We start from the raw sequence: 288,358 nt of genomic DNA on the forward strand, positions 1-288,358 counted from the left end.
GTGAAGTAAATAAATGTGGCAACTCTCAGAACCAAACTGAGATAACCGAGCTCTCAACCGCTCCCTTCCCTAACCCCCTATCCATGACACGATGTGAACTTTGGAGACAACTCCAGCCTATTTCTAATTTTTATAATCAAAATGACATAATTGAACCTTAAGCTGATCTAGATTAGGCCAATCTCCTCTCAAGGAAAGAGACTTCTGAACTATAGGCAAGGTCTGGCTGCCATGAACGCTCTATGTCCACCTGTGAGATGTACACTTGAAGACCTCTGTAGATCTTCCAGATCAGAGTTCTCAGTCCCCAGGGATTAAGTTAGGAGATGGTCATCACATGTATAATTTAAGGCATGGAGTTCTCCTGGGTTCACTCAGGGACACCCTTGGGAAAAAAAGAAATGGAGGAAGAAAATACTCTATAAGCCTACCCCTGCCTCCACACCCCCGCATCTGAGCCTGAGCTGCTGTGCTGCAGGCACATCTACTTAAGGGGTTTTGACATAAGTTTTCATTTGTGGGGAGTTTATATTGCTTTAAAAGAAAGAAAGAAAGAAAGAAAGAAAGAAAGAAAGAAAGAAGAAAGAAAGAAGAAATAAAGAAAGAAAGAAAGAAAGAAAAGAAAGAAAGAAGAAAGAAAGAAAGGAAGAAAGAAAGAAGAAAGAAAAAGAAAGAAAGAAAGAAGAAAGAAAGAAAGAAGAAAGAAGAAAGAAAGAAGAAAGAAAAAGAAAAGAAAGAAAGAAAGAAGAAAGAAAGAAAGAAAGAAGAAAGAAAGAAAAGAAAGAAAGAAGAAAGAAAGAAGGAAGAAAGAAAAAGAAAGAAAGAAAGAAGAAAGAAAAGAAAAGAAAGAAGAAAGGAAGAAAGAAAAAGGAAGAAAGAAAAAGAAAGAAAGAAAAGAAAGAAGAAAGAAAGAAAGAAACTTATAACTGCATTAAGGTACATCCTAGTGCCAGTTTTATTTATTTTTTATTTTTTTGAAAAAAGAGTTCATTTTTAAGTAATCTCTACACCCAACGTGGGGCTCAAACTTAAGACCCCAAGATCAAGAGTCGCATGCTCCAGGGGCGCCTTGGTGGCTCAGTGGGTTAAGCGTCCGACTTCACCTCGGGTCATGATCTCACGGTTCGTAAGTTCCAGCCCCGCGTTGGGCTCTGTGCTGACAGACAGCTCAGAGCCTGGAGCCTGCTTCAGATTCTGTGTCTCCCTCTTTCTCTGCCCCTGTCTCTTTCTCTCTCTCTCTCAAAAATAAATAAACATTAAAAAAATTAAAACAAACAAAAAGAGTCACATGCTTCACCTACTGAGCCAGCCAGGTGCCCCCATCCCAGTGGTAGTTTTAAATGTAAATACATTACTTGGGAGAGGTAACATTAATTCATCACCATTTCTACACACCTTAAAAACTAGCTAAGTTAGCAAATTAGTAAATTAGAGCATTGGAACAGTCTGGGACTATTCATTTGACTCTCAGATGGTTAATTCTTCACTTGTATTTAAATAAAAATTGGTGTAATCCATGACCTTACATTCACATCCAAACAAATGTTGAATAAGTCACTTAATAGTTTCATAAATGTGGGCAAGTTAACTTCTCTAGGCTGTTGTAACAGAGCCACCACCTCACCAGATATGTGTTCCCAAGAATGTGTATGAAGCACCTAGAAGCACAGAAGACCTCTGATTAACTGTCCTCGGCACTGAGTACTATCAGCTTACCCTGGAGCACAGGAACAACAGTCTGATATTTTTCCAAATTCTGCATTTAGCTCAGTTGAAGCCTTCTGGACTCACCTCAATTCTTACTGTTGCACTCAGAAAAATTATTTTAGCGACAATGTTTCTTATTTCCAAATCTGAGCCATCAGCCATTTTTTATTGCTATAGTGCCTCATCCTACCATAAGGGTCTCTAGAGAGATACGACGTGAGCTCTTTCAAGGGAAATGCGCCTTCGTGATTCCTATGACCAGAGTGTCTGCCTGATATTTATCTCTTACTCGGTGAGTTGAGCCAGGCAACATAGAAGCCACAAGTATGTCTCCCCCTTGGGCCCAGAGCAGAGCCAGCCTGGGTTTTCTCACAAGTGCAGGCTCTGAGAGTGAGACCATGGATGAAGAAGAAAACAAACTCTCCAAGTTCTGCAGGGGGAGAGGGAAAGCGACGAAGCATAAGAGAAAGAGTAAGTTGATGCCTTTGTTCCTCCAGAATGGCAGCCCCATTGTGCTGCTCATGTCTTTGATGTGTCCTTTAATGCTAGCCAGCGCATGATGTCAGACTGGGGGGGTGGTGGACCTGTGGTCACCTCATGCTTTCAAGGCTTGCTCTAGTCTCAGCTCCCTCAGAACCACAGAAGTTCATGTTCGCCCTTTCCTCGTATAAAGCCAGGTAGCCCTTACTACTCTTATCTGTAGCTCTCACTTGGAAGCTTTTGCTTTTTTGGATAGCTTTTAGGTAGATGATAAATTCTTTGAGAACAGGATGAACACATTAGAAACAGATTTAAAACACAACAAGCACTTGCTAAATGTTTATAACGGATAATCAAGAGGAGGACCCCCTTTTGATGAAAGAGAACTGCTTGGATTAGAAGGGATTTGGAAGTCTTCTTGTAAGTCAAGAAGTGTCAAAGAATGATATCTAGAGGATCCACCAGACTAGAAAATGGGTCTCCAAGCATGAGAAAAACAAGATACCACAAGAAGAGGAAGTGGATTTCGAGGCTAGGGGTAAGGTCAGTGCTTCAGGCACTGCAGGGACAACCACAAGGAGAAATTCTAGCCAGGAGAAGTCAACGTGTCAACTCAAGCCCAAGACCGGGTAGCATCTAGTGGGTAGATCCGCGTTTGAACCATTCCTCGGGGCCTCTTATGTGGCATTGGGGGAATACCCACTATAGGACTTTGGACCACTGTGATTTGTCTATTGCAAAACATATGTACATAGTTGTCATTTGTTTATCTTTAAATAAAACTTGGTTTTACTACACTATAATTATTGAACTTGCAAGTGGAGTTCATGCCAGTTTACTACACTATCAAATAGACTATTTTCTTGGGTTTTGGCTCATGCCAAAGAACGTGATTTTGGAGTCAAAATACTGTGTCACTTAAACTTTCAGAGCCCAGTTTCCTCTTTTCTGAAATGACAAAATTCCGCATCTTAACAAACCTTTGCTTCTAGTACCTTATCAAGCGTAGAGTAGACACTTCGTGAATATTAGTTTCCTTCCTTTCTTTATGCCATAAGTATATCTGGCAAGATGATTACAACTTGAGACATTAATGCATGTTTAAGCTATAATAAATGTTTCCTGTAAGAAAGTAAAGGAAATACCTTGAACTTTCAGAATCACTAAGGAAAGCCCAAGAAAGTATTTTGTTACTTTGGTCTTGCTCTTCCCCAAAGTAAATGACCTATTATGAAAAGCAAATCCGTCTTTCAATTAGGTTCTTTTTGTTTTAGGAAGTATTTTTCCTAAAATCAACTATAGGAATTAATTTACTTCCTTCAAAGAAGGAAATACTCTTTCAAGGAGCATGGATTCTTTTTACAACCTTTCTCATGCATGATGATCCTTTTATACCTGCATTACACATTTTAATTGTAAATGCTTTTGAAAAGTAATTTTAAATGGCATTTTCACTGTTTGATTTATAAACTTGAAAATTAGTAGATTTTGCCTATATTTCTTAACAATCTTTGAAAAAAAATTTTCTAATGTTTATTCATTTTTGAGAGACAGAGTGTGAGTGGGGAGGGACAGAGAGAAAGAGGGAGACACAGAATCCATAACAGGCTCTAGGCTCTAAGCTGTCAGCACAGAGCCCAAAGCAGGGCTCAAACTCACTGACAGTGAGATCATGAGCTGAGCCAAAGTTGGATGCTTAACTGACTGAGCCACCCAGGCGTCCTGGCCTATATTTCTAACTATCCATGTAGATATTCTTCTAAGGGCTCTTTGCACATCAAAAGGTTATGTAAATAGATACTTTTTTAAATAAACCTGAGAAAAACAGGAACCAATAATCTGTATTGGTCCGGAAAAGAGCAAACACAAACTTAACACTTTTCAATGCATCATGTTACAAATATCTTTTTGTTGTGGTTAACAGGCACTAATGAGGTTGGAGGATATTGATTACATATACATCATTGTATTAGAAAAGAAAATGTCTATTCAGATACAAGTTACTATCTGTTGATCAAGAGCAATCATTAATAAATAAGAAAACAATGCACTTCAATCAGCTAATATTTATTGAGCATATATTATATGCCCAGAATTATGCCAGGTTCTACAAATCTGGCTGTGAATGAGACCCCTTATCTCTTACTAGTTACATGGTACTTTCAAGGATACATCAAAATGACAGAATCACGTATGTTTTTATTTTTTATTGCACGAAAACACAAATTAAAGCTTAACATATTTAAAAATATTAATTTTATCATTAAATAAATCAACAAAGCCAGAAGGTAGAGCCAAAATGGAAACTTAGCTGTAACAGCTACCGGTTTTATGGCCACAAAGCTAATTGGAAACTATTCTCTTCCTTTACAATTCGAATTAGCTATAGAAAGCCCTTCCACTCCCATAGGGCATATGAGCAACAGAAATTGACAGAGGTTTGGAGGAACAGAGACAAAGTTCATACAAAGTAAAGCCATAGGTACCAGATTGGATTACTGCTCACAATTCTTCCCTCGGTCCCTCGGCCATGGAAACCTACAGCACACCAGAGTGGATGGGTGTTTCCCCCACTTTATTGATATCGTGTTATGTAACTTGCTCTGGTCCATGGCATGTCGGTAAACATGACACGAAGAAAAACTTAAATGTCCTCGCGTCCTTTGGCTCAGTGTCTCGCACTCCCGCGACTGCCATGAAGACAGCCGATGCCAGTTAACTGTTGTCTCTTCAGTCTGGGCCCCAAAGTGAGACAGACAGGCAGTGCTATCCTTGACCCAAAGCCAAGAGCCAAGCTGTCCTGCAGCAGCCTAATGCGGTGCAACCCTGCAGACTTACAGGCAAGACCAGAACTGCTTCCTGGTATGAGCCAGAGTGGTCTTGAGATCTTTGCTAGAGTTTTGGAGCAACAGGTGACTCACTCACCACTGCTAGTTAAAATAGGCAGCACATGGACAGATTCTAGTAATCCAACTGAAAACTAGTATGCGGACTTTATATGCAACTGGAGGCAGAGAGACTCTGTCAAACTGTACCATTAGTTTAAAAGCCCTAACAGAAGTAATAGACAACACTAGTGAATTATGGGACATAGGTGGGAGTCAGCAGAAGGTGCAGAAACTGGGCCAAAAATGAATGAAGCAGGTCTAGACATGGTAGGCTTGCCTAGCTGCTGAGAGTTGGCGTGTCCCAGTGACAAAATGACACAGTCACCACAGTTGAATTGGTCTCCTGTTGAAACACAAAGCCTCTCTTTTCAATGCGTAGTTGAAACGTATTTTCATAGATCAAACACATTTCATAGAGTAATTTCATAGAATGAGACTTTGATATCAATATATTTGAAAGGCAAGCACAATAACGTTCTTCATTTTAGCAATGAAGGAAAAGTACAGAAACGGACTTGCTATATAAATTCGACATTTGTACCAAGAGAAGGCTGAACGCTGTCACGGCAAACTCTGTGAATGAAGGTTTCACAATAGTTCAAAAAAAGAAAAGCAATGAAGAAATGATTCACTACATAGCACACGCCTCATGCGTAGGACACAAAGTTGTGCAGAACTCAAAACAACCCGCAAGGTATTCATCAAGGCCACGTTCTTTGGCATTTGGGGAGAAGAAATTTAGTTTCAGAAAACAAAAAAATAACATTGTTGATTTAAACTTTTCTGGTTTGGTGGTTATGTTGGTGCCTCATTTTTGTTTGTGTTTTACAGTTACAATAAATGTTAGAGGCAAGAGGTTTGCTTCAGTTTGTATGTCGTTGTGACAGAGAACCTAAACTCAAACTCGCTTAAATAGGAAAGAAGATTTATTTATTCACGTAGTGGAAAAGCCTTGGGGCTGTTTAGTGTCATGAGTGGCTTCATCCAGGAGCTCCAAAAATGTAATAAAAATTCAATTTCTCTTAGTTTCTTGGCTCAGCCTTCTGCTGTGTCAGCTTCATTCTTAAGATTCATGCGGCAGCCTCTGGCATCTCCAGGCTCGTGTCTTCCTTCTTGCTACGAGGTCCTGTGGGAAGAGACAAAGTAGGACCATACAACTGCAGTATTCACCTTGATGGAAGCAATCACTAGACTCAAGGCCACAGGCTCCTACGGCACAACCTAAAGCACACAGACAATTTTCAGTGGGAGGAGACGGTGGGGAAAGTTTTCCCAAAATGAGTCCTATTAAGAAAATGAGTGGTGGGGGCGCCTGGGTGGCTCAGTCGGTTAAGCGGCCGACTTCGGCTCAGGTCACGATCTCGCGGTCCGTGAGTTTGAGCCCCGCGTCAGGCTCTGTGCCGACGGCTCAGAGCCTGGAGCCTGTTTCAGATTCTGTGTCTCCCTCTCTCTCTGACCCTCCCCCGTTCATGCTCTGTCTCTCTCTGTCTCAAAAATAAATAAACGTTAAAACAAAAAATTAAAAAAAAAAAAAGAAAAGAAGTGGTTGGGGCACCTGGGTGGCTCAGTCGGTTAAGTGTCCGACTTCAGCTCAGGTCACAATCTCATGGTTCATGGGTTCAAGCCCCATGTCGGGCTCTATGCTGACAGCTCAGAGTCTGGAACCTGCTTCGGATTCTGTGTCTCCCTCTCTCTCTGCCCCTCCCCTGCTTAGGCTCTGTCTCTCTCTGTCTCTCAAAAATAAATATCAATAAACAAAATTTTTTAATTAAAAAAAGGGAAAAAAGACAATAAGTAGTGACTTTGGGTGGGAGGAAGATCAAGCATCTTCTATAACAGAAGTCAGCATACGTCCTACTGCTTATGTTTATACAGCCACTAGCAAAGAATGGTTTTCCCATTTTTAAATAGTTTGGGGGAGGAATTTTATTTTATTATTATTTTTTTAGTGTTTATTTAGTTTGAGAGAGAGAGTGTGTGTGTATGAGAGAAAGTCGGGGAGAGGCAGAGAGAGAGAGAGAATCCCAAGCAGGCTCTGTGCTGTCAGTCCAGAGCCTAATGCGGGGCTGGATCTCATGAAGTGTGAGATCATGACCTGAGCTGAAATCAAGAGTCAGACGCTCAACCAACCGAGCCACACAGGCACCCTGAGTGTGTGTGTGGGGGGGGTGGGGGGGGTGGGGGGGGTGGAGGGTTAAAAAAAATAATAGTTCATGACATGTGAAAATTATAGGAAATTCAAATTTCAGTGTTTCCCAAATAAAATTTTATTGGAACTCGGCCACACTCATTAAGTTATATAGTGTCCCTGACTGCTTTCATGCCATAATAGTCACAACAGAGATGATACAGCCCACAAAGTCTAAAAAATGTACTGTTTGATCCTTCAAGAAAAACTTTGCCAACCCCTGCTCTATAGGTTTATATCTATTGTTTTAACACATTAGAAGGTAGCATTACTGTTAAAATTATTTAGCTCAAGAATCATGGTCTTCAGCAGCGTATGTACTTTGAATGTAGATCACACATTCACATTCGAGAACTTCAGTTTCAGCTATAGGATACTAAATATCAAAGATGTAACACTAAGCAGGATTTCAGTTAAATAAAAGAGAAATGGACATTGCCCAGAAAATGAGGATTCTAATAATGACAAGGAAATTTTGAAATGCTCCTGTGACATCACCTCCAGATGTTCATCCCATCGGACACAGGCAGTGCTATGTGGGAGAGTTGGAGGACATGAGGTGAGACACTTCTGTCCATAAGGGGGGAGAGGACGGATGCTTGACAGCCAAGCATTCAATTGTTTAGGACACATCAGTTACATGTCTCCCAAGTCCAGTCTCTTCAAAGCAAACCACCCTGTCCACAGCCCTGCCCATGATCTGGCTCCAAGCACATCACCGTGGGGTGCCCAATCCATAGCTCAATCAACGGCTCATCAATAGTAAAAGCCCTTGGAAGGGGACACCTGGGTGGCTCAGGCAGTTAAGCGTCCCACTCTTGATTCCAGTTCAGGTCACGAGCTCATGGCTCTCGAGATCGAACCCCACACTGTCTGCAAGGAGCCTGCTCGGGATTCTCTCTCTTTCCCTCTCTTTGCCCCTCCCTGTGCTCTCTCTCTCTCTCTTTCTCTCTCAATATATATAAATCAACTTCAAAAAAATCTTAAAAAAATAAAAGCTCTCAGAAATGAACAGGAGTATTAGCTTCCAATAGTTTCCACAACAAATTGCTACCAACTGGATGACAAACTGGAGGCCCAACTGGAGGACAAATTTTTTTTTAAAAATTAAAAAAAAGAAAACTATAAATTAATATGTATTTTTAATCATGCATACATATTTTTACATATAAACTGCAATTATCATCATTATCTAGCATACAAGGAACCTGTGCTAGGCATTATAAAGATATTAATAGAGGGACACCTGGGTGGCTCAGTTGGTTAAGCATCCAACTTTGGATTCCCACTCACATCATAATCTCATGGTTTGTGGGTTTGAGCCTCACGGCAGGCTCTGCACTGTTAGCTCAGAGACTGCTTGAGACTCTCTCTCTCTCTCTCTCTCTCTGCTCCTCCCCTGCTCATGCTCACTCTCTCTCTCTTTCAAAATAAATAAATAAACTTAAAAAATATATAGATAGATTCAGTTGCTTTTCTAAAGGAACTTAAGACAAATGAGAGTACGTGTTTCATAGCATACATATTAGTTTTGAAGCATTCTATAATATGTTATATTATAAATATATACATAATATACATATACAAATATATACATATATACATATACATACATATATACATATACATAATATACATAGTATACAAAAATATACATATATACATACATATATATATGAAATAGCAATAAGCTAACCAATGGAAAACTCCAAAAACAGTACTACACCTATAGACACATGCACACATGTTGTGTACAGAATTTGGTATATGAAAAAAATGGTATTTTAAATCAGTGAGAAGAGGATAGATTACTGAATAATTGGTGATGAAATAACTAAGCATTTTTTAAAATTTCATTTATTTTACTGAATAATTGATGAAATAACTAAGCATTTTTAAAAATTTCATTTATTTTGAGAGAGAGAGAGATGGAGGGGGGTAGGGGCAGAGAGAGAGGGAGAGAGAGGATCCCAAGTAGGCTGTCAGTGCAGAGCCCAACGTGGGGATTGAACTCACAACTCATGAGATCTGACCTGAGCTGAAATCAAGAGTCAGGTGCTTAACTGACTGAGCCACCCAGGCCCCCCTAAATAACTAAGCATTTTTTTAAAGTTAGGTTCTTATCTCATAACTTGTACCTAAATAGGTTCCAGGTAGATGAAATATTTGACTAAAAAAAGAAATCATATAAATATAGGGGAAGAAAATATAAAATGATATATTTATATAATCATGAGGTGGAGAAAGACTTTCTCAGCATTACACCGAAGACAGCAATCACAAGATTTTGAGAGATTTGACTGCTATAGTGAACACCGCAGAAGGTGGTCCCTCCAGAACAGACTCCAAGTGTTGTCCGTAGGACAACAACCCTGCCCTATACCAAATCCACAGAGCTGCATTCTCGTTGTATCTACATCAGAACCACATGACCCGGCTCCACTGGCTCAAATGTATCACAGCAGCAGCAGATACCTGGCCCAAGTTGAACCAATAAAATGTACTTTCAAGGAATTTGGACTTGGGACAAAGAGCTTCTGGTTCAGTCTGATTGCTATATTGAATAGGGAACATGCAAACATAAAAGACACGGATGGTCATTTTCTACCCACCCTGAAGTTAAAAAAAAAAAAAAAAAAAAAAAAAAAGCTGTACCTTCAGGACCTGGAAATGAAGCAGAACACAGAGAAAAGCAGATATGGAGAGGGGATTTCTAACAGTGAGCTTCAGACACTTTCTGATACCTGGCTACATTGTTACCTTTGGGTCCGCTGAGCTATATCAACATATGCATTGGGTGGGAGGTACAAGCTTCCAGCTGAGGAATGAATCAGTCACAAGGATGAAAGGCTCAGCATAGGGGGGCACCTGGCTGACTCAGTTGTGGAGCATGTGACTTTTGATCTCGGGGTTGTGAGTTCAAGACCCCTGTTGGGTGTAGAGATTACTTAAAAACAAACAAAGAAACAAACAAACAAAAAAACCTGGGGTGCCTGGGTGGCTCAGTCGGTTAAGCATCTGGCTCTTGATTTGGGCTCAGGTCATGATCTTGCGGTTCGTGGGTTTGAGCCCCGCCTCGGGCTCCGTGCTGACAGCTCGGAGCCCGGAGCCTGCTTCGGATTCTGTGTCTCCCTCTCTCTCCACCCCTCCCCCATTTGCGCTCTGTCTCTCTGTCTCTCTCTCAAAGATAAATCAACATTAAAAATATTTTTTAATAAAAAATGTAAAAAAATTAAAGGCTTTTAAAAGTAAGGTACAGCCATTGTGCTGTATGGTGACAGAAGGTAGCTGCACTTGTGGTGGGCACCACACAACAGACAGACTTGTTGAATCACCATTGTGCACCTGAAATTAACAAGAGTGTGTGTCACCTATACTCCAGTTGAAAAAAAAAAAAAAAAAAACCCTAGCAGGAACCTTTTGTGTACCTCTCCCTTTCTTACATCTGAGTGGGACGCAAATGATTCCACATGAGCCTTGGTTCTTTTTCTCTCTCGGCACCTCACCTGAAGAGCGGGCCGCGCAGTCTTGCTCCCACCCGCGGCGTCTCTGGCGCGGTGGTGTAGGACCGTGGGAGCCCACGGCACCGACACACTGCACGCAGAGGTGCACACGCAGCAGTGGGGGAAGTGCTTCTCATCTGTTCCTTCCACACAGGTCTGCCGAAGGTCTCAGTAGGAATGAGCACTAATCTGTTTTTATTATTATTAAAAAAATTTTTTTTTAACATTTATTTATTTTTGAGAGACAGAACATGAGTGAAGGAGGGGCAGAGAGAGAGGGAGACACAGAATCCGAAGCAGGCTCCGGCCTCCGAGCTGTCAGCATGGAGCCCGACGCGGGGCTCGAACTCACAAACCATGGGATCATGACCTGAGCTGAAGTCAGATGCTTAACTGATGGAGCCACCCAGGTGGCCCAGAACTAATCTCTTAATGATGCAGTCTAGTGTTACATTTCCCTCCTTCCCTAGTTCACTTTCCTTGGTTTCTCATTTCTACTTCCTGGAATCACATCCCAAAGACGCTACCACCATGTAACCCGAGACCAGGTTCTGCTTTTGGGGAAACCCAGAATAAGCAAGTTGATATCAGAAGTGGCCACAGAAAGAAAACCCTCGGGACAGGATTCTAAACCTGGATCACCCACTGGTCATGCAGCAAAAAGAAACCCATTGTTGGTAGTGTGTAAGATGCCTATAATCTCTGATGACAATGGTTTCACGAATTGCAATCATCTATGTTGGATTGGACTATGATGAAAGTGGAAGGCAAAGCATGGGTTATGTGGTAATTTGGCAGTCGTGTAGACGGCAATGGTGATTATAAGAATTATAGAATGGTTTGGCATTTGTTCGCTGTTTTTCAAGTCTTGATAAAAGAAAACATACTCATGTCATCCAACTACCAACTCGAAGCCTACCATAAAAATACAAAGTCCTCCATGGCAGTGTCCTTTTGACAACTGGTACTGGATCCCCTGGATCTCTATATGGAAAAAGTGAACGTTGAGCTCTATTTCATACTATACCCTAAAATTAATTCTAGACAGGTATCATGGACTTAAATGTAAATAGTAAAATGATAAAGCTTCTAGGAAGACAACACAGGAGAGCATATTCATGACCTTAGGGTTAAACAGAACATAAAGAGCACTAACTATAAGAAAAGATTGATAAATGGACTGCATTAAAGTTAAGAAATTCTGTTCGCTGAAAGACACCATTAAGAGAGTTAGAAGGCAAGGTGTCTGGCTGGCTCAGTCAGAAGAAACATGCAACTTTTGATCTCAGGATCATGAGTTCAGGCCCCATATTGGGTGTAGAGATTTTTTTTTTTTTTTTTTAAAGAGGGTTAAAAGACAAACCAAGGACTTGGAGCATGTATTCAACAAAGTACTTAGATCCAAAATATATATTCTTACAAATCAATAAGAAGAAAAGTAGCTTATATGGCCAGATATTTTTTTTTATTTTTTTTAACATTTATTTATTTTTGAGACAGAGAGAGACAGAGCATGAACAGGGAAGGGTCAGAGAGAGGGAGACACAGAATCTGAAACAGGCTCCAGGCTCTGAGCTGTCAGCACAGAGCCCGACACGGGGCTCGAACTCACGGACCGCGAGATCATGACCTGAGCCAGACGCTTAACAGACTGGGCCACCTAGGTGCCCCATATGGTCAGATATTTAAAAACTGCCCCCAAAACTCACAAAGAGGATAAACAAATGGCAAAATGCATATGACAAGATGATTAATGTCATTGCTCATCAAGGAAAACACACATTATAACTTCAAGTTGATAGTACCACACTCCCACAAGAATGACTTAAATGAAAAGGACTGTTAATGAGAAGTGAGTAAGCGGTGAGGATATGGAGCCCCTGGAATCTTATACGTTGCTGGTAGGGGCATTTAAATCAGTACAACCACTTTGGAAAACTGATTGACAGTATTAGAGTTTTATGTACGTACGGCCAATAACTGGAAAAATTCTACTCCCAAAAGAAAGGAGGGTCTACATGCACCAAAAGTCATATATAAGAATGTGCATAGCAGTTTTACCGTGATAGCACAAACTGGAAGTCACCCAAATGTCCATCAGCAGGAGAGTGGATAAATGAATTGTGGTACACTGTGGAATGCTCAACAGCAATGAACATGAACTAATGCTTCATACAACACATGAGTGCATCTCACAGATGCAATGATGAGCAAAAGTACAAACCACAGATTCTTTCATGTGAAGTTAAAGTATAGGAAAAATGCATTTATGATAAATGAGGTCAAACATTGATATCTTTGAGGGGAAATTGTTGATTGGGAGAGGGTCATGAAGGAGCCTTCTGGAGTGCTGGAAATCTAGAGTATCTTGACTGGGTAATACTCGCAAGGGTATACATAAATGTAAACATACATCAAGCACTATGTTTAATATGAGTACAGTTTGCTGTATAAATTATAGCTTGATAAAAAGTAAATAAAAAGAAAAAAGGGTAAAAATGAAAATGAAAAATGAAATATCCCTCATTTCCCGTGTCTGTAGGGCAACATATGCCAAAAAAAAAAAAAATATATCAGACTCAAGATTTCATTGTAATGGTAGCAAAACCGCAAAGGAGAGTGAATGCATGGTCTCAAAAAGTCCTCTATGCCAAAGTCAAGGCTGTGGCAGGAAAAGTTGTATCCTGACATCTGAGACAGTGACATTTGGGTGGATAAGTTGAAATATCTTAAATCCCCAGATTCCCATCAATCTTTTGCCAGGAGAAGCAACCCCTTCCCCCTTGCTAGAGAGAAAAATTTCACAATGGCTGGAAGCTTTGCAAAAACCTTACCTGAGTCAGGCGTCTTGCAAGACAATGCCTTTTTTTTTTTTTTTTTCTTTTTTTTTTTTTCTGTGTAAGATCTGCCACCACATCCTTCATTGCCTCAGGAATAACAAGTGTCTACTGGGAAAATACATTTCCTACTCTAGGAGGAAATAGCTTATACAATCAAAACAATTACAGGACCAGAATAATAAGTACTGGCAAGAACTGGAAGAACATGTGTGGGAGTGTATTTTGAGAATGTTCAATCAGGGTGGTGGTAAGGGGAAAGAAAATAAATCTGCATAGTGGGGAACTTGTTGACATTAAAGCACTCTCCTGTGACGTGGGGTTATGCCTCCTGGAAAGGAAGTCTTAAGTCATCTTGAAATGCTGCTCAGATGGGCTCCTGAAGGTTGGCCATGCAGATTTCTTACTGTATAGGAGGTTGAGATGGCAGAATGGTAAGGAAGGGGTCTCAAGGCTCGGAGAGGTAAAAATGTTAAAATAGATTAATTACACTTACTACATTTGATCAGAGAACCCTCTGACTATATTCCCCAGAAAGCCCTAGAGAACACGGACTTCAATAAGGGAATAAGAAATGCACCAAGAAGTTTGCATTGGGTTATTTGAGAAACTCAATGACACATCTCCTCTATATGTTGAAGAGAAGTCTGCCTTGAAACCAGCCTTCAAAAGAGGTGATAGAATTCTAGAATGACAGAGTGACATTCTAGAATTCTAGAATGACAGAAAACAGAGCCAGTATGGACATAACTACCATAATAGTAGGCTGGAGTGACAATCAGAGTACCTCTACCCACAGAAATCCATGCAAATGGTTAATAGATTACGATGTTCCTAGAATCAAGACAGATATCCAGTCAAGGTATTACTTATTTGCCTTATAAAACAGCAACAACAAATACAACAACAACAACAACAACAACAACAACAACAACAAACAGCTGCTAAGATTGATGTCAGCTACAAAATGGAAAAATATTGTGGTCTCTCATTCAGTTTTAAACCAGCTCATAGACCAGAGCCTATGATTAAAGGGGAGTATGGGTCTCTTTGAGGAAGGAGTTTATAATACCTCCTCAAGTATGCATAATAAACATCCCCCAATCGTGTAGCCATTTACTATAGAAAATGAACACTAGAGAAAGGAATCTTCCCAGACTTTTTGAAAACTGTTACATAATAGGCTCTGAACTGTCACTGGAACAATCAAAGCCAAAATGCCATCATGGACCAGTGGGTAGAGTAAGGACTTATGGATGTCAAGTGATGAAGGCAGAAGTCCATGTTACTATGAGGCTAAAAATATCTTGAAGATATAAAATAACTTCCCTAATGTGAAATTTGAATGAACATACTTACCATTTGGTAGAATTTTCACACTCCCTGACCGACCATGTAAAAGTTATTGCAGGGTCGGTAGGGGGCAGGAGGGGCACCTGGGTGGCTCCGTTGGTTCAATGTCCAACTCTTGATTTTAGCTCAGGTCTTGATCTCAGGGTCATGAGTTCAAGGCTGGCATTGGGCCCCACATTAGGCATGAAGCCTACTTAAAAAAACGGGGGGGGGGGGGGCGGTATGAAGAAATCCTTGAAAATGACCCCCTCCATCCCTAATCAACATGCCAAGACAGTAAATCGAACATATCCCAAGAGAAACTTCAGGAATTCACACAACTTGCAAATATTTAAAGGAGGCTGAGGTGTTGGTTTCCATCATATTCCTGTTTTACTTGTATGACCTCTGCAAAAACCAGATGGATGATGTGGCTTAACGGTGGTGTATTAACCTTAACTGCTTGGTAGCTCCAACTGCAGCTGATGGGCCGGACATAACATCTTTAACACAAAAGACCAGTACAAGCTCTGGTATGTGGTATGCAAACAGCTCTGGATCTTAAAAACACGTTCTTTTCAATACCCAAGGGTAAAGAAGATGAAAAACAGTTTTACCTTGGACAGAAGTACATTTTATTGTGTTGACTCAGGTCTCTCTAAACTCTTCTGGCTTCTTCACAATATTGTCTGCAAAATTCCTGATCATCTTGACATTCTCCAGAAAAGCAAGCTGGTCCACGATGGCATTGTAAGTAGGCTTGGTGAACAGGAAGTGGCAAGTACTCTGGGTGGCCTAGTATGACCTCTGCGTGCCAGAGGGAGGGGGATAAACACTACACACGACTCACAGGCCTGCTACTTCAGTGAAACCTTTAGAGATCCAGCAGTGTGGGATGTCACAGGCCACCTAAGGAATAGGACAAACTTGTACCTTGCACCACGAGCGCTAGGAGGCACAGACAGGGCTTGGTGGGGCCTTCAGATTCTAAAGGCAGCATTTACTGAATTTGGGGCTATCGTGCCAACCTATTATTGAGCAGTTCAGAGGGCTGCTGGCTTCAAGTGGGGCCTCTAGGGAAGAGAAAATGTTTTAGCCGTTTTAGGTCACTAGGCTAACGGAGAATCAATTGTATTAGAAGTATCCTTGATGTGTAAGGATTTAAAGATACTAAGAATCACTGGTAAACCTCAATAGAAGAGTGGCAACCCAGACCCTAGGTTTATGGTGGAGAGTGATGCTTTGGTGGCAGAGAACTAGTTGCCGTTGGAAAAGTGGCTCCTCGTGTGCCAGGAGGCCTCAGTACAGACTGAGCTGCTGACGTGGGACGTCAAGTGACTATGTAACCAGCGCAAGCCATCATGAATTCGTGATGATAAGATCCATCAGACAGTTAAGTTCAGACTGGTGTAGCAGTAGCCTGTCATAAAAGGTAAATGGTACACACAGGATGGAGGTTCAGCATGTCCCCAGGGTTTGTGTAAGTTACATAAACAGGTGGCCCAAGCTCCCCTATCTCCTACTTCTATTGCACTGGTGCCTCATTCCGTACCTCTGACCAACTGATGGGGGAAGATAAAACTCAGGCCTGGTTGTCAGACAGGTTCACTCAATATGTTGAGGGAGAGCCACGAACGCACTGCTTGATACACACAACTCCATACAAAGACATACAGAGACAGACTTAGATGTGCCAATAAAGTCTAGCATTTTCTTTGATCATGGATGTGGACAGCAAACCACTGACGGACAATATCTGTGACACGGGGATAAATACAACTCATAAATATTTTCACGTTACATTATTATTTATGGCTATTACTACGTTGAAATTGGCAGTTATTAGTTATTACATATTTAATCAATAAAGAAACACAATTACTATATATTACTCTACGTAATTTCTTTCATAATCCCTTGTATTTTATCTTACGCATTTAAAAACACTATTTTGAGGAGTCCACTGGCTTCACCACGTGCTACAGAGGTTATAGCACAGAAATAACCGAGAATCAGGTCCAGAAGAAACTCATCTAGCAGTGACTATGGGCGTATGTAGGGATAATCATGCCAACATTGCCCATCACACAGGGGAGCTAGCTGTATGTCCGTTGTTAGAATGGATAAGTTAAATGCTGTAGCTTTATACTATAGATACATATACTAAAACATGAATTCATCTTAAAATCATAGCATTGAGTGAAGAATAGCAAAATCTATGTGGTCTAATTTAAAACAGTGGCACACATGAAACGATACTACATAAACTTCCATTTCTATGTATTTGAAGAACATATACATACTCAAGAACCTGTATTACAGACGTCACACTGTAGAGTAGGAGCCTAGGGCCAAGGGTAGGTATAGGACAAGAGGGCTGCAGAAGGAGGGTGGAAAATGGAAAAAATTAGCTACCGCATGAGAGGAGCCTTATGTGAAGCAGTAAGAAAGGCGAGTCATGAACCGAGAAGTATGCATAGTTCATCCTGCTGATTCAAGTTCAAACAAATAAACCAAAAGACCCACCATGGGGTAGGATTGGAGTGAGGATGAAAGGGGAGAAGAAAATGGGTGACGGTCATAATAGAGGAGGGCACTTGTTGGGATGAGCACTGGGTGTTGTAAGTGATGAATCAAGAGAATCTACTCCCAAAGCCAAGAGCACACTATATATTCTGTATGTTAGCTACCTTGACAATAAATTATATTAAAAAAAAAAAAAAAAAAAAGACCCACCATGAACAATATGTAAAGGCAAATGAAAGGCTAGGGAAAGTAATCACATAAAAAATAAGGCGAAGAGTTAATTTCTTTAATGCAGATGCTGTTATCAATCAAGGAAAATAAACAGATTCTTAAAATATGGACAAAAAAATTAAAGCAGACAATTCACAAAAGAGGACACACATATACAACAAGGAAATGTTTAAAGTCACAAATAATACAAGGTAAAATACCCAGTGTTGTCAAGGGAGGGGAAAATCTAACCCTCTCAAGCACTGCTAGACAGGAAGGGAAAAGTGGTACAGATGTTCTGGAGGGAAATCTGGCCTCTATTAAAATGCCATGAAAATCTGCTCTAAAAACCTGCAAATCCTTGGCACAACATTTTCACATGCAGAAATGTATCTTAAGGAAATAACCAAAGCCCATGAAACTTAGTTACAGAAACTTAGTTACAAAGTATTTACTGTAGCATTGTTTCTCACAACTGAAATGAGAATAAGGTGATTCGATCTTGGCAAAGTGAACTGTAATATATTCATATTATAGAATAAGATTATGTCACTGAAATAGTATCAATAAGATGGGAATGTGTTTAGGGACACCTGGGTGGCTCAGTCGGTTAAGCGTCCGACCTCGGCTCAGGTCATGATCTCACAGTTCGTGTGTTCGAGCCCCTCGTCAGGCTCTGTGCTGACAGCTCAGAGCCTGGAGCCTGCTTCGGATTCTGTGTCTCCCTCTCTCTCTGCCCCTCCCCTGCTCACGCTCTGTCTCTGTCTCAAAAATAAACATTAGGAAAAAAAATGTTTTTTTAAAGATGGGAATGTGTTTAAAATACAGTGAAGTGGAAAGACATACACTTTGTGTAATATGAATAAATTTGTGATTTAACATTTATACAGTATTTTGAATCATAAAAGATTCACATTCATTAAAAGGATTTGGAAAAGAAAGGTCAAGAAGACAGTCATAGAGGAGGGCACTTGTTGGGATGAGCACTGGGTGTTGTAAGTGATGAATCAAGAGAATCTACTCCCAAAGCCAAGAGCACACTATATACTCTGTATGTTAGCTACCTTGACAATAAATTATATGTCATAGAGGAGGGCACCCAAAGTTTCACCAAACAGATATATTCACTGTTTATACTTTAATGTATGTTATATGGATGATAATCTAATGTAAACAAATGGAATAAAAATATGTTCTTTGGGAACCCAATGTCAAATTTAATTTCTCATCCAAATGTTCACAAATGAGTAAATCCAGTATGTACTATTTACCTTTATGATGGATTACTGCTACATCCACCAGAACTTTGACAAAACTAGTAACACAGAAAAGCTGAGATGCAAATTAGGTAAAAATTTCCAAATACTGATTACAAAATAAATGATTGAAAAGAGTAGGAAAATTGAATGGAATAAGACCCATGTATAGTTAACATTTATTTATGTGTTTGCTTATATTTTTAAATGTTTATTTTTGAGAGAGAGGGAAAGGGAGGGGCAGTGAGAGAGGGGGTACAGACAGAGGATCCAAAGCAAGCCCCACGCTGCCAGCAGAGAGCCCAAGGCAGGGCTCGAACCCATGAACCATGAGATCATGACCTGAGCCACCAACTGAGCCCCCCAGGTGCCCCAACATTTCTTTTTATCTAACCATCTCAGACCGTCGAGTATGAAGAAATTCATGATAAACCACTAAGAGGACACAAGTTAACATTCAAAGCTTGGGTTCTGGAGACTGGATGCATAGGCTTGAATCACTGTTCCAGCACTTACAAGCTCTGGGTCATTGGGCAACCTAATGGCTCTGACCCTCGGTTTCCTCAGAATGGGGATGATAATAGGCCCTACTTTGGGGGCTGTAGGGTGAAACGAGATAATATATGTAAAGCATTTAGAACTGTTCCTGGTTCTTAAGGAGCACACTGTAAACGTTAACTACTGGCTTTGCAAACATCAGTCAACCAATGGAACCACGGTTTAAAATAGCTATCTGAAACCCTCTCCATCATGTGTATTGAAAATGTAATTCAGTATGAAGCTGCACACACATTACATTCCTTTCCTTCAAGTTAGCTCAGGAGAACTTTTTTTTTTTTTTTAAGTGGGGGGTTGAGAGAGAGAAAAAGAAAAAGAGAGAGAGAGAGAGAGACAGAATCTTAAGCAGCTTAAGCAGGCTCCAACCTCAATGCAGAGCCTGGAGCCTGACATGGGGCTCAATCCCACAACCCTGGGATTGTGACTTAAGCCGACATCAAGAGTCAACACTCAACTGACTGAGCCACCCAGGCGCCCCAGGAGAGCTTTTTAATACCAGTATAAATACTCACGGCCACCATCAGAACTGTTAAAGTGGAGAATGACCGCCCTGCTGGATAGAGGCTGTGTGTGTATATGACATCTCAAAGTCAGTATACAGTCTCTAGGTGGATTAACTCTCCCGGTCCTTTCCGGATTCTTAGAATTGGGATTATGACACTTTCTATGCCCAACATACATTTTGATGTTGGCCTACAAAGATATTTAAGGCTCGATACTCATCTTCTCAGAACTTAAATCACTTAAGAGGATGATGTCAAAATACTTAAAAAAAAAATAACTAAGCAGTCTTACTATCTTAATTTTCTATTATTGCTGTAACAAATTACCACAAATTTAGTGGCTTCCACAAATGTATTCTCTCACAGTTCGGGAGGTCAGAAATCTGAAATGAATCCCACGGGGCTAAAATCAAGGTGTCAGCAGTTCTGCGTTCATCCTGAAGGCTCTCATGGGAGTATTTGTATTCTTCCTTCCAGCTTCTAACGCCACCCACATGCCTCAGCTCATGACGCCCTTCAAAGCCATCAATGTCAGGCTGAGTCCTTTCCATGCTTCATCTTGTTGGTTCTCTTCTCTGCCTCCCTCTTCCAGGCTTAAGGACTCTTAAAATCACAGTGGGCACACCTGGACAATCTAGGATAATCTCCCTGCCTTAACATCAACTGATTAGCAGATTTAATTCTACCTGCAATCTTAACTCCTCTTTACCATATAACCTAACATATTCATAGGTTCCAAGGATTAGGATGTGGACATCTTTGGGGATTGGTGGGAAGATTACTCTGTATACTGCTCCTAGTAAATGATAATGACCTAATGAGGTAAAGAAATGGTACCTAACAGGAGTTTGGTGGAGTTTAATGTCACTGCAGCTGGGGATGGTCACGGAAAGCTTAAAGGAAAAGGTAGATTTCTTCTGGTCCTAAATGCACAGTTTTGAAAGTGGAGGGGTGGGGTTCCGGGTCAGAGAAGGAAGAAGAACAAGGTCTGGAAAATGTAAGAAGTGAAGTGGAACCAGGGGACAGGGTTGCTAGGCTAAAGCAAAGGTTCACAGAAGGGGAGAATGAATGGGAACCAGAAGGAGAAAGGCTGAGGAGTTTCAGAGTCATCTTTTCCCAAAAATAACTGACCCCAGAGTGCTTTTTATAATTATAATGTATTCATAGATGACCATCAAAAGTTAAAAGCTTTTTAATGTAACAACATCTTGATTAAACACCGTTAGAAAACAGTAGATACAGTGCCTGCCTGAACTAAAGTAGGCAGCCCAAACTGTCCCCTCAGATGAACGGCAAGAAATGATCAAATGTGGATATTCCTCATTTTTAAGACTCATCCATAAAAAAAATCAAAACCTTTTATGAAGAACAAATGATATCTACTATTAAATATCTCTCGGGGCGCCTGGGTGGCGCAGTCGGTTAAGCGTCCGACTTCAGCCAGGTCACGATCTCGCGGTCCGTGAGTTCGAGCCCCGCGTCGGGCTCTGGGCTGATGGCTCGGAGCCTGGAGCCTGCTTCCGATTCTGTGTCTCCCTCTCTCTCTGCCCCTCCCCCGTTCATGCTCTGTCTCTCTCTGTCCCAAAAATAAAAAAACGTTGAAAAAAAAATTTTAAATATCTCTCATATTTTTATTACACAAAATAACACGCACAAATACTAAATGGGAAAGGGTTTTTTTTTCCCCCGTAATGTGGCCACTCGATGTTGAGGGTCACGCTGAAGGTCAGGTCCTCGTATCAGTTGCGTTAAGTCTACTCCTTCAGGTTGTCCTCACAAAACAAAGCTGCATTTCATGAGGTGCATCAGAGAAAAGGGAATATTGCACATATTGTGATAACCAAGCACTTTTTAAAACAGCTGTAACAAAAATAACTGTATGTTTTCTTTTTTTTTTAATTTTTTTAATGTTTATTTTTGAGAGAGAGAGAGAGACAGAGTGTGAGCGAGCAAGGGGCAGAGAGAGGGAGACACAGAATCTGAAGCAGGCTCCAGGCTCTGTGCTAACAGCACAGAGCTGACAGCTCTGTGTCATCATGACCTGAGATCATGACCTGAGCTGTGAGATCATGACCCGAGCTGAAGCCAGATGCTTAACTGACTGAGCCACCCAGGCGCCCCTATAACTGTATGTTCTCAAAAGTTCACTTCTACACTGTTAATTTTAGTTTTTTTTATTTCTTAAAAATGTAGGGGTGCCTGGGTGGCTCAGTCCGTTGAGCGTCCGACTCCGGCTCAGGTCGTGATCTCACGGTTCATGAGTTCGAGCCCCGCATCGGGGTCTGTGCTGACAGCTCAGAGCCTGGAGCCCGCTTTAGATTCTGTGTCTCCCTCTCTCTCTGACCGCCTCCCGTTCTGTCTCTGTCTCAAAAAAATAAGTAAATGTTAAAAAAAAATTTTTAAAGATTTAAAAAATGTATTGTGTACACTGGTAAAAACCCAAGTCTCTAACTGTACAAAGGGTGGAGAGTGAAAAGCCAGTTCCCCCACCCTTGAGCCACAAAACCCAGTTCATCTCCCCAGAGACAACCACCTGTCGTTATCTCGTGTCCTTGTAGACAGTACCTTTACATCCAAATGGCAGCATGTTCCAGAAACACTGCTCTGGACCTTGTTTTTGTCATTCACTTCCCAGCTTTTTAAAAACTGCTGGTGCCACTGTTCAGCTTCACCTTGAAGTAGTCAGAGATTTGCTTTTGGATTCAGAAAGTGTGAGGGGCGCCTGGGTGGCTCAGTCGGTTAAGCGTCCGACTTCGGCTCAGGTCATGATCTCGCGGTCCGTGAGTTCAAGCCCCGCGTCGGGCTCTGTGCTGACAGCTCAGAGCCTGGAGCCTGTTTCAGATTCTGTGTCTCCCTCTCTCTGACCCTCCCCCGTTCATGCTCTGTCTCTCTCTGTCTCAAAAATAAATAAACGTTAAAAAAAAAAAAGAAAAAAGAAAGTGTGAAAAACCCAAGACGGCTTTTTTTTCTCTTTCCTAATTGGCCTCTTTCAGCCTCAGATTCATGGGGAATGAGTGTAGTCAGAAAAGTTTAATTTATAATGGAAATGGAATAACGTCATAAATCCATGTGGCAGATGAAAGAGGAAACCACCCTACTACCACTAACAAATCAGAAAGAAACTAGTGATCAGGAGGTAATGACATCTGAAGCTCTTGCCCAGATAATAAAGAGAATGGCGAAGATTCCACATCGAAGGAGGTGCCTGAAAGGAGTAGAGGAACCAGGTTAGAATGGGGATAAGTGAGAAGGGAAGACCTTCTTGTAAGGGCCTAAGACTGACTTTGCCTTCCTTTTCAGAATCAAGAGAAAGTCCAACCTGTGAAACTCTTCTGTGAAATTGCCCCAGCCCTTCCTCAGGAAGTTTCGTAGACCTGTACTGCCTGCTATGGTAGTCTTGGGGAGATGGAAAGGATTAGGAGACCAGGGAATAGAGGAGATGTCCTATCCCATCTCTTCCCAGATTCTGGAGGAGAGGGTACAAAAACTCTAGGTAATGACAGTGAACAAGGCCAGCAGGTGACCTGAGGCATAGCCAAAGATGGTGGGAAAGACACACGGCACTAGACAGAATAAAGGCAAGAGGCAGCCCACCCAGCGGCTGAGAGAGTCTGCTAGTTGGTTTGGGTTTGAGTAAGCACACCGTAATTTACTGATCCAAAATGAGTTATCCTCTTTATGACTCAGCTTCCTCATCTATGAAATGGGGCTAGATATCTGAAGACTTAAGGCAAGTGTGAGTGTTAAGTAACAAAATATGTGTAAAAAGCTTAGAATGGTGCCAGGCATATTGCAAGTGCTCAATAAATGTGTGCCCCAATGATGACAGCAGTGGGTTTCAAAGTGACTTCAGGCCTGCGTGGCTCCCGACACCGGCCACCTCCTCGCCCACTCCCATCCCCACCAATGCTGTTTCTCAAACTCACCAGGGTTCTTCTGGCATCGAGGGGTTCACATTAGTAGCCTCCTGTGCCTCCAACGCCCCTTCCCAGATGCCTGCATGGCTCACGCCCTCACCTCTCCAGGGCTTGCTCATATGGCACCTTCCTGGTCAGGGATCTTCCTGACTACCAACAACTCCCCCCGCTCTCCCTTCTCTGCTCTATTTTTCTCCATGACACATCTCACCATATCTTATCCATCATATTTTTCCTGTATCTCCTCCCCACCCTACATCCTCCCACTCACTAGATTGTAAGCTCTGTGAGAGCAGATGTTTTTGTTTTGTCTACTGATGTATCCCAGAGCAGTACTGGCATACCATAGGTGCTCAATAAATTCTCCTTGAATCAGTGAGTGAGTATTTCCTAGTATATCCATTCTCCAATTTAGGCACATTTATACACGTATATTACTTCCAATTCTTGTTAGTACAATACTGCAGTGAATATTGTATGTGAGTGTATCTAGAAGCAGAACTACTGGATCATGAGTTAAGAACGTTAATTTTCTAGATATATTTTCAATCAACTCTCCAAAGTGGTACTTATCATATTCCCATATGCACTGTGAGACTCCTGCTTCATATTTTTTTTTTTAATTTGAGAGAGAGAGAGTGAGAGGGCATGAACAGGGGAGAGGCCCGGGGGTGGGGATGGGGAGAGAGAGAGAGAGGGACAGAGAGAGAGAGAGAGAGAGAGAGAATATCTTAAGCAGGCTCCACACTTAGTGCAGAGCCCAAAGTGAGGCTCGATCCTATGACCCTGGGACCGTGACCTGAGCCAAAATCAAGAGTCAAAAGCTCAACCGACTGAGCCACCCAGATGCCCCAATCCTTTTTCACATTTTTGATGGCACTTGATATTGTCAGACTTTTTTAGTTTTTGCAAGTCTGAGTATTCAATGGTATCTTATTTTAATTTTCATTTTCTTTTTTTTTTTTTTAATGTTTATTTATTTTTGAGAGAGACAGAGACAGAATGTGAGTGGGTTAGGGGCAGAGAGAGAGGGAGACACAGAAGCAGAAGCAGGCTCCAGGCTCTGGGCTGTCAGCACAGAGCCCGACGCGGGGCTCGAACTCATGAGCTGTGAGATCATGACCTGAGCCGAAGTCGGACGCTCAACCGACTGAGCCACCCAGGCGCCCCTTAATTTTCATTTTCATTTACCTGATTATTGGCCAATTTGAACATCATGTATTTGTTGATCATTTTGATCTTCTCCTTTGTGAATTACCTGTTCATGTCTTTTGTCCACATTTTTTATATATTCTATATATATATATATTCTTTTTATATCTTTTCTCTCCCTCTCTCTCTCTCTCTCTCTCTCTATATATATATATATATATATATACACATAATACACCAATCTTTTGTCAATTATATGTGTAGCATGTACACAGTCTCTCGTTTTTTTAACTTTTTAAAAGTGATTTTTGATGCACAGAAGTTGGAACTCCATTGCTAAACAAAGACTGTCCCATGTTAATAATTTCTTAAAGGTGTTTAGAATTTTTCTTACATACATATAGATTTAAAAATACATTTTAGAACAAATCAGGAGACTATAGATGCTGGAGAGGATGTGGAGAAACGGGAACCCTCTTGCACTGTTGGTGGGAATGCAAATTGGTGCAGCCGCTCTGGAAAGCAGTGTGAAGGTTCCTCAGAAAATTAAAAATAGACTTACCCTACGACCCAGCAATAGCACTGCTAGGAATTTACCCAGGGATACAGGAGTACTGATGCATAGGGGCACTTGTACCCCAATGTTTATAGCAGCACTCTCAACAATAGCCAAATTATGGAAAGAGCCTAAATGTCCATCAACTGATGAATGGATAAAGAAATTGTGGTTTATATACACAATGGAGTACTACGTGGCAATGAGAAAGAACGAAATATGGCCCTTTGTAGCAACGTGGATGGAACTGGAGAGTGTGATGCTAAGTGAAATAAGCCATACAGAGAAAGACAGATACCATATGGTTTCACTCTTATGTGGATCCTGAGAAACTTAACAGAAACCCATGGGGGAGGGGAAGGAAAAAAAAAAAAAAGAGGTTAGAGTGGGAGAGAGCCAAAGCATAAGAGACTCTTAAAAACTGAGAACCAACTGAGGGTTGATGGGGGGTGAGAGGGAGGGGAGGGTGGGTGATGGGTATTGAGGAGGGCACCTTTTGGGATGAGCACTGGGTGTTGTATGGAAACCAATTTGACAATAAATTTCATATATTAAAAAAAATAATAAAAAAAATAAAAAATAAAATAAAAAATAAAAATACATTTTAGAAAAAAAATTTCCATAGGCATCCATTTTTTTGGTAAGATCTACTACCATCTTATAGAATACCAGTGTTCCATGGACAGATTTGGGGAATGCTTCTCTAAGAAATAGGGACAGCCAGGAGGCTTTTGAGCAAGGTAGCGATGTGATGGGAACAGAGTACAGGAACAGAGAACACTACTTACTATTTTCTTTTTGTTCTATGTGGGCAAGTTTGCCTCTGCCATCTTGACTTTACAGAGTTGTTCAAAAAATCTCAACTGATTTACACAATGGCTAAATTTATCATTCCACCTGAAGTTCTTGTTTTATCAAAACATTTGGCTAGGCTGACATCACCCTGCATGCCAAGGAGCTTAACAGGGTCTGGGTAACTTCTTTTCTAAAATACTTAATGGGAAATCTATATGCCTAACTTTGTATATGAAAGGTTTAATGTAGCTGTTAATATTCCGGCTATGCTGAAATTTTAATTATTTTTAAATATTTATTTATTATTGAGATACAGAGAGAGGCTGAGCATGAGCAGGGGAGGGCCAGAGAGAGAGGGAGACACAGAATCTGAAGCAGGTTCCAGGCTCTGAGCTGTCAGCATAGAGCTCCACATGGGGCTCGAACTCACAAACTGTGAGATCATGACGTGAGCCGAAGTCGGACGCTTAACCAACTGAGCCACCCAGGCACCCCAACTAAAATTTTTAACATTCTGGAATTGGGGTCATTTTAGTTAACCTAAATGCCTGATGATTATCAACTGATCATTAAATGCCTAAAGTCCAGTGTGACAGAGGAGACTTTGAGCCCAAATCTTCTTTCCTCAGATTGTCAAGGAAACATTCTAGAGTCCTTATCAACTTCTATCCTTTAAAGATAGAAATGGTATGAAGCTACTTCTTGTAACTCAATTCTCATCCCCTTCCTTCTCACTCAGTTACAGTCTCAGGTAAACAACATTGATAATTTAAATGATGTTTAGTTTCCTCATTGTGTCCCACCTTCTATTCTTTTGACTTCTATTCATCTTCATTCAATTCTAAATTCTAGATTAAAGGAGTTAAGAGTAAAGTTGTTTAGGCATTGTTAGTTGAATGATAAATATAATTCATTCAAAGCAACAAAAAATATACTATTAAAATATCAACCAATTTAACTTAGAGACTATTACCTTTTCAAATATCATAATTATTGATGTTTTAATGAGAAGAATTATTAAATAATTTCTAAGTCAGCCAAACAAGACAATAATATGACAATCCCTAAGGACAAGAGATAAAACTAAAGGCATATTTTTAAAGCAACCAACTTAAATGTTTATGGTCCCATGTGTATATAAGAGAAAAATAATTTGGGGCACCTGGGTGGCTCAGTTGGTTAAGCATCCGACTTTGGCTCAGGTCATGATCTCACGGTTTTGTGGGTTCGAGCCCTGCATCGGGCTTGGTGCTGACAGCTCCAAGCCTGGAGCCTGCTTCAGATTCTGTGTTTCCTTCTCTCTCTGTGCCTCCCCTGCTCACGCTCTGTCTCTCTCTGTCTCTCAAAAATAAATAATAAAAAAAAGTTAAAAGAAAATTAAAAAAAAAGAAAACGAATTTAATGATAAAGTAATGAACAGACAGGAGCAATGGTTAGGTTTGTTTCACTATAAAGTACTTGTTTTAAATATTTCGTCACCATCTTGTAAACCTCTCTCTTTTATGTGACAAAATAGCATCAATCAGGGGCACCTGGCTGACTCCGTTGGTAGAGCCTTCGACTCCTGATCTCAGGGTCATGGGTCTGAGCCTCACATTGGACATAGAGATTACTTTTAAAAACCAGCATCAATCATTTTTCTCTGCTGATAGATTTAACTACTAAGAGATTCTTCCAAAAAAATTTTTTTAATGTTTATTTTTGAGATAGAGAAAGAGAAAGAGTGCAAGTGGTAGGGGGTGGGAGGGGGGACAGAGAGAAAGGGAGACACAGAACCTGAAGCAGGCCTCGGGCTCTGAGCTGTCAGCACAGAGCCCAACACAGGGCTCGAACTCGTGAGCCGTGAGATCATGACCTGAGTTGAAGTCTGACGCTTAATCAACTGAGCCACCCAGGCACCCCAAGAGATTCTTTATATATCATAAAAAGATCCAAAGTGTAAAGTTAATTTTAATATTACAGCACGTCCTATTCCAGACACTTGTCTGGATCTTTGAATTTCTCTTCATCATGTCCTAATATATGATCTCTCTCTCTCTCTCTCTCTCTCTCTCTCACCCCATCTAACAATTTCGCCTCACTCTTTGTGAGCATAGATTGGAAGAATAGTAAGGGCGCTCCTACACCCCGGAGAGAGTTTAAGTGATAACTGGAAGGGATGGGGAAGTCTTTGTGAACAACATATGGAAGTTCTTAGATGTGGGGTATAGTCCAAATAGCATTGCCTTGAAAAAAATCTCCCACTGAAAATTGAAAAATTTAATAATCTTAAAAGTCTGCTGAGTTACAGACAGGGCTCAAAATCATTTCTCTTTCTTCAGACCATACTAAGTAGTGAGTCAACATTAAAAAGTAGGGGGGAAAAGCTAAAAATATTTAATATGAAAAAGCTACATTTTTTCTTTTTCTATAGTGTCCTCTTCCAGTGACAAACTGAAACAGTAACATTTATCAGTCTGGTTACAGAACACATTTGTAAGCGACACCAAGATTTGGGAAGAGCAAAGTATGGTCAAGGGGAGAAATTCAAGGTTTTACAAGAAAAGGTGTAACTAAAATATTAGAGAAGTGTACAGAAAAAAAAAGAATAATAAAATTTTTGGCAGTGATGACCGACACATGAGGTGACAAATATAAAGATGCTACTGACTAAAAGAAAAAGATCTGGGACTCGCAAATAGATTTCATTGTTTCAAAAAGCTGTGCTACATTAATGGCATTACAGCCTAAAAGACCTACCGGATGATCCTCTTTCTCAGAGTAGGTAAAATAAATCCCGAGCCATCATGCTTGTTATTTGAGGAAAACAACAAGATCCTGTTTACCTTCTTTCGGTCTAGTGTAGATTTCTCTCCTACCTGGTCTGAAGCTCACACGATTAGAACCACGCCTTTAGGTTACATAATGCATATAGGGCACTGGCCCAGAGGATACAATTGCACCCAGTGATGGTGAAAGGCTCTCCTTAGCATGGATTCTCTTGTCAGATCACGCGGTCATGGATGGATGGATTCCTGTCTGCCCTCCCTTCTGCTGAGTGCCTGTTTCTTTCAGGCAGTAACTTAGACTCTGGGTATTGGAAAAATGAGTGGGATACGGTCTTTTTCCTTTAGGACCTCCTTGTTTGACAGAAGACACTAATAGGAAGACAAATACGATGCAACATGATATATTTTTGACTACAATTGACAAAGGTTGAAAAGAGTAATATCCACCATTAGCTAGAACATAAGAAAACAGCACATAAACACCATTTCTAGAAGCTCAAATTGGTAACAGGTTTTCTGGAGGACACTGTGGCACTATGTACGAAAAACCTTAAACAGCAACAACAAGTCAATAGAGTTCACCTCAACAGATCCTCTGAGCTCAGGATTTATCCTAAGGAAGTCATCAGAAAAGTTTGCAAAGATGTTTGCACAAATATATATATTGAAACATTTATGAATAGTGAATATACTATAGTGTCCAATAACAGGTGATTGGTTAAATGAATTTTGCCACATCCATACAACAGCGTATTATCACCATTAAGAGAGCTACAGATTTATGCAGTGAGTAAGAGATATGCTTTTGATATATGTTTGAGTGAAGGGTAGATTACAAAGCATAATACAGATGTGATGAAAATGACACTTAACCCTGTGGTCTTCCTCTGCAAAATCTGTCACCGAGTCTAATCATGAGAAAAAAAATCATACAACGTCGAATAGTGAGTTATCTTATAGTATCTCTGACTAGTACTTCAGAACTGTCAAGGTCATCAGAGCAAAGAAGTCTGAGAAACTGTCAGAACCAAGAGGAGTCTAAGGTGACACAAAAGAAAAGTGTAATATGATATCCTGGATGGGATCCTGCAACAAAAAAGGACACTAGGTAAAAACTAAGGCTATCTGAAATCTGTGAACTTTAGTTAAAATAAATGTATCAATATCGGCTCAACAATTACAACAAATGTATCACATTAATGTAACATGTGAATAATGAGCAGTGATTTGAGAACTCTGTACTAGCTTTGCAATTCTTCTGTAAATCTAAAATGTTCTGACAGATTTTATTTTAATCAATAACAATCAGTTTTAAAGATATAGATTTACTATATATAAGAAAAAGTGGGGAAGGATATACTTCAAGGGGTTAATTTTTTTTCAGTTAGATTTATTGAGGTATAATTTATATACAGTAAAATGTACTTTTTTTTATTGTGCAGTTCTGTTAATTTTAATATACATAGTCCCGTAACTACCACCCTAATCAAGATACAGGACACTTCCATCAGCCCTAAGGCCCTTTGTAGCCCACTCTCTGGCAACCGCTGTTTTCTTTTCCTTTGCCTTTTCCAGAATCCATGTACACAGAATCAGACAGGATGTACTCTGTTGATTAAAATTGTTTTTTTCCTCAGAATGTGAGACTGTGGGTAGTAATTTCCTTATTCTTCTTACCTTGCTTATTTGCATTTTTAGCTTTTCTATAATAGACATAACTTTTGCTATTTAGAATAATAAAAGTGAAAAGTAATCATAATGGGCATTATATTATAAGTGAAGAGATAATGCTACTGGAGTACTTATGAGGACATTTTTGTTGAAGATATTCAAGCTGCAGGATTATTTTACTAAAGAGTTAAATTCTAAGTGGCAACAGCAGTTACGAGGTGGGTTCTAGGACCAGCTAGAGCTAGGTAAAAATCCCAGCTCCACTACTGACTAGTTGTGTGATCTTGGTAATCTATTTGGTATTTTTTACCCTTAGTATCCCCATTTTAAAAATAGGGTTAACACAGTACCTGTCTCATACAGTTGTTAAAAGAATTAAATGAGACTGCATGCAAATTTGTGCATCATAGACATTAGCTACTAAAATCATTTACATCGTTTATTCTCATTCTCGTGATGATGCTATCACTATGATTACTGAGCTGTTGAGAGGTGGAGGATACAGGGTCGTTCTCGGCCAAGGAAGCAGAACTCACGAGAGCAGAGTTATGGAAGTGCCTCCAAGGACACAGTGGCAAGTAAGGGGCCGAGGGAGAGGAGGCAGATGCCCAGAGCCAGGTTGTGAAGGGCATGCTCACCCAGGCCAAGGAATTTGTTCCTTACCCTTAGGCCCGAGGACAGAAACCATTTTGTTTGGTCATGTAAGTTGTACCTCTGGCTGTCTGTCTCACAGTAGCTTCATTTTTTATGCCAGCTCAGTCTCCCCTTTCCCCCTTCTACTCCCCAGGCTGCCAAAGCATTCTGTCCATTTCTCTGTCACCACATGTAAAATGGGGCACCGTAATCACCTGTTTACAAGCCCACATCTCCAGGTAGGATGAGTTCCTGTAGACTCTGTCCCCTACCCCACATTATATTCCAAAGAGGTAGAAAATCCCTACCAAATATTTAGTGAATGAACAGTTACATTTTCTCAGGACAAAAAGAAAACAAAAACCATGAGAGGTTACAATTCCTGGTAGATATGTTTCCATAAGGAGAAAAAGAAGAAATTCTAAGAACTGAATGATCAGAAGGAATAAACAGGATCAAAGGGGAGACAGACCAGAAGCTCTGCAGGAGGCTGGAAGGCCAGGGAGGTGGGGGCTGGGGGGGGAGGGGCCTCAAGGCATGTTACTTAACAGTTTTGACTAGAAAATTGGGCAGCTATCATCAATTAACTCTTGATATCCTACTATATTCAGAAAGTGGTAGTTCTGTATATGTCAATATGAAACAAAATGTAAGATACATTGTTAAGTGAACAATGTGCCTATGCTAAGGGTGTAGGGGAAACATGTCTGCATACACACATGTACACATATATCCATACACTTATACATGCATGAGATGAAACCAATAACACGGGTTGTCTCTGAAGAGGAGAGTTCTTCTCATTATAAAATTTTTACTACCTTTTACTTTAAGACCACTTACGTACGTTAATCTACTCAAAATTTGTTTTTAAAGAGATCCATAAAGTGGTATTTTAGAATACATTTCTAAAATTAACTATTAAAAAAGGAAGCCATTTACATACAAAGAAAAAAGGTCTGGAATGATATGTACCAAAATGTGAATGCTACACATTCTGTGGATATTTTTTCTTTTCTCCTTTGCTAGTCTTTCCTGTTTCCGTTTTCTAATTTTGCTGGTTCCTCCTTTTTCCCAGGGTTCAGTCCTTGGTAGTTTTCTCTGTCTGTGTTATTTTGGTGATCTCATGGAATCTCATGGTTTTAAATACCAATAATATGCTGGACAAATTTATATTTGCAGGCAAGATCTGGGCTCCAGGCTTAAATATATGGCTGTTTATTCAATGTCTTCAGTTGGACATCTAAACACCAGCAAGTCAAATATGACACAACCAAAAGCGAACTTCCTGCCCCCTCCCACACACTTCAACACATAAGTCTTCCCATCTTAGTCTATGGAAAATCTTTCTTGCAGTTGCTCTGGCCAAAAACTTGAGGGGCGCCTGGGTGGCTCAGTTAAGCATCCGACCTCGGCTCAGGTCATGATCTTCCAGTTCGTGAGTTTGGGCCCCGTGTCGGGCTCTGTGCTGACAGCTCAGAGCCTGGAGCCTGCTTCGGATTCTGTGTCTCCCTCTCTCTCTGTTTTCACACACCAGGCATGCTCCCATCTCACACAGTGGTGCTGGTCCTTCCTCTGCTCTGACCCCAGATAGTCTGAAGATTCAGTTCCTCCCTTCTTTCAAGTCTCTGCTCAAACCTCACCTGCCTTCCTAGAACGCTGTGTCTATAACCCACCCACAGCCCTTTCCCAGCTCAATCTTTTCCCCTAAGAGTCATCCCTTTCTATTCTATAACAATGATTTGGTTAATTCATGCATAATTGGCCATGCTCACATTTGAATACAAGCTCCATGAGAATAGGGATTTTTGTCTGTATTGTTCACTTAATCTAGGAAATACGTGGCATAGAGTAGATACTCAGTAAATGCATAGCGAATGAACAAGCTCGCATTACCTGTGATGTGAAGAACAATTTTTAGGGGCTTCTGGGTGGCTGCGTCGGTTAAGCGTCCGACTCTTAATTTGGCTTAGGTTATGATCTCACGATCTCATAGTCGTGAGGCTGAGCCCTGCACTGGCTCTGTGCTGAGCCAGGAGCCTGCCTGAGATTCTCTCTCTCCCTCTGTCCCTCCCCTGACTGTGCACGCTCTCTCTCTCTCTCTCTCTCAAAAAAAAAAAAAAAAAAAAAAAAATTTATTTTTAAAAAATGTTTAAAAATTTTTCTTTTATTAGGAAAATTTATTGTTTATTTTTAGGAGAGAGAGAGCAGGAGAGAGGCAGAGAGAGAGGGAGATGAAGCATTTGAGGCGGGCTCTGTGCTCACAGCAGAAAGCCCGATGCGGGACTCCAACTCACAAACCATGAGATCATGATGCTTAACTGACTGAGCCACCCAGGCACCGCCCCCCCCAAATAATAATTTTAAAATAAAACTCACTATAATGAATGAATGCTACGAGTGTATGCTTAATCATTTCAAAGCTTTTTTGAATGTATATAAATATATTTTCCTTTCAGAAACCTTTCCATTTTTGTTACCTTAGGAAAATATATTTCTAGGTTTTACTTATTTTTTTTCCTATTTATGAAGACTGAAGTAGCAAAATGCTTTTTAAAGTTTTCACTCTGGAAGAACACGGTAAACCATTTTATTTCAGTGATCTCCTTTTCTACCGCAGGCAGTGCAGCAGAGGCTGGGCTACACGACAGGGGTGCCCATCTCCACCACCGTGTTAGCCTCTCCGAGCCTCCTTCTCCACATCTGGAAAATGGGAAAGATCCCTCATACCGTCGTGAAGATTTAGCGGGACCAGAACAAGTATTTGCCAGGTGCCTTCATCGCCAAACGGGTGGTATCATCTCCGTTTTCACAGCTTAGGCAACAGGCGCCCAAGGTTGGGGAACTAGTTAGTAGGAGGGTCAGAAGCTTGTTCCCTACACAGGACATTCAGGGCTCTTGCCCTCTACCCTCACCGCCTCTACTCTCTTTGAAGGAGGGTAAAGGGTAGGCAAAGCATCTAACGGCGGCCAGTTGGGAACTGAAGTCTGTGCCTTCAGCCCGTGAGAGGTCACAGCCCCGAGCAGGGGCCTCCGATGAGTCCACCACTGCCACAACTGGGGCACAAGACCCCCCTCAGGCAATCATAGCTCTAAGCGAGTGAGAGAGAATTAACAGGGACACAGGGCACTATCCCTCCTACTTCTCCTTTCCTATTCATGGAAATAATCACACAAAGTTAAATCCCCCGCCTTTTTATTCTTCTTTCCGGGTCTCAGCTCAATAACTGATGTCCACCCCAGAAACCTCTTTCTCACGCTGTACAAACAGGGCACACTGTCCTCTTTCATCCACTTCCACCTCTCGTGAACTCTTAGCCAGGTACCTCAGGTAAATCCTTCTCCCTTTCTGACATCCTTCGGTCCATCTGCAAACTCCAAAATAACACCATTGTGGTTGGTAGGCACCAAAGTGGCATTCATGCTACACCGAAATTGAGCAAAAAACCAGTCATTCACTTTGAACTGTTCTAGGCTCAATGAATTATACGGTGCACTATCCCAGACAGTGATCAGATAGAGGTCACCTTCAAAATCTTCTCAGACAAGTCCCTTACCCGTTTCTTTCTTTCTTTTTTTTCTGAAAGAGAGAGAGACAGAGAGACAGAGAGAGCAAGTGCACCAGGGAGGGACAGAGGGAGAGGGAGGGAGGGAACCCTAAGCAGGCTCCACGCTATACGTGGAGCCCAACGCAGGGCTCGATCCCACCGTGAGAACGTGACCTGAGCCAAAATCAAGAGTCGGGTGCTTAACCAACTGAACCATCTAGGTGTCCCCCTTACGTCTTTATTTTAAATTAATGTAACTATGGTGAACAGTGCTTAAGGAAGCCATAGGCCAGCTCAGATCCCAGTTCTACTATTTAGTAGCTGTGTGGCTTTGAGCAGCTATTTATCCTTTGCCCCAGGTTCCTCATCTGTGAAGTGGGATCATAATGGAATCTGTGTCCTAGAGTTATTAGCAGGATTAAATGAGTTAATTCATCTAAAGCCCTTAGAATGGCTTCTGGCCCAGAGTCAGAGAAAAATAAACATAGGTCATTGAATTTCATCAAATATGAATATTTAATATTTGAAAAACGTTTCTATTTCTTGATCTTTTTTCTATGTTTTTATTTTACTTTTGAGAGACAGACAGGGTGTGAGCTGGGGAGGGGCAGAGAGAGAGGGAGAGACACAGAATCCAAAGCCGGCTCCAGGCTACAAGCTGTCAGCAAGAGCCTGATGCAGGGCTAGAACTCACAGAGCGTGAGACCATGACCTGAAACGAAGTCAGTTGCCTAACTGACTGAGAGTCATCCAGGTGCCCCTCTATTTCTTGATCTTTAAATTTTTTTAATGTTTTATTTATTTTTGAGACAGAGAGAGACAGAGCATGAGCAGGGGAGGGGCAGAGAGAGAGGGAGACACAGAATCCGAAGCAGGCTCCAGGCTCTGAGCTGTCAGCACAGAGCCCGGCGCGGGACTCAAACCCACAAACTGTGAAATCATGACCTGAGCCGAAGTCAGACGCTTAACCCACTGAGCCACCCAGGTGCCCCATATTTCTTGATCTTGAAAATACTTTTATTACAGGAGCACCTAGGTGGCTCAGTCAATTGAGCGTCTGACTCCTGATTTCAGCTCAGGTCATGACTCTGGGGTTGTGGGATCAAGCCCAAGTTGGGCTCCACGATGAGCAGGCAGCCTTCTTAACATTCTCTCTCTCTCTCCCCCTGCCTTTCCCCCACTTTCACGTGCACGTGTACTCTCTGTCTCTAAAATAAAAAGAAAAAGAAAACTTTTATTACTTTAAACTTGAAAGAAAACTTAACTACAAATGGTGTTTCAGTCATATAATCGATTAAATATACTCTTATTAGGTAATCTGAAGATCTTATATTCACAATAATGTTCCTGTGGAAAGCTTATTTTGAATTCAGAAATATTGGCAAATGAAATTTTGAAGTGCATTTTATCTAGAAGATAGGGAATGGTTACGTTAAAAATGCAAATGTACATGAAACTATGACATAGGATTTAATTTATCAGAAAATTCTTTACTTTTTTGAAATAGGATTTATTTCATAAACAATCCTTCTATTTCTATTGCCATAGCTGGTATACCTCAGGCACCTGTGAAAAGTGTAAGTCAGGGGCGCCTGGGTGGCTCAGTCGGTTAAGCGTCTGACTTCAGCTCAGGTCACGATCTCACCATCCGTGAGTTCGAGCCCCGCGTCGGGCTCTGGGCTGATGGCTCGGAGCCTGGAGCCTGCTTCCGATTCTGTGTCTCCCTCTCTCTCTGCCCCTCCCCCGTTCATGCTCTGTCTCTCTCTGTCTCAAAAATAAATAAAATGTTAAAAAAAAAAAAAAAAAGAAAAAAGAAAAGTGTAAGTCAGAGGTGAAGGGATCCAGGATCTCCTTGCTTATTCACAGTGCTTGGCTTTTACAACCAGGCTCGTGAATGCTAGAAAACACTGTGTTTGTATAAAATAACCTCTTTAGACTATACCATCTGCACTTGCCTGAGGGGTCCGTTTCCTGAAAATAATTTACTCAGCTATAGAACTCTGATCTGTACCGGTAACTACAATGAGCAGAAGGTTGCACTTGCAGTGAGGAAGCTGATCCTACGAGCTACTTCCTTTCCATCTCTCCAAATAAGGCAACACCACTGCGTCTGCAGACCTGGTGAAGTTCTGCTTCTTTTGGAATTAACAGCAACAGAATACGTGTTGGTAAAACCGCCAGATTTAGCAAAGGAAAACTCGATGACCAGCTGAAGGTGATTTTCAGATACATGAGGAGTATTTTTTTAGTATAAATGTGTCCCAAATATTGCATGGGACTTATACAAATAAAGCATTCTTTGTGTTTCTGAAATTCACATTCATCCAACCATCCTGCATTTAATCTGGTCATGCTATTCGTTGGGAGATTATTTATTTCTAGACATTACTGCTCACTCACTTTCTCTCTCCCTCTCCCTCCCCCCCACACATGCACCATGCACGCATGCAACTTCATAATTTGAAGGAATGCATGTGTTTTGTAAACAACTACCCTAATTTGTATTTATTATCAAGGTTTTGGAAACTGCTTTCGTTTGTGTTGAAATTAGAGGAAAAATCCATAATCTCACGTAATTATATTTTATTACTTCTTTGGATCTGTACAATTACAGAAATAAACTAAGAATTCAGTTTTTATTCTAACTCATTTATGTTCTCAAAGTTAAATGGAATCTGGTCTCAGAACAATTTAATATGAGATAATACTGCCACCTGGAGACCAGAGGCAGGTATGACTAAGAATCAATCTAAATTCTAATTCTTGAATAAGTAATCTGAGTTATGGTGACACTTGATTTAATAATGCCATCTGCCACTTGCCATCATATGGGTCTAATTTTTTCCTCATTTATTCATTAATTGAATGTAAATTTTCTAATTTTCTATTGTATGCCAGACACTACGCTAAACTTTGGGGATATAAAGATGTATAAAACCTAGATCCTTTCATGAGTAGCTAACAGACTGGTAGGAGAGACCAGCATGTTACCAGCTGTCATCCCATGTACCCCTACCCTTTAAGAGTGATGCAAAATGGAATATAATACTTGTCTTCATGTAGTGGGAAACTCCTCTCTTTCCAAGATTACAGCATAGACTGTGGTTTACAATTTTCCATTCACCTTGGACTCTAAGCTCCTCCTTCACCTGACACAGTGCTGTTTATACATCACGTTACTGTTACACACACGTTGCTCTTATTCTCCATAAATCTCCCAAAGATGCAGAACACAATGCTTTTCCTTGATTTTCATAATGTTCATACAAAGCTTTGATCCTGTAGAGAATTTATCTTGAAGTTTGGAAGCATGGAAGACGTGTGTGTGTGTGTGTGTGTGTGTGTGTGTGTGTGTACTTAGAACACTACCATTTACAAAGTGAACAACAGACCTCATTGATCTTTTTAAAGTCTTCTCCCTCCCACCCCTTTGACTCTCCTTTCTCACTCTGCTCCCTTCTTTGCTGTCCTTTTCTTCCAACATTTCCCAACCCCTACCTTCTACTACAGTGAGCAATTCTTCCCAGATTATTATATAGAACAATTCAACTTTCTCAATTTCATATCCCCAAACTCAGCCTCCTGCCCACCCGTGCATATCCAACACTCCTTGCTCCATTATGACACACAATGGGCCATCTTCTTAGAGTATCATCTCCCCTTTTCTCCCTATACAAGATTTATTTCCCCTTGACAGCTCTTAAAAAGCAGAGTGGTAGCAGTTTAGGTTTTAAATAACATCTTAAAATTTCCTTGTTGGTTATTATGTGTTATGAGGGCCTCTTCTACTCTTCCTTTCCTCCCTGCCTTGCTGCCCCCCTCCCTCCCTTCTACTCTCTCTGCTATACTGTAAGCTATCCCTACAAGTATTTACTAGTCTTGTGGTACTCTTTGGTGATACTGCTCAAATTAAATTAAAATTCAACAAAGGAGAGAAAACTGATGGAAGGGTTGTTACACAGTATTGCTAATTTTCTGATCAATGGTATACTTTGCTTTCTGGTTAAGCCTATAACACAAGCCTTCTTCTAAAGCTGGAGTGTTCCTACAACAAGAACTTGGAGAAAAGATATTGGAAAGATGAATTGTCCTCTTGCTGATATCTCGCTGACGACCGGGATATCTTGCTGATATCTTGCTGACAACCGACTGAGTGGCTCAGTTGGTTAAGCGTCCGACTTCGGCTGGGGTCATGATCTCACGGTTTGTGAGTTTGAGCCCCGTGTAGGGCTCTGTGTTGACAGCTCAGAGCCTGGAGCCTGCTTTGGATTCTGTGCCTCCCTGCCTGTCTGCCCTTCCCCTGCTCATACTCTGTCTCTCAAAAATGAATAAACGTTTAAAAAAGTTTTCCGATTTCTTAAAAATGGAGGGCGTGATGGCGGAAGGGCATCCCAAATTAGAATACGTGGGTTCTACTTTGTTCTGCCTCTCTAGCATTGATGTATTTATATCAATCTCTAGATACGGCTTCCTCATTAACAAATTCAGGAGAAATATGTGGTACTATCCATTGCCTCTTCAATCTAAAGATCTACAAACCTAAAACCTCCCTACACGGGAAAGGACATCCAGACGAGGGAATGAAACCTGGATCTCGCCCCTCATTTAGGATAGTTCTGTCCCTCACAATACACAATTCCTTCTCCAGAAGAAATATATATAGTGATAGAACTGTTTTGGTGACGAGAAACGTGCATTTATTAGCTTTTTTGAGTGTCAAAGTCCTCACATCTAAAAAGAGGGCACCACCTACCTCATGGAATTGTAGTGAGGATGGGACATAACGCCTGTACAGGGTCTGAACAGAGTAGTTATTAACAGAAATAGAATCTCATTTAGGGGCTTGGCATGGTGTCATTAAACAGAATCACGGTTTTTCATGGCGCCTTCCAAACTTTACCTTGAGAAGTCTCCGCGAGGTAGTTGATTCAGTTGCTATGACGACACTCCGGTTCCGCCTCCGCTCTTCCTCGAATGGCATGCTGGGAATTGTAGTGCGTGGGAGCCGACGTTGAGCCAGGGGGCGGGACAGCTTCCGCGAAGCGCACTGCGTCTCCCGTGCCTGCTTCCACTGCCAAGCCTATTCCTCAGTGCTTGTGGGCCACAGAACCCAAAATAAAAGTCCAACTATGGGTCTTTGTTTCCACGTCCGCCTAAAATACAGCTGAGAGCAGGACAGTAGAAGCAATGCGGTGCCAAAGGCGGAGACGGGAGCCGTACTGGAGTGGCAGGAAGAGGCGAGGCTCCCGCCGGGATGGGGGTGGGGGGGGCGGGAAAGGGCGGGCACGGAGGCTCCGCCTCCTTGCGTCACTTCCGTAAACAAAGGGAACTGTGGTGGCGCTGGGTCCGGGATGTGACTCCGGCTCTAGCTGCAGCAGTAGCGTCGGAGGCTGCAGCTGCGGCGGTGGCTTCGGAGACTCCGGAGTCTTTGCAGGTTGAGGAAGAGGATTCCGATCCTCTCCTTCCTCAGGTATGAAGTGGAACCAAAGGCGCTTCCGCATTGTCCCCTTTAGGCCCCTTCCACCACCCACTCTATCCACCGCTCAATTCTGGGAGGTGAAGGGTCACCGTGTTGGCTGATTGGGGAAGGAGAATAAGGTGAAGTCAAGAGGGACTCCTAGTCCTTCTTGAAGGCTGTGGGTTCCTGGCACTCAGTGAGTGAGTAACTGCGAAGGCCCTCTTCTCTAAATGGTTCCTTGCTGCTTGTTGTACCGGCGGCTTGCCTTCCAAAAGCGGATACATTTCCAGTCCTGGCCCCTCAGAATATCATAGTTTAGACCACTGTTGATTTATTTGAATTGCTTTACTACCTTTTCTTTTTCCTGTATCACCAAATGGTCTATTAGCATCATTAAATTAGAAGGTTCATGTGTTTATGTGTATCACACGTTTAAACAGATGCTTGTCTCTTTGGAGAACTGATGCCCCATTGTCTCTCTTCAGCTGTTTATTAAAATTCCATTTAATTTGTGTTCATGTCGAAACAACCCAAAGTGTCTGTTGTGTTACTGAAAATTCTTCTTAAAGGAAAAATTGTTAGCCAAGATTTGAATGGATTTACACTTGGTATCTGGGATTAGAGACTGATCATTAGAACCTTTCCTTTAAAACTTTTGCTTCTTTGGAGGTATTATATATAAATCCAGTTGTGATTGTCTAGGGTCAGCCTGAGCCAACTGAGCTGAAATGGTTTAAATTCCAGTGCTGGTGGTACTGAGTTTAGACAATGGCAAAAAAAATCTGTTTTAGTTAAAATTTTTAAGTAATTATTTTAAGAGTGACATCAGTGGATTTGAATCTTTGTGAGTGGCCGTAGCATGATTACATTCAACACCATGTACACAAAAAGCTTAATAGTGCTAAAGCACTTTGCAATCTGATGAGGTAAATAGCCATGTAAATTTCTCATCTCATGATATAGGAAGCAATATATTTAAGAACAATTTAATAGTATGCATAAGTAAAAATGTAGAAGGATATTTTTCGATGGATGGCTGTAAGGAAGATAAAGGTAGTTAATACATGAAATAAGGGGAAATTATTGGATAAACAGAAGACCTTACACATACTCTGTATGGAAGGGCCAGCTAGAACTTCATAGTGTAACTTTTCTGATACTAGCAAAACTAAACAAACATATACAGTTTCATGTATCATTGGAAATAGGTAAAGAAAGTATATTCAGAATAGTCATGGAACGAGTTTAATTTTATAGAACTTCACTCAATCGAAGAACCAGAATCAGTATTATCCCTAGGCAGACACTGAGTTTGTGCTTGGTAGTTGCTATAAGGTTTCTAGTTATTAGTGAAAATGCAAATACCCCCTGTCAATTATACGTCTGTTATTCTTCGAAGAATAAATTTTAGCAGGGAGATCTAAAGACCACCTAGAGCTTGAGTCAGGCTGGGAATATCTATCACATGGCTATTTTGTTTCTTTTTTGATGCATTCTTTCCCTTCTATCATGTAGGCTCTTTGAGAACAGGGACTTTGTCTTGTTCACTATCATCTTCCCAATATCCAGAATAGTGCCTGGCAAGTGGAAAAGAGTAAATATTTGTGGATGTGTGAATACAGAAAATGATGGAAAACATTTTTGTCTACCAGTCCATTTTGCTTAGAGCTTCTGTGTACATAGCACCGTAGGTTAAACTTAAGGGATCCTTATTTTAACTTTATCTAATGAGCTCTGAAATTCTCAATCCTCTTTAAGCCTATGAAGTGGGTCTTTAAAACCCTTTCACTTTCACATATTCTAGCATATGTGTATAATTTTGCTCTATTTCCTTAGGTCATAAGAAGCTGGCCGTGGTGCAATAAGGAACTTAAAACAATGGAGGAGCGGAAACTGAAGAGGCGGAGTCCTAAGTCTTTTAGTGCCCACTCTACTCAGGCTGTTAATGCCAAAAAAAATGCCATTCCAGTTAGTAAAAGCACAGGGTTTTCAAATCCTGCATCACAGTCAACTTCCCAGCGACCAAAGTTAAAAAGGTGAATTCATTTCTTTCAGATTATCACAGCAAAACGCTGCCAACGTAAATACTAAATCTAGTAATTCTTATAACACTTGTTTTTCTCTTGGCTTAACTTTTAAAACAGTGGCAGCATCTATTATATGTGATTTAGAAAAAATTTGTGAAGGGTATAGTGTGTAGGGTATTAGCACATGCAAAATGAATGACTGGTTTGAAGACCCTTACTTTGTCTCATATTAAACAGGACAGAGTGTGAAAAGTCATAGACAAAGTTGATGCACTAGCCAGAAGAGGGAAAAAAATACGTTTTGTTTTTTTTTTAAATTAAGCTGAGTGTGTTTTCATAGTTTTCATATATATATATATATATGAAATATATATATATATATGAAATATATATATATATGAAATATATATATATATGTATGAAATATATATATATATATATTTTTTTTAAGTTTATTTGAGAGAGAGCGAGATGGCAAGCAGGGGAGGGGCAGAGAGAGAGGGAGGGAAAGAGTATCCCAAGCAGGCTCCACACCATCAGTGCAGAGCCCGATGTGGGGCTTGAACCTATGAACTGTGAGATCATGACTTGAGCCAAAACCAAGAGTCGGACACTTAACGAGCTGAGCCACCCAGGTGCCCCATGGTAGGTTTTATCTTTTTTAAAAGGGTGGTTTTATTATTGTCATAGAAATGATTTGTATTTATTGTAAAAATTCAAACACAGGAAAAGTTCAAAGAAGAAATTTAAAACACTAAAATCCCGGGGCGCCTGGGTGGCTCAGTCAGTTAAGCATCCGACTTCGGCTCAGGTCATGATCTTGTGGTTTGCAAGTTTGAACCCCACATCGGGCTCTCTGCTGTCAGCGCAGAGCCCACTTCGGATCCTCTGTCCCCCTCTCTCTGCCCCTCACCAGCTTGTGCTCTCTTTCTCTCTCTCAAAAATAAACATTTACAAAAACATTATAAAAAAATAATAAAGGTAACTATATGCAATTAATGTTTTCATTGTGCTATCTGCAGAGTGATGAAAGAAAAGACCAGACCTCAGGGAGGAGAAGGAAAAGGCACACAGCCGGCTCCCATTCAGCACTCCTTCCTCACCGATGTCTCAGACGTTCAGGAGATGGAGAGGGGGCTTCTCAGCCTTTTGAATGATTTCCACTCCGGAAAACTTCAAGCATTTGGCAAGCCATAGATATTTCTCTGTTTTTCTTTTCCAGATGCTCGCTTCCTATTTTCTGCATTTATTTTGTCATTCCTTTATTTTTTTTTTATTTTTTCATATTTATTTAATTTGAGAGAGAGAGAGCACACATGTGCAGGGGAGGGGCAGAGAGAAAGAGAGAGAGAGAGAGAAAGAATCCTAAGCAGGCTGCTGATGGTGCAGAGCTCAATGCAGGGCTTGATCCCATAAACCGTGAGATCATGACCTGAGTTGAAATCAAGAGTCAGATGCTCAATTGAGTGAACCACCCAGGTGCTCCTATTTTGCCATTTCTTTCAAAAATATCATTTTCTTTTATTAAAAAAAAAAAAAGAATCTATCGGCATAAAATGCAATCATCTAGATTTCGTTTGTCATCTAAAATTTCATGAAAAAGTTTTTGTAAGAAAGGAGGGTTAGTAAAAATGTTGAAGTAGGATTGCTATTATGCAATAACTATCCTGAAAGTAACAAATAAAAGGAACATTCTTCATCAGTTAAATATTTTAGACTTAGTATTTCAGTTTGGGAAAGCCTCAAGGTCATTTTTCTTTACCCTTTTAAGCCTAAACTTATTTCTTGCCTACCATCCCTGATTTTAAATTTAAAAGAATCTGGTGTTTTTGTTCAATCATGAAGCTATAAGAACAGTTAACTGATTGTTCCATTAGAAACTCCAGGTAGGTGGGGTGCCTGGGTGGCTCAGTCAGTTGAGCATCCGACTCTGGCTTAGGTCATGATCTTGCGATTTCATGGGTTCGAGCCCTGTGTCGGGCTCTGTGCTGACAGCTCAGGGCCTGGAGCCTGCTTCGGATTCTCTGTCCCCCTCTCTCTCTGCCCTTTCTCATGCTCTGTCTCTCTCTCTGTCTCTCTCAAAAACAAACATTAAAAAAACAAAACAATCTCTGAGTAGGTTTTTTTGTATATGAGTTCACAAAGTATATGGTCAAAGTTTTTATGTTCAGCTTGCAACTTACCTTATAACCCTTCTCTGATAAAATTATATCCCTGTATTTTTTAAAGCAATTTGAAAATTATTGAATGCACACGTACAGAATTTCACATGAATGCATAAATGTCATCTACATACTGGTTTTTTGAAGTGCTATCCTTTCCTCCCGTACCTCTTTATTCCTTGGTTTATTTTTTTTCTTTCTTTTTTAATTAATTTAAATTCTAGTTAACATATAGTGTAGTACTGGTTTCAGGAATAGAATTTAGTGATTCATCCCTTACATATAATGCCCAGTGCTCATCCCAATAAGTGCCCTCTTTAATGCCCGTCACTCATTTAGCCCACCACCCCCAACACCCCTCCAGCAACCTTCAGTTTATTCTCTGTATTTAAGAGTCTCTTATGGTTTGCCTCCCCCTGTTTTTATTTTTCCTCTATGTTCATCTGCTTTGTTTCTTAAATTCCACATGAGTCAATCATATATTTGTCTTTCTCTGACTGACTTATTTCACTTAGCATAATACACTCTAGTTCCATGCACATTGTTGCAGATGGCAAGATTTCATTCTTTTTGAGCACAGAGTAATATTCCATTGTGTATATATACCACATCTTTTTTATCCATTCATCGGTCAATGGACATTTGGGCTCTTTCCATAATTTGGCTGTTGTTGATAGTGCCGCTACAAACATCTGGGTGCATGTACCCCTTCGAATCAGCATCTTTGTCCTTTGGATAAATACCTAGTAGTGTAATTGCTGGGTCGTAGGGTAGTTCTATTTTTAATTTTTTGAGGAACCTTCATACTGTTTTCCAGAGTGTCTGCACCAGTTTGCATTCCCACCAGCGGTGCAAAAGTGTCCCTTTCTCTGCATCCTTGGCAACATCTGTTGCTTCCTGAGTTGTCAAGTTTAGCTGTTCTGACAGGTGTGAGGTGGTATCTCGTCGTGGAGTTCCTTGGCTTCTTATCCCCTCCCTGACCACACCCTCTCTTGGCTCCACCTCCCCCCACTCCACTAGATAACCACGTTAAGAACCAGGTGTATATCTTTTCATATTTTTCTCTAGGTTATGGCACAAATATATATATAAACATACACAAAGATTTTAGTTTTCATTGTTTTATACAAACTGTATCTTATATGTACTTGTCCCCCTCTTGCTTTCCTCACTAAAGAATATCTAATGAAAATCCCTCCTGGTCACCTGGTATAGCTCTAATTTATTCTTTTTTTAACTTTTCTTTTCTTTTTTTTTTTTTAATTAAGTAGGCTCCGTGCCCAGTGTGGAGCCCAGCGTAGGGCCTGAACTCACAACCTGAGCTGAGATTAATCAAGACCTGAGCTGAGATTGAGAGTTGGACGCTTAACCAACTAAATCACCCAGGCACCCCTAATTCATTCTTTTTTTCCAATGACTACATAATATTCCAAGTTGTGAATATACTGCAGTTTATTCAACCATTTCTCTGTTGAAGGGCATTTACTTTGTTTCCATTTTTGAGCCCCTAAACATAACGGTGTAGTGAACATCTCTTTACATACATATGTATGTCAGTGCTTTTATTTCTTTGGGATGGATTACCATGAGTGGGATTAGTGGGTCCAAGCAGTAATTCTGATTTTAGTACAGGTATCCAGATTGCCTTCCAAAAAAGCTATTGCCCTTCTAGTTTTCATTCACAGTTTATGAAAGAACTCTTTTCTCTGAATCCAACCAGAAATAGGTATTACTAGCCTTTTAATTTTGCCAGACTGTTGGTATGAGGTGATATTTCTTTTATTACTGTTGAGTTTGTACATGTTAAGAAGTCGAATTGCTCTTTTCAGGACCTTTACCCAGTTTTCTGTTTGGTTATTTATCCTTTTGTTGGTGGTGGTGTTGCCAATTGCTAAGAGCCCTTTGTATATCTTGGATACTAACCACTCCAACTGCTGTATTTTGGCTTTTTTGTTTTTGTTTTTTTTTTAACCAAATTTAGTATGTTTGTGGACTTTATGGTATATTTAACCTTGTAAAAGTTTTGAATACTGAAATATGTTTTATCTTTTCTTATAGTTTCTGGGTTTCCAGTCTTGGTTAGACTATTAATTTGAAAAGAAGACATGAAAAACATTTATTTCACAGAGATATTTTATTATATCTCTACCTCCTTGCTTTACCTTGACCCAGTTTAGATGGTATCTTTAGAACACTTTCACTTTCCCTTCTCTCTTCTCTCCCATACCTGAGATTTAATCTTTGAATCACTTCTTTGCTTTCTTGCCAACACCCTTTCTGCCCCCCCCTTTTTAAAATTTTTTTTTTAATGTTTATTTATTTTTGAAAGACAGAAACAGAGCATGAGTGGGGGAGGGGCAGAGAGAGAGGGAGACACAGAATCTGAAGCAGGCTCCAGGCTCCGAGCTGTCAGCACAGAGTCTGACATGGGGCTCGAACTCACGAACCGTGAGATCATGACCTGAGCCAAAGTTGGATGCTTAACCAACTGAGCCACCCAGGCGACCCTCTGCCCCTACTCTTATGTAGCTTGTTTTCTTGGATTGAAGTCACTCTCTGTTATTTGTCAGTTTGCTATCTAGAAGTATTGTAGATACAAGGTGGATTGCCCGTTGAATTCTTTCTTAATAGGTAATTTTTTTCTGTCTCGATGTTTGAAAGTTTTTTTTTTCCTTATGTTTTTTCATCAATTTTGCCTGAGAATCAGTGAGCCCTTCATATCTGCCAACTCATTTTCATCTGAAGGAACATTATTTCTGTTGTTAATTTATTTTTCCATCTGTTCCTTTTTATCCTTTTGGAGCTTCTATTGTTCTCATGTTAGATCACCTGGATTCCTTGTGATTTCTACTTTATAGATTTATATTGTCCTCCTCCCTACTTTTCTCACTCTCTTTTTCTATATATATGTTATATATTGATACATTTATATGTATGCCAGTATACACACACACACACACACACACACACACACAAACACACACGCCTTTCTCTCTTGAGGTATTTCTCCCACTCGATCTTCCAGGTTACTAATTGTTAGAAAACATCATTAAAATAGAGGAAATATGAGATATTTTCTATAAAGAAAGGATGATTTTTAAAGAGCTGTAACTAGCTTCAAAATTATTAGTCAACATAATTTAATGTTGTCAATCTATGAAGATGATACAAATCTAGCCTGGGGAAATTATAATATAATTTACATAAATTCATACTGATTCAAGATATATACTTCAGCTTTAGCTGAACTACAATATACTTTTGAGAAAACCAAGGTGTTTTGGAAAAAATTTTTAGTATCAAGAGGTTGTAGAGGCTATACTTAAACTATATGAAAATATGTAATATTACTGTATATATTTTAGTTGCCCTGAGCAGGTAATGCCACCCCAGAGAACTCTACTCAGTAAGTAACGTAAGACCTGTCCTTTAGCAATTAAGTTGTCTTGCACTTACATTAGAGCATACGACTGAAAATACTACATTCTGTTTCTCATGCTTCATAACATTCTTCATGTTTCATAAATATTTTCATCTATATTTCTTTTTTCAAAGTTTATTTATTTTTGATGGGGGGAGGGAGGGACACAGAGAGAAGGGGAGAGAGAGAATCCCAAGCAGGCTCTGCACTGTCAGAGTGGAACCCGACGCACAGCTTGAACTCACCAACTGTGAGATCATGACCTGAGCCAAAATCAAGGGTCAGATGCTTAACCGACTGAGCCACCCAGGTGTTCCTCATTTATATTTATTAAAGGAATAATTGGTGGCAAAATGATTCATGGTTGAAGTTCTTACAGGACGTTCAAGTTCACTCATTATAATAGGACGTTGGGTCAGATTGAACATGATTAGATGATGCTATTGCTTCTAGAAATGATGTTACTATTGAAAAAAGAATTTTCTTTACCTAAGGGATGATTTGGGTTTTGGGGTTTTTGTTTTGCTTTGTTGTTTTAAATTTTTAAAAGATTTTATTTTCAAGCAATCTCCACACCCACTGTGGGGCTCATACTCACAACCTCAAGACCAAGAGTCGCAGGCTCCACAGACCAGACGCCCTGATGATTTTGTTTTTTTAAAGAAAATCTTTCCAATCCGATTTTCTCAGTACCCACAGTCATTTCTTAGATTATTGCTTTCCTGGTCAGAAATTCGATTTGTGTATTATACACAGAAAATAGGCAGTCATTAACACTGTAATTTACAACAGAACGAAAACTAAGTTCTTGTGAGTACCTTGAATTTACAAGTTTTTCCTCAAGGCAGTTAGTTTGAACTGTCCTAATCTTTATTAATGTTCTGGGATGTTCCCCCAGGAAATGAATGTTCCATTGAACAGATGGAACATGTTCGGGGAATGCAGGAGAAATTAGCTCGTTTGAATTTGGACCTCTATGGGGAGTTAGAGGAACTTCCTGAGGATAAGAGAAAAACAGCCAGTGACTCCAATCTGGACAGGCTTCTGTCTGATGTGAGTATAATTCTTTTATATACTATAATTCTTTTATATAAACTTATAAAAGGATTTGTATATATTTCTTCATTCTTTCTTTAATCAAAAATTTTTATTGAAAGAAAGTTCATTGTTTTAGTCGTGTTGAAGTATACCGTTTAGTGGTTTTCAGTGTGTTCACAGTGTTTTGCAGACATGCCCACTGTTTAATTCCAGAACATTTTTATCACCCCAAAAAAGAAACCCTGTACCTCTCAATTCTCCCTCCTCTTCATCCCTTAGTGGCCTCTAATCTCCTCTCTGTCTGTACAGATTTGCCTATTCTGGATATTTCATATAAAGAGAATCACACAATATGTGGCTTTTTATGTCTGGGTTCTTTCACTTAGTGTAGTATTTTCAAATTTCATACATGTCGTGTCCTACTCTTTTTTAGGGAAACATATTTCAAAGAAATTGTCACATTTATATCTAAGCATACATTTTGAGAATGCTGGGAAATCTAGAAGTGAAAGATTCACTTCTGTACATATATGATATGATCTTAATGTATAAGGTGGTCCTGACATGATTAAATATGTTTTGTGTTATTTACTCAGGTAGGTGGTGGTTACTTATGTTATATACAGAACTATGTGTATGTTTCAGATCCTTTAGTGCATTGCTCTGTGTATTAGCTTGCTAAAGCTGCCATAACAGAGTGCCTTAGACTGGGTACACCTGGAATTTATTTCTCACAGCTCTGGAGGCCCAGAGTTAGTGAGCAAGGTGTTGGCAGGGTCGGTTTCTTCTGAGGCCCCTCTCCTTGGCTTGTAGATGACTGCCTTCATCTTTCCATGGCATTTTCCTTTTATGAGTGGGTGCCTATGTCCAAATTTCCCCTTCTTTTAAAGACACTAGTCCTTATTGACCTCATCTTAACTTCCTACCTCTTTGTAAGACCCTGTCTCCAAATACACTCACATTCTGAGGTATTGGGGGTTAGAACTAAAATGTATGTCTTTTGGGAGGACGTAATTCTGTGTGTAACTATTATGATTCTTACACTGAGAGGTATTAATTAAATTGGCTTCTTTAAACCTTTTTTGGAGTAAAAATAAAGAAAAATTGAATTCAGTGTTCTTCAGTTTTGGAATAGTTTACATATTTACTAATGACAAAAAAGGATTAATTCTGTTGCTTTTCTTTATCCTTTGAGTAAGTAAATGTGAGAGAAATTGTATGCCTATACTTTTTTTCAGCTTTTTTTTTTTTTTTTTTTTTTTTTTTTTTAAATTTATTTTTGGGACAGAGAGAGACAGAGCATGAACGGGGGAGGGGCAGAGAGAGAGGGAGACACACAATCGGAAACAGGCTCCAGGCTCCGAGCCATCAGCCCAGAGCCTGACGCGGGGCTCGAACTCACGGACCGCGAGATCGTGACCTGGCTGAAGTCGGACGCTTAACCGACTGCGCCACCCAGGCGCCCCGTATGCCTATACTTTTAAAGTTTCAAGCCTGTGTGTTTTATTTCACACCGACTATGTTTAGCCTCGCAAGTATTTCCTTTTACCGGGTCCTCTTAAGAAATAGAAGCTTAATTTGCATTACATTTAGGAAAGTGACTGTGGAGTAGTGAGAAGACCAAATTTGAAACCAGAAAGCCTTTGTTTAGTCTGGGGTTTGCATTTCAGTTATATCTGTGTAACTTTGTCAATGTAGTTAACATTTCTGTAACTTTGATTTTTCCCTCTGTAAAACAGGTGTGATTAATTCTACCACATACTGAAAACTGAATGATATGTGAAGTCTTTTCGTAATCCACAAAGATTTTTAAGATTTTGATCATGAAAATGGCAACTTTTTAAAAAAACTATTAGAGATGATTATAATTGTTCATGGTTTTAAGAATCCTTATAGAACTCTAGTTTTCCTTATCTGGTTTAATTCTCTTCTCATATTTGTGTTTAATAAATGCTAAAGCTACTTTATAATTATTTTGCATAAGTGAATTTCCCAAGCTGGAAATTTTTGGGAAGTTTTTTTCAATATTTTATTTTTTCGTTTAGAGAAAGCTTAAATGAAAACCAGCTTACTTTAAAATGTGTAAACAATTATCTACTTAAGATATTTTTCCCATAAAAATTGAAATTAAATTTGTTTCTTTGTGTTACAGTTAGAAGAATTGAATTCTTCCATGTATCCTTTTGCCTAATATCAACAGTGAAAAGTTTACAAATTATAACTTCTGGTGAATACCTCAATCAATGAACAAAGACACCCATGATGATTTACTGGGGCCATTTCTCTTCTCCTTGGGTTTCCAAATGGAATTTTTAGTTGTTTTGTATGCTACAATTTTGTTTGTTTCTCATTTGTTCTGCTTTGCTTTGTACTGTTTTTGGATTTTTAAAACAAATTTTTAAAAATCAACCAAGGGAATTGAGGATTGGGTTAGTTGCCGTAGAAATTATCTCGAATCTTAGATTCTTAAGTTAAATAGCAGTTGGATATGCAGACATAATATGCCATGCTTAGTTTCCTGTCATTACATAGAATACTTCAGATGCATATACAAGGTGTATTATAGGAGGAGCTTAAAAGAAATCACCAAGGCGTGTGTAAAATATTCAGGTTTTGACATTACAATTTGGAGCAATTATTTCAGGAACTTTTCAAAACGTATTTTTGGACATAGTCCTAGGCACAACATGAGATAAAGAACAATGAGAAATGATCCTGCCTATAAAATAATTTGAGAGGTACGACATCCTTCTGAACTAAATAATGAGATACCAAAAAGGATACTGGTTGTAGGGTCAAGACATTTGATTTTTGAAATTTGGTTTTGATAATTTTGCTAATTAACCTTGGGTAAATTGTTTAACATCTCAGAGTGTCCTCTGTAATATGGGATAATTGCTGCATATAATGATGGAGCAATTATCTAGTTTTTCTAAACTAATATATATATATATATATATATATATATATATATATATATATTACTATTATTGTTGTAACAGGTACTGTTACTACTTGCTAAACTATACAGTAACAATGAAGAAATAAGTATATGCAGATCCAGTGATAACGATTAATAGTTAATCTTAATTGAGTACTTACTAATTGCCAAGTATTTTATGAAGGGCCTTACCTGCATTTTCTCATTTGGTCCTACCCTTATAAGCAGGTGGTGTTATACTTCCCATTTTACGGATGGGTTTTTGAGAAGGTTTTTGAGAAGCCACATAAACTGTGGGGAAACATTAATGTAACATATCCTTGCCAAGAAAGACTTGAACATGGGGATAAGATATGAGTTAATTAGGGGGCTTCTCTTAGTAGTAGTGCCTGGTGCTTTTTTCTTTTCTTTATACTCATTTTGAGCTTCATATTCTATGCTTTGTACTCTTTCTATGCTTGTGACGTGTCAGTATCTCCTATCCTCTTATCTGAGTTTTTGTTAAACATTTAGACTCATTTATCTCACCACTTTGCCTGATTCAACCACCACAGTTAAACGAGGCAACATGACGGAACACAAGAGCATGGGCTCTAGGTTGTTTGGTTTCAGATCTTGGGAAGCAAGTGTGTAGCTTTGAGGCAAATGTAGTTTCCTCATTTGCAATAAATGTTCTCTCTATATTCATACTTTCCTCCTAATTTCCTTCTCTGTCATCAGTAGCCTCTGTTATTTTCAGTCTCCAAAGATTATTTAAATCCCTTCTATGGTTAGACCAGACATTGCTACTCGGTCGTGGCACTATCTGCCATTGAGCCGGGACATGGACATGAAATGATTTGCCACTTCTTGATTACATTTAGTTGTCAGGCATCATCAGTTCTGCCTTTTATTTCTCCTTCATCCCCTACCCTCATCCCTTTACTCCATAACCTTTCAAATTTCTGTTCCAGCTCTGGAGATGCACTGTCCAATATGGCAGCCACTAGCCACATAGCTACTGAGCACACAAAACGTGGCTAATATGGATTGAAATGTGCTAAAAGTATAATTTTTACACCTGATTTCAAAGATTTAGTATGAAAAAAAATAATGTAAAATGTCTCAATATTTTTTATGATTGCATGCTGAAATGATAGCTTTTTTATATATTGGTGTGAATAAAATATATTTTAAAAATTATACCTGTGGCTTGCATTATATTTCTTTTGGACAGTGCTGCTGTAAACTTTAGAGAATGACACTAAATAAATTAGTCTTCTTAAAAACATCACTGTCTTCTTGCCATTCCTATTTCAGACCAAGTTTTTTACCATGTTAGACTTTTTAACAGCTCTCAACAATATAATCACAGCCTACGTATCCTGTTATATTTTTCATTCCCACTAAGCTGGTTCTCTGGCGTCTAAGAACACATCATTTTCATGCTCACCGTAATGCCTTTGTTCAGGTTGTGCTTTCTACCTAGCGCTGCTCTGGCCTCCCCCCTTTCCCCTATCGAGTAACACCGAAGCTGACCACTCTCATAAAGCATTTTATTTATACCTCCAACTAGCATTCTGCCTTATTTCACTATCTGTTGATTTTTATATGTGTTAAATTTCAGCCCTCCAACTGGATGGCAATGGCTCTGATGACAGCACTCATGTCTGTATATTTTTGCAACCTCTGCCATACGCGTATTGCTAGCATTTAGTTGTTCTCAGCGTATTCACAGCATTGTTGCAATTGGGTCTTGAAGAGATAGGTAGCAGGTGGATCCTATGGATGGATGAAAGAACAAGATGAAAGCCAATGATGATAAGAAGGGAGGGGGGTAACCTCTGCAAGAATTCCATCCTAATTCTAATCTTGAAGAATAATTCAGGATTATAGGGAAAGTTTTAGAGCTATGATGATTTGATTTTTGACTTTTACAAAGAAATTGTTTTCCCAAGGATGATAAAGTGGTGTTGTTCTCTCCGATGATTTTTGTTTAATCCAGTAAGTTTTCATATTTGCCTCTCATCGGTTCCTTACCATGAAAATAATTCTTGCCGCGTGAAAATAATCCTGTGCTGTATTAGAATCTGAAACATAGTCTTGATTTAGTGCCTTTTTTTTAAGTCTTCAAATTCTGGATATAGTATAATTACTTCACTACGTTTAAAAATTGTCTTACACATCCAGGTTTCTCACAGTGACATAGACACTTCCCTTTAAACATATTTCCTTTATTTCAATACCTCTCTCCCTTAGCTCTTGAGTGTAATTCCCCGAAATTTATTTTTTTTAATTCCCCGAAGTTTAAAAGAAGTACTCATTATAAAATGAAAATCTTAACTGATGAATTCAGACAAAAACTACATCTGGCGGACGCACAAGACGTCCCGAATACGTCCACCAGCTAAAAGGACATGCAGTTGCTTTCTTGCGGTTTGAAGAAAAACAGCATTCTTTAATTTTGCAGCTGAATCCAGTAGCAGAATCATCTTCCACAACAAGGAATAAAGTAATCAAAGTACCAGTGCAATGATTGTTCTCACTGCTGCTTTTAGTAAAGTTGCCTTGCTGTCGTTCGCCATAACTGGAGCCTAGGCCTGGTTGAAGGCTTAATCAGGAACTGTGATGCAGAGGCTGTGCTGCTATGCTTTCTGTTGTTGCCTTATGGGGGTTATACTTGAAACGCTTTGTGCAAAATGTTATTAATAGGGCTGAAGGTTCATCCTTTCTGAGCTCACCAGACTTACTCATTCCCCTGTTGATTCCAAGTTGATGATGCACAGGCTTTTGGGGGCAGCCCCGCTTCAGTTTACGTTAGACAATCAGTACACACACGGGTTTGTTTTCCAGGGGCCAGTGCCAACAAAATGTTAAATGAGTACTTGTGAAATTTGCTATTTTTAATAAAGTGATTGTTTAAATTAGTCGTTATTGCCTTATTTTGAAGGAACAAGAGTTCAATCCTCAAAAGTAAACTGCGTTTATAAAATTCGAGGTGCCTGGGTGGCTCAGTCGGTTAAGCATCCGACTTCGGCTCAGGTCACCATCTCACAGTTCCTGTGTTCGAGCCCTGTGTCGGGCTCGGTGCCGACAGCTCAGAGCCTGGAGCCTGCTTCGGATTCTGTGTCTCCCTCTCTCTCTGCCCCTCCCCTGCTCGTGCTCTGATTCTGTCTCTTAGAAATAAACATTACAATTTTTTTAAAAAATAATAAATAACTTCAAGGTTATGTAATTCTCTTCCAGATTTTGCACCTTGTGCACATTTCAGTATTGGTGTCAGTCATGAAAAGAGCACAGGCTTTAAAGTTAGACCTTGGTAGGGGCGCCTGGGTGGCTCAGTCGGTTGAGCGGCCGACTTCGGCTCAGGTCATGATCTCGCGTTCCGTGAGTTCGAGCCCCGCGTCGGGCTCTGTGCTGACAGCTCAGAGCCTGGAGCCTGTTTTGGATTCTGTGTCTCCCTCTCTCTGACCCTCCCCTGTTCATGCTCTGTCTCTCTCTGTCCCAAAAATAAATAAACGTTAAAAAAAAATTTTTTTTTTGGGGGGCGCCTGGGTGGCGCAGTCGGTTAAGCGTCCGACTTCAGCCAGGTCACGATCTCGCGGTCCGTGAGTTCGAGCCCCGCGTCAGGCTCTGGGCTGATGGCTCGGAGCCTGGAGCCTGTTTCCGATTCTGTGTCTCCCTCTCTCTCTGTCCCTCCCCCGTTCATGCTCTGTCTCTCTCTGTCCCAAAAAATAAAATAAACGTTGAAAAAAAAAAAAAATTTTTTTTTAAAGTTAGACCTTGGGCTGAATACCCATTCTTCCCCTTAGCTTTGTATTCACGTACATTTACTTTGTAAATGTAGTTTAGACTACAAATGTAGTTTGTACGTGTAGTTTCTTTGGGTTTAACTTTTGTTTTTAACCTGGAAAATGAGATTACTAACCAACTCATAGGGGTCATGAGGAGAAAGTGAAAAAGTGTGTGTAGGATGCTTATCACAGCTGCTGACACCCAATAATGTAGAGCAAACATTCAGTTTACTGCTCATTTTACACAGCTTTATTGATAGAACTCCTACATAAAACTGACCCTTGTCAAGTGTACAACCCAGTGGTTTTTAGCGGGGGTCACGGTTGTGCACCTGTCAGCACACTCTAATTGTAGAGCATTTTCATTTCCAGAGAAACCCCTTGGCAGCTCACTTCCCATTTCCCAACCCCCCTGCCACTGGCAACCACTAATCTACTTCCTACGAACTTGCCTACTCTGAACATCTTGTATAAATGGAATCCTACATGGTCTTTCATGACTGGCTTCTCTTAGCATAATATTTTCTAGGTTTTAGGCTTCATCCATGTTATGACTGGCTTCTCTTAGCATAATATTTTCTAGGTTTTAGGGTTCATCCATGTTGTGGCATGGATCACTAGTACGTTCATTTTCATGACCAGATCACATTCCGTTGTGCGGATAGCCACATTTTGTTTATTCAATCGTAGCTCAGTCGCCTTCACATTTTAAAAGACGCCCCTGCTTCTTCCTCGTTTCCAGGACAGAGAAACAAGCACCTAATTGGGGATGCGTGAGTGAAACCCACTGAATGATACAAACAAATCTCAATCTTAGTAATTTTTGCCATTCTGAGCTCAAAGATTTTTGATCAACTTATCTGATTGCTTTTTGATACTCATTTTAAAAATGAGGAAATGAGCAGAATATGAAATACAGTCTTCCAAACTTTTCAGTTGGGTTGAGAGACTAGGGATTCCAGGGTGGGGAAATAGCGTTTTAGGGTCTGACAAAGCAAAAAGGAAATTTTGCCGCGTGACATGTTTTTCTTGGATGGGTCCTGAGATAGAGTGAAGCACAAGCTGTTTCCTGTGGGGTCACTGACAGAGCATCAGATTGATCTTGTTTATTCATTTGGTTCATTTGTCCTTTGTGTCAAGGGACCCCATGTGGGTCTCAGGTAATAAAATTTTAGCTTCTCTAATTGGTACACACAATTTAAACATATGTTAAAGGCAACAGGAAAAAGCTGAGATGCCTGGATTAGAATAAAACTATGTAAGAATCAAATTTACTATATGCTGTATATTCCTTGTAGACAAATTTTAATTACCGATGGTAAAACAAAACAAAACAAAACACCAGAGCAAACCATTTATATTTAGTGTTACTTCCAGATCCCTTAAACGTGTTTGCTTTGGTTTTGGTACCTCCTGTATAACGCTAAACTTGACAAGAAGTATTAAAATATTCCGAGGATTTGCTGAAGATAAACCCCACCTTTCCCATCACACGGCCTTAAAATTGCTGGCTTTCTTTGCGACCAAGCTAACGCTGGCTTCAGTGTCCCATCTCCTCCTGGTTGGGGTCCCGCAGCCTGGCGTCTGCCCCTCCGCTCTAAGCCTTCGGGGGTCCCACCTCAGGCCCCCCCGGGGGACGGCGGAGGAGCCGGGGCCCCAGAGTGGCCGGAATCCCGCAGCGGCCGTGGACAGGCCTCGGTGGCCCACGCGGGGCCAGCACCCCCCGCCCCGCAGACACCTGCGGGCTGCGGCCAGGCGCGCGGGGCGGGGACTCCGAGGAGCGGGGTTGGGGGTGGGGGGGTGCTGCCCGTCCCCATGGAGACCGCGCGCCACCCGTCCTCGCCGCGCTCCGGGGCGGCCGCTGGCTGCAGCCCCCGCTTGTCACTCGGCGGTCCAAAGAGGAGGCGCTCCGGCCCGGGTCCCGCGCCCACCTCCGGGAGGTAAAGCCCTTGGCCTCCGGGCCGCGCAACTTTTGCTTGAGACCCTTCGGGCCCAGCACCGGGGAGGTTTAGCTTCCCTGCGCGACCTCCGGAAGACCCGAAGCGGCGCTGAGGCGGGCACCGCCCCTCCCCCACCCGTGACCTTGAGAGCCGCAGCAGCCCCACGATTATCCGAAAAAGCTGCAGTGGCTCCGGGGAGAAACAAAAGCAATCTTTCCGTGGGTTTGACTTGGGCGGTGCCAAGGAAACTCTTAACCTCTTCCAGAGCTTTCATCTGGGGTAGAAATGAAGTCAAGTTATTGAGCACTTTGGAAAACAGTGATTTTCATCCGACCCCAGACTGGTTCACACCAACGCCTCTCCTCCTCCTTCCAGTTTTCAGCCTCTTCCCTACGGTAGAGTCACGGGAGCGTGGGGAGTGGAGCTGGGGGCAGTGACGGGGAAATACACCCTGTTGAGAATACAGTTCCTGGTTCGAATTGTGTCGCTCTAGCAGTTAATATGCTAAGTTTTGATGAACAGGACAAACAACTAAAGACATGATACTTCCTTTTTTTTTCTTCTTTTTAAAAGTACAAAGTGATGCGCTTTTTAATAACTTTCGCCATAGTATCAGAACAGAATATCCCGACATCATCTGTATCGAAGTTCAGCAAAACCCAGGCAATTTGTTTTCGGGCCCTTCTTGACATTTGCGCACCTTGGGAGTCCTCAAAACTCATGCTCTAAAACTTATTTCAGTAGGAGAAAGTAGGGATTAGGAACTTGAAAGTTTACAACAGCCATGGCTGGTTGGTTATTCCTCCCGAATGAGTTTAAACAGTGCAATTGCTTCTTGTTACAACTTTAATCTTGGAGTTTTAAACTTACTTATCGGGGAGCCAATCCAACATTTATGTGCATTTGGGCTCACAAGTACGGCATTTCCTATCACCTCCTGTGCCATCATAGTGCAGATTTCCTCAAAACATGCTGTTACCTTCATTATCCATTACTTTTTTGTGCATTTAATAAAAATAATATACCACTTTATGTTCAAAATAAGTCATGTTTTTATATGCCCTGAAAAGCAGGCATTTAACTGGAATAATCTTTCATTTCTGTTTTCATAATCACACACATTGTCCTTGTACTCTGGCTTTTTCACAGTCTTTAAAACCAGATAACTCTTCAGAGGCATATTTAAGGGATTAAATTGGGATTTCTTCCCTACGCCTAGTACTTGATTCTTTTTTCATGTTGCAAGAAGACTTTCTATAGATTTTTGTTTTCCATGCATAGAATCTAAAAGTTTCTTGAGGAAGTAATGCCAGGTACTTATGTTAAAAGTTTAGGTGACTTTGCAATAGCCTCTGAAATGTTGAAAATGTAGATCATGCTTAAGGGATTAAATTTCAGATAATAAATGAGGCGTTGTGCAACTTGCAGGTGTGAATCATAAAAGGACTCAAATGTAGGTACCTCTGTGGCAGAGAACAATGTTTGTTTCTAACTGGCACTTCAAGTCATTTTGTCTACTGCAGTGGGGCAGGACCAGGCGAACGTACATTTCTCCAACCGGGTAAGGCTGTGGAAACATCGTTAATGACAACATGGTTCTGTGCTATCCTGGTGATAATTTAACGCTGTATAGACTGGCAACTGGCCAGCCATTTCAACCCTTAATCTGGCTTTGGTTGTCACATAACAGGCTCCTCCCCACCTCACCCATCACCCCACCTTTTTTTTTTTTTTTTTTTTTTTTTTTTTTTTTTTTTTTTTTTTTTTTTTGCTAGGCATAGAGGTAGTAGTAGGTCAGTTGCTGAGTTCCTCATCAATATGCCAGTTGTAAAGGATAGTCGGCCATGAAAGAGAAATCGTATTTCCGGATTAATCCACAGCAGCCATAGATCCAATTTATTACACTCACTCTTTAGGAAAAATCCAGTATAATTTTTAAATTCAATAACCCACTATTCCCTGTATGACCTTGGATGGTTTTCTTTACCCTGTTTTTCTCCTCTGTAATCTAACTCCCAGGGTGAATGTGAGAAGGAGCTAGTGTGTGGGAAAAAGATTTACTAGCACAGTGCCAGTTAGAAGAGCCACTCAAACAAAAATTAAGAGAAGTTTACCATTTGTTACCTGGCTCCCTCCCCACTTTGATTTTGTAACAATCTGTATGTTGGATCTAGTTATAAATGAGAAGAGCCACAGAATTGGGGTCTCCTATTTCATTACCTTCTGAGAACACACTTCAGAAACATTTAGAGCCCTTGTTTTGCAAGATAATGTAAGACAGAGCTACCCAGTTGGTGTCATCCACACTGGGGCCTCAATTCAGTGGAAAACTGGGATATGAGCAAGGCAGTGAGTGGCTGGACCTTTACTTTCCCAGGAGTGACACGCTACTTTGTGTGCAAATAAGAGATATCCTAAATGATCAAGGAAAAACTGCATGGGACAGTACTTTGGCTCTTGGAGAAAGGACACAGAGCAAAGATGAAAAATGGATGAGAATTTGGTTTTGTATACCTTGGTTTTGAGTCTCTCATGGTATTAGAAATAGTGGTGACTGCCATATTGTAAACATAATTCACAAGGAGTATTCTTGCCCCAGAATTCTCATTCCAAACGACTACCCTAAAATACTTCCCTTCCTTCCAATTTGCTGATGTTGTGAAAGAATGATCTGTCAGATGTACATATTAATTCGATTCTAAGCCTATTTTACCATCTAACTCACTTAATATAATGATGGGAATTACTAATAATATCCACATAAGTTGATAGATTGTCACAGCTGTGACATAGGTGTCAAATCCTAATAATCAGTGAAGGAATTTGGCTTTTTCTGAGCTAGTGACTTGCTTTTCAGCCCTTGAATGTGGAAAATTAGTAGATGCGAACAATTATTCCTTTACTCATTCAGCAAGTACTTGCCAAGTGCCTGTTTGGTGCAAGTGCTAAGTGGCTAAATTGGCTCCCAACGACCCCAGCTTCCTGAGAGCGATGCCCTTAGTGAATCCTCTCCCCTCGAATGTGGGCTAGATTTGTTTCCAATGCAGGGGTTGCCAAATGTTTTATGTGAAGGGCCAGGTAGTAAATGTTTTTGGCTTTGTGGGCTATATGGTCTCTCTCTTTCTCTTTCTCAATTACTCAATTCTTCCTGTTACAGTATAAAAGCAACCATGGACAATATGTAAATAAATGTGATTAGCTGTATTCCAATAAAACTATTTGCAAAAGTGGTTGGCAGGCTGAATATGGGCTGCTGACCACATTTGCTGACCTCTGTTCTGACTAATCAAAAAGTGATGCTGTGTTGCTTCTGGGATTCTGTTACACAAAGATGCCAATTTCCATCTTGCCTGCCGTCTTGCCCTTTAGCTTGTTCAGTGGGTGGAAACCAGCTGTCATTTTGTAAGCTAACAAGTTAGGAAGCTCACATGGGAGGGAAGCCTCCAGCCAAGAGCCTGCAAGGAACTGAGTCCCTGTTCCTGTGGTCTGTGGGAACTGAATCTTGCCAACAAACCACTTACATGAGCCTAGAAGTGGATCCTTCCCCAGTTGAGCTTTTGGATGACCACAACCCCAACTGAAACATGGTTGTGAGAGACCCTGAGTCAAAGGACCCAGTTAAACCATGCCTTGACTCCTGACACAGAAACTGTGAGATAATAAATATTTGTTGTTTTAAGCCACTAGGTTTTGGGACTCTTTGTTATGCAGCATTAGATAACCACCACGATAACCACATCACATAACCAATATGCACTATGACAGGTTCCTATAACAATGAACAAGGGAAATGCTGCATATTATTTCCCCCTCTCGGAGATTCACAGTGAGCATCATCATAGTTAAGTTTCTATAACATCTTACAAAAAAGAAACTTATTTCATTGTGCTTAATCATTTCCTAAGCATATTTAACCATGGATCCTGCTTTTCTGGGAAATGATTATTAATATCATATGGAGCTACTATTTGGAAAAATATAAAATGCTGGAATATGAAAAGAAATCATTCAATTTAAAGAATTAGTGATCGCCAGCATGCCATTTGTCCTTGGGTTGAATAATCAGCAAAAATGACATCTTAAAAGAATGTAAATAATCCCATGGAAATTTCTATCTCTATCTCTAACTCTCTATTGGCAATTTTATCTCTATATATGATATACTGTACTCATATATTTAAGTCCACCAGCAGAGATAGTGACTGTTCTTTCTGCAATGTTCTGCTTATTATATAACTCAGTAATCCCTTAACACAGAGGATAACAACGATTTTAAGAACTTGCTAAATAAAAACTCCTTATGTTGGCTCTTGGAGGGATTTCACATAACAACAGCTGGGCGTCTTAGGAAACTAAGGATTTGTTTTGATTTAATGTTGATTCAGAAGGAGGTATTTAATTTCCCACATTGCCATGAGGTTTTTATCTGAACAACACATTATTATACTGTAGTCTGCCAAGCACAGCATTGCTTTGCTTTACACATGAGGAAACTGAGGCTCAGAGACTAAATTACTTGTAAAGCTTTACTTGGGGGAAAGGAGGTCAGAGCAGGGATCCAAATTCAGTGTTGTCATGCTACCCTCTGTAATATTTCTAAAATTGTTCCTAATCTGGTACATGCCTTTCCAATATATTCATTTTTAAAACATGCTTCCATTTCTCAAATGTGGTAAGAAGAGCCTGCAAATGTTTGTCTTATTCTCAAAATCTCCTGGTTCTCCCATAAAGTTTCTTCGGCTACGCCAGGACCCATTGTTCTCTCTCTTCTTGGGATTTATAGCAACAGAGGGTTGCTTAGAAACTGAGACATTTTCTGATGCTGGAATCCCAGCTAGAATTTCACTGCCAAGTGGTCATCCAATTTTTTTTTTTTTTAATATCTCCAGTAATGGACTTAACCTCCTGAGACAGCTAAAGCCGCTGAAGTGGTTGTTTTCCCACTTAGATTGATCCAAAATCTGTCTCTCTGACATCACACATTGTTCTTAATTTTGTCTTCTGGGGGATCACAAACCATGTGTAATTGATTTTACATATAAAAAGCCTTCAGATAGTTGATGTGCATGTGTGTATGTGTATAGTGTGGGAAAGGGGTCCAATTTCTTCTCTCTTTTTTTAAAACAGATACTCTGGTTTCTATAAATGGAAAAATCCATCTTTTCTTTGATTTATCATCTAACAAGTACCCATGTATACTGGAGTCTATTTTGGACTTTGTCTCCTGTTCCCCTGGCTTAGATATTTGTCTCCATACTAATGCCATGTGACATTATTACTACAGCTTTACAGTGAGTCTTTCTAGAAACATGTCTCTCTCCCTTGTTCTTCCAGACTGACTTGACTATTTGGGGCCCTTTAAACCTCCATAAATATCTTAAAATCAGCTTTCCAAGTTCCACACACATACCACCATATCTCTTAGGATTTTTTTAATTGAGATTGCGTTGAATTGGTGGATCCATTTGAGAAAACTAATGTCTTCATTCTTCCGAATTCTCTAATTCATGAATAAAACATATCACTCCATTTATTTCGGTTCTTTAAAAATGTTCTTCAAAAAAATTTTATCATTTTCTTCACAAAGTTTGTACTTTTATTTTTTTCTCGATACTTAAGAGTGTTTGTTTTTTTATAAGTGATATCTTTTTAAAACTTCTTGATAAAAATAGAAGATGTAGGGACATCTGGGTGGTCCAGTTCGTTAAGCGTCTGACTCTTGATTTTGGCTCAGGTCATGATCTCACAGTCCGTGAGTTCAAGCCCCACATGGGGCTCTGTGCTGACAGCACAGAGTCTACTTGGGATTCTCTCTCTGTCGCTCTCTTTCTCTGCCCCTCCTCTGCTCTCTCATGCACTCTATTTCTCTCAAAATAAATAAATAAACTTAAAAAAAAAAAAGAAATAGAAGATGTAGAAAAATATGCGAATCGTATGTATGGAACTCAGTGAATTGTAAAGTGAACCCCACTGGGTCCCCATAGATCAGGGAGCAGCACCCCAGAGTCACCTCTTATGTTCCTCCCAGTCATACCCTCTCTGTCCTACCCAAAGGTAACTGCCATCTTAACTTCTAACACTGTAGCATAGAACCGTGTATAAATTAAACCACACAAAATGTGGCATGCTGTTTCCAGCTTCTTTTGTTTAATGTCTTATGTGTATGATTCACACACATTGTGTGTAGCAGCAGATTGTTCATTGATATATAGCATTCTCGCCCAGGGATACATGACAATATATTTATCCACTTGACTGCTGGGGAATGATTGTACCCTTTCCAGTTTGGAGCTATCTGATGTAGCTGTGAATGTGCTTGTGGATATGTTCGGTCCACATGTTCGTGTTTTTCTGTTGAGTCCATTGGAGGCACATGTTCAACTTTAGGAAATAATGCCAAACCGTTTTTGCAAAGCACTTATACCAGTTTGCACGTTCACCAGCTGTATGTGACTGTTCTGGATGCTCACCAGCATATGCCTCTGTCAGTCTGTGCTAGATAACAAACGGTCTCAGACCGAGGTAGCTTGAAACAGAAGTCATTACTTTTCACGATTCTCTGGGTTTGCTGGCCTCGCCTGGCCAGTTCTTCTGCCTGTTATAGTTCGGGGGTCCTTCATATGGTTGCGTTCACTTGGGAGCTCAGTTGGATAATACCCGAGATGGCTTCATTCACACATCTGGTGCTTTGACGAGGGGGGCTGAAACAGCTTTGCCCTGGCTCAACCTCTGTCTCTCCAGATGGTCTCTCATCATTCTGTAATGTAGCTTGAGCTTATTTACACGGCAGCTAGATCCAAAGCGTACCGAACGAAAAACTGCAAATCTTCTTAAGGCCTAGGCCCAGAAGCCACACATCTTCACTTTATCAACATCCATCAACATCCTCTGCCTCTTGATGGAAGAACTGATACGCATACACAAGGATGGGAGCAATTTTTCCTGGCCATATGTGCAGACGATATACCCCGTTGTGTTCTCTGGTCACAACAATTCACATGCCTTTTGCATGCAGAATACGTTTACTCCATCCCAAGACACCTAAAGTCTCATCCAATTATGGTACGAGGCTTGAAGTCTAATCTCTTGTGAGCTGCATTAGGGCCAATTGCAAATGAGGCTCCTCGTCTGTGGCTTTTCTTGATCTGGAGACCTGTGAACCTGGCTGTCTCCCAGACACCCGCCTTATGCTGGTGACACACTAGAAGGGTAGTATTTCCTGTTCATAAAGACAGGAAACACAAGGCACATGGCAGTTGCTGACATAGCAACTCTGAAATTTAGCCAGGCCAGTTGCCCTGATTATTCCTCGACTACATACAGTCCAGGTCTCCTCCTTGGGTGTGGCCTCCTATTCCATTGTCCTCAGCTCCTCTTAGTCCTGCACTACTGACTCTTGGCTTCACCTTCTGAATCATCCATCCTTTCCAACAAGAAATGATTTGTGGTTGGGGCGCCCGGGTGGCTCAGTCGGTTAAGCCTCCAACTTCAGCTCAGGTCATGATCTCACGGTTCGTGGCTCTGAGCCCCGCGTCGGGCTCTGTGCTGACAGCTCAGAGCCTGGAGCCTGCTTCAGATTCTGTGTCTCCCTCTCTCTCTGCCCCTCCCGTGCTCACGCTCTGTCTCTTTCTGTCTCTCAAAAATAAATAAATGTAAAAAAAAAAAAAAAAGAAAGAAAGAAAGAAAGAAAGAAAGAAAGAAATGATTTGTGGTTGTAATTGCCTAGCTTTCTCAGCCTGCTTTCTGCCTACAGAAAGTTGGTGTGTCAGAGACCATTGCAAAGTTTCTTGGTCCCTTTTCTTTCTAGCTGGTCATGCTTTCACCAGAACAGTCTTCTTTCTATGCACCTAATTATAATCTATTTTTTTTATTTATTTTTTTTTAATTTTTTTTTTTTAACGTTTATTCATTTTTGAAACAGAGAGAGACAGAGCATGAACGGGGGAGGGTCGAGAGAGGGAGACACAGAATCTGAAACAGGCTCCAGGCTCTGAGCTGTCAGCACAGAGCCTGACACGGGGCTCGAACTCATGGACCACGAGATCATGACCTGAGCTGAAGTCGGCCGCTTAACCGACTGAGCCACCCAGGCGCCCCAATTATAATCTATTTTAATACAAGACCTCCTTCCACCAACCTCTTTAAGATAGACTCCTCTCTGCCTTGTGCTGTGATTCAAGGTGCTGTGGGGCAGTCTTTAAGATTCTTAGAAACTCATTTGTTTTCTTTGTATAACTTTTAAAAATTTTATTTATTTATTTTGAGAGAGAGAGAGAAAGGGGCAGAGGGAGAGAGAGAATCCCAAGCAGGCTCTGTGCTGACAGCAGGGTTCAAACTCATGATGAACCACAAGATCATGACCTGACCTGAAATCAAGAGTCGGACACTTAACCAACTGAACCACCTGGGGGCCCCAAAACTCTTTTATTTTCTAAATGACAGGGTCAGTACCATTGCAAACCTTTTAAAGACCTTATAAAGGAAGGCTTTGAAATGAGACCTTTATTATTTTGAGACTTTTTTCTAGCCGAAGATACTGTATTAGATGTTCTTTATTTCCACTAAATTCTACCCCCAAACAAAACTGATCTTTCAGATCATTTCGTGTCTCCCTGACTGCATGATCTGCAGCTAAAAAAATCGATTAGGCTTTTCTACATCCTGCTTAGAATCTCTTTAGTCGGGTCTAAGTATTCCTTGGTACGTTTTCTATTGTCCGTACTAACGCAGACACCAGTGTCACTAAACGTTTCACTGCCACATAACACAGTCACCATTTGCCTGGCCTTTCGTAGCAGCTCCACTGCTCTTCTGCCTCTGCTAACGGTCTGCTGACCACCCATCCACTTTCCACACACTGCCTGTTCCTAAAGTCAATGCCCTATGCCCTCGGTTATGTTATGGCCACACTGTACTTCCGGGTCCCAAGTTTTGTATCAGTTGTTAATGCTGAATAACAAACCAACTTCAAACGTAGGGCCTTAGCCCAATAACCATTGATTATTTCTCATGATTCTGGGGTCAGTGGGGCCCAACTGGATAGCTGTTTTGCTCCACGTGTTGCTCACTAGAATGTTCCTTTCTCCACCGCTCTGCATGCCACCTCTCTCACACGTCAGGTGACCATATATACATGAGTCTGTTTCTATTGGTTTGTCTATTCTTCTGCCAATATCTCATGCTGTTCTTTAGGGTAGCTTTATCATGAGTAAGTCCTAACATCATAGAGTAAGTCTTACCACTTTGCTCTTTTTTTTTTTTTCAATTTCTCTCTTTTTTTTTTTTTTTTTAGAGAGAGAGGGCATGTGAGCAGGGAAGGGGATGGGGAGTAGGGGGAGAGAGAGACAGAGAGAGAGAGAGGAGAATCTTAAGCAGAGGCCATGCTCAGTACAGAGCTCAAAGTGGGGCTTGATCCCCTGACCCTGGGATCATGACCTGGGCTGAAATCAAGAGTCAAACGCTCAACTGACTGAGCCACCCAGTCACCCCTTCTTTGTTCTTTTTGAAGTTGTCTTTGCTATTCTTGATACGTTGCATTTCCATACACATTTCATAATGAGTTTGTCGAACACACACACACACACACACACACACACACACTAGCTTCTGGTTTTGACTGAGATCATATAAATTAATAGGTTAATTTTGTAGAACCAACACCTGTACATATGTATGCTCTTATTTAGATCTTGAGAATTTTCTCTTGATAGGATGTTTAGTATTCTATGTGGAATATTTGTCCCTCACTGAACTTAAATTGGATTTTTAAAAATTATTACAAATGATATACTGTTATTTATAAGGGTTTGTTGTTAGTATACAGAAATACAGATTTAAAAATTTTTTTTAACATTTATTAATTTTTTGATAGAGAGAGACAGAGAGTGAGTGGGGGAGGGGCAGAGAGAGAGGGAGACACAGAATCCGAAGCAAGCTCCAGGCTCTGAACTGTCAGTACAGAGCCCAATGTGGGGCTCGAACTCACAGACCTTGAGATCATGACCTGAGCTGAAGTCGGACGCTTAACCGACTGAGCCACCCAGGTGCCCCCAGAAATGCAGATTTTTAAATGTTGCTCTTATGCACAGCAACTTTGCTAAGCTTATGCATTAAATTTGATAATTTATCTGTAGATTCTTTGATATTTTTTTACATATAGTTATGCCATTAATAAGTAATGACAACTTTTACTTTTCTTTTTAAATTAGTATACATTTTATTTTCTTGTTTTATTATATTGGAGAGAACCTCCAGGATAATGCTGAATAAAGGTAGTAGTAGCAATCAGAAGGAAAGTTTCAACATTTCACTCTTAAGTTTAAGTTTGCTGTGTTTCTTATATAATACATCCTTATTTGGATTACTAAATTACCTTCAAGTTCTAGTTTGCTAACATTTTGTTGTTATTGTTAGGAATGGATGCTGAATGCACTTTGCATACCTACTGAGATCATTATATAATTTTTCTCCTTTGTTTTATGAATGATGAGAAGTACATTGATTTTGTAATACCAAACCAAATTTACATTCCAAGAATAAATCCAACTTGGTGGTGATATGTTATCTTTTTATATATTGCTGGGTTTGGTTTTCTAAGATTTTGGTTAGGATTTTTGCATCTATGTTTATGATAGTAAACTTATAATATTTCTCTTTCAAGGTCCTTATTGGGTTTTGTTATCAAGGTTATGCTGACGTCATAAAAGGACTTGGAAATAATTCCCACTTTTTTCATTCTCTGGAAGATTTTGTGTAAGTTTACTGTTATTTCTTTCTTAAATCTTTGGTAGATACAAATATTGGTTCCAGGAGCAAGATGCTGCCATAGCAACAGCAACACATTCCAAATTACGGGGTGTTAACATCCAGTCTGGCAGCATGAAACTGTTATCGGACACTTGGAACGATGTCAATCCATGTTATAACAGCGCAAAAAACACTTGCAAAACTATAGTTTTGAATAGAGTAAATGGCTTGTACTTTATGCAGAGAGGTAGAAAATGAATGTTCTTAGAATGAATTTGTTACTCCTGGCTGCATTTGCTGAGGTACCTACCAGAAATAGAGGCAGCTCCGAAAACAGTTGGCTAGTTTGCAAGCAGGAACGTAAAGGAATTCAGAGACGGCCAAAAACTCAGGTACTTGCTAGGTTAGAAGATGGAACCGATTCACATCTTCAACTAGTAAAGAAACCATTGAGAAGGCCTGTCAGCAACAGATGCTGCTTAAACCCTGCTTAGTGGAAGGACCAAGCAAGAGGATGGGGTTAGGATCTCTGAGTGGAACAAGGTGATAACCCGCAAGTACTTCCAGTTGGAAAAAGATCTCAGGGAAGAAAGACTTAGGGTTGGGCTCTTCCCAAAGAAGCCTGATAGGCTCAAAATCCTTGCAGTTAAATTCAGAGAGAGAGGGGGAGAGAGAGAAATGCCTCTAAACAATGGTAGAATATAAGAATAGAACACTGCCTGGAATCAAAGCATAACTTAAAGTAGATTTTGAGAAAGTTGTACCGTCAAAGAAATCACTGACATGGCCTGAAAGGGAATGCGATTGTTTGAGACTAAAAATGATAACTGGGCCCCAGCCTCGCACAGCAGGATTTCGGACTTGCTGTGGATCAACTATTTTATATGTCATTCTTCTCCTTTCCAAATGGGAATGTTTATTGTGGTTATCCTTTCCCTGCTCTACCATTGTATGTATAGGAGCCAGGGCCAACCTATCTTTAGAGATTGCTAGAGCATGAGGAGCTATATCTGGATCTGTAGAGACTGTTGTGAATCATCCACATCTTCTGGGATCTGAGCTAAAAATACTGATGAGGTGGCACTTCTGGGTTGTGTCCGTTAAGAAGTGGGCGACCATGTTCTACATGTGGATAAAGAAGAGAACTGACCCAAAGGGTGAACTGAGATAGATTGTATGATGGCTCATGCTGTTGTATGATCCCCCCTGCTGGAGAGTAGGCTGGACCGAGTGACCTGTCCTGACTAACAGCAAAAGTGATGGTATATCACTTCTGAGATTGGGTTACCAAGAAGCTGGCTTCTCTCTTGCGTGCCCTCTCTTGCTTTCTTATTTGCTCTGATGGAAGCCAGCTACCATATGAACTTCCCTGCGGAGAGGCCCATGTGGCAACTAAGACAAGAGAGGCCTTCAGTCCAACAGTCCATGAGCAACTGAATCCTGCAAACAACCACATGAAAGAGCTTCACATCCTTCAAATGAGCCTGGAGTCCTAGCCAATCCCTTGACTGCAGCTTTATGAGAAACCCTAAAGCAGAAGTACCTTTTATGGCCTTAACTGTGTCCCCCCAAATTTCATGTGGGAGCCCTAACCTCCAATGTAACTATATTTGGAAACAGAGCCTATAAAGAGGTAATGAAAATTAAATGAGGTTATAAGGTGGGACCTTAATCCAGCAGGACTGATATTTTTAGGAGGACAGGAAGAGACACCAAAGATCTCTCTCTCTCTCTCTCTCTCTCTCTCTCCCTCTCTCTCTCTGTTGCCTACCCATTGTACTCGTTATGTAAGCAGAAGAAAGGCCCTGTACGAACACAGAGAGGAGGTGGCTGTGTCCAAGCCAAGCACGCAAGTGTCACTAGAAACCAGCTCTGACAGCACCTTGATCGTGGACTTCTAGCTTCCAGAATTGTGAGAAAATAAACTTTTGTTGTTCTTCAAGACACTCACTTTGTGATATTTTGCTATGACAGCCCCAGCAGACTGATTAGGTACTCCGCTATGCTGTGCCTCGATGCCTGACCCACAGTTGTTTTGAGCTGTTAAATTTTGGGATGCGATGAATCCACTGCGATGGATGCCTGATACATTACGCTAGGTTTATTCTCTATGTCCTCATTGTGTCCTCAAAAGATAGGCAGGTAGAATGCCCTCTTTAAGCCCTTCAGATTACTGCTTTCCAGGGAAAGAAAAAGCAGTATTCCTGGTTGGTAGAGCATCATCCCAATTTCTGAGTCATTTTCCCAGAAAAGTGAAAAACAACTCTGATTTAGATTCACATTTGGGTACAAACAGATGAGGACAGAATAAACTGCAATGCCTTGGAGTTCATGAACTCCCCGTGCATATTTGTATGGATTATCTTCCACAGGGATGTATATATACACGTGTATATATATGTATATATACACACATAATTTGCTGTAATTTTATCTAAATAAATATATAGATGTATGGGGCGCCTGGGTGGCTCAGTCAGTTAAGCGTCCGACTTCAGCTCAGGTCAAGATCTCACGGTCTGTGAGTTGAGCCCCACATCAGGCTCTGTGCTGACAGCTCAGAGCCTGGAGCCTGCTTCAGATTCTGTGTCTCCCTCTCTTTCTGCCCCTCCCCCAGTTGTGCTATTTCTCTCTCTCTCTCTCAAAAATGAATAAATGTTTAAAAAATTTAAATAAATATATAGATGTCAATGAATGGCAGAAATTATTAAAATTCCCATGATGACAACATTAATATATTGGATGTTTCTAGGTGATCTTAATTAAGCCTCTATTGAAACGAATGTATATATCTTAGGGCTGGAAGAAAATAATTTGCTGAGATGTCAGCTCAGGATTCTTCTAGAAAAACTCTGGAAATGGAGTGCTTTCACACAAGATTCAGTGCCTGGACACCTTTCAGCAACAAGTCATTAAATAGAGAGGTAAGTTAGATATTCTGGAATAAAAGAAGTTTAATTTGTAGGGCTGATTTTACTGTGACATTCGGAGTCTCATGTCACCATATTTAAAAAAAAAACAAACAAAACTCTGAAGAATTTAGTCTTGGAGTCACTTCAAACAAAAACAAACTTCTATTTGTCGGCCCCAAGACAGTCTCTTCTCACTCCAGTCTCCAACTCCTACTTTATGAGGAGCCCCAAGGTCTGCCTCCCCTTTTCCCTGTACCTCCAGGGACAAAAGAGAAGCCTCCAGAAAACACTGTGTGCTGGGGGGAAGAAAAGAGGAGGTGCTTTGGTGGTGTTCGATATGGAGAGTATTCATGTACAGTTAATTCTCTGTGTATTTCTTTAATCCTCTCTTCTCAGTTCAGTTCAATGGCCGGGGGATGCCCCTCCTTTGAAAGGTGGTGCAGGAAGTAGTTACTGACTGGCTTAGGCAGCTCTGTCAATCATTAACGGCTGATAGCTCATGCGTGGTTCAGGCCTGTTCCAAGGGAAGGAGACTAGCCGGGCTAAGGCCAAAGCCTGACCCAGTAATAAAGCCAGTGAGTTTGTATATATCATCTGAGCAAAGCTGGAGCGACACCCAGGTTTGGGGGGGTCCTTGGCGTATGTCTTCCTTGGAGACACGGCTAACAATGGCTACTTAGCAATATTTATTCACTCTTGTTTTGGTGAGGGTTATAAAGATGTAGGACTGTGGGTTAGTAAAATCATACCTACTTAAAATGGCCCTGTTGTTTTCACTATTTAAGTGTAGCCTGTAGGTGTTTTCAAGATGAAATGTTTGGCATCTGTTTCCCCAGGCCACATTCGTTTAGGTAGAAACAAGAGCCAGGATTCATTACCTCTTTGTTCTCCAGAGAGGCCCTCCTCGGGCCCCACTGTAATTATATCTTCTGGCCAGCCTTTCCCACCAGCCCACCCAACAAGCCTGGGCTTGTCTCTCTATCCCCAGATAAAAGCAGTTGAAGCGGAAGGGATAGACCTCTGCTACACAGTGAAAGTGCTTCACGAACTGTAACGTGCTATGCAAATATTAGCCATGAGGTTGGTAGACTGTCTAAGGATTGCTTAGCAACTTAGATTGAACTATACAGGAAAATGACATTTTCTCTCCCTTATAGCTCTTTCAGGAAAGAGTTGCTCTTATAAGTCATTGGTTTGACCTCTGGACTAACAAGCAACGTCAAGAATTCTTATTCACGATTTTTTTACGATGCACTAAATCACAGTTAAGGTAAATGTAGCCCAAGGATGTAATTATCATTGGGTCTTAAAGGAAGATAAAATATAGTAAAATGTTTATATAACCTTTAAGGGTTTCTTTTTTTTTTCTTTCCCTTAGAAAGAACAAACAAAGCGACTGGTATTTTAAGGTTTATAAACAGAATCTTCTAGTGCTGCTTTCTCCTTGAGGATAAAATGGAGCCTTGGAGGGCTAGAACACCTCCACACCACAGTGAGATGTTTAGTTTCTGCAAACATCAGAGACTTCAGCCAGTGAATTTTTAACATTCTCTTAGTGTATTAAATTCTCCTTAGAATGGAAGGATAATATATGTCAAGTAGATATCTGGTACACAGGCGGTCCATAAATAATTGTTACCTGAACAACGGATCTGAAATGAACGGATCTGAAACATATCCGAGGAGTGACCAGGGAAGTAACATTTAGGAATACGGGCAAGAATGGTTAACGACAGTCGCCACCGATTGCCAATGGCTTCTTGTTCTTTTCTTGCCCTTGCCTCCTATGTCTGTTATTTGCTTTGAAATACTCCAGCAGAGATGGTGTGATATTTGAATGCACTGGTTGAAATTACATACAGGAACAGTGAGTGTTTTGATCAGGATTTAATGCTCTAAGCGTGATTAGCTAGCACTGTTACTGGAAAGGTCACAATGTCTCAGTTATTACAAGATACTTTGCTAGTTAGCATAGCAAATATCAGACATGAGTTATTATCAGAGCAACCAGTGGCTTGTTCATTTGTCAGATGAACGGTAGAAATGGATTCTTTGGAAAAATTGAAGGTATTTAGATGTGGGACTGAAAATATTCTAGAGAGCCCTCCGACACGCCTGTTCCTGGCTGAAGAATCCAGCCAGCCCAGTAGCAGGTGCTTGTAAGACTTTATCCCCAGATCAATGGCCTTGCCAGTCTGGGGGTTTCTGGTAGCCTGAGGCTAGCAATGAGGGTAATAGTAGAATCTCGCTTCTGGAACATTGCACTTCCTCAACTGAGCAAACCTTTCACCCAAAGGACAGAGAGCTGGGACTCCTTCAAGCCCATAGAGGAGACTGTATGAAGTGCTTGGGGGTTGTTTACTAGGTTTGTTTAGGGAAACTGTAGGTATAGCAACGTTTGGTGTTAGTTGTTTTCACTACAGCCTGGTGGTGAGGTTGCTGGGAGAGGCGAATCTCTGAACTGCTGAGGTAGCTACCAAAAAGCGCCAGAGTTGTGCAAAACCAGATTGGCCTATTTTACTTTGTAATACCTGCCTTCCACCCTTTCTTACACTCCCTCCTGCCTGTCTCTTTTCAGTCAGCCATTTCTTCTCTCCTACCTGCTTGCTCACCTGCTCTCCCGCGTACCCTCGCCTGCATCCGCGGGTGCACAGTGGTTTGTCCGCAGACGGCCCCCGATGGAGTCACCAAGTCACCGGAGGGAGGCAAGCACCTTCCTGGCTGTGTTGAAAAAGGCTGCAAAAACAGGCCACAGAAAAATAAGCTCTTTAGTCAATGCTTAAAAATCAGGGAAGGGAACTTTTTATGGGAGTCATTGGCTGGGTTTCCTTTTAGTCCAACTTTACAGCTTTCAAGATAAAATAATAGACCAAACCCCAAATCCAAAATTGCTTGTGGTACATCATGTTCTCTTCTCATGTATCATAAACCACGCAATTTTAGCTGTAACCACTGGAGGTCAATAGAGATCTTGTGGTATATTTTGAGGCTCATTAACATTAGGCCTGACATTTTGTCACTGGAAGTCATAGCCTTTGTCTGGTACCTGAGTTTCTACTATGACATAAGGATATGGGACTAATCTGCTCAGTGGAATTGCTTTGCTTTGTTTCATAGTAGCTGCATTTCTGCAGAGAGCTGTGTAGGTTTCATAGTTTCATATGAAGCTATTATTACATATTCTGGGCTGCTGCTTTTTTTTTTTTTTTTAAAGAATTTATTTTTTTTTTAACGTTTATTTATTTTTGAGACAGAGAGAGACAGAGCATGAATGGGGGAGGGGCAGAGAGAGAGGGAGACACAGAATCTGAAACAGGCTCCAGGCTCTGAGCGGTCAGCACAGAGCCCAATGCGGGGCTCGAACCCACAGACCGCGAGATCATGACCTGAGATGAAGTCGGCCGCTTAACCGACTGAGCCACCCAGGCGCCCCTGGGCTGCTGCTTTTAAGGGGAAGTTGTATGTCAACTTCTGGTCTCTAGATTTGGCATCCTGAACCCATCTTTAATTTGTAGTGGTGGTTTTGTTGCTGAACATCAATTAGTTTATTCCCCAAAATTTAGATTTTTTTTTTTTAATTTATTTCAGTGAGAGAGTGTGAGCAAGCAGGGGAGAGGGGCAGAAGGAAGGAGAGAGAGAGAGAGAGAGAGAGAGAGAGAGAGAGAGAGAGAATCAACGCAAAACTCAAACCCACGTGACCCTGTGATCACGATCTGAGGTGAAATCAAGAGTCAGGTGCTCAACCAAATGAGCCACCCAGGTGCCCCTGGATTAAGTCTTTCTTCCTCTCTCTTTGGGTCAGCCATGTCTCCTCTCCTGCTAACATCTACAGAAACTATTTGCTCATAGTCTAATCCAATTCGAGTTATGCTTGATTTTAATCAAATGTAAAAGCCCAATTCATTTTAGTTTTTCAAGTCAGTGCAATCAACTTTCTTTTAGACATCTTTATTGATATAGAATTCACATGCAATAAAAGTCATCATTCAAAAGGTACAAGTCAGTGGTTTTAGTATATTCACAGAGTTGTGTAAACACTACCACAATCTAAGTTTAGGGCATTTTCAACACCCCCGAAAGAAACTTCCTACCCATTAGCAGTAACTTTCCATCTCCACCCCCAGCACTGGGCAACCGTGAAATCTACTTTCTGTTTCTATAAATTGCCTTTTCTGTACTTTTCATATGAATACAGTCTTACAACACGTGGTCTTCTGTGACTGGCTCTGTTCATGTATTGTTGTTAAATAACAAAATGCAACCAAGTAAATGGGCGGGACCCACTTAGCAAGTGGAGCTGGACTCTAAGAGGAGTTGTACAAAATAAAATGGAAGGAAAGCTTTTATGGTTGGAGGGTGGGGGTAAGAAAGCTATTAGCAAAAGAAAAGGATTGTTCCAAACAAGGCTGTTTGCTAGGGGAAAGAAAAAGCAACAGGTCTTATCACGTAGATTGCCTCATCTTTCTTCGGGGGATAGAGACTGTGTACCAGACTTGTTGGTGCAGATGGGAAGAAAAATTTTCCTGACTGACCGGTTAAAGCCCCATTTCTGGGGGAGGCTGAAACTGCAATTATTGGGTATCAAGCCGCGGTTCGGCAACTCGGTCTAAGTGACACCATTTGGGGCCCGTGATTTTCTTTGCTCAGCCAATGTTCCCAAGGGTCATCCATTTTGTAGCAAATATCAATACTTCTTTCCGTTTTGTCGTTAAATAATATTCCATGGATGGATAGTCCATATTTTATTTACCCATTCCTAAGTTGATGGACATTTGTGTTGTTTCCACATTTTGGCGATTGTGAATAATGCTAAGAACATCTGTGTGCAGGCTTTTCTAGATGGATGTCTTTATTTCTTTTAGGGCTCTACCTAGAAATGGAACTGCTGGGTCAAATAGTGACAGTGCAATCAACTTTTGATTGTTAAACATTTCTTTTGAACCCTATTTATTCTTATAGTCCCTATTCCCCCACCACTGAATAAGCTTATGGATGCATGAGAGAATTTAGCATTGCTTGAATGTCTGAAGTATTTATATGTAAACCGGGCTGTATTGGTACAAACCCCGTTTTCAAGGCAGAGGAGCCATTGTTTAGATGTTTTGTTTTATAATTTCTGGATAATTTTGTCTTACTGGAAGCAGTCACAGTTATAAAGGTATTAAATAGGATATTGTGGTATAGGGTAGAACTATGTTGTCACAATTTTCTTTGAAAGTTTTTTCTTAATCTCAGTGAGGTAAGATTTTTCTTTTCTGTGCTAAAATATATTCCACATTGTTCAGATTTAAGAAGATTTCTTTTAATGTTTTTATTTATATTTGAGAGAGAGCAAGACAGAGTGCGAGCAGGGGAGGGACAGAGAGAGAGGAGAACACAGAATCCGAAGCAGGATCCAGGCTCTGGGCTGTCAGCACAAAGCCTGACGCGGGGCTTGGACCCACAAACCGTGAGATCATGACCTGAGCCGAAGCCAGATGAAGCTTGACTGACTGACCCACCCAGGCGCCCCTTAAGAAGATTTCTTAAATGGAGTTTCATGATATTTAAGACATTTTTCAAAGGTTCAGCTTCTTAAACCATCACTCTGGCAAGTTCTTCCTCACCTCAACTCTAGTGGCCCCTCTCCTGGGACCTTTCCTGGACATCTTCCACCCCCAGCAATGTTTACAAACCTCTATCATGGCATTTCCCCCAGTATATCATGCTTATATGACCACGTGTCTAAAAGCTTCCGTTAATGTCATCCCCCTGCCACTCGATTCGGCTGCCTTTTCCTCTGACTCCCAAAAGGACACTGGGCTGTTTGCGTCTGTCCCTCAAAGAATCCCATGAGAAGTTTGCCTCTGGTCTCCTAGCCACACTGGTGGGACCGGTTTCTAATTGCCCCGACTCAGCAGCAGGCAACGCCCCACACAAAGGCCTTTCATTCCAGGGCTGGAGCTGTTCAAACCTGTAGCTTTCCCCGGTGGGTCGTCGGGGCGACATTCATGCAAGTGCAATCCCAAGACACAGATGGACTGTCTTCTTCTGTGTGTGTGCATGTGTGTGTCGGTGGAGAGGGAGGACATGAACAGCGAAGGATTCACTCTCATCATTTGTGTCCATCACAGCCGACCAGAAATGGGGTGGTCCAGAAAAATGTACAGTGAAGAGAGAATACCCCCCACACTCACCTCCCTGCACCCACCCCCTCTTTCCAAGCGGCCCGTGGGAGGGCTCAGGCCAGGATGTCTATCCCATCTGTGAACTGTGAGGAAATCTGGTGTGTGCATTTCCCAGAGACGATGCATCTAGGTTAAATTTGAATTCAGAACAGCCCCATCACTCTGAGTTCCTGAGCACCCATTTGAAAGGAGACTGTTTCTGTGTGGAGGTAGCAGAGAGCATATTCAAAGGCCCACTGGGTTTCTAAATATCCAAGGTGAGTCTGGAAATCTGGTTCCTCCTGAGTCTTCTCTCTCCTCAGCCCCAGGTTTTGGACATGCTCCCGTCCTTTCACATAGATCCCATGGTCATGGATAACCATCATTTGTCACTGGGGCAGTTTTTAGAAGTGGATGAAGCTAAGAAGGAAAACCCTTGAGTTTTATTGGGTGGGGATGGGCACAGAGGGAGAGTGGATGGTGGGAAGGTCATTGGCTTACGCTAGGCAAAGCCTGTGCGCTTGAAATTCTCACTTCCCATTTTGTAAGTGGTACCACTCTTCTATGGTGGTGCCACACTTTAAAAGGTCTAACTTGGGGCGCCTGGGTGGCTCAGTCGGTTAAGCGGCCGACTTCGGCTCAGGTCATGATCTCGCGGTCCGTGAGTTCGAGCCCCGCGTCGGGCTCTGTGCTGACAGCTCAGAGCCTGGAGCCTGTTTCGGATTCTGTGTCTCCCTCTGTCTCTGCCCCTCCCCCACTCATGCTCTGTCTCTCTCTGTCTCAAAAATAAACGTTAAAAAAAAATTTTTTTTTAATTAAAAAAAAAATTAAAGGGTTTAACTTGTCTTTACAGCACTTAGCACCACCTGACATTATGTTATATACAGTACTTGTTTACTTACCGTGTGTCTCCTCCACTAGACTGTAGCTCTGTGAGGGCAAGAACTTTTTCTGGTGACTCTCTGTGTCCCTAACATTGAGAACAATACTAGGTACACAGCAGCCACTGGGTAAATGCTTGCTGAATGAAGAGATCCTAAACACTCCTAATTCCAAGAATAGCCAAAAAATGATCAGAACAACTTTTTCATTTGCTAGCTCCCTGGGAGGAAGGAACTTTTCAAGATATTCCAAGTTCTCAAGTATGGGCGATTACGAATACTTTGCTTCGCTCAAGACTTTTCACTATTTAATTAACTCAAGACTCCTATAAAACAATTCCAGAAGGAATTATGCACAGTAATAATACCCAAGGGTGGCATGTCACACAACTCCGGGGGTGCTGTTTCACACTGTCATCTGTGTTAATGGCACCTCCTGAAGTTGTTCATTGCACAATTTCCCAAATGCCGCAGCCCTGATAATTAACGCTACCAGCCATTTATAAGGCACAGGATATTAGCTTCCACAGCTACCAAGAATCCTATTACTTCTGTGTAGGGGGAGTGAAATTCCCAGATAAATCGTAGGAAAATGGAGAAAGGTTTTAAGAGAACATCTGTCTCTGTTCTGTATTGAAGAATCTGTTTAGGAAATGTCCAGGAGGGTTACGGCAGAGTAAGCATAGAGGTGGCTGCAGACGAGCCCTAAGTAGGCTAGCAGGTCTTAGGAACAGAAGAAGAAAACCCCAAGTGCACAGGAAGCATTCAGTGGATGTTTGTCATCTTTCCTCCTGTTCTCCCGCTGTATTCTTTTGATGTCATGGTTAGAATGCTTTCAGGTGCAAATAACAGAAATGGAATTCAAACCAGCTTCAGAAGAAACGGGAACGCATTGACTTAAGATTGGTCTAGCTTCAGGCCGGGAGAGATCCTTGGATTCAAACAATGTCACCCAGGCCGTGGGGCCTGCCTGCCTGCCCCCCTACTCCCCCCACCCTCACTGCCTTCTCTTAGCTCTGCTTCCCTTTGTCTGTTGCATAGAACTGAAACAGTAAGTGCAAGACCCTTGTGCAGGAAATTATAAACTTGTGTTAAAGGACAGTTAAAAACAAAAACTGAAAAGAAGATGTGCCATGTTTAAAGATGCCCATTGTCTTGAAATTAGTCTTAAAGTTCAGGTCAGTCTTAGTGCAAATTCCCAAATAGGATATTCTTATGGACCTCGAGAAACTGATTCTAAAGCGAATCCAGACAATAAAATGGATAGCGACAGGGGCGCCTGGGTGGCTCAGTCAGTTAAGTGTCTGACTGTTGATTTCAGCTCAGGTCACGATGTCAGGGTTCATGGGACTGAGCCCCGTGTCAGGCTCTGCAGAGACAGTGGGGAACCTGCTTGAGATTTCCTGTCTCTCTCTCTCTCTCTCTCTACTCCTCCCCAGCTCACATGCGCATGCTCTCTCTCAAAATAAAGAAATAAAACTTAAAGAAAATGGATACCAACAGTTAAGAAAAGTATAAATATAAAGGAAAAAAGGAGTAAGAGTTATATTACCAGATATTAAAACCACATTTGCCCCTTTAAGAAATACCTGTAGTCAGATCTCAAGTATAGAGGGGAGCAAGGACAGAGACAAGTAAGAACTCTGAACTAAAGGGGCAACCCGTAAAGGTTGGGTGGATCAGACGCCTGGGCAGCTACATAGATGTTTTCTTTCTTTGGTGCCTGTTTAGCGGGCCAGACACTGTTGATTACCATTGCCTGTTTCTTCTCCATATTCCTGACAGAGGCCCTTCTCCCCAGGCATTATGTGCTTCAGAGGCGGCTTGTCACCCTGCCCCGCCAAGGGTGAGTCAGGCTTGGACAGGTTCACGATGATTCCACCCCCTTGGTGGCGTCTGGATTATGAAAGGGCATGTAGACACTAATTCTGCCTGAGGACACATGGCGAGTGGCTGCTAGAGAGCTTCTGGGAGAGTTTTCTTAGCTCTCAAAGGGACTTAAATAGGGGCTTGAGGAAGGGACCTGCCCTTTCCATCTGTGGTTCCTGTTGTGTGAGGATAATCGCTCACTTTGTTAGTCATTTGGAAATCACCTCAGGGAATGAGCCTAAGGACCAAAGCAAACTACTGAGGAGGCAAAGTGAAAATATGGAAGATTCTGGCCTTTGATGACCTCATTGAGTCCTTGAATTCACTAACCCTGGAGCTGCCCTGATTTTCCTTATTGCTTAAGTGAAAGGAAGATAAATAGGTTTAATATGGCCCATAATGATCCACTTACCCAGTCGTCCCTTCTCTGGTCATATCAACCCTCCGGAATTTAGCTGTGAACCAGCTACCTTTAGAAAAATAAAATGCATCGAAAGCTCAACTGACGCTCTTTACACATGGGAGAGAGACAATTAGATTCCCATGCAGGTCTCAGAACTTCATGAGCTCAGGGCCTCCAAAAGGAGTTCCACCTCCTCCTAAGACCGCCCTACACACACCCAGTGCTTTGTACTCGGCTTGACATGAGCCCCGGGATCTGCTGCTACTGGGAAGTCAAATTCCCGGATGCTGAGAAGGGCTGGGCCCATAGGATCACTTGAGTTTGTAAAAACAGACTCTGAATCCCATCCGTGGAGATTTTGGCTCAACACGCGGGGATGGGGCCGAGGAAGCAGTATTGACTCCATTCCCAGAGTGCTGTGGCGCACAGCCAAGGGTGACCTGATGGCCCCAAGAGTCCACTCTTCCTCAGAGGCAGGAACGCAGGATGCACGAGTACCCCGTTCCTTCTATTCCCAACAAAACAGAATGATCTGTTCGGGTTCTCTAGATGCCTTTTTCATCTTTCCCTGGCACTGCTGCTTCGTGGGTTTCGAATGTTTCGTTGTGAGTAACCCCCAAACTTGACACGAGTAATAAAGGAAATATTTCCCTCTCCTATAATTGAAAAAATCGGAGTAGGTTTGGCTGCAGTTGAAGCTCAATTCAGAGGTTCAGTAATAAAACCAGTGACTTGATTCTTTCTGCTCTTCAGCTCTGCCTTTGGCAGTCCTGGCTTCATTATGAGGTTTCCTCCGTTGTGAATGGAAATAAAAAATAATTTCTTTGTTTGAGCTTCACTCTGCTTGGACTAGCATAGGTCCGTGCCTACTTTTGCCAGTTGCTGTGGCCAGGAGATTGACCCAAATAAATGGAATTAGCCCTTATTCATATGCATTTTGGAGCCAGGGATAGAATCGGCTTCTACAGAACCACATGGATCACCCTATAGAAACTGAAGTTATTTTGGAAGAAGGGGAAGTAAATGATGGGTGTCGGAAGAATGCTGTCTCTTCATCCAGCATTCAACAAATATTTACTGAATGCCTACCATGTGCCAAACACAACTCTGGGTGCCCGGGATTCAACACTAAACAGAGTGTAAAACGTTCCTGCCCTCTGAAGTTCATATTTTAGTAGAATAAAATATGTCCTATTTCAGGACAAGGGGATGTCCCTGCCTCTCACCGGATATCTGAGAGCACAATGTAGCACCGGCACAAATATTTTGGAGTGTTTTCCGTGTGTCAGAAGTTAGAGCAATGTGGCAGACTGAATAGTGGCCTCCAAGTATGTCCATACCCTCACCCTGGAACTCGTGGATGTTACGTGATGGGGCAAAGGCAGTTTGCAGATGTGATGAAGGATGTTGAGATGGGGAGGTTGTCTTGCGTGATCAGGGCTCAACGTAATCACAATCGTCCTTAAAAGGGAGGCAAGAGGCCCGACAGACAATGTCATGCCAGAAGCAGTGGGAGAGATGGAGACGTGTGACAACGCCGTGCTTCGAGAAGCGGCCACGAGCCAAGGAAGGCCGGCCGCTTCTAGAACGCGAAAGGGACAAGGGGACAGATTCTCCTCTCCGAGCCTCCAGAGGGGGTCAGCCCTGGCAGCACCTTGACTGGAGCCCAGTGAAACTGATTTCAGACTTCTGACCTCCGGAACTCTGAGAACATACATTTGCACCGCTCTAGGCCAGTTAAGTCAGCAGTAATTGTTACAATGAACAGGAAGTTAATACAAGCAGTGATTTTCTATTTTTATTATTTTTTTCATTCCTTATTCTAACTTACACATGTTTTCTCAGCCCCTGCCAAGTCAGAAGCACCGTACCAAGTGCTGGGGGCATAGTAGCAAACAACACAAACACCATGCCTTCTTCCTTGCGGCTTGAGGTGCAGTGGAAGAGAAAGACTTTAAATAGTGAATGAGCCCCAAAATGGATGGAGTTTGAGGGTCAGCAGGAACGGAAACACAAAAACCATGCTTAGATTACATTATAGTGCACATCAAGTGTAAAGGATACAGGTTTCAGCAGAGGACAGGAGATGACATTGAGGGGGGAGTGCTCTGTGAGCGGCAGGAGCCTCCTCCGACAGGCAAGGATGTGGGCAGCAGGAATGGTCAGCCTGTTGGGGACGTGGGGGGATTCTGTCAGCACCCCAGAAATATCACCCTAAAATTTCACTGCCATTACCTTCCATGGTCACCAATATTGTTGCAAAAAATGGCTTCCCACCAGCCACATAACTTAGACCTGCCATGCTGGTTCCAGGTACACTTTCTTGCTCCTTCCCCAGCACCATATTGCTTCACTGGCCACAAGTTATACCGTATGTATCATACATGGAAGGTCGTACTGCACTTTGATAACAATGAGAAGTCTGTGTACATGCATTCTCATTTCCCAAGCAGGCTTGACCAGCCCCCCCGCATATCAGATAAATAGCTCCGACCGTGCTCAGTAGCAAAGGAAACGTAAGGAGACCTCAGCGGGTCCAGGGGATCAGGAAAGCCTTCCCCTGAGGATCTGACATTTAGGCTGGAGTCTGAAGGATACGTAGGAGGCTAGACAAGCAAAGACTAGGAGAATGAGTGCTCCACTTGGTAGGGACCACCTGGAAGCCTGGGGCCTTCTTTATCTCTTCAGTAGTAATTCCAGGCTTTTGTAGAAGCACTGGAAAATGTGAGTAGGCAAAAAGAGGAAAATCACCCAGAATCCCCCCACCCAGAGATAACCTAATTTTTTATGCTTATGTGCCTCCATGTAGCTATGAATCAGCATAGACAAACTATTTTAAAATCTTTAAAAAAATTTTTTTAAGTTTATTTCTGAGAGACAGAGCGAGCGGGGGAGGGGCAGAGCCACAGGGAGAAAGAGAGAATCCCAACCCGTACCGACAGTACAGAGCCCAATGTGGGGCTCGAACTCACAAACTGCGAGACAGGACCTGAGCCAAAATCAAGAGTCAGACACTTAACCGACTGAGCCACCCAGGCGCCCCAATTTTAAAATCTAAAAAGATTTTAAACTCTTCAGTCACCCTTCCTCATCGCTTTCCCCACACCCAGCTTTGTTCTCTCGTTCACCGAAGACTTCGGCATACGTTCTCCACTCCCTTTATTCCCCAAACCTAATCCTTATTCTGTGTGACCCTGGCATCTGTTGTGGAAGCCCACCTAACCCAGACCCTGGCCGTGCCATAAAGTGGTGGTAAAGCCACCAGTCGAGACTCCAGGGTACTGCCCGGGGAGCAAGAAAGCAGGGACCTCTGCCAACGTGACTTCCCCTCTCCAGGCCACCGCTGCAAGCTGTCCTCTCAGTGGTTTTCATCGCAGTTTGGGCAGCTTCTTTCTCCTTCTTATCAGAAATTTAAGAGCTGAGAATTAGATTCAAGTTCCGTATTACTAAGCCTTGTTATTTTTGCAAAGTACGCATTGTACATTCAGTAGCACACGGCAAAGTAGTGTCATGAGTTATTTAAATGAAGATATCCTTGTCACAATAAAGGAGCAAAGCACATTTTGTTCATTGTCTCTTTACATGTTGTTATTTCTCTTCACGGATTTCTTACTTTGCAACATTAACTAAAATGCAATGAGCCACGATGTCATTACCACAAACTACCCTAGTTCTGCTGCTTGGGTACTGATTTTTTTTTTCTTCTTTTTATGTGGCTGAAGCATTTTCCTTTTTTCTTGCTTAAGATTCATTATACTTGAATGTGTCCTTGTAGCAGTGTTTGCTAAGAACAAATGTAAAACATGTATAAGTGAGGTCCACTTTAAAAAGTAACTCAGATTGTTGGGGTGCCTTGCTGGCTCAGTCAGTGAAGTATATGACTCTTGATGTCGGGGTTGTGAGTTCGGGCCCTGTGTTGGTTATAGAGATTGCTTAAAAATAAAATCTTTTGGGGGCACCTGGGTGGCTCAGGTTATGACCTCAAGTTTCATGAGTTTGATTTGAGCAACGCATCAGGCTCTCTGCTGTTAGCATGAAGCCTGCTTCAGATCCTCTGTTCCCATTCTCCTGCCCACCCCCCCTCCCCCGCTCTCTCTCACTCAAAAATAAAATAAAACATTAAAAAAAAAGAAGAAAAAAGAAAGAAAATATTTTGGGATACCTGGATGGCTCAGCTGGTTAAGCATCTGACTCTTGATTTTGGCCCAGGTCATGATCTCATAGTTCATGAGATCAAGCCTCATGTCAGGCTCTGCGTGATCAGCTTGAGATTCTCTCTCACGCCTCCGCTCTCTGTGCCCCTCCCACTTGCTCTCTCAAAAATAAATAAACTTAAAAAAATAAAATGATAAATAAATAAACAGTAACTCAGATTCAGTTCTTCCCCTTTGCTTGGCTGGGATGGAACAGTAGATGGTGTGCGGTGGGAAGGGGGTGGGAACAAAAACTCAAGATACTGAGGCCCGTCTTTGAAAAGGAGGCTGAAAACATTTCTGTTTTGCACCTTATTTTATTGATCTGCTTTATAATTCTAAGTGAGAGCATACTGTCCTCCGAGAACCAGTGAAAGGATTGTGAAGCCTGTCTGGGACAGTGAGGACTCAGATCGGCGATCCCCGGGGATTAGCTGTTCCCGATGTCCTCACTGCCTCATTGGGCTTGAATGTTAATCTCTCAACAATGAGAGGAGCCCTCATGACACTTTTGTCTGTGGATACGATATGCTGCCAGTACATGCACAATTCCATCCTTTGCTCTCCCGCTTACACACACACACACACACACACACACACACACACACACACGTGCGCGTGCACGCACGCACACACTCCCCAGAGTGGCATGCCAATAGGTTCATTTTATCCATCTCTCTATCCCTCTATTTACTTCTTTATTTTTAATTATTATTTTAAAGTTTATTTATCCATTTAGAGAGAGAAAGAGCACAAGCAGGTGAAAGGCAGACAGAAAGGAAGGGAGAGAAAATCCCAAGCAGTCTCCACACTATTAGCGTGGAGCTGATGTGGGGCTTGAACTCATGAGCCGTAAGATCATGACCTGAGCCGAAACCAAGAGTCGGACACTTAGCCGACTGACCCATCCAGGCGCCCCACCATTAGGTTCATTTTGAACCACTGTTTTGTCTTAGGTTGTGACAAAGCTGCATGGACAAGGATCGAGAATGAGCACTGGCCTCAGATAAAGCCAGAGGAGTAGAAACACACAACATAATAGGCAATCATTAAACCTTGCAAATGATGTAGGCAGCCTCTTCTTTAAAAACAGAAATCAAAAAACCTTTTTATTTTGCAATAATTTTTAACTTACAGAAAAATTGCAAAAACTTGTGCAAATAATTCCTATATACTTTTCACCTGGATTCCTCAATAGTTAACATTTTACCATTTCACCTTATTATGCTGAATCATTTGAGAATATGTTGCAAACATGATGCCCCACTAAAGCTAAGCATCTCAGTATGTGTTTTCAAAACAAACAAACAAACAAACAAACAGGACATTCTGCCGAAAAATCAAAGTACATCCTCCAATATCAAGAAATCAGCACTGATACAGTACTATGGTCTAATCTACAGATTCCATTTGAATACTCATGATTGTTCCAACAATGTCCCTTCCTTCTCAGTCCAGAATCCAATCCAGGGTCCTGTTGTATTTGGTTTTCACGTCTCTATATCCACCTTTGATGGGGAGCAGTTCCTCTGTTCTTTCTTGTCTTTTATTACTTAACACTTTCAAGAGTACAGACCTACTTGGGCACCTGGGTGACTCAGTTGGTTAAGCATCCAACTTCGGCTGAGGTCGTGATCTCATGGTTCGTTGGTTTGAGCCCCACATGGGGCTCTGTGCTGACAGCTCAGAGCCTGGAGCCTGCTTCAGATTCAGTGTCTCCCTCTCTCTCTGCCCCTTCCCTGCTCGCACTCTGTCTCTCTCTCCTTCAAAAATAAAATAAAACATAAAAAAAAAAAGTACAGACCTACTTTGTTGAATGACCTTCAATCTGTGATTGGCTGATACTTTTTTTTTTTTAATTTTTTTTTTTAACGTTTATTTATTAATTTTTTTTGGAGACAGAGAGAGACACAGCATGAACGGGGGAGGGGCAGAGAGAGAGGGAGACACAGAATCGGAAGCAAGCTCCAGGCTCTGAGCTGTCAGCCCAGAGCCCGATGCGGGGCTCGAACTCGCAGACCGCGAGATCGTGACCTGAGCCGAAGTCAGACGCTTACCCGACTGAGCCACCCAGGCACCCCTGGCTGAAACTTCTTTAAGATCACATTCAGGTTATGTGTTCTTGGCAGGAATAACACAGAAGTGACGCTGTGTTCTCAGCGGATCACATGGGGCATACTATGTCGATTTGCCCCATTGCTCATGCTGTTGACTTATCATCACTTGGTTAAGATGATTAATTATTAGGTCTTTGGTACTTATTAATTAATAAGTAACTAAAAAGACTTTGAGTGATTAATTTTAAATTAACTTAAAAGTATTTGAATCTATGCAAGTACCCTGTTCCTCACCATACTTTCACCGACTGGTTTTAGAATCCATTGATGATTCTTATCTGATGTAATTATTACTGTGATAGCTGCCAAGTGCTCATTTTCTAACTTCTTAATTCCTTCTACATGTATTATTTATTGGTGTTCAGTTGCAAGATACAAGTTTCCCTTCTCCCAAGATTATAGATGAGGCTCCAGTTAGGCAAGCAGTTTGGGTAAATTAGTGATAAAGACAGTCTCTGGGTCTCATGGGTCTTCAGCAACTTGTTTATGAAGATAACTAAGTTCTTTTTTCGTCCCTAATTGGAGATAGTGTTTTCATTTCACATTGGAACTTTCTGGGGCTTGACCCACCCTGTGGGAATTTAGCCTATGCATTCAGAGAAGGTCATAGAAAGTCAGAGAAGACACATTACAGAATGAGATCCGTTCAGAGACAGGATTTGTCTTCCAGTGAGTTAATCTGTGTCCAATAGGACCTGGTAACAGGGTAGCAGTAGCCACTTAGCAGTGAAAAATAGTTCCATGGTCCCAATGGCTTGAGATAAGAGAGTTCTGGTGAGTTCTATTGCCAAATTTTCCAATCAGCTATGAGATTGGTCACAAACATCTGTAATTTCACTGAGATTGGAGGAGATTAGGGGTTCCAGGGAAGACTTTCATTTGCTAATCCTTGGATTGCTTCCAAACTTTCTTGTTCTAGTGATTCTTATTCACATATGATGACCTATTTGGTGGCTTGGGATTATAACAGATGTTTATGGCCAATATCCAGAGAGGGCAATTAGGAATTAAGTATCTCTTTTTTTTATAATTGGTGGCTACAGGGCCAGCAATGCATCTTTCATGAACCATAAAACATCTCTTTGGTCTAAGGCCTACATAGCCCCCAGATTGTTTATTCATTCAAGATCCATTTGTGCTTAGGTGGCACACAGAATAATGTAAGAAGTGTTCTTGATGTATGCTGTATTTTTATAAACTTTTTAAAAATAGATATCACATTAAGAAATTATTGTTGAGGGGCACCTAGGTGACTCAGTGAGTTAAGCATCCAACCTCGGCTCAGGTCACGATCTCGTGTTTCATGGGTTCGAGCCCCGCATTGGGTTCTGTGCTGACAGCTCAGAGCCTGGAGCCTGCTTTGGATTCTATGTCTCACTCCTTCTCTGCTCCTCTCTTGCTTGTGGTCTGTATCTCTCTCTCTCTAAAATAAATGTTAAAAAAAAAAAAAAAGAAATTCTTATTGAATTTGTTTAGGCATGACGATGGTATTATAGTATGTTTTTTAAAAATGCTCCTATTGTTTAGTAAGGCACACAGAAATATCAAAGAAGAAATCACAAGAGAAATGAGAATATTTCAAATGGAATGATGGTGACAATATAACACATCTATGTGGGTGAGATGAGTGCAGTGACCCGATGTTTTAGGCTGGCTTTAAAATAAAATGGGAGTGAGGAGGAAGAAACAGGAGGAGGAGGGAGAGAGGAGGAGGAGGAGGAAGGAAAGATGATGATATAGCAGAAACCAGACTGGCTACAAGATGATAATTATTAAAACTGATTAATGCAGATCATAATAGTACTAGAGACATTAGGATGAAATAAGATATTTTCATATAAAAAGAGAGTGATAAAATTTGTTGTCAGAAGACCTCCAGTGAAGAAAGGCTGAAACAAATTCTTCAGGCTAAGGAAATTGATAACAGATGGAAACTTGGATTTACAAGCAGGAAATGGTAATGTGTGGGAAAATGTAAAATTTTAAAGTTATTTTACAGACATATGACTGTTTAAAGCAAAACCAATGTATTATGGGGCTTATAACATAAGTAGATATGGTATCATGACCAAAGCTTAAGGATGTCAAGAACTATACCATTGCACTGTTCTTTAATTTTATGAGTATTCACTCTAAATAGACTATGAAATGTCAACGATGCGTACTGTACTTGCTAACAACAACTCAATTGCATAATGCAAGAGATATCCTAAAAAGCCAATAAAGGAATTGAAATGGAATACAAAAAATTTTATTATCTCAAAACAAGACAGGAGAGGAGGAATAAATTTTCATAAAACAAATGGGAAAATCAAAAAACAAATAAAATTAAGACCTGGATTCAACCATATCAATAATTATATTAAATATAAGCAGACTAAACCTTCAAATAAAAGGCAGTGGTAGTTAAATGAGCTTTAAAAAGAAAAAAACAAAACAAGATCTAACTGTATACTGACCACGAAGGATACACTGAAAATATAAAGATTCTGACTGGTTAAAGTAAAAGGATAGGATACAAATACTAAGCATATAAAAGTAGGATGGCAATATTAATATCAGACAAAATGGACTTCAAGATGAGGAATGTTACTAGAAAGACAGAGAGGGACATTATATAAGGAGAAAAGGATCCCTTCATCATGAAGTCATAAAATTATAAATATGTATGTACCAAATAATAGAGTTTTAAATTACATAAAACAAAACTGAGTGAATTATAATAGAACAACTAAACAAAAAAATCAGTGAGAATATAGAACTGAGCAATCTTCTAAACCAACTTGACCTAATATTTATAGGAAATTAAAGCCAACAACTTCCCAATAGATGCGTTTTTTTATGAACAAAATAGCTTTCACCAAGATACATAATTTCCTGGTCCAAAAAATAAGATGCAATACATTTCAGAATTGTTAAAATCTAATTAGGTATAAGTTTTAACAACAATGCAATAAAATTTGAGATTAAAAAATATAAAATATCTAGAAAACCCAAAAATATTTATCTAGAAAATCCAAAAATATTTGGAAGTTAACTCACTTATAAAAAACATGTGGTCAAAAAAGAAAACACAAGGGAAATTAGAATATTTCAAATTGAGTGACAATGAAAATACAACACATCTAAATGGCTGGGATGCAGATGAAGTACAGCTTAGAGGAAAATATATCATTTAAATTCTTACCTCAGAAAAGAAAAAAAAGGATTCAAATTAACTATCTAAATTTCCACCTTAAGAAACTAGAAACAAACTCAAATTACACCCAAAGTAAGTAGAAGTAAAGAAATGATGAAGAGCTGACATCAATAAAATAGAAAATGAAGAGAGAAAATTTATGAAAACAAAAGGTGTTTAAAAAAAAAAAAAAGTAATTGAATTGATAAACTCCTGGCAAGAATAACCAAGAAAAAAGAAGAGAAAATTGCCAATATCAGGAATAAAAAAGGGAATGTTGCTATAGATCCTATAAACATTAAAAAGATAAAAGAGAATCAGAGGCTCCCGGGTGGCTCAGTTAAGCATCTGACTCCTGGTTTTGGCTTGGGTCACGATCTCACAATTTCCTTCACTGACTGCGCAGAGCCTGCTTGGGATTCTCTGTCTCCCTCTCTCTGCCCCTCCCCCACTTGTGGTGTCTCTGTCCCTCTCAAAACAATGAAATTGACTTAAAAAAAAAGATAAAAGAAAATCATCAACCACTTTATACTAATTAGTTCAACAATTTAAATGGTTGTTTTGCAGATTCCTTGTTTTTAAAAGTGGTTTTGTAGATTCCACATACATGAATTGAGACAGTTTTACTGCTTCCTTTCCAATATGTATACTAGTTACTTTTTTTCCTGCCTTGTTGAAATGGCTAGGATCTCCGGCGCCTGTTAAATTGAAGGAATGAGAGTGAACATTCTTGGTTTGTTCTTATGTTAGGGGGAAGGCATTAATATTTCACCACTAAGTGTGATGTAACTACAGGGTTTTATTCTAATAACACCGGGAAGTCATTGTAGGGTTTTACTTGCATGAGTGGCATTATCTAATTTACATTAAAAAAAACCAAAAACACTTGAGGGGGCGCCTGGCTGGCTCAGTCTCTGGAACATGTGACTCTTGATCTTAGGTTTGTGAGTTTGAGCCCCACGTTGGGCATAGAGGTTACTTAATGAAAAAAAAAATTAGAAAAAAAAAAAAAAAAAACCTCCACTGCCATGTAGAGAATGGGCTCTCGGAAGAGGAGTGGAATGGGGGAGACTATCAGAAGGGGTTATTGTGGTTGTGCCGGAGGGAAAAGGAGGAGCTTTGCAGTGGTGATAGTAGTCGAGGTGGAGAGAAAGTGGTTGGATATGAGGGTACATATTTGTAGAGCTGACAAGACTTGCTGATTTATTGAATCTGGAGTAAAGGAAAAGGCAGAAAATCCAGATTTATAACTTAAATAACCATGTTTATTTCAGACCTTTTTCCTGTAGATTTTAGATATTTTCATTATTCACCTTTAGAATGGATCAGTGAAAGTAGATACAGTATTTTTAAAAATCTAGCTGTGTGTTACCTAGGATTCAAGTTTTGTTTTGTTTTTTTATAGTTAGAACATTATAGAAAGAACAATGACCAATATGTGTCCTAGATTTTTGGTCGGTTTTAGATACTAGCGTCCTGAACTAAATTTCTGTGTCTTTCTTTGTAGGATTGTCCAAGAGTGGTTTTCAGAAAGGATGCAAATGGCCAAAGTGGATTTCTCTACGGTGTTACCGCGCTTCATTTCTCTATATATCTTTTCCTTTCTGAATCCAAAAGATTTGTGTGCAGCCGCACAAGTCAGCTGGGCCTGGAAGTTTTTAACTGAACAGGTTGACTGTTTGTCACTTCCTACCGATAGGGCACAAATAACAGCTGTGTTCTGTAAGGAGACAACTGGGGTAGCTTCCTTCCCTGAAGACAGTAATGGAGAGTATTTGAACCATAATTAACTTACCCTTCAGAGCAAACATGGGGAGAAGTTAAATATGATAATTTATTTTGGAAGTGAGCGGATATACACTATTCTAATAATTCGTGTAATTTTAAGAATCTTCAAATGCTCAATTTAATTATTTAGAAAACATTTTATCGTGGCTAAAGAAGTCCACTTCTTTCCTGAGAAATTATACTTAAGCTTTGGTTATTATATGGTATGATTTTATCCATCATCATTCACCTTGAAAATTGCTGTACAACCACAGCCTCATCTGATCCCTCTTTGGCTCACATCTGTTAAAGAATGTAAATCTGCATTTCCAACATCCTCTGCCATTAATTCTGCCTCTGGCTTATTTGTCTCATTTTCTTCTTAAAGATTTAATGAAATGTAATGGCAGACATACTTGAATGCAAGTCAATAACTTACTTCTTTAACGTGTACAAACTTCCCAGAGTGGGCTAGTGTTGAGCTTCTGATCTCAGAAAATACCTAGCTTTCCATGGAGAGGCCACATGCAAAACCAACTGTGAGTCCTGGGTTTACAGCATTTAAGAACCCAGGCGAGGTGTTGGCATATGTATTGTTTTCTGACTTTTTACTTTTCTATGTCCTTGTATTTAAGGAATATGTCTCGGAAACAGAATGTGGTTGTGGGGAGTTGTTTTTTAACATTTGACAGTCCCTGGCTTTTAGCTGGGGTCATTCTTCTGTTTACATTTGTGTACATACTGATATATGTAAGCTTAAGTCCACCGTTTCACTATTTACTTTTTGTTTGTTCCTTGTGTTTTATATCTTGTTTCTCTTTTTTCTTTTGGAGTACTTCCATATTTTTTAGACTGTTAATTTTAAATTCTTTAGCTGTTTTCTCCTGGCTGTATTAGAGATTACAGCACTCGTTCTAGGGTGGGTTTTTTTGTTTTTATTATTTTTTTTTTTTTACCACTTCTGAGATAAAGCCAGAAGCTTCGGACCCTGCATCTGTTCCCCTCCTCCCAGTTTCTATGTCACTGTCAAATATTTTAATTTTCTACACACATACGCACACACATTTTTTTTGGAAGAAGCAGGAAGTTTTATTGTTGCTCCCTTATTGTTGCTCCTTATTTCCTTAGCTGCTTTTAGGATTTTTTCCTCTATCTTGTCTTCTGTCTTATGCAATTTTTTTAGGATGTACCCAGAAATGTGCGTGTGTATGTGTGTTTCTCCTATTTTGTGATTTACAGTGATTTTTTTTTTTTTTTTTTTTTTTTTTTTGCATCTGAGATTTAGTGTCTTTTCTCAGTTTCGAAAAGCTGTCGGAGACTATCCCTTCATATTCTGCCCCATTTTCTCTCCTTTTCCTCTGCGGTTCCAGTACTTATGTGTTAGACTGACTCACCCGCCCTGCAAGCTTCATGTTCTCTATATAGAGTGTCTTTTCCACCTTTTTTGGCTTTCAGTGTTTCAGCCTGCATCTTTCTTCTGGCTTTTTAGTTTACTAATTCTCTCTTTTGCTGGATTCGAATTTGCTTTTAAACTGGTCCATTGAGTTTTAAATTTCTGCTATTATGTTTTTCAGTTCTAGAAGGCTGATTTGATTATTTTACCAAAATTTCTCACCTAGCTATTTAATTTCCCAGACATATTAATTATAGGGTTGTTTATTTTTTAAGTTCGTGCCTAACAATTACAACGCATGGCTCTCCTGAGGGTCTTACTCTACTTAATAACAGATCATGAAAGACAAAAGGAGAAACAAACAATTCTTGTCCTTTGGTGTGCCTGGTATTTTTGATGGAGTATCAGATATTGGTTATAAGATATTTTTGCAGTCAATAATTTGAGTCTCTGGATGAGGTTATCTTCTTCCAGAGAGAATTTGCTTTTGTTTCTGTCATTTGGTTAGGCTAGGAATAGATGACTTAAATCCAGTCAGAGAAAGAGATTTTTCAAAGCTGGCTTCAGTCTTTGTGATAGTTGTCTAATTCCTTATCCTTGCTGATAAGGATCTCAGCTGAAAGCCTGGCGTGATCACCAAGGCTCTTGCCCTTAGTGAGCCCTGGATTTAACTTTGTTTCCTCTCCTCCTCGTGAGAATACCTAAAATTCTTTTCAGCTTCCCTGTCGTTCAGCCATAACTTTCTGCTTTGCTTCTCAGCCTGAGCTTTCCTTTGGAACTGCCAGATGCCTTGAAATGAAAAGTAATGCCAAATGTTGGGGTCACCTCTCTGGGTTTCCCTTCTCTCTGGGGTCATGGTTACATGAGACGTTGCATTCGTAGCTCTATACGCCTTCAAAGAATTGTTTTATAATATTCTGTCTAGATACTTGGCTCAATTAGATCACGTGAAATTTGCTGTTCCCATATATCAAAGCTGGTTGCATACTGGCAACATCATGTGGTTCAACCAAAGGTGTTCCCAGTGGAAGGTTTGGTCTGAAACAAACTAATACACTATTGCTCAAAATCCTCAGAATCAAATCAATGCTATGGGAGCAAGTGTACAAAGATGACTAATACATATATTCATATGTAACGTATATTGTCATCAAAGACTACTTTTCTATGGAGTCAGGGATGGTTCTTGTTTGTTAGAGTCAAATTCAGATGACAAGTCAGCGGCACCAGAAATCTCAAGGTAAAGAAGTTATCTGTGTAGCTGAAACATTATTACTAGGAAACTGTCCTTAAAAATTTCTAGCAAACTCTCTTTCTCATTTCTTTTTCTGTAGGACTGCTTATGGATGCCCAAATGCATTAGGTTTGGGTGGTTTCTGCCCTATACTCCAACAGATAATGAGTACGGTGCTTGGAAGCATCATTACATTGCTTGTGTGTCCAACTTAGATTGGCCAATCCCTAGGGAAGCTACTGCTATGTATGGGACCTTGAATGAACCCAAAAGAGAAGATGAGGAGCTACAGGAGAGACAAAGAGAAAAGTGCCTACGAAAAATAATTTGGGAGAAAATTGCGCTACGTAAAAGTGAGCAGCATTTGAAAACTCTATCTTATCCAACTATTGTAGAAACGAATGGATTTACACACAAATTCCCACAGAGGAGGATAGTTAGGTCTTTCTGGAATAGCATGTGGGTGGCATTCTCTAAAGTATGTTCAGGACAAGTTCTTCCCCCCCCCCCCCCCCCCCCGTATATTTCAAGTTCATGAATAAGAAAAAAAAGATTTCAGATGAAATACAGAAAGTCAAATATCAGTGCCTCCATTATTATTCTGGTTACTCTCGGGTTTAGGAGTTTAGGAGACCAAAAACAGGGAGAGAGAAGAATAACGCAGGCAGAAGCAAGTAAATAGGCTCAGGACAGAAGAATTGGGACTGGTGACAGAGAGGGAGGAATGAAAATAGGCACGGAAGCAGGAAGAATGGCATTAAAAAAAGCAAAGTGGAAAGGGAGGAGGGATAAGACCCACTCTCAGCTAAGCCTTCTGATTTACACAGTGCACAATAGTCATCGACAAAAGTGATTTGAGTTCTGCCATCTTTTTTTTTTTTTTCACTGACTCACACCCGGTGAGATCCTAACAAATGGGAAGTTACTTGAAGCCAAGAAGAAGTGCAGAAATGGACGTGATGCCTATACATTGATTAACTGGTTTTCACAAGAAAAGGGGTGCGGTTCTCTGAGCTTTGTCTCTTGACCTGACATGACTGGTAACTCGCAGCCACAGTGCTGAGACAATAAGAAATCCAAGCAGAGTCTGTAGAAAGGGCTACAATTATTGCCACTTGGAGCAGTGCCCTGGTACGGCTTGATTTTTGATGCCTTTATCTAGGTAGACTTGGCTGAGAGAAGCAAGTAAGAACTGAAGTAAACAACTGAGCCGGTGCTATTTGTTTTTCAGAGGAGTTATTTAAAGTTCGACCCCCTTGGGCGAGCGGAACGTGCTGCTCTAGATTGTTAAAATCCAAATGCCAGCCACGTCTGTCCCAGACTGTGAGGGATCGAGTGGGATTACATGAAGCTTTGGAGAAACAGCTTGTTTTGGCATCCTTAGAAGCTTTGCCCAAGCGGTAAGCAAACCTCCATCTCCTGAAAGCTCAAGACCATCCCATGATACCAAGAATTCATTCTAGAATAATTTAGCTAACACGCAGGGAGCTTGTATAATTATCTGGCTCCTATCCTATGAAACAGCAACAGAAATAACTCTTTAGTCCTCAAGACCAGTGGTCTTTAACATGTTCTCTGAAGAGGGAAATCTGTAACTTTCAAAATAAATTTTATATTTCAAATATTCTTGACCCTACAAAGAGGCTGGACTGTAGGACATTTTCTGTGCAAAGCTATTGAGCAAAAGTAACATTTTTTTTCAGAAATGTTTTTTTATGGAATAAGCATATCCAAATGGGACTGTGGGGGTAAGGGTAAGAGAATAGAGTCATTACTCAGAAAGCTGTGGGGACCAGATGATTTAGGAGATTTTAAATTTCTCAGCTGTTCCTCTTTAAAACGTCATTTTGAACCCCTAAGTATGTCACTATATTCACTCTGAGTGCCCGATAAACGCTAAATAAGTTCCAGAAGACCTTTCCAGTGTCCTTCAAATGCAGGAGGAGAGGCCCAAAGGCCAGCTCCAGTCCCTCCCCACTCAAGAACCCCATGTGCTGCTGTCCCCAAAAACCACAGGGAGAGACTGAGGTTCTACGGCCACATACCTTGTTCAGTATGAGTAATGCCCAGACAACATGTCGGTGCTCCAGCATCAAAATCAAATGAATAGAAAATTAAAATTTCACTTCTTCCCCTCTTTTCCCTGTAGAAGCAATGTTTCTGGAAGCCATTCCTATCCTTTGTTATCAAAGAAAACTTGGCATGGTGTTCATAAAAATGATGACAGCCCTTCATATGCTTCCCAGCTCCACATCATATTAATATCATCTCGGATTCCTGCATATGAGGTACAGAGTGTGTTAGGAGGCCTGCCCTTTTTTGAATTGGGTTGTTGTTTTTTTTTCCTTTTTCATCCCCACTAGAGGACGTATGGCAATCTTTTGGCCCCCATGTGTATGAAAAGGATTCATCTTCTGAAAGCAAAACGGTGTAAGTGGAAATTTACAGACCCAAAACACTTTTAAAAATCAGAAGTGATAAAGATACCCATAAATCAAAATTACTTTTAAGAAAGCATGAAAGGCCAAACCACCTTGCAAGTAGTTAAGTGTCCAGTGAATTCTTACTGAATTGAATCTGTTGCACTGAGTCCAAAAAAGAGCAAGGTGATTAAGGATTATTTTAAAACCTCTTTGGAATGCCCAAGGAATTAAATACTATCATGTCACCACCATTTCTCAAAAGAAGAATGTCAGGAATCCTAGTTTGTGACCTATTTAATGAGGTGCCATTAAATTAAAATATGTTCTTTCTCTGGGACACGTGGGGGGCTCAGTCGGTTGAGCGTCCTACTTCAACTCAGGTCATGATCTCACGGTTCGTGAGTTCAAGCCCAAAATCAGCCTCGCTGCTGTCAGCGCAGCGCCTGCTTCGAATCCTCTGTTCCCCCCTCTGCCCCTCCCCCACTTTCTCGGTCTCTCTCTCTCTCTCTCTCTCTCTCTCAAAAATAGACATAAAAAATGTCCTTTCTATAATGAAGTTATATATTTTAATTTTAATATGAGTAATAAGAACAATAAAGGAAGCACAAAGAAGACATAGGAAGCACATATTTTTAGAGATATATGAGTGTGTGTATTTGTATATATGTGTACATATGTATGCATTGATACACAGGGACATATTGAAGGGATGACACGGGGCAGGTTATATTCATTGGCCTACTTAAAAAGTGTTTTCAAAAAATTGTATTTGTAACAAAATGGTTGCTTTCAAGATACTAAGTCAGTATTCTTTCTGGGCACCTAGAAATTGACTCTGATCATTCACAACCAGCCGACTTAGTGGATACACATGAAAGCAAGATCAGAGCTTTGATCTCCAGGTGGGCCCCAGATAGTTTCCCTGATGTTTAATAAGGGGCATCAAGCTGGGCACAAAGGATAACTGGTGATAGAATCTGGGTAAAACAAACAAACGAACAACAAAAACCGGTTAAAAGTGGGTGGTGGGTGGGCTAGATGGGTGATGGGTATTAAGCAGAGCACCTGTGAGGAGCACAGTGTGTCATGTGTAAGTGATCAATCCCAGAAATCTACTCCTGAAACCAATATTGTGCTGCATGGTAACTAAAATGTAAAAAATAAAGTAGGTCTATCCTCCTATTTGTCTTCTTTACATAAATCTACGCCATAATTACTTATTTTATTATACATGTGATGGGTGTTTAAGCAAAAAGTAGGTCGTGACCGTGTGGTAGTTCTTTGTTGAGTGGAACTGTGTGACCTTCAGAAAGTGGCATGAGGTTTGCGGGCAAAAAAAAAAATCGTGGACTTTAATGACTTTCCAACATGTCTGCTGCTAATGAATTAACTTTATCACAATGAAAACTTTATTTGGTTGTTGAATTCAAAGCACAGTGGTTTTAATATTTATTTAAATGGGATATATTCAATCAATCACTATCGATAATTCAAAACTTCATAATTAAGAGGAAAACTTTAAATCTATTTTAAAAGTCCATTGCAAAATCACATGATCTGAATTTTATTATGTTTAAAAGTTGCACATGTCTTTGCACGGGTATGTACAAAAATAAAAAGACTGGAAGAAAGTAATCTAACTTGTTAATAGTATTTACCCCTGAGGGATGGAATTGTAGGTATACTTAATTTTCTCCTCTTATAATTAGAAAAGAAATGAAATTATTTAAAAAGAAACCAACAAAAGAGAAAGCTTATCTTCCTCCTTCCACAGTTTCTGACAAAAAGTCTTTAAAAATCAGAGCGTATTACATACCCATTGTCTTTATTAATAAATATGCTAAAATAATGGGCTCTGTTTTCATTTTCTAGATAGTAGTGGACAGCATTAAGGCAGGTATCATTTCTCTGGTGTATGAACACTGTGGCTTAACCTTGGAGAGCCTGCTTTATCTCATAGAAAAAGCTCTGGATGGACGGAAGGCACAGAGTATGGGGATATTTAGTGAAGGAGACAGCAGAGAAATCAATTTACTCCAAGGTAAGCTGGGAGATTCGAGACAACAACCAACTTTGCAGCAATGCCTACCACATGTATGACCTCCAGAATACTATTTTTCAATTTGCTAACAGAATTGATATCCTAGCTCAAAGGAGTCATAGAGGAGGAGTCCCTCTTATTCAAGGAAGGGTCAGCCTTTTTGTTCTATTCAGGCCTTCAACTGATTGGATGAGGCCCACCCACACTGGGGACAGCTATCTGCTTTACTCAGTCGGCTTATTCAAATGTTAATCTTATTCCCAAACACTCTCACAGACATACCCAAAATTATATTTGACTAAATATCTGGGCACCGGTGGCCCAGTCAAGTTGATACGTAAAATTCATCATCATACCATTAAACAAAAACTTCCCTTGTCCCCCTTATTCCAGCCTCTAGGAACTACCATTATGCTTTCTGTTCCTATGAATTTGACTACTTTATGTAGCTCATCTTAAGTGAAATCATACAGTATTTAACTTTGTGACTGGCTTATTTCACTTAACAATGTCATCAAGTTTCATTCATGTTGTAGCTTATGAAAGGATTTCCTCTACTTTTTAAGGCTGAATAATATTCCATTGTATATGTGGATCACATTTGGTTTATCCTTTCATTTGTTGATGGACATTTAGTTTGCTTCCACTGCTTTGTTTTTGTGAATAGTCCTGTAGTGAACATGAGTATGCAGATATCTCTTTGAGATTCTACTTTAAATTCCTTTGGATATTTATCCACATATGGGAATGCAGAACCATATGATAGTTTTATTTTTAATCTTTTGAGGAAACGCCATACTATTTCCCACCATTTTATGCTCCCTTGTGCACTGTTGCAGACAGAAAGTGTTCCATTTTCTTCACATCCTTGCCAACACTCGTTGTTTTCTGTGTTTTTGTTTGTTTTTAGTTGATAGTTAACTATCTTAATGGGTTTAAGGTGATAGTCATTATGGCTTTGATTTGCATTTGTCTAATGAATCGTGATGTTGAACATTTTTTCATATGGTTATTGGCTATTTGTATATCTTTAGGGAAGTATCTATTGAAGTCCTTTGCCCATTTTCTAATGGGTTTATTTGATATTTTTTATGGAGGTGTAGATACCCTTTATTAGTCTAGATATTGATCTCTTGTCAGATATATGACTTGCAAATATTTTCTCCCATTCTGTATGCTGCCTTGTACTCTGTTTATTATGTTCTTTCATGCACAGAAGTTTTTAAGTTTGATGAAAGTGTAGTAATTATAATAGCAGCAAATATCACTAATAGAATGCATTGTACTTCCAAGTGGTTTATACCACAAAGGAAAGGATTGGCTGGTATCATTAATTTGTTATGGGTCATCTTTTAAAAATGTTAATGGTGGGGCACCTGCATGGCTCAACTGGTTAAGCCCTGGACTCTTAATTTCAACTCACATCATGATTTCCTGGTTTGTGAGTTCAAGCCCCAAGTCAGGCTCTGCACTGACCATATGGAGCCCTTGGGGTTCTCTCTCTCTCTCTTCCCTGCTCATGCTCTTTCTCTTTCTCTCTCAAACTAAATACATACATACATACATACATAAACATTTTTTAAAAATGATGATCGTTATCCTTTCCAGGGGGAAGAAGATGATGAGTGTTTTAGAACTAAAGTTTCAGTTTCTAGTCCTCCTTCTACTATAACTTACATTCTTTCCTTGTTATACCTAAGATAGAACTGTTTTAGCATGAAATCTTCCACCTTTGGGAGATGAGGGAAGAAAGGGAATAAGATGGTCAAGGATCTGGCTGGCAGGGAACTCACAACATGGCCAAGCAAATACCTGAATCACCCAGAAAACTGCCATCTCTGTGGCTATGTCGCCCAATGATCTATCCCAGCTGCTAACTCAGGAACGGAGCAGGAAAGCTCCGGCGGGCTGCCGGGGCCCACTGATCCATCTGGGGGAATCCCAGGAGGGCTGCACAAACCGAGAGCATAGCTCCTGGCTGGGTTTGACAACACTGTTGCTGAACAAATGCAGATAAACTCATGGCAAGAGAAGCCAATCACTCAAGAGACAAGGGTTTGGAAGAAAGAAAGGGAGACATTTATTTTGAGTGCCAGTAGCCAAGGAGAGTTGCAGGCTTGAGCCTAAACAACCGACCTCTCCACCTGCAAGATGGATACTAGAGTTTTACAGAGATGGGCTCAGTGAGGTACGTGCACGAGAGCAGGCAGGGGGCACGTGATCATGAGCTGGGGGTTGGTATGTGCTCAGCTCACCATCACGGGCAGAGAAGGGGACACGTTGGGTGTGGTCTTTGAGGCATTCCATTGCTATCAGGGCTTTTCTGGTCCAACTGGAAGAGTCCAGTCATCGCATAACGTCTTGGGAATGCCTCAAGAAAGTGCAGTAAGAAATAGGCATAATGGGTTTTCTTTGGAGCATGAGTTAAGCAATCTTGTCTATTTCTGGATTTAACTGTTGGGGTCTTTGGTTGAGCAAGAGGGCTTGCTGACAGCTAGAACTCAGCATGCTTGGGATAGGTTTAGTGAATTTTATTATTAACAAAAATAAGCTGCTTTTGGTTTATCTTTACTTTATTTTTGTCTTTTTTGTTCAGGTTAGCTGTGCCTGGGGCAAGTTGCGTTCCACACCTGATTTTATATGCCGCACCCCCCCCCCCCAAAGTAAAGCATGGCTACTAGTCAGGGTTTAAATTTACGATTAATTACATGGCAGCTTTCCTCTAAATGATGGAGAGGTATCAATTGCAAATTTATGCCGTGGCATAGTAGGTTCACCTCTTACAGAGTAGAAGAGCCTGTTAGGGTTTTCTAACATCTCAGACTTTTTGTTCTCCAGATGAGACAGGTTTCTAAACTCTGCCTTTTTCTTGTTTTCTTTCTTTAAAAATAAAAAAATAAAAATAAATATATATGTACATATATATTTAATGTTTATTTATTTACTTTGAAGAGAGAGAGAGTGTGTGTGAGAGGGAGAGGAAACACAATGGGGGGAGGGGCAGGGACAGGGAAGAAAGAGCCACTCTGTCAGAGCAGAGCCCCACTTGGAGTTCGATTCCACAAACCGTGAGCTGATGACCAGAGCCAAAGTCAAGAATCAGCTACTTAACCGACTGAGCCACCAAGGTGCTCCCTTTGTTTTCTTTATTAAATGTCATAGTAACATAACAAAATACCTGAAAATGGAAGTTTTTCCCTCCATATAATTGTGGTGTTTCTGCAAGAGCTTTTGCCTTGAAACCAACAACAAAATGAAATCTCTTACTCCAGTGATCTCAACACGCCCTTCCGTTCTGTAACTAGACTTCTCGGTGGAAAGAAGTGAAATGTTGGGATTCTTGCCTGGCTTTGTTTTCAACTGCCTTCCTGGGACTTAAGAATTCAGAGTCTCCAGGAGTCCCTTAGAAATGGGTCCAAACACATTCTCATTAGTTGAATCATCATATAGAATTCCCAGGAAGTGAGCGTTTCCAGGATGTTTACCATCTCTGGGAGCCTTCTGTTCTGACTTCTTTTCTGATTGACAACTGTGAGAAACATTTTAACTTTGGAACTTGGTTGCAAAAATCTCAGGGCTTGACTGACCGTCTACCTTGGAACCCTGCTGTGAGCCTGGTAACACACTGCCGCTTTTGGGATGTATATACTTTACTTTTGGGGTATATATACATTGGAGGCAGAGAGACGGTGTCCTAAATCAGAGCGCACAGCGTCCAATAAATTCAGAATGTGAAGGAGACTGTGGCCCTGTTGGGGTCCTTTTGTGGCCCCAGTGTGGTGCAGTGCTAAAGGAGAGGAACCCTCCAGACTGGAGTCTTAGGAGCAGATACTGGCTTTTTGAGTTGTGGTTGCTTTTTCACAAACCGCTAAGGGTTTCTGTTCCTGATAATGTTACAGACTAAGAGGACATTTTGATTTCTTTTCCTCAGGTTATAAAATTGGTATTAAAAATTTATTGAGGCCTGAAGTGAGAGACTTCTGGGAGAAACTAGGAAGCTACGTGGCTCCTGAACAAGAAGGGGGTCACGTGGACCTCTTTGTACCACTCGGAGCATCCGGTCAGTTTTGAAAGGCGGTGGTCGTGCCTACTTTATAGTGATATTTTGTGGATTTTTGAAATGCCTTCGGTTCGTATGAGTCAGTCCCATGTTCCTCTTTATTTCTTTTTTTCTCTTATACCTCACGTACTCAGGTATTTAGGGGGAAAAGAGTTGCGGTTAGTTGTCAAAGTAACGAGGGGCAAGAACAGAAATAAAGTCACCAGTGGCAAGAGCCAGCCAAGAACATTATTTGTATTTCTTCTGGAAAACATGGTAAAATCAGCCTCCACTATACAGGAGAAAGTGCCTGACCAGCACAGAAACCATAATCTATCAACCTGGGAAAAGCCTCCCCGCTGTGTTCTGAACCTGGAAGGAATGAGCATGAACTTGGTGACCAAAGACCTTGAACTTGAATCCTAGGCATACCACTTTAGCTGTATGGCCTTAGGCAAGTTTGTGGACCTCTGTTTCCTCATACGAAAGTTAGGAGAATAGTATCTGACCTTACAGGACTTGTGAATATCAAAATAATGTAAATACTTAAAAATAAATAATACAAATACTTAAATAATATTGGAAAATTAGAAACAGGTGAAGTGCTTGGTAAAAATGAGACTGGTTGCTGATCACTGAGGTTGCTGATAATGTTCAGCGCCCCTCGGTCCACTATCAGTCACTATAATTCAAAGTTGATTTCAGTACTTGAAGAGAAACTTTAGAAACAATAAGACAGATTCACTTTCTAGACATCTATTAAATAAAAGCTCTGCCATCATGGGCTTATTTTTTTTTTTAATTTTATATATTATTTAATGCCAAGCAGAGCAAAGCAGAGGGAGTATAAGATTAAATTTTCTCGAACAGTTTCTTATTACCCATTCCTTAGGGAACTATGAGTCTTAAAGCTCTGTCTAATCCTCAGATTTCACTGAACTATTCATACATGCAAAGCATGCCCCTGCCACAGTTCAACCAGGGAAAAGGGAAAAACAAAAGAATGGGAAGAGGGTTAGAGAAAAACGAATTACAAAATATTATAATTTTTTTTCTTATACAGTTATTATAATTATGTAATCTTAACTATAGAAAATAGGTATAAAAAAATCTAGGAGGAAATACAACAAAATATTAACAGCACCTATCTCTAGATGAGTTTTTCAGATTTTCTACATTTGAAATCAAATATGGGTGGTGTGGGATTCCTCGGTTTAAAATCTGTGTGGGGCAGGTGGGAGTGGCAGTGGGGTGTGTATAGAAAAGGGTTTGGAAGGATGTCAAGGTGTTAATAATAGATAAGTGATTTCTCTTTTTTTCTTTTTCTTTGATCTCTTATTTTTCCCGATTTTCTATAACGAACTAGTATTACTTTTATAATGAGAGCAAAGCAAAAATTTTAACTGAAGTAGAACAAAAAGAAAGGATTTGGGAAAGTAAAGCTTTGAATGGCTTGAAAATAAGGGCAAAAGGGGAAAAGAACAATAGATTTGGTGATATAAGAATTGTCTCAGGGCGCCTGGGTGGCTCAGGTGGTTGAGTGTCCAACATCGGCTCTGGTCATGATTTCCTGGTCTGTGAGTTCAAACCCCATGTTGGGCTCTGTGCTGACAGCTCACAGCCTGGAGCCTGCTTCGGATTCTGTGTCTCCCTCTCTCTCTGCCCCTCCCCTACTTGATCTCAATCTCTCTCTCAAAAATAAATAAACATTAAAAAAAATTTAAAGAATTGTCTCCAGTGAAACGTAATGGCGCTCAGACTTCTCACCACTATTTTGGCCCCCAAACCATCTCTAAAGTTCTTGTCAAAGGTCATTTCCACCTGGATGAGCCATCAAGACCCTGATTCAGTCAAAAGATCCCAGGTTCTCAGTCCAAAAATCTCTTTTCTGCCACCTCGGTCATCACTCTTGAGCTTGTCATCCCCGGGAGCTCTATTACCTCTGAAGGCTTGATCTCCAGCATTTTTCTCCCTGAGTACCACTTCCAAATCATGTGCCAAATATTCCAACAACCATGTTCCAAATATTCCTACTCTAATAGTTTTTTGCCTGAAGATCTCCAATGCACACACTCTCACTTTTACACTATCAACCTTGCCTTCATCCTTGGTTCCTTCTTTGTTAAACCTGCGTTTCATGGTTCATCATTATCATTAGTTTCTTGCAAAGAATCTGAACTTCTTTGGCTCTCTTTCTCAGGCTCAATTACAATGTTCCTTAAACACCATCATCTACCTAACCTCCGCCTGCCTGCACTAAAGCAGCTGAAGCCTGCCAAAAAAGTAATATGACTTTTAATCTGACTTGACTTTGACGGCATAAATGCCGAATAAGATTGCAACACTGATGAGCACCTGGTAAATTCCTTTGGTAAATTCCTTTCCCACTCTTGGAGAGGACTATACCGTCCCTGCTCCTCCTCTGTCAATACTTCAATAACCTCTTTCAGCTGTTGACCTTGCCTTTTTCTTCCCTGAGAAAACTCCCGAATTCCCCTCCCACCACCAAATCCACCGCCTCCCCCCGCTTCTTACCTTCGCTCTCTGTCTTCCCTTCTGTTACAATGGAAGAAACACCTCTGCCCAAATCAGAGATCCGGCATCCGCTAGGACTCTGTATCTCACCACCTTTCACCTCCTCACGGCCGCATTCCTACACTCAGTTCTCTCCGACAGCCTCTACCCTCTTTTATTGGGTCATTCCTATCAAATCAGGATCACCTGTAGCAGCAGCTCCTGTCCTAAAGAGTGAGAGAGAGAGACCATAAACTTTCCCTCGCCTATGTACCCTCACCTATATACGGATTATCTCGGTGGTTCTCAAATGTTCATGTGTATTTGAGTCACCTAGAGGTCTTGTGGTTTAAGCATGGGACTCCTGATTTCGGCTCAGGTCATAATCTTACAGTTCATGGGGTCGAGTCCCGTGTGGGGCTCGGCGCTGCCCCTGCAGGGCCTGCTTGGGATTCTCTCTCCCCCACCTCTCTCTATCCCTTCCCCACTCTCACTCTCAAAATAAATACATAAGACTTTTTTTTTTTTTTTTTTTAAAGTACGCATTGCTAGACCTTGTCCTAGCATTTCTTACTCAGTACGTCTGGCGGGGGGCCGGGGGCGGGAGGTGCTGGGAATTTTCATTTCTAACAAGTTCCCAGGTGCTGCCGCTCCCGGGGCACGCTGGGAGAAGCACTGGTCTATGCCGACTACTTTCCTCACCCGTCCTTCGCTTCTCATTTCACGCACACGGACACTCCTCCTGGAAACTCTCCTCCTTCCCTCCGTTGCCGGAACACCACCCTCTCCCTGCGCTGCCTCTTCCGTCAGCGGGCCCTTCCCGCGGTCCTTTGCCGGCTCCCCGCCCTCTGCGAGCTGCCCGGCCTTTCCCACCACCGCACTCTTTCCCTGGACAACCTCATCCGCTCCCGACTCTAAATCCGATCCGTGTGCTCGGGACTCCCAAATTTGTGCTTCCGGCTCTGCGATCTCCCAGCTGCACACCCGCAGCTAGCTTGACGTCCTCATACGAATGTTTAGTTTGGGCATCTAGGAGGCATCTCAGAGTTAACATACCTAAAAGGCCGGGTTGCCCCCTCAGCGCCAAACCCCCCCACCTGGCCCGGGATTCCTCGGTTAGGATATCGTCATTCGCTCAGTTGCTTCATAAGCCCAACACCTAGAATTTATCTGTTTTGGACATTATTTAAACATTTTCAAGCAACTTTACGAAGGTATAAGTGACACCTAATAAACCGTACTATTTAAAGGGTGCAATTGGCTAAATTTTGACATATGGATACGTGAAACCATAAAACATCGAGGTAACGAACCTAGTCACCACCCCCCCAAAAATTTTCTTCATGCCACTCTGTAATTTTTCTCTCCTACTTCTCCCCACCCCCAGCCATGAATCAACTGTCCTACTTTCTTTCACAATATATTCGCTTGTATTTTACAGAATTTTCTATAAATGGAACCATACATACATCGTGCACTCTTCTTTGTCAGGCTTCTTTCACTCAGAAGAATCATTGTAGATCCATCCATTTGATGCTTGTATCAATGGTCCACTGTTTTTTTATTGCTGGGAATTATTGCATCGTACACATATACCACAGTTTGTTCAGTCACTTGTTGATAGATATTTGAGTTCTTTCCAGTTCCTGGGTCTTACATATAAAGCTGGTATGAGCCTATGTGTGAACATATGCTTTTATTTCTCTGGATAAATACCTAGCAGAATAGCTGGGTCATATGATCAGTGTTAACTTTTTATATTATTTATTTTGTTAATATTTACTTATTTTTCACACACACACACAAACACACACACACGCACACACGCACACACGCGGAGTGGGGGAGGGGCAGAGAAAGAGGGAGACAGAATCCGAAGCAGGCTCCAGGCTCTGGGCTGTCAGCACAGAGCCAGACGCGGGGCTCGAACCCACAAGCTGTGAGATCATGACCTGAGCCGAGGTCGGATGCTCAACCGACTGAGCCACCCAGGCGCCCCTGGTGTTAACTTTTTAAACAGCGGCTAAGCTGTTTTCCAAAGTGGTTGTAGAATTTTTCATTTCCACTGGCAGTGTATGAGAACTTGAGTTGTGTAGCACCCCCACACTGGGTACGTAGTCTCCTTAAATTTAGCCATTTGTGTGGGTGTGCAGTAGTATTTCATTGTGGTTTTAGTTTGTATTTTCCTAATGACCGATAATACTGAACATATTGTCATGTGCTTATTTGCCATTCATTTGTCTTCCTTGCTGCAGTGTCTGTTCAAATCGTTTGCTCATTTTTCAAATTAGGTTGTTTGTTGTCTTACTGAGAACTCTGTATGTAGTCTAGAAAACTGATTTGCAAATATTTCCTCCCACCCTGGGACTTATCTTTTCCTTCTCTGAACAATCCCTTTTGAAGAGATGAAGTTCTTAATTTTTGTGAAGTCAAATTTGTTTTTTTTTCTTTTATACAGTATGCTTTCAGTGTCATATCTGAAAACTCTTTACCCAACTCAAGTTCACAAGACTTTCTCCTATGCTTTCTTCTAAATTATTTATTGTTTTGACTTTTAGGTTTCTGATTCATTGATTTGTTTATTTTACATAGTGTTAAAGGTACAGGTTGAAGTTTTGTGGGTTTTTTTCCTTAACATATGGATATCTCATTTTTCCACCGCCATTTCTTGTAAAGACCGTCCTTTTCTCCGTGCCTTCCTTTTGCATCTTTGTTGAAATCAGTTGAGCACATATATGTAGGTATACCTATGGACTCTATTGATTTCGCTGGACCATGTGTCAGTTAAAAGATTAGACCCCAGTAGGGCTTCCTGGGTGGCTCAGTTAGCTAAGCACCCAACTCTAGATTTTGGCTCAGGTCATGATCTCGCGGTTTGTGAGACTGAGCCCCACATCAGGCTCTGTGCTATCAACACGAAGCCTGCTTGGGATTCTCTCTTTTCTTCTGTCTCTCTGCCCCTCACCCTCTCCCCCTCTCTCTCAAAAGCGAATATATAAACTTAAAAAACAAAGACTAGACCCCAGTAAACAAAAGACATCCCAACCTTTCAGCCACTGCCATCTTTTTCCAAACAATTGAAACAGTTTGGAGTAATTTGTTTACTCTTAGACCACAAAGAGTTAAAATATATAGCCCAATATATTAGTTTCATTCAAAGTAACTCACTCTATGTGCTGAATTTAATAATTCCATCTTTATGCTGTGTCACTGAAGAAGGGGTGAAATTAATGCCATACTTAATTTTGACCGCTGTTTTTAAGTTTCAACAGTTTTAAGTCTGTATTCTTACAATGAGACTTCTCCTTTGAGTCAAACTATTTTCGAAAATGTATGTAGACTTTTCTCTGCCTTTGGCCTGAGTATTCTGAATTTGAAAATAAGCACCAGGTCAAACCCCATGCCATCTGTCTCCACCCTGTTGTGTAGTCCCCATAGATTAAGTGTTTGGACCTCGGCACTTAGGGGTGAGCTGTGAAGCGTTTGTGGACTGTTCCATGAGAGATTTGGATCGAAGACGAGAAGTCCTCGCGGCCTTTCTTGGCCAGCTTAGTGCTCCTAAGTAATACTTAAGTGTTCCAAGGCAAAACCTGTGAGTAAACTAATGACAGTATTTTTGACTGCGCAGAGGCAGGAATAGAAGTTCTTTCTCAGCTGTCTCAGCTAACTGGCACGTTCTTTACTGCCCCCACTGGGATTGCAACTGGCTCTTACCAACACAGTAAGTACACGGGGGCTGACCACAGTGCCCGGTAACATCCACCAACTCCAGGGTCACCAAAAGACACAGCACAGCTAATAATACCGGTTCTGACTCATGTCAATTACTGTCTTCCATTCCTTCTCTGAAGGAATGCTGTCGCAATTCAAACTATGTTATTGCCTGGCGCTCAGTCATTTGCTGAGAAAGGGGTTATTTATTGCAGATATTCGCTTCAAACCATCATGTGGACAAACTCTATTGAAAACATCATGTTTTTAAATATATAATTTATTGTCGAGTTAGCTAACATACAGCGTATACGGTGTGCTCTTGGCTTCGGGAGTAGGTTCCCGTGATTCATCACTTACATACAACACCCAGTGCTCATCCCAACAAGTGCCCTCCTCAATGCCCATCACCGATTTTCCCGCCCCCCCTGCTCTCCCACTCCCTTCCACTCTCAGTTTGTTCTCTGCATTTAAATGTCTCTTATGGTTTGTCTCCCTCTCTGTTTGTGACTATATATATATTTTTTTCATTCCTTTCCCCCATGGCCTTCTGTTAAGTTTTTCAACTTCCACATGTGAGTGAAAACATGATTGTCTGTCTTTCTCTGGCTGACTTATTTCACTCAGCATAATACCCTCCAGTTCCATCCACGCTGTTGCAAATGGCAGGATTTCATTCTTTTTCATTGCTGAGTGAGTATTCCAGTGTATATATAAACCACATCTTCTTGATCTATTCATCGGTTGATGCACATTTGGGAAAACGTCACTTTTAACAGTTAAACGTGTATAGTTGCTGATCTAGAGAAATAATAAAGAATAATTCTTCTTAGTGAGATATAATCAATATAGTGTCATTGGGAAATAAGAATTCAGCTATAAAGTGATGGTGAAGGGGCTTGCTCAGGTTCCAATTCAACTGCATTACCTGAGAGGAAAAACAAAGAGAAAATACATCTGCGAGCAAAATTTGATTTAGATACTAAAAGTTGCAAATATTGAATCTAAATGTGACATTGGCTGACCAGCAAGAGGACCACATTGCTCTGCTACAGTAATGGTAATATAATCATTTCCCCCTTTAAAACTCCCTGGCCTCCTATTACCTGGGGTTTGGGGCCACGTAGAAACCATGTAAAGCATGACTTCTCTAATGCCAGATGCCAAAAGACTTTCGAGCCTGGGAAAAACTGGCATGATTGGAACTTGTAAGGGACAAGTTTCCACATATCTACAGAAAGCACATTGGCCTGATAGATTTTTGTAGCAGAACTCACTCGTTCACTTTAGTTTGTATCACTGCATTGCCATGTGAAAGCATATGGGGCCTTATGGAGAGGGGACATCAGCCTGCACACGCTGTTCTTTCTGGGGAAGCTTTTCTTCTTTTTCTCCTCCTCTGTCTCCTCTGCCTTCTGTTCGTCCTCCTTTTCCCTCTCTTCTTCTTAGTTTTCTTCTAGGAAAACATCTTATACAGAGTTGTACATGTCTATCAATAAAAATGAGGGACAGGAATCAAATAAGGCTACCTATCCATTCGGGACAGAAAATCAGATTTAACATGCCACAGTATCATTCAGTAATTGATTTTCGAGGAGAGAACTCTCTGAAGCACCCATTGCGGTTTTATAGAGAGATTTATAGAGAGAGAGCAACTCGACATGATGTAAGAAAGCTAGAGGGTTGGCGAGCCCAAGATGACTCTGGATGGCATGATGGGGAAGCCAGGCCGAGTGGGATTTTCTTGTATGTTCATTTTTAGGATGTAAAGCAAAGTCAGTATATTCTTACCCAGATGGCCACTCTGCTTCCTGATCTACAAATCCAGCAGCTACTTAATTTTGTTTTCAAATATAACATGTCAGCCTTATCTATCAAAGAATAGATAGGTATTTGAAATTATTCATTGTGTGCTTCTTGAGTTTGTAATTTTACCTTTGAAAGGAGACCATGGGTATTTATCTTAGTCTTCTAAGGAGAAAGATATTAAGCCTGCAATAATAAAAGGAGAAAATACTGTCAGTTCTCAGTGATTGGCTGGGACGACCGTGGGAAAGGGATCCCTTTGGCATCTACTTCAGTGAGTCAAAGCTGCAGATGTGGTCCAGCCTCGCGGACTTTCTGGAAGACACCTTGAAATCAGTAAGGAAACAGTTAAGTCCTCTCTTCAAGGAGTTGCGAAAGAACATCAGTGCCAAGATAATAGGTAAGAACTCTTGCTACTTTTGTTGCAGGTGAGTTATGAGGCTCGTTCTGCTTCCGGAGCAAATACAAGTTTAGGAATGGCTCAAGCAAAAGTTGACCTTTGCACCTGTTCAGTAAAACTTGATTCCCTTTGTCCTTCATATCTCCTTTCGAATGTAAGGAATAGCCAATGAGAGCAAATATGTTCATCTTCAAAATGCTGAAGCTAGTTCATTTTAAATGAAACCATCTTACTAATCCTGTGCCAGGCGGTTGTCGACCTACACAAAACTCACTAAATGTTTGCTAGGCCTGAGGGCTCTGCCCTTTTCCCCACCACAATCTGCTCTAAAAGGTAAGCTCCTCTTAGACACAGCACCCGTTACTTAAATTGTTCTGGGGTGGTGTTCTATTTATTTTCTATATAAAATACTCAATTTGGTGATGGGCTCCATGGTCCTCCGCTGAGCCTACTGGCATCACTGAATTTATTTTCCCATTCACACTCCTTACTCATGACTGATTTATCACAATAGAGTCTTGGAAACAGTTTTCTGTATTGGACCTTCCCCTAAGTCAATCCCTCCTTTAAAATGAGGGGTTTTTTGGGGTTTGTTTTGTTTATCATCTGGGTAAATGACCACCCTCCCATCTTTAACTACCTATTCAATTTATCCCTAACTGTTCCCATCTACCTTAAACACCCCTGAAATCAAGCCAGTAGTTAGTTGTGTCTTACTTCTTCCTTCCCTTCCCTGCCCTGTTTCTTATTGATGTCTTTTGCCACAAAAACTGTCTGTACAAGAGCCATAAAACACAGCTATACATGTAGATATTTTATGTCAATATATGTTCTGCATCTCTTTACATCAATGCCTCCAAAACAGGGCAAAACTGGGAGTGCTATTCTTGGTTTCATGTACTATCCACTTGACCACATTTAGTGGATGTTCAGCCAATACTGAAAAATGGTTATGAGGCTATAAATAGGGAGAAATTATTTCTCCTGGTTTTTTCATAGGTATTAAGGACCAAAAAGAAAAGTGAGAAAGTTAGCTTTTTCAAGATAGAAGAATTTTTTTTAATGTTTACTTATTTATTTATTTATTTTGAGAGAGAGAGAGAGAGAGAGAGAGAGAAAGCACACGCAGCAGAGAGGCAGAAAGAGAGGGAGGGAGGATCCCAAGCAGGCTCCATGCTGTCAGCACAGAACTTGATGTGGGGCTTGATCCCACGAACTGTGAGATCATGACCTGAGCCAAGATCAAGAGTTGGACACTTAATCGACCGAGCCACCCAGGTGTACCAAGAGAGAAGAATTTTTAAATAATATTTGTAAGCAAGAAGAAGTTAAATGGAATAAAATCATTTTCACATAAATGTATGTTGTTCAAAACACTAAAAAACATAAAAGATGTCTGTGTAACTATGTTTGTATGTCATTTCCTGTAGACTTAAAGTATCTATGTACTTGAGCACATAGATAAAGGGGAGTGAGGAGACATTTTGGGTGGGATTGAGAATCTAAAATTTAAACTTACAAGATTTATTTTCACATGTTCCCTCCTTATTGCCCAATTTATATATTCTATTTAATATCAGCCTTACCAGGATGGGTACTTTTTCATATGCTGCACATTTGGTTACTCTTGGTCAATTTATATAAGATGATGTCCATGGGGGGTAGATAGCCCCCATGGCATAGTGGAATTTTACTTTTTATTCTTCACATTGTTATCCACTAAAAAGCAATGGTGAGGATTGAATTGTTTTCTGCTTGATCACATCTCTTACGTAAATTAATTACAAGGCAGATGGCCTTATATATTCGCAGGGCAATTCATGTTTGACCACATGAGTGTGGCTAACATTCTGAATAACCAAGAAATTGCACAAGCTCTGGCAGATGGACTGATGGAACTTTCAAAAGATAATTCTGTAAGTGTTTCTTCAAAGAAAGCCAACCTTTTTCTTTTTTTTTTTTTCGAAGAAAGCCAACTTTAAAAATCCAATACTAAAATACATTTTTAGTTTGCATTGATTTTTTTTTAACCATATTATCCCTTTGTATGAACAGTTCCTCTGAGAGATTATATCGGGTTGTAAAACACAGCCCCTGAGAGATCCTGGACAATAAGAGAACCAAAATTAACTACAAAGTACCATTTACGGATTCTAGTTGAATAATACTTACTTTGTTTCCTAGACTTAAATTAATTGGGTAGAAAGAAGACAACGCTGCTCTTTTCTGCTGCACTTTGATCGACCTGTATTTCAGATGAATGTTTTAATTGGAATTTCTTTCTTTTTTTCTTCTGGTGGGGGGTTGATTTTTTTAGGACAAACCTCTGGAATTTTTGTCAAATTTTCTGCTGAAGAAAAGTAGTAAAGAAAGCAAGGATTTCGGAGAAGACGTTATTCTGACAAAATGTGACCCAAAAGCAACATTCGATTTATTCATGAAGGTAAGGTTATTGCTGTGCTGTTAGACACATGTGGTTAAGAAATTCATACACAGTAATGATAATTCTACTTGGAAAGCTTTCAACTTGTCATTTTTCCTACGAATTTCCTTTTCATGGATTATTATTAAAAAAAGGGTGTTTTGTAGTTTCCTAATGAGAGTGAAGCCACTTAATACGGGAAGCTGCACTCCTTGACTAGAGAGACACGGTCTGGGCCCCGGGAACAGAGTCCATCATTTGCATTAAGCAGCTCGCTCAGTGGAGTCCTGAGATTGATTCGAGAGAAAACTTAAGAAAAAATTTTTTTCAACGTTTATTCATTTTTGAGAGACAGAGCAAGAGCAGGACTGGGCAGAGAGAGAGGGAGACACAGAATCCGAAGCAGGCTCCGGGCTCTGAGCTGTCCGCACAGAGCTCGACGCGGGGCTCGAACTCACAGACTGCGAGATCATGACCTGAGCTGAAGTCGGACGCTTAATAACCACTCGCTGGGTGGGCCACCCAGACGCCCCAAGAAAATGGTTTCATTTGCAGTCCAGGATACTTTTTTTTTTTTTAAATAAAAGTAGGATGTGTTCTTTTCTTAGTTGAAATTCAGATTCATAAAAGGAAAAAAAGGTGGGTTTGAAGCCAGTTCTTCAAGCAAACAAGAATAATTTTGCCAGCACTATGTTCAGAATCCACCCATTCTTGGTTCAGTGAAATAATACGGATTCGGGAAATACGGAAAACTGCATTGTCATTCAGAGAGCTGGTTTCTAAGAAAATATCACTTCAGATGATGTCCATAGAATGTCACGTGATGCCCATAGAAAAATCACCTCTTGCTTCAAGGCTGGGGACACCACCCCAAACACAAACTCACCATGGAGACTGTTAGTGAGAATAGACCTATGAGTTCTATCAAGCAGGCAAATAACAGGCTATTAACCTGCTATTCTGGAAGCCTCTCTTCACACTTCTTTGTGGACAGCACAGTGGAGGAGAGGCAACCACGGAGGACCTTCTGGCAGCAGCGTCCCCTCTGCCAAGTCCCCAGATTGCTCAGCAAAATGAAAGCCATGCAGTTATGCACACGCACCCCTTGGTTGTTACCAGAGCAGGACCCTTGGTTTAACCTGCCCCCCCACCCCCACGAAGTGACTTATTCTTCTCAAGCACAAGCTTCCTTTCGAAGAAGAGTCTTAACACATTTTCAGGGACATCTAAGCCTTTTATAGGTCAGAGCCCTGCTTCCCTCATGCCCCATCTCTGAATCTGTCTTTTCAAAAGACTCTTGCAGACCACGCATTAGTCAGGTTCTCCAGAGAACCAGAAGTAATAGGAGATATATATACATACATACGTATATATGTATTGTGTATACATGTATATATATATGTGTATATATATGTATATATGTGTATATATATATATACATATATAATATTTAATTTAATTTTAATATATATTATGTCTAATATATTTAATATGTATATTTATCCGCACTGTCAGCACAGAGCCCAGTGTGGGGCTTGAACCCACAAATTGTGAGATTGTGACCTGAATGGAAATCAATAGTTGGACGCTTCACTGACTGAGCCACCCAGGCGCCCCTAAACATCTAATCACTTTAATAAAATAACACAGAATGTTTGGACTTCAAGTTGCCTCATTGCTGGAAAGCAGGCCTGCTAATGTCACATCACCTGCCAGTAATAGAAGTACAGAATCGGAAGACTCAATGCCTAGAAATTTCCTTGATTTAAAACAAAAATCAAATTAGGAAAAATATATGCTACATTCTTATTTGGTTTTCTGTTGTTTACTACTTAAGAGTTTGTGCACAAACTCCACGAAACAAAGTTGGGGACTTCCAGGAAGAAAAACCACGGCTTAAACATAGGTGTGGAATTAGGATACAATAGAGAAATCGAGTTTCTCCACACATCGGAGTTTATTTTTTAAACTGTAGATATTGGGGTGTCTGGGTAGCTCAGCGTCTGATTTTTTCTCTCCGTTCAGGTCCTGAGCTCGGGCTCCTGAGTTCAAGCCTTGCATTGGACTCCGTGCTGGGCATGGAGCCTACTTAAAAATCGGCAAATACATAAATAATAAAGAAACTGTAGATATTTGTCCTGAAGAACAAACTTAACAGCCATAGGAATGGAAAATAACGGTTTCTGCTGAGATAATTGTTTTAGACCATTCCATAGGGGATTCTGTAAGAGGACTTGCCTGCCAAATCCAGGAGCAGACACACACACACACACACACACACACACACACAGAGCCGTGCCTGAAGGTATGACCGGGCAGGGCCTACCCTCCATCCAGATGGCCAAGACTCTGCCCATATATGTATATACAGATAGAGGTATATGCACATGTCTGTCTGTCTGTCTACTACCATCTGTCCAATCAGATCCTATCTGTCTCACTGGGCAGTACTGACTCACTGTAGTGTTTACACTGATACTGTACAACCATGGCAACAGGTTACAAGCAGACCCATGGTTGTTCCTGAGTTCTACCTGTCAGTTTCACAGCTATTTCTGCCCCTAATTCAGGCACTGAGTGTCTTGTGGGAGAAGCATCGGCAATAATCTGGAAAAGGCAAACAAGGCAGGAAAGTTCCTACCATGTCATCAGTGGCCTCCCTTATATGTCATGGAGGGCGCCAAGGCACAGGCCCAGCAACCCCAAACAGTAGTTTCCTTATAAATGTGCCAAGTTTGTTGCCCCTGTCACTTCCTCTGAGTTCATCCCTAAAAAGAAAATAAGGGATGATGTCTTAAATTTAAAAATCGTCTCTAAAACGTAACGAAATTATACGTATCGTATACAGTGAGAAAACTTGTTATTTTTAGATTCAAACAAAATTCACACGCCAAAGCAACTTGCTATCCACAAAGAAAAATTGATGCTTAATAAAAGTGGCTGCTGCTGAGCCAGAGGCGAAGCAAAGCCCCAGTGTGAGTGAACAGGTTCTCTATAACCAGAGTGGTCCGGGGGGCCTTGCAGAAGCACTCGTGCGAGCTTGCGCAACGCGGGATGATGTCCCGGGTGAGGCGGTCTCCCTCATATGTGAGATCCACAGACGATTGTGTCCTGTTTCGATTCTCTTAACCTTGGGCCAGTTTGAGTGTCGTTCTCATTGCATGTCTGCAGCCACATCTATCTTTACAACTATTGGTGTCATTGTCACCACTGACGGCTTGAAGTCATCATGTCTCTATTAAATCACCATCACTGCTGTTTATGCTGAAAGAAGAGAGTGTGTTCCATTCATAGAAACTTTGATTTTGCCAAGATTCAAACTAGATTCCTGCCCCCCACCCCACCCCCAGCAGAAGTATAAATACATGGCAGGCTAACAGGGGACATCCACAAATGGGGGAAGCAAAAGAAATGGTGGAAAGACCCTGGGGCGGCTGCGAAGTGCGCAGGCTCAGGTGGGACCTCTGCAAACCGGGGAGAAGCCAGCTGACTGCGGCTGGGGGACCAGGGCTCTTACTTCGGGTAGCCATAAAGAACGGCTGCAGTTACAAAACAAAAATTCCTTTTGACTGAGTAGAATAAGGCAAAAACCAAAAAAAAAAAAAAAAAAAAAAAACAACAAAAAAAACCCAACCAAACCAAAAACAAAGTCTTGGTTATACATTGATTTTTTTCTTTTTCCCACTCTCGCCATAGAACTCAAGGGGTTACCATGAGTAGTTTTATCTTTGACTAGGAAAGGCAGCAGTGATGAGCAGGAATCATCCTTACCTCTCACCACAAACCCGGGACCATTGTTCCCTTGCTAGGGAGGACCCTGAGGGCAGCAGGTGGGACTTTTTTTTGTTTTTCGATGTGCTACTTTATATGAAAGCCACAAGGGAACATGAAGAAAGAATAAGCTATATTTAAATGTGGAAACAGGTTCTAGAGAGAGCATGTGGATTGTTTCTGACACGTTTTTCATTAGAGTAAAAAAAGGGTGGATTTTACAAAGTGCTGTGCCCTTTTTCTTCTGGCCACTTTATTATTTTTTTCTAATGTTTACTGATTTATTTTTGAGAGAGAAGGGAGAGAGTGAGAGCAGGGGAGGGGCAGAGAGAGAATCCCAAGCAGGGTCCCCGCTGTCAGCGCAGGGCCCATCGCAGGCTGGATCCCATGACCCCGGGATCAGGGCCTGAGCCAAAATCAAGAGTCAGACACTTGACCAACTGAGCCACCCAGATGTCCCTTCTGGTAACTTTTAAGATAAGCCATTTGTCCTCAACTGACAAATGACAGCAGAATTGAAGCAGAGGCCTGGAATGTGTGGGATTCCTCGTGCCTCAGTGAGCAGATAAGCCCCCCCCAACCCCCCACTCGCCCCCCCCCACCCCGCCTCAAGGAGCAGGGTCTCTCTCCTGCCTCCCAGGGAGAAGGGGGGCTGCACTGAATTCAGTTTCTCAAGTATAATGTAGTTCCTAGGAAGCTAAAGTTTACTTTTTTTAACATCAGATTTAATTTAAGAGAGTCATCAACTGTGTCAAGTGCTTAGTTCATTGTGCCTGGGGAGCACCGTGGTTGGGGCTGAAGGCAGACAGCTACTGAAAGCCTCCCGTAGGCACAGCACCCACTGGGCATTCAGACATCCCAAGGCCTGCCTCCAAATAATCAAGTCTGCATTTAATCCTCAGGAAAGAAATGTTAGACCAGACAACCCTCAGGATGCAGAATCAAGTCGCAGCAAAAACGATCTAAATTTTGAGACGCTGGTTAAGCTGGTAAGCCAATGATTATATAGTAAGAATTCTCCATTGTTTTGCTCCTGACCCCCCCTCCCCCCCAAAAAAGGCGTCAGCCTTTATTCTGGTTCTTTTTTCTTGACAGTTTCCCTTAGGGGGGAAAAAACTTAAATATAAGTGAGGGAATCCAACAGGTAGATTTTTCTTTTGAATATGTCCTGGTCTGAAAAGAAATTAACCAAGAAATTAACCAATTAACATCTTGGGAGCAAGAGCCATCTCTGTGCTACTCTGATTTTTTTTTTCTTTCCTTTTCCTTAAAAAAAAATTTTTTTTTTTAAAAATTAGAGAGAGAGAGAGGGAGACACAGAATCCGAAGCAGGCTCCAGGCTCTGAGCTGTCAGCACAGAGCCCAACCCAGGGCTCTGGGCTAGAGCCCATGAACAATGAGATCATGACCTGAGCCCAAGTCCAACATTTAATGACTGAGCCACCCAGACAACCTACTCTGATTTTCTAATATGACAGGAGGACAGCATTTAGAGAAATGGCACACGGACATAAAGCTTCACAGTTTCTAAATGACCCACCAACTCGTAGTCTGACTTCGAAGGCTGACTATAACATTCAGGGCCCTGTCTTTCTGTTTCCAAAGGGGAGGACGTGGAGGAGGTCAAGGTTGGTCCCATCCTGCCCTAACACACAGCACACACAAGCCGCTTTGCCTTTCTTCATCCCACGTTCGCAAATTCATCCTGTTTTCCTTTTCACAATCCCTTAAGGTAGATGTGAGCGACCACATTTTGTAGATGAGGAACTACGGTTAGAACACTTAAATGACTTCCCTAAAGTCACACTGCCTGCCGAGAAAGAAACTTGAATCCCACAGCCCTGAGCTCAACCGTGGAGTTCCTTTCCAAGCCTGGCCATGCTCTGGGGAATCCACCTGCCACAGTGTTGCCCGTGTGGACCTCATGGCGTGGGTGCTCGCTCACCCTCGGGTACACCCCCCTGGAATCACCAGGGAGAAGGGGGTTCACATAGCGCCATGAATATGAGAGTATCTCATCTCACTGTTGGTCACAACACCTGACAATGGTTTTAAGACAATAGGTTTGACAACTGAAACCTTAATTTAAAATGATTAATATACACAATGGAATACTACGTGGCAATGAGAAAGAATGAAATATGGCCTTTTGTAGCAACGTGGATGGAACTGGAGAGTGTGATGCTAAGTGAAATAAGCCATACAGAGAAAGACAGATACCATATGGTTTCACTCTTATGTGGATCCTGAGAAACTTAACAGAAACCCATGGGGGAGGGGAAGGAAAAAAAAAAAAAAAGAGGTTAGAGTGGAAGAGAGCCAAAGCATAAGAGACTCTTAAAAACTGAGAACAAACTGAGGGTTGATGGGGGGTGGGAGGGAGGGGAGGGTGGGTGATGGGTATTGAGGAGGACACCTTTTGGGATGAGCACTGGGTGTTGTATGGAAACCAATTTGACAATAAATTTCATATATTGAAAAAAAAATAAAAATAAATAAATAAATAAATAAAAAATCAAATGATTAAAAATATTGGAGAACTCCAATATTTTAAAAACATTTGTACACATAAAAGTATAATACGGGCTCCAAGCCAGCTGCCAGGTGGGGCTATAAATGTATTTTTTTTTTTAACTCATTAGGAATGTCTAAATGGGTATGATATAGATAGATAGATAGATCCTGTGTTTGAAAGATAAAACTTTACCAAAACAGTGTGTTTATAGTATTTCATAGAGTGAGTTTTCTGGTTTTTCTCTTACATTTACTTTATATTTGAATTCTGGTTCATGAAGTTATGGTTGATTTGTTTTGGGCAAAGATCACATGGCATTACACTTCGTATTGTTATATTTCATTTGGGGCGGTGTGGGGCATCCGAGGGCTAAAGGGAGAAGGAGAAATTGCGTTCTAAGAGTATTAATAGTTCTAGGCTCAAACACAAGGCCATTGCATTTTTAAAAATTAAATATTTTCATTGTTTTCTATTGTAAGGATACTCATTTTTCAACTTTTGAAAAGTACGGATAGAAGAGAAAGAATTAGTCCCAGCACTGAAAATTAATTTGGAAGCAGATTAATTGATAGGAGGGTTAGCTCATTTCAGTTCTTCTGTCTGCAGTGTTGTCAATAAAACACTATAAATCAGTCAGTAAACACTGGGGAAAAGGCACAGGAGAGCAATCAAGAGTGGGCAACCCAAAGGCTTCCTCACTGGACTATCACCATCATGAAGGCGAGGCTCTGTGCCCTCCCATCGTTGTGTAGTGACCACCTAGCACGTGTCACTGAATACGTATTCAAGTAGACCGGATGGATAGACATCGAGCCTCAGTCTGGCCCCCTCGGGATCCAAGACTGGCCCGATGGGAGGGGCTAGTTGGTGATACCGGATCAAGCCGTGGTCAGCAGGGTCCACCACAGTCCCCTATCAGGGTCCCCTTCAACCTTGTATGCTGTAAACCCCAAAGGGGGAATCTCAGAATGACCGCCCGACTGTTCGTCGGTCATTTCTCTGCCTCCTTCAGCTTTCAGGCTCTTGGAGGCTGTAAACACGGAAAGAGTCATTCTGCTTTCCCTGTGAGTCCTTAATGCCTTTCTACAGGAGAGAAAGCTCCAGATGGACTCGGCTGGAAAGCGAACGGGGGTTGTCAGGGAACTCTTACGGAGTGAGAGAAAATATGTACAGATGCTGGAAACGGTGAAAGAGGTCTACGCAGCACCACTGCAAGCAGCCCTGTCATCAAATAGAGCGATTCTGAGTGCTGCAAATATCCGGATCATTTTCTCCGACGTTTTGCGGATTCTAGGTCTCAACAGGTAAACTCTGTGTAGGCATTTCTTCAAATATTCACTCATCATGCCTTGGGAGGAGCCCACCCTTAATTATTTCAAAAGCTGTACAGAGGCTCTTCTCCGCCCTGCTCAGAGCCCCTGATCATCTCACGAGAGAGGACTCTTGCTGCTGGGCTGCGACCAAGAGTGAGAACTCCTGGGGGCTTATCCCTGCCTCAGTTCGATGCTGTGGTTCAAGGAGTGGAGCTGAGTGCCTGGGGATTTTGTATTCACTATATTGTTCACGCAGAAGGTGATGGGAAGAACCGTCTGTTTGTTTTGTTTTTGAGATGGGGGGGGGTGAGGGTAGGGACAGAGAGAGAGAGAGGGAGAGAGAGAGAGAGAGAGAGAGAGAGAGAGAGGGAATCCCAAGCAGGCTCCACACTCAGGGCAGAGCCAGTTGTGGGGCTTGATCTCATGACTATGGGATCATGACTTGAAGCCAAAATCCAGAGTTGCACGCTTAAGCAGCTAAGCCACCCAGGTGCCCCTTTTATTGATTTTATTTTGATTTTTTGAGAGAGAGTGCCTGTCACTGTTCTTAATCAGCAGTGCCCAGGTGAGCAAAGGGAACGAAAACAAAGGATTTCATGGAGTCAGGTCACTAGGATACTGTACTTCGAGAACCCAAGGCTGGGGGGTCAGCTCAATGACAGCAGGTTGTTCCATGTATGCCCCAGTTGACAAAGAAACGTGACCACGTGCACCAGCGGTAAAGACAGACTGAGCTGGTGCCTCTCTGCCAGAGGCAGAGTCACCTCTCTGGGTGATTCAGAAGTGCCTTGCACTCCGTGGCCACCCCCCATTCCTGCAAAAGGAACAGGTTGAACAAGCCTCTCCCTGGTTTCAAGTCCCATCAAGGGTGGAATGAAGGACAACCTTAGGGCCTCAGGGAAACGGGCCAGGTGGGGGGGGGGGGGGTGGCATTTGAAGCGAGTCAGTCACTCTCCTCTGAGGACTTTAAGAAACTGTGCCGCCCTCCTGGCTGGCCATGTGGGAGGGGTGCTGTCCGGGGCAGGCCTCCGGAGGCCGGCCGGGGCTTCTGGCTCAAGGAAATGAGAAGGAGAGATGAGGCTTCTCCAGAGGCAACCTATGTCCTCACACCCCAGTTTCTCCCCCTTTCCTGGCAGACCTGCCCTGCTCTGTGTCAAGGCAAAACGACTGGACCAAAGCCCTGCCAGCCTGCGCTGATGACAACTAACCTGGTTTTTAAGTTTCCAGGTTATCCCTGGCCACTCTTTCACGGGCATGCTTCTCTCCTATGGCAGGCAGTTTCTAGACCACCTGAGAGACAGACTGCAGGAATGGGGCCCGGCCCACGGCGTGGGGGAAATATTCCTAAAGTTTGGAAGCCAGTTGAACACATATACCAATTTCTTCAACAATTACCCGGTTGTTCTGAAAACTATGGAGAAGGTAATGATTGAGTTACCACCCAGGCACGTAGGAGACCTTCTGAGCTCGAGAGGAAGTTTTGTGTGCGATCCAAAGGACTAGGATTAATAGGGAAGACTTCCTCCCTACTCTTAGCTTCCAGTTTGCTGTGAACTCTTTGGGGATGGCGACTCTGACTTATTTAATTTCGTATCACTAGGGACTAGCATGGTGCTTGATACAGCAGGCTCCAGGAACTGATTGTTGGGCTGAACTAATCATACACATTTCCAAGCTTTCATCTGTCCCAGATACCCTGTGGTTCGCTTACAGAAAACCGTCGAACAATTAGGTAGAAACAAAACTGAGAGCCCTGATTCTACTCTGCCAACACGTGTGGTCCTGCGTGGCCTTGACAAGCTCAACTCTCTTACGGAGAAAAGGAATTGATAACCCATGTTGCTTGGAATAGGGACACTCAATTTGAAAAATCTCATTGTGAAATAAGGAATTTCTTTGCCTTCCATCCCTTGGAGAGTTCATTATACACAATTCTTCCCACTGTGACCGACGCCATATGTAGTCTGGGCAGGAACATTCAGCTCCTTCTGTGTCACTCGCTGCTCTTGTTGGGGTCTCTTCTGACGGCCGTGAGATCTTTCTTTCTGCCCTCTTCAATTTGTGTGAAAAGCGCAGCAGAAGACGACACCTTGACTTCTGCCAGTGTCGGCTGCATCCACTCCGGCTGGGTCCGCCCATCTGCACTGAGGCCGAGGGGAAGGCTTGGGGGCTGGGAGGCCTCTGGACGATCCCTGACCTCAGACGTCTCCCTTTGTAGCATTCTTCTTGCCCCACTTAGGGAGTTCAAACACTGCTAGACAAGTGAATGATGGGAAAGTTGCGTGAATAAGGCGATTTCATAGGACCAACCATAGGACGGAAATGGGAGCAGAGTGTCACATATTGTCACTAGCACGGGGTGTGCATATAAGCAAGTACTCAGTGAACGTTAGCTGTTAACATTACAACAGTGAATATTTGCCTTCTGGAAATTAGCATTACTGGTGTCTTTTAGGCACGTGTGTGCTGAGAAAAATGAAGTAACTTCCGGAGGGCTCTACTAAGATGAATGAATGCATTTTAAAACATATTTGGCACAGTGGAGCCTCTTTCTAATGCTCCTGTGGAAAACATAGTCAACAGCAGTATTATAGGTGAATAGTTTCTTACTGTGGGGATAACACTTACTGCCTGACAAGCACTTTATGGAGAGGATTCTTCCTCTCCTCACCACGAGAGTTAGGTACAGTATCCACGGGAAAACGGAGGCTCAGAGAAGTGAAATAACTTGACAGGGTCACATAGAATTAGGTAGAAGTAAATTAAATCTTTAATTTTAATCCAGGCCTACCTGGTTGCAAAGCCATTTTGTCTATACTGACTCAGTTCACTGAATACCTTTAGTGCAGAGAAACGATACCAGCATTCCGAGCTTTCCTGAAGAGGCATGATAAGACCGTTGCTACCAAAATGCTGAGGTGAGTTCTGAGGGAAAGCACGGTGGGGGTGTCCTAAGCACAGGGCACACTTTGACCTTCCAAAAGTGACCAGCGTTCCATTTTCTATGCCTCCTACAGCCTCCCGGAGCTGCTCTTATACCCATCCAGAAGATTTGAAGAATATATTAATCTTCTGCACGCTCTGAGGCTTCATACTCCTGCAGAACATGTTGACCGTGGGGACTTGACCGCTGCGATTGACCAAGTCAAAAACTATAAACGTTATATAGATCAGGTTGGTTGCTGGTAAGAGTTGGTGTCCTTGAAAAATGTTACAATGCTTTGCGGTACTGACTCAAAGATCCTGAAATAGCTTATCCTGTCGTGGTGTTCTTTACTTCAAAGTCTTTTATCCCTTTCATGTGAAATCATTGGGTTCAGGGATTTGGAGCACTAAGGGCATCTATTCTAAGCCAAGCAACATGAGACACAATGTTTTCAGACATCTGCGTGAGCGCAATAGAACTTTTATTAATATGAAAGTTTGAAGACTCGGATATTTAGATTGATTTTTCTAGATAACTAAGAGGAAAAAAAAAGCAAAATTCTTTGTTTCTGAAGGTACTTCTTACCGTGTTAATTAAATTTTCTGACTCAGTAAGTATCGCAATCATAATCATTCTCGGGGGTGCCCGGGTGGCTCTGTTGGTTAAGCGTCTGACTTCGGCTCAGGTCGTGATCTCACAGTTCGTGAGTTCAAGTCCCACTTCGGGCTCTGGGCGGCATAAAAAAATTTTAATCATAAAAATTTTTAATCATAAAAAATTTTTATGATTAAATCATAATCATTCTCTGAAAGAATTTGGCATCATGGAAGACAGTTCTATCGTTCTGAAAATACTGTTGTGATGGGCGTACTGCATGGGCAGCCAGGCTGAATGTAACCTGATAACATATTATGCCCTGAAGATACTTTCTGAATACAGTGCTGTCACTTGTGTCTTTGTTTTAAAACACTGGGGATAAGGGGTGCCTGGGTGGCTCAGTCGGTTAAGCGTCCGACTTCGGCTCAGGTCATGATCTTGCGGTCTGTGAGTTCTAGCCCCGCGTCGGGCTCTGTGCTGACAGCTCAGAGCCTGGAGCCTGCTTCCGATTCTGTGTCTCCCTCTCTCTGACCCTCCCCTGTTCATGCTCTGTCTCTCCCTGTCTCAAAAATAAATAAACGTTAAAAAAAATTAAAAAAAATAAAAATAAAAAAATAAAACACTGGGTTTACGATGGGGCGCCTGGCTGACTCAGTCAGTTGAGTAGCCCACTGTTGATTTCAGCTCAGGTCACGATCCCAGGGTCACGGGATTGAGCCCCATGTCAGGCGCCGCGCTGAGCGTGGAGCCTGCTTAAGGTCCTCTTTCTGTCTCCCTTTGCCCCTCTACCCTGCTTGCATTCTCTCTCTCTCTCTCTCTCTCTCTCTCAAATAAAAATAAAAATAAATAAATAATTGGGGACACGAAACTGAGATTCTTATTAAGGGTTATGAACATACGGAGCCCTCTATCAAGTGACATAAAATATTTTAAATCTAGTTTTTCTGTATAGAACTTTCATAATTTTAGCTGGCCTAAAATCACTTTGTTTACTAGATGAAGCAAAACATCGGTATGAGAGATCAGCTGTCAGACATACAGAGAATCGTCAGGGGATGCCCGGTACGTATTCGGATGTGCTCACTACATCTCATGCTCGGGAGTGTAACCTCCGGTCATCGGCAAAGGAGACCTGCATTTTTCCATTCAGCTAACGTCTGTTGAGGGCCTGCTGTGTGCCATGTGCTGGCGAGCGCTCACATTTCACTTCCTTGCCAGCTGTAAGGGTGCATATGAGAAGAGGCACGAGTGAACTTGACCCCATCCCATAGTTTGTCTTCAGTCTTAGCTCTCTGATTGGTACTTCTGTAACATGACCTCCTTTGGGGAAAGGGGCCATGTCTTTTCTGATGTCATATCTCCCTGCACATAGAGCCTGGTGCAGGATTCTGCGCACTGAGGATATCTAAAAAAATCTCAGGAGTCATCTGTTAGCTGCTGCCTATAGAGAATATCATCTGGTCCCACTCCACCTTCTCTCTTACTGCCTTGCCTACCACTTTATGATCAAAGAAATCTACTCATAGTTCTTCAATAATGTTAATCTTTCCTCACACATTTGTGCTTTGCTCATGCTTTGCCTTCTCTGAAATTGCCTTCCTTTCCCACTCCACTGGATAAACTCTTTATCCTTTAAAAGTCCAGTTCAGGGGCGCCTGGGTGACTCAGTCGGTAAGTGTCCGACTTCCGCTCAGGTCGTGATCTCGCGGTTTGTGAGTTCAAGCCCCGCGTCGGGCTATGCTAACAGCTCAGAGCCTGAAGCCTGCTTCGGATTCTGTGTCTCCCTGTCTCTCTGCTCCTCCCCCACTCACACTCTGTCTCTCTCTCAAAAATAAATAAACGTTAAAAAAAAAAAAATCCGGTTCAGGGGCACCTGGGTGGCTCAGTCAGTTAATCATCAGACTCTTGGTTTTGGCTCAGGTCACGATCTTGTGGTTTGTGAGTTCAAGCCCCTCATCGGGCTCCGTGCTGACAGTGCAGAGCCTGCTTGGGATTCTCTCTCTCCTCTCTTTGCTCCTCCCCCGCTCGCTCTGTCTGTCTCTCAAAAATAAACTTAAAAAAAAATCAAGTTCAATCATCATCTTCCTTGTGAAGTTTCCCCAACATCTCCAGCTGTGAGTTCCCCATTCCTGGGTTTTCCGCAGCACCTTGAACATCTCTCTCACACTTTTTTGTAACCCTTAATTCATAAGACTGGGAGCTCCATCAGGTATGAGCTATGATTTACTTGTCTTCTAGTAGGAGTTCACCATATGAATTATGTTGAACTAAAGTATCAATTGATTGGAAATGTTATTTATTTATTTATTTACTTAGGCCAAAGTAGGGAAACAAGATGGAGCTGTTTTGTTAGAATTTAGATCTGGACATTTTGCTAGGGAGAGTGAAGTTGACTGGATTACAAAAAGTCCCAAATCTTGGCACTCACAGAGTCTGAACTTTATCTCTGGATCGCTGTGCATAACAAGTGATCATCTCCAGGGCTAGATCAGTACAGTGGCCTAATTTCTTAATTTGTAACAATCCATTCATTACCCTTTCTTGATAGATCCCTTCTTTCCTGCTTCCAACCCTCCTCTTCCTCCTCCTTCTTCTTTTAATACTAGGAAAGCATTTAAAGAATTTATAAATAAAACAGTAATTTCAGTAGCTTTAAAAATTAGACAACAGGGGCACCTGGGTGGCTCAGTCCGAAGAACACACGACTCTTGATCTTGGGGGCGTGAGTTCAAGCCCCATGTTGGGTGCAGAGATTACTTAAGACTTGAAAAAACAAATGAATTAAAAAAATTAAAAATTGAAAATTAGATAACACCCTCAAAATATAGTTTTCATGGTCAATTCTGTGGTCTTTCTAACGAAAGCCTGTTTTGTTAATAGTAAAAACACTCACTTCTTCATAATTAAACTGAGTTCTACTCAACAGTGTGCAGGATATCAAATGGTTCTGCAGTAGTGGGACTTCTATTTTCTACAAATTTATGAACGTGTCTAATTTTGGTTTTTATTTCACAGACTCTATCAGAGGAAAACAGATATCTGATTAGGGTCCAAGATGTAGCCCAGCTTCACTGCTGTGATGAGGCAGTAAGTTTCCCTTTAAGGTAAGCATTGAACTATCCTACGGTTGTGACTGTGACTTGCTCATCTTGTATCTGGGATTGAGTACGATGTCTGACATAAGTTTACGGCAAACCTTTGTGCTGTACTGAAAACTTACACACACATTCCTCCGAGATGAGGTAAGGTGCTTTACTCACGTTCCAGGCAGCTACTGGATAGAATGGGAGAAAATACATGGTCTCTGCCAGAACCACAAACTGCATAGAAGCAGGAATTCTGAAGGTGGGTCACTTCCCCGCTGAAAGGAGATCCAAGTGGTGGGTATCACACCAGTGATTTGCTCAACTATAAGAAAGAGAAGGCCAGTTAATTATCCTCAGATAGTTATTGAGGTTAGTATTAAAAAGGTCTCACCAAGGAACCACCATTGTATTGAGGGCCCACTGTATCTGTTCTGCACCTCACAGTAGTGTAAGAACAGAAGATGGGAGGGTGCTAATTTCCATAAGCTAGCACCCCCTTTCCTCCTTTAGAACAAGGATGGGGGGGCCTCTGGGTGGCTCAGTCCGTGAAGCTCCCGACTCTTGATTTCGGCTCAGGTCACGATCTCGCGGTTCATGGGTTTGAGTCCTGCAGTGGGTTCCAGGCTAGCAGTGCAGAGCCTGCTTGGGCTTCTCTTTCTCTTCCTCTCTCTCTGCCCCTCCCCCCCACTCTCCCTCTTTCTCTCAAAATAAATAAATAAAGACTTGAGGAAAAAAAAGAACAAGGATGGGGAAACTTTTTCAGTAAAGGTCAGATAGTAAATATCCCGTGGCAACTACTAACTTCACCATTGCAGCACAGAAGCAGCAACATAATGATCCAATACATAAATCGTACAGTCTTCACAGACAATACAGCACATAAATGAACCAGTGTGGCTGTGTGACAATAAAACTTTATTTATAAAACAAGTGGGGTCATAATTTACTGATCCCTGCTTTGGAAAATTATTTGCACAACTATGTTCTTAGTATTAATGGCAAAGATGAGAAATCAACAGACAGCAACCAAACTGGAGAGACATCAACTCCCTTAATTTGTCCGATTTCAACAAAAGAAGGAAAAATGGATTTGCCTGTCATTTCAATGAATATTTCAGTGAATGTTTCCCAAAGGCATAGGTCAGTGTGTGTGGGGGGTGGGGAGGTGGTGGTTGGAAGAAACCCAATCCTCTCGCCTCTATTCCTACCTGGAATGATTCTAAATGAAAATCAAATTACACAATTGTGTCACTTTTGTCATGGTCACAGTGTTTTTATTTCGTTTTGTTGATTTTGTTTGGTAACGTTAGAAGTGAGCTGCAGTGATGGAAGGAAACTAGCTAGCAAACCAGCAATTTTGAACATATTGGTGTAGTGGGAGACATGCTCGGGATTATTCCAGTTTTTTATTATTAGAATTTATTTTACCTTCATGTACTCATGAAGGTAACACTCTCTCTTTATGTAAGTCTGAGTTTCTGACCTACGTAATTTACCTTTTCTCTAAAGACCTTCTTTTAACGTTTCTTGCTAGGAAGGTCTACTGGAAATAAATTTCCTCAATTTTTGTTTGTCTGGTAAACTTTCACTTTTGAAGGATAATTTCGCTGGCTACAGAATTCTGGGTTGCTGGGTTTTTTTTTTTTTTTTTTCTTTTTTTTTTCTTTAAATGCTTATTCCACTGTACTCTCTTCTTGCTTGCATGGTTTCTGAAGGGACATCCAATGTCATTGTTGTTCCTCTTTGGTAAGGTGGTTTTTTTGTTTTGTTTTTGTTCTCTGGGTTCTTTCAAGATTTTCTCCTTGTCTTTGATTTTCTGGAGTTTGAATGTAATATGCCTGTGTAGATTTTTTTGGTATTTACCCTGCGTGGTATTCTATAAGCTTCCTGGATCTGTGGCTTGGTGTCTGTCAATAATTTTGTAAAATTCACAGCCATCATCACTTCACATACTTCTTCTGTTCCTTTCTCTTTATTCTCCATCGTCTTTTCCCATTAGATATATGTACATCTTTTGTAATTGTCCCACATTTCTTGGAGAGTCTATTCCTTTTTCAGTCTTTTTTCTCTTTGCTTCTAAGTTTGGTAAGTTTCTATTGATGTACCTTCAGGCTCATTGATTCTTTCCTCAGCTATGTCCCATCTGCTAATGAGCCCATCAAAGGCATTATTCATTTCCATTTCAGTGTTTTCAATTTCTGCAATTTTATTTTGGGGGGTTTCCATTTTTTTGTTCATATTACTCATCTGTTCTTTTGTTGCATGTTGTCCATTTTTTTTCATTAGAGTTCTTACTTTATCATAAATATTTAAAATTTCTGTCTAATAATTCCAACATCATCCCTGCCATGTGAGTCTGGTTCTAAAACTTGCTTTATCAAACTATTTTCTCTCCTCTTAGCAAGATTTGTAATTTTTTGTTGAAAGCTAGATATATTGGGTGAAAGGAAATGAGGTAAATAGGTCTTTGGTGTGAGGTGTTATGTTTATCTGGCTAGAGGTTAGCCTGTGCTTACTGTTTGTTGTAGCTGTGGTGTCAGAAGCTACAGTTAATTCTGGTGTTCTTGTTTTTGTCTCCCCTTTTGTCACTGAGTTTCCCTAGAGATCTCTTAAATAAGGTCTGAAACTTCTAGTTCTTTTTAGCTATAATCCCTGTCGTTATGAGTCCTATGGATGTGGTAGTCAAATGGAAGGAAGGGGAGGAGAGGGGAGCGGAGGGGAGGGGAGGGGAGGGGAGGGGAGGGGAGGGGAAGAGTTCTATAGTCTTCTGATGAGGTCTTCGTTTTTTTAGTGAGCCGTGCCCCTAGGCTAGGACCTTCAGAAGTGCTTCCCAGTCTTGTTTTCTGTTTTGTTTTGTTTTGGTGCCCCTCTACTGACACAGGAAACTGAGAAGGAGCTGGAGGTACAAGTTTCCCTCCCCCATGTTGGTTCGATTCTGATAAAAATAGTTTCCCTTGAAGGCAGTCCTTTGTTAAGGAGAAGAGAACTCTTTGGGCATGTTTCAAAAAAGTTACTTTTCCCTTCCCCATCTGGAAGAATGAAAAGATTTTTCTCCCGATTTTACAGTGAGAACCTGGTGGGGCTCCTGGAAGTACAATTCCTGCAACTTTCAAATTCATGCAAGTGGGGACAGAATGTTCCCCTAAGGCTAGGCTTCCAGGAGTTCCTAATCTCTTAAGCTAGTTCACACTGTCTCTAGCAGTTAGTCAATTATCTTTTAAATATTCTTTCCTGATGCTGCTCCCTCAGGGAGTTTCTGTTTCCAGTAAGCGGTGATTCCCTTATCAGTGTCTCCCCAGCTTTTGGGTGGCTGGTTTACCTTATGGCCTCAATTCTTTGATGGATCTAAGAAGAGTTGCTGATTCTGAGGTTTTTAGCTTCTTTTTTGTTGTGAGGGTGAAGTTAGGACTTCCAAGCTTTTTGACATGTCCAACCAGAAACCAGATGTCTCAATGTTTAGAATTTAGGCTTGTCTTCAGTATTTGGACAACAGAGAGTACATTTTGAGGATAATGAGAGGATACCAAATTATTTTATACTCTAATTATGAGGTACATGTATATTTAAATAGGCACTATCTCAGTGATTTGCCAAGCAACAAATGTACATGTAATTTTACATCAACAGCTGAAATTAAATACAAGATAGTTTCATATTCCAGAAGATATTACAGAATATTTAGCCTGAAACTTTACTATCATTCTGGAAAGTCACATGAAACCCAAGAAATCCCATTCCTATGACTTTCATCAGGGATTTCTAATCAGAGGAAACTGCTAATATTTATACTGACTCACATGAGTATAAGCTTTTATAATGTACTATATTTTATTAATGCTATCTATCTACCTATCTATCTATCATCTATCCACCATCAATCTATCTCTACACTCAACACAGGGCTTGAACTAATGACCCCAAGATCAAGAGTCGCACACTCCTCTGACTGAGCCAGGCAGGCACCCCTATAATTTATCATATACTTTAAATTTTCTCATTTGATATACTCATTACAATCACTTGGTGAAGCAAGTAGGACTGGAACCATGTTATGGGTGGGAATCTGGATTTAACTTGTTTGAGGCTGCAGAATAAGTGCTGGTCTGAAACTCAAAACCAGGTCTCAGTGCTCCTACTGGTTAGACCAGCAGGTGGAAAGATGAATTAACCTTCCTCATAATAAACTCACCATCTGAGCAGCAGGTATGAAACAACGAATAAACAAGAGATGCGACACAGAAAAAATAAGTAAATATTTGCACCGTAAGTGAAAAAATTTCCTCAGGGGGTAGAGATGAAATCATAGAGTCATTTTCGAGTTAGGAAATTTGGGGTTATTATTTGTACCTCTGTGGCTATCGCCCACAGAGTTTTGGGATATGTTAAGCTTTTATAATACATTATGGAATTTGGAACTTTTATAATATAGTTCTTTCCAGAAACGCCAATTTTCATTTATGTGACTTTAAGCCTGCTGGTTTTTAAATAGACTTTTTTTTTTTTTCTTTCCTTCCCTCTTTCCTACCTTGATGCAAAGGTGCCCAAAGGTGGAGCCTTCTAGGACTGGTGAATAGTGGCATGGCCTTGAATCACTAAATGGAGCCATCCACTTCTCAGACCAAGTCCTCTTGGGACTTGGAAAAACCCTATTACACTGCCAATATAGATTGTAAACTTTCCTTTTAGTCTTACCCCAAAAGGCCTATAGTCATTTACCAGAGCCACTGTGTTTTGGGGACTTCCCAGGGATACGGGACTCTGAACTGATTCTTATTCTGGAAACTCAAAAAGCCACACAACCCTCAAGTCAGAGTGTGGATGTATGGGAGGGACAGTTTTGGCTCAGGTCAGCTCACAGAACCGATGGCTCAGTTGTCTGTTCGTGCCCGAGGTTGTATTCTGAAAATTCCTTTGAAGGTTTTATGTATTTATAGTAGTTGGGTAGTTGGTAGTTTTGGCCGTCTAATACAATAAACAACAAAACACTTCTAGGATGATGTTAGGAATTTAAACTAGAACAGAGCTGTTACATTTTTGCTGAGTCATTTGACCTACTTCTGAGTAAGAAAAGAAATTCTATCCAAGTTTAGAGGAAAAACCCTACCCCTTAGTGTTGTTTCTTTTCAGTATGAGCAGAAGTGGCTTTCTGAAACCCTACTGGGATCCATAGTTTCCACTTTAGCCGCTATTATGTCAATATGAAAGATGAAATTACTTTTATATATGTAGAGGAATTGTTACGTTTAAAAAAAAAAGTTCTGGTGTTTCTTGTCTGTGGATGAAAACTGTTGATCTTGAGGGGCTTAATTTAGTAAATGGCTTTGAAAACCTTCTTTCTAGATAGAACTCAGGTATATAGAGAGAGTAAAGTTTGGTTTGCGAGTATAATTCATTCCAGAAACATGCTTGTAATCCAAAGCACTTATATCAAAGCGAATTTCAAGAACCCTGGGCTCAGTTGTGATTGTGTGACATTCGGCGTCACGTAGACATTATTTACCAAGTTAAAACTTATTAGAAATGTTTGCTCGTCTTGTGGAACACTCGCAGAACGTCACTCACAATCCAAGGTTTTACTGTATTTTAAACAGCATTCTCATAAATCAGATTGAAATAACAGAAGCCTCTTTGTGCGTTTTCAAGCCTGTTTCCCTGTTCATGTCCTCTGATTACAAGTGGCCTCAACTACGAGTTAATGTGCCCGCTCCTTCCCTTCCCTGCCAAGTGGGTCACAAAACTGGAATTCTTTCATTTACCTCCACTTTCAATATTACCCCTTCCAAAGGTAAAAAGTGATCATTTACCAAAGCAGACACTCCTTTCAAAGCCACTTCTTTAAATCAAACTTGTATGCACGTTCTCTGATAATTGAGATAAAACAGAAAAATTTTATTATAGCTTTGAACATTTTTCTAAACTGGTTACGATAGGAAAAATAATTATCAGTAATATGGTAAAATGAATGCCAAAAAAGGGCAAGAATATGGGTGTTCTTTACCTATTTAAAGTGGTCATTCACCACACGTAGACCATTACATACAGACTTTATCTGTATAAATGTTATCTCCTGCCTTTCCTGCTTCCTCTCTCCCTCACCCCTATTGTCAGAATACCCTATCAACTTGACCTAGAATATTGTTTCTTGCAAGCACCCCAACTCCTTCCAGCCTAAGTCATAATCACATAGAAATGGGAAGGGAATGTGTGAAAAAGAAAAAGCTGGCTTACAGTTGGGTGACCACAGCTCTTCTATTTATCCGCACATCTAACACAACCTGTATTTCCTAATACTCTCCAAAAAACTGAATCTGAAGCATAGTACTCCTTAAAAAATGTCTAACTCCCGGAACCAGTCCTTTGCCTAGCTTGACGTGGTTGTAACCAATAAATCATTTAAATGCTTCACTGTTCAAAATGTGGTCTGCACATCAGCATCATCTATTAGATGAGCTGAAAACCTATTAGATTTTAGAAATGTAGAAATTCGCAGGCTACTGTAGCTCTACGGCACTAAAATTTGCATTTTAACAAAATTCTCCAGGTAATTTCGATGGACATTAAAATTTGTACCACGAGGTGTGCCTGGGTGGCTCAGTTAGTTGAACGTCCAACTTCGGCTCAAGTCGTATCTCACGGTTCACGGGTTTGAGCTCCGTATGGAGCTTGCTGCTGTCAGCGCAGAGTCTGCTTTGGATCCTCTGTCCCCCACCCCCCCATCTGCCCCTCCCCCACCCTCTCTCAAAAATAAATAAAAATGTTAAAAAAAGTTTGTACTATGTACAAGCCAGAACCATTGTATAAAATGGATTCTAAATGGTAATTATAGCAGCTTTTAGGGACAGCAATCTGGAAGTTTTCGATAAAAATACATAAACCCTGTGACCAATCAATCCAACCCCCTAAAATGTATCTGATAGAAATAACAGCATGTAAGGGATTTGTCTACATGTAAAGATCAGTTTATTAGAACATTGCTGACAGTGACAACAAAGAACTAGTGAAAGGAAGGAGAGAGAAAGGGAAGGGAGGAAAAAGACCCAGGCCGGTAAACAAAACCAATGTGCATCAAAAGGGCTACCCACACCATAAAGTATTAGTTGGCCATTAAAAAGGATAAATTAGGGGCGCCTGGGTGGCGCAGTCGGTTAAGCGTCCGACTTCAGCCAGGTCACGATCTCGCGGTCCGTGAGTTTGAGCCCCGCGTCAGGCTCTGGGCTGATGGCTCAGAGCCTGGAGCCTGTTTCTGATTCTGTGTCTCCCTCTCTCTCTGACCCTCCCCCGTTCATGCTCTGTCTCTCTCTGTCCCAAAAATAAATAAAAAACGTTGAAAAAAAAAAAAAAAAAAAAAAAGGATAAATTAAAGCCATACCAGTTAACTTGAAGTGATTTCCATTGTGGACAAAAGCAGGAAAAAAGTGTGACTAATATTTCCATTTTTGTAACATAATGGCAACCTATCTATAAATAGATGTGTATATTCGTGCATATGCGTGTGATTACCTGAGCGGGGAAGAAAATGAAGAAAGCCAGGTACTAGCTTGGTAACTTGGATGAATTGAATGTAGGGAGGAGGGAGCCAAGCAAGAAGAAAAAGTGACCAAAAAAGTACACTTAAAAAAACCAAGGGTATGGAGTGATGTCGCCTTAGCATTTATGTAAAACTTGATGTGGATGTTCATAGACAATTTAAAAATTAAACAAAGATGGTTGAGATAAAAAACGAAGAGACTTCCTGTGAACATCAAGCCTGTAAAGTGACTCCCTTTCTTGGAGTAACTGAGGATTGCTTGATGGTTCTGAGAGAAGAAAGGTTTTTGATTATCCTTCCGTAAAACCCTGAGCCAGCTTCACTTAGCCACTCCTGGTGTGTGGGGAGGGGGACGCCGGGGACACTGTGTTTGGGGGGAGGCGCGGCTCCCCTGGCTCTTCCCCAACCCGTTGCTTGATTCTCTGCTGAGAAGTCCTACTAGAGCACACTGGCACCTACCAGACACAGAGACCCGGCTCCAGCAACACAACAGCAAAGGGGGTCAGAGACGGGGGTGGACGTCACGTATTGCCTGTTGATAAACCATCGCAGCAATCTCAGTGAAAATGAAGAGCTGCTTAACCTTTCATACCGATGAAGTGTAGCATCTATTGATTTCCCTCCAATCAAAATTAGAGAAATTCGAATTTCCTACCTAGGAGTTAAATGCATTTGTCCCTGCTTTGTGCTTAAGACACCTTGTGCCAGACTGGTTCTTGTGTTTTTCTCTACCCCAAACTGTTGTTACCCTTAAAGATGAAACCAAACAAAAACTTACTTTCCCGATTACCCAAATACTTCAAACATTAAAATACCAAACTTGACCGAAGTTTGAAAACACAGCTTTCACACGATTCATGTCATAAAGGAGGAAAAGTTCAACGTCCATTTGCCCCACACTGATTGACCACTTGGCCAATGAGTAAGTTCAGACCATTCCATCAAGGCACCTTGAGGCCCACCCACAGCCCTGGTCTGAGAGACAGGAGGGACTATTCACATCTGAGAAACAGAAGGGACTACACAGAACTTCAACCAGCCATTCCAAAGGTCTGCAGTGGGCCAAAGCCTTGACAACTGGCTTATCAATGCAAAGATGATGAATTGTGTAACAAAGCATGTATGTATGTGTACGTAACCCTCCTTCACTTTTAACACAGGACCTATGAACACACCCGTGATCTCAGTCTTTTTCTCTTCAATGATGCACTACTCGTTTCGAGTCGGGGCACATCTCATACTCCGTTTGAAAGGACTTCAAAATCAACCTACCAGTTCATTGCGTCGGTGGCTCTTCATAGGTTACTTGTAGAGGATATCCCAGATTCCAAATGTATGTATTCTTTTTCTTCCAAGAGTTAAATACCTTCAGAAAACTGTATTATATAATGCTCATTAACTATGAAAATATAAAAGTGGGAAAAGGACTGGGATTTTAATTTGCAAGTTTGCTAATAATTATCCAAATGTTTTTTAGGTTTCATTAATGTAAACTTTCATCTATTAGAAATAGCAAAAGAAAGGAATGCTTGCATTTTCAGATGTGCACCCTACATATTAGGAAAACAATTTCAAAAATCACAAAGGGAGGCATGAACGAACATCATCTTGAGTTCTTTGAAGCAATTGACAGGAGAGCTGGAGCCCTTATAACCACTACTCGCTACTTCTTGTAAATGCTACAATTTTAGATTATTATCCATCACTTTTCCATTTTACTAGGACTCTACACTGCCTATACTTGCTACCATTTTAGATTTCTATCTACATTCCCATTCCACTAGGACTAAGTGATTATTACAGATCTGTGCACCTTTTATTCCCTAAATTCATATTCAAGTTGAAAGTTCTTCTGTAATTAACAGATTTGCAAAGGATGTTTAGTAACAAACATGTCATTCATTAATAACCTCAATAGAACTATCGTCTGTTACAAAAAGAAATCCTACTTAAAAACACTACTGTGCCTATTTTTAGTTATTATCCTGCACTCGACTTCCCAAGCTTAAAAGGATCTTTCTCTTTCCTCAATTTCTATTAGGCCAGACAAGCTGGCCAATATTTTTCACTGCATGTCAAGGCAGGACGTAAGGATAAAGCTGGAACCAAGATCTTAGAGAAGGAACTCAATTAAAAGGGATGCTTCCCATTAGTGTTAGCCCCATTTTAAATCTGAGCCTGAAAAAAGATGAACACCAAAGGTGAAAATAAATATTTCCACCTAGAAGACAAACTCAGATAACCTGAGTTAAGCTGTCTATAATCACCAGGAATGGTTAAGGAGGGTAGGATGTCTGCTTTCACCTCCCCTTAGTAAGCTCTTCCCTGTGTCAAGACATCATTCTATAACCTGCTAGGCGGTTGGCACTCAAGCTACATAACTGGCTTAATTCTGACACTGGCCTTCATACCAGCGTGGTGCAGGCCTAGGTCTCACATCTCTACCTGCACCAGCTCTTAGTGCAGACCCTACTGATTCCAGTTCTTCTGGAGTGGCCGAGACAAACAATTAAGGAACATTGTATCATCGATCATTTAGTCTTTAAAACTAACTGCTAATTACAATTAAACAATTACAAAGACAAAAGTTATCTTAGATATCTAAATTATTCAGCATTTTTAGGAACTTATATTCTAAACTGGATTTGTATTTGTTGGAATCCCTTTTTAGTTTTCAAAAAATTCTCAAAGATGACTTGGTCAATTCTTGAATTTTAAAACATTTTCTTTTGATTGTGACCTGCCAACATTAATTAGTATACCTCAAATATTTTTACAGATATCAGGAATGCATTTATTGTTCAAGGTCCAAAACGTGAATGGATTTGTGCTACAGAGGCTGGGGATGACAAATTCCTATGGTTGTCAGCACTCCAACGTGCCATCAAAAGCAGTCTGGACAAGTGAGAAAACATTCTGGGTGCTAATTCTCCCTGGCAAACACAATGTATTTTCTATTCCAGAAGATCCAGCAGGAAGCAGAATGACGATTTGTCACGGATGATAGGAGAACGAACTAGGATGATCCATAAAGTCCCTCCTAACTTTTAAGCTTTATCATCCATGTTCAACTATATGAAATGTACAGTAACAATTTGAGTCCAAAATTTTGAAACACTTCTTTTGGTAGTTATTTTCATAGACAATATTATTTTGATTAACTTGAAAGTTTTATTTTGTGATCTAATGAAAAACAAAATTGGAATAAAAAGCGTTTTTTAGATGATCAGTTTAGAGAAATATTTTGTTGGTGACTTATCAATCATATCTTTATAAATTTTCATGATATAATTGATTTAGAAATGTGTATAATATAAATAACTTAAAAACTTGTCGTCTATATCCTTAATATGAATGTAGTCCTCCAGAGAGCATTAAAAACAAATCACTACAGGGGCGCCTGGGTGGCTCGGTCGGTTGAGCGTCCGACTTCGGCTCGGGTCATGATCTCACAATTTGTGAGTTTGAGCCCCGCATTGGGCTCTGAGCTGTCAGCACAGCTGTGCTGACAACTCAGAGCCTGGAGCCTGTTTCCGATTCTGTGTCTCCCTCTCTCTCTGACCCTCCCCCGTTCATGCTCTGTCTCTCTCCAAAATAAATAAACTTAAAAAAAAAAAAAAAAAAAAAAAAAAAACCACTACAAAGCACTAAAAAGTTTTGTGTGACTCTTAAGTGTTTTTTGGTTGCAAACTTCAAAATTTTCTTTCTTTCTTTCTTTATTTGGCTTCAAAATTAAAATTTTAGACCTACCAAGTAAGTTTTAAAAAGTTAAATTAGACATTGTTAAATTAGAAGGCTGGTGGGGGAAAAAAAAAATTTAAGAAACAAAAATAAAGGAAGACAATTCTGTTTTAAGAGAAACAGCAAAATAGGTGTTGAGTAGTTTTCTGTGTCTTTAAAAGGCCTTCATTCAATTATTTAACAAACTGAAGCCATAACCTGTTAGCTACCTGGAAACTTTTGCTGATGTATGCAGTAATAATATTTTTCACTTAAAGTAGATATTAATATTGGAAGCTTTCAGTTGTCACCTTCCTGTTTCATATTCTCCTTTAAGATAATAATAAAATCTACTAGCACAGTCTAGGATTGTGAACTGGGCTATATTAAACATCTTTAATAAACACACAGATTCCTTCTAATTCTTGAAAACTTAAATTCTTGTTAAAAAATATACAGAAGTTAAATATTGTGCTGTTTTATTAGTGTAAAATCACACTTTGATTCTGTCATGATATATCCATGCAGCTTAACATCTTGATCCGACAGACAGAATAAACCATTAAAGGGAACATCTGTTGTTGGTCAGCAGTGAATGCAAATTTACAAATGTGATCAAAATGTATTTATCATATAATGTAAAACACATTCTAAGACAGTATATCACTCTTAATAGGGCACACCTCAGAAGCTCCGTTAATAGGAAAAAACCTGTCTCTATGGCGAAAGAATGAAGGACAGGATAGCTGAAGGTAAAACTGGAAATCTCAAGAAATTTCCATTTATTCTGTGATAATTAATGCCCTCAGAAGTTTTAAAACATTATTACCTGAAAATAATCCCTGTAGTGACTGATAAGCATAAGCTTCTAACTGAGAGTCAAGTGCATAAATCATGCAAAAAATGGTGATGTTTGCAAGTGGACGGTACTTATGTTGTTGGTTTCAACGCTTTCCCTTCCCTTCTAGGAGACAAATAAGAAAGGCCTGGCTTCGTAGCTATCTTGTAAGTTTACATGACTGCTGAGTCAAAACCTCACACACGAAAATTTTCAGTTACTCGTGAAATGGCTCAAATTTTCACAAGGAAAATGATAAATTCTGACCCCCAAGTGGACATGGAAGAACCTGAAAGTGCCACGTGACTCCTGAAGACTGCCGATTAGGGTTAAAGAGTGCCTCATGCAATATAGTTCTTTCAAATAAAAAAATTCAGTAGGAAACTCACTTTAAAGATTTTTACAAAAAAGCCCATAGGTGCTTTATGTAAACCTAAAAGACAACTTGACAATTCATTTAATTTTGTCTCCCCTTTTGCAAATATTTCAGTCTGTGCTTGAGATATAAACGGGAAGGCCGTTCTGTAAATCAAATCAGTGTGAGGTTCTGGCCACGTAAGTGCACTGGACCAATGTTCCGAGTTCCTGATGCTATGGAGTAAAGAAGAGTGGGCTGTGCCAACAAAAACAATATAACCTCCGGAAAAAGTCATCCTGACCCTTTTATTGTTGAAATTAAAAAATAAAAGATACTTAAATACAGGTGAACATATAGGGCAAAACAGAATCATAAAATTCAATGTTGAATTAAGCAGTGAGCTGACTGTCTGGGTCTCCAAATTGGCTTGGACCCAGAACTGCTTAAAAATGGGTATGTTCACAGTTAACGGCAATTGGCTTATAGGTGAGAGAACGGTCGAAGTTGTTCCAGTTGAACTTCCAGAGAAATTCTCTCCTCAAGAACATCCTGAGAAAAGATGCAAAGCTAAGTTATATTTCAAAGTACACAAAAATGAAGGCACATATACAACAACTAAGCATCAAGAAAACAATTTAAACTTGTGATGAAGGGATGGTCATTCATATTTTAAAAGGATACCTCACTTGAGAAAAGTAGTTTCTTTAAATGTACACAAAATTAAGATACGATCTTAACTGAAATCTTTTTCTTACAAAATAAATCAGGGTAATAAAATGTTTTTTAATTATTAGAAAAGCCAAAATTTGCAAATGATGGCTATTCGTGCATGCATTTTGCATAAAACCTACCCCCTGCAGTAACAGCTGATGAATCAATTAAACAGATTCTTTCTCCTGGTGATATCTGGTCATAAAAACTCCTGAACCTCATCTGAGTTTCAGTTTCACAAAGAATAAATCTATTTTCCAATCAGAATTTCTAATCACTGTTGATTCTCAGCTGTCTTTTCAGACAGCCAGGAAATTCTAACTCACCTGCTTTGTTTTTTTCTTTTTCTCGATCACCTTGATAGTATCGTGTTTTAACCAGAGCTACCTCTTCCTATTTCATATCATACTTCCTTTTTCTGTTCTCAGATATAGTGAGAAAAGTGATTTTTAACATAGCTTCTATATAGAGGTTTCTTTTTTTTTTTTTTTTTTTTAACGTTTTATTTATTTTTGAGACACAGAGAGACAGAGCATGAACAGGGGAGAGTAAGAGAGAGGGAGACACAGAATCGGAAGCAGGCTCCAGGCTCCGAGCTGTCAGCACAGAGCCCGACGCGGGGCTCGAACTCACGGACCGTGAGATCGTGACCTGAGCCGAAGTCGGCCGCTTAACCGACTGAGCCACCCAGGTGCCCCTATATAGATGTTTCTATAGGCTTCCTTAGTCCTTCAGAAAAACATGTGCTGATGAGATTTCCATTGTCAAGGTATGGTAAGCAAGCTTGTTCTCAGTTTTACATTCTTCCTTTACAACAGACCAAATTCATAACCATAGACTACAAATCTCTTCTTTGATCAAAGAGTTGTACAAAAATACCATTCATTCACAGGTATTTATCAAATGCCTAACATGCGCTACATTTTGGGGATGGAGACAATACGGTTGTGAGTTTATCTAGGGGAGCCCCTGTTTATTTCTGATGTCCTGGCCTACACATTAACACATCCCTCTCTCTTTTCTCTGAAAAGTATTTTGATTTGGACAATGTATTACGGTCGCCCTGAACAGAAAATATGCTTTACTCTCAGTGAGTTCATTTTAGTAGGCCAGAGAGACAAATGTGCCATAGACAGTAATTCCAGATAGTGTGATAAATGCTAGATGAGGGATATAAACAGAATGTTTTGGGAACGAACTAACTCTGCATTTATTTTACAAATTTCATAATTCAATTTATACTTCCACAGACTCTTTTCTCATCTTTGTGGTTTACAACCTTGCTACTCGAACTGAGAGCAACAGTCATCATCTGGAAGCTTATGAGAAATGCAGAATTCTCAAGGCCCATGCCATACCTAATATGAACCAGAATTTGCATTTTAACATGACCCCTGATTAACTATGTACATGTTAAGATTTGAGAGCCACTGGTTTACAAGACATGAATATGTAATAATGTTGGTAAACCATAAATGATTCTGGCTAATTTTTATCTGGAGGGATTCAAAGAAATCACAGTAGTAAGAAAAGCAAACCCATTCCTCTCAAGTACAGATGACAGGAGTACACGCTGGCCATAAGCAGCATTTCTACTGAAGGCTAGTCTTTTCTCTTCCACATGTGACATGATCTAAATTGTCCGCATCCTCCTTCTTCTTTAGACCTGTTTGAGTCCCTTTAATAGATTCTGAGTTGTCTTTGATAAAAGGATAAACTAACAATACTCAAATCATCTTAGAATTCAGTAAGAGCATAGAGAACCATGTCTATGATCTTGGAGGTACCGGAGGTCACGATATTTCCTCTCTTGGGTTTCATTATGAAAGTTCAGGAATATTACAGAAACAGTGATGCCATATATATGTAGGGTATGGCAATCAGACCAGAATTGAATATGCAAAATTCCTTCTAATATGAAAAGGTTCAAAGGCGTAAAGAACATTTTCGATAACTCGTTTGTTTCTCTCGCTACCTGGGAAGTTCCATATAGCCTATGAATTGCTGGATCACTTCTAAGTTCCTGTTAACTCTAAGATGTTTTGAGTCCATGGAAGTTCCCCAGTAGAGATTCAGAATACCTTTAATTGTTGCTGCAATTCACTGTTCAATCTGGCCAAAACTGTGTTGGTTTCCTTATTGCGTCTAATTGATGCCTGAATTGCTTTCTTATCTTTCCCAACAGACCTGAGAAGATAAAGAGGGCAAGAAAACATGACTTTCATTTCTTATCTTTAAATTCTCTCATTCTTCCTTGACCTATCACTAAATCCAGAAAGTAGAAGAAAGTAGTTGCCTTAATGGCATAGCTCAACCTCACTTGCTTGGTTTCAGTGGTCAGCCAAAAGTATCAAAGCTTAATTATTAGTTATTGTTTTAATTGTTCTTCTTCTGTAGAACTCATCAGCAACCCTCTTCTGTAAACAACCACACAGTAAATATTTTAAATTTGTGGGTCATATGGTTTCTGCAGCATATTCGTGTTTTGTTTTGTTTTGTTTTCCTTTCTCTTGGCTCTTCTCTTTTTTACACAAATGTGAAAGCCTTAGTTCTGGGACTTACAAAAACAGGCCATGGGATGAATTTGGCCCACAAGCCCCTGAGTCAGCTGATTCTCGATCTAAGACAACCGTAGTTAAAACGTTAGTGTTATTCTACACTATCAATTTTTTAAAAATCTGCTCAAGGGTTTGCGTTTGGGTTTTAAAATGGAATTGAACTTAATAACAGAAAGAGGAAAAGCGGAAAGCATATTACACCTGCTCATAAAAGAGAAAATGCTTAAAGAGGAGAAGCTGAGAGCCACTGCTCAACTAAAGAGCTAGTCTGATAATTTAATTGCTGGGCTTTTTGTTACTAGTAATTACATTTGTTTCAGAACTACTCTGATTACCTAGGAATAGAAGGCTGTGATGCAAGAACAGCAGCTAAGACACCGGTCTTTTGTGTATGTTCATCAACTTCTGGCCTTAATTCATCTTCTGATTTTAATCTTCTGCGAACAGGTTTAGGTGGTGGCGCAAGGGGTGTTGTGCCTTTGCTCTGGAAGAGAAGAATTCTGTTAACAAGGAGCATGTCCTGAAGACATTCACGGTTAATTAGCACTTCACCAACATCATTTGCTTTCTTTAAACTGCTTATTCTCCACAAATTAAAAGTCATCTGTCCCACTTTAAAACAATTTATACAGTAACCACAGCTAAGTTACATTTCAATAGGAGAGGCTGTTGACATCACAATTGTGAATGTACCTAACAAGATACTCTTTTAAAAAGGGCAACAGGAGTTCCTTGAGTCCCAAATCTGACTCAAAACTATAATATTCACAGTTTAAATGTTAACAAGAAACATGCTCAATATATATACCTGTTTAATAAGTATAAAAGGGAATCTCCAGAAATATGTATCCATTATCCTAGGATTTCCTACTCAAAAATACTAAAATATATCAATAATAAAGCAATTTATAAAGAAGTAGAAAGCTAGGCAATACTTTAAAACTCATAACTAAAATGCACAATAATTGTAACTTTTTAAATGTTTATTTTGGGGGGGGAGAGAGAGAGAGAATGCGCACATGCGTGTGACAGCATGAGCGGGGAGGGCAGAGAGAGAGGGAGACACAGAATCTGAGGCAGGATCCAGGCTCCAAACTGTCAGCACAGAGCCCGCTGTGGGGCTCGAACCCACAAACCGTGAGATCATGACCTGCCCCGAAGTCGGACGCTTAACCGACTGAGCCACGCAGGAGCCCCAGTAATTTGTAACTCTTGAATACGAGTGGACATTTTGTTGGAAACTGAGATTCAAATATGGTATTTTGGCATTTACCATAACCTGATTTGATCTGTTCATAGATAAAAATGAGAATCAACTGCCATATCTTTGGTTCAGTGCTATGTGTTGCCGTGAGCTGACAAAAACACACTATTAAAAAACATCACAGAAATACAGTACAAACTAAGGTGTCCAGAAAGCACAATTTAAGCACTTTCAGAGGCATGTGCTGTAATAACTACTGGGAATATCTGGATGAGAACAGAAAAAAAAAATTACCAAGACTTTTCTCTGAACAGAAAAGCATGCCAGTATCTGTAATTTACTTTGAAATGCAAAAAACAGATACGAAAAACTGATGTAGATAAAGGACAGAGAGATACATGACAATGCAAGTACAGGAAACTGTACAGTCAAGTGTGGGTTTTTTGATGTATATAACGTAAAATTCTCTCAACTTTACCGTGTGTGTCAAAATTTTCATGAAATGTGCTCGGGAAAAAATAATCCCCAAAACAGTCAAGAAGAAGAGCCCAGAGCATAACATTCTTCAAGGGTTGACCATTTTCCCCTATGACACTTAAGACTGCAATAAAACAAACTGAATGTGACCAATAAGGAAGCTCTATTTTATGCATGTGAAGAATGTGGTAACATGAGGTCTGAGAACCTATGGTCTATACTGGATGACAGACTATTATCTCCTAGAATTTTTAAACGGGCAGACCTTGTTCTGAGACCGACTCAGTATATTATAGTTCTGGCAGTGGGTGGGTTAGGTTGCTCTACAGTTAACTTTATTTCTAAGATTTCTGTCAGTTTTAAAATCTTACAAAGTAAAAATGACGTCATATAACATTTTATATGTACAAAATAACCAATATTATACAAGACTTGTCGCCTACCACATTGGCAGGAGCGCTAGCAGCTGTCTTCTCTTCAATTTTACTATCTGTTTTGGCAACTCGAAGAGAACTTGCAGGATCAGAAGCTTTTTCAACCTAGAGATGAATATATTATCATTCCTAACTATATGTAATCAGTATAAAATTATGCATAAATACATATGTTAACAAATCAGAGAGTAAAATATTAAGAAAATGTTCAGTCTGATAATAAGGAATTTGAGAAAACCCCGTACAATGACTATTCTGTGCTACAGAAAGGCAGGGAGCAGGGAAGGTGACAGGTCTCTGAGGGAGAAGGGGAGGGCTGAGAATGCAGCCCGGCACAGTCTGGAAAATTCTTGCGGTTGGGGGAGGGGATGCCTCCACCCCAGAGAGCCGAGTACGCAATGCCCTGGGCACACCTGGACTTCCCCTCAGGCTCGCCCTGCCTTCCTGGAGGCACAGCCCACACACCTAGAGGCCCCAGGGCTAGGCAGAAAGTTACAGGCTTGAAGAAGCAGCTAGTAGAAAATTTCCCATGGACCGGATCTGTAAGAAGCTTTAATAAGTCTCTCCAACGTCACATTTATGTTTGGTGAGGTCGGGAATCCCTAGAGAAGTTCTTGCCACTAGAACTAAACAGAATCTCCTGGAACGCTGCTGTCTAACTGAAGTGACTTACTGTCACACAAATGGAGTGTAGCTATGGTAACCACAGCCACTTATTACACGGAAATCTTCACCAAATCACACATCAGACGCTCAGCATTAAGAAGCAAGCCCCTGAGCAGTGTTTCAGCCATGACCAGATGGTTGTGTTTGTATCTTTTCACACAACAACTAACTTCCACGCAGATTCTCATTCTTATTAAGCATTATATTGCAACCAGCAGGTGTCTAAGACCAATTAAAAAAATTAAGAAGCACAGACCTAGGGAACAGAAATCCTCTAGAGCAGCAGCAGAAGATATTTTATTCACTCATGTCCATTCTAGTATCTACTTTTTAGAGGTTCCTCTGTTTACAGACCTACTTGTGAATATAATGTGGGACGCGTTTCCCAGCAGAAAATCAGCTAAGCCCTTGAAAACTCACCGGTAAGACCTCTGCATGTTTCTCAGCTTCATCCTCTTGTTCTTCATTTACGTTTGATGCAGCAAATACTTCAAACTGGCTGAAATCTGCAAAATTTGGTTGTTCTGGTATCTGCTGAGGTGAGGTACTAGTGTGAGTTATTAGGCCATCGGCATCCACTGGGCGATGCACAACGGGACCAGGAGCCTGCACGATGGTTTAGGAGGAACACACATTAGTGTATCACTGGCAGCAACCTTCTTTGAAAATACATTGTACAAATAACCTTGTTACCTGTAAATTCAGGGAGGTGAGCTACAGTAGCATCTAGCCTCTAAAAAACTGTAAGTGACATGCTGAGACACTCAAAAGGTTAAGATGACAAACTTTCAATAAAAAAAGATACTTTTAGGGGCAGCTGGGTGGCTCAGGTGGTTAAGCGTCCGACTCATGAGATCAAACCCGGCTGGGCTCTGCGTTCACAGCACGGAGCCTGCTTGGGATTCTCTCCCCGCACCCCCCTCCCCGCCCCCCGGCCCCTGCTTGCGCTCGCTCTCAAAATAAATAAGTTTTTAAAGGAGATTCAAAAAAAAGATACTTTTACAAAATTCTTATTACAAAGAAAGTACATCCGAGGACAGGGAGGGTCTGGCCCTACTCCCAGATTCTCCACTTGTGCCTTTTTTTTTTTTTTTTTTTTTTTAATCGGGCCACTGCACAACAGTTTGTGCTTTAAAAAAGTTACTTTTATTAAAAAAATGTTCCATCATATTTCTAAAAAGGTTACGTTAAAGTGTGAAAACCACCGCTCTAACTATTCTCCCAATACTTTGGCGTTACTTCCCTTCAATTTTCTTCCACTCCCCTGCCAGAGCAATCCTCTAAAATCTTCAACCCAAAAATACATTTATTGAGGATCTAACTTTTGGCCAAGCACTATGGAAATAACAGCAAACAAAAAAATAAGGCCCATGACCTAATGAAGCAGATAGTCTAGTGCAGGATAAGAGCAAGAAAACAAGGAATTAAAATACAGTGTGAGCAGTTTTATTGTGATGGAAGTACAGGACAACACAGGAATAAATCTGCAGTCTCTTCCCTGCTTATCCGTTAAAAATTCTCCATCTCCTGTAAGAAAAACTCTTGATCTGGAGATGCTCTGCCCCTTCCCCGTGTCCACAGTTTCATTCCCTGTCACTCTGGTTGCACAGAACTAACTCATCTTCCCTTGATTATGCCAGGCAATGTCATTCCTTCTGATTGGAGGGCCCTTTCCCCAAGAAACACTACTTCATCTCTCAAGTCTTTGCTTAAAGCCTTACTTCCTTCGTTTTACTTACACCTTTTCAACGTGACCCTTGACTTCACTAGCTAGTAAAGCTGTGGCGAAGCATTTTACAAATACGCCTGGAGCAGCACTTGTCCTGTAATTGTTGTTTATAGGTCTGTCTTCCCCGCTGGACTGGTTCTTGAATCAAGTGACCAACTCCCTGGGTTTCCGGTTTAACCCAATATATATTTTCGCTAGTACTTGAGGTAAAATACGTACTAAAATCTTCAAATTTCTGTATCTTACTCGTAAAGACTAAGAAACCATCTTTTTAACTTCAAAGAACCAACTTCATTATAAGGATCTAACCCAGAAAAATCAACCGAATTCATTCATGTAAAAGGTAGTCAGCCAGCCAGTCTCATAAAACTAACAGCTATAACCGAGAATCTTAGAACAGATTAGACGGAAACAATTTCTGCCTGGCAGGGATACAGAGGTCATCTGACACTTCCTCTACTGCTGGAATAACATCGCCAGAGAGATGCAGTGAGGGCACTGAGGTGCTGCTGGATCCAGGACATAAACGGACATCTCCTGTCGCCCAACCTGTTGTTCTTTCCACTAAACCTTCCTTTATCAAGACATTATCATTTGGTCCACTTTTAAGCTTCTTTCAAAAAATAACTCCAATCATTATTCTTGACTTCCAAACAAGACTTAGCTTCTCTGAATGAAATGTTCATTAAGAATGACAATTAGAGGAGCGCCTGGGTAGCTCAGTCAGTTGAGCGTCTGACTCTGGCTCAGGTCATGATCTTGCGGTCTGTGGGTCCGAGCCCCGTGTGGGGCTCTGTGCTGACAGCTCGGAGCCCGGAGGCTGCTTCGGATTCTGTGTCTCCCTCTCTCTCTGCCCCTCCCTTGCTCACACTCTGTATGTCTCTCTCTCTCTCAAAAATAAACATTAAAAAAAAAAAAAGAATGACAATTAGGTAATTCCTGATCTTCAAAGTAATTCTAGAGTAGCAGTGAACACCTAACAGATAAGACCACCCAGTAATGGAAGCACTGAGGATTACCTGTGAGGGCTGTGGCCTTGGAGGCACTGCAGGAGGGTGGGCAACAACCCCAGCCTGTTGTTGTCCTGAGTAAACACACAAGTTGTCTTTTTAGTAAATACACACTTTGCTAGTACAACAAACAGGTGGAGTGAATGTGATCAAATGATGAAGATTTGTAAGAATGTTTGATAAGTACTAGAAGGCATTTACTATCCTGTAAAACTATCTACATAGGACTTAATAACCAAGCCTCATGGCCCTTTCTCAGACCTCGTTTCTCTTGTTCTCTGCACGAGACAGTCGTGACATGCTTGTTTCCATAATACTATACCATCTCGGCTTTCTTCTCCTATTTCTGAATGCTCTTCAGCTATAAAATACGCAGACGTCCAAATTTTCTTTTTTCATTCACTCTATCGTTTCTATGTAAATGATTCCCAAATAATACAACCTTTCTTAACCCACAAGTCCAATAGCCTGTTGTTATGTCTCCTTTTCCTCATCACTCCTAACTCATAACGCCCAAAACAGAACATCTTCATCGCCTGGTCCTAACTTTTCTATTTTGATCAACATAATAACAATACAACCAGTTATATAGACATTAAAACCTTGGAGTAAGTTATGTGTCTTCTCCCTCCTCTGTCAGCTTTCCCTCCTTAATCTCTCTCCACATGGTTGTCTTAAACTCTCTGGTGGCGTCTCTCAGGTCCCCATCTTTTGTCATTTTAACTCAATCACGTGAAGAAAAAAAAATTCCTCTCACTTGACACCTTTTAAATTCAAAATTCTTCTTCAGATAAAAAAATGAGACATATTAAGAGAAAAGAAAATAAAACGTTGTGCTCTTTAATGAACTTTAGAATCAAACGATTTTATGGTCTTCTGACCCACCTGTGGTGACTGCAAAGGTCCGATTCATATCTAAAGATGATGATCTAGAATGAGAAGGCTGAGGCCTTGGAGGGGGAGGTGGTGGTGCAGTGTTATCAGGCGACGTTCCAGAATGAGACCTACAAAATCCACCCATTATACTTCGTGATGCTACTGGTATTAGAGCTTTCTTCTTTTTAAGCATTCAACTTGGCTAAGCAGCAAAGGATCTCAGTGGTGTGACATTTTCTCAAGTAGGTATGACAAGTATACCAATGAATAAAGAGAAGACTTTCTGATATACGTTAAACAAAAAATTATTTAATGGGGCAAATACCCTTTTATTAAAAGGATAATTATACATTTAAAACATCTGAAAAGAAAGTTATTAACATGAATTCAAGGTAGACTGCAAACTAGTCATGGTTTTCCCATTCCATTAAAGGTAATTATTAGTTTGAAAAATCATTTTCAAGAAAGAGAGACTTCACTTTCAGATATGGTTAGCTTTCAACTTATTTAAAGTTTGAAGTTTGGGAAAGTGAAGCAGAATCTTGCTCAACTATCTGAGGTGACCATTCCTGTGTCTCCACAGGCCATCTCATCGTATAGGGGACTGTCCTCATTTTCGAACCCCCCTAGAGATTCACTTTTTTGCCACCGAAGTCTTTTGTATTCTGAAAAAGAGTCTCACGGACTCTGACAATCTGCTCCTCACTTACAGGGATAAAAAGGAGAGTAAAACTCAAGATGACTGAGAACTCTAAGATATACAAAAAGAATTATATGAAGAAGCAGGCTTTGACTCAAGAAGCTCTTCTGAGATTCTGTGTTACTTGTCTCTCTATACATCCTCCAGGCACGTGGCCAAAGGATACTGAGCATGTATAACAGGAGAGAGGAAAAAGATGCTCCTGTCCTGTCCACAGTCCTGTCCATTAGTGGATGGTTAAGTTAAGCCCTTGCAGACAAATCCCTGGCCACCTTCACCCTATCCCACACCTTTTCTATTTGTGTCTGAAAAGTTCTATGTCACGCAGATCTTCAGGGAGGGTCGGTAGCCCAACATGAGGGTGTGCCATCTAGAAAGATGGCATCTCAAAACAGAACTGCTGATACTTGCCACCAAGGCTTTGAAAGAAAATCTGTACCTCTAGTACTTATTCAGACTCTCAGCTGTTTACCTTCACAAAGGACTACCTTAAACTGCTAATGCTACTACAGCACTTCCTGAACCTTCCAGAGACTACCGTGGGGTAAGATAAGGGCTCCTTTTGTTTTCCTATTAGAGTTGGAAAGAATCGAAATCATTTCCCTTCTACATAAACCAGGAGGCAACCTAACAGCGTTCAGAGAACTGAAGAATAGAGGAAAATAATTTATACTTGGTTCTAAAATAATTCTCAATATTACAATGTGACAACATATTTCATGCGTTTTTTTATTGACAGAAATACTGACCTTTGATGAGTTACATTGTTTCCAAGCTGTTCTGGGTCCGAAGTAAAAGAGTCTGAACTACTGTACCCATCTGCTGATAAATGGAATATACCCTATTTAATAATTTTTTATTCACTTTTTACTCTAGATACTCTAAACAAGTACAATAATTATTACTTCAAATCAGAGACATTTACAGACTGGCTAATAGCTTAAGAGTTCATCCTAGTGTCGTTAAATGTTAACAGTTAAACATAAATCAAATAAATCGTGGCATATTTACACAACAAAGTACTATGCACACGGAACAAGTTATAATCTAGAGAAGTTAATGTAAATAGGAATAAAAAATATGCATAGACGACAATAAAACTTATGAAATTAGCCAGAGGTTCACCATTTTTTGCGTCAGAAAGTATCACTGCCAATTCCTCAAACTCTTATGAGGAGCAGAGAACTCCAGAGGCAGCCTAATGGTTGTGATACAGTAACAGATTTTAAAACAGAAACTGTTTTCTGTTTCCATCTGAAGGAACACTAATACTACTCCACACTTTCAAGGATTATAAATTAAAGGGACTGGTTATTTGGTTTAGTTTCACTTCAAAATGTACCCCGTTCCTTTTTCTCATCAAATAACTGAATTGTTTAATTCTACAGGAATGATATTAAAACTACCCGATTTCCACTTGGATGTTCTAACAGGCACCTCAAACCGGAGATGTCCAAAAGTCAACTTCCAATCTTCCCCAAAAAACCTACTCTTATCACAGCCTTCCTCAGTTCCTAGTGTATCAGGCCAAAATTCCCTGAATCGCCCTTGACCTCTCACCCCCATCCTCGATCACACAGGTAAGCAAGTCCCACGTACTTTCCCCACCAAATAGAGTCAGCATCTGACCATTTCTCAGCACTCCCACTGCTACCACTCCGGGCCAGCCTGTCATCTTCTCTCGCCTGTATTATTCTAATATAGTCTAAATATTATTCTATTATTTCCCTGTTTTGACTCTTGCTTTCTTCAGGCCTGTTACCAATACAGCAGCCAGAGTGATCCTGTTAAAAAATAAAGGCCAACCACATCCTTCTTCGTTCAAAACCTCTTTTCATCTCATTCAGTAAGAGCCATTCTTACACTGTTCCCTGATGACTACTCTAAACCAGGGCTTCACATGGGCCCTTTCCTGTGCCTTAAACGTCCTTCCTTCAGATATTCAAAGCTGAATCCCTCATCTCCTTCAAATTTTAACCCAAATGTCATCTTTTGGTAAGGTCTGCTTTGACTACCTTATTTAAAATGCCACTTCCTCTTCCCTTTCCCAGCTTTATCCTTATCCACTGTGTTAATTATCTCCTAAGATACGAGCTCCTTTTTTTTTTAAAGTAAGTTTTTCTTTTACACCCCCTACCGAATGTAAGCTCCACTAGGGCAAAGATTTTTTTTTTTCTGTTTTAACTGCTGGATCTCCAGTATCTAGAACAGAGCCTGGCACACAGTATTCCATTGACACAGGCTGCATAAATGAACGTATACACAATTTACTGAGAGAGAGAGAAAGGAGCTGGTGGGAGGAGTCATGGACTCAACGTGGCAACCGAGAGGGATGGCAAACAGAAAGCCTGCCTGGAAGCAGGTGCAGGAGGCAATGAGCAACCATTTACCCACATAGAGGGTAGGAGGTGTCAGAGGGTTGACTAATCTCCACTTTACTCAGTAAAGGTAATATGAAATAGCTACACATTTGAATTATTCAGACTCTAAATTGAGGCTCAATCAACTTCAAATGGAAGCTGTAATGCTATTTTTCACTTACCTACAGTATTTCCAGAAGCAAATTTCACCGATGAATTGATCTTACTTTCCTCTGACAGGTCAGACGTTTTCACAAGTAATGGGCTAGTGGGATTAGTGTGATCTAGTAGAGAATTAATAGGTGAAAGTACAAGACCTGAATTAATACATTCATAAACCTCAGAGTTCAAGACTTCATTTAGGTATTTCAAAGAAGTAGCAGGTATGCCATGAGATATAAGACAAAATAGTATTTTTAATAAAATATAAGCTTGTTTACATAGAATTTAGTTTCCTTCCATAACAGAAGATACTTTATAACAGAAGAGTGAAGTTGTATGTGCATACTTCATTAATTTTATCCCCTTCAGGGTAATTAAACAAAGCACCCCACATATGGTTGTAAAGTAAGTAGTTTATGGGGTGACTGGGTGGCGGCTCAGTCATTTAAGCGTCTGATTCTTTTTTTTTTTTTTTTTTTTTTTAATTTTTTTTTTTTTCAACGTTTTTTATTTATTTTTGGGACAGAGAGAGACAGAGCATGAACGGGGGAGGGGCAGAGAGAGAGGGAGACACAGAATCGGAAACAGGTTCCAGGCTCCGAGCCATCAGCCCAGAGCCTGATGCGGGGCTCGAACTCACGGACCACGAGATCATGACCTGGCTGAAGTCGGACGCTTAACCGACTGGGCCACCCAGGTGCCCCTAAGCATCCGATTCTTGATTTTTAGCTCAGGTCACGATCCCAGGGTGGTGGGATCGAGCCCTGTGTCATCCTCCTTGCTAAGCATGGAACTTGCTTACGATTTTCTCTCTCTCTCTCTCTCCCTCTCTCCCTCTCTCTCTCTCCCCCTGCCCCTCCCATGTACACAATCTTTCTCTCTTAAAAAAAAAAAAAAAAAAAAGGTAATTTATAATGCTGATTTATATACAAAATAAATATACCTCTGAGAAGCCCTAACTAAAACATTTAATCTAAAGTAAGGAGGGGGCGCCTGGGTAGCTCAGTCGGTTGAGTGTCCGACTTCGGCTCAGGTCATGATCTCGCAGTTCGTGAGTTTGAGCCCCACATCGGGCTCTGTGCTGACAGCTCGGAGCCTGGAGCCTGCTTCGGGATTCTGTGTCTCCCTGTCTCCCTGCCCCTCCCACGCTCATGCTCTGTCTCTGTCTCTCAAAAATGAATAAACGTTAAAAACAAAAAATTTAAAGTAAGGAGAAACTTCAAGAGTTCAAGCAAAACATACAATTTTAAAGCTAAAATTTATTTTAACTGTAAACCTCTTTGGTTAAAATCCCAACACACTTAAAATGTGAATTCACACCAGTTATCATAAAAACCCACGGGTGTTGGAACGCCACATTTGCCAAGAGTCCTTCCTTTAAGACTTTGTAATATAAACTCAACTGACACAAGATGAAAAGCACACACACGCCCGCACGTATATGCATGCTTGCAGAAAGGACTATGTTAAAAAACAGACAATGATGAACTAGACGTGAACCCCCGAAGAGGAACTGTGCGTTTAGTTGCCGCTAACCGCCAACCGGAGCCCGGCCCGGCAGCAGGCAGCAGCCCTCTCACCGCTGCCGGTTCTTTTCAGCTCCATCTCCTGCATGTGGATCTTGCTCGGAGTCATGCGGATGGGAACCGGATGCACGATAGCGGTGTCCTGCAGGCACACGGGAAACACAGACTTTACATCACAAGTGCCACGCCGACACCACGAAACGGTAAAAATTGACGACACTTTAAAAACTGGTGGACAGACTTTCTCATTCATGCGAAGGCAAGCGCGAAAATTAATTTCTTAATGGAACGTTTCAGAATTCTAGCGAAAAAGTCCAGTTCACTCTGCGTGCCTAACATTCTGGTTTCTTTGACAAAAAATACACTTTAGCTTGAGTGGTTAAGGTTTGAGTGAAAAGAAGATCCATGAAACTACCACTGAAGACAATAATCGAAGGCAGAGTGTGAGACGATCTCATGAAATTATACGAATTTGAACCTTTGAGGTTAAAGTGAACAACTATTTCGTGAGAACCCAAACACTTAACAGATTGAACTCTTCCACTAAACTGCTGAAAAAAAATGGACACTTACTTCTTCCTATACAAAACAAAGGTAATAATCCTTGCTATATTTTAACAGTAGGCACGACATGTACTTTCTACAGATTAGTTCTACAGAACTGTTTAAAAAACTTCCACAGGGGCGCCTGGGTGGCGCAGTCGGTTAAGCGTCCGACTTCAGCCAGGTCACGATCTCGCGGTCCGTGAGTTTGAGCCCCGCGTCAGGCTCTGGGCTGATGGCTCGGAGCCTGGAGCCTGTTTCCGATTCTGTGTCTCCCTCTCTCTCTGCCCCTCCCCCGTTCATGCTCTGTCTCTCTCTGTCCCAAAAATAAAAATAAAAAACGTTGAAAAAAAAAATTTAAAAAAAAAAAAAAAAAAAAAAAAAACTTCCACAAAGGCATGCGTTTTTTAAGAGGAATAAGACTCCTACTCTCAACATTTTCACATTTTTCTTAAACCTCTTCATGACTGTAATACATCTGAAATCCCTTCGTGAGTGGCAAGTGTAGTTAAAGGAGTAAGGAAACTGGCCAAACAGACTTCAGAAAAGAACGAAAAGAGCAAAGTAAGAAGAGAGGATGGAGACAAGCCTCTTAAAGAGAAGAGAAGGAGAAAGGTGCACCTGGGTATGAGGTAGACCTGGCCCTGGCAGCTGAGACCCACAGGGGAGGGACCAGAATGGGATCAAGCATTTGGCTGAATAGCAACTGACCACTACTGCTAGGGGGCTCAGTTCCTTCTATGAAGAGTCAGTTCCTATTTTGTGTGTGCTCCTACTAAAGACTAAACTTGAGATCCTGAAATTTCAGACATCTAGTTATGAGTTATGTTTATGATTCAGTGTGAAGGATCAGGACTTTTCGGTTTAAGTCAGACACCATTTTTGGTTGAGAGTAGCAGGCGACACGAAGTCTCTGCTAGACAAAGTTCAGTTCCATGACACTGTCTCTTGTTTGACAGGTCTCCCTGGCTTACTCTCGCAATCTCTACATCCAACCAAATTATGACAAATGAATTTTTTGTTGCAATTGTACTGACACACCCATTCGTAGCAATTTTCTGCCCCCATACCACCAAGGCTCTGGACAAAGTTCGAACATTTCCTCTACAACTCTAAAATCACAGTTATAAATATGAATACATATGTGGATACAAGTTTAGACTTCTCATATAATAAAGAGTCATTCTCAGGGAAATATGTTAACAATACACATAAGATGTTCTTTGTTGTATTTACGGTTATAAAAAACACGGCTTTAGGGGATAAATACTACTTTCTTAACTCACAATGTTCGTGGCAGAAATAAATGCCATGAGAATCAGAATTTAACCCCGTAAGGCAAGGTCAAAGGAGAAAAAAATGATAGTTCGTGAGATAAGTTCTTAACTCCAAACCCCAAACTAGGAAAAAACAAGCAAAAAAACCTTCTTAGATGTTTTAACTCATAATATTCATCTAATATATATTCTGCGTGTGTATAAAATCAGATACATAGAACTTGTAACAGTTGGAACGATTAAGTAGTCTTTTTATATACTTCCAGTATACTCCATGGAAGTCGCGATAATGATCCCAAGAAAAGAAAATCATGAATGTTCTATTCATCCTCCAAATAATTTCTGTTAAGTTTCTGTGCCAGCAAATCAATTCTGGGTCACATACTTCAGTCATGCAACCACCGGTTGCTGGGAGCCCGCAACGGCTGTACCCGCTGCAGGACAAGGCGGCTCCTCGCAGGGCTTTACACAGATGACAGGCCTAACCTCCAACTGCCGTATGTGTCAGAAGCTTCGCTTGTGATTGAGACTTGCAGCAGGACAGAGAGCTTTGCCTCTGAGCATTTCCACATCCAAATCAAGAACCATGAACGCCTACAGGCTTCTGAGTCCTGAGCCACAAGATGCCAAAGTAACACCTTCTCTGCTCCAAATTAGCATCCCCAAATTTACAGAGAAAAAAGTAGGAAGACTGACTAGCAGGCTCTGCCCAGTTTCTTCCACCTACTCAAATCACCTCATCACCTCTAGGAAACTCATTCCTAATCACTTATGGCACATTTGTGTCATATATTTGGACATCTGATTTCATGTACACATTTTAAATATATTATGCTCATTTATCTGTAGTTTCCACTTGCCTTAAATCCCATTATCCTGTCTGAAGCCAGTCTGCCTACTTTCCACTTCTGTGTCACTTACCAGCTTGCTCTCTCTTGTTCCCATTGATCCTTCACATTGTTTCCTGCCTGAGTGATCTTCCCTAACTGCCTTTCTCACCTCATCTTGTCACGGCACTCCCGGCTGGCTCCTCGTGTCTAGGAGATTAAGTTCAGATCCCTGGTCTAGCACACAAAGTTCTTCCCAGTCTGGTTTCAACCCTTAGCCCCATCATTCGAATCGCCAACCACACGTCTACCCTATACTCTTGCCACTTACCAGATCTGCTTGTGATATTCTCTCTGCTTGGGATGCCCTTGTCCACTCCTGCCAATTCAGAGTTTCACTCAAACCTCAGCATACAAACATAACCTCTTTTGTGAAAACTTGCCCAAATACACTGGGTTGAGTGAGCTCACAGTATTCTGCCCACAATCCTGCTCACGACTATATATGATAATTATCACAATCAGCTGTATTATAACCATCCACTTATAATGATTAAGCTGTGGTCTACTTAAGACTGGAATTTGTGTTTGTGTGTGTGTGACATTTTACATCCCTAGGGAGCATCAGAGGCACTTAGAAGGGGGCCCCACCAAACCAGGTGAGTTGGCTGGGCATAATCTGTAAGCAAACTACACTTCCTTTTTATACCCTGAATTACTCAGAAGTTCGGCGGCACTCGAGATCGGGCATACATCATGGCAAAGACTAGAGCATTACACTTCTCATCAGTCTAGAATTTAGTAGCAGAAGCAGATTCTACCAGAGGCTATTAATGATAAAGTAGTTCAACAAAAGCAATCAAGTTTCTGGAAATGAGCTATCAGAAACTCAATTTCATCACAATTCTGGGAGCCTAAAAATTACCCATCTCGGTGTGCATGTGGGGTCACTGTACTGGGTGATATAGATGTCTCTACGTGCTACAGAGAAGTGTGGGGCTTTTCACAGACTTTCACCTTGTTGAGCAAATGGCTAATTATAATTTTTAGCTTTTAAAAACCATTCCATTAAATGTTTCCAACACTGTAAGGTATGTAAATGCATATTAGAACTGCAGTGGTATTTTTCTCTTAGGCGACTCTCTTCTAATCCGTGTGGACCTTATTTACACATTTGTAATTATTTATTGAAGCCTTGCAAAGGATCATTTGGGATTGTGGGTATAGGCTGTGTTCTGTAGAAGACAGTACGCCAGATAAGCATTGAGCGAAGGGTAAGAACTTATTAGATCCTCGATGGGAGCAGGGCATTTTCCTAATGCCAGGTTTAAAGTGAGATTACTAGTTGGGGAACAAAGTTTAGATTTAAGTTTAGCACCGTAACAGAGAAAAGATATTTCTAGGTACCAGATTATAAACAGTTAAGACTGCCAACTTTATCAAGTTTACAGATCTAAATTCAAGTTAAAAATAGCAATTAACAATATCCTAGAACCTCCTGCCACACTGAAGATAAAAAAAATAAAGTGTGGAGCCATATCATTTTCAACACTAGAGCCAGAATTCATAAATTTGGGTATTTTTTTCCAAAAGGTTACAAGAACATCAATATTATGAAATCAAATATTTCCTGGCATTTCCTGCCAGTCATGACTCAATTTATTTTGCCTCTGAGTTTTATATTTTTATACATAATGTTCTTTCCTGGCCTGACAAGAAATCGTCATACCATGATTATTTTCACCTCTCTTAAGGGTTAGAGAATAAAACAGAGCATTTCTTTATTGCTACATCAAACTTGCCTTCTCAAAAAAGGACTTCCATTAAGTATTTTAAATAAAAATAACTTGACTAAGTAGGAGACAAGAATAATATGGAGAAATAAATCTTAGAGTGAAGGTAAACTGTCTTTCAGCTCATAGCACCTGTCACTTCCCAAAAGACCTTAATTACGGCCCTAATAAGCAGCAGAAATTATATTTTGTTTTTTTATTCCTCCTTAATTTTCAGATCAAAACTGAAGACTAATGCCCTCAAAACAGCAGTAAGAGAAGCAAAAGGCAGATGATCTACATAGTTAATGAACTATGAAACAGACACTTAAAACACTTCCATAAGTTATCTGTTTTCAATATAACAGCATCCTCACTATTTCACAGATACAAATTTTTTAAAATTATGAAGCACACGAAAGATCCATTCATTTAAACTACTAAGATGTACTACTATCTTTAAATGCCATTTCTTCTAGATCCACATTAAATAAGGCTATTTCTATATTTAATTAAAAACTAATGGCTGTCTTTGATCAGAAACATCTAAAAAGAATGCCTTGTCACTTTTTCGGTATCTTTTCACTCAACTCATTTAAAAAAAAAAATCCTACCTTTACTCTCTTCTTCCCTTCCTTCCTACTTACTTCCTCTTTTCTTTTTGAAAGGTGCTTATTAGCATGTCCTTCTCTTTAAGAGAAAAAATAAAAGGAAAAGGAGGAGTGAACAGTGAGAAGAATGGTTAATAGCTATGGTTTTGAAGTTTTCAAATAATTTGAGGGACAAGTTGGGCATATATGAAATTAATTCTATGGGGATAGAATTTATTTTTTAAATCTGAGATGTGAACTTTGTAGCATTTTCAAAGCAACACAGTGAGCCACAGGAAGACAAGACGGAGGCTCTCTTGCACAATGGGAATCTGTGACCAACAACTCTGTATTCTTTTGCTGAGCTTGATTCTGTATAACAGAACTCAACATACTAATTAAGTCAAAGCCATATCATCTGGACTATTAAAATAAAAGAGGACACTGCATATTTACATACATAGTACATATTACATGATGTGTAAGCATACAAATAAAACAGTATTACTAAGTGTCACTCACTGAGATACACAGTATATGTTTACTAGAACATACACTTAATTAGCAAATGAAAACAAGGTCAGCTAAACCAATTTTCACAAAATACTTCCTTAGACACATATACCAGATTGTAAAAACGTACAGTTTTCTGTCATCAAAATAACTAGAAAATACAGAGAATGATAAAAAAAAAAAAATGTTCTTTCCACCATTAAGCACACAAAAATTGAAAAGCCTGCCACCATTTCCCTCTAAGCACTCCACTCAATCATGCATATCAGCTAAAAACCATAATGAATGGAAATTTGGGTTAATAAAATTAATTTCAAACAAGCAAGCTAAGTGATTGACTTACAGGATCAGCTGGTGCAATGTTAGAATCAAATTGGGTCAGAGTTTGTGAGCTTGAAGAGCGTTCACTAAATGTCTCCCACTGCTGAACAGACAGAGGAGAGACAAGTCAGCATGATGAGAAAGATGGAGTCAAAGATCACTGGAGAAGATTTAGCAAAGTAATTCAGAGGTTGCACTGCAAGTTGTGTTTCAAAGGCCTGACAAAATTCCGTAATTGCTGTGTTTCCATAAACATTTTATACTTCTCTATGCTGGGTCATCTTAAAATGTTAAGGCGGGCAGCTTCACATTCCAACGTAGAATAACAATTTATTGCAATCTCAACGGGAGAGATTCAAAGTGTCACAGAATTAAAACTCAAAACACCCTGTAGGAAGAGAATCTAAGTGATATAAATGACAACAAAGTTAAAATGTGAAGGGGTTGGTCTTGACTAGAGCAAGTATTACTTCAAATCCTTCTTTCAAAATTCTAACGTTAATGTATTGATTTGGTGATGCTAAATGAATCCTGTGTACCAAAGTTTTGGTCAAAACAAAGCAAGTCACTGTGACTTGCCAGTGCGACCCCTGAAAGATGATTCTATTATGTACGTGCACATATTTTATCCGTATGCAGAGATATTTAATAAAATATAATTGAGGTAAAATGAAAAGATTTCTGGAATTAATATATGTTTGAGCTTATGTCAATCTGTAGCAAGTCAACCCCTGCCATCAGCACTACGAACAGGGCCATGCCAGACCACAAGACAGAACTGCCCATCAGGCACCGCCCCCCACCCCATGCTAGAAAAATCAGAATGCGGCCACAATGAGAGCAAATCAAGCATCTGAGTTTGTGTTATGTATAGAAGACATATTTTGATATGAAATACTACTCTCTAAAAGAGGTACACAAATATCATACCTCTTAAAACAGGTGGAGTGATCATACGTTAATTTTAGTAAATTCCATTTGTTTGGGAGATCTTAGTAATAAAATAGCTAAGAATTTTATATCAAAATTGCATTAAAATTGGATTCAGAATTATCGGTTATTCTCTGAAGAAGGAAAAACATCTACACATGTACAATATATACACACAAATGTTTACACACAGACACACCCTACTCTATTAGCCAAAATCCTTTCTATAATTCAGTGTGGAAAAGTATACATTTTTATGCTTCAAAGTTCGACTTACTATTTAAAATAGTGATATTCAATTTGAGAAGACATGTAGAAATTAAAGATTAGCAAATACGCTGATGAAAATTATCTACAAAAATAGATAATATAAACCATTCAACAACTCTCCCTCTAGATAAGTTTTTTCATAAAAATTAAGATAGAAATACTAATGCATTCAAAATGATTCTTGAATAAAGAAAACCCACAACAATTCACTTTTGTCATGGACATCACTTCAGTGATGTCAATATAATCAGTTTCTTCAATAATTATTGTTGCAGGGGTAGAGAAGAAATTTTTAAAATCCTAATTATCTAATTATGGAGAAAAGTTTAGATGCAGAAGACTTTTGCCAAAAAAAAAAAAAAAAAAAAAAAAGGCATTACCTATCTTATCTGGTGGCATGAAGTTTTACTTGGGTTTTTTAAGGTTATATGTAAGCTACCTGGAGAGCAGAGAAACACCCAGATCTTTACGTTAGTATAATGGCTAAAAGCATGCTCTGGAACCAGACTGCTGGAATCCTAGTTGATTCCTAGTCATCCTGTATGACCTTAGGCGAGTTATTGAACCTCTCTGTGCTTCAGTTTCACCATCTGTAACATGAGGCTAATAATACCTGTATCACAAGGTTGTGACGAAGCTGTCAGGAGTTAACACATGTGAGAGCTTTTTGGACAGAGCTGGCACAGCAAAATTGATGCTCGACAAATGTGAGGTGCCATTATTAGTGTTAATCAGTGCCCCGTCCGTGTTTGCAGGTGCTGAGTATTTGCTGAAAGAGTGTTAGTGCTTTGTGGTAGAAAATTAAAATATAATTTAAATTCCATATCCTAAGTATATATCCTTTTTATAAATACTATTAAAATGTCTCAAAATCAATGTTAGTTTTAGTAACATTCTGATTTTTCACATGTAGTTAAAAAAAATTGTGACACTCATGAACATGGTAGCAAATACTACAAAATGAAACTTGTTAGGAATATTGAAGGGAAAATGCAACTACTGAAATCAGAATTTGGAAGGGACTCCATTCCTCGTCTTTAATGATCACATGCAATTTTACTGAGAACGAAGATGGGCTTTAGAACTGAGTTGATTTAGAATGAGCTGCTTTTATTTATGAACTGATATCAATGGAATATAAATATTCCTTTAATCTGATAGTGCTTTTAAAAATGACAAATGAATAAATGTAGCAAAAATTAGTGATTTCAAGAAAACTGACCATACTTTCTATAAAGCCTACTAGTAAATTTTTTTTCCTACCAGTAAATTCTTTTAAGCCTTACTTCCTCCCTCTAACAAGGACTTAGATGGTTATTTTATGATAAATGTATGTTACAAGGTCTCAGACACATATCTGTGATTATGTCATAAAGCAGCTGCAAGTACTTAAAACTTGCCAGTTCCTTCTCTGCTTTCCAACTATGTAAAATTAACTAGTGTCCCTTCCATCTAGTGTTTTTCAGCCTTTAAAATACATGGAAAACATAGAAAGCTTAGAATTTTTCCTGAAACAACAAGCTTCTAGGTTTGTAGCACTATAAAAGTGATATTAAAAACCAGAAGAAAAAAAGTACTTGTTCACAAAGAAAGCTGCTCTCACAGACTGCGCCAGTGGTTTCCTAGGAGTTTCATGCAGCATTAAGGTTTAGCAGAGTGGGGGGACCTCGGGCCTTCTCTTTTTCTAATCGGAGTGGCCCTATGGGAGGGCCTCTGGGCTTTTTTTTTTTCTAATCAGAGTGGCCCTATTTCTATTGTTTTCTATAGAGGAGCTCAAGTAATGGGGGGAGGCAGTGTATTTGGTCTCAAATTCTGTTTTGCATGCTGTGCTTGGTCTGGCACGATTTATCTTTTAGCCACTGTATTTAGTAGTTAAATCGTTCCATTTTGTATAGCATAGAACTAAATTATTATAAATAGCTTGGGTTGTAGAAAATGCTTTCTTCATGTGGAAAGCTGGAGAGTGACTTCTCACACTCGCTTCCAATGCTGAGATACGGAATATATTATCACATACCTTGCTTACAGGAAATGAGAAGACAGTGTGATACGGTGGGCACAGCTGACTGAAGGTCAAGGATCTGTGTTTAAATCTTAGCTCCAGACCCTCTCTGGCTATGAGATACGTGGGCCAAGATATCCACCCCTTTGTTAACTTCATGTGTCTGCCCCATCTAACTCACAAGGCTTTAGCAGGAATAAGTGCTGGGAACCAAACGATAGTATTTATTATGAAAAATACTTGGAAAAGCTCAGTCACGTCATTATAAACCTTTATCACAGTCATATTGGGTATGTTCTCTCATGCATGCATACTGACAGAGCTATCTGCTGAAATTACTCTGTCTGGAACTTCTTACCTTAAAATAGTTAATGTTAGTAAAAGAAAAGGGAAGATCTGCTAACCTCACTGCTCTGATTCAACTCAGGCCAAGTCTGGTTTAGTGACGGCATTGACGGCGACTTGCTTGGAGGTGCTTCTGCAGGAGAGCCTGAATAACCTACCTCACCTGGCTGATCCCCAACGTCTGCAATTGAAAAACAGAGAAATTCTCTATAAACAATACATTTTAGTTTAGGAATATTTACTTATAAAAGAAAATCGAACAGAAGATTTTCAAAAGCAGTAATTTATAAACTGAATTTCCTTTCCTTATGCTCCCCCCAAAAAACACTTTAAAAATCAAATAATCAGGCAATACTTATTAATGCTATGTATTGTCTACTCGGAACCATAGCTTTCCATGAAAATAAAATCGAGTCAGGCACAAATAGAAAAAAAGAGTGTTACACATAACAACAAATGCAATAGGCACATGCTCTGAATAATTTATTTTATTTTATTTTATTTTAATTTTATTTTATTTATCTTACTTGACTAGATGTCTTTTTTTATTTAAATCCAAGTTGGTTAACATATGGTGTAATAATGATTTCAGGAATAGAATTTAGTGATTCATCACTTACTTATAACACCCAGTGCTCATCTCAACCAGAGCCCCCCTTAATGCCTATCACCCATTTAGCCCACCCCCCACCAATACCCCTTGAGCAACTCTCAGTTTGTTCTCTATTTCAGAGTCTCTTATGGTTTATTTTGAATCATTTTCTAATAATCTCACACCAGTTCCCAGAGTATATTTCATGGAAGACTAATCATTAAGGTGCTTTAAAAAATTAGGCTTCCTGTTCAAATAAATGTGGTGATACTATAACTCCCTGTTGAACATCCCCATGCACTCCTGTGTATCAAAGACTTGTAATGTCCTTGAACAAATAAACTTTATTTAACCAGTTTTTCCCAAACACAAACCATTTTTATCAAACAAAATCCTTCCAAATTCCCTTGGAATATAATTTGGAAACTGCTGATTTGGAACTCATTCACTCACATTTTCTCTGCAAACCTCCCCGTTACCAAAAAGCAGCATATATTGGCAAGGCAGACAGCAAAAGGAAAGGAAAGGCCCCAGGCTTGGGCAAAAAGCAAGGTCAATAAGCCAACTTTTATCATTACAATGTATAATTACATTACAATGTAATTACATTCCAATGTAAAAACAGAAGGAATTTCAACGGCAACTAAACTCTGAATCCAATTTTCCCAAATTTTACATGGTTTTGAATATAATCCCAGCCTGAAAATCAGATTCATTGCCAAGTTAATGGGACTACTTAATCTATTGAGAACCTATAACAAAAATATGATTCTAAAATCTGTCACCATCTCACTGTTTGACCATGGGCAAGTTGAATAAAACAGCACCTGAGTTTCTCCATCAGAAAGACATCCGCCATTAACTTAGCACTGTACTTCAAATTCCTAATAGATGGCCATATAACTTAGCAATATAAAGGTTTTTACCTTTCAACCTATTCATAAGCAAATCCTTTATATTTTAGGGCCTAACAGAGGACCTAATACATAGCAGGCACTCAAATATTTTTTGAGTTACTTTCAGGTTCTCCATTTAAATTCATTCTTCTTTACTGTTACTTTCCTAAAACAAAAATTACCTGTTGACATTTTGAAAAAGTTCTCAGAATTTCTCTTTGCCCCATTTCTGTTCCATGGCTATCTCAAATTTGCCATTCGCGTACCCTGACATAACTTCTTTAAGTCCTAATTTGCAGTCCAGCATGATATTTTGATAAACTTTTGTTTTCTAAGATCAAGAATAGTTGCTACTTTTTTCTTAATCTCGTCCCTTTGTCAATAAACGTGTCCGAGTGGCGTAGAACCAATGCCTCCTATAATATTCTATGAAGGCTCAAAGCTCTCAGAGAACGACTAATGAAAACATTATTTATAATAAATCCATTGTAGTTCTCAGTGTGAACGAAAATTATGGACTTTTCCCCCTATGATTACCAAGGGAAAGGAAGTTAAGGAAAGGAAGATAATGGCTATAAATTTGACTGTTCGCTCTAAGTGAAATGAGGATGGTGAATGAAGCAACGTCAGAGATACCCCAAAGCAGGTATTCATATGGAGAAAAGCAGAATTAGAATAGTCTTAACTACAGAATGATTAATTTTCAAAAGAACCTATCTATCTAAAGTCAGACTGTATCAGTGAGGTTTGAAATGTCATCTCAGGGCAAACTGGGGCTCTGGTTTAGCTTTCCAGACTTCTGTTCTCCTGTCTCAGTCTTCTACTTATAAATTTAGGATCAGACTGCACCCTACCCCCACTTCAGGGCAGTTACAATTTAGGGTAGATTCTGGGAACCTCTTTGGTTCACTGGTACAAAACTGCCTTGGGTCCAGCCTCTTGAGGCCGAGAAGTGAAATGTTAGCCACCCAAATAATTGTACTTCATAATTATTCTAATAGTTATTTTCCTCGAGTACCAATTCTCAAACTGTGGTCCATGGACCCCTGGGGATCCCCGGGACTTTTTACGGGCTCTGAAAAGTCAAAATGGTTTTTGTAATGATAATAATGCTTTTTCCTGTGATGGCACCTACAACAATGAAGCAAAAGCAATGGTGGGTAGAACTGCTGGCTTATCAATAAGCAAAAATCGAGGCAGTGGCACCAAAATATATTAGTCATTATATCCTTCACCCCACACATTCCAGTTAAAATAAACAAGCATGACAACTTCACTGAAGAACACTCACAATTATCACACTAAAAATTATTTTTATGAAACCTCAACCCTGAAAACACGTCTCAATACTCTGCATGGCAAAAAAAAAAAAAAAAAAAAAAAGGGAAACGTATACAAAGCACTCTACTTCATATCCAGGATTGCAGTGGTGTCAAGGAAAAGTACTTGTATGACTCAGTTGTCAGCTGAACAGGCCACTTTTGTCATGGAACACCATTTTCCTTGAAAGAATAGCTGATAAACTATAATTATTCAGACTTGGATATGGGGCAGGCATTTTCTCAAAAATGAATTAAGTGAGCCTGCCACTTCCAGGAAAACCAACTGTCTTCAGTATTTGTTACAAATGACAAAGTTTGAGCTTTCAAGCAAAAAATAAGAATTTTGGAAAATGTGTATCCATGCCCAGACTCTCAAGAACTTCACAATGCTTCTTTGATAAGATAGGTTATGTTAACATATACGCTTTTTGAACATTTTATAATAAAATGTCCCAATGTTTGAAAGGTCTGTATAACTCAGTAAACTGATGTTTTACAAGTAATCAATGCGCTAAGTTACAAAATCACGCGTGGGGTAAAAGATTCGCTCAAAGTGTATTCAAAGTGCAAGGCAAACCTATGGATTTTGATGTAACAGTACAAACAATTCATCTATATGGTTTCGGCTCTCAATTAACCTTTAAGAAATTACCATCTGTTGAGTTTTGGAGTAGTACCAAAGAACATCTGTAATTATCTGAAAATAGTCCTCCCTTTTACTACTGAGGCCACGTTTTCTTCATGTATTAGAGACTGGCAACCTTTTTCTACAAAGGCCAGACAGTATATATTTTAGGCTTTGCAGACGGCCTATATGGTCTCTGCTGCAAACATGCAACTATTGCAGTGCAAAAGCAGCCAGAAATAATGTGTGAAGGAATGAGGTTGGTTTGTAGTCCAATAAAATTTCATTTGCGGAAGTAAAATTTTAATTTCATATAAATTTCATGTATCATGAAATACTGCCCCCCCCCCCCCCCCCCCGCACCTCGATTAAAAAAACCACCACCACCCCATTGTGCTTGTGGACTACACAGAGACAGCAGACTGTTTGGTCCTCAGCCTTTAGTTTGCCAATTCCTGACACATTTCCAACAACGTAACATATCCAACAGACTGAATGCAAAAGCAAATATGAGAATCTAGCTGTCTTCTATTAAACCAGATATTAAAGAGGTTTGCAAAGATGTAAAACAATGCCATCCTTTTTATAATTTTTTTTATTTTGGAGAATACGATTATTTTCCTTAAAATATCTGTTAATACGTAAAAGGTGTTCTATTGTTATTTTAAAATAAAGCATAAAATCTATCAGTTTTAATTTCTAAAAGGGTAACTATTTTGTTGAATAGGTAATTACCGATAGATCTCGTCCGCATAAACTCTTTTGTGGTCCACAATAATTTTTAAGAATGTAAAGGGGTCCTAAGACTAAAAAGTGTGAAAACTCACTGTCCTAGAAATCCAAAATTTATTTCTAGAATAAATTAGCAAAATCACACATCGCCTCTTACATAGAACAACAAATGGTAGTAGAAAAAGAACAAATTACCTATGTTCTAGAAACTAACAGTCATGAGACTGAGAAGCACTAGGTCTGTAAGTGAACCGCACCTCCTTCCACCTGGCTCCCTATAAATGCCAACCAAGAGCTTCACGCCCACCCACAGAAGTTAGTCTTTAAGACTGTATCTTGCGGAGGCAGGGGCGTAGTTTTACGCTTACCTGATGCAGTGTTCCAACCTAGCCTCCCGCTGGAACACTGTGTCAACCCTGCCTCCCTCCTGAGGGTTCTGCTCTGCCCCTGACATCATCAGAGCATCAGGGCTGAAAAAGAAGAGCATGAGCCTAAATTATTGGTTAAAGTAAACCCCAAAAGGGCTGTTATGCAAAAAGTATTTCCATGTATAAAAGTGGATCTGGAAGACACAACCCAGTGTGATCACACTGACATTCTGTCAATCTACATTTAAAGTTAGAAATGATTATATTAGATGAGTGCAAACTGTATTTTTAGGATCACACCAGAAAATAAAAACCCTGTCAGTAGTTTCCATCCTTCTAGCCTCCAAAGATTCTGAAAAGTTCCCAGATTCGGGTCAGTACAGTGTGCCTGCTGAACACTGGTCTTTCTCAAAGACCTTTGGTTTTATTCTAGGTTTATCTTTCCATTGTTACACTAACATGCTAACACTGCTTCAAAAATGACTGCCGGTGGTTATTAATCTGATAGAAATATATATGCTCCCTAGAGTCTTAGGGTTTAAAACTTATTTTGCTTTCAAGTAGCAAAATAAAGGTAGGAAGAATCCTTCAATCATGAAACCTCAGTCAAAGCTGCAATCTCATTTAATAGCTTTGTTAAAGCATAAGCAGCTACATGTCTTATTTGAAATGTGAATATTATTCTTATAAAAAAGTACTTAAAACAAAAAATAAACTGGTTTGGATAAACGTTAAGTCTTCAAGTAAAACTACTAATGGTACATTTTTCATGCATACTTAAAAGACAGGGGCAAACAATGGATATGCAAAAAGAAATTAAAGAATTTAAGGTATACTATGCTTTGTTTTGATATTATACCCATTAAAAAACTACATTCTATTTGAAAAATTAATTTTACTCTTCTTCAACACTCCACAAAATGCAAACTTATTCAGTAAGCAGACCTTTATACAGTCTACATAGTTCACCAGTTTTAAATTAAAACCAAGGATTTTTTAAGTACAAAAACGTGTACAATGTTTGAAAAGAAACATTCACTCCAAATCCTAATTAAATTGTAAACTGTTGACTTTTTTTTTTTTTTGCAGTACTGATCTTTTATAGGAACTATTATCTGACTCAGCTACTATACTTCAAAGAATATAATCTACAGATACATAGAAGGTTCCCATCATCCAAGAACAGCTAAAAATGGAAGAAGTACATCTATGTGAATCCAGTTAAAATAACTAAAATTTCATGAAGAAAAAATAATTTATGTAGGGCTTTGTTTTCAAAACTTAACACAGAAAATTGTGAAAATGAGTATCAAGACCAAAGAATAAAAGATGTTATAATTCTGGGGTGCAATTTGGTGGCAAAATTAATAAAAGTAAGAATTCAATCAGTGAACATTTACTGAGGGCCTATACTTAAACACAGTAAATAAAGACAAAATATTGAGCAAGATGACAATGCTTTCATTTATTTCCAGGGACTTCTCTTTCCTTTTTTACGTACAAAAAAATTTTTTTAACATTTATTTATTTCTAAGAGACAGACAGCATGAGCATGAGCAGGGTTGGGGCAGAGAGAGAGGGAGACACAGAAACGGAAGCGGACTCCAGGCTCTGAGCTGTCAGCACAGAGCCTGACACGGGGCTTGAACTCATGAACCGTGAGATCATGACCTGAGCTGAAGTCAGACGCTTAACCGACTGAGCCACCAAGGGGCCCCTCCATGGAGTTCTCTTTCCTACAGAGGAAGATAGAGGTCTTTTGTTTCACTTTTGAGCTTCATATCACAATTGTAAAGAAAAAGTACAAAATTTGTCCTTTATACAAAAAATAATTTAAAGTATCATAATTATTCACAAGGACTATTACTAAAGCTCTGATATTTAAACCATAATCCTCTACTTATTCTTTTTTTTTAATCTTATTTATTTTGAGAGAGAGCACGAGCAGGGAAGGGGCAGAGAGAGAGGAAGAGAGAATCCCAAGCAGGATCCACACTGTCAGCACAGAGCCTGACACAGGGCTCAAACTCATGAACCACGAGATCATGACCTGAGCCGAAATCAGGAGTTGAATGTTTAACCATCCAGCCATCCAGGCGCTCCTAAACCATAATCTTTCAAAGCCCCTACCACGTCATCCTTGTAGAGATTTTCTCCTTTAAGTATGATCTAATCTTGTTGTCAGTGTCTTTGCCAGGAATTTATGGAGTTCTAATCATTTTGACCAATTTCATTAAACGGTGCATTTTTGCCAATATTTGGAATTGTACTGATTTGTCACATACAACAACCAACTATCTGGAAAAAAAGGACACTAATGTTAAGAATGTATATATGTGTGTATGGGGGGGAGGGGAAGGCTTGAGAAGTAATTCCTTAGGTGTAAAGGTAACGATGAATATTAGTGTTTACTTTATTTTTTCCTCTGCAACTGAAGTCATTTGGGAGAGTGAATTTTCAAAAATAAAGATTGAGGGAAACCTGGGTGGCTCAGTTGGTTGAACCACTGACTCTTAGTTTTGGCTCAGGTCATGATCTCACAGTTCATGAGTCTAAGCCCCTGACAGTGTGGAGCCTGCTTGGGATTCTCTCTCCCCCTCTCTCAAAATAAGTAAAAATAAAAAAAAAGCTTTTTTTTAATAAATAAAGATTTAGGATTCTTTGTAGAAAATAAAGATATATGTATCTTTTTTGCAGCACTGTTTTAAAGGTAAAGTCAAGAAACTATCCAAAAATCCGTTAGTAAGACATTGGTTAAATTAAGCCACATCTATATTATGGAATACACTGTATGATAAAGAATATGACAGCCCTATATGCGACAAAGTGCAAAGATGTTCAACACTATAAAAAAAATCAAGGATATATAGTGTGTACTTGTGTGAAAACAGGTATCTGCATGTGTTCCTGTGTTGGCCTTTTCTATGTTAAAAGTTTCTGGATAAACAGAAAAGTCAACAATGATTGGCATCAAGCTAGTCTCAAGTATGGATTTTTGGTAAACTATCCATAAAAAGTTTGTGGCTTTAAAAAATATTCATGTTGGGGTGCCTGGGTGGCTCAGTCGGTTAGGCAGCCGACTTCGGCTCAGGTCATGATCTCACGGTCCGTGGGTTCGAGCCCCGTGTCGGGCTCTGTGCTGACAGCTCAGAGCCTGGAGCCTGCTTCCGATTCTGTGTCTCCCTCTCTCTGACCCTCCCCTGTTCATGCTCTGTCTCTCTCTGTCTCAAAAATAAATAAATGTTAAAAAAAAAAAAAAAAATTCATGTTTAGGGACATCTGGGTGGCTCAGTCAGTTAAGTGTCTGACTTGGGCTCAGATCACGATCTCACGGTTTGTGAGTTCGAACCCCACATGGGGCTCTCTGCAATCAGCATAGGGCCTGCTTTGGATCCTCTGTTCCCCCTCCCTGTCCCTCCCCAGCTTGTGCTCCCTCATGCTCTCTCTCAAAAATAAGTAAACATTAAAAACTGTCTATTCATATTAGAAGTACTGCAAGGAGATTGGGGATCTGTGCTACTACGTATCATCTCAGCAACAATGAAAGACGCTCAATTTACTATGAAGCAGTGATGATGGAGGAGGAGACAACAGGGAATAACTTCACCCAGTCTCTGAGCGTCCCAAACAGATACTACTACTCATGCGAGCAGGGTGGTATGAAGACAGAAAACAGTTTTAAAAACAAGTGGTTCAGCCACTTAGTCATTTCAAAAAACGTGAACGCCTACTTACATACTCAGTTTGCACCCTGCCAGGTGCTGAGACACAATGAACAAGAACGATCCAGTTACTACCCGCCTAGGATCTTCCAGGCTAGTTTAAGAGGGAGATATTACCAAATAATCACAAAAAATATATGTCAAATTGAAACTGTGCTCTAAAGAAGATTCTCTGTGGATTGAGCTGAAGGTGCACAGTATCCCAACATGTTTGGTTTTGTCCTTGAAGACTTCACAAAGGTGTTTCCATAGATGAATTTTTGTATGCTTCTTTTTTCTTTTGGTAAGACAATAAAAACCAAGTTTCCTTGTTTATTTACCCCAGCTGCCCGATTCAGTGCTGATGTCAAATATTAAGTATTTTAATTCAGGCCCACATAAGCACTCCACTTACAGATCATTAGTTATTCTGTTTTACCTGACATTTAATCCTAAAAACCTCATCAAATAATTTTGGAAAAATTACATATGTCCCCAACCCAACCCATGTTTGCATGCATATAGAAAGCCTAACTTGTTACCCCAAGTGGCTGTAACTTAAGTCACCAGTATTCATCATTTATTTTTTAAGTTACTTAAATTGCCAACACAGAATACCTGCAGAGCTAATAATTTAGTATGCCCCAACATCACAAATTTATGGTAACAAACAGCCATGTTTCAAAGAAACGTGTTAAGAAAAATATCCTACTTTAAAAGTGGCACACATTTACCATTAATTCACTCAATAATTATTTGCTGAACAACTTATTAGTACCTGCCTGGCCAAGTGCTAGGTCCTTAGGATACTATAATGAACACGATACATTTCTTGTTTTTTTGTTTGTTTGTTTGTTTTTAAAGAGCTCAAAGAGGTAGTAGAAAGAGGAAACCAAAACAAAACAAAACAAAACAAAACAGGATTCGGTGTAATGTGTGTGCCATAACAAGCAGCATGTAGGCAATATTATGAGAGATCAGAGGAACAGGAACTACTTTTGCCTGTGAGTCAGAAAGGCTCCAAAGAGAATCCCAAAGCAACCTCCGCCAAAGGAAACTCTTTGGGTATTTGCCTTTTAACTTTTAAAACTTCTAAAGTGAACTTCTAAAAACACAGCTATTTTAAATTATTTTTGTGGATATTGAGTGACCTACAGTGTCACACAATTTCTATATACAAAGGACTTTGTGTACTATGAATCTCAGGCTTATTTTATTTTATTTTATTTATTTAACATTTTTATTCATTTTTGAGAGACAGAGTGTGAGTGGAGGAGGGGCAGAGAGAGAGGGAGACAGAGAATCTGAAGCAGGCTCCAGGCTCTTCCAGGCTCATATTTTTTTAAATATCAATCTCAGGCTTAGGATAGGTAGGTGGAAAAATATTAAACAGTGTCTCCAACCCCCAAATTAACAGAATTCCAAATTTATCATTTATAAGTAGGCAAAGCAGATTTGAGTTTAATATTGTGTAGCCAAATGTTTAGAATAAAGGTGATCAGAAAACCGTATAATATTATGTTGGAATGGGACAAAATTATCTGTTTCTTTGACACCTTTAAAATTATAGTTAAAGCAATAGTAAACAGATATATGTAGGCAAAAAGCAGAGTGTCTACAGGAGCCTGGGTGGCTCACACTCTCTCTATCTCTCAAAAGTAAATAAACATTAAAAAAAAAAAATTAAAACCAAACCAGAGTATCTCTTAGCTAAACAGATTTAACAGGGATAAAAAGACAAATGCCCGAAAAAGAAGTTCTTGACTCATCAACCTTAAAATTCTGGCAGTAAGTCGAGTTTATAAAGAACCAGAATTTATTTAAATTAAAAATAAAAAAAGCCTCCACTGACTACATGCTATAGCCAAATTCACCAATGTGAATGCAACAGATAACAGGTTCAGACAAGTCTCTAGAAAATAACATAACAGAATAAACTTGACTTATTTCCTTGTATTAGTATCCTACCAGTTTTCAAAGAAAGTCACAGAAAAATTCTAGATACAGGGCCCAAGTTTCAAAATGATACACCACGTTTGTAGCTACCAAGATTTCTTCCCCTTCTGGCTACTATCAAATAAGCTAAATAGAGTTTTCATTTATTTCTTAATTAGGGAAATCAAAGTACTTTGAAGCAAAATTGTCAACAAAAATACTTAGCTTTCTGCTCAAGTTAGAGGTTGCCTAATAGCTACCTGAAATGATCAGAAAAATCCTAGGATTCTCATAGGACAGTGTTTCTAAAAAACATAAAAATCAATGCTCAATTTTTAAATCAACTTCCTCGCTGCCAAAAGGTCAGTGTATAATTCAGAAACATGAATGGCATCAAATCCACATTTCAGGTGGAGAAACAGAAGGCAAAAAATAAATGGTCAGAACTTGCCCGAGGTCACAGGAATAATTAGCAAAACCAGAAGCAGACTCAGATTCTTAACACCAAGGAGAATGTTCTCTTCGTGACATTAATAACATGCATATGATTCCTTCTGTATAATTTAGACAATAAGGTCAGATCATGTGCATTTCTGAATTAAACAGACACTGCCTAATAGATAAATGCCCTTTGCAGAGCCAAATTATGCTTCAGCTTTTCTTTTAAAAGTATAAAATTCTTTCCATCACAATATCGAAAAGATAATTTAGATAGGAAAACAGAAAACAGTAATTTAATTAGTCTCATTAAAAATTTAACATTAGATTTCCTTTTATTCATTCTGAATTTTAAAACAACAGGCTCACTTTTTTACCCCTTATATTCTTGTTTCCTTTTAAAGAAATGCCCAATAAATATGGGCATTTACAAAAGTATTCTTGTAAACACGGTAACAAAAGTGCGATATTTACAATGAAACGCAAAATTTCCAGATTTCTTTAGAGTCTGAAGAAAAGAGTTGGGCTTTTGAAAGGAAAATGCTTGCAGACTGAGCTGGTCTAATAATAAACCAGGCACCGTCCTTCAACAAATTAAGATGCATTAAATGGAAAAATATTGATAACACAGGCTACCTTTCCCACCTCAGACAATATATAATGCAACTAAAGTGTTTGCCTTGTGGCAAAATACCAAGATAGTGTGAAATGTTCTTAAAATCTCAGGAAGTCAAAAGTGTAAAGTAAAATAGTAGCGCATATAATTATTTATCTTTTTAAAGCTAAGACAAACCATTAATCCAAGTTCAGCCTGTATATTACATTCTGATGTTAAATCTACATGCTCTTGAGGTTGTTAAGCTAAGTTTTAACATCTATCTTAATTTTGCCTTACAAATCAAGTATGATGTTTATCAAGGCCTGTAACCAGGTCCCTTAGGCTCCCGAACTTACCTGCTGAGTCTTCCAAATCAATCAGTTTGGGCATTAAGCTTTCAGGGAGTTTTTCTGGTAAGTCATAGCCATTCTTCCGAGCAACTACCAGATGAAAAGCAGCACAAAACTCATCCAGTGTCAATGCTCCATCTTTATCAAAGTCTGAAAGTTCCCTGGAACACAAACTTGCCATAAATATAATCATTTGCTCTGGATCCCTTTATGTCTCAAAAAGAAGAAAAAGAAATCTTTTTCCAGAAAAAGTACAATCCATAACTTAAAAAAATCCCATAGATGGAAAAAGTATAATAGAGCAAATATAGCAAACTGTTTAACTGTGGAACCCAGGCAGTGGGCATATGAGTGTTCAAGGCACAGTTCTTTAACCTTTTCTGAATACTTGAAATTCTTATAATAAAATGCTGAAAAGCACCCTCAATACATAAGGTCACCAAAAAAAAGGACCTTTAATTCATATACATTTTTAGTAACAGGATAAAGTCAGGCCCATTTAATACATCACTGAGATTTTTAAAAACTTTGTTTTTATTGTTATCAAAGTTCTACAAAGTCCTACTGTACTTGGGGTGCATGAGCCATGGAGTCAGACAGTCCTCAGGAAGGAGGATGAGAAGTCTAAATGTTGGGATTGTGTTTGTCTCACAATCACCACAAAATAAAAGTGTAGAAAATAAAAAAAAAATAGCATTCAACAGACTACAAGGCTTGATATTAAAAAGCAGCAGAACCCCCCTTCCCCTCAACTATCGTCCCACTTTCTAGATGCAGAGGCAACCATTTTGTAGTTAATGCCTGATACCATAAACAGCAAGTGTATATTGCCAGTTCTTGATTTTTCAGTTTTAGGCATTATCTTTCTTCTGCTACAGCACTCAAAGCTACTAAAAACCCTACTAACAAAATAATTTAAAATATAAAGAAATAGATTGATATCGAGTAGAAATACCATTTATGCTTATATGATCATTGTTTTTAAAAAGTAACTTGTGGTTATAATTTGCTTTAAATAACTAATTCCAACTACATCACGGCTCTCGTGAGCCTTAGTATGGATTTAAATGGGAGCTAAGCAATGTTCTTAAGCACATGGCTTAGTATAGGTATAGGTAATACATAACAGGTATAGGCTTATTAAAAACCAAATGGGATAAAGATAACCATGTATGAAGCAACTAGCTTTTCTTCCATGCATTATGCTAAGCAAGAAGAAACAGCTAATATGGTTTAAACAGCTAATACGGCTTAACGAATTTTAGCACTTTAAAAAGAACTACTGTACTGGCATCATTTCTTTCTTTTCCAGAGAGTGAGATAGAAACTGACTACTATTGGAAGGCAATACTGAGTTATTTGGGAACATTCTTGAAAAGATTACTCTAATAGTTTATTTTTTAAGGTTCAAAAACCGACCTGCTGGAAACTCCTTTGAAACAACCCACATTACCTGATTGATGTGAAGTACCACACTTACCAAATGTGAGAAAGTTCAAGAATAGGAAGTTTTGATTTTGTAAAAAACTCTTTAGCTGCAGATCCTGAAATGTTAAAACAGTGTTGTTTAATGTTATTCTGAACGTAGAGATCCAAGAATAAAATGAGGGTAAGAGTCTTAAGGCTTTTTTCACTGGGAAAAGGTACCCTTAACACGTGTGCACGTCATGTTTTTGTCTCCAGTGATTATCAGCTTTTTAGACACACAACTTGAGAACTGATTTTCTTTATAATCTCTGACCAATAAAAACCATGCCTTTGAGATTATGAAACCGAGACTTTGTCCTGTCCCATCTACAAGAATTTCTGTTTTTAACAACTCACCTGGAATAAATCCGTTTAGATCAGGCTGAATGGTTTTAAATTGATTTACATAATACTGTCTTTGTTCATCTGTTATTTTCCAAGGATCATCATAACTACTGGATTGCCTACGAATTTCATTGGCAGTTGTAGCTGATGCTACAGTTCGTACTGTTGTCTGGTCCTGTAATGAAACATTTTTTTCCTCAGTACATTTTCTATCTGTAATGATTATATGGGCCAAGATTGCTAGGTTACTCATCTTTGAAAATAAAACTTACTTTCTGTGGATGTTTAAAATACAAGAAGTCTTCACAAACTCATCAGCAAACCACATATTTGTTATAATCAAGTTACTGAGTGTTTCTGCACGATGATTATATAAGTGCGTAGAATGATAGCAATATGTAAGCAACAGAAAGTTATGAAAAATGTGCTAAGAAAGCCAAGCAAATAGGAGATATTCTTAGGGGCAGACAACTTTCAAAATTTCACTGAATAATTAGAAAGAAAATCAGCCCAAACTTTTAGTGAAACATTCCAATGAGAATAGACTTTAAGAAAAGGCACAGAGCAGAGTTCTGTGTTCTGTAAGAGGAGTGAACTAACTTGCATTTATCAAGTGTGCCACAGCAAAATATGAAAACAATGACCGCAGCAATACTCTGAATGAAGCAAATAAAAATGCAATACCAATAAAATGTCACACCTGGACAGAAGCAGGATGCATGGTTAAAAGAGTACTGGTTGGTGGAGTATCTGCAAAACTGACCCAGTTTTCTTGTGGTGGAGGTGGAGAGTGCCCTGACCACACTGCGTCACCCGCAGAAGAACCTAGGGGGAGAATGGTACACATGCCGACTCACTTTTGAAGAAAAGCCAACCGTTTTTAACCAGAGGTTTTTAATTGTAACTCACCACATACATATTATAGAAGTGTTCTTTCCAACTCTAACTCTGAAGAAATGTTAACAATTTCCAAACTGAATCTCTTCTGTCAGTTTAAAATTGTATCTCAGGATATCTAGGTGGCTCAGTCAATTAAGTGTCCGACTCTTGATTTCAGCTCAGGTCATGATCTCATGGCTTGCGAGATCGAGGCCAGTGGGGCTCCGTGCTGATAGCACAGAGCCTGCTTGGGATTCTCTCTCACTCTTTGTCCCTATTCCCCCACCCCCCTCTCCATGCACACACATGCGCGCTCTCTCTCTCAAATAAAATAAAACAAAAAAAGAGCTTTAATAAAAAAATTGAAAATGAATAAAATTATACCTCATTGAAATTTTTTAAATTGTTATTGTGTGCTTTCCTTGTCAATACTGGAGCTAATGTAATATATACCTAATATTCTGGGAAGTAATTATTTACCCATTTCACCTTCAGAGCATCTGATATTTATCAACTTTGTCTAAGAATTATATGTATTAGGTAAACGCAATTACCATTGTTTAAACTGATGTATCTGCCTACAAATTTTCATGGTTGGCTTTTGCTTCTAATTAAGGCACTTAATTTATAATTAAAATTATCTTGGAGGAAACTCTGGAAGGAACATCATCAAGCTTCCTTTAATTTACAACCCTTAATAAATAACTGTCTTCTAAAGAATTGTAAAATACCTGATTGAGCTTCACCAAAGGGAGACCAAAATGGCCCAGGTCCTGTAAGTGGCCTCTCGCTATTTCCCCCACTGGGGTGACGGTTGTGCTTCCTCCATGTGTGTGGAGAAGTTGGTGGGGACTGTTGTGGTGAAACGACTGGGGATGCAGGTTCCTAGAAAGAATATTATTATTATTCTAAGACTTAAATTTTAATCAACAAGGCACTCAATAAGTTTTAATGTGAACATCTATACAGCACATCAACCGATAACGTTTATGTGCACATGATTACCTGCTGATCTGCAGACGTACGCGGCTGGACAGGGTCATGGCTTACAGATCCCTTTTTCACTTGCCCCCTGCCAGGTGGTGGGGGAATTACACCAGAATAAGACCCTTGATTTTCAGAATCTGAAGAATATGAGGCTGCATGACGAGATTCCTGTTCATTCTTTGAAGCAACAAATCTCGGCAGAGGAAGGTCCTTCACTGTTAACCGCAAAAATAATTATTACTTTAAAAGAAAAAGGGGCACACGTTAAAACTGAAATACGAATTAGATATTAAAAAGAATCTTTGTAAAAACTGATACAGAAACCACAGACACATGTTTATCACTACATTTAGACCACCTCCCTTACACTGTTTAGGGAGACTCTAACCTAGAAAGTAGTAGCAACACTAAACTGACCTTCTTAAACTGTAATAACTGTCCTGTCTGGCTCTATGCTTGCAACTGAGGCTACCAGATGCCAAGGTCACTGATAGTAACTGACAGTTAGGATCTGAACCTAGGTCAGTCTGACCGGGAAGGCTAGGCTGTTTCTACTCATACTGATTCTCTTAAGTAAGATGCTAGAGCTGTAAGTAAAACATAGAAAATGTCACTAGATTGAGACTAGATTAATCTAGACATTTTCATGGCACAAGTTCCTGAAAATATTTTACTGTTCACCTGCCAACGACACAGCACAAGGCATCATATCTATCCGTTTTAGTCTGGCTTATGACACTTCTACAGCAAATATCCTACATTCAATTTTAAACAGAGAAGAAAGAAGACAGAACTTCTTTGCAGGTCAATCATAGCTCATACTTTTAGACTAGAACAAAACAGTAGCAGACTTTTTAACACAAAGTACACTTCCCTCCACTATGATTATCTGCATTTGCCTTGAAACTCCACACTTAAACCAAGCTTATTCAGGATGTAAGTAAAAGAATTCAAAATTACCTGAAAAGAACATACACTCTCAGTTCTAGAAGAATGATGTGTGGCAAACCAGAAGTCCACAATGAAAAGCTCACACTGACTAATAAACTGAGCCGGTGCTTAAAACTATTTATAAAAATTCTAACATTACAGAAAACCTCAAGTGTTCTCTTTCCTCTTTTTTCTATGACAACCAAAGAACTGTCTGCATTTAAGTGCCTACCTTTACAGAATTTCCACTGACTTAGGCATCAATAAGCCTCCAAAGCATAAAAAAACAAATTATCCTAGGTGATACTTATAAGGCAGCCAGATGTCTGTAACCAGGTTTTAGTCTGCCAATATTTTAATATTGTCTCTATCAGAAAGTTTTGGTTAATAGTTTCTAGTTTCAAGTGTGTATAGCTTTCCCACACAAAACCCCACAAGTATAATGCTATTTTATACTCAGCAGAAAAGAAGAATATAAGGAAGGCATATAAGAAAATGCTCACTACAATTCATCATTTACTTTGATAAAATTATTCACCTAACCTCTTTCTAAGCAATTTTTAGTGAATTAGTTCTGAAAAATCATCACTTTTAACAATTTTTATATTATCATCAAATATGTATTAAGTACATACATGCCATAACAGATTTAGGAAAGAGATACTTTTCTAATATTCGCAAATGAAAAAAGCATGGTAGTGAGATTAAAGCCGTGACACTTAGGGTCACAAATGCCACTAAAATATCAAGAAGACTCAGCAATTCTACGGACTTTATTTCATTTCAGCTACTAATGTACTCCATATTTACCTGTATTTATACTTTCCACTCTTAAAGGGAAACCAGACTGGGCAACAGCTACAAGTTTCAAAGCAATGTAGAACTGACTTCTTCCAAAATAACCAAGCCTCGTTGCACCACAAAGCTCCATAATCTGTAAGAGAACAGTGTTAAATATTAATGACAATAATCCTCCAAATAAACAGGTATCTAACATCTGTTTGCAACTTCTCCAAAATACACAGCTGACACATAGCATATTACACTTACTGACAACCAGCTTCCTCGGGTTTCAGGCTTAGAAGTCTGAAAATAAAGCACTGACCTTACGATATGAGGGTTATATAGTTCCCCTATTTATGTATTTATTTTTAATGTTTTTGAATGTTTATTTTTTGGGGGGGGGGAGGGGCAGAGAGAGGGAGACACAGAAACTGAAGCAGGAGCCAGGCTCTGAGCTGTCAGCACAGAGTCCGACACGGGGCTCGAACTCACAAACTGCGAGATCATGACCTGAGCCGAAGTTGGTAGCTTAACTGACTGAGCCACCCAGGTGCCCCTATAGTTCTCCTATTTAGAAAAATCTATGTGATACACAATTTTATTTTATTAGAATTACTGTGTTTGCTCAAGAGTCGTATTTTTCAGAAACCAGGCACCATCCACTCTTCATACACACTGTACATGCAACAGGGCCAAAAGTCCCTGCAACTAAAAGATTACTATGCAGCCAGTTAAAGTAACAGTCATAAAATGACACAGTAAGTGGAAAAAAAAGCAGGATATGTAATTTTAACCACATAAACACAAATCTGAAAAGAACCAGATATACAAAAACTCTATCGGCAGTTTTGTCAGGGGAGATCAAGAGTAGGGTTTTTTTCTCTAATTTCCCAGATTGTATTTAATTGTGGTTATATTACTTTTCTTTAAAAAAATTTTTGTTTGCTTTGTTTTTTTTTTAAAGCATGAAGGTCTTCAAGGATCGCCACTGACCATTAGGTCATTCAACAAGTATTCCTAGACTAGCTACAAGTTAAGTATCCGACTAGAAAGAGAATTTTAGGTTATGAGATTTAATTACAACTCCAAAAGCTGGAGTAATGTCTACTGTACAGACATTATACTCTTAAAATAAAATAAGCATTAAGTATCCTTGTCTCACCTTCTCAAAAGATACACATTCCACACTCCTGTGGAGCGTATTTGGTCTATTTTTTTTCCTGAAACACTCAAAGACCAAGGTACCTAGTCGTTACGGGTGAAGTCGGAAGTATTTATTAGAATTGCAAAACAAGCACCTACAACAGTTCAGCAATGTGTCAAATCACAATAACAATTTGTTTAAGCACACAAGAAGACATTTTTCGTGTGATTGATCGGCAAATGGAGGAAGTTCCTGATTCTGCCACTAAGGGGCATCACTTCTGTATAAATTTAAAAGGGCAAGGAGGATAAGGAGGCAGATTCATATCAGCCGACTATGAGGAAAAGAAAGAGTTGAGAAGGCCACACAAGCCTTGAAAGGTACGCAGGCATTTTGTTAGGATCACCACCCCTATCCACTATCCTTTTCTGCCCACGCGCCATCCTGTAAGGGATCATTACATATCTTAGCTACTTTTGCTTATAAAACAAACGTAAAACATCTAGAATACGTCCTTGTACGTATGCTAGGTAAAGGGACGACCTAAAGGGAAATTGCATGTAGTTGGTTTGTTTATCCCTGTTATGTGCGTTTCAGGTGCCCATGGGACAGTCAGGAGGAGATGCCCAGGGAACAGTAAGAAATGCAGAGAGGGTGTTCAGAAGAGAGCACTCTGCCGAGATGTGCTTCACACCTGGGAACCAGACAACAGGCGATGACTGAAGCTGAGGGAGTAAATGAATGAGAATGTAAGTGGAAAGACAAGTACAAAAAACAGGTTAGGATGCTTGACTCTCAAAGAAAGTAAGTTTAGAAGGGTAATCTTGTTTCTCCTAAGTCTCGGGGCTAGTCAGTGGAAGAACTGGCTCTAGAAGCCAGGTCCTTGGATTCCAAACCCAAAGCTCTTTCCAAGGGACTAGAGGGTAGTGGGGGGAGGGGGGAGGGGCTGGAGGGTAGGAGAGCAAGGAAGGATTCTACCTTTCTACTATATCAGGCATAACAAAATTTTAAGAGTTGATATATATCAAACTGTCCCATCAGGTCACAGGACGGAGGTTTTAAAAGGGGAGATAAAAGAGCTCAAAGGCAAAATATGTGCAGTCACTTCCCTATGATTGATCCTGGCCACGACACCTAAAACAAACTCACTTTGTAGCCCAAGTCAGGCATATGTGTCACTGAGGACTATGTTTCCAAGCTACCCCAATTGGAGAGACCACAAATCCTTGAAAGCAGCAGAGGAGGAAAGAAGCTGTGAATACAAATTTGTTAACAATCTCTGATGAAACAGTATCAGGTCTGGTTTCTCATCACCATCTTGTGAATGCAACAAAATTTGTCTCTAAGGAAATTTTTAGAATAATTCCTAGAAGCAGAATGCTGGACCAAAATAGAAGTACACTTAAAAATGCATTTGTGGGGTGCCTGGGTGGCTCAGTCGGTTGGTTTTGGCTCAGGTCATGATCCCAGGGTCGTGGAATCGAGACCCATGTCTGGCTCTGCGCTGAGTGTGGAGCCTGCTTAAGATTCTCTCTGTCTCTCTCTGTCTCTGTCTCTCTCTGTGCCCGTCTCCCCACCTGTGCTCTTTCCCTCTCTCCCTCTTAAAAAGATAAAAAAATGTATTTGCTATCACCAAGTGCCTTTCAAAAAGGTTATTCAAATTTATTCTCCCACTATCAAAATGAGTGTTTCCTTATCTTCTTTTCTCCAGTAACCTGAAAAGGCCACTCACACTTACATGAATTTTTCTCTGACTGCTTTCCTTGCTTTAGATTTATAATATTTAAGTACCTGATAGAGTTATTAGCCCAGTCCTCAATTTTTTTTTTCTTGTTTAGAATTTCCTGGACTATTCTCATATTATTTATTCCCCCAAGTAATCTCTAGAATCATTTATCAAAATAAATTGTGACTTTAATTGGAATGGTATTTTATTCATCATTTTTTTCCTAACTTTAACGAGACCACTTCTAGTATTTTGTCATTAAGCATGGTACTTGGTAACATTCTGGAACACCTTTGTTATGTGAAACTATTCAGCTAGTTCCACTCATCTAAGAGTTTTGTTTCGGGTTTTGTGTTTTCAAAGTCCACAAACAGAAGTTAATATTATTGTGTGCACTTTGGGGCAGAAAAGTAAAATATCATACTTTTTCTCTTTGGTCCATTAATGCTAATAATTAATAGAGTTCCTAACATCAAACCATCCTTTGATCCCTAAAAGGAATTCCATTTAGTCATGGTATATATTATTTTTTCAAATTATATTTATAAAATTTTAACCACAATCTTAAAATGATTTGGCCAAAAAATAACACTCCTGTATCTGAAAGGTTTGGAAGTGGTGCTATGTTGGCTTTGTAAACACGACTAACAAGCTTTACTTTTTTTTCTCTCTGCTCTGAAATACTGTAAATAGATTTGGAATGACATGTTCTGTAAAGATTTGGAAGAATTCACCTGTGACACACCTGAGCAGGATCCCTGATGGGTGTCTATTTCTTCCATGTCAGGTGGTACAAGTTAGGTTGTCTACCTCTAAAATATTTGGTAATTGGGGCATCTGGGTGGCTCAGTCGGTTGAATGTCTGACTCTTTGATTTTGGCTCAGGTCATGATCTCACAGGGTTGTGAGATCGAGCCCTAAATCGGGCTCCATGCTAATAGTGCAAAGCCAGCTTAGGATTCTCTCTCCCTTTCTCTCTTCCTGCCCCTCTCTGGCTGGCTCTCACTCTCTCTTCTCTCTCTCTCTTTCTAAATAAACAAACATTTTTAAAAGGTAAAACATTTGATAATTTCTGGGAACATCATTTATCGCCTCCAAATTTTGAAATTTATTAGTTTGGCATTACTCAAAGTAGTCTCATTCTTTTAATTGCCTCTCCGTGGTAACTTCGCCTTAGTCTAAATTATGCATATTTGTGAGCATGACTGCACAGCTGCCTAATATTGAAAACCACTTAAAAGTCCTTGATAGGGTACAGATCCCCAGATCTCTTCCATTAGATTCTAACTCACCTAGGAAACCCAGGGCCAGTTAGTGGTTGCTGGTATACTACTGATAGCTACTGAAAACCATTAAGCTTTATTTTTATAACATTGTAAAATTTACATGCTCACAGTAAAATAAATAAAATGGTACTTAAGGATATGGAATTGAAGTCCCTACAATCCCCATCAGAAGTAACAATTCTTTTCATATGTTCTTCCCATTTTTCCCACATGTATACAAACACATGAGCACGCATACTTAACGAACACTTTTTACACATATAGTCACGCTATATATGACTTTTCACACAGTATTACTTGAAGATCTTTTTATATCAGCATACATAGATCTCTTTCATTTTTTTTTTTTTTTTTTTTACATAGCATCATGTGCATGTACCTATTACAAATTAACCAATCCCCTACTGATGGACGCTTAGGTTCTTTTAGCTTTCTATTATATAAATAATGCTGTAAACATTCCTGTGCATGAAACTTTGTGCACTTGTAGAACTGTAGGACAAATTTCTAGAAATGGAATACACTTAAAAAAATCTGTTTTTTTTTTTTTTTTTTACATTTATTTATTTTTGAGAAACAGAGTGAGACAAAGCATGAGCGGGGGAGAGGCAGAGAGAGAAGGAGACACAGAATCTGAAGCAGGCTCCAGGCTCCGAGCAAGCGGTCAGCACAGAGTCTGATGCGGGGCTCGAACCCACAAACTGTGAGATCATGACCTGAGCCGAAGTCGGACATTCATCTGACTGAGCCACCCAGGCGCCCCACAGAAATGGAATACACTTTAAAATGTAGCATAATGGAAACTAATTTGACAATAAATTTCATATAATTAAAAAAAAAAACATCTTTTGGGATGAGCACTGGGTGTTGTATGGAAACTAATTTGGCAATAAATTTCATATAATTAAAAAAATAAAAAATAAAAAAAAAATAAAATGTAGCATAGCCAAGTACTACAAACTCTGAGTGACTGTAGCATCTTACTAACCAGCACAGAATCCTGGCTGCTAGTATGAGACAGGAGAGAGGCTAAAGTTTTCATTAATTGTATTAGCTTCACAAGAATATCAATCCTAAATAGGCAGTATTGACTTCTTGTCTGAACACTCTGTTCCGTAATACTTAAAAGCCACCAACTTCCAGGAAGAAAAGATAAACTAGACTGTAGTTCATTTTAATACTTACAGAGATCAATGTGGTTAGGGAATCATTCTGTATCATTTATACAGTACTTGAGCAAGTTATATTACTTTACTGTGTCTGTTTCCTCTTAGGTAAACTGGGGAAAATAATATACTACCTCTTAGGATTGCTGTGAGGATTCAATGAAACCATATTTAATAAAACACAAAAGTGTCTGATCCACAAATAATAATTATTTTTTATTCACTACCCTGATCATAATGTACTTTATTCAGTCAAGGACTTCAAAGACTAAGTCATTCTTGAAAACCACATTCTCTTGAGAGCCAAGAACTAATGCCTTTAAGCACCAAAGTGGGTTTTATTATAGTTTTTCATGAAAATTCTTCTAAAATATAAGATGCTTTCAAGCCTTCATAAGTATTTTGAAGTTCTGGTTTAAGACAATATACTGAGCACAGGAAATTACCTCTTCTCCCTTCAAAAATCTTCTTAAAATGATACTAAGGGAATAAATCCACAAAAATAAATAAAAGAGAAGGGGCAACAATGAGCAGACAGGAAATCTCAACAAATTTTAGCAATCAGAAAGGACATGGGAGTCATGCCTAAAACAGTAGGTGGAAGAAATTAGTGCCAGGAGTACCTAGGGAGACAATTTGTCCTGCAAAATCCAGGGACTCACCCAGAAATGCCAGGTATGACTAAGGGGGAGATTGGGACAGAGATTAAGATCCCTATCTCTACAGCTGCTCACAGAATATTAGCAACCAGACTTTACCCTCCAAATATAAACAAACAAAAAACTGGAAGTTTTCTCTCTAAAGAATGAAATGTAGGGAAGTACTAGGTCAGCTGATATGGATAGGGGTTGTTGCCCCAGAGAAAGGTTTCTGTTTCTAGCATTTAGCAATCCAGTAAAAGTCAGCATCTGACCCACTCCTCCCAAAGTAAGGCAGCCTTTTAAGGAGCTAAACCCAAGTACACAGAGCTCAGTTATTCTACTGCTGCATTAAATGTAAATAGATTACCAAAGATCAACAGGCAACTATGGAAAACCTACATAATGGAAGAAAACTGTCAAATTTAAAAACAAATTTAAAAACAGGGGAAAAAAAAAACTCTAAGGGAAAGATATAATTCAAGAAAGAAAGAACACTTAAAGATACTCTATTCAGTATCCTCTGCCAGATTTCAGACAATTAATGCATCCATAAAACAGGAACAGGATACTATGAAAAAGGAACAAAGAACAAGATGTCAGGAAATATACAAAGTTCAGCAGAAATACTAGAAGATAAAGAAAATTTCTCCAGAAGTAGGAAGGGGAAAGGTGAATTAGAAAATATGGGAGAAAAAAAGAGAATTAATTTGAAAGGACAAAATTTATTTAAATGAGGTCTACAAAAAATGTAGAGAAAACAGAAGAGTAATAATTAAAGAACAAGAGATTTTCCCCAAATCCAAGGACAACAAGCTTTCAGACAGAGTCTAGTGAGTGCTCCACACAACAGGTGAAAGAATTCCTCAACACATTACTGTGGAGCTTCATAACAGCAAGGATAAAACAAAGATCCTAAGAGCATCCAGAATCTGCATAAGGGAAGCGAGTAAGGGGGAGAGGTACTGATCACTAAGAAGATATATTAACTGACCTGGATTCAGACTTCTCATCAGTAACACTGAATATTAGAAAATAATAAAGCAACACCCTCAAGGTTCTAATAAAAAATTATTTTCAACCTAGAATTCTGTATCCAAACTAGCATCAAGATGATGGAAAGAACTGACAATTTTGTAGATGCAGAAATAAACAAAGTTTATCTCCTATGAACTCTTTCTTGAGAAAATATCTGAGGATGTTATTCAGCAAAACTTAGAGGCAGAGCATCCAGGAAAAAAACAGATACACAGCAAGAAAGCAGGGAAATAAAGCTGCAGGATGACAGCTATGCAATTGACCTGGAAAGCAACCAGTCCAGATTAAAATGACAGAAAGCTCCAGAAAGATTTCAGAAAAAATAAAGGGATAGAAACAGAGATGAAGGCAAACAGTAAAAAAAAAAAAAAAAAAAAAGGCAATCAAGAAAGTTTAGAGGGGGAAAGCTGTAGAAGAATGTAATCACGGGGCACCTGGGTGGCTCAGTAGATTAAAGGTCTGACTTCAGCTCTGGTCATGATCTTGCAGTTCATCAGCTCGAGGCATGCCTTAGGCTCTGTGCTGACAGCTCAGAGCCTGAAGCCTGCTTCTGATTCTGTGTCTCCCTCTCTCTGCCCCTCTCCTGCTTGTGCTCTTTCTCTCCCTCTCTCAAAAATAAAAACATTAAAAAAATAATAACAACAACAAAAAGAAGAATGTAATCATAGTACTATATTATACTAATGGATCTGCAGTAAAAATATTTATATCTTCATAATGTAAATATATTTTTATTTTTAAAAAAATATCAGAATATATTAAACAATTAAGAATTATGATTTTAGGCGCACCTAGGTGACTCAGTAGCTTTAGGGTCTATTGATTTGGGCTCAGTCTTGATCTCTCAGTTAGAGAGAGGTCTCTCCCTGGTAAGCTCGGAGCCTGCTTAAGATTCTCTCTCCCTCTCCCTTTGCCCCCGCTCCTCCCCCACGTGTGTATGCGTGCCTTCTCTCTCTCTCAAAAAAAAAAAAAAAGAATTATGGTTTTAGAACAATGTGCAAATGTTCTCAATATTAAATATGTAAAAGTATAGCTAACAAGTTTAAAGAGAGAAGGATAAGGAAGGTGAAGGATAAGGAAAAATGCGTGGGCTTCTGGCTTTTGGTTTAGTATGTAAGCAGCTTAGAAACCAAAAAACTCCATTGTAACAAGCAAAATGTTCAACAAACTGAAAAAGCAAGAACTCTCCTTAGATCTGTAAAAGTCAGGTCACAGAGCAAACTGCTGTCCCCCTAACTGAAGGCTAACAGAAGGTAAATACAAAGAATCCTAACTTACTAGAGGTGAAACCCATCAGCATTAACCTCCTTGAAACTAGCGTCAGGGAAGGAAAGACTGAACTGTAACTGATGAATTGCTATAGGCTCACTGAATACAAATCTGAGATAAAAACTTCAGGGGGACCTAGTTATAGGGAGACCTTCGTCATACTGTGAGTTTTACCTCCCGGAGCTCTACCGAGCTCTCACAGTGCGTAGGAGAGAAAAGTCCCTCCCTGTGTGCTTCTGGCAGAGGAAAGGAAAAAGGAACCATTCTGAAGTCCACCAGAAATCCACTTGTTCTTCTCAACAAGGCTTATCCTCAAGAGAACCTACTTAACCAGAGCCTAACCCGCCAGGTTTACTGGACGAAGGGAAATACCCACCAGCTCTAGCCTATTCTATCCATCCTTTCCCACCTAAATGGGGGAGAGTAGAGGCAGGTAGGACTGAGAAGCAATTGCAAAATTCACAGGTATACTAAAAGACCTGAGGCATAATCTTAAGACTATAGAATGCTAGCGCCCCCCCCCCCCAACACCTTACCACAACATTACCAAAGATGTATTTATAGTAGTTCATTAACCCAGTATATCATGTCTTGGCTATCAAGAAAAAAAAAAATCACAAGACATACTGAAAGGCAAAACGAATAAACAAAGAAAACCCCCCAAAACCACAATCTGAAGACAGAGCAAGCGTCAGAACCAGTCTCAGATATGGTAGACATGCTGGAACTATCAGACCAGGAATTTAAAGCAACTATGATGAATATGTGAAGGACTCTAACGGATAAAGAAGACAGCATGCAAGAACAGATAGGCAACGCAAGTAAAGAGACCGAAATTCTATGAAGAACAAAAAACAAAAAAATGGGTATATGTAAAGAAATGAAGAATGAGTCTTTGATGGGCTTTATTACTAGACTGGACATGGCTGAGGAAAGAATCCTCAAAGCTTGAGGATATTTCAATAGAAACTTCCAAAACTGAAATGCAACCAGGAAAAGAAAACTGAAACCAACGAAATCTTCAAGAACTGTGGGACAACTAAAAAAAAAAGGTCAAACAAATGTGTAATGAGAAGACAAGAAAGAATGAACAGAAGTAATATCTGAAAAATAATGAGTGAGAATTTCCCTAAATTAATGCTAGACACTAAACCACAGATTCGGGAAGCTAAGAGAATACCAAGCAGGGTTAAGTGCCAAAAAAAAGTAGACCTAACACCTTTAAAAAAAATTAACTCCAGAGGCACCTGGGTGGCTCAGTCAGTTAAGTGTCCGACTCTTGATTTGGGCTCAGGTCATGATCTCACAGAGAGTTCGAGCCCTGCGTTGGGCTCTGCACAGCAGAGCCTACTTGGGATTCTTTCTCTCTGCCCCTCCCCTACTCTCTCTCTCAAATAAATAAAAATAAACTTAAAATTAATTAATTAATTAACTCTAAACGGATTACAGACCTAAATGTAAAACATGAAACTATGAAACTTCTAGAAGAGAACACAAGAGGAAAACCTGATGGCCTGGTATGGTGATGACTTTTTATATACAACACCAAAATCATGATCCATGAAAGAAATAATTGATAAGCTGGGGCGCCTGGGTGGCTCAGTTGGTTAAGCGACCGACTTCAGCTCAGGTCATGATCTCACAGTCCGTGAGTTCGAGCCCCGCGTCGGGCTCTGTGCTGATAGCTCAGAGCCTGGAGCCTGCTTCAGATTCTGTGTCTCCCTCTCTCTCTGACCCTCCCTCGTTCATGCTCTGTCTCTCTCTGTCTCAAAAATAAATAAACATTAAAAAAAAATTTAAAAAAAAAAGAAATAATTGATAAGCTGGACATCTGGTCTTCAAAAGATAAGGTCAAGAGAGCAAGATAAGCCACAGACCAGGAAAAAATATTTGCAAAAGACTTATCTAATAAAGGACAGTTATCCAAAATATACAAAGAACCCTTAAAACTCAACAATTAGAAAACTAAAAACCTGATTAAAAAATGGACCAAATACCTTAAGAGACACCTCACCAAAGAAGATACACAGATGGAAAATAAGCATATGGAAAGATGCTCCACATCATACGTCATCAAAGAAATACAAATTAAACAATGAGATACCACTACAAATCTATTAAACTGGCCCAAATCTGGAACGCTGACAATACCAAATGCTGGCGAGTCTAGGGAGCAACAGGAAGTGTCATTCTGGTGGGAATGTGACAGTTTGGCAATTTCTTATAAAACTAAATGTACCCATACCATACAGCAATCACTCTCCTAAAGGAGTTGAAAACTTATGTGCACACAAAAACCTGCACACAGATATTTATAGCAGCTTTATTCATAATTACCCAAACTTGGAAGTAACCAAAATATCCTGCAGTGATTGAATGGATAAACAAACTGTGGCACATCCACATAATGGAATGTTATGAAATGAACTATGAAGCGTGAAAAGATATGGAGGAATCTCAAACACATAACATTAAGTGAAAGAATATGAAAAGACTACACATTGTATGATTCAGCTAAATGGCATTCTAGAAAAGGCAAAACTATGGAGACAATAAAAAGATCAGTAGTTGCCAGGGGTTGGTGTGTGGGGGTTTAAAAACTGAAACATTTAGGATTCTGACAGCAATGAAAATAGTCTGTATGCTACCATAATGAGAGATACATGTCATTCATTATACATTTGTCCAAGACCACAGAACGTACAACACCAAGAGTGAATTCTAATGTAAGCTATGACCTTTGGTTGATTACAATATACGTCAATGAAGGATCATCAGTTGTCACAACTTTACCTCAGATGGGGGATAGTGATAATGGTGGAGGCCATGCATGGGTGGGAACAGAGGGTATATGGAAAATATACCTTCAGCTCAATTTTGCTATGAATGTTAAATTGCTCTATAAAATAAAGTCTGTTTTTGTTTTTTAAAAAAGGCATGGACTCATTCTCAACTGAAACAAGAATTAATAGGACAAGAAATAAGCAAAGTTTGAAGCTAAATATAACAAAATTTTGGCAAAGAACAGAAATAAATGAAACCCTTACTTTATAGCAAGATAATGTCTAAAACTGATAAACCAAAGTAAAGTGGGAATTTGTAAAAAGAGTATGGAAGTAATCATCAAATAGTTTAATAAGTTCAAAGTGGTTTTTATAGGAAACAATATGAAGTACAGGGAAGGAGAAGAAATTGTTGCTCTTATAAAGCCCTTACAATCCTTGATTTTTTAATCACATGCAGATTATTATTTTGATGAAAACCGAAAGCATACAGTCTGTAAAGATCTAGTAAACAGACTCATATTTTTGACAGTATAGATTTTATAAACAGATTAGTATACTATACTGTACTGCAGTTATATATTTAAAGCTAAGAAAAAGTGGAATGTTTTATTCACCTAATGGACTAACACTATCACAGAGTTTTTGTTTTATTCTGTTCTTGGTAATGATTTGTGACTTTCTCCTTGTTGCCAAGCTCTTACTTTGGCTCTGTCAGCGGTCTTTCCAGTTGTTGGACTTCTGCCTTGCATGCCATGGCTTAGAAATAGAACCAAGTTTTTAAAACCGTATAAAACAAGAATAAATAGTTCTTTAACAGTTATAACTAGAAGAGCTCACCAAAGAGCAAAGTACCCAAGTATTATATTTTACTTCTGGATATACAAATATAGTGGTGGTGGTAACCAGGTGTGTTGGCTGGGGAGGGAGGCTAACGTTTATTGAGCACACATAATGCTAAGCACAAACCCAATTACTCAAAGTATTCCCATTTAATCCTAAAAATAATGGGGCAGAATTAGTATCATTATCATTTTACAGAGGAAGAAAGAGAATCAGACTGGCCAAGTAACTAAGGCTAGAGGACCCGAAGGGCAGAGGTATAATTCAAAGTTATGCCTATAATAATCTTCTACCAAGACATGCTGTACGTTGTCCTTTTCCCAAGATATGTCGGCTTCCTCAGGGCAAGTACCCTCACTAACTCCTAAAGCATGTCTTATAGTCCAGACTGCCCAGTACACAGTGACAATGAAAGAGTACTTTACATGTGTAAGAAGGGCTCTTTAATCCTGGGCTCAGAACATGAGGTACAGGAATGCTAACAACAATAAAGGTGTAGAGAAGTTCTTTCTTTTTTTTTAATTTTTTTTTTTTTTTTTAACGTTTATTCATCTTTGAGAGACAGAGAAAGACAGAGCATGAGCGGGGAAGAGGCAGAGAGAGGGAGACACAGAATCCGAAGCAGGCTCCAGGCTCTGAGCTGTCAGCAAAGAGCTCGACGTGGGGCTGGAACTCAAGAACCGCGAGATCATGACCTGAGCCGAAGTCGGACGCTCAACGGACTGAGCCACCCAGGCACCCCGAGAAGTTATTTCTTATTTGAAATATGAAAGATCAAAGTAGATGCCAAATTACATAGATAAACCTGAATCCATGAGAGGAATTTCAAAATATAAGAATACAGAAAAAGAAAATGAGGAATATATTGAAACTACACAAAATATGGAGAAGCATCGGCCTATATTCTCTCCAAGATGAAATTTTATGAGTGTTTAATACAGTTGACTCTTAAACAACACAGGAATTAGGGGAGCCAAACCCCCATGCAATCAAAAATACACTTATAACTTTTGACTTCCTAAAAACTTAACTAAAAATCTACTATTGACCGGAAGCCTTACCAATAACAACATCAATTAATACATATTTTGTATGTTATATGTATTATACTCTGCATTTTTACAATAAATAAGCTAGAGAAAGGAAAATGTTATTAAGAAAATCATAAGGAAAATTAGAATACATTGACAGTACTGTACCCATCTTTATAAAAAAACAAAAATCTGTAAGTGAACCCACCCTATTCAAACCCATATTGTTCAAGGGCCAACTGTATAATAAAAACTAAAATCCTCCCTTTCTAGTTATTATCAGGTTAAAAATAAGGTGACCTCATTGTTCTCATTTTTAAAATAAAAGTTTAAGTGGGACTGAATCGGTGGCAAAGCAGACTATATGTTTGCTGGCTTAAAAGCTCAGGCAGCTTGGGCTGCATATGTGCACCACTTATATCTGGCTGCCCAAATCAGTGTAACTTTTACTGTTCCATTCACTTGTTAGACTAGTTTCTACACCATTCTGACTCATTAGCCTTACTAACATGGGAATATCTGTAATGAAGATTCACATTTACTAGAAAATTAGAAGGTAGGGAACAGGAAGATCATGGAATAGGAAGGCTATTTACTTGTTATCATACTTAATGATCAGAAGAATCCTCTAATGTTGGCTACCATTATCTCCAGTTAATAGGAAAGGAAGATGAGGCTAATAAGGGGCAAGGCCAGGATTCAAAGCCTTATTTTTCAGAACTTTTTAATTTTTTATTAAAAATTTTTTTTAATGTTAATTTTATTTTTTTTTTAATTTTTTTTTTTTTTAACGTTTATTTTTCAGACAGAGAGAGACACAGCATGAACAGGGGAGGGGCAGAGAGAGAGGGAAACACAGAATCTGAAGCAGGCTTCAGGCTCCAAGCCATCAGCCCAGAGCCCAACGCGGGGCCCGAACCTGCGGACCGCGAGATCGTGACCTGAGCCGAAGTCGGACGCTCAACTGACTGAGCCACCCAGGCGCCCCAATGTTAATTTTATTTTTGAGAGACAGAGCATGAGCAGGAGAAGGGGGGGGAGAGGGGGGAGGGAGGGGGAGAGAGAGAGAGAGAGAGAGAGAGAGAGACAGACAGACAGACACTGAATCTGAAGCAGGCTCCAGGCTCTGAGCTGTCATCACAGAGCCTAATGTGGGGGGCTCGAACTCACCAACTGCAAGATCATGACCTGAGCTGAAGCTGGATGCTTAGCTGACTGAGTCACCCAGGGGCCCCCTTTTTTAATAATTTTTTTAAAAGTTTATTTATTTTGAGAGAGAGAAAGAGAGAGAGATAGCACGTACAAAAGCAAGCAGGAGAAGGAAGGGGCAGAGAGAGAATCCCAAGCAGGTTCTGCACTGCCCACAGAGCCAGACGTAGTGCTCAATCTCAAGAACCGTAAGATCGTGACCTGAGCTGAAATCAAGAGTTGGACACATAACCGACTGAGCCACCCAGGCACCCCAGGATTCAAAGACTTATTAGTCTTAAGTCCAAAGCTCTCCATTCCCAGCTGTCTCGAAAGCATAGCTAAGCAGAACTCTTAATATTGGCATGCTTATGGAACAGTACAGTAGTTCCAAAATGTATTCTAAAGAACATCAGTTAAGCTAAAGACTCTGTAGTTGAAGAAGTTGAGATATATTACAGCCCCCTTGGAAACCGCACAAAGCATTTTTAAGCCATAAGAGACACTAAAAAAAATCCTATAGTCTAGAAATAACCCCCCTTTCAGTTTAGATTCAATTAAAATGCTTCAGAGCTAGTGGTCCATCAATCAGATGCTTGGTATAAAACACTTTGAGAACTAATGTTGTAGATCCTAGAGCATTTATGTTCACAATTTTTGGTCTTGAAATCCCTTATACATGCTTTAAAAAATTACTGAGAAACAAAAATGTTTTAATAAAAAGTTATCGAGAACTCCCCCAAAGCTTTTGTGGATTATATTATTGATATTTACCATATTAGAATTTAAACTGTGAAATTTAACACTATGTATCTATAAATTCATGTAGAAATAAGAATAATCCCATTACAGGTAACATAAAATTTTATGAAAATAACTACTTCCCAAAATTAAAACAAAAACAAAAACTGAGTGTGGGGGCACCTGGCTGGCTCAGTCAATAAGACTATGTGACTCATGATCCTGGGGTCACAAGTTCAAGCCCTATGGTGGGCACGGAGTTTACATTAAAAAACAAACAAACAAACAAACAAAAAACCTGAGTGAAAAGAGTACATTGTTTTTTATATAAGCAAATTTTCCTTAATGTCCAGCTTGAGAAGACTCTCATATCTGCTTCATATTTGATTCACTGAAATATGATGCTTTATTTCAAGCATAAGAGAACAGTCACTTCACGAGGATTTGTACTGGAAAACAGAGGACGATTTATATAGTCTTTTCAGATAATTCTGACTTGATGTTTTGATACGACACCAAAACTCAACAAATGGTAACCGCTATATGGAATCCAAAGCCTTATCAATAAACCTTTTTGCATATCTTACATTAAAATGCATTGGAGTCCCTATCAAAATACCAGCAGCCTTTTTCACAGAGCTAGAACAATCAATCCTAAAATGTGTATGGAACCACAAAAAACCCTGAATAGCCAAAGCAACCCTGAAAAAGAAGCGCAAACCTGGAAGCATCAAGATCCCAGACTTTAAGCTGTATTACAAAGCTGTAAAACTGTAATCATCAAGACAGTATGGTACCGGCATAAAAACAGACACATAGATTAATGGAACAGAATAGAAAACCCAGAAATGGACCTACAACTATACGGTCAACTAATCTTCAACAAAGCAGGAAAGAATATCCAGTGGAAAAAAGTCTCTTCAGCAAATGGTGTTGGGAAAACTGGACAGCAAAATGCAGAAGAATGAAACTGGACCATTTTCTTACACCATACACAAAAATATATTCAAAATGGCTGAAAGACCTAAACATGAGACAGGAAACCATCAAAATCCTATGGGAGAACACAGGCAGCAACCTCTTTGGCCTTGGCTGTAGCAACTTACTAGACTTACTAGACACATTGCTGGAGGCAAGGGAAACAAAAACAAAAAGGATCTATGGGGACTTCATCAAGATAAAAAGCTTCTGCACAGTGAAGGAAACAATCAAGAAAACTAAAGACAGCCTATGGAATGGGAGAGGAGTGTGCAAATGACATACTGGGTAAAGTGTTAGTATCCAAAATCTGTAATGAACTTATCAAACTCAACACCCAAAAAACCACAAATAATCCAGTTAAGAAATGGGCAGAAGACAGGAATAGACATTCTTCCAAAGAAGACATCCAGATGGCTAACAGACACATGAAAAGGTGCTGAACATCACATCATCAGAGAAATACAAACCAAAACCACCATGATGAAATACCACCTCACACCTGTCAGAATGGCTACACTTAACACAAAAAACAACAGACGTTGGTGAGGATGTGGAAAAACGGGAACACTTTTGCTCTGTTGGTAGGAATGCAAACTGCCACTTTGGAAAAACTAGCCACTTTGGAAAACAGTATGGAGGTTCCTCAAAAAGCAAAAAATAGAACTACCTTATGATCCGGCAATTGCACTACTAGGTATTTATGCAAATGTTACAAAAATACAGATTCAAAGGGGTACACGCACCCCTATGTTTATAGCAGCATTATCAACAATGGCCAAACTATGGAAAGAGCCCAAATGTCCACCAACTGATGAATGGATAAAGACGACGTGGTATATACATACAATGGACTATTACTCTGCCGTCAAAAAGATGAAATCTTGCCATTTCCAACGACATGGATAGAGCTAAAATGTATTATGCTAAGCAAAATAAGTCATCCTGAGAAAGACAAATATCATATGATTTTACTCATATGGAGAATATAGGAAACAAAACAGAGGAACATATGGGAAGGGATGAAAAATCGAGGCAGGGAAGCCACCATAAGGGATTCTTAACTACAGAGAACAAACAGAGCTGATGGAGGGAGGTGGGTGGGGGATGGGCTAAATGGGTGATAGGCATTAAGGAGGGCAATTGCTATGATCAGCACTGGGTATTATACGTAAGTGATGAATCACTAAATTCTATTCCTGAAACCAATATTAACACTGTATGTTAACTATGTATGTTGACCAAATATGGTTAACTATGTATGTATGTTAACCAAATACTGACACATTTCATTTATAAAATAGTTTAAAAATCACATTTGTTAATATCACTACCAATTTCATCAGAAAAGTCATGAAATATTGAGAAGCAGTCAAGCACGTGGTTGCAGACATAAGTTTTTCAAAATCCTAATTTTTGCCAGAAAGCTTGAATTTTATCATTAGTAATAAAAAGCACCAGTTGTTTTAAGTTATCAGGCACACTTTCTTCATTTTCAAGAAAATATCTGTCCAATATCCAAGCTAGCTGTTCAGGAGAATTTGCAGCTAGTTATTTTCTAGAGGTCTTATAACCAAACAGTCCCTAGAACACATAATAATACTTCCCTACTATTATTCATTCATATATTTCATGGTAGGAAAGTCACAGACTAGCCTTGATGTTAATCTCACTCTTTCTGGTCCTCTATTGGTCCTACATTATGCCCTAACCTAACTTTCCTCCTAATGAGAACTCCGATTTAACGCCCCTGGGAAATCATCTAGATTTGTGAAGAATCTTATCTGTTCACTAAAGGTACTCTTGAACTCTTTCATATGAATTCTGGAAATCAGAGAATCTACAATAATACCCTCTTAAGTCATATTACGAAGTCAAAATCCCTTAGGAAAATGCTGGGAGTTTGGAGCAAATGTAATTCCCTTGCTGGCACTATAGGAATTGTAAAACTTTTGGGAAAACCTGGAGGAAAGAATTGATCTGTGATGCTAAATATTGAATCAACTGGTGCTTCGTGTAGGATTAAGCCATTTGAAGCAGTCAAGAGATCTGTTACACGGCCCTAGTGAGAGCTTGATGCGTTCGGTGAGTTAATGAGTAAAACTGAATAGATGACTGAAAAAAATGCATAGTTTGAGAAGTTGAATAAATGACCTTTCATAAAAAAAAAAAAGAAAAATGATATTGCATGAAAAACTAGTACAGCTCACAACTCAAAGTACTTTTCCTCAAGACAATCATCATACTTTCGTATACAGCAGAAGTGCTTTATGAATACTTACCATTTCATTACATGACATACTAAACAGACATATACTTAAGCGTTAAGATTTAATAAAATTAATGTTTTTCTATACACAGAACATTCTTAAGTGAAACTGGCTTCTTTACTGCACAGCAGGAAAGAACACAATAGTAGTAAAGTTTGGTAATTACACTGATTTGGGCTAAGGAACCAGCAGTTACATCTACCACTGCTTTTGTCCTATCAACACAAATAACATGATGGGGGAAAAAAGCAAACAACACCTTACTGTTTGTTTGTGTGTGTGTGTGTGTGTGTGTGTGTGTGTGTGTGTATTTTTTTTTTTTTTTTTTAAATTGGCTTCACGCATAGTGCAGATCCCAATGCAAGGCTGGAACTCACCACTCCAAGATCCAGACCTGAGCTGAGATAAAGCTGGACGTTTAACCGACTGAGCCACCCGGGTGCCCGAGTATAAAAATAATTTTGCCCTCACACACCAGGGGTTTGCAGACCAAACTCTGAGGAATGCTCTTAAAGAACACACCCTGTTCTTCCACAGAGTAAAAACAGAGAACAGTGACAGGAGGACCTCTTGCTTTGATGCCAATGCTCTCTACTCCCTGCCCTAGAACAGACACCGGAAACACAATGTCTACAGGTGCAAACAAGTAGCACACATTAGTGAAACTGGCCAGGTGGTGGATGCAGTGTGCGAAGGAGAGCAGATAGGAAGGAAACAAATGCTACCGAGCCCTAGCTAACTGCTGTTAGACAAGAGTATCTACCAAATGATGCCATCTTCAGGTTTTTCTGACGCTGGAAATCTGGAATTTTCTATGACACGTTTTCATTTTGAAATGCTAATGTGGACTCAAAATAATTTTTAAAACATATGCTAATGAGCCACCCATCTACATGTTCTGTACAAAGGGTGTTCTACGGTTAATAGTAGAAAAATAGCATAGGGGCGCCTGGGTGACTCAGTTGGTTAAGCATCCAACTCGTGATTTCGCCTCAGGTCATCAGGCTTGTGCAGAGACTGCTTGGGATTCCCTCTCCCTCTCCCTCTGCCCCTTCCCTGTACGCATGCTCTCTCTCAAAAAATAAATAAATCAGCATTAAGAAGAAAAGAGTAGAGAAGAGAAGAGAAGAAAAAAGAGAAGAGAAGAGAAGAGAAGAGAAAAGAAAACAAAAGAAAAGAAAAAAGAAAAGAAAAGAAAAACAGCATAAAATCAATGGCAAACCTGCAATAATGTCCCTTCAGGTCCCCTAGCAAGCAGGGTAGGAAAAAAGTGAGACCAACTTTCATAAAAGATAATCATTTACACACACATTATTACATATTAACCCGTCCTGCTTAGGTAATGGTCCTAGAGTGTTCAAGCTGTCTAAGATTCTGGACGCACAGAAAAAACAAAAATTCTCAGGCCATTAATGAATCATTATATAACGGTTTTATATAAGATCTTGTTACCTGGCAAAGTGACTCAAGGTACTGAGACAACTGAAGAGTAACCAAGGGAAATTAACTGTAAGAAAATGTGTTACCTCATCCTTCACTGGTCTGTCCAGTGAAGGTACAGTCCTTACACGCTGATTTCCACAGTATAAATAATACAAGAATTCTGGAACACCTCTCCCTCTTTTCAGCACATCAAGACTGCTCCTGCTTCAGGGTCCTTGCACATTTACTCTGCTCTTGCACTGTATGCTTTCCCCTCAGATCTTTCCTTCGCTGGCTTCCTCTGCCAGTCAGGTCTCAGCTCAAGCGTCATAATCTCAGAGACCTTTCTAGAGCACCCTACTGTTTACTTATTTATTGTCAACATCTCCCACAAGAATGAGACTCCAGAGAACAAGGAATGCCTCTTACATTCCTAGCACCTAGAACTCCTACTGCACAAGTATCAATGTTTGTTGGCTGAGAGAATAAATGAAAGAAATACTTTTTTAATGTCTGTTTATTTTTTGAGACAGAGAAAGACGGAGCATGAGTGGGGGAGGGGCAGAGAGAAAAGGAGACACAGAATCCAAAGCAGGCTCCAGGCTCTGAGCTGTCAGCACAGAGCCCGACGAGAAGCTCGAACCCATGGACTGTTGAGATCATGGCCTGAGTCGAAGTTGGACGCTCAACCGACTGAGCCACCCAAGCACCCTAAAAGAAATATTTTTAGTCAACTTTGCTGCAGTCTCTATCCACTCCCATACATATGCTACCAGATTAACAATCCTAAAATATAGCTCTAAATAATATTTATATTTATTTTTTTTTTAATTTTTTTTTTTAAACGTTTATTTATTTTTGAGACAGAGAGAGACAGAGCGTGAACAGGGGAGGGGCAGAGAGAGAGGGAGACACAGAATATGAAACAGGCTCCAGGCTCTGAGCTGTCAGCACAGAGCCTGATGTGGGGGCTCGAACTCACAGACCGTGAGATCATGACCTGAGCCGAAGTCGGACGCTTAACCGACTGAGCCACCCAGGTGCCCCAATAATATTTATATTTAAAAGAACAAACTTCTAAGTCCATTTTTCAAGATTCTCCATAATACAGTCCCAAAATTCTTTCCCAAGTCTTACTTCAGCCAATCTAGACTGGGCTATCCTGTCTTCATACTTGTGCTTGTCTCTCAGCAGATCACCTATGTCTGCCTATTAAAATTACACCCCTTCCTTCATGAACTCCTTAAAAGCCTCCTTCTTCCTGTAACATTTTTTATCCTTCCTCCTCCATAAGCCAATGACTTTTTCTTTGTACTTGTACTCCAGCTTCTACCATTTGACTTGAATTATCTGTGTAATTATGTTAACCAACCACACACTTCTGATCCCCCCTCCTTCCACTAAGCTCCTTGGGGGCAGAGACGACGACTTAGTCATACCAGAACCAATGCAAGATCTGGCATTGTACCGTGCACGCGGCAGGCACATAGTGCTGAAGGGAACTGCTCCCTCATGGTGCCCAAACACTCCTGATTTACCAAATTCACTCTGTTAATCTTCACTGGAATTAAATCTTTCTTCTTTTCCTTTTTTTTTTTTTTTTTTTTTTTTTGCATAAGAATTAAATCTTTCTTACTTGGGGGCTCCTGGGTGGCTCAGTCAGTTAAGTGTTGGACTTCGGCTCAGGTCATGATCTCACAGTTTGAGAGCTCATGCCCCACGCTGGGCTCTCTGCTGTCAGTGCACAACCCGCTTTGGATCCTCTGTCTCCTTCTGTCTGCCCTTCCCTCTCCCCGACACGCTCGCTCTCTCTCTCCCAAAAATAAATAAACATAAAAAAAAATCTTCCTCACTTGGAAAGATCATTTTTACCATTTCCTGAAAAGTTGAAAATTTTCTAACAGTAAACATTGTTTGATTTGTCCAAGGAAATTCAGATTACACATGATCCATGCACACTGCACAGCACCTTCACCACTGCAGCACACAGGGGCAAACGGGAAAGGTTAACGACAACAACAAAAAAGTCAATGGCAAAGAAGACAGGGGCATACACTAAAGCCCAGTTGTTCCATTAAGACTTAACTTCCTTTCAAACGCTGCTGTCCACACAGAGGATGTTTAGTTTGTTTACAAACTATGCAGACACACTAATCTCTAGCATCTTCCTTTGCTATAAAAGCAATTTAAATACACAACCTGTCCAACTAACAAGTGGGTATCACTACACTCAAGAAGCATGTTTGCATTCCCAAATAACTTTAGCCAACTCCACTGCCAATGCCCTAGTAAACACAGATCTAAAGTGAAATGCAGCCTCACCAACCTTCTCGAGATATTCCGCGGTTGTACTTGAGCAAATACACTTTTGCTACATCACTTCCATATCCAAAACCATTAGCGCTTATTGCTCTCCTCATGCAATTCCAAGGATCTTTGATTGCAAACCTGCAGTTCAAGACCACACTCCTTTGCTTTCTCCTGCTATGATTTTATCTTAACACTTCTGTAAATAAGTAGGCATTCTCTTCTTTTCTTTCACTTGTACCTTCACGCATTAACTCCTATTTCATATTTCAGCCACTTTTCTATCCTCCTAAGGAGTTCTCCAAGTCTTTGCTCAACAGTATGTCCTTAGGTGAAATACAAAACAAACTGTTATACATTGTTGTGTTGACAATGGCACACACTATTTTATAGACTACCTCAAAAATAAGAAATGTATAAAATTTGTCATAAGTACTATAGTTACATAGCAACATCAGTCTTTCTTCGAGCCCTTTTTATGTATCAGGCACTGAAGTATCAGGTAAGTAATGGGTAAGTATTACTCCCCTTTCTACATTTACAAAAGGTCTATTTTTCAATACAAAGAAAAACTACAAATGTCTCCTATAACTGTCCAATAGAAAAAGTTTAAATATATTATCTACTTTTTCATCTACTAATATTGCCATAGAAATTTATCAAAAGAACATACTGTAACAATACAGATTATTGCTATAGGACCTCGAAGCTTATTAGTATTCGGAAAGCAGATTTTATTCTACTTGCTAAAGAAAGGAACCATAAAGAATGTGTTGACTTAAATAAATGGTCAACACAAAAGAGGACTGAGGTAGATTTTTAAATTGCATGGAATTTCTTAACTTGAACTTCTGGATAGTGTAGGAAATTAAAGAAATTCATCCTTTTTAGCAATATCTGACTCCTAACTCTTTAACTACAAATCTTACTTGCTTTGGGCCATATAAACTCCCGTTAGCAATCTACTATGATTAGAGTAGTACACATAGACCAATAAATATTTTACAGCTTATAATCAGTATCACAGTCATTAGTTATCTAAACAAATAAAACACTTCTGACAGCCTTAAACACAAAGACCCTGATATGAAAAACAGTATGACTGCCTACAAAGTTGGTTGGTAGTTCAAGTCCCAAATTCCCAATTAAAATAATGATTTTTTTGTATCTTCTACATTAACCAAAAAATAAACTTTAAAAAATAAAAAAATACAGAGTAAAAATAAGAAGAAAAACAACAAAAAATGCAAATGTGGTTTGAAAAATCCCACAAACCATCTCAAACTTAAGCTTTAAACAGTAGTTTGTGCCTTTAGAAAATATTATTGGGGCATGAGGATAGTCTGGTAAAATAAATCCGGACAGTAAATATACTTAGAGTGACCATAAAATGTACATCCAACCTGGGACATTTGCCAGAGTGAAAGGGGATACTATTTATAATTATACCTGGACAAGAGGTATAAGCCAGATTGTCACAAGCAAACCCAGGCTTATAACTGCCCTTCTAAAACACCTTTAAAGACAAATGATCTTATTTAACGAGTAAGATACATAAGGCGACAAAAAAGGCCAACACTTATACCCTGTTTCCTTAAATATGCCATATTAAATATTTCTTAAAAAAAATTTTTTTTAAATGTTTATTTATTTTTGAGAGAGAGACAGAGTGCAAGCAGGAGGAGGGCAGAGAGTGTGAGAGAGGGAGACACAGAATCCGAAGCAGGCTCCAGGCTCTGAGCTGTCAGCACAGGGCCTGATGTGGGGCTTGAACTCATGGACTGTGAGATTATGACCCTAGCCTAAGTCAGACGTTCAATCAACTGAGCCACCCAGGCGCCCCCAATATTTATTTCTGATTGAGGAATAATATTTTTTAGGAATTGTTAATAGTAATCAAACCCCTGTTTTATTACATGGAGGCCTAGTGGACTATTCTGGAGCCACAGTAACTCCTAATTTGTCAAATTTTAAAAATACAATAAAAGTCAAAACATTTGAACACTGTAGACCAGATGTCAGTCTAAGCGCTTTACAAATTAGCTCATTCAGTCTCCGCCGAGGGAACTTTTATTCCTGAAGGACAGGGCCTTTCACCCCTATTTTACATACGCGAAAACTAAAGCACAGAGAGGTTAAATTAAGTGGGGAGGCTGGGGGCCCCACAGAATGCCCTTATCTACGCACTCTGTTACTACTATTGCTCCTTTCCTGGGGGCGTGATTCTTCCTAAACCCACAGAATACAGCCGCGATCTAAAGTGTCTGCAGTCCGTGAGCAGAGTCCAAATGAACAGGGCTAAGCACCAGTACATATTCTTCTTTACCAGTGGTCGGTCAGGCATCAGCAAACACGGGCCTGGGAACTTACTGTTACTTGTGATAAAGAGAAACAGTTCATTCACTCAGGATAGTGGTCTAACCTGTGCTATGCGCTACTGCAGGTTATTATAGGATAAGGATGACAACAATAATGATGAGGATTATGATAAGCTAACATTAATAGTGTACACACAGTATGTCAGGTACCAATCCAAGCTCAGTAACACATTAACTCATATAATCATCCTAACAACTTATGAGGCAGGTACAGTTTTACAGATGAGGAAACTGACACACAGCAAATTAACAGAACTTGGATGGAAACCAATGCTCTTAACCACTACAGTATTTTTTAAGCGATCACGTCTGCCCAGTGGTAAATTCACATAATAAGGTGAATTATACCAGAGCTTTACTATGTTATATTATATCATAAAAACAAGAGTTTTTGGGTTTTGGTGGGTAGGCCAAAGAATCAAGTTTTGATAAGTGTTTGTTATGTGAAAACAGGTAAGTTACACAAGATATCTCAACTTTCCTCCAAAACAAAAGAAAGGTTTGGATTCTACCTCTAAAATCCCTTCTTGGTGGAAATATTATTTCTCTGAATGCAAATTTCCTATCAAATCTATAATTACAACACAAAGTACCCTCTGAAAACATTTAATTTTTAAAAATCTGTTTCTGCCAAGATATCAAATAGATTACTAGCTATGTGCCACCTTTAAAAAATGACACAGATATGTATTTAAATATGAATTGTTATGAAAAGCAAAAATATAAGGAGTTAATAAATTCACTGTTTGAATTGGGGATTTAAGTGGAAATAATTACGTGACTTGCTAAAACCCTGTCCTGTAAATCTAGCTCTAAACGAACAATATCTGGTGTGAAATTCAAGCATCAGTATTTCTGTGAATGAGTGTTTTATCATATTTTTGTATTAAATATTTGATAATGAAAACTTTCTGCACTCTAATTTTATATTGTCTTAGGGTCAATTTCCCCCTGTATCAGAGGAGTACCAATTAAATTACTCAAGAAAAATAGGGAAATGATTTGCCTTTCCATATTTGTTTTACAACCAACATCTTAGGTACCTAACTAATCCACAGAATAAAAACTGCTACTTGTCGTAAAACCAGGTATATTTTACAAAATAGATAAAAACTGAAGAACAAGAATAGTAGCAAATGTAACCATGGAACTAATATGAATCCATGGCACTACTGTAAAGAAATGCTAGTAAATTATATATATCAATATCAAATGTCCTGTGGCATTTTACTTAATTAGAAAATGCTATAACATACCAGAAATTCATAATGATTCAACGTCAGTCCCCTCAATTCTCTGGAGTTCATTAAATCTTCTGTTGAGTTTAACTGCATGCTATAGTAACTTTAGGGTACAGGTAGCTCAGACTAGTTTTGCAGAAGGCCTCCTTATTCTTCCTTGCCAGTTTATCATGATCTCAGTGCAACAATGCTTTATACTCAGCAGGTGTTCAATTAACATATACAAGTTCACAAAACACCTTCCATCCCCACATCAGAATGATAAGAACAAAGAAAAAAATTCTTAGGAGTTCCGAAAAAGCTACATCCTTTCTAAGGAAGTATTAACAGTAGTAGCTAACGGCTATACAGCACTGCTCCAAGTACCAGGCACTATTCTAGGCATTTTAGCAATTAATTTAGTCCTCAAAACAATCCTATAAGGCAAGTGCTATATTATTTCCAATATGCAGATGAAAAAACTAATGTCCAGAGAAACGAAGGCCCACAGTAGTTAAGTACTTGCTTGAGAGTAAGATATCCTAAGAATTAAACAGTGCCTTTACAATTCTATCAAAGATTTTTAGTTGACTAAATGAGGAAATAAATTATAAACAAAACTGATAATGATAAAAAACTACTATTTATCTGGGCTGTTTGAGGTTTATCAAACAACCTCAAATAACCCTAAAAAGAAGGCACTGGTGGGGCGCCTGGGTGGCTCAGTCAGTTAAGCATCTGACTTTGGCTCAGGTCATGACCTCCTGATTCGATTCGTGTGTTCCAGCCCCGCGTTGCTTTCGGCTCTCTGCTGCTGGAATGGAGCCTGCTTCAGATCCCCTGTCCACCCCCCACCCCCCGCCCCTCCCTCCTGCACTCTCTACTACTCTCAAAAATAAACATAAAAAAGGGAGTATTGTTATCTTCATTTTACAAATCAAAATAGGCAAAGAGAAAGTTTTTGCCCAAGGTTACAGACTAAAAATCAGCAGGGCCAAAATATGAACCTAGCTTTGTGAAACCCTAAAGTCTGGCTTTTTCCATTATGCCACCGTCTCTTAAACTTGAGACATCTGCACACCTCCTTCACAAATTCTGCCATGTCCACAGGCCACTTGTGCTGTTATGTTCCTAACATGTCTTCTTTACATCACGACACTTAAGCTAATAGATATATTTTAAAAGGAACTTGTATCAGAATATAAATAAAAAATAAGTATCGCATGAAATAAATAGAAGATAAAAACTATAATAAGTTCAAGGAAAACAAAACTGCTATTTAATTTCAGCTAAATACCATTATCTGCAAAATATGCTCGTGGCTACCACATCAAGGCCTACCTGTTCTTTACGAAGAGAGTAACGTGTTAGGAAGGTGTTAAAAACTTACTAGTATCAAAGTACAATTTCTCCTTTATCCATTTTGTAAAACAACTGAACAGGTTACAGCTTTCTTACTGTGTGCTTTCACACCCTGCTGGGTACATATCCCACACTTCGGGAAACAAATCCTAAGGCTGTTCTACTGCCTCCCTTAATTCAAATATGCAGCCACGCCTGCAGTCTTTTCCCTACTCGTGGTTTGGAGAATGCTCACACCAAAAAGGAGGCAGACTGGTTATTGTAATTAGCAGCACGACAGGAACACCTCATCAAAATGTTCTCCTCTAAGGTACTCCATACAGTGTTCACAGTACACAGTGGGCCGCGGGAAGCACACAAAGTTCTAACACACATCCCCTGTTCTCAAGGAACTTCTAGCCTAGTTGTGAGCATAACACAGAACTGAAAAAGATAAGCCACTACAGAAGGCCGTCATTTTACACATCAAAATGGCTGGGTGTCTTGAACACAAAGTTTTGTCATCACATGGAGCTAGATTCGAATCCTGGCTCATGCTGAGCATGTAACCTCTGGAGCCCCAGGTTTCTCGGCTGTAAAACAGAAACAATGCCTGTTTATAAGTGATCATATGTCAAACAGCTCAATGCCTGGCCCGTGACAGATGCTACATACTTAGGATTTGATACTGTAAGGATTACAGGGACTACTATGGGTTGAAAATATTTATTGGGGGTGGGGGGGTGGGGGGAAGCAAGCCTGAACTGGACCTTAAAGCACGGACAAGTTTTGGAAAGTCTACACAAGATGGGCATCCTAATGGGGGGGGGGGGGGCCACAGGTCAAAGCAAAGATTGTAGTGGTGACTAGGTAGCAAACTGGACAGAGCTCAACGGTGAGGGCTCTGAATACGACTAATTTTTACTGAACATTTTTGTAGAGTATCATGAAATTTTTTAGAAATTCATTTATCTGTTCTTTAACAACTACACAAAAGCTAGTTTAAATTGAGGCTACTGCAGTAGTTCAGCAACAAGGTGGTAAGAGCTCAGGTGGGTAACGCAAAAGACAGGAAAGAATGATTAGCTGGAACCTTTCAAAGAAAGAAAATCTGAAGGATCTCACAGGTTGGACATAAGGAAAGGAGGAGTCAAAGCTAATTCTGAACAAGAGAAAGAGACACTAGGAAGAAAGGATGCTAAAGACATATAATAACAGAATTTAGGATCATAGGAGCAAAAAAACCCAAACAACAATATCCACCAAGAAGTCATTCGGTGTCAAATGCAAGGGAAATGGTAAAACAAGGTAAGGTCCTAAGAATCTGGTGACCAGGATAAAAGTGAACTTTAAGAATATCCTTTTTCAAAAGGATGCAGGAGAGGGGGTAGTACAAAAGTTAGATTACTAGTAGGTAAGGAGAGTATACTCAGCAGAGAGGAAATCTGGGTCATCTGTTATTTGGCAGCAAAAGGAAGAAGAAAAATAGGGAAGGCAGCTAGATGGGTGTGCAGGGTCAAATGAATAATACAGGAAGCAAAAAAGAGCACTATGCACAAAACAGCCACAATACAACCCAAGTAGTAACTATGACAATGCCCCTCTGGTCATTTGTTACATGCAAATGAGAAACACTAAGTTTGGATTCACTCCAGAATCAAGTCCTAGCGGAGAATCTGCCGAAATGTGATGAGGGAAGAAGACTGCTAACCCTAGGGGTTCAAAACTGTGGGTACTAACAGAAAAGTCAACCATAAACTCCCTTCCTCTGGCTATTAAAATCCTTAGCCTTTGCAGGAAGGCGCAGAAAACAGTAGGCTCTTATATTTCCAAGGTTTCACATCAGCAATTTCTATTATTCCTGTGAGATTTATACAGGCCATGACAAATGGTATAACCTGTCATTCTGACATGGCACAAGTCTCAATGGCCTCTGCTTGGGAATATGCTATCCTTGTGTGACATCACATGGGGTGCCTCACACCCTCATCTTTAACGGGTCTGTGGTCTTCTCCTTTCAGCCAGGTACGCTGGAACTCGACAGAAGTGGTGCTTTATTACATTTTATGAAAGACAATATATGCTGTGATGCCAAGATACCCAGATTCTACCATAATTTATTTTAGTTGCCAACAAACTCTTAGTTATGTTCGTCTGTAAACTTACAGTCACTCCGCTATAAAAAAAGAAATGGGGGAGGAGGGCGAGGGTTCTGAAAGGGAAGAAGGGGGAACTGGCAATGTCAGTCAGCAAACCACCAAAGTCAGAGCTCCAAGAATTCTGTGCTATTTGTTCCTGTTCTTGCTGCCTCCTCTTCTCTTCTCATGCCCAGAATGTTGGCTGCGGTGGGAGAGAGAGTATCCATAGCGCTGGCAGAGGAACATCCAGGGCTACAAGCTTCACCACCCCCACTTGTTACTTTGCTGAGTGAGCGATCCAGAATCGCCTTAATTCATCATCCCAATCACATCTATGAATGCACAGCAAGAGGCAGGGCTAAGCAACGACTTGCCCTAATAAGCTGGCTATGTTTTCTAAACATCTACTACGTGCTTTTGCTGCTCTAGACGTCAAGAGGTCATGAAGAGAAAGAAACCTGAATTTCATTCAGTTTGCTTACAAAAAGCAATCTAGTGCAAGACACACACACAAGTATGGAGGGGGGAGACAAATGAAAAGTCTCAGAATGAGGGTGAGGTTGTTCAAATTAGATTTCCAAAGCCTACAAAAGCTGTCGTGTTCTGAAAAAGGGGGAGGATGCAAGCTGGGGGAGGTGCTGCAGATGAAGAAAGGAGCATGATGAAAAGAAACCGATAAAGAACAAGTAACTGTGAGAGACAGAAAACAGATTTGCTGGGTGGGAACACAAAGTCCATGTTAGGAGAATAAGCAGAAACAAGACTGCAAGATGCAGGGGTGAGCTGGTAGGTATTTTTAAGACTGGTAGACAGGACTCCTCAGATTTGATAGCTCTCTCTGTTGTTGCTGGGCATTTTATGAGAGTGCTATGCTTTCCCTCCCTAAGTGTCAACTAAATTAAATTAGTAACTACTGACCTGTTTCCTTATTTAGATTGCCTACCACTTCCTGCTTACTTTCAAGTTCAAGAATTAGAAATTGTACCTCTGAAGGGCAGAGAAACTCATGAGTTCACTACTAAAGTGAACCCTAATTACCTTTTAAAAAAATTAACAGAACAGCCTTGAGAGACAGCACCTTAAGGAAAAGTTACTAGTATGCATGATCACTGTATCTGACGAGTCACTTAACTTCAAAAATATTAACTAGCGTACTCACGGTCCAACTGAAAGATCTATACAATCTTGTCTTAGAGGTTTCATATTGTTCAAAGGGGCTCATACATCGTCTTTTGGAATTTTTAAAGGAGCATGATAAAATGAAGAGGTTACACTAGGACCCATCAACCTACTGAGGAGGGATGAAGATGGGAAGTGCCAATTAACCAGTCCAGTAGGTTTTGGGTGTCTACCTATCAAGGAAAAGATCTACATAAGAACAGGAGGCTAAAAGCACAAGTGTTACAGAAGTGCAAACATACAGAACAGTGTAGGAAAATTACAGATGAGGGTCATCTTGTCGCAACGATCAGGAAAAAGTAAGAAGCAGGATGTCAAACTCAAGCAAAACAAAAGTGGTATATTATAAAGTTTTTAAATTATTATTTCAAATACATTTCTAATTCCATGGAAAACAATACAACATTGCAGAGATGTTCTTGATGATTCAGAGATTATTTAAATAAATATTATGTCTGCGACAAAAATTATAAAGGAAACCAAAGGGCTTTAAAAATGTAGTTGGGAAATATCTCAATACAGAAATGAACTCATCATGAGAAGGATTTGTTTTGAATACCACGGAAGAGAAAGTAAAACCTCAATAACAATGGGGAGAATGTTAAAAAAAAAAAAAAATCTAGTAGGAGTTAACCAAAAGTCTAAATTAAAAAATATTTTTGAGGGGCACCTGTGTGGCTCAGTCTTGATTAAGCATCCCACTCTTGGTTTCAAATTCAGGTCATGATCTCAAGTTTGTTGGTTCAAGCCCGCATCGGGCTCCATGCTGACAGTACAGAGCTTGGGATTCTCTCTCTGCCCCTCCCCAACTCACACTCAAGTGCTCTCTCTCCCTCTCTCAAAAAAAAAAAAAAAAAAAAAAAAAAAGCAAACTTTAAAACAAATTTAAAAAAATGTTTTTTTTTTAAATTTTTTTTTAAACGTTTATTTATTTTTGAGACAGAGAGAGACAGAGCATGAACGGGGGAGGGGCAGAGAGAGACGGAGACACAGAATCTGAAGCAGGCTCCAGGCTCTGAGCCATCAGCCCAGAGCCCGACGCGGGGCTCGAACTCACAGACGGTGAGATCGTGACCTGAGCTGAAGTCGGGAGGCTCAACCAACTGAGCCACCCAGGCGCCCCTAAAAAAATGTTTTTTGAAAGCAATATACTAACTTGTCAGCAAGAAATCTGACTTCCACTCTTAACACCTCCCTGAAACCCAATATTGAGTTTTGTGGCATGTGACAGACTACTCTTTCCAGGACACGCTTTCTTTCCTTGCCTCTCTGTTCATTTTCCTCCAACGTCCCAAGCCACCTCAGGCTTCCTCTTTCTTTCACTCAACAAAGTCATCCTGTCTGATCTTCTTCATACCTATGGCATAAGCTGCCACCTCTATGCTAAGCAGATCCAAACCATGTTTCCATGAACTTTCTTCCAAGTTTCAATCCTCTGGAGCTAAGCAGGCCCTCAAAAAAGCCAAATGAATGAATGTTACCCAGATTTCCTAGAGGAGATCTTAACTAACTTTGCTTCAGCAAATAGAAGTGCTCAGCTTAACAATCTATTAGAATATTCTTAGTCTTTAAATAAAAGTTTTACATAAAAATAGTTTTTAACTTTATCCCTTTAATAAAATTAATATACTTAGCTGAAAATAATCAGTGTCATCTAAATAAACGTAGCAGAAGAAAGTATTTTTAAGTTTTATTTACACAATGTTGGAAGCCATGTGCCTGGATGATACAGGTAAAGAGGTCTTCTAGCTGTTAGATTCTAACAGGACTCCCAGCACTATGGGCAACCTGCACGCAGGTATGAGCGTCTCAACAAGGTCTGGAAATGTCAAGTAATTTTAAAGTTCTTCTTTGGGAATTTAGAGTATTTTAGATATGCTAGAGGGCAAAGACAGAAGCATAGAAGTAGGATATTAAGTATTACTCATATAATACTTAGGAAGTAGAACGTAGTGGTTAAAAAAGGGACGACTTAAATCCCAACTCTACCATTTACTAGCTGTGTGATCTTGGAGAAGTTACTTATCCCCTCTGAGTCTTCATTTTAAAAAGAGGGACAGTAGGGGCACCTGGGTGGTACAGTCAGTTAAACATCCGACTCCTGATCTCAATTCAGATCATCATTTCGTAGCTTGTGAGTTTGGGCCCCACCTGCTTGGGATTCTGTCTCTCCTTCTCTCTGCCCCTCCCCCACTGGTACACGTGCACGCGCGTGCGCGCTCTCTCTTGAACAAACAAAAAGCAAAATGTTTAAATAAATAAATAAAGATAACAGTAGCTGGCACACATTAGGTACTACACAACAACATTTGTTATTACTGTTATTATTGTTGTTGTTATTATTATTATTATTATAGTATCTATTAAAGTTAGTGATAAGCATACATACTTTTGGGGAAAAAAAAGATAAATTCATGCTCACTCATTCAACATTCAGCCAACATGTAACTACCAAAAATGTGTCTGGGATATGGTCATGAACCTGATAGGCACAGTTACTGTGCTAGACCATTGGAGCTTAACAGAAAGGGCAGGAACCAACTATCTTTCCCTCATCTCTACATACTCCGTGCTCTGGGTGCATATGTTGGTGATGATAGGTGTTATATAGTGATTGTTGAGTTAATGATAATGTAATTATAGGATATTAAACAGGAAATAAGTATTTTGAATATATGGACAGAATTCAACAGATCTATCCCCCCCTCCCCCCGCCGCAAAATGGTATAGCAATGCTACAGGGTAAGTGACTTTCAAGGAATTTGTCCACAAATCTTCAAGAACTCACTAATTCTAGAGTATCCTAAAAGCATACATTTGAATACCCATACCTGGCAGGCTTACTGTAAGGATTAAACGAGATCTTGTGTTAAGTAAGAATCAGGAAGCTGCAGTGAGATACTGATAGCATTCCTCAGCCAAAATGCAATCACACTACATGCGGATGTCTCTGGGGACCGCTTATGAACTAAAATCTCTTACATTAAATATGCAAATGCTTCTGGGTTTAACATCCAAGGTTCAACTTTATGGAGGCTAGACTAATTTCAGGCAAATATAATACTTCCACATCCACCTTGCTTTCCTAACGGTCTCAAAAAAAATGTCACAAAAACTCTGAGAACTTAAGCGAGAACACCTATGACAAAATCTGTGACAAAATCGCTATGACAAAAGTGCAATTTACCATTTATTGCAAAAGAACGTTTCAGATATAATGAAGTTTGCAATCCTCATGTTTAGTGAACGGCCTCAGTCAGAAATCACCATCAGGTCCGCACAAGCTTTAAAGCCACCAAGCTGCGACTCTCGAGCTTTGAAATGCCCACGAATCTTGCTACACAGACGGACTAACATGGCATCTCTCCCAGCACATCCAAACTTCAGCACAATGTCTCCCCACAAAACTACGCAATCCTCCTCACTTCTTTATTTCTGTTAATGGCTATAATCATTCTGCAAGCTACATAAGATCAAAACCTTAAAATCATCCTTTATTATAGTCTTTTGGTGGTATACTTCACTTCAGAAGAACAAATCCTCCAATTACAGAGTAAAATGGTGAAACAAGGGGCGTTACTGATAGGATCAAAGGATTGGGGGCAGTATTATTAATTTCGTGCAACAAAAATAACAAAAGGCATAAATCTAGGTTGGAAGAAATACGGAGAGATTTTTACTATTAAAGACAAGATCCTATAAATTGGGAGTTTTCTCATATAAGCAGAGTTTGACTGAACGAAACTTATGTGATCACCCTCTTAGAACCAGGCACTCTGCTAGATGTTTACACTTCATTTCGGTTTGGTATTATGAAAACTTCTGGCATTATCTGGTATTATCCCCAGTCTACAATCGAGGAAATGGGAGTCTTTAAGAGAAGTTCAGTTACTTGTTCAGGGCAAGAGAGCTAATAAGCATCAAGTGAACATTCCAGTGTGGAACTGTCACATTCCAAAGTCCAGGCTATTCTGACTACACAGGACTCAATACTTGTTGACACAATATTATAAGGGTGTTATAATGAAAAACTTTTCTATGGAATATAATTAAGTGCTCTAGAAAAAATATGAACTCTTCTAAGTTAACTATTAAAAAATATAATATAAACAAACACTCTAGTTTAAACATACCTCTGATCCTTCTAGTCATAAATGAGATACAAATCAATAATCCTTAGTTTACAGACAATGATTTGTCAAGGATATAGATATTTCTATTTCCACATACAACATTTGACATAATCCATGGACAGGAAGCAAAGATCTCTCTTAGATCAGTAGCATTAGCAGCTATTTTTTATACAAAGGAGCATATTAATACTGTATAACTGTGAGGACTCGGTTCCAGATCTATGTACTTATGCAAACTCACACTGGATACAATAATTTAGAAACACAAAGATGCCAAATCAGTGCTTCGGAGTAACAGTAGATGCTTTTAGCTACAAAAAGATTAATGATCGTGACAGTGATTACTCCAATAGAAGACGACAACTGGAAGCAGTCCTTCCTACAGATTAAAACTACTATTCCAAATACATACATACATACATACATACATACACAAAATAAAAAAAAAATAAAACTATTATTCCATCAAATCACTACTTACCAGGCATGATTATTTCAAACTCACGCTATCTTTGAGGCATTATGTTTCTGCAATTTTCCAAAAAACTACGATATCTTAGTTAAGTGTGTATAAATTCAGCATACAACCTAAAGTCAACAGATAGAAACTGGTCTCAATTCGCTCTAAATCACAACTTTTCAGCTGCTTCTAAATCTATTAAATAAAGTACATATAAAAAATCGAATACCAGATAAGGCGTGCAGAGCCAGCACGCAGAAGCAGTGAGTAAATGTAAGCCCGAATTATCATCCTGGTGCTTCATGTAAATATACTTGGCTGTAATGAATCTTCATATGGCAATCTCTTCTACACATAAAGATTATCAATGTATCACTTTTCATATCACGTCCAAAACAGAAGGTCCTTAACAAACGCCACATTATATAAGCGATGTTGAGGTTTTGTAATTAAAACTATATTATACACACAGTAGAGGGTCCTTTATTCTCCACAGCACTCACCTTTCACATTCTCCAAGATGACTATTTCATACATATTACCCTACCCTGCAAAACCATCTTCAAAAAAGTTTACAGTTTGAGGTATAATTTATATACCATAAAGTTAGCCCAGGTGAGCATACGATTCATTGAATCTTAAGAAAATGTACAGAGCTGTACAGCATCACCACAATCCAAAGTTAGACCTTTACTATCGCCCCAAATGTTTTCCTCTAGTGTCTCCACTCCTACCCTGGCCTCAGGTAACCACTGTTCTTTCTGTATAGATATGTCTTTTCTAGACATTTCATACAAATGCAAACACATAATATGTACCCTTTTATATCTGGCTTCTGTCACTGACAATGTTTTTGACATTCACCTTTGTTGTAGTATTTACCAGCAATTTTTTCCTATCGGAATCGTACTCCACCATATGAATATACCATATTTTGTTTATCCCTTCGTCATTTGATGCACAGCTGGATTGTTTTCCAATTTCTGACTGTTGTGAATAATGCTCTTAAGAGACATTTGCAATTCTTTATGTACACACATTTTCATTTCTTTGGGGTAGGTCTTGTTAGTGGAATTACTGATTCATTTGATAAGCTTGTTTAACTTTTTAAGGAAGAGCCAAACTGTTTTCCAAAATGGCTGTACCACTTACATTTCAAAGAACAGTGTAGAAGGGTTCCAGTTTCTCCACAATACCATGTAATGTCAGTCTTTTTAATTACAGCCCTTCGAGTGGGTGTGTGACAACATATCATTGTGGTTTAATCAGCATTTCCTTAATGACTAACAACACTGAACATCTTTTCATATGCTTCTTGGCCATTTATATTTTCTCCTTTGGTGAAATATCTATTAAAGTCTTTTGCTCATTTTTAATTGGGTTTTTTTCTTTATAACTGACTTGTAAAATTTCTTTATATGTTCTAGATTAAAGACCTATACTATGTTTGTAAGACGTAACTATTTTCTGCCAGTCTGCGTCTTTTTACTTTCTTAAATATCCTCTGGAGTGATAAAGTTTTTAAACATTTTAATGAAGTCCAATTTGTATTTTCTTTTACAATTCATGCTTTTGGTGTCATCTAAGAACTATTCCTGACACAAGATCATAAAGATTTTCTCCAGCGTCTCCTAGAATTTTTATAGTTTGGAGATTTTACAATTACGTCTATGATTATTTTGAGATAATTTTTGTGTATGGTGTGAAGTATACACAACCATACATCCAAGTCCATTTTTTAAACATATGGGTATCGAAGCACCATTGGTTGAAAAGACTATCCTTCCCTCATCAAACTGTCCTGATACTTTTTTAATAATCAGGTGATCATAAATGCTAAGGGTTCATTTCCGGACTCTCATTTCTGTTCTATTAACTATCATGCTTAGTCTTACGCCAATCACTGTCTTGACTAACGTAAATTAAAGTAAGTTTTAAAATTAGGTAGGGCAAATCTTCTATTTCCTTTGTTTTGGCTATTCTAGGTCCTTTACATTTCCCTATAAATTTTAGGATCTGCTTGACAATTTCTACAAAAATGCCTACTAGGATTTTGATAGGGATCTGGTTGAATCTATAGGTCAGTTTGGGAACCACTGTCCTCTTAACAACATCCAATCTTCCAATCTATGAACAGACTGTCTCTCCATTTATTTAAATCTTCAGCCACCTGCGTGGTTCAGTCAAGGTAAGCCTCTCTAACTCTTGATTTCGACTCAGGTCATGATCTCACAGTTGTGAGATCGAGCCCTGTGATTGGCTCCATGCTGAACATGGAGCCTGCTTAGGATTCTCTCTCTCTACCCCTATCCCGTTCGTGCATGTGTGTGTGCTCTCTCTCAAAATAAATACAACTTTAAAACATTTATTTAAATCTTTAATCTTTTTTTTTTTTTTTTTTTAGAGAAAAAGAGTGCACGAGTCGGGGAGAGGGGCAAAGGGAAAGAAAGAATCTTAAGCAGATCCAGGGATCATGACCTGGGGCAAAGAGTTGGACGCTCAACTGGCTGAGCCACCCAGGTGCCCCTAAATCTTTAATAACTCTTAGTAATATTTTGTAGTATAAAAATCTTGGGTTTTTGTTTTTTTTTTTAATATCATTTACTTATTTTGAGAGACAGAGAGAAAACATGCACAAGCACAGTAGGGAGGGATAGTGAGAGGGAGAGAATCCCAAGCAGGCTCCACACTGTTAGCACAGAGCTCGAGGCAGGGCTACAACTCACAGACTGTGAGATCATGACCTGAGCTGAAACCAAGAGTCAGCTGGTTAACTGAATGAACCGACCCGGTGCCCAGTGATTCTTTAACAAAAAAGAGAGAGAAAGAGAGAGAGAGATTGAGATTTTATTTTTACTTATTTTTATTATTTATTTATTTATTTATTTATTTTGAGAGAGAACACGTGCAAACAAGGGAGAGGGGCAGAGGGAGAGAGAGAATCCCAAGCAGGCTCCATGCTCAACTCGGCACAGAGCCCAACATGGGGCTCAATCCCACAATCCTGGGATCATGACCTGAGCCACAATCAAGTTAGATGCTTAACTCACTAAGCCACCCAGATGCCCCAAGATTTTATTTTTAAGTAATCTCTACATCCAATGTGGGGCTCGAGCATACAACCCCAAGATCAAGAGTTGCATGCTTTACCAACTGAACTAGCCAGGCACCTCATCTTTTGTTAAATTTATTCCTAAGTATGTATTCTTTCCGATGCTACTGTAAGTAGATTTTTTGTTTCTTTCACATTCAGATTGTTCCCACTACTAAACTGTTATTTTTGCCTCAGTATGTAAAACACGTAGAAACTATTAGGCTGGAACATCAGAATTCTCCTGCACTGAATCTATGTACCTACTTGTCTCTACATCCATGTTCTTCCTTCTTCCCCCCTTTCAAAATTGAGGAAGGGATCCCTTTTCTTTTAAGTCCATTCTCTGTGCAGTTGGGCTCCTGAACAATCTTGCTTTTTCAACGCTTCCTTCATCTTCCTTTCTTCCCTTTTTATCCTAACAACTAAAATCATGCTGCAGTATGTTTTATACTAAGGAAGGAAGGAAGGAAGGAAGGAAGGAAGGAAGGAAGGAAGGAAGACTTCCTGTATATCCTCATACACCTCTAGCTTCTACCCCACGTCTGTTTTCCTTTCACCTGCAAACAGCTTTCAAACACTATCTATACACTCTGTCTCTAATTCCTGGGCCATCGGGTATCCCTCAAGTCACTCAAATCTAGTTTCCATCTCTACCAGTCCATGAAATTGGCTCATCAAAGTTACCGATGACCTCTAGGCTGCCAAATCCAATGGCCATATTTCTGCCCACATCTTCCCAACTTCTCAGCCAACCAAACTCAACACAGTTAACTATTCTTTTCCTCCAATACTTGCATTGCTTGGCATCCATGGCATGGTCCAATATATGTTCCCAATTTCCCTACAACCACTCTCTGACTGTCCTTCTTAGCTTCCTTCCTAGCGGCCTTCCAGTTTACCCAACTTAGAAATGTACTGCATTCCTCAGGGTTCTTTGCATTTCTAGTCAGTCTTTTTTCTTTCCTCCCTGCCATCTCTTCCTTCTCTTCCTTCCTGATTTCATCTACGTTCTTGGCTTTTAAGTGTCATTGATAATCTTCAAATGGACATCTGCAAGCCAAATATCTTCAATCCCCTCTGGTAGAGGCACCCCTGACAATCTCGCAGCATTCTAAGAGCCTAGGACAACAACAACAAAAAAAAACAAAAAAACCCTCCTGAATTCACGACTACCTTTCCACCACACACCAAACCACCCGCCCCCCAGAACCCATTCCTCTCCCAACCGTAAGAATAGTGACTTCCCGCAACATCTCTGAGTTCTTCCTTCTCCCTTATGTTCCATATCCAATCCATTATCATGTCCTCCTATTTTTACCACCTCAAAGTATCTCCACTATGTCCACTCCTCTCCATCCACTGCCACCGCACTACTGTTAAGCCACGGTCATCTCCCATCATCTCCCATCTGAGCTACTGCATATCCACTGGCCAATCTGTTTCTGTTTGCTCTTCGCTCTACACAGCAGGAGAATCTTGAAAAAACAATACAGCTAGGGGCGCCTGGGTGGCTCAGTCAGTTGGGTGTCCAACTTCAACACAGGTCATGATCTCACCACTCGTGAGTTTGAGCCCCCCATCGGGCTCTGTGCTGACAGCTCAGAGCCTGGAGCCTGCTTCTAATTCTGTGTCTCCCTCTCTCTCGGCCCCTCTCCCACTCCCACTCTGTCTCTTTCTCTCAAAGATAAATAAACGTTAACAAAAAAAAAAATTAAAAAAAAAAAAACCCAACAATATAGATGATGCTACTCCCTTAACAGAAACTTCGCATATTTAAATTTTTTTTTTTTTTCAACGTTTTTTATTTATTTTTGGGACAGAGAGAGACAGAGCATGAACGGGGGAGGGGCAGAGAGAGAGGGAGACACAGAATCGGAAACAGGCTCCAGGCTCCGAGCCATCAGCCCAGAGCCCGACGCGGGGCTCGAACTCACGGACCGCGAGATCGTGACCTGGCTGAAGTCGGACGCTTAACCGACTGCGCCACCCAGGCGCCCCGAAACTTCGCATATTTAAAATCCAAACCCCTTACCGCTGGGTACAAGGCCCTGCAGTGTGTGGTCCCTGCCATGTTCTCCCCCTGCCCAAGGGCTCCAGCTTCTCACTTCCTCAAACACATTAAGCTCTTCAAACTTCAGGCCCTTCCCATGCTTTCCCTCCATGTGAAACATCTCATTCTCGCTCCCTTATCTCCATCCATTTCTCCTCAGAGGAACCTTCCCTTACAACTAAGTAGGTCCCCAAGTTGGCAGTGATTCTGTATTAACTATACACGGTTCTTTTCCTTTTTAACATTAGCATAATCCATGAAGGCAAGAAAAATTCCTGATTTTTTACCACTGTTATATAGATATATATATATATATATATATATCTATATATATACACCCTGAATATAAATAGTAGCCATTAAGAAGTATTCATGAAAACATACGAAACTGACTTAAGACAAACATTATGTTTGGCATTTCACAGGCCTGTCTGCCCGTCCTCAAAACTTTCTTAACATAGATGTCCATGGGATGAGCCTGACTAAATTGGAGGAAGGCTAGCAACCTCAAATTACATGCAAAATTTTGTGTGATTGTATTTTTTAGACAGATGTCGTGTAGGTGCACCAGCATTTCAAAGGAATCCACAACCCAAAAGAGGTAGGAGCTACATGATCTTATAAATTCTGGCTTCATCATTTAAGAAGGTAGATTCAAATTCAGCATAAAGTCAATTCTTGAAACAAAACGAAGAAAAGATACAGTATTTTTTTTTAAAGGCCGAAGTCCTATTTACCAAATTTCAATGAAACTTAGTGTATGGTATGAATTTAAAAAAAGATTTCTGAGCTGAACTTATTACATCCTGATTTTTATGTCACACATATATATGCAACTGATCAGAAGAGATTATTTTCTTTTAATGTTTATTTTTGACAGAGAGAGAAACAGAGTGCCAGTGGGGGAGGGGCAGAGAGAGAGAGAGGGAGACACAGAATCCGAAGCAGGCTTCAGACTCTGAGCTGTCAGCAGAGCCCGACGGGGGGTTCAAACTCCTAAGCTGTGAGATCATGATCTGAGCTGAAGTCAGATGCCCAACCGACTGAGTCACCCAAGTGCCCCCGTAGATTCTTTTATAGAGGTAAAGGAGGGAAAAGATGAATGAAGATGCATCTATACCACAGGAAAGGCTACAGACAATGAAACCTATATGAGGCAAAAGGTGATAAATGCCAAGTTTTATCACCCATTTCAAATTCTCACTGGCCAAATATCTAGGGACCTTACAAACTTTTCAGCAGTTCCCTCATGTACACAAAGTCCCTTCAGCATTCCAGGCTGAGATTCTCCTCATCAAATCTCCAAAACTTGTAAAAGAAATCAATTCTACTGTTAAAACAGTGGACAACTAATTTCAGGACTGTGCACTATGTTCTTAAGGGTGTGGCTGGACACAGTGGCCATTTCAACACTCTAACACGTTTCTTTGAAAAACCCAATCCAGCGGTGCTGAGTCGATTAAGCGTTGGGACTCTTGATTTCCGGCTCAGGTCATGATCTCACAGTTGGGAGGCAGAGCCTCCGGGACAGGGACAGGGACAGGCTCCACGCTGAGGGTGGAGACTGCTTAAAATTCTCTCTTCTTCAGCCTCGTGAGTGCCACCAGCTCATGCTCTCTCAAAATAAATAAACAACCATTTAAAAAAAAGAAAAGAAAAACCCAATCCAACCTCTTCAGGCTGAGAAAGAAAATCCAGACATTAAGTGATCTGTTCAAGGTCACAAGGCTGGCTACAGACAGGACTGGAACTTGCCTCCCGTGTTTAGAGCTCCTTATACCGGCCTGTATGCTCTTCCACAGCTCCATCAAAATGCTTAGCATGAATTCCCAAAATACTAAGACACTAACTCTGAGCTATTCATTTAAAAGGAAAAAGAAAAGGCTAAAACTAGCAATGATATAGGAAAAACAAATTTAAAAAGCAAATAGGATACTACAGAAAACCATTAAGTGTCACTTCTGTCACAAACAGTATGCTTTTCAGCTGTATATAGGAAAGTGTCTGATTAAGGCAAGACTGTTTTTGTAGTTTGTTGTAACTGTTTCAATGATCCAGAAATTACAAATGAAAAAGAAATCACTGCTCCAGAACAACAAACCTGACATTTATTGTATTAAGTTTATAACTTTCAGTGAACAAATGAGGCTCTCTTTCCTTACTTTAATACTATCACTAATGAATAAATCTTATAATTGAACACATTTCAAGAGAAAAGCAAAATGGTTTATGTGTCACGGTTGTCATTTTCACCCATTAAATTAATGTGTTACTCAAATATTCTACCAAGATGTTGCTCAACACAAATGATCTAAGACATTTCTTCAGCTTCATTAATAGGGATACACTGGTTAGAACCTTCAATAAAAGAACCATTAATACTAGAACCTTTTCTCAAACTATTACGCACTGAAAACTTGTATGTAGTTTTAAAACATTTCCCAAAGTAGGGGCTCCAAGTAAAAGCTAAGAAAACATACTGATTAGTGTGGTAGCATACTTTCCCTCGTCTTTAAAAAATAAAATAAATTATTTCTAGATAAGGTGATTTTCAAGTCAATGAATTTTTTTTGCTCAGCAAAGAGCAAAACTCCTCATGATTATATCCTATGAACCAAATTTTTCTCCACCCAGTCCTGTTCCTCTCTGTTGTTGAGCATAATTCTATAAAGCTGTAGCTCATTCACTTTGTCTACTGACAGTCTCCAAAAACGAACCTTTCTTTAAAAAAAAAAGTTTATTTACTTATTTTGAGAGAGTGAGAGCTCCTGTGAGCAGGGGAGGGGCAGAGAGAGAGGGTGAGAGACTCCAAAGCTGGCCCTGAGTTTTCAGCACAGAGCCCAACGAGGGGCTCAATCTCACAAACCATGAGATCATGACCTGAGCCAAAACCAAGGGTGGGACGCTCAACCAACCGAGTCACCCAGGCACCCCCCAAAACAAACCTTTCAACTCAGAACAGGACTGACTCTACCCTTCCAACACCAGGGTAATGAACATACTTTAAGATGTCTGCCAGCTGTAGTAATATAAAATTGTGTCTCTGTGTGCATAGGATACCAACTACAAGAATCTTCCTATTTCTCTTAAGTGGCTGTGTCTCAAGACATCATCATACATGAAACTAGTGACCATGCAGAGAAGGAAATCCACACATAACTCAAAATCAAACTATCTTAAATCTCCACTCTTTAGGAGAACTATGGGCAAACCAAGCACATGAACAGTGAAAGTAAGAAAGAGCTGAAAGGTAACAAAGAATAACGGTAAAGGAGAGACGCTTTATTCACGAACAGATGATTTAACTTCTCTGCCTATCAGGTGCCTAGTTAATAAATAAAAAATAATACACTTTACAGGGTTGTTGTAAGCATCAAATGAGTTCTTACATGAAAATGATTTGCCCAGTAAAAGAAACATAATAGGCACTCAATAAATGCCAGCTCCTTCCCCCTTCAGTTCTCGGCCCTCTGTTCTTTGTTTTCTACACTCATTCTCCCAGATGACTCAGCCTTCTCATGACTTTTATTAACAAATGCTGAAAACTACTACATCAATCAAAGCCCTGATGTGTACATGCATGCCCACAGTGTAAGAAGCTGCCTGCCCCCCCTAGCCCCAAAATACTTAGGTGAGAAAAGCAGAGAAGACACCCCAAATATCTGAATTTCACCGTAAGAACAAGCACTCAGTGGGGACAAACATCCGTAAGTTTCCAAATATCTCCTGAAGATTTCCATTGCCATTTCAAAATGCCAGAGGTCAAATTGCCAGTATCTTTTACCTAAAACCAGACTCTTCCTGCCCCCTTTTTAGGCGGTGAGTAGAATCCAACAAAGAATAATCCTTGCTCTACCCTTCCCTCATCTAAATATCACTAGGTAGCCCAGGCCCATCAAATCTACCTTCATAATTTCTATGAAGTTCTAGCCTCCTTTGCTGTTCCACAGTTACCACCAGAGTCCAGGTGAGGATGTCTCGATCTCAGCACCACTGACTGGCATTTGGGGTTAGATAAATCTTTGTCGGGGGGCTGGCCTATGCACTGTAGGATGTTTAGTGGCATCGCTGGCCTCTGTCTGCTAGATGCCGGGAGAATTGCTCCTTCCCTAAAAGTTAGGACAACCCAAAATGTCTCCGAACAGCGCCAAATGCCCCTGGGAGATAAAATCATCCTCCCCGGCGTCTCCCCCACTCCTGCATTTGAGCACCATGGCCTCGCTCCTCACCATTCTCAACAGAGAATGTGTTCCCAAATTCATCTCCAGCTTCTTCCCTCTAACTCCTGCTGCACTGATCTAAAGGCCTTGTTAAGCATGGCTTTTATGAGTCATTTCTCTTACACTACAACTCCCTGTTACCTTCACAATTAGTTCAAAGCTCTCCACCCAGCCTTGATAATTTGGCCTCAATTAAACATTATCCAACAAAGCACCTAACATAGTGTCTAGCCAGCAGCCCTTCAGTAACAGACCTGTTCATCCAGATCTGTTTCCTATTGCACAGCTGTTACCCTGGTTGGAATGCCCATCACCCAGGATCCATTCCAGACCACTGCAAAGCCTCCTCCTCACCCCCCACCCAAGGTCAAAAACCATTAATGAGTCTCCACTGCTTACTGAAATATGAAATCTTCTGCCTTCTTTAGGGTCTTTCTCAGTATGGTCTCTTTCTAACTCTATGTTCCATTATCCCCCAAATATACTGCAGCTTCAGCAAACCTTAAATCTGCTAGTTCTTGAAAAGGCTCCTCCCCCTTCCAACTTCGGTCATGTTTTTTTCTCTGTCTGAAAGTCTTATCCGTCCCACTGCCCTCCCTCCATACTAATTTAATGTCCATCTCAAGTCAAGAAGGCTTTCCTGACCATAACCTCTTCTGCACCTCTCCTACGGTATTCACATGGGTGTTTCATGTTACACACGGGTATCCCTGTAATTTACAAGGTCCTTGAGAGCTTCTTACTCCTCTTGTGATGGCCTGCAACACCTAGTCCAGTTAAGTAACTCACTCAATATACAGGAGCTGACCCAAATGTATCTCACTTAGAAAGCAACAAAGGACTGTCTTCAGACAATCCCAAACTCTCTTAAAAGAACTAAATCCAATTCCCCTTTTAGCTCACATTTTACACTTTAGGCTGATTTTTAAGTAAACTGCCTTCAAGATATCCATAATACTATTTAGTATATATTACTGTAAGAGTTCTGCTTCAGCAAGTTTTTGCAGCTTCCGACTTGTAACTGAATCCTGAACATTTATGGTATTTATGCCCTCTCTTTATACAAAAAGGCAATAGAAATTTCTTTTTGAATATTAATAAACCTGAGAAAAACACAAAAATAACTTGGATTAAACATATTTCAAGCAAAGGGTAATGCTGATTTGTCTATCCGAAATACTACTAAATAATACATTAAAAGTCCTAAAGTCTTCATGCACTATTAAAAATACAAGTCAGTTTAGGGGTGCCTGGGTGGCTCAGTCGGTTAAGCGTCCGACTTCAGCTCAGGTCATGATCTCACGGTTTCTGGGTTCGAACCCCACGAGCCTGCTTCAGATCCTGTGTCTGCCTCTCTCTCTCTCTGTCCCTCCCCTGCTCACACTCTGTCTCTCTCGAAAATAAATAAAAACATTTTAAAAGTTAAAATGTATACATATATAATTAAATATATATATAATTAAATACATATATATACTCATATATATATACACATATATATATGTGTGTATATATATATATATATATGTCAGTTTATTTCGGCTCCCCCTCCCCAAAAACATAAACTAAAACAGAACTTGGGAAGTTTCTCCTTAATTTTAGTTCCTAAATGACTTGAAAGTATGTTTTGTTATTGCGACAAAAAAGGGAATATCATTAATGAGCACGTTCTGGCTAAAAGTCTAACCCCAAAGCCATCGGAGGAAGTAGAGAACCCCACACTGCCACCACCATTCTTTTTAGCAAGGGTTGGCAAACTACAGGCCCTGTTTGGTATGCTCCTGAGCTAAGAATGGCTTTCACCTTCTTAAAGAGTAGCAAAAACAAAAACAAAGAAGAATGTTCGGCCGTAAGTAGCCGGCAAAGCCTAAAATATTTACGTTTTGTCCCTTTATGGCAGCATGGCTTTGAGACTCCCAGCTGTCGTTATCTAAGACACCCAACTTTTCCTCCCAAGGTTTTTTAAAAAGCATTATGACACACACAAAATTATGCAAAAGGACAGAACTCCTTCAACTTGGTCATAGTTCATGCACAGGTTAACTTCCAAAACAGAGACCTTTATGGACATTTTTATAGTTCCAGAATTGTTGGAAGAAACCTGACTCTCATTCTTTAGATGAGCAACGCTTACACTAGAAGAGTGGAAGTGCCTGGCCCAAAGTCACACTGCCAGTTCACAATAAAATGGGGTCAAAGACCCAGGCCTCAAACCTCCTGATTCAGTGCCCTCTGGGGTATACTACATTATACCCATGCATCCGGCTTTAGGTTTTGGAGAGGTGGGTAACCTGGCTTGGATCATCACAAAGATGAAAGCTTACTGCTCCTGATATGCTGTTTGGACAGACTCTTACCAGCAGCGATGAATCATTAAACAGAGTAACAATAATGTTCACCACATAAATTAGATAAGAACTTCTAGGAAACCTTCCATTTTAAAAACATGTGATAGAGAAAGCTTAAAATGTACTCTGCTTGCTCCTCTAGAGCTGCGGATCTGATTGAGGCAAACAGGCACGTCTGACTTCCAGCTGCTCAATACTTACTTATCTCCCAACCCCAATCCCTAAGTTCCACTAAATGTTACCGAATGTGCATCAAAAAACTGTCCAGTTTACATCAGCTACACGTTCTATAGTTAATTACAAGTTCTTTCCATATCTACTTGCAAACTACTAGCTATAAATTCAAATTTTTGATCTCCCCAAGAATTCAGCTTCCTTAAGAAAAAGGCTTCTTCGATTCCTACAAAACCCACTTTGCCTCGCCCGCTGGCTTATTCAAGAATTTAAAAAACATTTTACCTATACTGATAACTTTACTACTCTGCAGGATCCGGAGAGCTATGTTATATATCAGGATCTATGATTCAAAGAAAGGCATGGTAACAATCCGATATCCTTCATCTGAAGTTGCTCTTCCAGTTGTGAAAAATACAGATTTTGAGAGGCAGCCGAGAAATACTGGACTTAGGTTCTTGAGCGATAATACACAGACCTCCGCCCCCCACCCCCCACCGTATCTCTGCGTGACTTTTGTCCTCTAACAGCGACCCCTCCCCCTCGACCGCGCCGCGAGTCCGGGCCACCCGGGCACCTGCGGCCCCAGCCTGCAGCTGGGGAGTCCGGGGGCACAAGCCCACGGCCGGCGCTGCTGGAAACGGCGCCCACTCCCACCCCCCTTGGCGGCGGGCGGCTGGAGGCCGGAGCCGCCGGGAAGCGACCGGTCGGCGGCCGGCAGAGCCCCGGACGCGACCAGAGGCGAGGGCGGCGGCGTTACCTGGAGGACCACGTCGTTGGGCAGCTGCGCGGCCCGGAATAGCTCCAGCACCCGCCCGTTGGCCGCCACCTTCTTGGTGCTCTCGATGTCGCAGTAGGAGAAGAGATCCGAGTAGTATTTCTGCTCCGCATCGCTCAGCGTCAAGCCTTCCATCTTCGCCTCCGGCTCACGGCCGCCCCGCCCCGCATGCAACACCCGGAGCCCGGCCCCACGACCCCGGGACGGCGGGGGCTGTGCGCGGCCCGGCTTCCTCCTCGCCCCGCGAAGCCGCGGGGAGCCCCAGCCCCGGCCTCACGCGCGCGGGGGGCGCCCGAGCAACAGGGCCGGGAGGTCGCGAGGAGGGGGCCCGGCTGGGCTCGGCGCGCCGCCGCCTGCGAGGCCCCGCGCAGTCCCGGGCTCGGCGCGGCTCCGGCTCCGGCTCGGCGGCCGCGGGGAGGGCGCGGGGAAAGGAGGCGGGGGCCGCCGCGGCGCGAGGCACAGGCGGACTCCGCCACCGCCCCCGCCGCGGGTTCGAGTCTCCCCGGCTCTCAGCCGCTTCCCCCCAGACTTCCCGCCTCGGCTCCCCCTTCCGTCCACGCCCCCCCCCTCCTCCGGAGCGGCGGCACTTCCCGGAAAGTTGTGGGGCTTCGAGTCTAAAGTTTCGGGGGCTCTGAGCTGAGCGTGGCCGCCGCTCCGCCTCCCTCCGCCGCCATTTACTGCGCCCCGGCCCGGCCCCCGACGCGCCCGCACCAGCACTGACAGCGGCGGCCGCGCTCCAGACCCGGATGTGAGGCCGGGAGGAGAGAGCGCGAGAGGGAGAGAAACACCCACCGGGCTGGCTCGGCCGCTCCCGGGAGAGGGGGGCCGCAGCGCCCCCTGGTGGCCGGAGCCCCACGGCGGAGAGCCGCCCCCAGCCCCGGAGGGAGGAGCTGAGACCCCGGGGCCGCGGACCAGGGGTCCACGGCAAGCTGCTCACTAGGACCTGGGGAACTCAGGTACGGGTTGCAGTTTAGATTGTTTCGAAGCTTCTGGCACTAAAGGTTTCATTCATAAACGTTGACTGAAAGGGGAACATTGTTCAGGTTACTATGATTGTATCTGTTGGTACCTTTGTTGTTACCTTCTAGATGTCAGATGTTTCTGAGGATAAATGCAATATTTCTATGTGCTCTGAAGAACTATGAAGATTCTATCTGGGAACTTTCATAATGACTCTAACACTGAGGCTTAACTCCCACTCTTACTCCAAGCATGTTTACCTGAGAAGCAAAATTTGATGAATAGAGGGAAAAACTGGCAAAGTTTTCTTCTATGTTCAAGGTAGTTCTGGTCCCCGGGAACTTAGTGCCATGAATGTATACCAACACCTCTGTAAAGTCGCGTAGGCCCTGGGCTGACCTCAGGGTCTCCTTTCACTCCTAATTTTCTCCTTTACGAAAATCCTGCCCTGTTCTGATCGGTCCCGATCAGAGCAGAGTTGTAAGATATCCGGAGTAGAATATCTTAAGGGTTTATACTTAGGAAATATTTTAAAAACAGTGGTTAAGGCTATTTGTTATACAGGTTTTTCCATTTGGGCTTTTATTGTGTCTTTTAGACGTTGCTCCCTAGAGTTCTGATCCTATAGATGGCCCATAGGAGGAAATTATTACAGGTTCCCAATCCTTTATCCAAAATTCAAAAAGCGCTGAAAATCCAAAAGTTTTTTGCAGCGCTTTGGCAGCAAAATCTTCTCTGCCTCATTTGGAGGCCAAATCTTAATGCACATGAAGCTATTTATAATCTTATTTGTGCCACTTAGTGTCAATATTTACTCATTTTACTCCAGGCCTTTATGGGATGTTAATATATGCATAGTTACAGGCATTTTATTACTTGTCTTTAAAACATATATAGGGTTTTAACCTAGTGTATGACTATATTTTATGTATATTGATACATTTATATACATATACGTGTGCGTGTGTGTGTGTGTGTGTGTATATATATATATATATATAAAACCTGCCATTAAGCTCAAGTTGTCCTATCTCTAAAACTTTCAATTTGTCACACAGACATCTCACATACCCCTCCGGAGGCGACCAGACCCCCACAGATGATTTGTCTTCCAAAAGTGTAAGTTGGAGGAGTATAATGGGGTAGGGATTGGATCACAAAGGTCTTCAGCGTCTTACTGTCCACCACCTTTCCTAGGCCTTGAATCTCTCCTGCCCCAGGGCCTTTGTTTCTGCTGCCTGAAGTACTCTTCCCACAGACCTTTGCATGACTTGTTCTCCCACACCATTCAGGTCCTTTTTCATCTGTCACCTCCCCAGAGAGACCTTCCTCTCCACATCTGATCTGAAACAGCCCTACCACCACTCTCTATCCCCCTCCCTGAATTATTTTTCTTTATAGCACTTGTCACTACCCGACATTAAAGTATATATCTGTTCACATTTTTAATAGCTAATAGTCACCGAGTGCTTACTATGTTTCAGGCACTGTTCTAAAACTTTATGCTAATGACCACATTAAGCACAACAATCCTGTGAAGTAGGCACTTAATATTTTTATTGGACAGATGAGAAAAGCGAGGCACAAATGGATTAAGTAATTTATTTATTAAGTCACATTGTTATTAAGTGTCTGGATCTGGGATTCAAAACCCAGGAAATCTCAATTCTGAAATCACTGTCTTAGAGCCTTTCTTACTTGTTTATTAGGTCTCGCAACTGCCATCCCTGTATTTACCAGAAAATACTTGTTCATTGCCATGCATCCAAGGCCAATAGTGTTCAGCAGGAACTATTTGTTGAATGAATGAATGAACAAACGAACTAATGACGTGATGAGCCAGCTGGTACCCTAATCTCCTAACTCAGCTCCCTTAACTCCGGCAACCTCCAGCCCCACTCCTCCTTAGCAACCTAAAATACTTGCTTCCCTTCCAAGTTCTGGAATTCTGAAATTTCCTTCTCAGTCCACAACGTGCTATCCCTTTCGTCTTGCCTCCCATTCCTTGAATAAGCCTGCTCCTTATCACCTTTGGGTTCCTCTCTTCCAATCCTAACACGTATTTCATGTGTTCAAAGTGTACTTTGAGCATCTTGCACCGATGTAAAATAAACTTCATGATCTTGTCCTCGGGGATCCTCCATCTAGGGATCTCATTGTCAGTCATGTCAGGGACACCCTAAAACACCCTGATTCCCTCATGCATTGCCCTTCCCCACTCCCCCTTGCCAAATGCTAAAATTGAATTGACCACAACGTGTGAGTTACAGGATGTTGAGGCGGGGGGACTCCTGCGGTCTCACTGCTCTGTGAGGCCTTCCTAATAGGATACAGAGTGGGAGCAAAACCAAGCTGAGGACGAAAAGTCACCAGGACCACGTGATCCCCCCCCCAAAAAGAGCAACGTCAAACCCCCACCCCTAAGGGCTTACTAAGAAGCAACTAAATGGACCCTACAGCCAGCAACCACTGCTTAAGCCCCAGGCTCACTCCCCAGGTTCCCGAAGGAGTCCTGAACATCACTCAGCTTGTGCGGAGCACTGTGCCTGTGAGATCTCTCAACAAGCACACACTCCCCACACAGGCAGGCCAGGCGCTCAGAAAGACAGGGAGGCCTGCTCTAGGGGGCCTGCCTTCTCAGCCCCCTGCCGTATTCTGGGTGGGCTTGGTGCTGGAGAGCTTGACAATTTCACAAATGAAAGAGATTTTTCTCTATATCCGTCACTTAAATTTGTATTTCCAGGTATGAAAGGGGAAAAAAAATACAATTTAACACATGCTCTTTGAGGTCAAGTTTAATTTTTCCCCCTAGTAAACATTTCTAGACCCATCAATTTTTAAAAGTGACATCATGAGAAAGCTATTTTAAAACAGATGGTCTATATTATATAGCTACAAATTTAAAGATGCGGGTTTTCAGGGGAAGATCAAATAGTTGGTTACTGCCAGCAAATGCCTCAACTGTTATTTAACTGGAAATCTCTAGGTTTTTAAGGTAAACTGTATACAATAAAATTCATTGTCTCTGGTACACAGTTCTATGAGTTTTGATGAATGCATATAGTCCCGTATCTACCGCCAAAATCAAGATGCAGAACCATTCTGTGACTCCCCCACTCCAAGATCCTTTGTGTTGCCCCTTTTTACTCACCTCTGCCCTCCACTCTCAGACCCTGGCAACTACTGATTTGTTTTCTGCTTCTACACTCTTACCTCTTCCAGAATGTTCTATACATGCAATTCTGTGGTATGTAGCCTTTTGAATCTGGATTTTTTTTTCACATAGCATAATGCATCTGAGATTCTCCCATGTTTTGGCTTCTATGGTGGTTCATTTTTTTTTTTAATTGCTAAATAGTATTCTGTTGCATGAATAATTAGAATTTGTTCCTCAATTCACTAATTGAAGGACATTTGGGATGTTGCCAATTTTAGGCGATTATTATTAAAGATACTGTAAACACATATGTACGGTTTTGTGTGCGAATCTAAATCTTCATTTCCTTCTTGGGTAAATATTGAGGAGTGGGATTGTTGGGTCATCTGGTAAGTATGTGTTGAACTCTAAAAAAACGGCCAGATTCTGTTCCAAAATGCCTCTGCCACGTTGCACTCCCACCAGCCATATATAGAATTTTAGTTTCTCTTTATCCTCACAAACCCTTGTAACATCATCCTAAGGGATGTGTAGTGGTATCTCGCTGTGAGTTTAATTTGCATTTTCCCCAATGACAAATGATATTGAGCAGCTTTTCAAGTACATATTTGGCATCTGAATATCTTCTTTGGTGAAGTGTCTATTCAAAACTTTTCCCAGCCTGGGGTCGCCTGGGTGGCTCAGTTGGTTAGGCTTCTGACTCAGGTCATGATCTCATGGTTTATGAGTTGGAGCCCCACATCAGGCTCCATGCTGACAGTATGGAGCCTGCTTGGGATTCTGTCTCTCCCTCTCGCTCTCTGCCACTCCCCCGCACGTGCCCCCCCCCAAAGTAAATAAATAAACTTAAAAATAATTTACAAAAACATTTCTTGTTTTTTACCGGGTTGTTTGTTTTCTTATTGTTGAGTTTTGAAAATTCTTAGTACATTTTTGATACAAGCCTTTGTCTGAGACATGATTTGTCCGTATTTTCTGCAGTCTGTGGCTTGCTTTTTTATTTTTTGCAGGACGGAATTGTTAAAATTTGGATTCAGGCTAACTCAGGGGTGACCCTAAAGGACATTTAGTGAGGGGAAATCCATTGGAGAGAGTTTCATTTAGTGCACCTGGTCATTAACTTTGTATAAGAGAGATTGCCCTAGATAAGAATATGCATAAACCCACAGAGAGTGACAAATGGTTGGGCCTATAGGGCGGGGGCATGGAAGAAAGCAGTTTAGAAGATCAGGGAGGAGGAAGTCTAAGGGAGAAGCATACAGTCGAACCTATGGAAAGAGGCATGGAGTGTAAATATCTTTGTACTGTGTGCTGACACCCACCGGAAAGCATCTGCTATGGAGGAGGCAAAGGAAACCAAGTCGACTAAACAACCTGGTTAGTGGATGCCAAGTAGCCTGTGCAAGGTGCCACCCCTGTCTTGGCACACTGGCTCGGGAACTGAAGAGCTACCGTGGCAGCAATGGAAGGCACGCATGGGCCCCACGTTATGGGTCTCCACTTACCAAGGCCAAATATCAACCTGCCAGCAAGAGTTGAGCTCAGCTCAGCTCAGCTCGGTGTCAGCTCAACACCAAATTGAGTTTCTGATGCACCATCATCCCTCGGGGAGATCAATCAGACACTTGGTGACAAGTTGATTACTCTTCCTGGAATCAAACATGTTCCTTTTTGAGGCGGGGGGGGGGGGGGGGGAGAGCATGTGTGAGCGAGTGCGCGTGGGTGCACAAGTGGAGGCAGGACAGAGGGGGAGGGAAAGAGAATCCTGAGCAGCCTCCACATCCAGCACAGAACCCAACTGCCAGCCTTGATCTCACTGTGAGATCATGACCTGAGGCGAAATCAAGAGTCAGTCCTATGCTTAACCAACTGAGCCACCCAGGAGCTCTGGAATCAAACATGTTCTGGACAGAAGTTTGTTTTCCTGTACACAAAGCCTTAGCCAGCAATGTACTATCAGAGAGCCTAAGCATTTTTTCCATCTTCCCAAAACAAAACATTTAATAGTTTTTTGTAATTGCACTAGAAAAAAATGATTTTCATATTTGATCTTTTAGTTTGTAATCAAAAAGGATCTTATTCTATGTACACTGTTGAATACCTCAGCATTTTTTTCCCCACCCACTTAAAATGTTAAGGACACCTTTCCAAATATCTACTCTTGAGTATATATTTTTGATGATTGTTCAGAGAAATTTTTTTTGTATTACTCTCCATTTATTTAGGTCTTCTTTAATTCTTCTCAGTAGGCTGCTGCTATATATTTATGTTTATTAATGAAGTTTATCCAAAGGGTACCTTGTTAATCTTTTAATTTTGTTTTTATAATGATCATGTCTATTCTCCACTCCATATACTGGTATACAATATATATTTAGATCAAATGAGTATACTATATCTTTATCTTATTTTTTGTTATTTTATTTTTTTACCATTTAATTTATTTTTTTTTGATTTACATCCAAGTTAGTTGGCATATAGTGCAACAATGATTTCAGGAGGAGATTCCTTAATGTCCCTTACCCATTTAGCCCATCTCCTCTCCCACAACCCCCCCAGTAACGCTCTGTTTGTTCTCCATATTTAAGAGTCTCTTATGTTTTGTCCCCCTCTTTGTTTTTATATTATTTTTGCTTCCCTTCTCTTGTTCTGTGTCTTAAAGTCCTCATATGAGTGAAGTCATATGATATTTGTCTTTCACTGACTGACAAATTTCACTTAGCATAATACCCTCTAGTTCCATCCACATAGGTACAAATGGCAGGATTTCATTCTTTTTGATTGCCGAGTAATACTCCATTGTATATATATACCACATCTTCTTTATCCATTCATTCGTTGATGGACATTTGGGCTCTTTCCATACTTCGGCTACTGTCGATAGTGCTGCTATAAACATTGGGGTGCATGTGCCCCTTCGAAACAGGCCATATGTTTGTAGGTCCATTTCTGGGTTCTCTATTCTGTTCCATTGATCTAAGTTGAGTGTCTGTTTTTGTGCCAGTACTGTCTTGATGATTACAGCTTTATAATACAGTCTGAAGTCCGAGGGTCTAAGAATTTTTATCACAAACCTAGAATCTGCGTAACATCACTTCAGACTGAGAGACTCACTTTATAGCAATACAAATGCATTACTGTAGGATTCACTGGGCTTCTCACATGCCACATCATCCAGAAGTTGCTGACTTCAGAGAGTATAGAACGGCCTTTTGAAGGTGCAGTTCACGTGTCAGCCTGGAGATGATATTCTGTACCTATGGGTCCCTACACTCCAGGACACTAAATGAATGGCCCTCTATACTACCACATCTCCAGAAGGCAGACTGACTAAACGAGACACAAAACCAAGGGATAGAAGTCAAACTGGCCCCATTTGCCTTTGCCCTCAGCAACCTACTTTGGAGAGGGGAGGTTGCACTTCCCAGCCCCTCAATTCTAGGTTTTGAGCATCTGGAGGTCCTGGTTCTTAAAGGGGAGTGCCGCCACTAGGAGGCGTATTATAAGTCCCACTAACCTTTAAGCAGCAAATGCGGTCTAGTCACTTAGGGCACCTCCTGCCAATAGATTAGTAGAGAAAAAAGGAATCAACATACTAGAGGTTAATTGAACCTACTAATCAGGAGAAAACTGTGCTTACTTTATGCAGTTGAAGTAGAAAAGAAGATGTTTCACACTCGGAAGACCACTGGGGTGTCTTCTGGTGCTCCCCTGTTCAGTTTTAATGATAAATGAACAAGTGTAACTGTCACAGTCTGAGAAGGGTATGGTGACAAAGGACGCAGACCACCCAGGGATGAAGGTCTGTGTCACCTTACAAGATAAGTCACCTGGGGCTGCAGAGGAGTTAGCTGAAGTCAAGGGGAATCTAGAATGAGAAGTAGAGAGATCATGGATATCAGACGTGACTTTGAAATGAGCTGCAATCGTGGCAGATATAGTTCGCTCCCCTCTCTTTCCTCTTGTAAACATTTCTAGAAAACGACATCCGGAACAATCCTGGGGGAGTTGCTCCCCTCTGGGTAAATACATCACATGAAGCAAATGGTCTGAGTCGTGTCAGTTGGACCACGGTGGTTGCTCTGGGATGCGACCCCGATTACCACCCCTCAGGACAGAGACACTATTCTTTCAACTGTTAGGAATGTTGGAATGTCAGGGGCTCACAGCTGAACCCCTCTCCAGGAATTGCCCTTGGAAGAAGGAAGATTCCTCACCTGAGTTTATACCCCCGTTCTAGGGGCAGCCTTACAACCAATGGCCACCCAGTGGATATAGGAGCCTACAGGTCTCCACACTGTTTTGAGACAACTTGAAGAGCCATCTCAGCTCCAGAGTTCTTCCAGGAATAGGTGGGTGCCTCTGACGTTACCACCCTGCCGATCTCCCTCTGCCCAATTATGAGCTTTTTCCACTTCACTCGCATGTGTGTGCTGTTCCTGACAACAATTATCAATGAACTGCCTGCACTCAAATCTTCATTTCAGTGTGTTTCCTGGGGAAACCAACTTGAGCCACCCACACGCTTCTGCTCCTATTAAGTAAGTTGAGTTCATTAGTGCTTACCAACCTGTTATACTTATTATAGTAATTGTTATAATTGGGTGAAGCATTACATAAGCAAATTAATTATGAAAACGGGAAGATGGTTTTCTATTTTATAAAAACTAAAATTGATGTTTGGGGAAGATATGATGTTAGTAAGTTGCTGAGAACTGTTGCTGTGGAATTGGCTATGGAGCTCATTGAAGAAAACTAGAGTTGGAAGAAAACATGATACTTTATCTATGTGTTGGGCACACAGCAGATTCAGTGTGTGCTTCTTGTTTGATGGATTGATGTAGAATTTAGAATGTAGTTTCCTATCTGTAATCAAAATTTCTAGTTTTTTTGTTTCTGAAAAATCTCTTACTGGTTTTGTAAAAATATACACAGTCATTGTGAAAATAACAACTCAGAAAAGGATGAAGAAAAAAATAAAAATCACCAGGAATCCTGCCATCTTCAGGCAACTTCTATTAACGTTTAGGTGAATATTCTTGATATCATTTGTGTATATATTTTTCATTTTTAAAAAGTTTTTATCTATTCATTTATTTAACCTCTACTCCCAACGAAGGGCTTGAACTCATGACCCCAAGATAAAGAGTCACATGTTCTTCCTACTGAGCCAGCCAAGCACCTCTTGACCCAAAATGATAGACGTACAATATCAAATAAAGGGATGGATTAGATAGATAGACAGATATACATTTTATTTTATACATATTACTACTTATTATATAAACAAATATATCAACCGAATGGATGCATTACACATTACTACATGTTTTCATTACATACTATATATATAATTTGCCCCTTTATTTGCCATCGGATGCCTATTTCTTTGTAATCCTTTGTAGCAAATCTTTTCTACTCAAGATTGTGTTTATAACAAGAGCCTTCCTTTTCTTTTAATTTGAATCTTATTTCTTTTCCTCTTTTGGAGCCATCAATATAAATGATATAATCAGATTAACAGATTAAAAAAACACAAGTGAATTCTCCAGAAACCACTTAAGGCAATCTTATCCTATATTGCCAATGGGATCTATTTTCATTCCCTAACTAGGAGGGAATCATAACATGATTATTTTTTTGGATGGTGCAGCTGTAAATCAGTGTTTCAATAATGACATAGAAAATGCCAAATAAATTTAAGATTTCATATTAGCATGAGGTTCATCAGGAGCAAAGGCATAAAAATCTATACAAATTTGTTGGCGCAGCAAAAATAAATCAATTCTTTATAGAAATAGAATTCTCAGAAGAGATTAGCCAAAAATGAAAATGCACTTTCCCCCAAATAAAAACCAACCCAACAAATATTTATTACTGACTCTATGGAGGGCCGTTTTTCCCTCTTAGTTTCTTTTGCAAACATTCTCAATTTAGTGTTTTTCCAATATTATGAATTTTTAACGAGGAAAAAAGCAAAATGGTTTTCTTATTCTGTGTAATACTGAAGCCTGCAGAGGTAGTTGTAAAAAAATACTATAAATGCGGTTTGCTTGCCATTAGTAGCATTTTCTAAAGTGAAAACTCTGCACTCGGGCTGGGTCACCTCCAAACACATCAACTTTTTAAACTATTCATTTAATAACAACAACAAAATTATCTGTCCTTTATTTTACTTCTACAACCTTTATTAATTTCTGCTAACTCCCATTACCCTACCACGAAAATATTTTACAGTACCATGGATTTCACAACCTTTCATGGTGCTTAAGAGCTACAGTGTTCCTGGGGCGCCTGGGTGGTTCAGTCCGTTAAGCGTCAGACTTCGGCTCAGGTCATGGTCTCATGGTTTGTGGGTTGGAGCCCTGGGTTGGACTCTGTGTTGACAGCTCAGAGCCTGGGGCCTGCTTCAGATTCTGTGTCTCCCTCTCTCTCTTTCTCTCTCTCTGCCCCTCCCCCACTCATGCTCTGTCTCTGTCTCTCTCTGTCTCTCAAAAGTAAGTAAACATTTAAAAAAAAAAAGAGCTACGGTGTTTCTGCTTTGTAAAGTTTTTTTCCATTTTAACCCTATATCATGCTTTGCTGTTGCCAATATTTCATTTTCTGAGGATGCTGAGAGGTTATGTCTGTGCAACCTCAAAAACTAAAAATGTATAGAATGAATACAAATCTTAATGGCGATAACAATGAGAAGATATCAAGTTATAATAGACACACAATAATCCTAGTCTGAGACCAAATACGCTTGGGTTTGAAACTTGATTCTGACAATTATTAGCTTTGTAACGTAGGGCAAGTTTAATGTCTCTCAGCCGCAGCACCTTCTTCTGTAAAATGGAATGCTTTATTTGGTCAAAATAAGAAAGAGAGAGAATGAACATAAAAGGTTGTTATTTAACTGCTGTTGAACAACTGGAAGCTATTATCAGTGACAAGCATGATCAGTTAAAATCTGGATTTTTTTTTAAGTTTATTTGTTTATTTATTTATTTATTTACTTTGAAAGAGAAAGAGAGAGCATGCTGGGGAGGGGCAGAGAGAGGGGGAGAGAGAGAATCCCAAGCAGGCTCCACTCAGCCAGCATGGAGCCTGATGCGGGGCTGGAACTCATGAACTGTGAGATCATGACCTGGGCCAAAATCTGGAGTCGGACCCTTCACTGACTGAGCTACCCAGGTGCCCCTGATTCTGGATTGTTTTTAATTTTGCTCTTGCACTTTGTTTAAATAATTCAAGCAACCAGGGGGCATATCCTTTAGTAAGACATAACTATTTAAAAAGTCATTATCAGCTCTCATATTCATTTCCTACTAGACTTTAAGTTGTTAGTATACTCTGAACCCTCTAGATAAAGAAAACCTGACCTGTATCTAGGGATTTGGATACATTCAACAAGTGTTATAACCAGTAAACATTTAGTGTTTAAAATCTTGTATCAGGATAAGTATCTTGTTTTAAAAATTAACTATTTCTGTACAGGTACGTAAGTATAGTGGGATCAAACATTAATATACTGTAAGTGGCTTTTTAATTTCCCCTAATGAACACAATCTTCCTCAGTAGCAGCGTGGAATTTAACTTAATTTTGTCAGTTATATCTCAGGATCTTTCTCTTAAAGTGTAATCATTTAAGTAATTCAGTATTTCACTTAAATGCTCAGCCATTCATATTTCTTCCTCTTTTCCTTGTTCTTCTCCCAGATATCACGGGAGGGCGGTATATGGGGGTGGGGGATGGAAAGACCTCACATGATTTCTTGACTGTGAGATAGAGAAGGAAACTTAAATCTACAATCTGGGGTCCCTGTGCTGTCCTCTGGTTCCACTGCAAGGCGGCTGGGATGTCCTGGTCCCCAAGTCTATATTGAGGTATCCTCAGAGTTAGCTGGTTCAGTCTGGCCTTTTAGGGCATCAGGCCGGTATCACAAAATCACTCATAGCCTTTAACCCTAATCCTCAAGTCTCCATACGGGAGGCCTCTGTCATTCACCAGTCCTCCCAGTGGTAGTTCCACTTGTCCAAATAGAAACTCGGGTGGGGCATGCGGGTGGGGGTGGGGGTAGATTATTTCTTAGAACTGGGACTTTGGCCTTAGGCAGGTGGCCTGATTACCTATCGCTGCATAATGTATTACCCCCAAACTGAGTGACCCAAAACATGACTTTGTGGGTCAGAGATTCGGGAAGGGCTTGACTAGGCAGGTAGTTAGCTTTTGTGATATCTGACATGTGCAGTCATCTGAAGGTTAGGCTAAATGTCCAAGACAACTCATTCATATGGGTAGTGGTTAATGCTGCCTGTTGTCTGAAAACTCCTCTAGGGGCTGCCTCCTGGAGTATCTTATGGCCTCTCCATTTGCTTGGCTTCCAGAAAAATGATGGCTGGGTTTTAAGAGACTACCTGAAGAGCAAGTTTCCCAAGAGATCAAGGCAGAAATTACTCAGTATCATTTCAATGCATTCTATTGATCGCAGGCGAGTCATGAAAGCCAGCCCAGATTTAATGAGAGAATTATATCCCACTTCTTGATGGAAGGGCCCACTGCTTCTCATTATAATGAATAAGCTATGTAAAATGATTTGTCTTTGAAAACCATATATACTGTAACTGACAAAAAATGAACACAACTAACCAGAGGATTTACTTTAGAGTGGGTTTCTCTCTTTCACCCAATGGCACATCTTTCTGTTGTTGGCACTGTACTATATTGTCACTTCCCTCTCTCTCTCCCTGTCCCCTGCTTGTTCTCTCTCCCCCTCTCAAAATAAATAAGTAAACTTTAAAGGGGCATCTCAGTGGCACAGTCAGGTAAGCATCTAACTCTTGATTTCAGCTCAGGTCGTGATTTCACAGTTAGTGAGACCGACCCCCATGTCAGGCTGTGCGCTGTCTGGGCAGAGCCTGCTTGGGATTCTCTCTCTCCCTCTCTCGCCACCCCTCCCCCCTCAAAATAAATAAACTTAAAAAAATAAAAAAGAAATCAAATGGTTAATTTTTTTTTTTTCAACGTTTTTTTTTTTTTTTTTTTTTTTTTTTTGGGACAGAGAGAGACAGAGCATGAACGGGGGAGGGGCAGAGAGAGAGGGAGACACAGAATTGGAAACAGGCTCCAGGCTCCGAGCCATCAGCCCAGAGCCTGATGCGGGGCTCGAACTCACGGACCGCGAGATCGTGACCTGGCTGAAGTCGGACGCTTAACCGACTGCGCCACCCAGGCGCCCTCAAATGGTTAATTTTTTAAAGGCAGAATATAATTAAGTTTCAGTATAAAAGAGAAGCTTTACTCATTTCTTGGATTACTTAAAAATAGATTTACAGAGTCTTTAAAAAACCTTTTCAAAAATTCTCATTGTAAAATGCATTACTTGGTCAGTTGCAAAGCTTGTTTTACCAAGATAAGTATATTTCAGCTAAGAACTATACAATTAACTGCATGCTACTTTTTGTGGCATATGATAAAGAAACTCATAAAGGTGAGTTTATGAGGGTTCCTGGGTGGCTCAGTCGGTTGAGTGTCTGACTTCAACTCAAGTCATAATCTCACAGTCTGGAGTTCAAGCCCCGCCTCGGCCTCTGTGCTGACAGCTCAGATCCTGGAACCTGCTTCAGATTCTGTGTCTCCCTCTCTCTCTCTGCCCCTCCCCCACTCATGCTCGCTCTCTCTCTCTCTCTCTCTCTCTCTGTCAAAAATAAATAAACATTAAAAAAATTTTTTTAATAAAAAAAAAAGAAACTCATAAAGGTCAATTCAACAAGTCGATAATCACATTAAGATTCAGTCTCAGGGCTTCCAGGGTTCACAATATCCACGCTTCCTAGTACAATACTTTGATTTAAAGACAGAAAGCTATTTCACCAAAGTAACTCAATAAACCAGTTCATTCACTCAACGACAATAATTTTAAGAGGATTATTTATGAGGAAGCCAGTCATTAAAATAACCATTATCTGTACAAAGGGAAATAAGAAGAATAGAGAAATGCAGTGAAGGAGTCAAACCCAAAAGTTTCCCTAAAATTGATAACCAAAATGAAGTTCGTTGTTTATTTGCTGAGTTTGGTTTAGTGCTTATTGTTGATGATTGTATTTGTAACATTTGGGACCCTTAAAAAAAACAAACAGTTGATTGAATTTTCTACCTTACTCTGCGGGCTGGAACACATCTTGCTCCTGTGAAAGCTGGCTCCTCCCACCTCATTGCAGATACGCTCCCTAATTAGCCATCGCATTTCAAGGGACCGGGGCGGAGACAAAGTTAGGATTTTGTTGTCAGGGTGCCTGTGAATAATTGGTTTCCACAAATTCAGTATTACATTCTCCTCTTTCATGAATAGAATTCCCCAACTAACTTCTTTCTTCCTCTTTCCTTCCTTTTTCCCTTTGCATTTTCTCCCTCCTCCCTCCATTTCTTTCATCAATTATTGAATATTTACTTTATGTCAGGCACTATGCTAAGTTTGAGGATTTGAAGGAAACATTTCTTGCCTTTAAAGAGGTAAGAAGCTAGTGAGTAAACTAGGAGTAAACTAGTAATAATAACACAATGTAGTGCATGGTCTGGGAGAGAGAAACAGAATACTAGAATATGCAGAAAAGTTGCTCTACACAGACCTGGAGTGGTGAAAAGTGAGGTCAAGTTAGTCTTAAATGCCGTGGACCTCTCCTTCAGGAAGGAAGAGTGGGGTGATGGGCAATTCTTTGACATTAGAACGGGACACACGAGAGTTAAAACAAAAGTGATGGCATTTCGGGGTGCCTGGGTGGCTCAGTCGGTTAAGCTCTTGATTTTGGCTCAGGTCATGATCTCATGACTTGTGCGTTTGAGCCCCGCATCGGGCTGTGCACTGATAGTGCTGAGCCTGCTTGGGATTCTCTCTCTCCCTCTCTCTCTTCCCTCCCTCCCTCTCTTTCTCTCTCAAAATAAATAAAACTGTAAAACAAAAAAGGTAACGCCATTTCAAATTCGGTGATTGGAGATGGGAAAATGGAGGTCGAAACTGGAGGTGACGTTCAGGCAAGGTAAATGAAAGATAGTAAGAGAAAGGGGGAGAAGGGTGGAAAAGAGTTACACAAGGTGAAGTAGTTCTAGCGATCTTCTGTATAACATAGGTGTGCACATGGCAATACTATGTTGTGCACTTAAAAGTTTAAGTGGGTAAAACTCATGGTAAGTGTCCTTACCACAGTAACAAAAGCAACAATGTTGCCACAAATCCTTGAGTTGACCAGGCTGTAGGTAGCTGAGAGTGATGCCTGATTCTTCATACCAGCCAGACTTCAGAATCTACTTGAATATTTTCCTTTTTGTAATTCCTGCCCCGTTGCTTTCATCATTTTAAGAGAAAGTTGGGGTTTTTTGGAAATAAGACTAGCACCCGATGTTTCTAAGCCTGTTTCCATTAGATCAACTAGAGTTAAATAAAAGGAACTGTTTGATGGGACCAGCTTTGGAACAGAGGGTCACCCCTTCTACTTAGTTTTTTACACCCAGGTACTTTTCTGCTTATTTATATTTGTCTTTCTTTCTGTTCTTCTACGATCTTCACTGACGTGTATTCTTTTTTTTCACAGTTTTAAAATGTTTTATTTTGAGGAGGACCTGGCCAGCTCAGTCAGAAGGGAATGTGACTCTTGATCTTGGGATCGTGAGTTCGAAACCCACATTGGGTGTAGAGATTACTTAAAAATAAATAAGTAAAATGTTTTACTTCATAGTTTTCAGAAAAAGTTTATATGTACGAGACTCAAAGTGAATACAAAGGCGGCTTTCAATAACAAATCGTTGAGACAGTTGTCACTCCGACTCGACTGTGGAAGCATATGTAATGCACACACTTCAACGTTATGCATAAATAATTTTAACTATGCAGTTCAAGTCCTGGTTTTATATCAGGTCTGCATATATATGATACTTGTGGTCAAATCTTAAGATTGGTAAAGTCATTGTGAAGCTGCTTATATTCTGAGTGCAGGTTTCACTATTACAACTGCATGATGTTAACTCACGAAACAGCAGCCGTCAAAGATCTCTTTGTCCCACGCTCATACATTTGTAATCTGACTCTGTTCACTGAGTTTTCTTCTTGCAGTTCCTCTTTAAATTATAGTCGTTATGCACTGACTTCCCTATGTATCTCACCCATCTCCTTTATCTCAGCCTTTCCATACTTTGCCATTCTGTTCTCACACGCATTTATTTCAGGTTTCAATGTGTCTCTAACCCTCTAAAGGTTCAAGAGTTGTCTGAGATGTGTAGGGCTTTTAAGACAACCTGGGGGCTTTGCATATACCTATAAATTCCTGTCATGAAAACAGTTTGGGAAGTTCAGTTCATTTCAAGCCAACCTTTACTGAGCACCTACTCTGTGTTAATAAGTGTACTAGATGCTGAGAACAGAATGTTGAATAACATGATCATTGCCATTGACAAATTTATGGTCTAGTGGAGGAGACAGTCACTTACCAGTTTTCCTGTCCCCTGCATTGAACGTCGTATCTATGCACTTCCCCACCCCCGCCCTCCACCTCTGAGTCTCACACTGGCTGTGTTCCCAGTTTGAGGATGTCTGGTTCTCCTCTAATGGCCTTTGATCCCCTTTTACATGAACATTTTGCAGTAGCTTGTGAACTTTTAGGCTGCTTATGCTGAGAGCCTTGTTTTGCCCTGCTTGTCTGCACTGGAAAGATGAAATGCAAATATTTCACCTTACATCCACGGAGGGTTTGGAGTTAAGCTTTCCCTGCTCTCGAGGAGAGCTAAATTTTCCATTTTTTAATTAACATATTAATTTCTAAATTATCAAGTCTATTGTGAAACTGCCACAGGAGAAGACGGTGACATGACGGAAGACAATGCTTTGGAGGGAAACAGAAAGTAGGGGAGGAGGGATTTTCCAATGAGAGGGGCTTATCAGAGCGCTCCTCGGGAGCCTGGGAGTTGATCAGGGAGAAGCAGCTTAGAAGGCTTGGGGCCCTGGCTCAAGAAAGGCAGGGTGAGTAAACCTTAGAAAGGCCTGCCAAGAGGGGCAGTGTTTGAAGCCAAAATAGTCTGAAGTCTCAGAACCTCCAACTTCACTGGAGAAGTCCCTTGCCTAGGCTCAAGGACCAAACCAGCCAGAACTCTCCCTGTCCACACCCTGCTCAGCATAAACAGTAGAGATGCATTGGGAACATATAATTAAATGTTTCCATACAGCAAATTTGAGGTGTTTTCAAAAGTACATGTCATTTGGCAATGCCTTATTAGAAAAGTATGGAGTGTGAAATTAAGTGATACACACTAACTTAAGAATGATATACTTAACTGAAAGTCCTTTATAATTAATCATAAGCATACTTAACATTTATGATTATTGAAAAGAAGAATAACATTAACTGAAAGCAAGAAGTATCACAAAATAAGACCAGTGTTTCACTGATAACAAAGTGACCTTCCGGATATGGCCAAATTCCAACCTTTGGCCTGTGGAAATGCAAGTAGGTACTTTGACATAGGTCGGCAAAGAGTATTCTTAGCAATCGGTCTTTCTAATCTCAAATCTTGCCACACTGAGGGCTCTACCCTGTGTGTACTTAAGATCTCTCTGCCCTTCATTGGTTTGAAAATCAGCCTGGCTTAGCTAGCTGTCGGAGGTTCTCTACTCATGGGGACAATAGTTTAACTGCAAACAGGTGCTTCTGAACACCATTGCAGAATACTAAAAAGGGAGGGTTTGGTAAGAGACATATATTATCTCAGCTCAAGCATTAGCAAGTAGATATTTCTTCAAAAGAGTAAATGGTCCTAGACAGCACGTGGAAAATCCCTGTTAGAGATAAGAGTGATCTATGAGGTTCATAGTAGACACTCAATAAATGTTTGTTTAATGGTTAAAATTATCAAAGGCAAATGTAACGTAACTTACAAATTTTAATATGCAAGTCTTTCATTACTACGACATACCTTTCTTCTCTCCCATAAGCTTTGACTTCCTATTAATGCTCCAGGAATTCAATAACCTCTAGGATGATCCAAATTGTTTTGTCCTTATTTCTGTGCTTGTAAAGCCACTTTGTAAAAACCAATCTGATTTTTCAAGTACAGTAATCTGTTTGCAAATTGTAGATGTCTCTAGGTGGATAACTAATCTAACTCTTTTATAGTTACAGTTCCTCCTATATAATAATATTGATATTGCAAAGACAGTCATCTATATACAGTACTTGGTTAATACTAGCCCATCTTCCTGAGATGTGTCAAACCTGGAGGAACCCCCTGAAGCCACTTAACTACTCAGAGGAGAAACCCATTTAGAAACATCTGGATGTTTGAATTTTTAAATTGAAATCTAAATGCTTGAGTGACATAATGTGTCAAACTCAATCAGACTTTATAAGCCCAAGGAAGTAATTAGCTATTTTAAGGATATCTGTGGCAATGAAAGCCATGTTCTGAGTTCCTAAGAAATCAATGAAGAGATTGGAATTAGTCCTAGAAAGATGTCTCTATTTATCAAATAATTCTTTTCAAAAAATATTTATTTATTTTTGAGAAAGAGAGAGAGACAGAGCACAACCGGGTGAGGGGCAGAGAGAGAGGGAGACACAGGCTCCAGGCTCTGAGCTGTCAGCACAGAGTCCGATGCAGGGCTCCAACCCATGAACCATGAGATCATCACCTGAGCCAAAGTCTGTCACTCAACCAACTGAGCCATTCAGGCGCCCCTCGAATGCTTCTTCTTCTTTTTTTAATGCTTATTTATTTTTGAGAGAGACAGAGACAGAATGCGAATGGGTTAGGGGCAGAGAGAGAAGGAGACACAGAACCCGAAGCAGGCTCCAGGCTCTGAGCTGTCAGCCCAGAGCCCCACGCGGGGCTCGAACTCACGGACCGCGAGATCATGACCTGAGCCAAAGTTGGACGCTCAACCAACTGAGCCACCCAGGCGCCCCTCAAATACTTCTTATAACTTACTTAAAACATCACAAACAGTTGCAGCCAAACTGCTAAGACAAGCAAGGAGCAAATGTGGTGTGTGTACCTTCCCCACATATTTCTGTTGTTCCATCTCTTAATTAAATACATGTGACAACCGCCAAAAAGACATTTGAAATTTACTCATTGATAGATCTTTTAAATTTAAATAGACAAAACCATCAAATCATATTTCTCTGAAATTTTCCTCAGGAAGATTTAATAAATGGTGTATCACAAATACTAGTAACTGACAGCTAAAAGGCAGATATTATGGAGAATTTTACATGTAATTGCTAACATTTAAAATTCACATCATGTTGTAAACTATAATATCAATGAAACTTTCCCTGTATCCCATTAAACATGCATTCAACTAATTTTTACATTAGTAGCTTATTTCTGTTGAACATGATCCAGAGGCATTGATACCGAGGGTAGAAACTAAACATGAATCTCACAATAAAAGAACAGGAAATAGAATATAAATGCTGAGGGGCACCTGGCTGGCTCAGTCTGTAGAGCATGTGACTTTTGATCTCAGGGTCGTGAGTTCAAGCCCCATGTTGGGCATAGAACTTACTTTAAAAAAAAAGAATATAAATGCTGATAATTATATGTACTCAATACACACTACATTTTTTCATATTACCTCTTTCCTAGAAGCTTGTTTAAGTTTTGATGAATTTAAAGAAATCTAGACTACAATGGCTAAGCTGACTGGTTTATACATCTAATCTTTCATTTAAATTTTGTTTTAACTTAATGTTTATTATTTTTGAGACACAGAGAGATAAGAGTGTGCGAGTAGGGGAGGAACAGACAGAGAGGGAGACACAGAATCCGAAGCAGGCTCCAGGCTCCGAGCTATCAGCACAGAGCCCGATGTGGGGCTGGAACTCACGAGCTGTGAGATCATGGCCCGAGCTGAAGTTGGACGCTTAACCGACTGAGCCACCCAGGCGCCCCTAATCTTTCATTTTAAATAGCCCTGAGAGGAGTCAAAAGGCTAGACAGTCAGCCCTCAAGTCCATTCAGCTAAGCAATTGTTGAGTGCCCACTCCGTGCTAGGTAGGCATGGTGCTAAGCATTGCAAAGGATACAAAATGAATAAGACACTGTCCACTCTAGAAAACTTCGTAGTCTACCAAAGGGGAATGACCGTGGTACAAGTTCCAATACAAATGTCAGTAAGTGTGCTTTGTAAAACAACAGACTGCAGCATCTTTTGTCTTCTTAAGAGGATTTTTCTAAAAGGATTTTGTTATAATTCATATCACAGAAAAGAAATTGCTATAGGCTTCGTTTCATGGATAGAGATTAATGGTGGAAAGAAAGAAAGAAAGAAAGAAAGAAAGAAAGAAAGAGAAAGAAGGAAGAAAATAAAGAGAAGAAAAAGAAAAGAAGAAAGAAAGAAAGAAAAACAGAGGCAAATTCTAAAGCCTCTGCCAGGTCTTCCAAGTTGCTCAAGGGTCAAAGAAGATGCTTCTTTTCAGCAGAGCACATTAATGAGACTTTGGAGTTTGGACTAGAAAGCGAAACTTCTCTGCATAATAAAGGAACTGAAGGTTCTGGAGCCTGAGAAGCAAGACCTTGGCAAACAGGGAGATGTGAGGACAGTGCCTGGCAGCAGGTAGGAGCTGCAGGAAGAGAGAGGGGCCAGTGAGCAATTCCAGAGACAGGGCAGTGAAAGGACTTTTGAACACAGTATCTCGTGTTCTATTATACATTGCCTGCTTTGCTTTAATATAATTGCCTTTATCCTTAAATCTTATCTTGAGAATGCTGGTGGCCTTATGGGGACTAAACCCACTTTTTTTTTTTTAATAAGTAGATTTCCTGCCCAGTGTGGGACTTGAACTCACAAAGCCGAGATCAAGAGTCACATGCTCAACCAACTGAGCCAGCCAGGCTCCCCACCCCACACTTTGTTTAGGACAACCAGGTAAAAGTGTTTTTCACAGCTGTGTATTACTATGGAAAAGCCATCAAAACTACTGTGGCGTTCCATTCCTTATCGTATTTCATATGCAATTTATTTTTAATAAACTTTGTATTTTTAAAAAATTCACATCATGTTGTAAATTATGGCTGCCTTGACATTCTTCCATTCTTCACCCAATGCCAAATGTTTTTTGGGGAAGGTGGGAAGGAAATGGTGTGTGTGTGTGTGTGTGTGTGTGTGTGTGTGTGTGTGTGTGTATGTGTGGTGAATTAAAGAAATAGAGCTTTTCCATGTTTATTCTGAACATGCATGAAATGTGAGTTGTAATTAGGGTTAGAGAACTCAGAACAAACAGAAAGCAGGAGAACGTATTTCCCGAGAATTTGCAAAAATATAAGGCAGAGCACTGGACTTCCTAGAGGATTGGAATAGTGAACCTGAACTGACTTTATGAAACTTCAAAAATGATGGTGATATTTGCATTTCATAAGGTGGCACAAGATAATTGTCCTAAAAGATGTCCAAAGTGCTGGAGGACTCTCGAAGGGGGATATGACACATCAGGGGCAGAGGGGACTGGCATGAAGGAAGAGAACGGGGCTGGACACGTTTCCTGTATTAGTTCATTTCCCTTCAAATCCTTCTGCAATGAAGAGGGACGATGAAAAGAGACACAAATTTATTTAATCATTACAACAATCCAGTGAGTAGGTTTTAATTTTTTTTTTTTTTTTTTTTTTTTTTATTTTTTATTTTTGGGACAGAGAGAGACAGAGCATGAACGGGGGAGGGGCAGAGAGAGAGGGAGACACAGAATCGGAAACAGGCTCCAGGCTCCGAGCCATCAGCCCAGAGCCTGATGCGGGGCTCGAACTCACGGACCGCGAGATGGTGACCTGGCTGAAGTCGGACGCTTAACCGACTGCGCCACCCAGGCGCCCCTCCAGTGAGTAGGTTTTAGTATCACTAATGTTTAGATTAAAAAACTGAGGCTCATAGGGGGTTCTGGGTGGCTCGGCTGGTAAGTCCCCGATTCTTGATATGGACTCAGGTTGTAGTCTTGAGGTCCTGGGATTGAGCCCTGAGTAGATTCAAGAGCCTGCTTGGGAGTCTCTCTATCCTTCTATCTCTGCCGCTCCTCCACTTGTTCTCTTTCTCTTTCTCTAAATAAAGAATAAATACATGAATATGTAAATAAAAAGAGAACTGAGGCACATAGAACTTAGTTCCTTTCCCGAGGATGTACGCAGTTTGGTGTTGGAGTTCAGTTTCAAGTTTGGTGTTGGAGTTCAGTAGGCAAAGATATGGTGGGGGAGGAGGAGGGGAGACTCATCATGCAAAGGGAACAATCTGAGCAAAGGCAAGAAAGTGGGGATTTGGTGGTTTCAGGACAGGGACAGAAGGAGGTCCGAGGTCGTATGCCAAGCACACAGCAAGTGCTAACTAGGTGTTTACAGAAGAAAGCTAATCCACACCTCATCCCCACACGGTACTCTGCACCAGACGCAGGAAAAGCATGGAGTGCAATTTGACTGATTCATGGTTTTCACAGATGGTTTTGGGTAGTCAGGAATCTGGAAGGTTGTGGGAGGATTTAAAAGGCATGGTGAAAAGTGTCTACTTGATTTAATAGACCACCGGGAGATTCTGAAGGTTTTGAGTGACTGACTAAGGCTGCACTTTCAGAAAGTTAACCTGGCAGTCGGGTGAAAGATGGACCGCACCGGGGCATTCCAGACTCGAATGTGAGGCCAACGCTGTTTCAGTAAGTCTGAGATTCCATGTGTCTGACCGGTTCTCTCCCTTAGAGATTCTGACACAGAAAAGCTGGTGTGGGCTGGGGGATCGAAGACCCCCATACAGAGAAAACACCAGAGGGGTGTGGGCTAGGGTGGGGTTGGGCAGAATGAGAAGACAAGTGTAGACTTGTCTGTGAGGACTTCTTTGCTTAGGCAGTAACAAGGGGCCAGTGAAGGAGTCAGAGAAGGAAGAAACGGCCCCTGATGCTGGCAAGTGTCTGAGCTGGTGAGCTGTCCTTCCTTCCCCAGCCTTTCTGTGCCTACACGAGTGCTAGTGTTTGCCAGTGTGCCCACTGCTGATTAAAGGAACTTGAGGCTGTGGACTCCAGCCTCTCCCAGAGTCCCCTCCAGAGGGCAGAGTGCCCATCAGGTTGGCAGTATTTACCGATATCCCTCTAGGAGCTTGAGGGTGTGCAGATTAGGGTTCTGACCCACCATTTCCTTCCCCTGGGCTGTGACTTTCCTGCTCTGATTCCTCCCCTCCATCCCCAGTCCTGGACCCCGTGGCAACGTCTGCTTCTGTTCCTGCATCTGGTCCAGAGTATAGTGAGGGGATGGGGTGGAGATAATTCTGCTCTGTAAATGTTTAGTGTTCTCTGTGCTAGGCACACGCCATGTATCTTCTCTCCTGGCTGAAAACTCTGGATCAGAACTCCAACTCCAAACCGCTTTAGTTGTGCTTCTTTTGGACTCAGCCTTAGGCTACCACTTCCTTCCCAAGAGACCTTGGTGGACCCTGCTTCCTGCGTTCCCCCGCTTCCCGCTTGCTCCCCGGCATCCATTCTGACGGCTCCACTTTTTTCTGAGTTCCAGCAGCCTAGACTTCAAGCAGGTGGTGGCCCTGAGCCACTCACTCTCCCTTATCGGGTAGTGATCATGACCATGGGGACTGATGACGATGTCAAGTGCTACAGAGCGCTGCTTGACGGTGAGAACTGGGAACAGGTCATTGCGTTTGCCAGTTGGGCGTCATTAGTGACCTTAAGACTAGAGACAGTAGCTTTGGTAAAAAGGTGAAGGCAGAAGCCGGATTACAAGTAGTAAGATAAATAAATGGTGGATGATGAGGACTAGCAGCTGCAAGTTTGAAGTGTTCCTTGAAGAAATTTCTTGACGGGGCACCTGGATGGTTCAGTCGGTTAATCGTCCGACTTCAGCTCAGGTCATGATTTCGTGGTTTGTGAGTTCGAGTTCCGCATCGGGCTCTGTGCTGACAGCTCAGAGCCTGGAGCCTGCTTGGGATTCTGTGTCTCCCTCTCTCTCTGCTCCTCCCCCACTTGCCCTCTGTATCTCTGTCTCTCTCAAAAATAAAGATTAAAAAAAAATTTAAAAAAAAAAAGAAATTTCTTGAGAAAAATAGAAAAAAAACTCAAGCAAGCAGCAGGGTTGAGGATTGAGGGGAGGAATTGTGGATTAAATTTCTAGAGGATTTACCACTTCGGGGTAAGAATTTAGGTTTCATGTGAGAAAAGTAGGAGGCCTAGAACAGAACTAATTTGTAAAGTTTTTTGGCTGGTGGGTCGGGAGTGGGGGAAATATTGCAAGAGCTAAATATTGGTTATCTTATTAAGATTCTTAGCAATTTTCCAGATTTTGTTGATTTATTTTTCATTTTTATTATTATTATTTTTTGCCATCTCTAACAGCTCTGTCCAACAGAACTTTCCGGAAAGGTAGAAATGTTCTGTGCTGTAAGACAGCAGCCTTTAACCACTTGTAGCAATTGAATACTTGAAATGAGGCTACTGTGACTGAAGGTCTGAATTGTTAATGTTATTTCACTTCAATTAATTTAATGAAAATGACATTTATTTAAATGAAAATATCCATATGGGTCTAGTGGCTAGTTACTGTACAGGACAGATCTATAGAGCTGCTGTTGTCTTTTGGGATGATTCCTCTCCTACACCTCCTTGGTAGAGAAGCTATCTCATTTACAGCTTTTGGAATGCAGCCATATATATTTGATATATTAGATTTAATTGGGAGTAATAATCAATAATAATCAATCTAAATTGGGTCTATTAGATACTTTTTCTTTTTTTTCTTAAAAAAATTTTTTTGATGTTTATTTATTTTTGAGAGACACAGAGAGAAAAAGCATGAGTGGGGAGGGGCAGAGACAGAGGGAGATAGAGAATCCGAAGCAAGCTCCAGGCTCTGAGCTGTTAGCACAGACCCAGAGTCGGGGCTTGGCCTCGGAATGGCAAGATCATGGCCTGACGCCCAACTGACTGAGCCACCCAGGCACCCCAGATACTTTTTCAAGAGTCTGGAATGGAGATCCTGAAAGACTGCATTATTTGCCTTGAATTTGCATCTTCTATATTAAAGCAACCTATACTGATTGGAATTCCGGGCGCAAATTATGGTGGTAGAAAAGATACTTTGGGGGAAAGAGACCTTCCTGAGCACCTCTCAAATCTTATAATATTGTTGAGTCCCTACCTTGCCAAGGGACATCTGCTCAAACTAGGAAAGTGCCACTACCAGAGACAACATGAATGAGGGAGCCTGGGCAGAGACTAGAACAGACCCATTACATTCTGTGGGATCAACTAAAAAGACAGTAGCTGCAGCAGCTGAAAAGCACTATGGGTGGCTCAGTTGATTGGCTGGCCGGGCGACTTCAACTCAGGTCATGATCTCACAGTTTGTGAGTTTGAGCCCCTCATCAGGCTCACTGCTGTCAGTGAGGAGTGCTCTTTGAATCCTCTGTCCCTTCGCCCTCTGCCTCTCTCCTCCTCTCAAAAATATATAAAACATTAATAAACAAAAAAAAAGCAGAAGTCTCTTGGAATTCCTTGGAGCAAAACTGCTGCCACAAGATTTCTGCAGGCTTCATAGGCTTGACTAGACCAGTTGGTTCTCAACGTTGAATGCACATTAGAATTATTTTGGGACCTTAAAATATATGTGTCTCAGGGAGTATGATTTAACTGGTTTAGATAGGTCTGGGGCACTGCTTCTTAAGGGTTGGCAAATGATTCTAATGCGTAGCCAGATTAACTACCACTGTCATGCTTTGTGGCATTAACCTCTTCCACTCCAGGCCTTTGTGACCCTCAGACAACACCGCGGACATTTGGTCTAGAAATTCTATTTCTCGGTGCCCACCTTGCCTCCTGACTCCACTGTGATCACTACAGCTGCCTGTCTGGCTGCTCTTTGCACATAGCATTTAACCTCTTGTGATTAAGTTCAATGCTCTTGAAATTTTAACTCTCAGCTGGCAACACAGACCATTTGGACCAGGCTCAATAAAGGATAATGTAGCCTCTCCCTTACTGGAGAAGCAACAAAGACTTAGGAAAAAGAAAGTGGAAGAACTGAAAACCAAACGAAAAAATCTACAAAAGAGAAGGGTGATATATGGGTAGGGTGACCCGTTGTCCTAAATTGACTGGGCCTGTCCCAGCTTTTACTTTTGATGCTGTCCTTGGTGCATAGGGATTTTTAATTTTTATGAAATGCAGGTTATCTATTTTTCCTCTGGTTGCTTGAGCTTTTGGTGTCATGGCTTAGAAAATGTTCTCTTATCCAAGGTCATGAAGATTTACACCTATGTGTCCTAAGAGATTTATAGTTTCTACTCCTATCTTTATACCTTTGATCCATTTTAAGTTTTTATATTATATGAGATAGGGATCCAATTAATTATTTTCCTTATGGATATCCAGAGTCCCAGCACCATTTGTTGAAAATTCCATTCTTTCTCCATTGAATGGTCTTGGCACCCTTATAAAAATCAATTGACCATAAATGAATATATTTATTACTGCACTGTGAATTCCATTCCATTTTCTACACGTCTATATTACACTTACTGTACCTATGTAGTAAGTTTTACATTACTCACTATAGCTTTGTAGTAAGCTTTGAAATCAGGGACTGTGAGTCCTCCAACTTTGTTCTTTTTCAAAATTCTTTTGGCTCTTCTGGATCTCTTTAATTTCCATGTGAATTTTAGGATTAGCTTGTCAAAAAAAAAGTTAGAGTTTTTATAGGGATTGCCTTCAATCTGCAGATCATTTGGGGAAATATTGCCATCTCACAATATTAGATATATCAATCTATGAATACAGGATATTTTTCCAGTTTACTTAGGTTTAAAATTTTTTTTTCTGTCAACAGTATTTTGACAAGGGTACAAGCCTTGCACTTCTTTAAACTTATTTCTAAGTATTTTATTTTTTTCATGTTATTATAAGCACAATTTATTTCTCAGTTTCATTTTCAGATTTTTCATTGCTAGTATATAAAAATACAATTGATTTTTTAAAAAGATTTTATCTTTTTTTTTTTAATTTTTTTAAATATTTATTTATATCTGAGACGGAGAGAGACAGAGCATGAGTGGGGGAGGGCAGAGAGAGAGGGAGTTGGTTGCTCAATCGACTGAGCCACCCAGGCGCCCCAAGATCTTATCTTTTTAAAGTAATCTCTACACCCAGAGTGTGGCTCAAACTCAACGCTTAGATCAAGAGTCGTATGTCCCACCTACTGATCCAGCCAGGTGCCTCTACAACTGATTTTTATATATCGATATATCCTGCAACCTTGCTAAACTGGCTTATTATCTCCTTTTTGTGAATTCTTTAGCAGACATTCTTGTCTCGTGCCTGATCTTAGGGGAAATGCTTTCAGTTTTTCACAATTAAGCACAATGCTAGCTATGAGTTTTTATAGTTGCCCTTATTATTATTAGGCTGAGAAAATTTCCTTCTTTTCCTAGTTTGTTGAAGGTTTTTTTTTTTTTAATTTTTTTAACATTTATTTATTTTTGAGACAGAGAGAGACAGAGCATGAACAGGGGAGGGGCAGAGAGAGAGGGAGACACAGAATCCGAAACAGGCTCCAGGCTCTGAGCTGTCAGCACAGAGCCCGACTCGGGGCTCGAACTCACGAACCGTGAGATCATGACCTGAGCCGAAGTCGGACGCTTAACCGACCAAGCCACCCAGGCGCCCCTGTTGAAGGTTTTTATTGTAAAAGAGTACTGCACTTTATCAAATGCTTCTTTTTTTCATCTACTGAGATGATTACACATGGACTCCCCCTTTTTTTCTATTAATATATTATATTACACTGATTAAATTTTCTACTGTTGAATAATCCTTGCATTCCTGGAATAGACCTTGCTTGGTCAAGATCCTCTATTTTTTTTTTTTTTTTTACTGTTTTATTTAAAAACAGCACAGCCACAAGAAAAATAATTAAGTGTCCAGCTTAATGAATTCTCAAAACATCTGTTTAACCAGTGAATAGATCAAGAAGCAGAACATGATCACCACCCACAAGGCCCCCGCCGTGCCCTGTTTTAGTCACCCCACCACCCAACAAAGATAACCGCTATCCTAATTTTTAACACCTCTGATTAGTTTTGCCTGCTTTTAAAACTTTATGTCAGATCATTTCACTCAACACTGTGTTTGTGAGGTTCATCTGCATTGTTGCGTGTAGTTGTTGGTTGTGGCTTTTCCTTGGCGGATCATTTTCTGGTTTATGAATAGGTCACAATTTATTAACCCTTCTAATGTTATTGGACATTAGATAACTTGAGTTTAGAAATATTCTGAATAGTGCTACCATGACTATTTCTGTCATATCTTTTTTTTTTTTTTACATTTTTTAAATTTTTATTTATTTTTGAGAGAGGAGACAGAGCGTGAGTAGCGGAGGGGCAGAGAGAGAGGGAGACAGAATCCGAAGCAGGCTCCAGGCTCTGAGCTGTTAGCTCAGAGTCCGATACGGGGTTCAAACCCACGAACCGTGAGATCATGATCTGAGTGGAAGTTGAACGCTTACCACCTGGGCCACCTAGGTGCCTGTTCTGTCATATTTTTAGATGAATCTCTGTCCCTTTTCTCTTGGGTATATACTCAGGATAGAATTGTTACCCTCAAGATTTCTTACAAATATTGCTTTCTATTCATTACAATGCAGCAATTATGTTTTTAAAATGACTAATTCAATTTGTCATGAACCTTTAAATATAATGTTACTATTTTTCTCATTCCAGGAACATGTCATTTTTTTATTTTTATCTAAAAATTTTTTAAATATATATATATATTTTTTTTTTTTTTTGAGAGAGAGAGAGAGAACGAGCAGAGGAGGGGCAGAGAGAGAGGGAGACACAGAACCCAAAGCAGGCTCCAGGCTCTGAACTGTCAGCACAGAGCCAGACGCGGGACTTGAACTCACGAACCATGAGATGGTGACCTGAGCCGAAGTCGGACGCTTAACCAACTGAGCCACCTAGGAGCCCCAGGAACATGTAACTTCTTAAGAAAATTACTAGCACATACGCCATCCTTAATTCTGGAATAGTGCATAGCAACACTGACTAATATAGTAGCCACTAGGTGTATAAGGCTATCAAGCACCTGAAATGTTCTGTAAGTATAAAATACACCTTAGACTTCAAAGACGGTACAAAACAAGGAATGTATAATATCTCATTAATAATTTTTACAGGTGGTAATGATGGTATCTTGGCTATACTGGGTTAGAACATATTATTAAAGTTAATTTCACATTTTTTAATGTGGCTAATAGAAAATTTTAAATTACATGTGTGGCTCACAGTTATATTTCTATTGGACAGTACTGGTCTATATTATGCAATTAAATAAATGGATAAAGATTGTCTTAATATTTCACATGTACATTACCGAAAGTTCTTTTCGTCAAAGATCATGCTGCGGGCTACTTTGTACCCTCCCATCTTGGCAAACTGTTGCTGGCACATCCCTGATATTTAATAAATACTTCTTAACTGTTTGATAAACCTTAGTTTTTGCTTTTTTAAGTTAAAATTCCACATTGTTTAGCTACATGTTGATATTCCTGAGAGAATAGGAAAAGATAGCAAAATTCTGTATCGAAACTGAAGAGTAGGCATTGGGTAGGAAAAATGTTAATTGGCAAACACTTTAATATTTCTTTCATCAAAAATAATGGTCTTGAATTATAGAGTAATAGGAAGTATATGTTATACTTAGTGCAGCCTACGTAGAAACAAAGTATTTTCAAAGACTGAATCCACTTTTATATTAATAGGGACCTCTACTTGCTTCAATAGTCTTTCTTTTTTTTTGCCCATTGGTAGAGTACTGTGAAACATGAATTACTTAGTCATAACAGAAGGAGCAGGCTACAGATTGATTATTCATCTCACCTGCTGTTATCTGAGTGAAGATCCATGATCACTGCCCCAGGCCAAATAGCCAGGTCCTGCTTGGAGAAGTGTTCGATATGAGATCTTCTTGAATTATGATTTTGCATTATGTAGACTCTGAAAGATACAAAGTGTACCCTCTCAGCTTTCTTTTAGTGAGAAAAAGATAGGTCTCAAAGGATCTGAGAGTCACCTTATACTTCATCTGACATGAGAAACCCAGGCAGAATTAGAATCTTTTGGTGGTAGGGAACAGAGACGCATTCAAAGTCACGCCCCAAGTGCTCGGTATCCACTACGAAAGGGTAACTAGAATACAGTTTGGGAAGTGGAGGGATCCAGCGCAGCCTTGGGGACCGGGATAGTCACACCCCCCTGGGGAGCAGGTGTTTTTGTCGCTCTTATTCCATCACTGGGTCTCACTTCTCTTAGACTTTGCTTCTACCATTTCTGCCCCCACCTTCTGCTTCACCCCAGGGAGTTTCTGCTTACTCAAGTGCATGGCTTTCTGGAGGCCCATTTTCTCTACCCCAGCCTCAAGTTCTCTCTCAGCTTCAGCCTTTCTATGGGATAGCTCATTCTCTGCTCTCCCCTTTCAATTTCCAAGGGAGAATCCGATTGCTTAGTTAATTATCAGAGTCCCTGTTTGGTAAGGGCTGTTTGTTTGTTCCAGGTCACCTTCTTGGATGATGGCCAGTTTATGGATTGTGTGTTCTTGGGTCACATGATCACCACTAATCCAATCAGTTTGGAGAGGGGTTGGTAGTTATTAGTGCAACCTTTGCCTTAGGGAAGTTTGGGTCATTTCTCTGAGCAGGGCTTCAGTTTCCTTTTGTTTACTTTTCAAACTTTATTTATTTTGAGAGATAGCCAGCGAGAGAGAGAGAGAATCCCAAGTAGGCTCCAGGCTCTGAGCTCAGAGCCGAACTTCGTGGGCTCCATCTAACAAAGTGAGATCATGACCTGGGCAGAAATCAAGAGTCCCACCTTTAACGGGCTGGGCCACCTAGGTGTCCTCCTTTTTGAAGGGACTCTCGGTATAGCAAGTATGTCTCTCTCTCCATTTCTCTCCTCTTTCTTTCTGTCTTGCGTGCTCTCACACGCGCGTACACACACACACACACACACACACACACACACTGAGTAAAACAACAGTGACCAAAATAAAGGGAGTATGAATAGATTGAATTGTGCAGTTAAATGTAGGATATTGAATGAAGAGAAGAAAGTTATATTCACTCAGGATCAAGAACTAACATTGTCCAAACAAAATTTCTTTTCAGTAGAACAAATTAGTTTTCAAGAATACTCCCCCCCTCCGGCCCCCCCTCCCCCCATCAGTCTATCCTGCCGCCCTGTTCCTGGTTTTCTGGACACCCCCGCTCCTGGCATAGAGAACCAATGTCACGTTCCTCCTGGGAGATCTCAGCTGTCGTCACGTTGTGGGCGCGTTCTTTCTTATGTTAAAAGAGAGAGATCCTGGCAGGAAATCAATGCCCAGGATCCGAGGTGGAGGTTGGGAATCATTGGCACCGAGTGGCGCGGAGGAACGGTGGCGCTCTTGGAAGTTCTGAGTCCGTATTCCTAGAAGCCTCGGGCGCCCCGCCACCTGCCGGGAGTCGGCCCCCTTCTCCGGCTCTCCTCTCTCGAGTTTCCTTCTCATAGGCTTGTCCCTGGGAGTGTGGGCGGCCCCTTTCCCGAGCGCTTAAACTCACCTCCCACCCCACCCTCCTCCACACCAGCCTTTCTCCTCGCCTCAGTCACTTCCTTCCCCAGCCTCTTCCTCCTCGGTGAGTTGAACACATTAGCCAGGTCCCGACCGACTCTGCACCGGCTTTTTCCGAGAAAAGATAAAGAGGCGGAGAGGTGAGTGGGTCTCCCGGGAAGGTGATGGGCAGTCATAAAGGATGGACGGGGGTGTCCGGTGGAGGCTAGGCAGACGGAGGATCGGGGGCTGCGGGTGGGGAGCCGGGACCGGGAGGGACCGAGGCGCGTGGAGGTTGTAACTGGAATTGGGCTGAGACCCGGCAGAGGGGGTATCGGGTGGGCGCGCCCCTACGCCCCCAGTTCTGCCGACTTCCGCATCGGCTCACGTGACATCGTGCCGGCCCGGGATGGGGGGGGGGGGGGGGGCGGGGAGAGAAACCGGTAGCCAGGTGAAGGCTTGCTCCGCGGTGCAGCGTGTCCTCTTTGCACTTGCCGGTGGCGCGGGAGGGCGATCTGCAGAGCGGGGCGGGGGAGGGCTGGGGGTGAGGGGACAGGCTCCCCCGAGGACTGCGGTGGCCCCGCGGCCGCGGACTCTGCGGCGGTGGGTGCGGTCCCATAGGCTCCAAATCGTGGGTGTGGAGGGTGGGGGTGGTGCGAGACCCTGGGGGCGCGGGGAGCCCCGAGCGGGGTCGACTGCCGTCACCCGGTTTGGGCGCTGGCTTTCTCGGCTCGCCGGGGCGCACCGGCCACCGGGGGAGCGCGGGGCGCGCGGCGCTGGCGCGGACTGGCGGAGACAAAGGCTTCCGGGACTCGGCCCTTCCCGCGGGGGCTGCCCCGGAGTCTGCGGTGCGGTCCGGGCCCCGACTCCCCCGCTCCCAGCCCTACACTGGTGCGGGTGGTGACCGTGTGATGGCCTGCAGGGGACTGGGGCTGGGGACCCCTTCCGGGCCAGCTCCCAAACTTGGAGCAGTGATGACCAAATATGGAGCGTGTGCGCGCCAGCGGGCTGGCAGGAAGGAACCCGAGTCCTCCTTTGACCCCCACCAGCTGCTAGTCTGGGACTGCGAAGGACCGCTGAAAGAAGTGGCCAGCCCCCAGCGTGCCGCTGTACCGCCGGCTGCCGATTCCCAGGCGTCCCCACCCCAGCAGGCTTTATTCCTCGAACGTGAGAAAATCTCCGTGTATTGCCTCTAAACTTAACAAACAAACAAGACAAAAACTGTGAGAAGGTCATTAAATATATTAAGTGTATATTTCAGCATGTGTGCCAACCCTCCGACGTTCCGCTTTCTTTGTGGTGCCCACGCACAATGCCTAATTAGATTCTGACACAGTTAGAGGGCCCGACTAGCATCTGCCACCGCCTTCCCTTGAGCTTGAGCCTCCCACTGAAAATCTTTCTTCCCCTTAGACTTGCTCTGCTGATGGCCTCTCCTCATTGTTCTTGATCTTGCCGCTTACCCCCAGTCCCAGGCTTCTATCCTTACAAAATGTCATGGGCTTTCCAATGTGTAACAACAATGAGTATCCTGCCCCCCGCCCCCACTTTGTCCCTGCTAAGAAAATACATACATACGTACGTACATACATACATACATACATCATGCCAAATTATGTATGTAGCAATAGTTCCTAATCCTGTTATTTTCCTACTGGTAGGGGTCTGGGCAGGGAGCCTTTCTTGCTTTGTAAGTGTTCTGTCTTAGTAAGTGCTCAGCATGCAATATTTCAAACACGACTCACTATTATATTTAGCACACTTTGCATACTAACCAGGAAGAAGAAGAAGAAGAAGAAGAAGAAGAAGAAGAAGAAGAAGAAGAAGAAGAAAAGAAAAAAAAAACCAGAATGATGTTGTAGAAACAGCATATGATTGTGGGACAACAGCATTTAAGTGAGCCAGTTTCATCATCCGTAAAATGGCGATAAATAATAAATACTTTGCAAAGTTTTCTTAGGATTACGTGATTTAACACAGATAAGGAGTTTCGTGTGTAATTAACTATATAAAAAAATGCTGGTTGCTTTCCTTTCTTTAAACGGAACCTGCATACATCTGCTTAATTTGAGGCAGGTATTCACATTAATAGTGGGATTTCCTCGTTGAGTCTCATTGTTAAAGGAGAGCTAGGTCTGAAGTGTGCTGCTGATTATGGGGGCGAGTGGGGGGGGGAGGGTAGTGTTAAAGAGATAAATGTTCCAAGTGGGAGGAAGCCAGAGAGTCAGAACTGGAGAGGATCATGATTCCCTTGGGCATTTGACTCCTTTTCCTGTCCAGTGAGGGCTAATTTCCTCAGTAGCCCTCACAGATCCATACTGCTGCCTCAATGCTACCAATAACAAGTGCAAGCTAATTGTTGGTGTTGCTTGTTAGGAAAATGTTCTCTTATATGGCTCCCCAATCCGCTCTTACATCTATGCATCCTGCCCACCCTATCACACACATGCATCAAGGGAGCTTTCATTTTAAAAAACAGGGGCAGGTCTCCTCTAGACTGACTTCATGGGTCAAGGGTCTTTAGTGTACAAGCCTGAAGAAGGCCTAGTGAACCAAGGTAGGTCTCTCCACTCCTGTTGGTCCCGGACTCCTCTCTGAGATGAATGATCCTCACCACAGGTCTCCATTGCCCTCAGGTGGTAGCGGGCACTGCCCAGGGAAGGATACGTCCCCTGCGTGTGACCCAGCGGCATCACCGCGCGAATCTAAGAGTATTAAAATTGCCCTGTTATTGATCTGCTTTCCCCACGAGTCCTCAGGCTCGGGGAAGGTGGAGAGTGTGTTCCTTTATCTTGGCACTCCAGCTTCTGGCTGAGGACCTGCCTCAAACGCGCTGTGCTTTTCCTCCTTTGCTTCTGTGCTTTTGCACACACTCTTCCCCATTCATAGAGCACCCTTTGTCGACGGTCTTCCCAGTTCATCTCTCTCCACTGACCTCTACAAAGTCCTCTGTGGCTTCCTCCTTTGTCCTCCCCTAATGGTTGGACTCACCACTCAAGGAATGCTATCACATTGCTATTTTCCAACCCACGTCTTTCTCTGTTCTGAACAGTGAGTTCCCTGAGGGCAGGTCCTGTGTCACTCGCCTTTGTAATTTTGGTGCAGGGCAGAGCACCATGAGGATGGGCTTAGAGTTAATAGTGGGTGCAAGGAAAATAGCTGCACTGTCCCCATTATCCTGTGTAGAATAGGAAGAGGGTCAGCCCAAAGGGAAAGATATAAAGAGGGGAAATGGAGGTAGTCTGGTGTCATGTACACCACACAAGTATTTTTAGGAAGAGAGACATGGTAAATTAATAATGACAAATGCAACATGAAAAAAAAAAAAAAAAGAAACGGCCCTTGGATTTGGCAAGATGTGGTTAATGGGATATAGAAATGGTAATAATATAGACTTACTTTCTTCCTCAGGCAACAATGAATGTGGATCACGAAGTCAACCTCCTAGTGGAGGAAATTCATCGTCTGGGTTCAAAAAGTAAGTATGAGGGGCGCCTGGGTGGCTCAGTTGGTGAAGCGTCCAACTCTTGATCTCAGCTCAGATCATGACCTCACGGTTCATGAGTTCAAGCCCCGCATCAGGCTCTGCGCTAATGGTGCAGAGCCTGCTTGGGATTTTGTCTTTCCTTCTCTCTGCCTCTCCCCTGCTTGTGCTCTCTCTCTCTCTCTCTCTCTCTCTCTCCCTCAAAGTAAAAATAAATAAAACTTTAAAAAAATTTAAAAAAGTAAGTATTATAACACAGACACAGTATCCTGAGTTCAACTCAGAGCAAGAAGGACCCAATGAAAGTGTCACCCAGGGCATCAGGACATAGTCATGGAAGCTCTGCCCTCAGCCATGGAGTGATTTCTGAAGACACAGAGCCTTGGGGATATTGTGATTCTTGATGTAAGGGATAGTTGAGTTATTTCATTATCCTTTGAATGCAAAGAAAATTGCTGTGCTTTTTAATCTGGCTGCATTGAAATCTGGTAATTAAATCATGGTCAAATTTTTTTGTGCCACACTATTAAAGTTCATCTGTTTTTGCTTTATCTTGCCACCATCTTATAAACTTCCAAATGACTACAGACTCAGATTGAAATTATATTAAATTGTCTTTATTTTCTCCCAATTCTTGAGTTTTGTACAGTCAAGTATTTTTATGTACATATAACCAAACTTTAGGTAATTAAAAAAAAATTTTTTTAATGTTTATTTATTTTTGACAGAGAGAGAGACAGACAGAGCATGAGTGGGGGAGGGGTAGAGAGAGAGGGAGACAAAGTGTCTGAAACAGGCTCCAGGCTCCGAGCTGTCAGCACAGAGCCTGACGCGGGGCTTGAACTCACGTACGGCAAGATCATGACCTGAGCTGAAGTCGGATGCTCAACCGACTGAGCCACCCAGGCGCCCCTAGGTAACTTTTTTAAAGTGAGCTTTTCCTTTAGCAGCATGTAACAGCTACCGTGAAATCAGTGCCATGTAAAATTGGTAGTTTTAGTGTCCTTTTCCAAGTTGTGATGAAAGTAACTATTACGTTTGTAGCTTTAAGTATTTGCACATCTCAGATAAGATATACAAGAGTTTGGGGGAACATTCTGAAAATTGTAAGAGCCATAGACATATTCAGCAACAACTAGGATAATGGAACTCTTAAGTTTTAAAATGACATCACGTAAGTGACCAACAGCTTTAAAAAGTACCTCATAGGCCTGTTTCATATTCTCTCTCACTCTCTGCCCCTCCCTGCTTGCACTCTCAAAAATAAATAAATATGCATTAAAATATTTTTAATAAAGGGGCGCCTGAGTGGCTCAGTCGGTTAAGCGGCCGACTTCGGCTCAGGTCATGATCTCATGGTTGGTGGGTTCGAGCCCCGCGTTGGGCTCTGTGCTGACAGCTCAGAGCCTGAAGCCTGTTTCGGATTCTGTGTCTCCCTGTCTCTGACCCTCCCACGTTCATGCTCTGTCTCTCTCTGTCTCAAAATAAATAAACGTTAAAAAATTAAAAAAATATATATTTTTAATAAAAATAAAATAAATAAATAAATGAAAAGTACCTCATAAGAGTTGTTTTGTCATCATAGCTTGACTCTTCTTATAGCTCTGTCTACTTTCGAATCACAGATCACCTGAAATAAGACATCCTTGGAATCCCATTGAGCCATTAGTATCAAATGTCCCCGGTAGTAGTTCTCTACTGCTGTGGTAACACTACCACAAACTTAGCGACGTAAAACAACACGTTCCATATCTTAACTGTAATGGAGGTTGGGTGTCCGTCTTAGTCTGTTTAGGCTGTTGTAACAAATTACCACAGACTGGGTGGCTCATAAACAGCAGAAGTTTAATTCTCCCATAGTTCTAGAGGCTGAAAGTCCGCCGTCAGAGTGCCAGACCAGTGAGGTGAGAGCCCTCCTCCACTTGTAGATTTGTTGTATCCTCACATGGTGAAAGGGGCTGGGATCTCTTTGCAGCCTCTCTTATAAAGGAAGTGATTCTTATGACTCACGACCCTCATGACTTGAGCACCTCCCAAAGGCCCCACCTACCAATATTATTACCTTTGGGGGGTAGGATCTGCATATGAATTTTAAGAGGACACCAACATTCAGACCATAGCAGATTCTGATAAGGGTCTCCTTGGGCTAAAATCAAGGTGTTGGCAAGAGTGTATTCCTTTCTGGAAGTTCTGGAGCATCTGTTTCCTAGTCTTTTTCTAGCTTCTAGGGTCAACCTGCATTCCTTGGTTCGTGTCCCCCTTTCTCCATCTTCAAAGCCGGCAACAGCTGGTTGTGCCCTCATATTACATCAGTCTGAGGTCCTTTTCTGCTTCTCCCTTCCATTCTTAAGGACACCTGTGACTACATTGGGCTCCCCCAGATAAGTCCAGGATAATCTCCCCATTTCAAGACCCTTCATTTCATCACATCTACAAATTTCCATTTGCCATATAAGGACACATGCGGTTTCTTGGGATTAGGACATGGAAGTCTTCGGGGAGCAATGTGGAGTGCTGACATTCAAATTCAGTGTGGTCCTAGAGAAGTAGATTATTGGAAGCTATAGTAATTGGGGCACTTAATAAAGCCTTGAATATCAGGCAAGACTTGAAGTACAGGGCAGGTCAGTAAAGGAGGAAACGAATGAGCTGAATTTGGGGTGTTTGCGGAGACCACTAGGGAGGTGTGGAGAACGTAACTTACTTGGTTCTCCAATCAAACAAATGCAGCATCTTTCCTAACCCCGTTTTTCTCCCACCCAGTTCAATACATCCACTTGATGGAAGTTTCCTGAGTCTTATTTTCCATAGTGATTTCTCTGCCTGTGTTCCTCATTTCTACCTTTCCAGTTTCTCCAGAGTTCTGTGAGGTCATGTTGCTCTTGGGAGTAGTACTATTGTTTAGATTGTTAACAATATTAAAGATGTGTTTCCAAAGATTTGTAGGATTTTCTTCTCTCTTAGATCTTTCTCCACGTTAGCCTAGGGTTTATTGGTCAGATTGAATTGCATTTAAAGTTCTAACCTTTACTCTAGAACAGTGTTATTATTCTACTAGGGCAAACTGAACCTGCACTTAAAATTAGCAACTTTCCAAACTAGGAGACCAAAGTGTAATTAATCATAATTTCTGTGAGGATGAAACATTTCGAACTTTGCCACTTCCCCGGGCCTCCTTGACTAACTTGTTCCTGGAAATAGATGACTTATTGAGTTGGAAGGCATCTATGGGGATATGTTATGGTTAACTATATAAATTGCGTCTGGGATAATTTTGACTAATGTAAATTATGATTCAGATTAATTATTTTTAGACTAATCTAAATGTGATGTACTAGGTGAAGTTGGAAATTGATGGATTTAGTTGTATCTATTTTTTTTTTTTAAATAAAGTCCTTTAAAGGACACCTGGAGGGTGCCTGGGTGGCTCAGTTAGTTGGTTAAGCAACCAAATTCGGCTCAGGTCATGATCTCACGTCTTGTGAGTTCAAGCCCCGCGTCGGGCTCTGTGCTGACAGCTCAGAGTCTGGAGCATCTTCAGATTCTGTCTTTCTCTTTCTCTCTCTGCCCCTCCCCTGTTCACACTCTGTCTCTCAAAAATAAATAAACATTTAAAAAAATTAAAAAAAGAAAAAGGACACCTGGGTGGCTCAGTCGGTTAAGTATCTGACTTCGGTTCAGGTCATGATCTCATGGTTCATGAGTTTGAGCCCCGCTCTGATCAGGCTCTGTGCTGACAGCTCACAGCCTGGAGCCTGCTTCAGATTCTGTGTCTCCCTCTCTCTCTGCCCCTCCCCCACTTGTGCTCTGTCTCTCAAAAATAAATGTTAAAGAAAAAATAAAAAAATAGAATAAAATAAAGTGTTTTTATTTTTCATCCAGTAGAAAAAAAATAAGTGGATAAAGATTATCTGGAGATTTAAATTCTTTCATTCAGCAAATATTTCTTGAGAGCTGCCTTTTGTGCTCAAGTACGGGACATGTGGAAATAAATAAAATTCCATCTCAGCCCCTGTGGGCCTCTGTAAGCAGTGGGAAGACGGGCAGATCAACTGGACGCTTGTATTGGGAAGTGGTTAAGAGCATGAGCTCTGGAGTCAGACTCTTTAGGAATGAATCCCAGCTCCCTTACCACTTACTGTGTGACCTTGGGCACATTGCTAAACATTTTTGTGCCTTGGTTTCCTTATTTGGATAATAATACTCTATTTCAATGATTCAAAGACACTTTTCCCCCCATACTATTTTTTTTTAAGTTTGTTTATTTATTTATTTATTTATTTATTTATTTATTTATTTATTGAGAAAGAGAGAGAGAGAGAGAGAGAGAGAGAGCACACACATATGCTCTCAGGGGAGGGACAGAGAAAGAGGGAGACAGAGAGAATCTCAAGCAGGCTCCACACGGTCAGTGCAGAGCCTGACATGGGGCTCAAACTCACTAACCATGAGATCATGACCTGAGCCAAAGTCAAGAGTCGGACACTTAACTGACTGAGCCATCCAGGTGCACCCTCCTCCCCTCACTTAAAAATCTCCAAAAATAAGGATGCATCTTATTATACATGGTGTGTTATGGTTAAATTGGCAGTTTATTTTTAAGAGAAAAAGACAGAACACGAGCCAGAGAGGGGCAGAAAGAGGAGACACAGAATCCAAAGCAGGCTCCAGGCTCCGCACTGTCAGCACAGAGCCTGATGTGGGGATCAAACTCAAAAACTGTGAGATCATGACCTGAGCCAAAGTCGGACGGACGCTCAACCTACTGAGCCACCCAGGCGCCCTTGGCAGTTTAATTAGAACATAAAATAATGGTGTTTCTTGCAACCAATTGTGCCTTACCTTTCATAAAATGAGGATGAAGTGAGTTTTAATTGCTGAGTTAAAATGCACTGAACATTTAAGTGAGTTAAAATGCACTGAATAGTTCTAGGAACACAGCAAGTACTCAATACACATTAGCTGTTACTATAATTGATGGTGAGTGCTTTGATACATACTTAATTTTATAAGAAGAGTTATTAGCTCAACTGAGGGAATCACAGAGGACTTCTCAGAAAAGGTGACGTTTGAGCCCATTCTGGAAGAAAAAGAATTTAGCTAGAGGAAGGGGTCTGGGATGCTGGGCAGATGGCTCAACATGGGCAAAACTGCTAGGGCACAATCTCTCATGTCACCCTGGGTAACAGCAAGTCATTGATTTTGACTGGATCAAAAGGTGCAGAGAATGATATGGCAGAAGACGAGGGGAGAGGGAGAGCAAGGGCCAGAGAGTGAAGGGTCTTACCTGCCATGCCACGGGCATCACTATTTGAAGGTGGTAGGGAGCCATTGGGAGGTTAAAGTAGAAGAGTATCATCAACAAGGGGTACCTGGCTGGCTTAGTCAGTGGAGCCTGTGACTCTTGATCTTGGGGTCATGAGTTTGAGCCCCATATTGAGGGTAGGGTTTACTTAAAAAAAAAAAAATTAATCGGATTGGCATCTTAAAGGTTTCTTTCACATTTTTTATTCTGCACCAATATGGAGGACGTACTGGGGACAGAAATGGAGAAAGGGAGGCTGGTGAGGAGTCTTGCAGTTAGTCATCCACATGAGACAACTCCAGGCTGAACCAAGAAATTAATTGTCAATGGAGAGGAGATGAGAGCAACAGAAGATACAAAGGAAGGGGCGCCTGGGTGGCTCAGTCGGTTAAGCGTCCGACTTCGGCTCAGGTCATGATCTCACGGTTCGTGGGTTCAAGCCCCACGTCGGGCTCTGTGCTGACAGCTCAGAGCCTGGAGCCTGTTTCAGATTCTGTGTCTCCTTCTCTCTGTGACCCTCCCCTGTTCATGCTCTGTCTCTCTCTGTCTCAAAAATAAATAAACGTTAAAAAAAAAATTAAAAAAAAAAAAAAAGAAGATACGAAGGAAATGGAATCACTTGTGAGATTGAAGAGTGAGTGGGCAGAGCTCCAAGACTACACCCAGGTTTCTGCCTTTGGTGCCTTTCAAAAATTTAACCTGAATTGAGAATTTACCATATGTTGAGCTCTCCATAAAAGCCTTTACGTCTAGGGGTGCCTGGGTGGCTCAGTCGGTTAAGTGTCTGACTTCAGCTCAGGTCACGAGCTCACAGTTCATGAGTTCAAGCCCCGCGTCGGGCTCTGTGCTGACAGCCTGGAGCCTGCTTCTGATTCTGTGTCTTCCTCTTTCTCTGTCCTTCCGCCATTCACACTCTCTCTTTCTCTCTCAAAAATAACTAAACATTAAAAAACAAGAAAGAAAGCCTTTATGCCTAATCTATCTTTTCATCTTTGCAACAATCCGTGAGGGGTACTTTGACCTTCATTGTATAGATGAGGGAAGTGCAGCTCAGAGAGCTTGGAGGCCCTATTCAAGGTTACCCAGCAGCTCCTGTTATTTCTGTGACCAGTAAAAGGTTCTTATTGCGAACAAAGGGTCCTGCCGCTGGAAGTTGAAAAGTCAAAATTTATTTTTTTTTTTTAATGTTTTATTTATTCTTGAGAGAGAGAGAGGGAGACAGAGGATGAGTGAGGGAGGGGCAGAGAGAGAGCGGGACACAGAATCCGAAGCAGGCTCCAGGCTCTGAGCTGTCAGCACAGAGCCCGATGCGGGGCTCGAACCCACAAGCAGTGAGGTCATGACCTGAGGCGAAGTCGGACACTCAACCGACTGAGCCACCCAGGCACCCCATTTGCACTCCTTTTAAAGGTCAGGGCCAGTGCTGCCTCCTCCATAAAGTCTTCCCCTCCCGTTCTAGCCCAGAGTCATGTTGCCTTTCTCCAAACTGCAGGGGGTTAGTCTTGGCTCCTTACTGGACATCCAATCACATACTGCTTTGCACTGTCGCTTTACTTACTATGTGGATATTTCTTATTTCCTTGTGGGAACTAAAGCCATTTCTTCGAAAGCTAGAAAGTGACTCCACACTTCTGTCTACTTGCCTCCAGTGCCCAGCACTGATTGGTTCTTAACCAAAGATCCACCTTTCGTTTACCTTATTTTCTTAAAAAAGACTTAATTTTTTAAAGCAGTTTTAGACTACAATAAAACTGAGAGGAAGGTACAGAGATTTCCTGTATACCTGTTCTCCCCACACATGTATGGCTCCCCCATTATCAGCATCCCCCACCAGAATTGTGCATTTGTTACAGTTGATCATCTACATTAGCACATTAACACATCATCAACCACAGTCCGTAATTTATGATTCACTCTTGGTGGTGTACATTCTGTGGGTTTGGATAAATGTATAATGACATGTATCCATCAGTATAGTATTTTACGGAATGTATTCACTGCTCTCGAAATCCTCTGTGCGCTGCCTGTTTGTCTCCCCCGCCCAACTCCTGAAGCCCACTGATCTTTTTATTTAATTTTATCTTTTTCCTTTGTTTTGCCTTTTCCAGAATGTCCTGTAGTTGGAATCATACAGCATGTAGCCTTTTCAGATTGCCTTCTCTTAGTAATATTATATTTTATTTCGAGATAGAGAGCAGAGCAAGCATGGGTTGGGGAGGGGCAGTGGATGAGAGAGAGAGAGAGAGAGGGAGGGAGGGAGGGAGAGAGAGACAGAGACAGAGACAGAGAGACAGAGAGAGAGAATATTAAGCAAACTCCATGCCCAGCTGGGACCCCATGGGTCCTCATGGGACCTCATGACCTGAGCTGAAATTAAGGGTCAGATGCTTAACCGACTGAGCCACCCAGGTGCCCTGGTGCCTGGGATTTCTTCTTCTTCTTCTTCTTTTTTTTTTTTTTTTAATGTTTACTTTTGAGAGAGACAGACAGACGGACACAGAGAGAGAGAGAGACAGAGGATGAGCAGGGGAGGGTCAGAGAGAAAGGGAGACACAGAATCTGAAGCAGGCTCCAGGCTCTGAGCTGTCAGCACAGAGCCTGACGTGGGGCTCGAAGTCACAAACCGTGGGATCATGACCTGAGACGAAGTCGGATGCCCAACCGACTGAGCCACCCAGGCTTCCCAAGGGATTTCTTCATTTTTAAGGTCACCAGTTCCCTCCTGAGTGTGTTTAGAGCACACTTAAGAGAAACACTGCTCCTGACCTAAAGGTTCTCCAATATTTGTTATTTTTATTGATTCAGCAATGCCACAATTAAAAAATCAAAATACAGAGGGAATTGGTCCACAGTAGTAACACTGTGACACATTGACTTTTTGTAAATGGGTCTTCGTTGTCCAGATGACATGAAGGCTAGGAGGTGTATAACACAGTGTACGTATTCCGCCACTTTTTGGATCTGGCAAGAGATCACGTCTGATTTGAGCATGAGCTGTTAAATTGTAATCTTGGCGAATACAGTTAGATGTTTTTTTTAAAGATTAGGTAAATCTGCCATTTATGGGGGCAAGAAATAGACTTTGCATTGACTAACACTGTATTCTCTCAAATTAGATGCTGATGGGAAGTTAAGCGTGAAATTTGGGGTCCTCTTCCAAGACGACAAGTGTGCCAATCTCTTTGAAGCATTGGTTGGAACTCTCAAGGCTGCCAAACGAAGGAAGGTTGTTACGTACCCAGGAGAGCTACTCTTGCAAGGTGTTCATGATGATGTGGACATTGTATTGCTGCAAGATTAATGTGGTTTGCATATCTTTGTTTATTGTTATTTTTTGTTTCTGGTAAACTGGAATATTAGGTCAAAGGACACCCGTGAGCATACTTGATGTATTTTTTATAGAACTTTGAAAACAAAAGGAGACTCTTATTTTAAGTCTGCCCTTTTTTATACCTTGAGAAGAATTTATGTATTACACTGTAGAATAAACAAAACCTATCATTTTTCTCAGGAATCTGGTTGGAAAATGGGGGCTCTGAGGCTTTTCTGGTGGGGGTGCAAGGTGTTTCATAAATCATTCTTAGATAATTTCTACAAATATTTGACATTCCATAAAAGCAAGAGGCAGAACTAAAGATCAGCTCCCACAATGAATATTGTACTGTTTATGTAATAAAAACATATAACAATGTTAAAATTGTTGTATTGCCTTATTTAAGATTTATGTGCCTCTCAAAATCAAGTTTTTGCATCAAGATTAGGTAACTGCAACAGAAGTTATCATAATTGGAAGAAAAAGTTTCTTGAAACTACAGAATTTTACAAGAGTGTTGTGTGGGGTGCCTGGGTGGCCCAGTCATTTAAGCGTCCGACTTCGGCTTAGGTCATGATCTCACAGTTTATTGAGCTGTGCTGACAGCTCGGAGCCTGGAGCCTGCTTCAGATTCTGTGTCTCCCTCTCTCTCTGTCCTTTCCCTGCTTATGTTCTCTCTCTCTCTCTCTCTCTCTCTCTCTCTCTCTGTCTCTCTCTCAAAAATAAATAAATAAACATTAAAAAAGAAAAGTAGGGTTGTGTTATGATTGGGCCCTATAAAAAATATTGACTGATGTCTATTATGTGCTTACCACTGAGGGGCTGTGCCAAAAGAAATGTAACCTAAAACTTCACTTCCTAATTGGATGAGTTAGATTCACATGACACAATGTAGAAATGTCTATAATTGTGTATTATGGCCTATGGTACAGAATCGAAAACGATACAGAATCTCAAGGAGGGCAAATCCATGAAAACCATGATGGTTGGGAAAGGTATCCTAGAAGAGTGAGAGAATTCGCATGATTGGAGCTGATTATCCAGCAGGGAAGAAGCTGGGAGGGGCGACCCTGATGTCTCAGGTGAGGTAAGACAGGGACACGAATAAGCAAGGCTCGCTCTTGTGACAGGTCGGATGTCAGGTCGACTGGAATGCTAGGGAGAGAGGGGATTCAGACTGGATACACAAGGTCGAATCTGGGAAGCCAGGGAGAGGAGTCTGAACACAAACTGGAGCAGAGAAATTGCATGTTGAAAGCGATGTTGGGGCACCTGGGTGGCTCAGTCGGTTAAGCATCTGACTTCAGCTCAGGTCATGACCTTGCGGTTCGTGAGTTTGAGCCCCGCGTCAGGCTCTGTGCTGACAGCTTGGAGCCTGCTTTGGATTCTGTCTCCTTCTTTCTCTGCCCCTCCCCTGCTCACGCTCTGTCCCTCTCTCTCAAAAATAAATAAACTTAAGACAAATTAAAAAAAAAAAAAAAAGAAAGAAAGTGATGTTTTGTGAAGGTAGCCGTGGCGCTGGTAACTAGGGAGGGTTGTAGACAGCAAAGATGCAACCAGAGAAGCCAGCTAAAACGCTGCTCAGGAATCCGCGGGGACAGTGATAATGGAAAAGCAGAGGGAGGATGGACTGACTCCAAGCACATTTTTAAAGTTGAAACTCATCAATACCCTGTCAATTACGACAAGACCCCGATTCAAACTAGATTAAACAACAGCAGTATTCACTGGCACTTCGTAGTCCTCGCTAACATTTACAGCGCATTTGCTATGCTGATCCTCCTACAACTCTGTGAGTAGGTATGTGTTACCTCCCATTTTTATAGATGATGCAAGAGATGCACAGAGAAGTTAAACAGCTTGTCCAAGTGCACCGAGCCAGAAATGGGCAAGTCAGAATCATCTGGCGCTAGTCCGGGGATGGGATGGACTTAAGGAGCGACTGGCTGCAGGGGGTCAAACAGCGTCAAAACTCTCTGGCTTTCCATATTGGTACTGATGCCTCTTTGCTTCAATCTCATTCTCTTTCTACTTTAAACAGCCTTCCTGCGTGCAGCCAGGAAGATGCCTGCTGGTAGTTGCCAATTCGCATACTCCTAGATTAGCAACCCTAGTGGAAGGAGAATCTGTTTTACCTAATTATGAATTCTAGGAGAGGAACCCTGGCCCCACCTGCAGCACGAGCCTACCCCTTTGACCGGTAACAAAGGAACGCCAGAGGAATCAGGTACGGTGAATTGACAGGCCTAGGTCACATGCTTGTTTCCAAGGGAGGATAGGGTAGGTATTGTGCTTTACAGCCTCACCTCAAAGAGCAGAGGGGTAGTTCCCCACCTCCCCCCAAAAAACTGGATGCTGGGTATATGGGAACAGCATAAGTTTCCTATGTAAGAGTCCTTTTGAAGGATGAATCCTTAGAACAGTGTGGCAGAAAATAAAAGATAAAGGAGAGGACATGGTTGAAAGCCACACCAGATGTGGGGTCAGTGACTGAGAATAAATTTAACAGAGATAGAATTAGATGGAGCAGGAGGGTGGTTTTCGAGTTTCATTTGGGCCTGGTGAACTTGAGGTGCTTAGAGTGGAAAAGTGTAGAGAGCAGGTGAGGATTTGGTTCTGGAACCAGGTGAATGTTCAAGAATATAGACAGGCTTGAGAATTAAGGTTCAAGACTGATTTCATCTCAATTTTGATGTGGGCAGATAACCATAATTCTGCCTTTATTATTATCATTAAGTTGACATTTTTATTATCGGGCACTTAGAAAACACAAAAGACCCACGGTGCCTGGGTGGCCCAGTCTGTTAAGCATCTGACTTCTTGATTTCGGCTCAGGTCATGATCTCAGTCACGGTTCATGAGTTTGAGCCCCATGTAACAGCACTGAGCCTGCTAGGATTCTCCCTCTCCTTCTTTCTCTGCCCCTCCCCACCCTCAAAATAAGTAAATAAACATTAAAAAAACACAAAAAAGCATATAAGCTATAGGCTAAGAAATTGAAGCAACCTTTGGAGGAAAGCAGCCTGGGAAACTCCTATATGAAGTGCTTTTTGGAGAGGAGGTTGACCTCATGTAATCAGACTTCCTTAAAAAATCTGCAAAAGTAAGTTGAAATAGTTACTCAATCTCTCACTTTGTTTAGTGTCTTCGTGGTCACTATTAAGCGACGTTTTAAAATTTCAAGCCCTAATGATTTAGAATTTGGTAAGTTTCCCAGAAAAGACATATCCACATGATTGTTTATTTTGAGAAAACTGACAGCATTAACCTTCTTATCTACTACTGACATTTGTGATACAGTTTTACATAGTTTCCTTCAGATTCGAGAGAGTCAATTCCTTTGTAATGACTTCATTTTTGGATAGTTCTTATTTGGATCACGGTCTTAAACATTCAAAATCATAAATTTGTGTTCTTTTGAGCCAGATTTATAGTGAAAATCATCTTTCTCGACCATAAATTACATTCCAGGTAATCATCTCAGTAATGAGTGCCATTGGCTATAGGTGGGTGGGAGTTAGAAATTATGAACAGTTGTACACAAACAATTCCTCATGCAAAAAAAAAAAAATGTATAGTGTCTACTTTTCCCAAGTCACTGTGCTAAGCATTAGGGGATATTAAAGCAAGGCAAAATAAGAATAAATAAAATTTGATTCCAGTCTTCAAAGAGAAACAAACGATTTGTACAATGTATATTAAATATAGTGGAAGCTTTGGGTAGGTGATCTAGGAGACAGATAACACAAATGATGAATTGTTCCCAGGGGAAACTGGGATGAAGTGAAATTTGTCTTAAAGCAGCAGAACGATCGAGAAGCACTTTTCTGGTGCAATGGTTTCAAATGAAGAGAAAGGCAAGTGGCTTAAGGTAAGGAAGGAAAGGAATACTGTGAGCTGAGGCTGGAAAAAAGGTTGGGGCATGATTTTGAACTCTTTAGAAGAAACAGTTCTAAGAGTATGTATTAATAATGGTGAATTATAAAGAACTGTTAAAGAAAACTTCTATAAAATAATGTGGTAAGTGCTACTGATTATGAAGTGACTTTAAGTTGTAAGTTCCATAATAGTGCTATTTTGTATATTGTGATTATATAAGGCAATCTATAATTGTAGCTTATCATCTTTATAGAGAATGACCTTTAATTGAAAATTTGACTACATTGACCACTTTTGCACGCTCAAATTCCCTTAAGAAATCCAAGCACCCCCTGTGTCTTGGAGACATGGCTTAAAAATAAGTTACAGAACTATTGACTTGAGGAATTTGTCGTAATTGAACACCAACATCCCAGATTTCCCAGGTGTCTGGGCTACTTCCTATGGTTCCAGACAAGGAGAGAAAGAGCTATGGACTGATAGACAAAATACAAACATGTGTGATGTCAAGGGAATAAGCCTGCTTTTCTGTGTGGCATGTGGTACTGGCCTTATTAATTTATAGCCTCATACATCTAGAAAAAGTCAAGAGAGAGGCATGCACCTTTAACTTATTTATCGTCAAATAGTCTTGGAGTTTCCTCTTTCTTAACAAAGGATGTAAATAACTCTTCGAAGAAAACTCACTCCTCAAAAGCCTTTCAAGATGAGAAATCAAAAATGACCGTATTTTTCTAGAAGACAATTCCATATGACAACCCCATTTCTTTCCTTCTTTCTTTCTTTCTTTCTTTCTTTCTTTCTTTCTTTCTTTCTTTCTTTCTTTCGCGAGAGAGAGCAGGCGAGCAGGGGAGGGGCAGAGAGAGGGGGAGGCAGAAGATCTGAAGCAGGCTCTACGCTGACAGCAGAGAGCCAGATGAGGGGCTCGAACTCACAAACTGTAAGATCATGACCCGAGCTGAAGTCAGACGAGTAACTGAGCCACCAAAGCACCCCTCAGCAAAAGGTTTCTTTATTTTTTTTGTTTGTTTTTATAGTTCTCCTTTTACGTTTCAGTGAGAATTTGTGAGAATTTAGTGTTTTAGTGAGACATTTTTGGTTAGAAGGAATGGGGACAAACTTAGCTAGTTAACAGGGATTAACTATCAGGATGTATACAAGGCAATTAGGAAGATAAAGTTACTCACTGAAATCCGAAGACAGTGCAATGTGCCCACAGGCAGGGGCTTCTGGAGACGAGGGACTCCTAATCAGACAGCGTCAGAAGAGCTTCTGTAGTTTTTCAACATCTTGGTGCTCCAGAGATTGTGAGTCAGTAGATCTGGAGGGGCCTCGGCGTTTCCAGGAGGGAAATATCCCAGCATGTCCCAGACTGATTCGGATGGGCAGCTCTAGGGAAGAACCCCTCCTCCCTGCATTCCAGCATCGCTGTTAATACCGCTCAGCTGTGTTCGTGGAGCCACTTTCTAGTTGCTTCTCCTCCCGCTTCCAATTAGCTTCCTCATCCTCTGTCTTTTCTGTAATTCATAGCTTCTACGTAAGTTTTCCTTTGCTCCCTCATGGCTTGGATTTATTAGTGTCAGTTCTTGCTGCTACTGTCCCATGCGCTGTATGTCTGTAGGTGTAAATTAAATGCTTAATAGGACGATGCTGACTTGCTCGGTTTGCCCTTAGATGTCAGAACGGCTTGTGCCAGGCCACCCACTAGGTCAATGGCAAGCTTAGAAAACTACCTGGTCAGCTTCACTTCCCCGGGCCAATCAGGTTTGACTAGGAGGACAGGTGGGCGGGGCATAGAACTCAGTGCTGCTGTTTGTAACAAGGTCTGTGAGTTGAGCTGCCTGAGATGTGCCTGCGGATCTGGCAGGTAATGTGATCGCATTCTAAGGATTTCCTCAGGTTCTCTATGATTTATGATAGACTATAAAGACATTAGCTTTCAATTTGGAGGATATGCCACCCCCCCCCCCCTTTTAAACATAAAAAATAAAAAATATTTCCTTGGGGCTCCTGGGTGGCTCAGTCAGTTAAGCAACCGACTTCTGCTCAGGTTGTGATCTCAAGGGTTGTGAGTTTGAGCCCCGCGTTGGGCTCTGTGCTGAGAGTGCAGAGTCTGCTTCGTGTTCTCTCTCTACCTCTCCCTGTCCCTCCCCTGCTCTCTCTCTCTCTCTCAAAAATAAATGAATAAACTTAAAAAAAAAACTTTCCTCGACATATTAGATGTACTTTTAGAGTCCATGATTAAGAGATATATAACACAAAACATACAAAATACAGAAAGCTACTATGACTTCAACAAAAGTTTTAAGAGTTTGTATGTTTTTTTAATGTTTATTTAATTTTGAGAGAGAGAGAGAGAGAGAGAGAGAGAGAACATGAGTGGGGGAGGGGCAGAGAGGGAGATACAGAATCCGAAGCAGGCTCCATGCTCTGAGCTGTCAGCACAGAGCCTGCCACAGGGCTTGAACCCATGAACTTCGACATCATGACCTAAGCCGAAATCAGTCGCTTAACCAACTGAACCACCCAGGCGCCCCTGTTTTGTTTTTGTTTTTGTTTTTTAATATATGTTTATTTTTGAGAAAGAGAGCACAAGAGGGGGAGGACAGAGAGAGGGAAACAGAAGATCCTTGAAGTGAGCTCTGTGCTGACAGCAGGGAGCCCGATGTGGGAATCAGGCTCATGAACTCAAGATCACGGCCTGAGCTGATGTCAGTCGCCTAACCGACTGAGCCACCCAGGGATCCCAAGAGTTTCTATATCATTAATCGTGAGAGTAATGCTTGCTCTTTAAAGATAATAGTACATTTATTATGTATACAAGGCATATCATTTATCTACAGAAAATGCCTGGTGCCGGTATCATTTCTTGGGCTCCTTGAACTAACTCTGTGGCGTCTTAGGAGTGCTCAGCCCACAGGTTAGAAATGACTTCGTGGCACAATAAGCTCACATCCTGTAGCAGGAAAGCCTGCGTTTGAACCTCACGGTTTACTACTCACTAGCTTCCTTTCTCAGGATCAGTGGTGGTTCTACATTTCCTCTCCTTGAATCTGGGCAGGCTTGTGACGACTTCAGCAAGTAGAATGCGGTGAAAGCAATGCTAGTGATTTGAGGAAGTAATGCTAGGTCACAAATGGCCAAAGAGCAATGACCTGACACTTGTAATGCAATGTTCAGAGGGAAAGCAGGGCTTTAGAGATGCTTTTGATCAAACAAATCAGTGATACCCCTAAGATCCTGTGTTGTTTCTTTCTGTTTCTCTGTTCTGCCTTTTGTGATAGCAGTTTCATTGATTTCATTCTAAGTCTTTCCTTCTGGTCAAAAAGTAGGTGCCAACAATTCCTGGGGTGACATGGGCCTTTGGGGAGAGAGAGAGAGAAAGAGAGAGCGAGTGACGATGGGGCTCCAAATGTGTAAAAGTAGAATCAGTAGACTGTAGCTTCCAGTGATGTTGTGAAGTCGGGTGGCATGCGAATTCCTCAACACTTTTACGTGCCTTTCTTTATTGCGGAAAGTGGAAACTTTTATGATCTTTGTATTTCTAGTGTTCTAAAGTTTTGCTGGTATGGATAATCGTTTTAGCTTTTATTTTGGGCATCGGACTGACACTTTCCATCTGGACACTTAGGTTTTTTTAGTGTGAGGAAGTTTTCTTGTGTTATTTCTTTGATCATTTCTTTCCCTTCATTTCTTCTGTTTTGTTTTGTTTCTTTCTAGAACTGTTTTTAGTTGAATGGTGGGCACTACTGAATTGATACTCTGATTTTCTAATGATTTCCTCCAATTTTTTGTCTCTTTCCAATCTCCTTTCTAGGAGATTTATTTTGCTTTATTGTTTAAAATTAATAGTTACAATTATATTTTGATATTTTAATGTCCAATTCTTTTATTAAAGGATAGCATTCTGTTCCTGTTTCATGTCTCATCTCTCTGAGGATATTAATTATGGTTTCATCAATGTTTTCTTCTACTTTCTGTATTGTGTCTTTTAACTGGAAGTTTTGGGTTTTTTCCCTCTTTGTGTGTATCTGTTTTTTTGTGTACTTTTGCTGGAGTATTCCTTCAGACATCCTAGAAATCTTTGGCTCTCTATTAATATTTAATAGTCAATCACTAAAAAAATTATAGGAGGTTTTGGGATGGTGAGCAGTTTTTGCTAATATGTACTAGTGAGCTTTGCTATGTGCCACTCAGATGGTAAGCAAGCTTTTCATTGTAAAAATCCCAAACATCAACATTGTAGGGTTCTCCCCACCCGAAGCCATTTAGTTTCTTCTGAGAAGGATTCAGCTATTTTCTGCCTGGATGGATCCCATAGGTGCTAGCATTCTGGAAGCAGAGTAAGGGCACAGGCTGAGGGTCCTACTCTTCAACCAGCAAACTTTATTTACTCCTCTGTTTTCAGCTTTGCTCTCTGCCATACCTGGGGTTCTCTGTTATAGAGATACTTCCTCTCAATTTTTCCAGAGACCTTGGACCCTGTACAGTGGGGAGGAGGGATAGATTTTTGGGTTCATGGAGAAGGTCTACCAGCTCAGTATGTAGATGATTGATCACTCTCCCTAATTTCAGTCACACATTTCATTTCGGCTTTAAGGGTTCCCTGGAAGAACCATGTTCAGGACTTCTCTGGGGCTCTGTGGGGGTGGCTTGGCTCAACTCCTGCTAGTATCCCTCCCTCTCCATAGGTGCTTAGGTGGCATCTTTCTCAAGTCTGTTATCATTCTTCCATCCGCTTTCCAATCTCTAGAGATTATTAATGTCACTCATCAACTATTGTATCCCCTCACATTCTCTTTGTCTTTGTGACTTTGTGACTTTTTTCACTTATTTGCTACAGTTTAAGAACAGGTTTCTCAAGTGTGTAAAAAAAAATTCCACTTGGCCCTCAGATGTGTAAAAAAAAAACAACAAAAAAGAACAGATTCAGGAGAAAGAGTTTTACCATATTTAGCTGGAATATCTCCCCCTTTTTCTTATTCCTAAACTGTTGTCTCTAATCGTTTTGCTCTAAGACTCCCAGATCTAAAAGTGTAGGAACCCCAGAGTTCATTTTTAGCTCTACTTTGTCATCAGCTGTGTTGGAGGTCACTGTCATGCCAATTTTCCAGCCTATAATACATCTGTAGGCCTCTTAAGGCAAGCTTTGCTTGATTATTGCTGCATCTGAATCCTTCAACCTCCAGAACACTCAGGCAGGGATGATCAGGAAAGCAGGTGTGGGGTACCAGGGAAATCTCAGAAAGAACTCGTCCTTGGAAGATGTGGGATTTAGGAGACTGGGAATACAATCGAGGCTTATCACATTTTATTTCATGCGAGTGTATTCTAAGAAACAGACGAGGAAGTGTAAGAAGCAAAGGAGAAGAAATAGCACATCATATCCAGAAATGGTAGATCTTACAAAATTAAAAAATGGGAATAGAAAACATAAGATAATTATTTAAGGACTGATTACAGAATGTATTGGGCATCTCTTTATCTAATTGTCAAGCCATTCAATAACAATTATCTGTCTCATTAAATAAGTGCCAAATTAACTTTGTGGAATGCACTATTTGATTAGAATAGTAAACAGTCTGCAGAGATATTCAATATTTATTGTTTGTTGATATTGTAATCAGCAGAGAAAAAGCTTGCTGACAGCTGTCTGCAGAGAGGCAAAGGGTATTAGCAACAAGAGACCATGATAAAGGTGAGGTATTTTGGAGCTGGACTCAACCACAGAGTTCAGGACTCTACCATTGCAGCCAGGAGGCATTCAGCCAATCAAAGAGCTAGATCCTTGGCTTGGAGTGGTGGGCAAGTCTAAGACTTTGTCTCTTCTCATCTGTAAAATTGGAGAAACAATAATAATAATATACCTCTTAGGATTATTGTGAGAATTCAATGTTTAAAATACAATAATTGCTCAATAAGTGTTGTTGCTATTAGTTGCTGTTGGGTTGTCATTGTTATCATTATTTGTCTCATGCTGTACTGAAGTAAACTGAGGGCTCCTGGGTGGCACCTGACTTCGGTTCCAGTCATGATATCATGGTTCATGGTTCGAGCCCCGTGTCAGGCTCTGTGCCAACAGCTCAGAGATTCTGTGTTTCCCCCTCTCTCTGTCCCTCCCCTGCTCGCACTCTGTCTCTCTCCCTCTCTCAAAAATAAATAAACATTTTAAAAAATTGAAAGAAAGAAAGAAAGTAACCTGAACATCAAGGTTGACTGAACGCAAGCAGAGGAAGTGGTCAAGGTCAAGGTCTCACTGCATCAGACTTCAAGAGGAGGAAACAAGGCTTACTGAAAGTCACAGGACTAAATCCAGAGAGTAATTTACAAACAATTGTTTTTCTTTTGGTAGGTTCTTGTTTAAAGGCCAAATCTCTACCTCCCATCACGTATCACACCTTTGTCCATCCTATGGAGTCTTTCTTTTTGTTCACTGATGAATCTCCAGTACCTAGAACAGTGCTGGCACATAACAGGTGCTTAATACATAGTTGTTGAATAAATGGGTGAATGAAAGTCTGGATGATGAATTTAGTAGAATTTAGAAATTATTCAGAATTTGGTTGTTGTTCTGAGCATCAGGAGAATTCTCATGTATCATGGTCACTTTCAGCTTAAAATAATAGGAAAGAATATGGGTTGGCAGCTATATTCTTTGATTTGGCAGTGTGCTATAGTTTTTTTTTTTTTTTAATCAGCATTTTGGCAGCTTTTATTATACAGTGTTTGGATGATAAACGAGTACTTTCTTACAGAAAGGTAACACATGGCTCTTGCATTTTATGAAATAACAAACCCTTCATTTCATTGCTGGATTTTTAGAATATGTTTCATAATCAGAGGGGAAAAAATGAGACTTTGCAAGGCTGATACAAAATTGAGAAATTATGGGATAAATCCAGAACAATCTAATCTTAGGTTTGTGGTCATTTGGGAAGTAGAGCCCTTATATACACAGGAGCTTGTGATGTTGGGGGAGGGGGGTGGGGGGGATGGGGACAGAATAGCAGCCATCTTCTCAGAGGGTTGTGGCCTATTGAGGTTTCCACTATAAACACGCCTGGCTGAAGAGGCTGTTGTTGAGTAAAACATTCCTAAGGTGACTAAAGAACAAGAGTAAGGAATGGTAGATTTGGATAAAAGTTTGGAGAACATTTATTTTGGAGTAACAATAAGTTTGGAAGTTTGGAGAGACCTCAACTTCTGGATTGAGAGAGAAGGAATGACGAAGGTCAGAGCAGACAGTAGAATAAGAAAGGGGGGGCTTATGCAGTGGATGTGGGGCAGAGATACCAACAGAGGAGGAACAGGGCAGCATGTGGCCTAAAGGAACAGTTGTTTGTATATTCTAGATTAGGACTGTGATTTTCAAAATGGGGTCCATCTCAGGGTCATCTTGAGGAGCCTCAAACTGGTCTAAATATGCCAGGTATTTCTTTGATGATTAGGAGTGAGTGACTTTCATTTTACCTAGAGCTAAGAGATGCTTCCTAGAAACCTGCTAAGAAAGCTAAGAGTTGCTGGAACCAGAAAAGACCCTGAATAGCCAAAGCAATCTTGAAAAAGAAAACCAAAGCAGGAGGCATCACAATTCTGGCCTTCAGGCTGACAAGACTTCATTAAGACAGTATGGTACTGGCACAAAAACAGACACTCAGATCAGTGGAACAGAATAGAGAACTCAGAAATGGACCCACAAACATATGGCCAACTAATCTTTGACAAAGCAGGAAAGAACATCCAATGGAATAAAGACAGTCTCTTCAGCAAGTGGTGCTGGGAAAACTGGACAGAGACATACAGAAGAATAAACCTGGACCACTTTCTTACACCATACACAAAAATAAACTCAAAATGGATGAAAGACCTAAATGTAAGACAGGAAGCTATCAAAATCCTTGAGGAGAAAGCAGGCAAAAACCTCTTTGACTTTGGCCGCAGCAACCTCTTACTCAACACATCTCAGGAGGCAAGGGAAACAAAAGCAAATATGAACTATTGGGACCTCATCAAAATAAAAAGCTTCTGCACACCGAAGGAAACAATCAACAAAACTAAAAGGCAACCAACGGAATGGGAGAAGATATTTGCAAACGACATATCAGATAAAGATTAGTATGCAAAATCTATAAAGAACTTATCAAACTCAACACCCCAAAACCAAATAATCCAATGAAGAAATGGGCAAAAGACATGAATAGACACTTCTCCAAAGAAGATATCCAGATGGCCAACCGACACATGAAAATGCTCAACATTACTCATCCTCAGGGAAATACAAATCAAAACCACAATGAGATACCACCTCACACCTGCCAGAATGGCTAACATTAACAACTCAGGCAACAACAGATATTGACAAGGATGCGGAGAAAGAGGATCTCGTTTGCACTGCTGGTGGGAATGCAAGCTGGTGCAGCCACTCTGGACAACAGTATGGAGGTTCCTCAAAAAATTAAGAATAGAACTACCCTACGACCCAGCAATTGCACTACTAGGTATTTAACCGAGGGGTACAGGTGTGCTGTTTCAAAGGGCCACATGCCCCCCAATGTTTATAGCAGCATGATCCACAATAGCGTAAGTATGGAAAGAGCCCAAATGTCCATCGATGGATCGACGGATGAATGGATATAGAAAAAACAGGGAGGGGAACAAAACATAAGAAACTCTGAAATATGGAGAACAAGCACAGAATTACTGGAGGAGTTGTGGGGGGGGGGGGGGATGGGCTAAATGGGTAAGGGGCATTAAGGAATCTACCCCTGAAACCATTGTTGAACTACATGCTAACTAACTTGGATGTAAATTTAAAAAATAAAATAAAAAATAAATTAATTAAATGAAATGAAAAAAAAGAAGAAACTAAGAGTCGCTGAACTTAGGGTAAGCTGAACGTAATGCATATGAAGGTTGACAAAGAACCTGACTCAGTAGCCTGCCGACAAGTCTGGTTGGTTTCCAGTCCTGCACTTGCTGTAGAGTTCGTATCGCACACGCACATAGTGATGGACAGAATTCCCACACTTATTTGAAGGGGTATTTTGTTTAATGGTGTATCATCAGTGCTTTATTGCATTTATCATGATTTCCAGTGGCTACCATTCTGGCTAATTAATGACAAACTGTGAATTTAGCTTCATTATGATAAATTTGCTTGTTGCTTATGTTAAAACATTTCTTTGATTTGTTTTCTGTTTGGTTTGGTTATGTTAAAATAAAAAACAAATGGAGACCGGCCTTGAAAATTCCCTGAGCAGATGAAAACCAGTTTAGTCCTACCAGCAAAGCTTAATTTAGCTTATTTTGCAAGACTAACTTGACCTGGGTCAGTTCTTGCTTACGCCTCTGGAAATCACACACAAAACGTAAACCGTTCTTCAGAATTTATATGAGGTAACCACTAGCCAACTCCCTATCATTTAAGGAAATCCTAATGTTATTTTAATTCTGATTCTAGTATTATAATTAATCACTGTGAAGAATAAACAGTCATTGCTTTTGTTATGCCCAGAATTCGTGATCCCCAAATACCACCAGGGAGCCGAGTCCAATGTAAAAGCAAAAGAGCCTTTATTCGAGCTAGCTCGAGCTCAATCCCCTACCTGCACCGACGCAGTGGTGAGATACCAGGGAGAGAGAGCGAGTTTCCAAAGCCCAAAGGTTTTATTGGGGCCTAGGGGCAGTTGGTGAGGTAATAGCTATGGCCTCAGCCGATTGGCTGGGGAAGGGTCCGAGTTCTGTTGGGCAGGTGGGGGAGGGGGTTGCTCAAGGGGAGCACCAACTCCTCTAAGGGCAGTTGGTGAGGTAATGGCTGTGGCCTCAGCCGATTGGCTGGGGAAGGGTCCGAGTTCTGTTAGGCAGGTGGGGGAGGGGGTGGCTCAAGGGGAGGAGGTGTGGTCAAGGTGAAGGACACAGAACAAGATGGAGTCGGCCGGCGTAGGCCCGCCCTTTCAGCTTTCTCATTATATTAGCTATTTTATAGTAGTATATTCTGAGCCTCATTCCAGGTTTTGGTTTGAATGCTCTCTGTTTGCAAACTGTCTTTTGAAAGTATTTTTTTTTAATTTTTTTAACGTTTATTTATTTTTGGGAAACAGAGAGACAGAGTGCAAGCAGGGGAGGGGCAGAGAGAGGGAGACACAGAATCTGAAGCAGGCTCCAAGCTCTGAGCTGTCAGCACAGAGCCCGATTCGGGGCTCGAACACGAAGCATGGGATCATGACCTGAGCGCAAGTTGGACGCTCAACCGACTGAGTCACCCAAGCGCCCCGCAAATGGTCTTTTTGATGAATGCACAATAAACTTTTAGTAATTACTACTTTGGTGATTTATTTGGCTTACTTCTTTATGAACTTTTGACAAGTCGAACATTTGCAAGTGGTGACACATCTTTGAGGCAATGGTATTTGTGGCTTACTATTTTCCCTAAAACTAGGCTTTGACCTATGGATAATCTATTGCTAGAGAAGATGCGTCCATAAAACCTACAACATATGCTGTTAGAGCAATTGTCTGTTTTTATCACTTATTTTTTTCCCCTGGTAGAAATGAGACCCTTTGGTGGTGCTCGGGGACATTATTCTTACTTAAATGTACCATGGTTCAAAAAGTTTGAGCTACAATGTTCAAAAAATAGCTCGATAAAACTTATAACAAACGGCAGCTGCTTGTTGTATGTTGGTGACATTAGGGGAATGTCCTACAAGCTAAAATTCCCGTGGAAATTGTCATGTTATGATACGAGTCTTCAGGTCACTTCAAGTTATCAAATACTTGGGAGTACTAGGTTTCATGATTCAGTAAGACTTGGTTGCAAAGCATGACAGACCAGCCTCAGGCAGACAGGAGGGGGAGCAAGGGAAGAGCTGGTAAGTCTGGGGCCAAGGAAGCAAATGCCTCTGCAGCCCTGGGTTTCTAAGAAGCGGTCATGGTACCTGGTATGTGCGTGGCTCCAAGCTGACCCAGTTGGGTTGAAGATATCCATCCCTGTAATTCAGACAGGCTGACTCCGGGATCTACGTGAATCCTGAATTCTAGCCCACAGCCTTAGATCTTCAACTAGGCAAAAGCATGGATGCTTCTGGCCTATTTATATTCCAAGCCAGACTCCTCCCTGCTGTGTTCGAGTGTCTCCAAGGCTCATCTCAACCCAACAATAAGTGAGACATGAGAAGGGAGGACAGGCATGCTGGGAATAAAGGTCTGGGGCCCAGAATGATTTTTATGAACAGGTTCGGTTGTCTTCAGAGGCTCTTTTATGCAGTGACTCGTGTAGTAGAAGAAGAGGAAGAAAGGGAAAGAATAGAAAACAGACAAACAAACAACCCTCCCCAAAGCAACTCTCCAGGCTCTCTTTTAGGACCTGCCAAAACCCCAACTGACTCTTTTCTTCTTTTCTTCTCACAGCACATTGAATGCTAAATGTTCAAGTATCTGCATTGCTATTAGCCCTCCGCCCAAAGGGGAGGGCTTTGAGAGGCCAGAACCCCCCTGCAGGCGTGGCTCATTTAGAGAGAGGGTGGGCACAGGGTCACTGTGCCCCTCTGGGCAACTGTTCAGGCAAAAGGGGGGAGGGTTATGACCTCTGTTATCACCTCCCCTGAAGCAGAAATCACGGGCCCATGTGGCATCCTGTCCTAATTTTTCTTTATGGGAAGTGCAAATGAAGACGTTTCTTCCCAACTTGTTTCTAGAGGAACAAATATCAAAAGAACGAAAATGTCGTGAAAAAGAGTTTCAAGGAAGGGATTTGCAGGTGCCACATTCTCTCTCTCCAGGGCAGGTGTGAAAAGACCGTGGCACACCCCACCCACTAACAGCGGCCACAGCCCAACTGGGAGGAAGACCCCCGTGCACGGCGATGCCAGATACCTAGGATTCAGTTAGGAGATCTCCCAAGAGCGGCACGCTTCCTTCTCCCAAGAAGGCTCCTTGCTGTCAGTGC

At 40.6% G+C, this 288,358-nt stretch overlaps 4 protein-coding genes and 1 long non-coding RNA gene across 16 annotated transcripts; 3 read left to right on the forward strand and 2 right to left on the reverse strand.

Moving 5' to 3' along the window:
- Positions 1–5,983: 5,983 nt before the first annotated feature.
- On the reverse strand, positions 5,984–40,288 carry LOC144616428 (uncharacterized). The gene is made up of 3 exons (XR_013555785.2): positions 39,928–40,288; positions 34,672–34,854; positions 5,984–6,201 (listed from the first exon to the last, which is right to left on the reverse strand). It is a non-coding gene; the product is annotated as an uncharacterized LOC144616428 (long non-coding RNA).
- A 39-nt stretch (positions 40,289–40,327) lies between these two features.
- On the forward strand, positions 40,328–54,980 carry CCDC28A (coiled-coil domain containing 28A). The gene is made up of 6 exons (XM_060616781.2): positions 40,328–40,497; positions 42,322–42,521; positions 43,535–43,698; positions 48,994–49,148; positions 51,286–51,308; positions 54,410–54,980. Exons 2-6 carry the CDS (start codon positions 42,364–42,366, stop codon positions 54,462–54,464), a joined length of 555 nt encoding a protein of 184 aa, XP_060472764.2. The 5' UTR covers positions 40,328–40,497; positions 42,322–42,363; the 3' UTR covers positions 54,465–54,980.
- A 2,693-nt stretch (positions 54,981–57,673) lies between these two features.
- Positions 57,674–139,101, forward strand: ECT2L (epithelial cell transforming 2 like). Of its 7 annotated transcripts, none has more exons than XM_078447373.2 (24): positions 57,674–57,787; positions 68,448–68,539; positions 70,329–70,525; positions 71,331–71,457; positions 72,603–72,715; positions 91,740–91,902; positions 94,727–94,979; positions 95,858–96,026; positions 96,776–96,914; positions 98,922–99,090; positions 103,022–103,150; positions 109,272–109,364; positions 111,378–111,560; positions 113,373–113,476; positions 113,878–114,003; positions 118,656–118,742; positions 121,358–121,572; positions 122,856–123,003; positions 124,426–124,499; positions 124,599–124,755; positions 126,101–126,166; positions 128,120–128,208; positions 136,879–137,051; positions 138,498–139,101. In XM_078447373.2, the coding sequence occupies exons 4-24, from the start codon at positions 71,356–71,358 to the stop codon at positions 138,623–138,625; spliced, it is 2,880 nt and encodes a 959-aa protein (XP_078303499.2). In that variant the 5' UTR covers positions 57,674–57,787; positions 68,448–68,539; positions 70,329–70,525; positions 71,331–71,355; the 3' UTR covers positions 138,626–139,101. The 7 variants fall into 7 exon arrangements, with proteins under 7 accessions (XP_078303499.2, XP_078303501.2, XP_078303506.2 ...); XM_078447375.2 differs by having other exon boundaries at positions 70,329–70,445; XM_078447380.2 differs by lacking the exon at positions 136,879–137,051.
- Positions 139,102–140,925: 1,824 nt separating this feature from the next.
- Positions 140,926–229,413, reverse strand: REPS1 (RALBP1 associated Eps domain containing 1). 5 transcript variants are annotated; one of them, XM_060616785.3, is made up of 20 exons: positions 228,711–229,413; positions 181,413–181,536; positions 179,691–179,887; positions 179,417–179,570; positions 178,570–178,631; positions 177,819–177,981; positions 177,475–177,538; positions 176,001–176,155; positions 164,497–164,618; positions 160,913–160,993; positions 155,102–155,189; positions 153,542–153,643; positions 151,749–151,821; positions 150,309–150,427; positions 149,433–149,497; positions 147,105–147,290; positions 146,028–146,123; positions 144,239–144,387; positions 143,427–143,532; positions 140,926–141,183 (listed from the first exon to the last, which is right to left on the reverse strand). In XM_060616785.3, exons 1-20 carry the CDS (start codon positions 228,861–228,863, stop codon positions 141,115–141,117), a joined length of 2,328 nt encoding a protein of 775 aa, XP_060472768.1. In that variant the 5' UTR covers positions 228,864–229,413; the 3' UTR covers positions 140,926–141,114. The 5 variants fall into 5 exon arrangements, with proteins under 5 accessions (XP_060472768.1, XP_060472766.1, XP_060472765.1 ...); XM_060616783.3 differs by having other exon boundaries at positions 151,749–151,818; positions 178,507–178,631; XM_060616782.3 differs by having other exon boundaries at positions 178,507–178,631.
- Positions 229,414–260,248: 30,835 nt separating this feature from the next.
- On the forward strand, positions 260,249–272,916 carry ABRACL (ABRA C-terminal like). 2 transcript variants are annotated; one of them, XM_060616791.3, is made up of 3 exons: positions 260,249–260,515; positions 263,842–263,908; positions 272,336–272,916. In XM_060616791.3, the coding sequence occupies exons 2-3, from the start codon at positions 263,848–263,850 to the stop codon at positions 272,518–272,520; spliced, it is 246 nt and encodes an 81-aa protein (XP_060472774.1). In that variant the 5' UTR covers positions 260,249–260,515; positions 263,842–263,847; the 3' UTR covers positions 272,521–272,916. The 2 variants fall into 2 exon arrangements, with proteins under 2 accessions (XP_060472774.1, XP_060472773.1); XM_060616790.3 differs by having other exon boundaries at positions 260,269–260,591.
- Positions 272,917–288,358: the final 15,442 nt, after the last annotated feature.

The sequence above is a fragment of the Panthera onca genome, chromosome B2, assembly GCF_046562875.1.
Source record: "Panthera onca isolate mPanOnc1 chromosome B2, mPanOnc1 haplotype 2, whole genome shotgun sequence".
NCBI classification, from domain to species: domain Eukaryota; kingdom Metazoa; phylum Chordata; class Mammalia; order Carnivora; family Felidae; genus Panthera; species Panthera onca.

Bases quoted from the DNA above. Each gene is read 5' to 3' on its own strand.
- CCDC28A (XM_060616781.2), top strand. From the start codon at position 42,364: ATGGAGGAGCGGAAACTGAAGAGGCGGAGTCCTAAGTCTTTTAGTGCC. The intron at 42,522-43,534 runs GTGAATTCATTT...TGCTATCTGCAG, and splicing joins CAGCGACCAAAGTTAAAAAG to AGTGATGAAAGAAAAGACCA. The intron at 51,309-54,409 runs GTATCCTTTTGC...TGATGAATTCAG, and splicing joins GAAGAATTGAATTCTTCCAT to ACAAAAACTACATCTGGCGG.
- ECT2L (XM_078447373.2), top strand. From the start codon at position 71,356: ATGTCAGCTCAGGATTCTTCTAGAAAAACTCTGGAAATGGAGTGCTTT. The intron at 96,915-98,921 runs GTACAGAGTGTG...TTCATTTTCTAG, and splicing joins CTCGGATTCCTGCATATGAG to ATAGTAGTGGACAGCATTAA. The intron at 137,052-138,497 runs GTATGTATTCTT...ATATTTTTACAG, and splicing joins GGATATCCCAGATTCCAAAT to ATATCAGGAATGCATTTATT.
- REPS1 (XM_060616782.3), bottom strand. From the start codon at position 228,863: ATGGAAGGCTTGACGCTGAGCGATGCGGAGCAGAAATACTACTCGGAT. The intron at 177,539-177,818 runs GTGAGTTGTTAA...TTAACATTTCAG, and splicing joins TCTAAACGGATTTATTCCAG to GATCTGCAGCTAAAGAGTTT. The intron at 155,190-160,912 runs GTAAGTCAATCA...GTGTGCCTGCAG, and splicing joins ACATTGCACCAGCTGATCCT to GACACCGCTATCGTGCATCC.
- ABRACL (XM_060616791.3), top strand. From the start codon at position 263,848: ATGAATGTGGATCACGAAGTCAACCTCCTAGTGGAGGAAATTCATCGT. The intron at 263,909-272,335 runs GTAAGTATGAGG...CTCTCAAATTAG, and splicing joins TCATCGTCTGGGTTCAAAAA to ATGCTGATGGGAAGTTAAGC.